The sequence below is a fragment of the Lacerta agilis genome, chromosome 2, assembly GCF_009819535.1.
Source record: "Lacerta agilis isolate rLacAgi1 chromosome 2, rLacAgi1.pri, whole genome shotgun sequence".
In the NCBI taxonomy this organism is placed as follows: domain Eukaryota; kingdom Metazoa; phylum Chordata; class Lepidosauria; order Squamata; family Lacertidae; genus Lacerta; species Lacerta agilis.
In genome coordinates, this window is record NC_046313.1 from 93,375,600 (window position 1) to 93,663,957 (window position 288,358).

Genomic DNA, 288,358 nt, shown 5'->3' on the forward strand with positions numbered 1-288,358 from the left:
GCACTGTTTGGGAACAAAATGTGTATGGATTAAGTATAATGAGTGCTTTCTAATTGGGAGCTAGAGACAGTGTAATCACTGAAGATATGTATAAAGAAGGAGTCTAAAATGTGCTGTTCAGTTCTTTTCTAACAAAATATTGTTTTAATCAGAAGTGTAATTAAAGCATTCTGAACAGTCCCTAGAAAATAATCTCACTCCCACATCAATATATCATTTGTGCCACAGTTTATACATCTGTATTTCGTCAAAGTTTCTTAAAAAGCCCACTGGGTTTTTAAAAAAAATACAACAGGGTTTTAATTTTTTTTATTAAAGTGTGGAAAAATTACATATTTGCAAGTTTAATAGCTCCTCTAGAAACGGTTAGAGCCTATCAAACAACACACACACACACACACACAGCCCTGCCAATACAGTTAATGAGAATTGTAAAACCACATGGTGCATATATGTAGCCCAAATAATATAGGAATTGTAAAGGATAAATTTGAACTCCTCAGAAACATTTGCAGACAATGGTTGAAAGGATGCACCAGGAGTTTTGATGCAGGAGAGGACATGGCAACCACCAATAAACACACTGGGAAAGCACAGGTAAGTTTCTTTTTCTTTCTTTTTTTTAATACTGTTTTTATTTACTTTCGTAGTACGGAAGATAAATTCTGAGAAAAGAATTGTTACAACAGTAAACAACAAGTAACTTGTCCTGATAAAATTACAGACTTTTATCACGCCATGTGTTAAAGTTTTATTTGATTACTCTAAGAGATCACGCCACATTTTCCCATGAGTGCTGAGTGGATTCCTGCCACAGTCTGAACAATTTGTGTATTCAATAAACATTTGCCATATGTTATAAAAGGAATAGGGATTGTGTTTGCCCTTTGCCGCTCTCACCTGGCATGTTCGTTTCTCAGCCACTGCTATCAACCATACTCTGCTATACCAAGAATCAATGTTCAGCCCATCACTGGTTTTCTAACACCTGACTAGGAAAGTTTCTGAAAGGTAGATTCCCACAACCAGATCCCCATGATTTGCACTCGTTTATTTTGGTAATAAAGACCCTGATGTTGGGAAAGATGGAGGGCACAAGGAGAAGGGGACGACAGAGGATGAGATGGTTGGACAGTGTTCTTGAAGCTACTAACATGAGTTTGGCCAAACTGCGAGAGGCAGTGAAGGATAGGTGTGCCTGGTGTGCTCTGGTCCATGGGGTCACAAAGAGTCGGACACGACTGAACGACTGAACAACAACAACATTTTGGTAAGCCCTTGCTATATCAAGGTGTTAGCATGCATATGCTCCAACTGTCCTGATCTACCAGGAATGCACTCCGTTTCATGATTCCTATTGCTATGAATCATTGTATCTGTTTTTGCTTTTGAGTTGTTAACATGGGTTGCTAGAGTTGCCTTTCTTCATGATTTGCATTTCAGGCCTCTTCCCCTGGGTCTCTAGCAGGCTGACGTCGAGGAGGCAGATAGGATAGCAGGCTGGCGTCGAGGTGGCAAAGGAAGCCAGAGATTTGCCTAGGATTTGCACCCACTGATTTATGACTGTACATGCAAATTCAGACATAATTATTATAATTTAGTTAGAAATATGATACATCTCAACACAGTCTGAAAGGCCTGCTTAGCCTGCTCTTCAGGTTCCAACCTCTGCTCTCTTTCCTTCTTATGGCTCTTTATCTTTGAGCTGGAATTGGTTAGGGCAGCCCTTCAAACAGATGCCGTTGCACTACAATGCCCATCATCCCCAGACAGTTTAGCCAGTGGGCCATGGATGATGGGAGTTGTACTCCAACATCTGGGGAACCAACATTGAGGGACACTGAAACAGAGGGTTCCTTCAAATAGAGGACTAAGGCACATGGCCACTCTAGTTACACCAGTGGGAGGAGGTCCACAGGTTGCACTATGCCTGAGTCCTGGAGCTGGCACTGTTTTGAGCTGTCTGTGATTGCCAGTTACGTGTTGGCATGTTACTATTGCTCAGGAAAGGAACACAGAAGTGAGTACTGTACTTAACTTCACATAGTTCACAGGCAAAGCATCTGTCTCCAGCTTCTTTCAGGCTTCTGCTTGAACCCCTGCCCATCAGAGCCTTACATGGAGTCAGACCATTGTCTCATATAGCTCAGTATTGTCTTCTCTGACTGGCAGTGGCTCTCAGGGTATCAAGCAGAAGCTTTTTGCAGACCTAGCTAGAGACACAATCAGTCATAAGGGAAATGATCTGTGCACTTGATTGGGGTATTATTGCCCATACAGTCCAATGCCTTGACATTGAAACCAATGGCCGAGCCTCAGCCCTGATGTAAAGGGACATGGGTGGTGTTTTGGTCTAAACCATTGAGCCTCTTGGACTTGCCAATCAGAAGGTTGCCGGTTCGAATCCTTGCGACGGGGTGAGCCCCCGTTGCTCTGTCCCAGCTCCTGCCAGCCTAGCATTTTGAAAGCATGCCAGTGCAAGTAGATAAATAGGAACCACTGTGGCAGGAAGGTAAACAGCGTTTCCGTGCTCTCTGGTTTCCATCATGGTGTTCCATTGCGCCAGAAGCAATTTAGTCATGCTGGCCACATGACCCAGAAAGCTGTCTGTGGACAAACGCCAGCTCCCTCGGCCTGAAAGCAAGATGAGTGCCACAACCCCATAGTCGCCTTTGACTGGACTTCACCGTCCAGGGGTCCTTTACCTTTTACTTCTCGCTGAGTTCTTGCTCCCTTCAGGATTCCTCACCACCAGCACCACCCAGTCACTTAAAAGCCTTTTATATGGGATGGGAACAAGAGCTCCAATTGCACAAACTCTTCAAACATCAGGGGTTAACAGCAAGGGCTTCCAAATTGAAGAAGGAAACATATATGTTCGAAGCAGCAAAGGTCCTTCTTGGAAATGGGAATGGGAATATGTGTGTGTGTCCCAAAAGTACCATTACAGGCTGACATTCCTTCGTGATCCAGCTTGAGTGAGAAGAGGTCGTCTGGCCTCATATCTCCATTACTGGGGAAGGACCGAGGTGGAATCATTTTAGATTTTCCCTTCGGATACCAAACAGGCCCTAACGCTGTGTACACCCTGCCAAAGGCCTCCTTCTGCCCATTCCCTTCTCTGCCGCGATCTTAAGGAGGTTAATCTCTTATTCTTACGGAACGAGCTAAAACAAGAGAAGTGGAATTTATCCATATTAAACATTGGCTCGGCCCATTTCCCCTCAGGTTTGCACACACGTATATCCACACCAGATCTCAGTGTGTCTAAAACTGCTGGAAATTGTGCTCGCGTGCCTGCTTAGCACAAGGGATAGTATTCCTGGATCACAGAACATCACCCAGGATGCTGACTGCCACCTAAGGTGTCAGCTTGACACTTGTTATTAAATGTGGCCACTGATGGATGGATGATCTGGGTATGAGGCAAATATCCTCCTTTTCTCTCTCTAAGGCAGGTGTAAGTTCAAATCCCACTTTCATGTCAAGTTTACGGATACAGCTCTTTACATATGCAAGGAGGCTGCTTTCCCCCCTACCCTTAAATCTAATGTTATGCTTCTGAATACAGAATTTACCTAAGTAAATAATTATTTTTAAACCTAAGATTTAGGCAGCATTAGGATTTGATGTTATGCTAATGTTTGACAATTACTAAATGTGGGTATCAGGCAGTATTTTTTTTAAAGTTTAATTTAAAGCAATTTGACATGGAAAGGTTATTACTTTAGTTGCCAATAAAAGCTGTACTTTTAACATAAGTGTACACTAGACCCTAGGGTATGTGACTATTATCTTTTCTGCAATTATGTGGTGTTCTACATAAATGCTAAAAAAAAATTAGAAATATCAAAAGTATGAACTTAGATACAATATAAAAAAAAAGTTGAATAGATAAAACCAGAAAGCAAGTTGACACGAACATAGACAGGTTGAGGTTTCCCCCTAGAGGTAATATTTGGAAAATCCTATAGCATTTCGGTTAATACATGAATTCAGATTTTAAAATTGGCAAAAACGTAAACTCTGGTCAGAGTATTGCTTTGTCTTGTAAATTCCTAAAAACAAACAAACCGTGAAATACAGATGAATCTGTCATGTAGGCATCCTGATAATCTGTAATCAAGTCATCTTCTTTCAGCAACCCAGAGTAAGGCAATATTTTACATTTTACCACACCCCCTCTCAGTTTTACTGGACAACCAACTTGGCAAAGAGCTCTAATGAACTCAAAAACTTGCTCACTTTTTGGGGGCGCCTTTGTGGCCGTAGATTGATACTTCTTGTATCAATGCGATGCAATGAAAATTTTGCTTGCATCCCACAAAAGCAGGGCTTTTTTTCCAGCTGGAACTCAGTTCTGGCACCTCTCTGGTGGGCACCATTGCCATTATAAGAGAACAAGGGTTCATGGTGAGTTCCAGTACCATCCAGCCTTAGGTGAGATGGGTGGTGACTGAGACAGAAACTTCTTGGTTGTGACACCCAGCTTCTGGAATTCCTTCTGGGACAGCTCACCTTACACCTATATAGATGTTGTTTCAGTGCCAGGCAAAGGGCTCTTTATTTTCCATGACACCTTTAACATTGAATTGGACTAAACCAGGGGTCCCCAAACTAAGGCCCGGGGAGCCAGATGCAGCCCAATCGCCTTCTAAATGCGGCCCACGGGCGGTCTGGGAATCAGCGTGTTTTTACATGAGTAGAATGTGTGCTTTTATTTAAAATGCATCTCTGGGTTATTTGTGGGGCGTGCCTGGTGTTTTTACATGCGTAGAATGTGTGCTTTTATTTAAAATGCATCTCTGGGTTATTTGTGGGGCATAGGAATTCGTTCATATTTTTTTTCAAAATATAGTCCGCCCCGCCCCCCCACAAGGTCTGAGGGACAGTGGACCGGCCCCCTGTTGAAAAATTTTGCTGGCCCCTGGGCTAAACAAAATAAAATAAAAATTCCTTCCAGTAGTGTCTTAGAGACCAACTAAGTTTGTTATTGGTATGAGCTCTCGTGTGCATGCACACTTATTCAGGTAGGTATATTCGACTATGGCAGACCAACATGGCTACCTATCTGTAAACTGAATTGGACTGTTTTATTTCTGTTGTTTTGCCTGCTGCTATTGAGTGTTGTAATATTTTAGCTTGCTCTGGGGACTAGGAAAGGAAAAGGTGGTTCTGGAAGAGGAGGCAGGCCACATTCAGTTGAACAAGAGTGCTCACTTTTGCAAGTGAATTCGTGTGACATCCCTAAAACACTGATCTAAAACAACTTGGACAGGGGTTGGGGAAAACTTACATCAGATATCTGTGGAGTAAGTGGACAAATCCTGTAAAGGACTGGTAGCTGGTTAAAGAACAGTAAGCAGAGAGTAGAACTAAATAGTGAGGTGCTGGCTCAACCCTTGGTGCTAGATGGCAGCATTTACTGTGAAGGGACAAAGGGAAATTTCCCCTGCCAAAGCAACACCCCTTTAGCCTTCTTAAAGAAGCAGTTGGGGTTGTGGTGGGTAGCTCAATGCACATCAACACATATGTGAAGGAAGGAATTCTACGCCCTCCCCAATGTGTATCGCTTCTTGCTTGATTACACTGAACCACTTTTAACGTTTTAATGCCTAGTTTGGAGATTTTTTTTGGGGGGGGGGGAACAACTTGGTGTAACACCAGTCCTAAAGGAACCAATCCCAGTGCATAGCTTTGGAGAACCCTGCTTCGTACGTCCCTCAATTATGAGAACTGATTATTTTCCAGGCTACTTTGACATATTGGTGAGGGTATGCCCCTCTCCTATACCCATGAGGTTGATCCTTTACACCTAGGTTTATGATCTATAAGCCATGATTTAGGGATTTGGAAGCCCATTGTAGACCACTGTACGATCATTTCTACTTGGTTCAGAAAATGCTGCGGCGTTACAGACCTGTTGGCATATTTATAGCTCAAGGAGCTAGTCCAAAAGATTACTAACCTATACCACTTTACCCGCCATTACTATGCAGAAGCATGCTCAAACAATATTGTCGGTGGAGGAAGGGAGAAGCACCATTGATTTGGCCAGAAGGACTAAATTATATGGTCTTATGACTACAATGTGATTCATATCATAATTTTGCCCCAGATGTTTCCAGTTTGAAAGTTGGAGAAGTCATTATTGGACATAAAAGGTTGGTTCACAGTCTGCTTACTCCATGGTCTTTCCACTAGGTCTGGGGGGGAAAATAAGGCTTTTTCTTTCTTTCTTATTATTATGCCAATTGCAAATGGTGGCTTATGTTTCAAATTAGCTGAAGTCTGTTATTTTTCCCCTCTTAGGTAGGGTCTAAAACAAGCTGTTCACAAGAGGTCCAGCCACAGTATACAAGTCCCCCTAGAATTAGTTGGAAGAACTCCTGATGAGTTCACTCCTGTTTGTATATTAACCTTGGGATGAAAGGCCAGCCACAGTCATGTGAGAATCAAACCAAGTTTTCCAAAGCATGACACAATTTGATGGAAGTGTATGGGGCTCGCAGAAAAATGTTTCATGAGCCCAGAAAAACAATGAAAAGCTTTAAGTTTTTTATGGTTCCACTTGAAGAATTACGAAGAGGTTGTTGACTCCAGAGGCCACACTGTAATGTTTGGATGAAGAAACGGGTCAGGGAAGGAAGAACAGCAAACTCAGCTTGTGATGGGCAGTAGAAAGTCATGTAGGTGGTTGGAAAATTACGCTAAGAATACAGCTCATCTGCCCCCCTCCATATCAGCATTTGCTGAGAGCATAAATTAGTATCCCAGATGAATGTAGGTGTTTGCATAGTACTGCATCCATAGATTTGTCAAATATACAACACTTTATGCTGAGAAAATATAAACTCCTCATTTACAGCAGTAAAGAGCAATGTGTCCTGCAGATGGACAGCTTTTCCCACCATTTCTAGAGCTATTGCCAGCCTGCAGGTGCATCACAAGTAAGGATGCTTGAGGAATTTGACCTTGTAATGCAGCGGATCTCATCCTCACTTCCTAGACTGAAATCCAGCCTTCCTAAATGTTTTGCTGCAGTTCTCAGCACACCTGCAAAAATTAGAGCTACACTTTAAAATGTGTGTTTTGAGAGATACTATGTTTAAAAATGTGTATTTAAAATGCAAATTTTGTGCAGCTTTTTAAAAAAATGGGATGCAGGTCAATGGGCAAGAAGACTATGGCACACAGTTCTTCCACTGCCTATCTCTGCATTATGGTGCAAGGGAAAGTGTGCCACTGCTTACAAAATGTGGTCTGAGCATGAAGCACCACCAGAGCAAATAACAAAGGACAATATCAAAAATGAATTAGATAAAATGATTTTAATTTTGCAATGCAACACCTTTTAGAGCAATTGCTGGAATCATTTCCATTTAAAGCTGGGGGTGGGGAGGGCTACAACACAAACCGACTAACACTGACTGTCAATCCTCAGTTTACTTTCTCAAGAAAAAAATCCTGCAGCAAGAATAACTTAGCATTTCAAGCATTTCTCTCCCCCCCCCGTGCAATCCCCCCCCATATTTGACATTACAGCTGCAGTAGAAGTATCAACAAATTTTCTTGATTAATTGAAGCAGTAATTTAGCAAAGATTCAAACACCAATTCAAGCTGGCAACAGGATGTCGGCTAAAATATAGGATCCTACGTTATTTTTGGCTAAAATATAGGATCCTACATTATTTTATTTATTTTTTAAGTACAAAATTATTTGCATAGTGGCAATCTGTTTACTCCACTGAACTGAATGTGTTGATAGAGGGGAAATCAGTGTGTGTGTGTGTGTGTGTGTGCACTAGTACTGCATTCTGTCTGGGGCAGATTTTTTAAAAGAAGCAAACCTCCACATGCTGACTTTTGTTAAGACAAGTGCGGCTGTAGATTGGGTCTAAAATAGCAGTTTGGAAATTAAAAGCTGTATTTTTGGGAGGAAGGAATTAATCGTCAATGTGGAGAGAGAAAATGAACACTCGTAACTCGTGCAGAACTGCAATGTGATCAGGGGAGTCTTTCCTGTGTGCCTGTCATTCCACCGCATGCATTGAAAGAGCGTTTCCATTCCTTTTCTACCATAAGCTTTGCCCTCCTTCAATGACTAAGTTGTGGCCAGTCATATAATCTGAAGCTTCAGATGCCAAGTATACTACGGCAGCTTGCAAGTCTGTCACTCGAGCCAGCCTTCCGGCTGGGATGTCCGTGAGCCAGCACTGCACAAGAGGTTTCAGCTCCTCAGAACGGATGAGCTGTGTTTCGACAATCCCCCTGTATAAACATATAAGACACAAACCGGCTTGTTATGGCTTCTTTCTTTCTCTTTCTTTCTTTCGCAGCACAAAATTGCAACAATACAAAAATAGCCCTGGAGGTACTTTTCAAACGAAGGATGCGAAAGATTCCAAACCTCCCTGGCTAAAAGCCACCAGAAACTTCAAACACGATTCCCGTTAAATGTCTTTCTAATATGGTTTTTATGCATCATCATTGTGTCCTTCATTTATTTCCACATTAGCGAGACATTATTTAGCATAACGTCCCAATTGAAAGATTTGCCTCACAAACAATCACATCATCTAAATTGAAAGTGACTTGCGAGCGTTTACCTACAAATAGATTTTTGGAACTGGACATAGCAATTATTCTGTTCATTAGGAGACACTGCGGAAGGGGGTCTACAATATGTTCAGCGAACGCAGGCGGTTCACATGCTAACATTTCAAGAGGAAGGCAGAACCATTATATCTTTCTTTTCTGGTTTTAGAATAAAAGTGCATGTTCACTAGGACTTTTCCCGAGAAGAAATTGTCAGTTAGTAAAAAGCTTGAAGCAACTGGCTCCTAATGTCGTCCAGCTTAGACAATATGACAATATGTTTTCAAAAAGGTGTGTGTGTGTGTGTGTATTCCCCCCCCCAAAAAAAATAATGAATGCGAGCCAAAGAATCCACAGCACTCCATAAACATTTGGTGGGTGTTTAAGGCTTTAACAATAACTGATTTGTCACCCTCCTCCTTAACAACATATTTGTATTTTGAGAAATGTTATAATTCTCTCTCTCCCCCCCCCCCAGTCCCTGTATAAATATATTTACATAACTGGGCCTAACAAGAAATTACATTTAACTTCTCAGAAATGACAATAACTAAAACCTGAGCTGCCAATTCCACTTCATTAGTGTGGTAGAAATGCATTCCAAATGTTAATAAAAATTCCAACATGCTGATAAATTAGTGCTTCTAAGGAACATGTGACACCTTGGTTAACATATTCAACCTCAATTATATTTCTCTTCAGCACCCTGTTATCTGGAACCTTTGCTGGCAATCAGAGGTGCTGTTTTTCAGCGGCCAATTTTCTAGATAATGTAGCTTATCAACACTGTGGGTAAACTTGCCAATGAAATCAGACTGCACTGAACCACACACGCGCTAATTGCATCTCTTTTTTATGCATATTTACAGACTGTCACTTCAAAGAAATCAGTGGCCCATTGAGGCAGCCAGTTAGCTGGAAGAATTGCCTCTTGCAAATGAAAATTAGCAAACAAGCTAGTGATAAATATGAAATGAACAAAGTCTCGAAATGCCGTTTTGTTCTCAAACTTCATCCTCATCCCAATTTATGCTTCCAAAGAAACAGGGTTTAGAAACACTGAATTCTGGGAACAAGAAACCCCCGCCTTGTACTTTTGTTTTAAAAGAAACTCTTACGATATTGTTTAATGGATGTGGTTAAGGCTATGCTCTCTTTCTCATATACATGTTTTAATTTTATTTTTTTATTTTTTGCTTAAACTGGGGCACTCTTCCACAACCCTACTTTCTTTTCAGTCTGAAACTGACAATAAACAGGATAGCTATTCAGAAATAATACCACACAAGGGCAACACGACTGACCTCTGGCACTATCCTGCATTCCAAAGTAATATTATAATCACAATATTATTTTCCCTAAGTAGTTCCCTATCCCAGTCTTCTCAACCCCTTGACTCTAGCACATGTTTTCTACGAAAACAATTTGATTTTTCAGTTGCAAAAGAACATCAACAGGCTTATCATTTACTGTTACTCAACATCATTTTTTTCATATATATTAGACACATGCATGCACACGCACACATGAAATATGAAACAATACTAGGCTTGGGTCACGCTGATAATAATGGCAATAACAACAATAATAATTATCAGAATATGCTAGGTGCTCTAGGGGTAGTGATGGATGATCCAAAGAAGGCCAGCCCTATTATTTTATTTTACTTTTAGTAGACATTTGGAGACTGCAGGAAAACAACAACAACCATCAATCCCATTTTTTTCAAGCATTTCCTGTGAATCTCTGATTACAATTCAGTGCCAGTTTTATTTGCAAATGTTAGCAGGGTGTGGCCTTAGGCTTCATGCCACATCATTTTATTTTCTATTCATTATTTTATTTTCTAGTCTGGCTTTGATCATTTAAACCAGATCCAAGCAGCACCTCTTTCTATACGGAGATATATTCAGTAACCAATTGCGTAACAAATAGATCGCTCAGTTTGTTTACCTTTTCACCAAACAAAAGGTTTTTTTAAAAAAATAATAATAATAATAATGAATGGGCTTATTCAAATGAGGGAAATTCACACAGAGATATTTGGTGGGGTATATATGTGTGCAGTGATGCAGTTTGGTAATTTTAGACTCTGGAATCAAAAGGAAGGGCTCCTATTCATTCTGCTGAGTATGGCCCTGAATGTCTACCTGAAAGTCCAATGGCACCCTTGCTGGGGGGAGAGGCATGGGGGGACACAGTCATCTCTGACAAGCTTGTCTACCCAGCAGTGTGTATAGTGGGGAGAAGGGGAGAGCAAGCTTAGCTTCTCCCCGCAACAAACAATACTGAACGGGAGGTTTCTGCAGTACAATCTTTGCAGCTCTCATCGATTCTCCACTGGGGAACAAAATAGGATGAAGTAGGACTGCTTGAATGAAACTTTCCACCTCTCTCCATTTAAAAGCCTAAAGGATCGTCAAACCTGTCCATTATAGTCCTCTAAATTTCTCCTTTTCCAATCTTAATTTCAGTTCTCCACATTTCCACAAGGTTTCTTAAAAAAAATAAAAATCCTCATGGACGTTCATCAGCGTCCATGTGAATTATTCCCAATAAACACATTTTTTGTATGCAGTTTTGACAAATGTACACATTTTTGCAACGGTTGTTCTTAATATACTGCCTTTTAATAGGTTGTTATCACTGCTATATGCATTTTTAGAATAGAATAGAATAGAATAGAATAGAATAGAATAGAATAGAATAGAATAGAATAATTGTTTGGTTGGAGAGCTGACTCACAAAATTCAGACAAGTGTGAATTTTGAAGGATAGCTGTGTTTGGTTCACACATTGGTTCAAAATACCAGTATGTGAATTAACTAATTTCTCAGTAAAATATGCACAAAATTTAATTTTGTCCTTAATAGCAGGACAACAACCAGCTTTCTGAAAGGAAGGCCTTGGAAACCCTCCTGAGCATATAGAAGTCCTGTGGATAGCGCTGCAGCCAATGCCTCCAGGCAAATAAAAACCAGCAAAACTGAAATTTCTGAAGTTAATTAGGATATTCATAAATTATAGAGCACGGTACCACATAGTAGAACTTAGGCCTTTCGTTTAATTATGCTGGCGGTGGGAGGAAATTGAACGTTTTATTCTAAAGACAGCATAATTTAGGACGGTTCTGGTTTGAAAAATAAGCAAACGAGAAAAATAATAACAACAACATAGTGGCTGTAAGCACGCTTTTGGGTTCTTATACAAATATTAGATATGCCCCAGTATACTGCGCATCTTCTGGGAGAGGCTCGGTGCCAAGATGGGCAATTTAATGCTGGAGATGGAAAAACCCTTTTAGGCAAATGTGCGTTGGCTCTTAACCATTCTGAGCAGTGACAAGTGCCAAGGCGTTAATTCCCTGCCTCATCTGGAATGCAGTGCTGTTGCATAACAATGGCTTATCACACTATCTAGGTTCCCTTCACGGGAGATGCGGAACTGATGGCGGCGTGGGTTGATTTAAGACTCAAGTAGCCCCCAAACGATCCCACACTGTATGCCAGTGGATATGTTGGTCTTTGAGTGCCCTGTTTATCAGCTGCTCCCTTAGAATGGTTGCAAGAGTTCTTCTCCCAAAGTGTGTGAATTGTGTGTTCTAGAGAAAGGGGATTCCATCTGTGTATAAGTTGATTTATTTCAGATGAGTTATTAATTTGAATGATTTAAGCACACTTCAATTACTCAGGAAGTGTTTAATCAGTAAAACCCACTTAATTGGGACATCTCCCAAGAAACTACATATAAGCCCAGAGATATTTAAGAGCAACTGCTGTTGCTTAATGGAGATGGTAATGCTGGTTAATTGGGATGCCTTTAAGTGATAGGGTTGTGCTCGGTTCTTCCCTCTGGTGTCCTTTTATGCCAGTTCCATATACAGTGGAACATTGGTTCCTGAACTTAATCCATTCCGGGAGTCTGTTGGATTCCCGAAAGAGTTCAGGAACCATGGCACGGCTTCCGATTGGCTACAGCAGCTTTTTGCAGCCAATCAGAAGCCACGGAAGCTGTGCGATGCATTTGGTTTCCAAAGAACATTCGAAAACCCGGTTTTCGTTCGTTTGGGAGCCAAGATTCCACTGTACGCATAAAAACTTATTGCCCCCCCCCTCATCAGTGTGAAAATGCCAGTGTGGTGTAGTGGTTAAGAGCGGTAGTCCCATAATCAGGTGAACCGGGTTCGCATCTCCGCTCCTCCACATGCAGCTGCTGGGTGACCTTGGGCTAGTCACACTTCTTTGAAGTCTCTCAGCCTCACTCACCTCACAGAGTGTTTGTTGTGGGGGAGGAAGGGAAAGGAGAATGTTAGCCGCTTTGAGACTCCTTAGGGTAGTGATAAAGCAGGATATCAAATCCAAACTTCTTCTTCTTCTTCTTCTTCTTCTTCTTCTTCTTCTTCTTCTTCTTCTTCTTCTTCCAAACTTCTTCCAAACTTCTTCTTCTTCTTCTTCTTCTTCTTCTTCTTCTTCTTCTTCTTCTTCTTCTTCTTCTTCTTCTTCTTCCCTGAGACCTTTAGCATTCCGGATCTCTTGCAGATTTTGTTGATCCAGATTGGAGAGCAGCGTTTGGATTGCTAGAATATGCAGAGGTGGCAAAACTGATGGCTCTGATAAGAAACACAAATTTAGAATCTTTCAAGGAGGACTAAAAAAAATGTTCTAGTTTGTTTAAAAAATAATTTTCCATATGTGAAGTCCACAGCAGGGTTTGAAGTTTAGGGGGGGGGATAGAATATACTAAGATATATGTTAAAGAGGATGGAACTATATAGGATGGATTTGTAAGATACAATTGTATATAAATCTGATTATAAACACCTTCCCATCCAATGTCAAATTGATCAGCAACTACACAACTGACCATGTGCTTAAGCACTTTCCCAAGACATCTGAAGCAGCCCTGTATCAGGAAGTTTTTAATGTTTTGCTGTGCTTTTCATTATGTTGGAAGCTGCCCAGAGTGGTTGGGGCAACCCAGTCAGATGGGTGGGGTATAAGTAATTAATCCTCCTCATCAGGATCCTGGTCGTTTAGTTTGGGAGGTCCTATTGTTTTCCTCTTTATCAGCCTGTCCAATCTCCCCCCCCCCCATCCCTGCACTATATCTACCACTAATTGTGTGTCGTATATTAGGACATTTCTGTTGTTTTATGCATAACTGGAAAGAAAACATAAATGCACAAGCAGATATGCATTAGTTAAGATATATGCATTAGCACTTTCATACTGCAATAATTCTGGCAATTAGATATTACTAAAGGAAGCCTTAGGCTATAAATATGGATTATAGTTCAGGAATGCATTTCCTTGTGGAGCTGGAGCCTGTATGCTTCTTGCTAAAACCCCGTAGAGCTTTTAAAAAAAGTAACACATAGGGAATAGTGCGTGCAGGGCTCACATATTCACTTAGATAATACAAAACTGTGAAACGTGTCAAAGCTTCTGTCAATAGAGCTAATCACTTCTAAGTGCTTGTAGTTGTTGTTTAGTTGTGTCCGACTCTTCGTGACCCCATGGAACACAGCACGCCAGGCACTGCTGTCTTCCACTGCCTCCCGCAGTTTGGTCAGACTCATGTTGTAGCTTCGAGAACACTGTCCAACCATCTCATCCTCTGTCGTCCCCTTCTCCTTGTGCCCTCATTCTTTCCCAACATCAGGGTCTTTTCTAGGGAGTCTTCTCTTCTCATGAGGTGGCCAAAGTACTGGAGTCTCAACTTCAGGATCTGTCCTTCTAGTGAGCACTCAGGGCTGATTTCTTTGAGAATGGATAGGTTTGATCTTCTTGCAGTCCATGGGACTCTCAAGAGTCTCCTCCAGCACCATAATTCAAAAGCATCAATTCTTCAGCGATCAGCCCTCTTTATGGTCCAGCTCTCACTTCCTTACATCACTACTGGGAAAAACCATAGCTTTTTGTTGGCAAGGTGATGTCTCTGCATTTTAAGATGCTATCTAGCTTTGTCATTGCTTTTCTCCCAAGAAACAGGTGTCTTTTAATTTCGTGACTGCTGTCACCTTCTGCAGTGATCATGGAACCCAAGAAAGCAAAATCTCTCACTGCCTGGTGCTTATTGCCTGGTAAATAATGGAGGCCCATCAACAGGAACACAACAATCTCTAATAAAAAAAAAATACAGGTAGGCATGTTGGCCCATATGTAAAATTCCAAAACTCATCTTAGGGTGAAACCTTTATTAGAACAGATGGCAACAACTGTGCAAGCTTTTGAGTTCGACAAGTCTCTTAATCAGGCTAGATGGCAAACAGAGCACTTGGGGTAGTGATGGTGGGGAAACAGCAGGAGATCACAGACATTCCATGAGGTTCTTTTGGACCTTTGCACTTATCAGGTTACATCTAGGCCCTGCTGGCATAAGGGGTGCACCTGGCGGGACAGAGCTGCAATGCTAGCTTTCCCACAGAGGAGTCACTGTGGCTTACTGGGAGGGAATGGTGGTGCTCGAAGATGGACGGGTGCACTGGTGCGAGTGAAGTTCAGTTCCTCCAGTGTGCCTGCACAGCCCCAGCCTCCATAATGCCTTGCCCCCTCTTCTGATGAGCATCAGAGACTCCACTGATGAGAGATCAGGTACATAGGGGTACCCTTGCTACCTAGATAAGCCTCCATCCTGAGGCAGAACATGCAGGTTCCTTGATAGGTGGAAAACATGACTCAAGAAAAACTGGACGAGGTCTTCATATCATCAAAAGTGGACATTAATTTTAAGTGGTGTGCTAAGCCGAAAAGAAATTGTCAGAAGCCAAAGTGGATGGCTTCACCAAGCCTTTGTAGAGAAGGTTCCCTCAGAAGTCCTATCTGTAGAAGAGTTTGGATTTGATATCCTGCTTTATCACTACCTGAAGGGGTCTCAAAGCAGCTAACGTTCTCCTTGCCCTTCCTTCCCCACAACAAACACTCTGTGAGGTGAGTGAGGCTGAGAGACTTCAAATAAGTGTGACTAGCCCAAGGTCACCCAGCAGGACTTCTGGAGGACCGGAGACGCGAACCCGGTTCACCAGATTATGGGACTACCGCTCTTAACCACTACACCGCACTGGCTCTGTAAAACCCTCCTTCTCTAGTTTAGGATTCTGCTGTTGAACACCTCAATTCAGTTGTTGTTTTTCCCAAGTCATATAAAGGTGGCGATGTTGACCTATAGGAAAATTCCCGAATTTGCAAATGTTCGGTCCTGGTTGATAATCTTTCTGTCTCCTAGTATCCGGATAGTATTAGCACAGAGATGGAAAGAAGACACAGTGCCTACCAGAGAAGAATGGCAGATTAAGCTGATGGGACTATGCAGAAATGGCAAAACTCACCAGAAGAATTAGGAATCAGGAAGACCAGCATTTTAAGAAGGAATGGGGGAAATATATAATTTACCTTTTAAAATCACTGCAAACTATTAAAATTATTAGTAGGATTGGAATGACGCTTGTAGTTAAATGTCAGACTATGGCTGTAATGGAGATTTAATACAATCGGATTAACAGAAAAGATGCAGGAGGAAAAAAAATTAACATAAGAACCCACAAAGGGGAGGAGGGAAGTCTATGGGAATTTATTGGGGGGAATTATTTGTTTGCTTGACGGTTGTTTGTAAATTTGAAAATAAAATATATATATATATTTTAAAATATATTCTTTCTGTCTCATTGCTATATTTTGAGGTTGGGGTTGTTCTGTAGCTCCTTGTGCTATTATTTGTATTCATATTGGCTACATTGTTTGATATTACAGTTTATTATGTTTCTGATACACTGTATTAGATGCTTTGAAGGCCTCTGAGTGGGGAAAGTGGCCCAAAACTATGCAGGCAAATCAATAAAAAATAAACAGGCCTTGTTTTGAAGTATTACCAGGCAGAGGGACTTCTTGGTAGTGGTGCCCGCCCTGTGGAACACCCTCCCATCAGATGTCAAGGAAATAGACAACTATCTGACTTTTAGAAGACATCTGAAGGCAGCCCTGTTTAGGGAAGTTTTTAATGTTTGAAGTTTTATTCTGTTTTTAGTCCTCTGTTGGGAGCTGCCCAGAGTGGCTGGAGAAAGCCAGATGGATTATTATTATTATTATTATTATTATTACTGACACATACTCTGAAAACCCACTGCTCACATTTCACAGCAAAGAGCCCACTTCCCTTTAAAGAGAAGAACATCTTTCCTCACTGAATATTTCACTTTAGGGTATGAAAAGTTTAGGATGAAAAGTTTAGGTTGCATATCTTCATACTGTTGTGTCTGATGGGATTGTGTGTCTGTGGGGTCTAATGGTGCTAGTCTATACATTTGCTCATTCTATTTTTTATTAACATAATTGTAACATAATAATAATAATAATAATAATAATAATAATAATAATGTTTTTTGCCCAAATTCAGTAGCAATGGTTATTATTCATCAGAATCAACTAGCATCTATTTTTACTTCTATATGTTCTAGGTTCAAGGCAATACCAGTGTTGTGTAAGTCTAAGTAGCCATGATTTGTCTAACCATTACTTCAGGGGCAGTGAGGGACTTACAAAATAATACCTCTCAATATCCATGGACAAAGCTTTTTTTCAACTACTGTACTGGGGTCTGAGACAAGCCTTTTGCAATATGTGTGTCTGCATAAGAAAGTAAGATGGTTGGCAATTTGAAGTTGGAGAAGCAAAGAGATGTGTGTGGCCAGGAGCATTACTTGGGTGAAATATCTCTCTTTGGAGCCCAAAGAGTCCATTAGAAAGTTAGTGTGCAGTGTAATTTTCAGTGCCTTGACCTTAGACCAGAAAGACCCAAGTTCAAATCCTCACTCAGCTGCAAAGCTGGCTGGATAACTTTCAGCCAGTCCTGTGGACTCAGCTACATTACTCATGGTACAATGCTATAACTGCATTATAAACATGCAACACCAGATAGCGCTGTAGAGCCCAAAACTTTGCCAATGCCAGGCTTCCTCAACCTCGGCCCTCCAGATGTTTTGAGACTACAGTTCCCATCATCCCTGACCACTGGTCCTGCTAGCTAGGGATCACGGGAGTTGTAGGCCAAAAACATCTGGAGGGCCGAGGTTGAGGAAGCCTGGCCTATGAGATTTTCCATAGAATCCCCCCCCCCCTTTCGTTATAACCAGTGTTTTTTTTCTGGGGGTATGCAGGGGTACACATACCCCTAAACATTTTGTGAATCTTTGTACTTTTGTCCATTTACTGTATCTATATTTTCCCGATTTGAACTATAAAATGGTGGGTTTCTTGAGTCAAAAAGAGAGTATCCCCAAACATGTTTTTTTGGGGGGTAGGGGGGGAGCACTGGTTATCCCCCTGTGAGTAGATTCAGCCATAGTCTCTCAGCCTAATCTAGATGACGGGGACGTTGGAACAATAAAAGGCGGACAGTGGATGCTGCCCTGAGGGGATCAGTCCAAGGCTTTTTTCCTGCCTCAGGCAAAGGAGAAGATGGTGCCCCTCCCACTCCAAAAATATCTAGAAGCCTACCAGAGTCACAGTTGAATTTTACTTTACACTGATGACAAGACAATGTCCTCCAACATACTGGAGGGCTACATCGTGAGCTTACGGGGAGTCCAGGGCACGTAGCGTGGCACACACAGCTCAGGCACCCAGTGTGGAAGAGAAATGGACATGCATGCACACACAGTGTTGTATTTTTCCTTTTCAGAAATTCTCACCTTTAAGCCTTCAAAAAATTAGGTAAAATGCAATTGATAATGAATATATTTCATAAAAAAAACAATTTTACTGAGGTGTCTTGTAATTGCTACCGCTGAATGGAATTTCAATGATAGCGGTATAATGACGTGCCTTTTAAAATGCCTGTATATTTGTCTGAGGTAAAAAGAAGGGTGGGGGGGGGACTGGAAGGGGGGAAAGTATTGTCTGTTAAGTGTCAAACGCCTTTTCTTTCACCACAGATGACTTGGACAGTACCAAGGAAATATTTCACCTGGAAAAGAAATGTTAAAAACCACCCTTCACAAAATTAGAAAACCTGTAATCAAATGGCATAATCTTTTCAAAAATCCCAGAACATATACAGCAATAGAGATGACTTTTTGCTACGCACTTGGCATTTGTGTTATGCTTGAGAGTATTCCCCCCCCCTTATTTAAGGAACTGAAGTTTTGCTAGCTAACACCTTTGGTTTCTTATATTTTCTTAACTTGAGAACTTTACCACATTCATGCTGCCTTATTTCCTCCCCCCAAGAAAACCCCAACCCCCTACATTTTACTTACGGAGAAATGCAGTTCACTCTCACTCCTCTATCAATCCACTCCGTCCCCAACGTCTGAGTTAACTTTACAACCCCGGCTTTCGAAGCATTGTAAGCTAATTGCTTCTGTGGGTGAGGAACTGGGTGGTTGGGAAGGGAGAGACATAGAAATTTAATTATTACTTCCTGACAGAGAAAGAGTAAATAAAAATTGAAACAGTTATCTGTAGAGTTTTGGCAAACAAGCAGGCATACCTTTCCATTGTATTATCCTGACTTTTGGATCAACATAAGGAAAATGGAACAACTGCAAACAGACCCCCGTAAGTATGTACATTTTAGTGTTACATATAGCAAACCTATATGCTATTTAAAAGAAACTGCCACTGAGTTCAGTAAGACTTACTATTCCCATGTAAGTGTGTGTATCGCATGCCAGCCTAAAACATATTACACCTGCAGATGCTTAGTAAAATTAAAACTCAACCTATAAAAAGGCACCTATATAAAATAATCACAAAGTTACAGAACATGGGTAGGCAAACTCAAGCCCGGGGGCCGGATCTGGCCCAATCGCCTTCTAAATCTGGCCCGCAGACGGTCCGGGAGTCAGCGTGTTTTTACATGAGTAGAATGTGTCCTTTTATTTAAAATGCATCTCTGGGTTATTTATGGGGCATAGGAATTCGTTCATTCCCCCCCCCCAAAAAAATATAGTCCTGCCCTCCACAAGGTCTGAGGGACAGTGGACCGGCCTCCTGCTGAAAAGGTTTGCTGACCCCTCTTATAGAAGATCAGACATTTATGCAGATATTGGTACACTTCTGTTCCGGAAATGCCAATCTCTCAAAGCAACTTGACTGGTTGGATGCTGAGGATTGGGGGGGGGGGGGATGCGTGCATGTCACATGTCAGTCAGAAACTAAAATGATCAGCTTTGTTAATTATAGCGTTCACGCTTGCAAGCGACTTTGGTATATTCTCCTCCTCCTTGCCCCCTTCCTTACGAAGATATACCTGCAAAAATACAGCTTATTTTTAGCAACCAAACCATTCTTGTGACATTTTAAAACAGAGTTTAGGCTCCACCAGGCAGCATCTATGAAAAAAAAATTTTTTAAGGAAAAAAAAAACCTGAGAGGGAAATAGAACCATATTATTGGTTAATTTCATAATTAACGCGAATTTGTTGACAAGGATGTATTTTAGACCCTTTTTTTTTTTTTTGCACCTACAGACCTTTTCAAAGTGCAGACCTTCATCCCACCCAGAAATACCCTTTTTAGTAATCTATTCTTCATCTGGGCTATTTTTATTCCCTTCCCCTCAATTTTATTCTAGCGTTCATTCATTTCCTTCAGTATTTCTATGCTGACTTTTAGGGCCAAGCCCTTGCAAGGCAACTTAAATACAACAGTCATAAAAATCATTTAGAACAGTGGCTTAAAACAGCAGTGTTTTGAATAATACACAGGTGAGCAACATATCGTTGCAACTCAGCTAAAACAATTAAATCAGTTTCAAAATGGCGACATATTTTTGTTTAATTGTTATTTCGATAATTATTGGGGAAGGTGCAATTCTGCCACAGACCACAAGTCTGTGGAGTTTAACCATAATCTCCAACAGTGCCCAACTAGATCCCCGCATCACTATATTCCCCAGAAGCTCCATATCAGACCACGAAACACTGCAAATTTTCTTATTTGGTTTTTCTTTATTTTTAATTACAGTAATAATAATATGCTTAAATGGTTGGAAGTGTGGTAAGATTTAGGATTTTTTATTTCTAAAAAAAATAAGAAAAAAAAGCAAAGCAAAAAAAGCCCCACAAATCAACAGTTAAATTATTACTGCATGTCAGAGTGGTTTTCATTTAACTGGGAGCAGTCCTATAACAAAGTCAGGAGAATTTGACCAAATAAACTAACTTAGTAAAACAACATTTTAAAAGGCTGTAGCAGATTTATCCTTCCAATTCATGTATTTTGCTTGCCTGCCTGCTTTCTTGCCGGTTTCTTAAAATCAACACGGTGGAAAAGAACGTTTTTGTTGAATTGTACAAAAGCATGTAAAAACATACCACATCTTGAAATCACTTAAATAGACATAAGACTGTAATCCTAGCCAGCCGTTGCCTCCCTTTTTCCACTGCATAATAAAACTTGATTAATAACATTTTTTTTATTAAAAAAAGAATCCCTTTGCTTTATAACAGAGAAATCATTTTTACAGACCCAACATATTTATTCAATAAGCTTTCATTACAAATATTTTCCCTCTTATTGCTGTTGTTTGGTCTGGCATACCGGCAAGCAGCACTCCATGTGGGCTGGAGAAGAGGAGAGGAATCTAATTTCTTGATTAATTACTCTACTCAAGATCCAAGTTACATACAACTTTGGTAGTTAACCCCATCGCCCTTGCAAAAGTAGCACCTGCTAAAGTTTCCAAATATGCCTGTATATGATAAATTACTGCATGTTTGCTTAAAGGGACCAAACACTTTAGCATCTTTCCCATCTGAGATGCTTTGTTTCCAGAAAACCAGAAACTTATTTATTTACTCAGCCAGTTCCCTGACCTCTAATTCTGAACAGACCTATCAGGTGGCTTCCTGCAGTGCTTATCATACCTTTTATAGGATAAACTTTTGGCCTTCTTTCTACTTCATCCCACCCCTGACAGCATAAAATGTGAACACCAGTTTGTTACAGGGATGGACAAATTTGTCAGTTTCCGTTTCTCCCAGTTTCTCATGTTTTCAGTCTTAAGGTCTGTTCCCTTTTCCACATTTCTGCATCAATTTGTTTATTTATTTAAAAAATCCTCATTCAACAGCATTCTATGAGTATACACATTTCTGTAGGTAATTTTGCCTGAAATTTGTGCAAGCATTTGTACAATCTCCCCATTCTATATGTTATTTTCAGCAACATACACATATTTTGCACACATTACTTGTCTGGAAAACCGCGTCACAAAATTCAGATACAGGTAGGTAGCCATGTTGGTCTGCCATAGTCAAAACAAAACAAAAAAAATCCTTCCAGTAGCACCTTAGAGACCAACTAAGTTTGTTCTTGGTATGAGCTTTCGTGTGCATTCTGAAGAAGTGTGCATGCACACGAAAGCTCATACCAAGAACAAACTTAGTTGGTCTCTAAGGTGCTACTGGAAGGATTTTTTTTATTTTTTATTTTGTTTTGACAAAATTCAGAGACGTTCAAATTTTGAAGGACGGTTTTGTTTCCGTTTGCGTATCGTTTTAGAAATTGTAAATCTGGGAGGTCTGCCCCTACACCGCATCAATTATTATCCATGATACAGTCGGGGGGGGGGAGCTATGAAAGGAAATCTCTCCTTGTTGAGTGAGATTATGTGCATGCTTCAAGCTGTGCAGCTTGCAGAACGAAACTGCAAATTGGGAAGAAGGACCATGCAGAAGGTCCCAAATCCTATCTCCAGTTGAAAGGATCAGATAGCAGGTAAAGCGAAAGAATTCTGCCGGGGGTCCTGGAGAACCACAGCTTGTCAGAGTGGTCAGTACTGCCATAGACAGCCAGCTAATCTGATCCATTCTAAGGCAGCCTACTTTGTGGGAAACAGCCATGCTTAAGTCATTCTCACTATTTCTGATGCTTGTGTCAGGAGTGCCATTGTTTATATAGCCCAAATGGCGTCATGAACATAAAAGAAGGAGGTATGAGCAGACTTGGAATAATCTTGAGGTTTAGAAGGAGGAAAAGTCCTCATGGCTGGAACACCCCCTAAAACATCCAAATGAGGGTTGAATTTAGGGGTGGGAGTTTCCAAAAAATATCAATGTTATGATTGTCTCCATAGATTCTTTTCCTAATTCTCATCTCACTGCTTGATCTCAATTACAAGGGAGTTCTATTCCTCCCTGGGTCCTTTAAAAATACAAACATATTATATGCATTATTATGTGTATCATTATAAATATAATATTACACACATATTTCATACATATACCACCTGGATTTTCCTAAAGTAACCAGCACATAAGTAAATATATACAACAATGCCTATAAAAATACTTAAGGATTAATTCCTTAACGCCGCAGAAATATAATACCACATGTGGTTTGACTATTTCATACTTTTTATACTCTCTGCAGGTACCCGTATTAAACTGTCTTAGATGCCTTCTAGAAAACTTTTTTATTTGAAGAAGCCTACCCAAATGCATAATTTAGACTTGTATTTTAGCATACAGTATGCTGTTTTATCTATGTATTACTGCTAATGGTTTTATGCATTTAGAGGGTTGTTTTTGTTTTAATTAAGCGTCTTACAAATCTTTCCTAATAAACAAATAAATAAGAGGTGTAGTTTGCATATAATTCCCCATATAATGTGCCAGAGTGGCTGGGGCAACCCAATCAGATGGATGGGGTAAAAACAATATAATAATAATAATAATAATAATAATAATAATAATAATAATAATAAGTCAGATTTCAAAAGGAACTAAAGAAACTGACAGTTTGCAGGTGGCTCTGACATAAGCAGGCACACTGTGCAAGAGGCAAAGCTCACCAAATCCTATATGTAAGGGCATAAAGCAAGCCAGTGCAAGTTAAGGCAGGGTAAAGATACACCAGATATACAAAACCCTCTTCAGCAGTGGAGCAGCTGCTGCTCTGCCTAAGCCTGGCAGAGAGAAAACAAGCCTTTAAAGGAGTGTTTGATGCTGGTCATGTGACCAAGGAGAAAATATCCACATGGCCCATGAACAGCCCCCATTAGGACCTCACACCAGCCTCAACTCAACTGAGCACGTGATGCTGTCATATCGTTGTCTGAGCTGGGGTTGGGGACAGTGCCGATTTCAGGTGCGACCTTGACGGTTTGGGGCGAGATCTCTCCCCAAATCACACGAGGCCTCGTGCACTCTGCAAGCTCCCATGCAATGATGACGAGATCTTGCTTGAAATCAGTGCCAATGCCAGTGTCGCTTCTCCACCTCATCCTAAGGCGGTGGGGCAGGCAGGGCCTACCCACAGCGTTGCCTCCTCAAGGGTTTCCGCTGCTTGAGGCATTGGCCTCACTATTCCTAATGGCTTGGTGGGCCGGCCCTGGACTTCAAACTGGCTGAGCCAGGGAACAGAAAACGAAGGGAATGAAAGGGAGAGGATGGAATCCTGACCTCTGCACTCCACACAGCAACACTTGTGGCACACTACATGTACTTCTGAGTAGTATTTTGTTGGGATTGATATCTGAGAACCCACTCTTGCAGAGATATGACATTAAGAACATAAGTATAGCCTTGCTGGATCAGGCCAAAGGCCCATCTAGTTCAGCATCCTGTTCTTTCATTAGCTAGCTAGATCCCTATAGGATGCCCACAAGCAGGACCCAAGGGCTTGAATTTATTGCAAACTTGAATTTTTAAAAGTGCTGTTTGTTTTCCGGCCGAACAGTGAACTCGTTTCCAGTGCTGATCTTTCCAGTGCTGCAAATTTAGGCAGATACGTACTTTTAAATTAAACATTTCAGAGCAGAGTCTAAAAGAGATCAATGAATCACAGTGCTGGAAATGCCCTTCTCGCGCATTTAATATTATTAACAGGATCTCTAATCCAGTCGTATTATGGCAACAATGATATCAGGAAATTGTTTCTGGAAACGATTTTTCAGCAGCAGTGGATTACTCTGAATATGTTGCTTCAGCTCAGAGGAGTGCCGCTTTGCTGTTTTCATGAAAAATAATGGTGTTTGAAAACATCTCTATATTACCCTAATCTGTTTTGCCTTCCCAGAATTCCTGATAGCTGTCTTGAAATAGCTGAAGGGGTGCTAGTATAGAAGATGGAGTACACTTGCTCTCTTTTGCTCCAAAGGACCAATGGGTGGAAGAGGCAGCAATGGCCAGCACTAAAAGAGGATTGGACAAATTCATGAAGGATGAGACTATCAGTGACTATTAACTAGGATGGCAAGGCTCTACTTCCAGAGCTCGAGGCAGCATGCTTCTGAATACCAGTTTCTGGGAACTACAGGAGAGGAGAGTGTTCTTGTTCTTGGGTCCCTGGTTTTGGGTTTCCACAGGCATCTGGGTGGGCACTGGGAGAACAGGATGCTGAATTAGAAGGACCTCTGGCCTTATCCTACAGGCTCTTCCTATGTTCATGGGTTCTCCCAACAGTAGGAGTGGGAACACAGTGCCTTGGGAAATGATGGGCTCTCCTTCACTGGAGGCACTTAAGCAGAAACTGGATGACTGTGATATATCCTGCATTGCTGATCCTGCAGGATGTTGGAACCGATGACAGTACAAGATCCTTTTCAATTCTAAAATCATTACTATTCTTCCCCCCCCCCCAGCTCCAGTTCTTCAGAATTTGGCAGCCTGATGTTCATAGTTGACAGACTTTGCCGCAGGTGGAGGTACTGTTTTGAGCCTCAGTTCTCTTGAGGTCAATGGATCTCGATGCATCATGAAGCGTTTCTAGGCTGCTCTCTTAATAAGAGTGAGAAGCTATTTATGCTGGCCTGACACAGAATGTTTAAACATTATGAATGTCTAAACGTGATTGCTTTTCAGAGAATGGAAACTAAAATGTTTGTGAGGACTTCTACTTTACAGATGCCTTTGACTTGACTAGCAAGTCCTTAGTGAATCTCTCCCTTATGGCCTTGGAAATCCACACCTTTCAACTAGAGAGACTCAGAGATAGAATGCTAAGCCTTTTTAGAAGACTCTGGCTAAAAACTGAAGTATACTGGGTGCCACTGCTTCCTTGAGGAATCTGATGTAGAACCAGTGTTCATACTGCTTGTGTTCAGGAGTCAGTTTGCTTCCAATAGGCTTTGCTTGTATATTTGTAAATAAACATATTACACGGTCTCTCGTGCCTTTGTAATCCAAATGTAATGGTTTTGTAGTCCTGCCACTGAATTTCACACCAGGATATCCTAAAGAATAACACACTTATGCTGCCCATCCATTATGCATTCTTTTCTAGATGCATTGACTTTCCCATCTCTAGCAATTAGCTCCCAAAGACTGTTTCTTTTCCTTCTCTCCCTTTTCCAAAGTACCCATAAGCTATTCGGTAATCTAGTTAGTAGCCAACACAGTGCACTACAGATGACGTTGGGAACTAGAGCTCCCATCAGAGCCTGCCAGCTGAGAATTCTTCCCTGGCTCAGGTTAAAATCTATGCAGGTGAACAATTCAGGGGTCATTATGCTCACCTTATATATCAGGTGAGCACTGGGGGAAGGCAAGTCCAGTGGCATCATTATGTTTGAGACGGATCCAGTGAGTTGCTGCCAATTAGGGAAAGACCGTACTGGTCTACTCAGAATCATTGCTGTGCCCAATTGGACATTCTGCGAACGACATTTAATTAATTAATGGTCCTCTATGAGCAGCCTTTAACATGGGCTAGCCCCAAATCCAAAAGGGCAATCCACATACGGACTCTGTAACCTGAGAAATGAATGAGCCTTTGAGGAGAATGAGGAATATAAACGCTGGAGTAATGCGGTCAGCATCATGATTATGTCTGGCCTCTCTAGTCTAAATCACCAGGCCTACTGTTCTTCAGTCATTTGATAAGGAAAGCTCATCCTCGATTCTTTTCCTCCTTACTTAGGGGACACTTACTTATACCAGTCCAATGGTGTCTAAATCACCAAATGGCCATTTTGTAATCTATATTCACAGTGCATTTTCAGCCATTGGCATAACCTAACTGCAAGCCACATGCATCATGCAGCACAGGCCATTGACCATTGCTGCTGTGCAATCTTCATTCCTGCAGACATTGGTTCAGGGAAGAGACTGTGCTAGACCACCAAGGGGTCATGTTTTATACCCGCCCTGCCCCTACCCTCTTCCTGAGTCGCTTACAAGGAGGAGCTGCTCCCTAAGTATTTACTCCTGCTCTCTCTGACATTTTTGTGGGGACTGTCTTTTGCCAGGACCATGGATTAATTTGGACTTTAGTCTTTTTTTAAGAAAAACAACAACAACCATAAAAAGGTTTATATTTTGTTTTCTTAAACTTTTGAAGATTACATTTTTCCTCCCTGAATTTTATTCTCGTGTGTGAACCTTTGTGAGCTGCCTTGGGAACCTTTTTGGCTGAAAGGTGGCATAGAAACAAGCTCTAACTATCACAATCCCGTTAATTCAAATTGGACTTCTACAAAAGCCATATTCAAATCTGGTGCACTGTAGACCTCAGCCTTCGCTTTCCATCACATGTTCTGAGTCAGGTATTGGAGAGATCACTGTTTATTGTACATTACCACTAAACAATAAACAATACAGGGAATGCATTATTTATTTATTTTTACTTTAATCCCTACAGGACTTGTCTTAAACTGAGGCCAGTATTTTCCTCCCCTTATTTTTTTTTTTTTAAAAAATAACCTTATTTTTTTGTTTGCAAAAATGCCTTCCACTTGGGCAAGAGCGACATCTCTGGTATTAAAAACCGTAAGTGAAACAGCTGGTAAAAGCACTTGAAAAAAAAATTTAACAGCAACATTATAAATGCATTTCCCCCCCTGAAGAAACAGTTAAAGTTACTAAGTAATAAACTGAACAGAATGTCATAGAATGTCAAACTGGGCACAGTAAAAATAAATGTTATTCCCAAGGAAAATAAAAAGACTGCATATTTATGTAACATTCAGCAGATGGACATGATATTAATATCGAGCTTTTCAGTTGCACTTCTATAGCTACTGGATTTCTCTCCCTCTCTTTCTTTTTTTGCCTAACTTGGCAGCCCACAGGCACCATTTGATTTTTGGATTTGGACAATCCTGCAACAGATGTCCAGACCAATAAAACAAATTCCTAAAGGGCTACGCTTAATTTGTGTAATTGATCAATTTTTGTTACATGGGCCTCAGTTCACCAGCATGTAACTGCCTTCCAGATTAGCTCTGCAGTTGGGATTTCGTTCCATATGCTGCAATAGTTTATTGGCTCCTTGACGGCGCGGCTGATACAACAGCGCAAGTGGGGACACCTGTTGGCAAGAGGCATCAAATAGAACAATTGGTATTAGAGCAGAGGCAGGAGAGCCCAGCTGGCACACAAGGGTACACTCTCAGGCATGGGCCCAAGGCTGGGCTCGGAAAGGTCATTGCCAATAACAAACAAAGACCATCTTCCAAGGCCAAATGGGCCTAGATAGACAAGGCAACAGGGCAGAGAGCGGGTACAAACAAGGGTGTGAATCAACAGAGGCAAGCATGGCCCAATTTGGCTATAAGAGCTAAAGCTGAGGTAGCTCTGATGCACAGCCTGCACACGTCACACCTAGAATAAGGCAGGGGACAGTCAGACCACTGGGTCCATCTAGCTCAGTATTGTCCACACTGATTGGCAGAGACTTTCCTGGGTTTCAGGCAGGGGATATTCCCAGCCTTGCCTAGGGATGTCAGGGATCGAACCTGGTACCTACTGAATGCAAAACAAATGTCCTGTCACTGAACCATGGTTCTTCTCCTTCTGGAACCAGGAGCTGGCCTAAGGATATATCAAATTGTCTGAGCAATTCAAAGGACGATGCTGGAGACCAATCAGAGCTCAATTTCCATATACAGGGTGGCTCTCCATATGCAGTATGTCGGGGCTGTTCTCCCCACTATATAGAATGGAGTAGCAGAACTATGGATTCCACCATGTCAGCTTTAAGGTGGGTGTTATTTTATTATTATTATTATTATTATTATTATTATTATTATTATTATTATTACAGTCGTACCTTGGTTGTTGAACACCTTGCTAGTCGAACATTTTGGCTCCCAAATGCCGCAAACCCAGAAGTGAGTGTTCCGGTTTGCGAACATTCTTTGGCACCCAAATGTCCGACGTGGGTTCTGCGTGCCTTGGAAGCCGCGCCTTGGTTTCCGAATGTTTTGGAAGTCGAACGACTTCCAGAATGGATTCCATTCGACTTCCGAGGTGCGACCGTATTATGTATTTAATTTATATACTGCCCTCAAGTTCTTGAGGCGATTCACAAGATAAAAATACAGGATAGAAGCACAAAAGAGGTAGCTGAAACAAAACAAAACAATAACCCCATGCTTGTATGACTTCACCTCCTACACTGCATAAAAAACTCTCCAAGTGCCATGAAAGCAGCACATTAGGCAGAACTCTACACTGTTATGCTCATTCCATACTCTTGCAGGAAGCTTCTCACATGGGAGAACTATTTTTTTTATTAAAAACAACAACTATACCTACCCTACCTGCAGCCTCAAGTGCTACATTTCAGAATCCTACCATTTACCACATCATTCTGCATAATGGGTAGATTGGCTATGAGCTTCCTGCGTGCATCGTGAGGTGGAAACATCCACCAAAAAAGGCAAGGGACTTGAGTTCCAGTCCTGTATATAGCATTCCCTGACACAGCTGCTAAATCCTGTAGGATACCCTATAAATGGTGAAAGGATTAACTTTCACTCTGAGGGTGAATGTAGATTACACCCAACACCTTTCTTACATAATAAAATGTGTCAGCTTCAGAGGGCTTTAACCCCACCTCCTTATAGGAGTAATAAGTGCTCTAAAATGGAGAGGACAGATAAATGTTGAAAAATGATATCAATAAAATTTTTGTAGTACATTTTCCCTAATACAAAATGTCAGTGATTTACTTCTGCGCAATACAGGTTTAATTGATTCAAATAGCATCGGCAGTAATTAAAATATGGATTCTGAAGCACAACTGTTAGCTCTCATCACTCACCTATTAAACTTGCCATAGATGCTGTGTTAATTATCTTCCCATATCCTTGATTCAGCATAATGCGGCCTGCAGCCTGTGATAGAAATTAAAGGAAAGACCAGTGACCCCTTTTGTGATTCCGCTAATAATGACATGATAATAAATTAGTACTCACTTTTCAGAAGAGTTTATGTGCTAACTAATTTTCCCCTTCTCTAAAGTGCTTGATGTAAAAACTTGATATGGGGGAAATGGTTAATGCGGGAAAGTTTACGTAGCCATTTTAGTGCACTCCCAAAGTGCGGCTCCCAAAAGCCGTCAGCAAATTTGGGGTCTCTGCTTTAAGTCCTTAGAGCCGATGCTGAGGGCCTCTTTTAAAGGACTCACCCTGTATTAGCTTGAGTTTTTATATCATTAGTAAATGCAAGATGAATGAAGCACACATCCCGCCCCGCAAAAATATGTATACCCATTGCACTGGCTGCAAGCCCAGTTCAATTTGCTGGTTTTGACTTTAATAACCCTAAATGTTTGTAGGCCACATGATTTGAAGGGCCACCCCATCCTCTTTTCGGGAGGAGGGGACAGATTGTAGAACTCCCTTCTCATTGAGCTGTTGTTGTTTGTTGTTTAGTCGTGTCCGACTCTTCATGACCCCATGAACCAGAGCATGCCAGGCACTCCTGTCTTCCACTGCCTCCCGCAGCTTGGTCATACTCATGTTGGTAGCTTCAAGAACACTGTCCAACCATCTTGTCCTCTGTAATCCCCTTCTCCTTGTGCCCTCCATCTTTCCCAACATCAGGGTCTTTTCCAGGGAGTCTTCTCTTCTCATGAGGTAGCCAAAGTATTGGAGCCTTAGCTTCAGGATCTGTCCTTCCAATGAGCACTCAGGGCTGATTTCTTTAAGGATGGATAAGTTTGATCTTCTTGCAGTCCATGGGACTCTCAAGAGTCTCCTCCAGCACCATGATTCAAAAGCATCAATTCTTCGGCAATCAGCCTTCTTTATAGTCCAGCTCTCACTTCCATACATCACTACTGGTTTAACTATACGGACCTTTGTGCATGGTCTCATTCCCAAGTGTTAAATGGATGTATAAAATACACCTCTTTAAGTCTTCCTTTTATAATTAAAGCCTTTCAAAAGAGCTGGCCCTGAAGGGAGAGTTTTTGAGTTCTGATACTGATGTTTGGCTGTTATTTTAAATTGTGCTAAAATGATTGTCTACATTGTTGCCACTGATGCTTACTTTTATATTTTGCTATACTGAATTTGATATTCTCATGGATTTAGGAAAGACAAATCAAGAAAAGCCATAATTGAATTGAATTGAATTAACGTATTAGAAGTGTTTATCACCCACTCTTCATTGAATATTTTCAATCACTGAATGAGAGTTCCACGGCAATTCCTTACATGTCTAATCCTTGCTTTCTATGTTTGTAGCTTGGACTGTAGATCTTAAAACCTCCAGAAGCTGAGCCATAGCAGTGGGATGTTCTGTTACTAGTTTGTGGTTCTGTACACTTCTGCTCTAGTAGATAGAATATGGTGACGGCTAGGTGACTAGTCTGATCCAATGAGATGATTGTGATATTACTGAATGCTAACAAGAGGTGATTCCAGACGGAAGTTTATTGTGGAATCGGCGCCATTCTTGCATTGTCCACTTGACATCATCATCACAATGCCAGCCTGGTTTTTTTTTATTTGTTTAATATTTAATCTAGAGTTCCTCTTGGAAAAACTGGTAAGTAACAATAGAGCAATTTTTGGGTGGTGACATTTTGGTGAGTGGTCTCTGTAGTCACATCTGTATTTTTGCTTATGCACAGCCAGCTGTTTTGTTTTTAGTGACCCAAATGATGCAAGCATGCCTCCCTCCACCAGTTGCCACATACTGAAGGCGTTTCAGAGTTTCAACCACTCAGGAAGGAAGAGCTATTCTATCAAAATCTCAACACATTGTGAGAGACTACCTTGCATATTGTGGTCAATATCCAGTAATTCTGTCAGCTCATGGATTTCTGGCTGTACAATGGAATCTACTTTCCCTCCCTCTCCCTCAATCATCCTGTAAATCTGTTCTGGGGGTTACTGCAACCCTCCAGAGCAAATCTGGAGAGGATGAAGGCCACACAAGGAGAGCTGTCCCTTATGGAGGTCAAACCTGCAACCTTGGTGTTATCGGCACCATGCTCTAACCAACTAAGCCAGGCATCCCCAACCTGTGGCCCTGCAGATGTTTTGGCCTACAACTCCCATGATCCTTAGGTAACAGGACCAGTGGTCAGGGATGATGGGGATTGTAGTCCAAAACATCTGGAGGGCCGAAGGTTGGGGATGCCTGAACTAAGCTATTCTTGTGTTAATACAAGGTAACAGCCTGTAGTTGCGGTACATACATCAGGACCTTTTAAAAAAATTAAGTCAGAGGTCTTGTGCAAGACCTATTTTATCAGAATTTCAATCCAGCTAAATATCAGACTTGTGCAAGATCTCTCTTTCCTCTTTTCCCTAGCCTTTGACACTTGAGAAGCATATTTTTATGACCTGCCCTATTCTTGTGACTGTAATTTGTTATAAACTGTTTTTAATGTTATTTTAAAAATTGTTTTAAACTACCCTGAGACCTTAGGGCATGTAATAAATCAAATAAATAAATTACTACAAAAAATATGTGTGTGTGTTTTTAAGTAAACCCCTAAAAATAGCACAACCATCCATTGTGCCCATTGAGAAACCTGATAATTAATGGGTGGCAATGCTTCTCTTGGGCTCTTGCACACTTCCTGTGCAGACAGATACAGAGATGCCTGCAAATCAGAAGAACAGAAAAGTATAGTGGAAAGATAAGCAGTGGCTATTGAGGGGAAGTTTCAGAACACAAATCACGGAAACATTCCACCAAGGATCACCCATGGAAACAGCATTATAGCTATGCAAAGCAGACGGCCATGCATGTGTGTGAGAGAGGGCCCTCACATGTCAACTGTGTACAAAGAAAAATTGAGATCCGAGCAACTCATTTGCAAGATATACCGTAACTTCCATCAGGAAACACCTTAATAACTATAGTGTCGGCAAATTATTCTTGCTAGAACCTTGCAAAGTAGCCAGGATCGTGCTAGCAAATCTCTGACAATATTGCTTTGAATGCTTAAAGACGGGGAACATGTTTTTATATAAAGCATTGCAGGGTCCGATACTCACCTGGCAACACAAAAACAAGCCTCGCAAATTCACATTGAAAGTTTTGTCCCATTCTTCCAGGGAGGTAGCTTCACTTGGTGAATTCATGTTGATCCCTGCGTTGTTACATGCAATATAGACTGTGCCCCACTTATCTACGATCGTAGCAAGCATCCTCTGCACATCTCCTGGTCTGCTTATGTCTGCTGCTATAGCAATGCTTTTTATCCCTAAATGAAGAAGCAAAACAAACAGAAAACATCTGACTTGCTTGCGGTTTTGTTGATGTCATCGTTGTCGGTTTGCTCTTTCAACCCTCTTAATTACTGTGTGTCATTGCAATTAATACAGTAGTGGTAATGATTTGCAGATGCATAATTTTCCAAGAAGCAAAACCCATTTTCAACGGTGTATGTGTTTTTTTTTTTTTTTTAAAGTAACATTTCAAAAGGGCTATGCACAATCAACCCCTTGCAAGGCTTTTGGATTTTGGCTGAAGCTTTGAACACCCCGCCATCTACTGGCAAAGGATTTCAACTGCAACTCTTCTTCTGAAACGTTTGAGATGTTGCTGCCGGTTGTTGAAATCTTTATTTGCGTCTCCCTCTCGCCCCTCTTCAATTTTTGAATGCAATTCACTGTATTTGGTGGTGGTGGGGTTGTCTCTTGGCTGCAAATATATCTGAGAATGCCAATACCCACAGCTGCCTCAGGAACCACAGCTATGGACACTGCAATTCCAGAAAGAGACTCGCAGCTTTCAGGTTCTGTGTTCGAGTGAAGAAGTTGGGGGAGTGCCATTCAGACTGTCCATTTGCACTTATTTCTATTTATTAGAAACAGGGTTGGAGCCCTGAACTTCCCTTATGTCTTGAAAACTGCAATGTGGGAGGTGACATTTACTTTTTCTTAAGGTACTTTTGCAACATAGTTGGACGAGGGTTGGATTAATTGGCAATCTAGCAGTCTCACCCTTCAGCCAGGAATTACATTTGGCAGTTGCCGCTCTCTGCTTATGCTGTGCTGCTTTTTGCAGGCTCAGTCTGGACAATGCCTTTCACGTGACTGGGGATGGTGGAAACTGACTATTTCAGCCTCCCTCTATTTCTGCATTGCAAAATTCAGAGAAGTGTGAATGTCAAAGAATGGCTGTGTATCGGTTTGTGCATTTTATAGGTCCATATTTACATGTGAACTGCATCTCCCCTGTCCCTCCCACACCCCTTTTCTGACAGTAATCAAAGAAGACAGCTACATTTCCGAAGGTATTTGCTCTATTTCACTTCCCAACTTCCAGGTACGTGTAAATGCACCTAACCACTATGAATATGGTTGGGTACAGTTGCCGCCAAACAAAGACCCCCACCATGATTTATTGAGGTAATGTTGTATTGGGGCATGAACTGCTTGCTGAAACCACAGCCAAATCCTGGCTGAGCTACTTACTCACCTGTCATTCATGCTCAAACCCTTCTCTTTATCATCTGCAATTGACCCCAGTGAAAAATGGGCCCCACAGGGTAGTTGCAGGAACAAAATTAGGTAAGGATTTTAAAAGTGCATCTCAAAAGTGCCCTATAGTTGATCATAATTTTGCTGGTTGCATATTGTGCCCATTCTAGGGTCAGTCAGCTAAGTCGGGCTCTGAGATCATTAAACTGGCTCATTCTTATCAAATTGTAACAAGCATATAGCTGCTCCAGGATTTTAAAAGAAGAGCTTGGGAATCCCGGGTTTCCTGGTTTCCTGATTGACACAGGCCTGGGCAGCTGATCCAATGGCCAACCACAACACATTTCAACACTGAGCTAGTTAAACTAAAGCAGGGCTTAGAAGGGTGAAATACGTTTTCCTATTATTATTATTATTATTATTATTATTATTATTATTATTATTATTATTATTATTTATTCACATATTCATACATGAAACAAATCTCTACAGAGAGTTAGAAAAAAGGAAAAAGTAGGGACGAATGGGAAAGAGAAAGAGAAAGAAAACACAGGTACAGAGCAATAGTCTTGAAAATGCAACTGATTAAATAAATACAATTTAAACATTATTATAATGGAACAACAACCACACCCTCAAATCTGTCAGTTTTGGTTTACCTTGCTGTTGCCTTGCTTCAACTGAAAGATTTAAGAGAAGCCGAAGAGCCACTGCTAGCAATATATATATATATATATATATATATATATATATATATATATATGTTCAAGTTTTCTCGATTCAGAGAGTTCCCTCATTTTCAGTTGTTCACTTCTATCCACAATGAGATGAGCAAAAAGAGAAGGTATGGACCACACAGGAATGGGAAAACAAGCCTTTTGCCTTGTTATAGGGAAAAATAACTGTTGGGCCAGAAGCGGCTTAGTCATGCTGGCCACATGACCCGGAAAAACTGTCTGTGGACGAACGCCGGCTCCCTCAGCCTGTAAAGCGAGATGATCGCCACAACCCCAGAGTTGTCTGCGACTGGACTTAACTGTCAGGGGTCCTTTACCTTTACCTTTAACCATCTTCTCTATGTCTACTCTGAAGTAAGCCCTGCTGAATTGAATGGGGCTGACTCCCAAGTAAGTCTGCATCAGATTGCTATCCTAAATCCTTATTTACTTGTATTGATTTCATCTGAAGACATTTAAATATTTGAAACCAAACTTAAACCAAGTTCAACTGCTGGTCCATCTGGCTCAATCCTTTTCAACTCCGTTTGGCAGCAACTCTCTAGGTCTTTTGTTGCCTTTGGTGGCTAAGATGACTTAACTGGAGGAGTCAAGGACTAACCCTAGGACAGCTATCAAGCAATGCTCTTTCACTAGCTATGGGAGCAAAGGAGCTCAGGTTCGTCAAGGTCTTCTTGCAGAGTTTTCCTTGCAAAGGAGCTGAAGTCTTGCACAAATGTCTGCCTTCACCCAACCCTGCAGCTTCTCCAGTGCTCATTTTCATGAGCAAGCAAACTATTGGGGAAATGGCTTTAATGACACTGCTTTTAAAGCCTAAATGAATATGGTGTTGACTGGGCTAGGGGTGTGGGGAGAGAGGCAAGGTCGGACTGAATTTCAAAGCCAGAGGCTCTCCCTTACTATCAGGTGTCCTCTCAGTATGAGAGAGTTGGCAGGTCTGGATCCCATGGAAGCAACCTGATTTATTAATGCCCCCCTAGTGGAGCTGAGCCAGCATTTTTGATCCGGCAACCGTTTTAGCATGTGTGATGCGCTGGTAACAATTTGCACATGAAGGTAATAAAGAGCCCTGGACGGCGTTTGATCAGGACTGGCCCTAATTTGTTGTGGCTATGCAGCGGATGTGTTCTCTGGTAGCATAAAGAGCAGGGAGAGCAATAGCTGCTGTTTGGCTCCACTTTGTTAGGGAAAAATCTTAAATGCCACAGCTGACACATGATTTATTGTATGGAACACCTTCTTTTGCTGGCTGATTGATGTGTATTATATAGAACCGGTTAACAAAAGATTGCTCTCCTCTGTTCCCGTCAGTCATGCCTCATTGTATGTTATTTTTCCTTCAAGTACCCCAATGAAGAATTCTATATAGGGTAATTTGCTTTCCTGGTTGAATCATCTCTGCTAGGCAACAAGGATCTGGCTAAGCTAAGTTAGTCCTTGTTTACCAACAAAGAGTTGAGGCAGTAGCTTTAGAGAACTTGCTTTATTGTTCAAAACAACCCTCTTGTACGGAATATCTCTTAAGCTGCAGGTCACACACACACCCGCCCAAATGTACTGATTCACCCCCCACCCCCAGTCTCTCGCCTGCAAGGTGAGTGCCATCATTTTATGTAGCCTTGGAGAAACCTGACGCTTTGTAGCAGTACAGAAAATCTTTGGGATAAAAACCTCTAACTGAGGGCAAGGGAGAGCAAAAAAATAAATAAAAATAGCCCAATGGGGAGGACTGAGCAATCTCAGCGGCCACAATATATTGACTAGCAGTTGGAGAGAGCAGAAGGAAGTTGGGGAAACGGAATGGAGTCAATTGGAGTGGCTGGCACACTGACTGGCAACCCTCTGCACTGCAACATTTTGTTGCAGCGTCCCACTTGTGAACATTCCACCTTTGACCTTTCCATTGCTGTTCTAAGAGGAAACATACGCAGCGTCTTTGTACAAGAGCCATGCTTGGGAACTGAAATATGTAAACTTGCCAAATGACACCGGGAGAGCTCGCAGCGGTAGATGGCAAGAGCAGAATCGTTGCATCCCAGACTAAGGATGTTACTGGCAATTGCTGGTCTGTGCTAACAAGTGTTCTAGCCAAAGACAATGAGGGGTTTGTCAAGACAAGCAATGCCCATACAATTGCATTTACAGGAACCAGTGCTGACAGCAAATATTGAAGTCCAGGTACACACTAAAAAGCCAGAGTTGTGTAAAAGATGCTACGTTGGATTTGGGTTAAGAGACCCAGGTTTACGCTCCTCCTCAGTTGGGAAGTGCACCAAATGACCTTTGGAACTCGCTGTTTCATATGCTATTCCCCTCAAAGGGCTGTTTTGAGGACAAAATAGTGGGGAACAATGTATGCTAGCCAGAGCTCCTTGGAGAAAGAATAGGGTAGAAAAGTAATATATACCTGTAAATAAAGTGCATCATTGTTCTGAATGGTGTCCAAAACATTGGGGGCATAGAAAATTATACTGTCAGAGGAATGGTCTATCTAGCTCAATAAAATTAACACTGGCTGGCAGCAGTTGTCCAGGGCTTCTCTCCCAGCCCTGTCTGGAGATGCCTAGTGTGCAACTGGGTAAATTTAGACCCTGGATTTAATTGTCTTCTGCTCCTGCTCTTTGGGTGGCCCTTCAGTTGCGAAACACAAAGCATTCCCCTTCCCCCTACCATGCTTTACAACTACTTCTAGGTGTCCAGATACATTAGAACAGGGTTTCCCAAACTTGGGTCTCCAGCAACAAAAGCCAAGCCTGTTTGTTTGTTTTTTTTAAAAAAAAGTTACTCTGAACATGTGTTGTTTCACATTTTAAGCTCGCTTCAATCAGAGTTTGTTTCTACTACCCTGGTGCTAAGAACATACTTACTTGGAACAGGCACTATTCCAAGGAAAGGACGATCCATATTTTTGACGGGGAAAAATATATTAAAGTGAGCATATATACCCAATTACATAGCTGGGCCCCTGCTTTTTATTAAATTTGTGCACTGCCCTTCTTCACCCGCAGACTCCAGGAGGGTTTGAAAGACAAAATTACAATATAAACAAACCAATAATTCCCCCTCCCACAACACATTTAAAGGGCCATTAGATGTGAATCAGCCAAAGGCCTGGTTGAAGAGGAACATTTCCACCTGGTGCCTAAAGGTGTATATTGAAGGCGCCAGCCAAACCTCCCTGTTTGCTTCTCCCTTCAGCATCTGCTGTTTCTGGGTGCCATTGTCTAGTGACCATAGGCTAGGGACCTTGCAAGCCCCAGCTGCACCACTGGAGATGCCAAGGATTGAACCTGGAACTTCAGCACGAAAAGCAGATGTTCTCCTATTGCTATCTTTGTTTCATACCTTTGAGCCTCAGCTCACATGCTACTGCCTCCGCTTTGGCAAGCACCAGATCCGCCACAGCTACTTTCGCCCCTGCTTCCCCCAGCGCATGGCAAAAGGCTCGGCCGATCCCCTGGCCTCCTCCGGTGACATAGGCGACTTTGCCGTCCAGCTGCAGGCGGTCAAGGATGCAGCGACCACGGTGGCCCCAAAACACGTCGTCTTTCACAACACCCTTTTGTAAGCAAAACAGAGGAGTTCGCTGAGGCACGAAGGAAGCAAGTGTGACATGTAAAGATGAGCCAAAACACTCTCATTTTAAAGAGCTTGCATTCAGGAAGCTCAGCAAGCCTTTCACTGTTAATGAGTGTATGCATAGTGCCCCCATATGGATAAGACGTGGATTTCTAGCATGGACATTTCTTTCATGCTTAGAAAGAGTTGCATTTGCTGCTGCAAGCTTTTAGGAACGATTCAGCCACTCCAACCCCCAAGAAGTGTAATCAGAATTAGCTCAACAATTGCAATGGATAATCAACATTTAAATGAGGAGCAGGATTGTGCCCTTCTCCGAAACTTTATGCACTCACTCAAGTTTCTTCTCCTTCTTCTTTTTTACTTTACAAAGTTGCTATTGTACTTCACCAGATCTTAACCTATTACAATAATTGCAAGATTGGATTACAAATATCATTGAATTTATCCATGGCAAGTTTGCGTTTAAGTGCAAGTTGTTCATACGTTGCGAATTTGTATATGTCTTCAATCCAATCGTAGAAGGGAGCCACATTTTTACTTTTCCAATTCATCAGTATCAGTCTTTTTGCCATGGTAAGGGCACAGATTCCACTCATATTGTCCTTTTGTAAAGTTCCATGTGCTGGCCATATAATTCAAAAGGATATTTTGCTGTGTAAATGTAAGGTTGCTCTGTACAGTTTTGCTGATAGTTTCCGTCAGTGCTTTTTTTTCCTGGGGGGGACGCATACCCCTAAACATTTTGTGAATTTTTGTACTTTGTCCATTTATTTTTCCCAATTTGAACTATAAAATGGTGATTTTCTTGAGTCAAAATGAGAGTACTCCTAAACATTTTTTTAAAAGAAAAAAGCACTGGAAACCTTCTGCCCAGAATCTTTCAATATATGCACTCACTCAAACTTGTGAATAGAGCACTTGTATGCAACTATAGTAGGGGTTGACAACATTTTTGACGCAGTGGGCACATCTGGAGTTTTGAGAAAGTGCCTTGAGTGCCAGTCCCAGAATCATAGAATTGAAGAGTTGGAAAGGACCTTGAGGGTCATCTAGTTGAACCCCCTGCAATGCAGGAATCTCAACATACGGTTGGTTCCCCCCTCCCCCCATCCAGTTTGAAACCATACAGACCCATCTTGGCTTTGCAAATATGCTAGCAGTTTTCTAAGGAAGCACGGGCAGGAGCTCACTGATGCAACCACACAGGTGTGCCCCCACAGCTGCAACTTCACTACTGCCCTTCCCCTGTCCTATCTAGCTGCAGTGATGCCGCTGTTAGGAGGCAGACTCCTTAGTGCTACCCCATCACATGTATGACTACTTCTGGAGATAATATGGCGCTATCATGATTAGTGGCCACTGGATGCTCAGGACTGTGTGGCTTAGGATTGCTGGTTAGGAAATCTGACTTTATTTCCTTAGGGTTGATCCGTGTTTTGTGTCATTTGTTTATTAAAAAAATATATTTATATGCCACTATATCACAACACTGGGATGCGGTGGCGCTGTGGGTTAAACCACAGAGCCTAGGGCTTGCTGATCAGAAGGTCAGCGGTTCGAACCCCCATGACGGGGTGAGCTTCTGTTGCTTGGTCCCAGCTCCTGCCCACCTAGCAGTTTGAAAGCACGTCAGAGTGCAAGTAGATAAATAGGTACTGCTCCGGCGGGAAGGTAAACGCCATTTCCGTGCGCTGCTCTGGTTCGCCAGAAGCGGCTTTGTCATGCTGGTCACATGACCCGGAAGCTGTACGCTGGCTCCCTTGGCCAATAAAGCGAGATGAGTGCCGCAACCCCAGAGTTGGACACGACTAGACATAATGGTCAGGGGTCCCTTTACCTTATATCACAACACTATCAAAATTGTTTTAGGATTATAGACATATATAATAATAAAAACATATACAAATTAAAAAACAGAGGCCATCAACTGGGGAAGCAAAGTTCTGACTGGGAAGGATGCAAATGTGTGAGGGCAGCCTTACTAGCAAGTCAATGATATGAGGGGAGAAACTGGCAAGATTTTTTTTGTTTCTTTCTTTCAAGTTTGAAATGCATACAAATTCCTTTGAGAGAGGGGCAAATACATACTCCGACATTAGTCTCCTCATCGGCACATATCCGACTCCTTTGGAGAAGAATCAAGCCACCTTCCACAGGGAGGACCACCTTGACAAATGAAAACACACTTCATGAAACGCTTCAGATAAAACCTCATCCGTTCACTTTGAGCCCAGTCATGGCAATGATTGCAGAGTCCACTCCCTCAATTAACGCTTACTTTACAGGTTAACCTTTTTTCCACAGGCACGCAGGCGCTGCTATGCCAAGGCCGCTGTTGAAGAGCCAGAAAGGAATTTCCCCGCATTGGCAGGTTTTGCCTTTCCCGTAGCAATTCGTAACAACTTTGGCGGTTTCAGGCCTTGGGCGGAATACTTTAGTCATCTTCCTAAATGGGGGGCGTGGCGTGGGGCGGTGACTCCGCGCCCCCAGTGTGGCAGCGATAACAGGGTTCCCCGTTAAAGGGGTATTGGGGGGAGGCATTGTCCGTACGCCAAGAGGTTGTCATTGTTCTTCCCCACAAGTGGCGGCAAACAGGGGGCGGGCTATCTGCTTGAACGTATGTTCTCCAGGGCTAGCTCAATCCCCACACATTCTGGATAACCCTGAAGTCTCCCAGATCCCCGGCTGGGGGCTGGGAAGGATAAACGCCCAATGACTGAGCCAAGGTCTCCCTACATCTGAATCTTAATAAAGTTGTGGCCAATTTTAATCCCATAGCACGTTGTCGTGTGTCATTATTCCGCTCGGGGGTCGCCTGGGGGTTGGGGGACTCCGCCTGTCCGCGCAAATGAAAACACACTTCATGAAACGCTTCAGATAAAACCTCATCCATTCACTTTGAACCCAGTCACGGCAACAATCGCAGAGAGGAGTGTCAAAAACATTCACAATGCCCCTTCCTCCCACAGTAACAGGGGTCCTTCCTCCCACCATGGTCTCAGGAAACACTTTATACTTCATCAAACCACCTTTAGATACAGCAACGTCAGTTTTGAAAGGAATCATTGGAAGGTTTTCTTCTATCTTGGTGGCAAAACTAGTGTGTTTGCTGCAGGTCTGAACTGGGTCTATGGTCTTGGAATGCAAGGCTTCACAGTTGCCCGGCTTCTGTCAGCTTGAAGAGGGAACATAGAGGTGACTGGGCGGAAGAAGCCATTGTGGGCCCAGAGACCTAGGAGTAAGCAGGGCTCTCATAAAGCTGTGCATGTTTGAGTTTACCTGAAGTGCCTGGAGTTTAAGGCAGGCAGCCCTGCTGGGCAACAGCACACTTGTGTCTCCTCTTGACTTGAAAGAGAGAGAGAGAGAGAGAGAGAGAGAGAGCACCCTTCCTTCCCTATCTCACACCTGTGAATAGTGTGGAAAGATGCCCAGTGACAGCATGAGGGACATTCCCTCAATGATGAGTGAGGGATTTGCTCGATTTCTTTGCCAGACTTACCCTTTCTCTCAAAATCTTCTTTTGCCCAGAAGCACCAGCATTAGACCCTGTCTGTGTCAGACTCAAGGAAAAACCCTGGGACCCACCAGAAACCCAAAACAATGTCACAGGCCTACCGGTATATCTGATATGTAGGAAAGCCAGATTGACAGCTGTATCTCATTAGTGCCACACTAAGAAACTTACAGTGATAAGCTACGGTGATAACTTTTATCTGATTCCTTCTAGTCTTCCCCTGCCCAATGAGGCAGGCATCTCAGCTATCTTGAAACTTGTGGATCCGGCAGAGAGAGAAAATAAGCAGCTCTTAATGTATTTATTATTTAGTTTTGCAGTGAACCCCACCAGAGGTTTCCTACCACTCTTTTTTTTTACACACACACACACACACACACACACAGAGAGAGAGAGAGAGAGAGAGAGAGAGAGAGAGAGAGTCTTATACAGTGGTACCTCTGGTTACGAACTTAATTCGTTCTGGAGGTCCGTTCTTAACCTGAAACCATTCTTAACCTGAGGTACCACTTTAGCTAATGGGGCCTCCTGCTGCCACTGCGCCACCGGTGCACGATTTCTGTTCTCATCCTGAGGTAAAGTTCTTAACCCGAGGTACTACTTCTGGGTTAGCAGAGTCTGTAACCCAAAGTGTTTGTAACCCGAGGTGTCTGTAACCTGAGATACCACTGTAACAGCAAAAAGAGAGCAGCAGGCATACTTTGAATAAGCACTAAAAATAACAAACATACTTTTAAAACTAGAGCACATATACCAAATCAAAAGGCCCAGGCAAATCGATTTGTTTTTACCTGGCACCAAGGCACCAGGCAGAGCATTTCAGAGTCAGGGGTGGGGGGGGGGGGAGAGACAAACAGAGAAGGCTCAGTCCTCAGTCACCACCCACCTCACCTTAATGTGATTATAATATATTCCTATTAGCGAGGGAAGCTTATATAAAGATAATCAGTATGTTTATGTCAAATGGAAGGGAGCAAGCAGAAGCACCTAAACAAACATAGCGCTTCCACCCCGAAACATGCAAAAAGCTATTATAATATTGATGTCACCCTTAATTGTATCGCACTAACCTGCTCCGTGCGAGGATCTGAATTAATTACTTGATTCAGTTTTTTGACACCTAATACATTTTCATCTGCCGTATTCTCCAGGTAGGCCTCTCCTTTCATGAGGGCGTTCTCTATGCAGAGCGTCCCATCCATCCTCAGCAAATGGTTCTCCATGACAAAGCGATAGTACTCTGCAGGGTTCCTTTGATCGGCATCAATAAAGACTATATCAAAATCTTTCCCCACGGCTGCTAACTCCTGGAATCAAAAATATTATAACCATATCAAAGGAAACATCATAGCTATGTGTTATTTGGCCCCGAGGCCAAAACAAGTCAGGTGTCCTTGCTTTTAAACAAGCAAATGTCTTGCCTGCTTGCTTTAAAAATAAAAATAAATCCAGCTGCCGGATAGTTCTGGTCAGGTCTAGACATGTTCTTACAACTCTCACTTTGTGTATCAACATGACCCGAACCAGCATTTCTAAGCTTCACAAGCTTAATACACAGTGGGCTTCACCCTGCACTGCTGGTTGACAATGGCTGGCAGTGGCTTGTGCAAAGACAAGAACGGCGCTCAAGCTGGTTTTGCAGAGACACCTAAGGAAAAGAGACCTGCCGTGCTTTGAGTATTCAAATTGGAATCTGGACATCGCCCAACAGCCCAATCAGACACTTTCAAACATGGCTCTCTGGTTTCCTTTAAAACAGGCATGTCCAACAGGTAGATCGTGATCTACCAGTAGATCACTGGACGCCTGCGGTAGATCACTGGTAGATCATTGGCTCCCCCCCAAAGAAGCTGAACAACTGTGGCTCCCCTTAAAAAAAGGTCAACATTTTACCTCCTCCCTGAAAAAAAATCATCAACTTTGACCCGAACCCCCCCAAAATGGGCCTTCCTCCTTCCTAAAAAAGCTCAGCTCAACAACTTTGACCTGATCACTGCCAGTTTTTAACTCTGTGAGTAGATCGCAGTCTCTTGGGAGTTGGCCACCCCTGAAGTTTAAAGCAAACAGACAAAGGATGAATTCTAAGGGAAGGCACTTCCAACCCACTGCCACACAATCCAAGTAACTTTTTCGTACTAGCCACTGGCCATGAAAAATCTGAATAAAAAACAAATACATATAAAGGGATGCCGTGCCGCAAATAACAGTCTCTGTTTAGATCTCTGCATCTCCCTTACAGTTCAATAATGCTATATTGTCCAGGGTCTTCTTTCTGATCTTTTTGGCTGCCAGAGGAAAAAAGGGCGACTTTGTGAGTCAATGAAGCGTTTGCATCGCTAAGAAGCCATAGGACCTTCTCTGCTGTGGGGAGAGACATCTTTCCTGTACAGATGGTAGGGTGAGAAATCACCTCCTGGGTCCAACGTATAGTGGGCAGTATAGTAAATAGGGCAAGATGCCCTCCACCTGTGGTTGCCCACATATAGAGAGTCTGTCTTCATACGGCGCTGGTACACCTTGGTGATTTCCAGTGATGCACCTTGTTCTTGGCCTAAATAAGGTTGTAATTCTTCTACACTGTGGAATACATAGGATACAGCGCAGGTAGCCAAGAAAGTGCACTACAGATGCTGTTGAGCTATAGGTCCAAACAGCTATGGCCAATATTCAAGGATGGTGCGAGTTGCACCTCATTGGCTACCCCAGGGGCACCTAATATACCTGGGGGAAAGCACACAACCCTTTTAAAAACACTGTTGGAATATTTTACTGTATGTGGACATCTACTCTTGTTGCTTCTGGATGCTATTCTATTGAGTACAGTTTATATTCACTGGCAAAGCTAAATCTCGGGGGAAGCTAGAGAGGGAATGCAATTTCTAGTAATAACAGCTCACAACAGTGAATACTATCCACTTATCCCCACAATTTCCAGCTATTTTGGACTCCTTTCTGAATTAACCTTTCATATCAAAAGGAGCAATTCTGCACACTAGAGACTCCGACACAATTTCATGCATAATTTATTCACTCAGCTCAACATTAAACGTGGAGTCCTTGACTTTGTCAAGGTGGATTCTGTTGGCAGACTTCACAAGCAGCCAAACAGGGGGAAATGAGATCTGCGCTTCAACCTCTTCACCTAGCCTGTCGAAGAAACGAGAGGAGGGGATGACAAAGGCAGCAAAGTCCCTCGCACACGTCCGCAGCGGCGCTGCAATTACCAGCAGCTTTTGCAAATGCGTCCTTATTACTTCCCGGTATTATCTGGTTAAGGCTTTCAAACGGAGCGATCTGAAACTGCACCTCCATCAAAATAATAATAAGCCTGGAGGGCGTGAGGGAAAAGTTCCAAACCCGCTAGATAAATAAATAACATGCTACAACGGTGCCTTACACGATGGGGACCCTGTAGCATGCCACCAGGACGATAATGTATGGTTTCTGCCATAACAAACACTCGAAATGTTGAATGTTTGTTTGTTGTTGTCGACATGCTTATTATCATTATCCTTTTATTATGAGCCAATTGTCTCCCTTTTATGGGCGAGGAATTAAGACACAAGGCAAAGGAAAGGCAAGACCCCTGTGGCCGCCACAGGATATGAAGATTCTGGCTATATCAGTGGCTGCTTTAACATGGCCTGGGTGTCTTAAAGAGAAAGGAAGGCCACCGCATATGTTCTGCTCGGCATCCAAGCAAGCAGAGAAAGCCTGTGCAGCAGGAGGCTACAGGATAATTTTGCTTGGCAGCTGTTCAGAACAGCATCTGCAAAGGGATTGGGGAATGTGTGAGAGTAGGTCCGCCCTGTGTGCACAACCATCTGCTAATTCCCTGCCTTGTGTACCCAAATCCCTACTGGAGCACCTAGGCAGCCTGTGGGCTGCCCTATCCTTCAGTCTATGATCTGCGGCATGAATTAGAGCTTGCCTCCTTTGACCTTCTGCAAAGCATCCGCACAGGAAATCTTTGGCTTTAGCTTACTGGCGCGTCCATGCGAGACAATGAAAAGCTCCATGTAGCAAAGTCTCGTATAAGCTGGCCCAAAACATTTTGATGCCTAAGGCAGCAAAGGATAAGACAGCGCCCTCTCCTATTCCAGGTACAGAAACCGACCAGACTGGCAGCTGAATCTTGCTTTAGCGTTGGCAATGGGACAGCATCTTCCTAGCTCCCTGGGGGGGATGACACACCTCTTCCTTCTGCACCATGCCATCTTTTATACACAGCCAGTGTTGTGTAGTGGTTAGTGTCTCAGACTAGGACCTAGCAGACTAGGGTTCAAATCCCCACTCAGACTTCAAGCACACTGGGTGTCCGTGGGCCAGTCACTGCCTCTCAACCTAGCCTACCTCCCAGGGTTGTCAACCTTAAGACTGGTGGTTTGAGCCCACACAGCGATGCCTGTGGGCAGGATTCCTACATTGCAGGGGGCTGGACTAGATGTCCCTCGGGGTCCCTTCCAACTCATCAATTCTATGATTCTATGAGAAAAATGTGGGGGTAGAAGTGAAATAAATAAATACTAGTGGCTTTCTTTGTCTATTTGAACATCACTTTCTTATTCCCCATTTACTAAAGCCATCTTGCATAGGGTTACCATGTGTCCTCTTTTTCAGGGGTGAAATTTGAGAAAAAATGCATTTATTTGCTTTGAATGGCCACCATGGCATCCTCTCCTGTTTCTAGAGTCTAGTAACAAATATGGCCTGATCTCAGGCACCATAGCACTGTTTGGGCAGAGGGCAATGTTGAACTCCTAAGAAAAAAGCTGAACTCCATAGTAGGAGAACACCCTTATTAGCCAGCCAACTGTCACAAAAGGGAGAGCAAGAAGTCTTTTGCAGGCTGGGTGTTGAGCAAAGCATGGGGTGGGGGAGGAACTGCCATGAAATCTGTGTTGGAAGACTGGCCAATTTCAGTGAGAGTCTCCCATTAGTATTATACAGGTGGCTACTCCACACTGCAGGGGCCTGATCTGGTCCCCACAAGATCTCACCAATTTTGGCCAAAAACATAGGCCCCAACTCCAAGGGGCTGAGGTCCCTTTCTCCCCCCCCAAAAAAAAAATATTTGAGGGGGGTCCTGCCCCAAGTTGATGGGCATTGCCATTCAAATGGTGTGTGAGGACTACATCTTGTGATCAATTATTCAAGGCAGGGCTTACCTGGGCACCCCCAATATTTTATTCACCCTGGAACAAAAGGGGGAGGGAGTATAATAGACTTAACACTGGGAAGAGTGGAACCCAGAGCCCTGACAGAGATGCAAATGGCTCCCTCCTATCAGATAAATTATTTGATAAGCAGAGATAAGGCAGCAACCCTGATCTGCCCGGATCAGCTGAGGAGGGGGGGGGACTGTGCACCTCTCTCCCTCTCCCCTCCTCCCTCTCCCTCTCCCCAGTTCTTGGCTGCCAAATACTGTGCTTAGTACTGTCCTGACCCATAACTGCAAATGCTACTATTCCCACTTAATAAGCATTGAAAGCATGCCAGGTTATGTACAGTACCATCCTCTTATGCCATGACTTTGTGCTTTCATAGGATCCCTTCCACTTCAACCAAAGCTTTAGCTTGACAATCTGATATCAGGATACACAAGACAGAGAAACCAGTAGGAGAACACTTCAATCTCCCAGGACATTCTATAAAAGATCTCAAAGTAGCTGTCTTAATACAAAGAAATTTCAGAAATAGACTGGAAAGAGAAGTGGCTGAATTGCAACTAATCACCAAACTTAAAACCATGGAGAAACCTGGTCTGAACAAAGACATTGGATTCTTATCTCATTATACATGACAAAGCTATCTTTAGCCATCTCACCCCTTGCCTTCCCTGCAAGACTAATTCCAGCCGTTAAGAGTCGTCAACAGGTTTTCCACACCTATCAGCTGATCACCCATTCCCACCACCCTTCTGAGTAATACCCCTCCCCACTCCCTCACTATATTTAAGGGTTTCGTGACTTCCGTCTCAGTGTATCTGAAGAAGTGTTCATGCACACGAAAGCTGATACCAAGAACAAACTTAGTTGGTCTCTAAGGTGCTACTGGAAATAATTTTTTATTTTATTTTGTTTTGACTATGGCAGACCAACACGGCTACCCACCTGTGCCAAGGTGTTGAGAGCCTTAGCAGAAGTGGTGAGGTCTCCATATCAGTCTATGTGCCCAACACTATATGCTTCTATTTGATCAATTAATACCTTGCCCTTCCTCTTATGAAGCCCAGGGTAGCATAACAAAATAATTATAAACATCTAAAAATAATTCCTTGTATTAACTTAAAAAAAGCTATAAGCACCAAAACAAGCAGACAGCAAGACAACTGTGTGTTAATGATCCTAGAAAGAGATCTTGAACAAGCTGGCCAGAGCCGTCGCCTAAAATGGACAGGCCCATACAAGAGCTTCCAGGTGCTTCTTATTTCTTTGGGCTGAGCAACAGAAGGAGAGAGAAGGCTCCTGCTCTTGGTTCCAGACCTAGTGTGGCCATGTGTCCTACACTATGGCAGGCAGTTCTCTTGAAGGAGTCTTCTATTTAAAGTGTTGCCTAGCCCAAGTCCAGTTTAAAGGTACAGAATTATAAGGGAGGAACTACGGGGCTTTTTGCAGTTGCCCCAAAACAGTTAGCACACGTCAGCAGGCTGAGGAGGCCACCTGCGTCACCTGTTCACAGTCCTTCCTACTATGGCGAGGAAATCACAGGAGCTATTTCTAAATTTGCACATCTATGCAAATAAATTAGCATATACACAAAATTTATGCAAACTGTACCACATTTTTTTGTGATGGGTAAGTGTCCGCCCTATCCGGGGTTGCCTCGGTTTTGCTTTAACGTCCTAGGTTTCATTTGCCTCTGCGTGATGAATTATTTTTCAGTCTTTTGGCTTTGTCATCTTAAACAACCCTCCCTTCCACACACACACACACAAACTGGCAAGGAACAAATCTGGCAAGCAGGCAGAACACATAAGGCACCTCCATATGGCACTTATTTGAGAAGATGGCTCTACACACTCTCTCTCTCTCGCTCTTGCACTCGCTCTCACTCTCTCTATCTTCTCTCTCTGAGATCAACTCCTTCCCTCATTCAGTATTGTAATCTTCTTGGCCCATCTAACCAGAGTGCTTACTGCAGCTCATCTTCAGTCTGAAGAAGCCTTTTTCTCCCTTGAATGGGAGCACCTTCAGGCACCAGGAAGCCTCTCTGCACTAGAGATGATGTGCTTGCTCCAATGCATACAGATTAGTAAACCCTGTGTTTGCGGGAGCTTCAGCGCTTTAATGTTCATGAATGAAAGCTAACCACAGACATGGGATAAACCAGAAAGGGGCAATATTGTCTCTAATGCTACAACAATCCAATCCAATCCAATGCACAACTGCTCACGAGGAGAACCTATGAACATTCTGCTGAATTTCTATATGAAGAGGCTTGCCACCTGAAAGGATGTGGCTGCAGACTCTCCCCGCTGCCCAACCACATGAAAGGTGGTTCAGATCGCAGCAAGGTCCACTACCACAAGACCTTCAAAAGCTCAGATGTAATCTATGTCCAAGGTGGAACCAATCACAACAAGAGCTGAAAAGTAGGCAACAAAATTTTCAGTTGATCAGTGTGTGTGTGTGTGTGTGTGTGTGTGTGAGAGAGAGAGAGAGAGAGAGAGAGAGAGAGAGAGAGAGAGAGAGAGAGAGAGATTCCTGAATGCAATATGTTTGGTGGACAATGACCACCATGGGTAAGACATGTGGTTAAATAGACAATATATGTATTCCTCTTTTGGCATTTCCCAGTCTCTCTCTCTCTCTCTCTCTCTCTCTCTCTCTCTCTCTCTCTCTCTCTCTCTCTCTCTCTCTCTCTCTCTCTCTCTCCTGCCCTCCATCTTTGGGAGCCTCTATTCCCTCATTCTGGATGTTCAGGGCTGAGAGAAAAGCAGCAGTTGCTAAATGTGCTACAAAGAGTTTTGACTCTTTCCAACTTAACCCCACTTTGGAGGTATTGAAAACGTGCTGCCTTCTGGCCGCGTTTGACAATCTAGATCACTTAGCCTTTTGCAAGGGCCGTTTGCAGCACGCCATCGGAAAATCAACCGCAGCGCTCTCCTTTAAATGTCTTCGCTCCCATCCAGGTCCCTTCTTTAATCTTCACACTGCATGTACTCTGTTTGCCTCTAGATATTTTTATTCACAGTCAGTTACACTGAATGAGCACTAGAGAGCAACAGCAATTCAATTAATTTCACACTCTTTGCAGGGAGCCAAAATGATTTTTAAAACCTTGCACCATTGCAGGTGATCTGTAATGTTCTCCCCCCACCCCGCTCAGTGTATCTGCCAAAATCATTGTATTGAGGTGTACATATTTATTTCCTGTCAAGCACACAGTGACAAAATAGTCTGAGAAGCTTGTGACTGTTTAACTGAGAACCAAAGGCAAGACAGAAGAAATAATGCAAAAGAAAGCTGCAGTGAGGAAGAGCAGGAAGAGCATATGAGGAACTCGGTGAACCCTAACTAAAGCCCAGCTGGGTAGTGAGATGTTGGGCCTTTTTCAAGCTGTATCATTGACTGTCTGGGAGGCCTGATCTCTAGCAAGCCCACCAGAGCAACTTTATATCCTCCTCCTGAACATGCTTCCCCAACTCCCATATTTCTATATACAGTATGTAAGGTTCTCGGTTAGTTGCCCATGAGTAAGCAGCCAGGACTCCGTTGTTTCCTTTAAAGATTTTATTGTGCAAACTATGTACAGTGCAGAGCTTAAAAGTTCATGTCTGTATCAAACGGTGTCAGTATCCGGGAATGGCCCTTTCCGGTTCCGACCCCAATAAAAGAGTTTCGGTATACGAAAACCCCGCCTTCCATCCTCTTTTTTCACCCCACGACGTCTTTGGGGCGGCGGAAATTGTGTTTCCCCTGTATCGCCCTCAGGACTGGGGGAGTGTTGGCTCTCTGTTGCATCCCCAGAGCCTCTACTCCCTTTCCCCTGTGAACTCTCCCCCTCCTCGCTGGACGTCTCGCCGCTCCTCTCGCTACCCGAGGAGGTGCTGCTGGCAAGGTGGGACTGGGGCTCTCTGTAGCATCCGCAGAGCCCTTCCGCCACCTTGCGCTGCATCGGGGACAGTTCCCTGACACAGTAGTACTCAAGAGTTCAGATTTAAGGAAGCAGCATGAGGAAATCTGAGGATTGGGGGGGGGGAAGCAAATAGCGCCCTTTTCCTTTTGACTCTCAAACCTCTCTCACTGTGTAGCACAGATAGGCGACCTTTACAACCACAAAATGTGTATCTTTCTGGTCCTAATTCCACTCCAGGTTAGTATGAAGGTCAAGGTCTAGAAGGCTGGTTTCCTCTTTCCTTCCCTGCATTTTATGTAAATCACCTGGAGGCTCATGAGCAAGATGATTAGTACATACATTTTTTCCTCTCCCCAACCCAGATAAGGCCCTCAGTATTTTGCGCAGTGTTCTGCAGCAGGCAACTTGTTAATGCAAAGGTGGGGTAGGCTAATCTTATGAGCCTAGTCTAATTTGTATGACCTTCGCTCATGGAGTCAACCTTAGGTGGGTCTAATGAAGCAGGAAGGAAATTTAGAATACAGGTGTATGTGAAGTTTTGCAATAATTAGCAGTGTTTGTCACTTAGATTCAACAAACAATTCTTAAACCAAAACCATACCTCCAATGAGTCCATTATTGGTCCTATTTGTGCCCTCATTTTGTTGCCATGAGCTGAGAAATCAAAGGCCTCCTGGCTGGATTCTCCAAAATGGGGCTGTGTGGCACATATGGTTATGCTGCTATCTTCTGGCACCAGTTCAGCCATAGCCAAAATGGATGGGGCTTTTAGCCTTCCTATTATCAAAATCGTTTTGGCTCCCGTCATACGCACCAGCATCCTGTGAAGTTGCCCTGGGCAGAAAGGAAAACAGGATGCAAATACATCACATTTCTGCCGTTTTGACTTCACATACACAAGTACCACTGGCAATGTCCAAAGCGTTTTGACTGATTGCCTGAGACTTTTATATTTATACAAACTGACTAGAAGCTGCCTGGGGGGGAGGGGGGAGCTGTGATTCTTAGACTGGCAATTTCCATGAAAACAAAACACTCTCCTAGCCCTTGCGGTGGAGGTCTTGAGGAATATTGTGGGATGTGTGCTTAGTATCTGAAAAGGGCTTAAAAATGGTTCTGGTCTGTAGGGCTTTCACAGATATTGCTTTGCGGTGAGCGACTTGTAACCTGTGTTGTAAGTTTCTAATAGTAGAAACAAATTGATTTGTTACGTTACATTTTGTCGTTGTGCTTCCGTGGCTTATGGAGACCCCACTATAAGTTATAAATTATGGTTCCCATGGAGTTTTTTGTGGGGGAGAAGCCATGTCTGTTAAACACGGCATTCCTGTCGATCTACAGCGCAGTTGGGGCCAGAGTTTCACTCAAGACGTACTCAAATTGCAAGCGAACACACAGAATGATGACAAAAGGACATTTCAGAATTGGGACTACAGTATAACCACAAAGTGACAGCATCAACATGGAGCTTCAGGAAGTAAAAGGCAATCCTTTAAAATGTTAAAAGCCTTTTTGATAAATGCCAGCTAGCATTGTTCTAAACTAAAGCAGGGCCTGAACTGCTGCATATTTGAATATTAGCCCCTGTGAAAAAGGCTTCAAGATGTTTCACATATCATGTTCCTGGGACATGTTAAGTCGGTGGGGGGTTTGAGAATCATGAGATTACCTTGCATTTGCTCTTAAAGTCATTATCCCCAGACAGAAACATCATTTAAGAGATTTATCATCGCTGCTGCCCTTTGAACAATGTGTTCCTGCTATACATTTCCAGGGCACTTTGTTTCGATGATGTATTACTCAAAAGATGGCAACATCTGGGATGCACGAACCTGGCGATTTAGTGTAATAACTTTACAGAAGACGCAAAGGCACCAAGTGTTGAAATAATCTGAAATGGACCAGTATTCATCCCTGACAAATCATCCTCTATAAAACACTCAGATTTTTGCAGGAATAAAAATCTGACTCCTCCTTCATTAATTTAATATCCTTACTGCCAGCAAAATAAGTAAAGATGGCTTGAGGGGGAAAGGCTGTTCACTCATATCAAATGCTTGGATTGTGCATTCTCCAGGAACAGAATAGGTTGCTACTGGTGTGATGGCAACAATGGGTTTGATCCAATGTTAATCCTACTCAGAGTAGACACATTAAAATTAATGGACATGAGTAAATTAGGCCTATTAAAACTTTGTTGTCTACAACCCTATATCTCCACATCTTTATCTCCCATTTGCATGATTTTGAATTCATACAGGGGAGTTTGTTGAAGCTTGTCTTCAGCCTGTGGGTGTGCACACCTATTATGTTTTATCTCTTTGTGGGGTACATAAAAAAAATAGAGTGCCTATGGGCTGTAATAGGATTGCAAGCCTTCCTCTGAAACTGCATACTTATACTTTTCAGAGTGTTGATGCAAAACATGTAAATATCTGTGGGAAAGGACCTCTTTTCTAAAATTGAAGTATGAATGTGACTTAGAATGTGCGACCATTACAGGTAGTAGGATTGCCTCCTTTTGTGGCAAGGATAGGAAGCGGGGAGAAAGAGAGCTGTGGACTCTGTTGTACAAAAACTGTAGATTTTGCTGTGTATGGTCCATACAACTGACCGCCTTCAAAACTGCTGTTAAGATGTTGCCATAAGCAGTACCCAGAACGCTCAGTTGGCAGTAGCCAAGGGTGCTTTTCACCAGCTTAAGTTAGTTCACCATTTTTATCCTTTTTTGGATAGAAACAAGTAAGTCATTATTTGGTAGAATCCACTAGACAATGGTAACACACTTTAGGCAGGGTGTGGCTTTCAATGAATTTTCGGAACTACAACTGTTCCAGAATGCAGCCCCCAGATGGCTAACTGTGCAAACCAAATGTTTCTTTTACATACGCTGGCTTCTAGTTGGTTTCTGGACCCAATTCAAAGTACTTTACCCCAGGATGAGAACAGAAATCGTGTGCCAGTGGCATGCCAGCAGTGGGAGGCCCCATCACTGAAAGCGCGCCTCTGTCTCGCCAGAGTGGTACATGCTCTAGTTATCTCCCGCTTGGACTACTGCAATGCGCTCTATGTGGGGCTACCTTTGAAGGTGACCCGGAAACTGCAATTAATCCAGAATGCGGCAGCTAGACTGGTGACTGGGAGGGGCCGCCGGGACCACATAACACCGGTCCTGAGAGATCTACATTGGCTCCCAGTACGTTTCCGAGCACAATTCAAAGTGTTGGTGCTGACCTTTAAAGCCCTAAACGGCCTCAGTCCTGTAACTTGAAGGAGCGTCTCCAGCCCCATCATTCAGCCCGGACACTGAGATCCAGCGCCGAGGGCCTTCTGTCGGTTCCCTCACTGCGAGAAGCAAAACTACAGGGAGCCAGGCAGAGGGCCTTCTCGGTAGTGGCGCCCGCCCTGTGGAACGCCCTCCCATCAGAAGTCAAGGGAATAAACAACTACCTGACATTCAGAAAATTCCTGAAGGCAGCCCTGTTTAGGGAAGTTTTTAAACTGTGATATTTTAAATGTATTCTAATGTTTGGTGGAAGCCGCCCAGAGTGGCTGGGGAGACCCAGCCAGATGGGCGGGGTACAAATAATAAATTATTATTATTATTATTACTCCAGAATGAATTAAGTTCATAACCCGAGGTACCACTGTACTGGTTTTCACAAAAAGATTCAGACTAAAACTCCCATCACCTCCAGCCAGCATTTGTGGATGGGAATTATAGTCCCAAACATCTGGAGGGCACCAGGTTGGAGAATGGTCTAGGTCTGGGATACACTAAGGACCATTTTCTTCCATGTGGACCTTCCCACACATTGAGATCTTCCTTAAATTCCCTGCTCCATTTATCCCATTTTTTATGAAGAGGATAGGGCTTTTTCTATTATGCTTTATTGATTCTGTTGTGTGTGCTTGATGTTGGTGCTGTGTTTATTTGTTTTAGTTTTTATTGTGTATTATAATGCGAAATGTCCCCCCCCAATATTAGCCAGCTAACTTATAGATCCATAAAACAGAAAGGCAAGCTTTCAGTATTTTAACAAATGAATGGATGAATCAGGCAGGCAGGCAGTCAACAACATTCACAACATTCACTAGATGTCTGCAACATTCCATAAGAAATAGTTGTTGCAGCCTATACACTACATGATATTGTAATAAATATAAACTACACTGGCATAAAGCTAGTCTACTCTTGGGTATAAATAAATAGTGGAAAATTATAAAACATGTGATCACATCTCTATGCTTGCAGGTATGCATCTCATGGTTCCTTGGTTCTATCCAGAATTTGGAACTCCAAATATGCTTTGTGAATAAACATATAGGATTAGATGAAGCCTTTGTTCCGGTTCGCCAAATTTTATCGACATGCAAAGCCTAAACTCCATTATCAATGTGCAAAACTTAGTTATTTCATAATGCAAAGGACTCACCTTCTGCATAGCTTGAGAGCTGCTCTTCATTAGTCTTGACCTTCATTTCACTGAATTGGACATTCAAAAGGCAATCCTTGGATGACATTGTCCTAATAAATGGAAAAAGAAGAAAAGGACCAACTCATTGGAAACTCCTTTCTAAGGAATCCTTAGGCTATGACCCTAGGCTTAATTTTTTTAAAATTTGCTACTGCAATATGTGTTGATGACCACAAGCTTAGCTTGCTTTAGATAAACTTGTGAAGGACAGATCTCATCATGGATACTTCTGGTTTTCAGGTGCCAGGAGCAACTAATAGAACAGGTGTGTATGCAACAACTGCAGCAAGAATCAGCCCAACGATGGAAGCAACAAGAGATACCAATGAAAGAAGAGTGGCAGATGAAACTAATGGATTATGCCGAGTTGGAGAAACTAACAGGGAAAATTCGGAACCAGCAAGACCAGACTTTCCTGAAAGACTGGAATAAATTTACAGAATACTTGAAAGACAACTGCAAACAACTAACTTCGCTAGTAGGGTTGCAAGAAGTTTTTTAAGGCAGACTTTATCAATTGTTGCAAAGTATAATTTAAGAATTGTTGATTTACGATTAGGATTTAATAGTAATAATTATAATCCCAAAAATGCAGTATTAGATAATAAGTGGGGGAACCATTAGTTAAGGAGGAGGAAAGTCTCAGGCTGTTGTAGCCAAATGCTTTCTATATTATATATAAGTTGAATGTTATGTTTGCAATATTTGCAAAACTAATAAAAATTATTATTTAAAAAACTAATAGAACAGGTGTGGGGAACCTTTGGGTCTCCAGATGTTGCTGAACATCCATCATCCCTGGCCATTGGCTATGCTTTCAAGGGCTGGTGGGAGTTGTAGTTCAGCAATATATGGAGGGCCAAAGACTCCCCACTCCTGTAATAGAAGATGGCCATGATCTTCAAGTCCTACTTATAATATTCTCAGAGCCACCTAGTTTGCTGTTGTTAAGCGATAGGAAACTCTGGCATGATCCAGCAAGGCACTTCTTATATGACTATGGCCACCCATGTACAAGAATAGTCATTGTCCAGGCACGACAGACATCAGAATGATGAACCCCTCAAAGAAAATGTAAGCTCTAGATCAGTGGTTTTGTACATTTCGGTGGGATCACTTTGCTGAAGGAGAGCATTGCGGAACCATCTTGTGTGGTTGGTTGTTTTTGGCCACCTAATTGGCATTGCTTGACAATTTTACATGCCTTTATTCCACACTGAGCTAGTGTGGTGTCATGGGTTAGAGTGCTGGCCTGCATCTCTGACTAACCTACCTCACAGGGTTGTTGTGGGTAATAAATGATGAGGGAAAGAACCATGTACATGGTACACCACATTGAGCTCCTCGGAGAAAAAGGCCGGGCATAAATGCAATCATATCAATCAATGTAGATAATTAGTATCACTGCATGCAGCTGTTTTTTAAGGGGTTCGCAACACCAGCTGCAATGTTTGAATAGCCAAACATTCCTCCTCCTTTCAAAGAAATGAGATATGTCTCAGTGGAAGAAAGCAGAACCCCAGAAGGCTTAGGTATGAATACCTCCAGGCTAGCATTTGAAATAGACATCATCTGTTCCTGCTCTGCTCCCCACACAGTCTTCCATAATATAAGAAAAAATTCATAACCCATAACAGATATGCTCAGCTACTCCAAGACTGGAAGAGTAAGACATTTTGGGTAACCTCTTTGCTGCCCCTCGCCAGTGCTTGAACAACTTTAATAAGATAATGTATAGCTATTATCACCAGCAAGCGTTAGTAAGACAACTACCGACTATTATTTCAGCAACAGAACTAACACTCAGTTTTCCCATAACCTACAGACTGGAACAGTTTACACATTGGTAGCTCCTAAGAAATGAACAAACTTTTTTCTCTTCTCCCCCCCCCACCATAGCAGAATATATGCTGATAAATGGGAACTATTTAGCAACCCAGGTATTATTATTATAGCTGAGAAAGGAATAATGACAGTCCCAGTCAGGCTGCTGAATTAATGATACCTAAAATTAGCTTAATTAATTAGTTTAGTTACTAAAGCAATTTAGTTAGCAGATTAATTAATGCTCGCAGGGTAAGTTATTTGAAGACCCAAGCTCTGGTGCACCTAAAAGCACAATCTTTGAAGTGTCTAAATGTTTAATGGAGTTTTATTCCCAAAATAAGGCTGAAGTCCTAACCCCACATATCTGGGAGTAAACCCGATTCAATAGTATACTTGGTTACGATTGCAACCTGTGTAATATTGTAGCCTAAAATAATTGAACAACTGGAGTGGGCCCACATCTACTTCGTATTTGTTTTACATACGTTTTCACAGACTGAAATAAGAGCCATGCTTCACCCATTAAACTTTCTGATCTCCATATTTTCCTGATCTCCATTGCTTGGCTTGAGAGGCACATGAGTAACAATTTTACTTGCATGTCTCATTATTTGCATCATTATCTGACAGGAGTTTAAGTTTGTCATTGTGAGCTCCCCTAAATAATTTTTGCTTGCGCTGAGGAATATAACTCCCCTCTCAATGCTGCAATTTGGCATGGAAGGAAAGCTGTAATATCCCAAAATTGTTTCTTTTGTTCCTTCACACACAAACAGACATGTACACAAACACACCAGCCTTTTACTAGGGGTAGATCAGAAGTGTCATTCTCACCAAACTCTGGTTCTTCTCTCGTTGCAAAACAATCGCAACAGAGACTATCAAGGAAACATTTTCTAACAATTAGATTCCATGAAGAGAAATCACCTAACCATCATGGGCCATTAATAAATATTAATGGGGTGGTCTTTTTTCCAGATTTCCATCAAAACATTTGTGATAATCCCACTCATGGCAGTAAGAGAGCAAACACATAACAATAGATTAAACTATACATTCACAATGTAGAGAAGGTGGCACAAGATAATTAGACTCTCCTTCTGTCACAGCCAAGTGATAAATGTGTTACCTGTTAGAACTTGCCTCTGTTGTCAGGTAAAGGTCCAGTCCTCCTGCTGCAGCAAGAGCTTTCTGCAAGTAACATCCTAGCTCTTCAGGAATTCCAGGGTGACCATGTGCTATCTCTCTCGCTTTCTTGAGGTTCTCAACTATAGACCCAATGGATAATTCTAAAACAAAAGACCGAAGGCAAGAGGTTTTTAAATGAAAATCTGTGAGACATCTCCATTGCTCAGGCACCTACAGGTGATGGTGATGAAGATGAAAAACTTGGTGTGATTTTTAAAGGAAAAAATAGATTTGTAGAAAGCAGTTGGCAAAATAATATGGGTTTACCCTATTATGGGTTGGCATTTTCTAAGTTTCAATTTAAAAAAGGAAAGAAGAACAGGGGCAAAAGTGCTTACTTTAAAGTCAGTGATTTACATAATTTACCTACAAAAGCACAGCTAATTGCTAACCGTGCCTTGCTGCCCGTGAATTATGACCTTGGCATCTCTAGTTTTATAACCCAACTCCACCCTTATGGATTATAACACCAAATGCAGGTCTCTAACATGGTGTGGGAATGATGACTGCCGAGCATCATGCTTGACTACATAATAAGATCAGAAGTGAACATGGCATTTATATATTCAATATGGCATACATAATGGATATTACACGTGCAGAAGTCAATAGGGCACCACATCCTAACACTAGGCAACAACGATGCATTTCTTTATGCAAGCCCATAAAAATGAGCCACTGAGGCATCCCCAGACAACATGCTCAAATGGGACCTTATCTAGACAAGAATTTATGCAAACATTCGTTAATATATCTACTAACAAGCCCTGAAAGGTACATTATCAGGTGCATTCAGTTGTTTTGAGAGGGGAGATCATGTCTAGCTTGTTTCAGAAGACAGCTCTTTTGCAATAACTAGGAGCATCTTGGAAGTAGGAAGCTATTATTCAAACAAGAGTGACACAATCATGCAATAAATGTTAGCAATTCAGATTTCTGACAGTACATGGAATATAAAGCATGAATGTATAATATTCATACCCCCAGAGCAATGAAGACTAGAGGACATTCTAAGAGAAAACAATGTTTTATTACAAATCTTTTAGGCGGCAATGTTTTATCAGCAATCTTTGTCACAAAGTCATATTTCCCCAACATGAAATATTGGCTCAGTGGTTTAGACCACAGTGCCACCTGCATCCCTACTTTTAGTATTAGGTAAATGCAAATTATAAACACATATTTCCTCTATTTAAAAATCATAATTTGTATTTACTTTTAGTATTAGGTAAATGCAAATTATAATTTTTAAATAGAGGAAATGCGTGTTTTGCAGATAAACTAATATATACCTTTGGATATAATAAATTATAAACCTTTGGTGAAGTTCATCATATTAACTTTTGATTTATTCTTTTTTGTAAGCTGCTCTGAGTACTTACTCCAGAAGAACAGAATATACAAAATAATAACAACCTTGGATACTTTGCAAAGCATGTTCCCTAGGAAGAAGTGGGGCACAGATTGAACTCTCCCCCCCCCGCCTGTTATCTGAGGGTCAGAAAAAGCACTGCACAGAATTTAATCATACAACTTTCCACCATTTTCAAAACATCAAACAGATTGAAGATGGGCTGAATGCTGTCCCCTCCCCATAGGTTTGTGGAACGATCATCTGTCACAAAGATTGAGAGGATGTTTGGTAAGCAAATTTTACAAATTCAGTGAGTGGGGAGTGACCAGGGTAATTTCAGAAATGACACACAGGTGGACTGGTTTCCTTGTCAAAGAGATGAAATTCCTAAGAATAACAGTGACTCCCCTATCAGTAAAGGTAAAGGACCCCTGGACGGTTAAGTCCAGTCAAAGGCGACTATGGGGTTGCGGCGCTCATCTCGCTTTCAGGCTGAGAGAGCCTGTGTTTGTCCACAGACAACTGTCCACAGACAGTTGTGCTGTCCACAGACATCACAAATAAACCGGTTTGGCGCAACGGAACACCGTGATGGAAACCAGAGCGCATGGAAATGCTGTTTACCTTTCCGCCACAGTGGTACCTATTTATCTACTTGCACTGGCAGTGGCGTAAGAAGGTGGGGGCGATGGGGGCGGGGCACCCTAGGTTCCACCCTGGGGGGCAACACTTGGCGCACGCCGCAATGCCCAAGCCGAGCCCCGCCGTCCGGTAAAACCCTGAGCAAGTTGCAGAACGAGGCAGCCTCACCCCGCAGCCCACTCGCAAACCTGCTTGGCGGCCTGTGAGCAAGCCCCGGTGCGAGGCCGCCCCACCCCGCAGCCCGTCCACTGCTGGCGGACACCGCTCTGCAGCGTTGGAGCGCCATGCACCGCCGCCAGGCCCTGAGCAAGCTGCAGAGCGAGGCAACCACGCCCCCTGGCATTGCTGGGTTCACCGCCCTGGGCAGCCAAGCGGCTTCCTCCGCCACTATGAACTGGTATGCTTTCGAACTGCTAGGTTGGCAGGAGCTGAGACAGAACAACGGGAGCTCACTCCATTGTGGGGATCGAACCGCCTTCTGATCAGCAAGCCCAAGAGGCACAGTGGTTTAGACCACAGCGCCACCAGCATCCCTATCAACAAGGTACCAAGGTCCCAAATTGGCAAACCTGGGTCAGGTCGGCCTCCTGCCCCCCCCTTACCGCCCCCTGAAGGTCTCAGTAATACAGACTTGGGCTGCTGCTTCATCCACAATCAAATTGTGGATGACTGAGGCTTTATTATGGGATGACCTAGAGTTCAGGATCAGCACACACATATCCCACATACAATGGTCGATTGGTGTTTGTTTCTAATTTATTTATTTTTTAATTTCCCCTTGCTTTAAACTTTTTATGATTTATTGTCTGGTTTTATGTTTTTATGTAGTTGTAAATTGCTGTGACACTTTTTTTACGATACAGTGGTATATTGATATTTTTACAAGCAATAAATAAATAAAAGACAATTAGGAAGGAGAACTGGCTAATATAAGAGCCTAAATCTTGTTGGGTGGGAGAAGGACCAGAAAAGCTTCCAAATGTCTAAAGTCCCTCTCCTTACATGGGTGGTCTTACCTCCAACATCATACATTCCCTCTAGCAGCCGCAACGAACCAAGAATTACTTTGTCCACTTTTGATGACCCGGGTACTTGTCAGGCCCTGCCCTTACCTAAAACAACCACCAACTACATCAAAGTCTGTGACTGCAAGTAACGGTTACAAGACGGACAAATAACAACAGTTTAAAATCATGGCCAGGCGGGGAAGCACCGTTACGAATACACTCATCTCCTCCCAGTCACCAGCTCCATCCTTTCCCACCACTCCTGGACAGAGAAACAAACCAAACCAAAACAACAAGGCTTCAGATAAAATAAACAGTTCAACCAACTTAACGTCACAACAAAATGTCTTCTCCCGCCCCCTTTCGTGATGCAGACCCAACTTTGAGGTTGAAAGACACCTCTCTCTCTCTCTCTCAAAGAAAAAAAAAAAGTGAAACAAAAGGAAGTTGTTCAGAAGTAATGATGGGAAGGGTTACCTGCAAAGTGTGGCATTGTGGTATCGTTCACCCAGGCTCCTGGAGATGTTGCTGCTGATTGTAGGAGATCAGTTTTGCAGAGCTGGGGAGGGGTGCATATCTTTTTGTCCACGTGACGGGCTGGGCCAATTATGCCAGCACGTTGGAGCCTGTGGGCCCTCTTACAGAACGACTTGGCTGAGGTGCAAGATCAGCAAGACTTTCTGCCGCCCTGGGGCATTTTCAAAATTTGCTCTTTGTCCAAGGAGTATAAGGACTTCTGACAGTATCACACGGCGGCGGCGGCAGCACATGTGCTCGTTTGTTTTATATAAGGTGATATAAGTTGATCTTGGAGAGGGGGCCCCTCATCGAACGAGATGTGTGCCTGGGATCTGAGGAAGGGACCAGCAGGTGCACTGAATACAAAATGAGACCATTATGCTGGCCGTCATGAGGCAGGACACGCAGATTAATTACAGTTGGAATCTGATGGGTCGCTTGTAAGTGTTTCGGGGGCTGCAAGAGACTGGCCAGAGATAGTAGTAATCACAGCAAAGCTTTGATCTGACCTAGCACAATGACAGTGCTTTTGCTTTTGTCTTGATGCATTACCATTATAAAGATGGTAACTGCTCCACATGTGATTTAAAAGGAAACAAAGAAGCATGGGTTTTATAAGGTGTACAGGGCTCACTTGACAAGTTGATGGCTTGTTTTAGGCAGTGCCAAAGGAGCTGGAACATATTGAAAGGGCACTAATTACAGCACCTTCTAGTTTATTTTCATTATTATTAGGATTAGGCTTTCTCACCTACCCTTCAAAATAAGGTCCCAGGAAAGGCTGTTGTTGTTCAGTCGTTCAGTCGTGTCCGACTCTTCGTGAAGGGGCAGGAAAGGCTACTGTGACATAAAAATACAATATTACACCTCTCCTTTTTGGCTTTAAGGTCTTTTATGCAACACTTTCTTTTCAGACCCCATAATGAATGTCCTCATTGGGAGATAATTTCACCAGTTACAGGGTTTTTTAGTATTTAGCTGATTTAAATTCAGTACTGATCCCTGTCATCAAGCCCTTTGGGAGGGCTTCATCCAGGGTCTCTAGATCCCTGCAATGGGCCAGTGTTTTGCCATTGATGCTTCCAATAAAAAATGTGTAAGGGATATGCTTGAGATTACAGTTAAAAGGCTAGCAGCAGCTAGACAGGTGACTGGGAGTGGCCACTGGGACCATATAACACCAGCCCTGAAAGACCTACATTGGTTCCCAGTACGTTTCAGAGCACAATTCAATGTGTTGGTGCTGACTTTTAAATCCCTAAACAGTTTCGGCCCTGTATACCTGAAGGAGCATCTCCAACCCCGTCATTCAGCCTGGACCCTGAGGCCCTCCTCCGAGGGTCGTCTGGCGGTTCCCTTACTGTGAGAAGTGAACTTACAGGGAACCATGCACAGGACCTTCTCTGCAGTGGCACCCCCCCCCCCCCGTGGAACACCCTCCTATCAGATGTCAAGGAAATGAACAACTCTCTGACTTTCAGAAAACATCTGAAGGCAGCCCTGTATCGGCAGGTTTTTAATGTTTGATATTTTACTGTGTTTTTATATAAAGAGCTGCTGGAACTCACCATGAACGCTTCCCTTTTCTGTTACAATGGCAATGACACCCAGCTGCTGGAAGTGAGTTTGTTTTTTGAGATGCTTTGGACTAGAAGACAATGTGGCATCATCAGCTGTGTGACAGTATAACGTAGTGGATAGTGCTGCAATTTGGGCGGGAAGACCTGCCCTCAAGTCACTTCTTAGACATGACCTTGAGGCAATTAGTAATGTTTCAGCCATGTCTATTTCATTGGGCTGTTACACCAATAAAATGAGGTGGGGGGGGCAGAGGTGCATTACTCTGGGCCACACTAAGGGCAAGTGAGCTACAAATGTGACAAGAGATGAGGAGAAAACAGAGATTGAGAATTCTCTTGAAGATGATCTCATGCATTTATTTTCCTGCATTTACAAAGAGCTTAATATTTTTTTTAAAAAAAAAAATCTCTAGGAGTGCTCAATATAAAACAAACGATATGTTTAGAAAACACAACATAAAACCAACAAAACAGGAGCACAGAAGCCCATAAGAACAAATATAAAACACACAATTCAACAGGGCCTAATTATCCAGTTCATAACAATATTATTTGGCTCTATCACAAATACGTTCAAGGCTTACATAAAGTTGTGTTATAATCAAAAGGGTCAGGAAGTTGAGATAAATTCCAGGAATACTCCTTTTTATGGCATAGAAATGATTCAACATTAATCACTGCCGTTTCGTTGCAGGGCCTCCTGTAGGAAGTTAATTTGTGCACTCTAATTGTACTTTTGGAGCATTATAAAACTATTGAGTTATACAACCCTAGGCTCTGCATTTTCACTGTATGTGTGTGTATGCACACGTGAGCACGCAGGTCCGGGTGATGTGACCACCCCTCTTTCATGTGTACAGATTAAGTAATGATAGTTTTGTAATTCCCCCCAGCCCAACCTTTTTCATTCCATCAGGTAAGGAACACCTCCCATTCCAAACTATGGTCCCCGTGGAGCTTTTATAAGCAAACAGCAAGTCCCCCTCTTACCAGACACCTCTTGAACTAGACATTGCAACCATGCCACAGTCCAAAGAGATCTTCTTGGCTGATATGAAATCTGGAACACAGGGTTCCAAGCAAACGGACTTCCAGCTAGTGCGGGTCAGAAATACTTGGTGCCGAATCAAGAAAGATGAAATCATTCATGATGCTGAGAATGAGATCGTGGTCTCCCAGGCTAAAATGTAAGTAGATGAGGTTACTACTAATAATAATTTTTATTATTTACACCCTGCCCATCTGGCTGGGTTTCCCCAGATACTCTGGGCAACTTCCGGCAAAATATAAAAACATAATAAAACGTCAGACATTTTATTTGTACAATACTGACTCTGTGATGTGAAGCAACAGATACACTATTCCTCTTATTTGGGTTAAGTAATCATTCATGGCCTCATTGAGGTATTAGATGTCGATGCCTAGATTATTTGTTCTCATATATTGTCCTGACGAGTGTCACTGCTAAGCTTTCAATTTCAATATCAATATTGACATGCAGCCCAATCCTAGGCATGTTTACTCAGAAGGAAGTCTCCCTGGGTTCAATGGGGCTTATTTCAATGTAAGTATTGTACTGGGTTTTCTTCTTGTTAACGTTTTAATCTTTTTTTCTGTATTTGCAAATTTAACAAGGAAAAGGATAAAAGATAAAATACAATTAAAGAAGAGAGAGAAATGGAAAGAAACAAAATAATAATATATAAACAATGCTGATAATATGGGTAGACCGTCACCAGCTCCCACTGCGGATACATTGGCCTTCAGCACACAAATATTAAAATTAAACATACATTATAAGCCTTCCATATGTCCGAGTAGGTATCCACGCAAGATTAATGCCTATATGTAATATGCTTTAATGTAGCCGGGGTGGTAAGGTCCTCAAACAACTGTGTAATAAGTGGTAGCTATTTATCCCTCAAGGTTTAGAGTACATAGGTCTCTTAGCCATCTGAGCATGGCTGAAGTTGGAGACAACCCTTTGAATTCAACAGGGTGGAAGCAGCCTATGGTCGGATCTGCAGCCTAGTCAGAATAAGAAACAAACCAGTTTCGATTGAGCATAAGTACCAAGGCACAAAAAAAGGAGACTGCAGTGGCATGACTTAATGATGTTGCCTCTCTCATTGTTGTGCTGAAGCTTTCTCTAATGCTTGGAAAGTCTTTTGAGCTAAAATGGAATTTGATTGGGGTTGGAGGAGGGGTTGGGAATTGAACGGAGAAGGGCTTTTCGATGGCAGACATCTCCAAATCCACAGACACGGGTAATGAACTCCAGAGATGGGGGAAAACAAATACAGCGATACTAAAAACCACCAGCTTGATCAAAAAGCATAATGCATTTGTCATAAACTTCCAAGTGAAGTTTGCATCCTGCAGCAACATTAAAGGGGAAAAAATGTCACAGATGGGTGAATGTCTGACAAGTTTCCCCCTAAGGACAAACGTTGCTTTCTGTGCAGGAAAGTCATCTCTCCAGTTAATTAACCTTTGAGTGTAGGACAACCTCCTTCTTCTTGGAATAGAACACATTTGTGACCATTAAATATTAACCATGTATTACTTCACATATTGCAGATTTCCACAATATTTGCAGTTGTGTAAAGATCATAATCATCTTTGTAGAATCAAGATGAATTTCGATGTAGACCATCCACGGTTACAGATTTTTAGGCTGCATTTTACAAAGGTAGAAACACACTTGGGTTCCTGTTCGTTCCGAGCCACTGTGGAGCTGTCAGGTTCTAGCGGTGCAATGACGCTGTTCGTATAACCTTGCCAGCAACAGTGTGAGTGAACTACAGAGATTCTTTGACTGCTACACAGAACTTATGACAGAAATAATGTGTTTGATTCCCCGCTCCCCCGCCAACTTGCAATTTTATGCTTACAACAACCTTGTGAGGTAAGGTAGTCTGAGGTGGTGACTGGCTCACAGCCACTCAGTCAATTTCACTGCTGGGTTCTTAAGCGTGTCTCTCCACTTCCAAGTCTGACACAGTAACCACTACACTGCACCTAATTAGGCCCACCAGGCCTCCCCAGTTGGCCTTGTGACATGGTTAGCCCAAACCAATGCTCACCTGTCCATTACCTGACAACACACAGCATCAGGAGCAAGGCAGAAAAAAACAGAGATGCTAAATTCAAAAGAAAACAAATCATTCCTTTCCAGCTGCTGCTTGACTTCAGCCTTTTTAAAAGTTGGCACCTTCTTTTGTTGCCCTGCATAGCGACAGAAAAAGACATCGAACTGAAGAGTAATATACCGGTATATATAAAAGATCACACTGAGGCCCCATCAGCGGTACCCATTTAAGGCAGACCACTTTAAACGAACATGGCTTCCCCCAAAGAATGCTGGGGAAACTCTTGCTTGCTAAGGGTGCTGAGAATTATTAGGTAGCCCTCATTCCCCTCACAGAGTTACGATTCCCAGAGTTCCCTGGGAAGAGGGATTGATTGTTAAACCGCTCTGAGAATTGTAGCTCTGTGAGGGGAATTGGGGGTGGGGGTCTTCTTACAACTTATGGCTGTGGTAAATCAGGTATTTCTTTTCATGGTAGCGAGAGGTTACCATTTTGTTCTCCACGGTGTACCCCCTGGGAATTATGTTATTTCCTCTGTACGTGATTTTGTAGACCCCACGGAAAGAAAAAGAGAGAACCCAAGGCTTTAGAAAAGCCACAGAAAGAATTAGCAGAGGAGAGAGAAGTGAAATCTAAGAGCGCTTATTGGGGGAAATGGCAACCCCTCATTTGTTCACATTTGTTTCCCCCCCCTAAAAAAGTGCCTCTGTTCTTTAGAAGGACACCACATCTAGATGTTTCATAATGCTAGGTGCATTCCAAGGGAGAGAAAATGGCAGCCAGAGGAGGGGCCTTTCTAGCTCCAAGGTGGCAGTGAGAGGGCAGTGTGAATAGCTTTTCAACAAGATTAAAAGGAAATGATGCTGCTGTCACTGAAGGTAAGTGTGGGTCTGATTTCCAGCAGGGTCTCCATTAAATGGATTCTGCCTTTCACGTGCAAATGTGAGAGTGAAAACTGTGGAGGGCATTTTGGCTCAGCCGTAGACAAAAGTAATGCATATCCCATACTACTCACACACACCCCATCCTCAAAATTCCCTAACAGATCTGAAACTGTCTCAGATGGAGAGATATCCTGGACAGTGGAAGCACCTATCTACCTTTGCTATAAGGTGGTGGAAACACGCGGTCTCCTGGATCCCTCCAACAAGACATTGCTGTACGGGCACATCAGAGATCCAAAGGAACTGGAGAAAGCCCTTCACAACGAAGAGGCCCAGAGGCGTTTCATTGTAATCGATAAGACGGTCGACGACTTGTATGGCACCACAGTCAGAGAATATTTTGAAGCAAACTTGGTTCAGTATAAAATCCTTTCCCTGCCCACCACAGAAGAGACCAAATCCATGGATTTGGTGCTTGATATTTTGCAGGAAGTGCAAATCTTTGGCATCGACAGGCGTGCTGAGCCTATTATAGCAATTGGTGGAGGGGCGTGCCTGGATATTGTGGGGCTGGCAGCATCGCTTTACAGGAGGCGCACCCCTTACATTCGTGTCCCCACCACCCTCCTGTCCTACGTGGATGCCAGCGTTGGAGCAAAGAACGGCGTCAATTTCCTTCAGTGCAAAAACAAGCTCGGGAGCTACGTTCCTCCTGTTGCCACTTTCCTTGACAGAGCCTTCCTCAAAACAGTCCCCCGCCAGCACATCTCCAATGGACTTGGGGAAATTTTAAAGGTATGTTGGTTTTGCTGCAGAGACTCCTTCCTCACTTTCACCAACTGCTTTCAAACACTCTCTGCTCCTTGCAAGCTCATTTCCACGGATGCTCCCTGTTTGTTTGTTTGTTTGTTTGTTTGTTTGTTTGTCTGTCTGTCTGTCTGTCTGTCTGTCTGTCTGTCTGTCTGTCTCACAGTGATTTTTGCTATGTGGCTCTTCAAGAGGAAACTGGAAGGACAGGCCTCTTTCATTTATTGTTTCTTCAACTCTCTGCTACTCCTGAAGTGGCGCTTACAACACCTTTCACCCCTTCCCATGCACATCCCTCTACACATGGAAATATGTAGTCCCGTGAAGCTGCCTTATGCTGATTGGTTGTCTCTTTAGCCCAGGCTTCCTCAAACTCGGCCCTCCAGATGTTTTGAGACTACAGTTCCAATCATCCCTGACCACTGGTCCTGCTAGCTAGGGATCATGGGAGTTGTAGGCCAAAAACATCTGGAGGGCCGAGTTTGAGGAAGCCTGCTTTAGCCCCCAGTGTTTTCTGACTGGTAACAGACCTCCCATCATGCACATTGCTACTGCTTTCCAGGAGGTATACGAGGAAGGGAGAAGCAGCAGTGAGGTTAGTGTGGTGCAAACACACCAGCAGAAACACCAGGTTGGCTCCGCCAGTGCATGTGCATTGCAACAACTTCCCCACTGTCTTTTCGCTCCCCCTCTATCTCCCATTAAGCAGCAGTGATACAGGCGACAGGAGTACAGGTGAGTGTCCCCACCCCCATCAACTACTTGGCAATAGCAATCCAAGACTTCAGGCTTGGGTCTTTCCCAGCCTTCTTACCTTGACTTCTTTGCCAGGGATGCCAGGGATTAAATTTAGAACCTCAAGCATGCCAACTATGCACTGTACCACTTAGCTATGGCACAAGTCTTGTCTGATCTTGTCCTCCCCAATTCTTGCATATCCAGAGTCACTCTCAATGCCGCTACCTTGCTTTTTATATTCTGTTCCCTGTATTGCAAACATCTTCTCCCTTCCTGCATTCACTGCTTATCTTTTACATATTCAGAGTCTCCCCACAAAACCCACTCCATTCATTTCCTTGGATCACTGCATGTCAACTGTTACACAGAGAGCACATCACCCTCCTTCCCTCTATCTGTACCTTTGTTGTTTCTTAATCAGACTCTGCCCAATGTCTTAGCATCTGTCCCATATATTTGGGTGAAATGTCTACAGAACAAAACTGCTGCTTCCATTTCTCCTGTGACTGACTTTCACTCCCAAAATATAAACTTTATGTGCATGCTAAAGCCACTCAAATTGCCTGTGATCATCTCTGAGATCTACTCAGTCTCTGTTTTATGTCTACAGTGTGAGGTCCATGCTTTCAAAGCAAGCTTCTTCCTGGCATTATTCTACTACCCTCATTCAGTCCACTGCAACCCTTCTTTCTTTCTTTTTGTTCAAGATGGCACTAATGAAACACAAGGGTCTGTTTGACTTGCTGAAAAGTCATGGGAAATTCTTACTGGATACCAAGTTCCAGTCGCACAGCGGCTTAGTTGACCATGGTGACGCTGCACTGAAGACAACCCGAATTGCCATAGAAACCATGCTGGAAGAGCTTGCCCCAAATCTGTGGGAAGATGATCTGAACAGGCTGGTTGATTTTGGCCACCTTATAAGCCCAGAACTGGAAATGGTGAGGAGGAGATGGCATATTTATTGTCGAAGAACATTTCTATCCTGTCTTTCCACCCAATGGGCTTACAATAATAATATCTTAATTGCACGCTTTTGCATTTTTCAGCTTGTGACATATCACTACTTGTACCCTGAAGTGTGTGATGCCATTGGGTGGAACTTAGTGTCACAAACTATTATGATTGTTCTGTAAGCGCAAGGATTTCTGCTTGCCAGGTGAAAAGATCCCCCCTTGCCTCCCCGGTGCACTATTTTGGGGGTTCTCCTGAGCCCCCCCCCCCCGGAGCTAGTTGTGGGGGCACAAGGGGAGGGGAGGGGGCAAAGCAGAAGTCCTAGCTCTGGCTCCCGCTAGTGCAACTATTTAACTGAACCCAACCCTTTGCTTTTATATAACCAAAAATATTCAGCAGGAAGCACTCTACACATGACAATCACATGTACAAGTGAAATTATTATTATTATTATTATTATTATTATTATTATTATTATTATTATTATTATTATCTTATACCCCGCCCATCTGACTGGGTTGCCCCAGCCACTTTGGGTGGCTTCCAGCATAATAAAACCACAGCACAACATCAAACATTAAAAACTTCCCAATACAGGGCCTGCCTTCAGGTGACTTCAGTAAGTTGTGTAGTTATCTGTTTGACATCTGATGGGAGCCACAGCCCCATTTCCCCCATACATGCAATTATCATATGAGGTGTTTGACAGGGGGCTGGGTTAGCATTTCCTGCCTTCTCCCTTAATATCACAGACATTGGTTTCCTTTGGAAGGAGGTTTATGGCATTTTGACATGTTTGGGCTTATTTACAAATGTACAGATTGACCATAGGTGTAGACACAGGTTAAACACACCAATGGGCAAGTCCACTGTTCGCACATCAAATCTCCAGAGAGACAACACATAGCCCTCAAACATTGCTAGCTTACAGAGTCCAAACTCAACTCTCTGAGTCACCTTCTCTAGATCACAACTGCATTTTTTTGTTCTGCACTCTCTAGCTTGCCACGTCCCCCTGGCAAGGGGAGGGAATATGGGTGAGTCATATTCTCTGACCATTTCCTCTCCTCTTTGAGACATTACATATCTAGCAATGTTGCCCCTGAGCTATCAAAGAACTATTGCAATCCTTCTGGCCCCATGAAACCTCTCCTGTCTAAATTCCCAATCTCACAACCATATTGATATGCTATATGCTATAATCAATGCTTGTGCGTCCTTCATTTCAGAGAGTTTTACCAACGCTGATGCACGGAGAAGCTGTGAATATTGATATGGCTTTCATGACTTACCTGTCCCATGTGAAGGGATTTTTGAGCGACAGCGAGAAGGCTCAAATCATTCAGTGCATGGTCGCTTTGGAGCTCCCGGTGTGGCACAAGAAATGCACATGGCATCTTATCAAAAAGGCCTTGACGGAAAGATTGAAGCACAGCGCTGGGCACATGAGAATGCCTCTCCCAACTGGACTAGGAACAGCAGGTGAGTCATTGCTGGGGCCATCTGCTTTAAGGGCAAGCTGAGAATGGCATGCTTCTTTCTAAAACACAATATTGTTTGTATTTCGTTCTGAAGTCCAGACCATTCTAAAGGCTCAGGATGTGGAGCAACAGAGTGAAAAGCAATGTGTAAAATAGATAGATTAGATAGATAGATAGATAGATAGATAGATAGATAGATAGATAGATATAGATAGATAGATAGATAGATAGATAGATAGATAGATAGATAGATGATAGAGACAGACAGACAGACAGATGATGATGATGATAGATAGATAGATGATAGAGTAGATGTCTTACTGTTATCTTCCATCAAGGATGTGTCTGGGCCAACGTAGAGAATGTGTGGGCCAAGTACCACCCACACATGCCCAATGAGGGAGGAAAGGGCCCCCCAGGAGAAGCCCTCTCAAACCTGGAGCCAGCTCTGCTCACGAGGAACTTTTCGATGCACTGCATTATGTGTTCATATATTTAGCAAATATATTTAGCAAATATATGAATAGGCTCTTGCCAGACCTTTTCTCCTGGAACTCTGGTTGCAGTCTTGAAACCACTCACTCCAGAGCAGTTCCAACAGAGTTCTAATCTTGGTTCTTTTTTTTTCTTTTTTTACACTGGCAGTGTTTGTGGGAAGAGGGAAATGGTGGGGGTGGGGGTGGGGAGAAACCTCTGCACCTGAAGTCTCAACCATTGCAACCCCACAAAAGGGATGTAGTATAATACATTAGCATGCCCGTCACACAATTTGCAGTTCCATGCTTATAGTTTTAATTGGGTTCCCCTTTTAATTACAACCTTTTAATAAACTATGACAAAGCATTTCCTTCAGATATTATACAACCACCAGAATTATTATACAACCTCCAAGATGTAATTAAACAGGCAACTTCAAGTAATTGCATTAGGGTTGACTAATTCCCTTTGTAAAGCTTAGTGGGTATCAAAAGCATTTAAGCAGCATGTGTAATTCCCATTACAAAACCAGACTTAGGCTCCAACCCTGTGCACACTTACTTGGGATTAAGGTTAGCAAGTCTGGAAAGACAAAATTCTGATAGTGGGCAATCTGAAAGAGCCAGGAAGAACAGCTGACAGAAAATGTTTTCTTCATCTAAGACAGGGGCAGGGATCCTGTGGCTCTCCAGGTCCCAACTCCCATTAGCCTCAGCCAGAATGGCCAATGATCAGGGATGATGGAGTTGTAGACAAGGAGGACCACAGGTTCCCCATGCCTGTTCAAAGATGTACAAGCACTGCAGATAGTTGTGAGTCCCTTGCCATCAAGTGATAGCACCCACCCCTGAAGCCACCTTAGCTCTACCTAACAGAACCATGTCACAAGCACAAAGCAAGAACTAAGAGTGATTACAAAGAAGATGCAAACAGGACAAGTCTATCTGCAAACTGCCCAATAAGTCACATGCATAGCTCTCTGATTTTTTTTTAAAGGAAGTAAGCATTCAGAAGACATTTAACCACAGTGGGCAATACGGAGGAGAGTCCAAGGATCGCCAGTGAATCCATGGACAGAACACAAAATGCACACATAGCCAAGCAGCACTCAAGGAAGTGAACAAACTTAGCTGCAGACCATGGATTAAATAATGATATATATTTTATGGTCAATTAAGCATTCACAAAATGTTTACTCAGGGCAAAAATGCGCACACTCACACTGCAAATACAGAACTTAAACACACACAAAAAACTGCTTAAATTACCAGAAACAAAAAGAAACTAGATAACTGTACAAATCTTAGTTTGGCACTATTTTGGATTACTGATTAGAACTTTTGCTTTCCAGATATATTCAACGACATCAGTGAGGAAACCCTGGAGAGGGCTTACGTTCTCTGGACCAGTGAATGCAAAAACACCTCTGCAGAAGCATGAATATAATGGAAGCAGATGAAAACACCAGTGCAACAGGCAAATTGGGAATTCAGATAAACAGCCAATGGGCACCGTTGAAGGACCAACCATTTGGCAAAATCCCAATACCTGTCTACAAGAAGTATGGCAAACAACATGAATCCAGAATGAAATACCACCAGCTACTCCTTCTTCCTCCTTCTCCAAGCTGGCTCTTGGGAACAGGCATGTCCAACTCCCAAGAGACTGCGATCTACTCCCAGTATAAAAAACTGGCAGTGATCTACCCATTGTCATTGGAGGGAGGAGAAGCGCACGTGGGGTGGGTGGATTGCCCAGAGTTGTTGAGCTTTTTGGGGGGTAGGATTGCCCAGAGTTCTTCAGCTTTTATTTATTAACTTTTGGTAAACTTTGTTTAATCCCACGATCAATAAGGGTCCTCGCCATCTACCAGGGTCAGCTGGGGATCTACCAGTAGATCGCGATCTACTGGTTGGACATGCCTGGACTAATCCTTATAGCATGGTTGGTTGCAGTCCCCATCTGATCAGGTTAAATGGGGAGACTTCCTGAGAGAAGCAATGCCAATACAGTGGTATCTCGGGTTACAAACGCTTCGGGTTACAAACTCCGCTAACCCGGAAGTAGTACCTCGGGTTGAGAAGTTTGCCCCAGGATGAGAACGGAAATCGAGCGCCGGCAGCATGGCAGCAGGAGGAGGCCCCATTAGCGAAAGCGCACCTCAGGTTAAGAACAGTTTTGGGTTAAGAATGGACCTCTGGGACGAATTAAGTTTGTAACCCGAGGTACCACTGTAGCATGGAAAGAACCATGTCATCTACCTGCCTCAGGTAGTCTTCCTGGTTCACATATGACAGAATTGGCAAAAAAAAAAACAACTCTACTCCCTCGATACTGCTTGGGCCACTCCCAAACTTTCGCAACAACCATCAACTGAAGAACTAACTATTGTAGTTAAAGAATGTTTTTAGATTAGCAATGTAGACTCCATCTTTTCTTTTCGTTTATAGTTTCTTTGCTGTCTTTCTTCCAATTTTTGTTCTACACCTCGCAGTCTGTCTCGGAGTTATTATGTGAATTGCTATTCAGTTCAATCCAATTCACCATCCAAGTCTTCACGAGGAAAAGTTTGACATCTAACAGGCGGCTTGTCAATTTGGGGTTCCAGATTTGCACTGAGGAATGCGATTAATCTGATTTTGTAGTAAGGAAGCATTTCCATTTCGAGGCATTTTGTTGTGCTTTCCTGTAACCGGTGATTTGTGTAGAAGATGCGTACAGAGTAGACGCCTCCTGCATTCAGTAGCTTATGCAATTCAAAGTAAAGAGAGCAAGCAGCCTGAGCTATGTTTGTGGCACTTTTTCTGATGAGCTTCTTTTAACATGCTGAGATACAAGAGTCATGTGGCTGATTGTATGCATTTTTTCCTCTCCACAAATGCTGCTTCTTATGTGCATTGTACTGTATTGTATTTTGTAGCTTTCATTAAATCTCCAAAGGTCATCTGAGGTTTAAGGAGTTCATTTGACAAACTCGCCTGAGACTATTAAGGAAGCAGACTATCTTATTAATCCTGTTGGCTTTTCAGCCTGAAATGCTACTGAGATTTGAGGTTCTACCTTTCTCTGGAGGAAAGGAGAGGAGATGGGGAGGTTCAACCAACTCTGCCGTAAGTCTGAAGTAGTTCAGCGGGGTTGGAGGGTGGAGGGGGGCTGCTGCTTTCTTGGCTTGAACCCTAAGCCAGCAGATAGGGGCAGCTTCACGCTTCTCCTGCTAAAATGCTGAAGCGATCCCATGGGGAGAGAGGGGGTGCATGGAGGATGGTGTGAAGTCTTCCCAATAGCACAGAGAGGGGAAACAGAGCCCAGGGACAAGGCAGAGTGGATAATTCATGACTAAGAGATAAGGACTGAGGGGGTGATTGATATAATGAACTGAAGAGCATTTGGCAGGGATGTAGGATACGGTAAAATCAGCAGGAGAGGATAAAATTATTAGGAGTACTTTCAAACAGTTCACAAAATCAGGTATAAATCAGATTACCTTATGGGAGTGCCTCATTCCATATATCCATAGCAGTCAGCTGTGCTCCTCAGACGGTGCACTGCTAGAGTTCCCACATGTACACTTAGTCTAGACTAGAAATTGGGCCTTTAGTGTTGCAGCTCTAGCCTCTCTCACACTGTTCATTCAAGGGGTGGTGGTCCCCACCCCCTAGAGTAGCTTTTTAAGGGAGCTGTCAAGGAGAGGGGGGGATTGTCAACCCCCCCCCACCCTTCTTCCAGCCAGATATAAATCAGGCAGTTTTGTGCTCAGTGTTCAGCCGCTGTCTGTCTTGAGCTGAGGCTGCAAATTACATGATACATCCAGACAAAAGTACTTACAAATTGGAGTATTAAATCACGGTTCGCATTAGAGCAACATGAATTTCATTGGGTCTTCATTGGATTAGAACTGATCATATGGAACTAATCTAATGTGGTGTGTGGATGTCACATTAGTTCTGCATTTGTCAGAGAAATTATGCAAAGCTGCAACGTGCAACAGAAATAACAAACCTGGCATGCTGGGCCAAGCCCGCAAACACAGATCTACCTTCAACTAAAGCCTCAGGCACGTCAGTTACCTGCCACCCACGGTCATTCCTACTCCCCGTCTGACTTCCCTCCAATAAAAGCTTGGCTGTACCTTGAGCTGCGCATATTGTGAAAATTTGCATCCTTTCTCCAAGTAGAGAGCCAGCGTGTGGAATGCTAAACCACAACCTGAGATCCAGGGTTCAGATCCCCACTTGGCCAAGAAGCTTACCTTGGGCTGCTTCTCAGCCTAACCTACCTCACAGGGTTATTATGGGGATTAAATGAGAAGTGGGGAGAACCATGGACCTCACCTCGAACTCCCTGGAGAAAATGTGGGACATGACTGCAACCAAGCAATCAATAAAGACATAAAATAGAAAATTATTTCCAGTAGCACCTTAGAGACCAACTGAGTTTGTTCTTGGTATGAGCTTTCGTGTGCATGCACACTTCTTCAGATACACTGAAACAGAAATTTCTGTGTATCTGAAGAAGTGTTCTGTTTCAGTGTATCTGAAGAAGTGTGCATGCACACGAAAGCTCATACCAAGAACAAACTCAGTTGGTCTCTAAGGTGCTACTGGAAAGAATTTTCTATTTTGTTTCGACTATGGCAGACCAACACGGCTACCCACCTGTAACTGAAATAAAGACATAAGTAGTACAAATTACTGCTCCTTCAGTTCTATTCCCGGCTGTGTCTGTCATTGGCTCTGGCTCCACCCACTATTGGTCTCCCTGCCTTGCTCCCCTACCAGTCCCATGGCTCACTAGCAACCACCCGCCTGAGGAACTAATTCCAGGAATTAAGACCCCCAATTCTGGTTGCCCCAGATTGATATCATTTGTCTGATTGTAGCAGCCGTTTCTCAAGAACCATGGGCAAAGTAGAATTTGCTTTTTACCGGTTTGTGGCTTTGGGAATTCCACTGGGAGCAAAAGGCAGGTAAACGAATTGAGAAACCAGCTGGTTCAACCTGGCCTTCTCTAATACACTCATATATCTCATATATGATGACGCGGAGGGATTTAGCACTCTGAATGAACTCAGTTGTTGGACGCTTTCTATATTGCTCCCCCCACCCCCCCCGGCTGTTACATATGTAGCTGCCATTTAAGTCAGAAGTCACCAACCTACTGCTCATATGTACTCAACACACTGCTGCTCATTGTTCTACTCAAATTACTCATTCAGGCTTGTTTTTAATGTCCTCCAAGCAAGATGGTGGCATTTTTAATTGTGTATTAATTTGAATAGAATTGTATCAGTAGTCAGTGTTAGATTACACAGCCAACACTAGTTTCCACTAGTTGTTTAGTGGAACAAAATCATGAATAATTATAACTACTAATTACAACTTATACGGTGCTCTGGAAGATGGCAGTTGGTTTGTGCCATGGGGCTTTTTCAAACCCATAAAAAATGAGCAGTTTCTGTGCCAAGATTTGGGTCTCCTGGATGTATTTCATACGGTTAAAAAGGTTGTACCCATTTCTCGCTTTGCCCAACATTTTGCACCATGCATCTGTAATACTGGCCTGAGCCCACCAGGTGGCACAAATGAACCTACGTGAAACAAAAAAAAAAAAGTGCATTAGCAGCAAGAAGGCTTTCTTATTTTTAGGCAGACTCGAATTCAGTTTTGGAATCACATCTGTGGAACTGCAATTCCGGTGCATTTCTACAGTGTACACAATTATTTGAGGTAATTCTAGTGCACTCAAGTATTAGAAATTACTTTGGGATCCAAGTGTTGGCATGAAGTTACATGAGGAACCCTCAACGAACTGGGTGACCTGGATCCTTGAATGATTTATTTTTGTTGTTGTTTCTTGAGCATGTCTCTGTGTCTAGGAGTTCTTCACCCCAGGAGATTCGGGGATAGGGTGGCCTGATGCAAAAAGGGGACAAGCTGCACCTGCTGAAACTTGCACCTCTCTTCTACACAACTGTTATAAGAGCAGCAGCCCTGCCCTCTTGCATATGGACATGGTAGACCATGGGTAGTCAAACTAAGGCCCGGGGGCCAGATGCGGCCCAATCGCCTTCTAAATCCGGCCCGCAGACGGTCCAGGAATCAGCGTGTTTTTACATGAGTAGATTGTGTCTTTTTATTTAAAATGCATCACTGGGATATTTGTGGGCCCTGCCTGGTGTTTTTACATGAGTAGAATGTGTGCTTTTATTTAAAACGAATCTCTGGTTTATTTGTGGGGCATAGGAATTCGTTCATTCCCCCCCCCCCCAAATGTCCAATGACAGCCAGGGCCACAAGCAAAAGTTGACGGAGCAATGAGTGCAAATTATTACCTTTTTACAGTAGGCTAATCTACACACACACACACACACAGAGAGAGAGAGAGAGAGAGAGAGAGAGAGAGAGAGAGAGAGAGAGCGCTATCCTCCACCCCCAAAATGCATAAGGTATTACCAGAGTTCAAGGACCCATTCTGGGCAGGCAAAACCATTTGTTGTTGCAAAGCAGAGCCGGTGAGCAGAAGGTGGTCTGGAGAGAGTGGCCTGGTTAGGATTTGGAAGCTGCTAAACACCGAGCAATGAAAAAAACCCTGCAGTTCAAGAGAAGAAAATGTGGAAGGGCCTCGTCTCTATCTAGATGCAAAACACGCAGCACTTCAGGGAAGGGGCGAAGACTACAGAGCTGTTACAATGCAGTGAGGGTTAAACTGGGCATGTTTTAAAAGTCTTGGTGCTTTCTCCACTCTGCACCAAAGCAATCCAGCTTTCTATAACATGCAGTGCAAGGCTTCATTTGTCTACTCAGAAGCAAGCCCCCCCCCCCCCCCGAATTCAGTCTGGGTACTTGAAACAATGGGATAATTCATACTCCCCCTCCCAACATTTTGGGAGGGCAATTTGGGGCAGCCCCCAACCTGCTGACCCTGTCCCTTGTCCCCTACCTGCCACCAACCCCTTCCTCACTCACCCCCTCCCTCCTTTTTCTAGTTGTCCTCCTCCGCAGCACCCAGCCTGTGCCATGTTGGGAGAAGCGGTGCAGGCCAGGGCCTACCTTCTAGCAGGTCATCCGCCTCCTTCTCTTGGTCCTTCGCTCTGGCACGACCAGCACATTCAGGATTGGGAACAGAAGCTGGGGCGGCTTCTGCCAATCCGTGATGTCCCAACTAAATCAGGACACTTAAGGGGTCTGGATAATTTGCGAGTGGGAGGGGTGCAAGCAGCTGCTTAGGCCGAAGGCTAGCACCCTCACACACCACAAACTCAAGTGTGAACTTTAAAAGCATTACCAGCATATACTGCTTTCAAATACTATAAAAAGGATTGCATGAGAAAGGTTCTGTACGGTGTGCTAAGCTGTCAGTTAAATGGATCCAAGGGAAGACAGTGTCAAGAAGTCACAGGAGAGATGATGCGGGAACAAAGCCGGCCCCTTCTTCTTCAGCCCGATGCTTCATTTGTCACACAAACTCACACAAAGCTGGAACACACAGTCCATTGGTTCACATAACGCTAAGTATTTCATTTGCACCGTGCACAAATTATGTAGCCGTTGTGCGAAAAACCAAACACTTTAATCCATCTATTAGGAACAGTTCAAATTATTTAATTGGCTTACATTAATATTGATCCATAATTTACAGTGCGATGGACCATACACAACTTATTGCTGTGGCCGACAGCAGGTGAAAAGATCACTAACAGCATGGTACTAAGCATCCAGAACAAGAGGCAGTCATTTATGTCACTTTTTCAAGATACAGAGGCCTTTGATACCATCAATTTCCATTTTTCACCAGTGCATTTTATGTCCAAAAAAATAAAAATAAAAATGGTAAGTGCATTATTTTGTGCTTTGCTTTGTTTATTTTTCTCCATATATGCTTCCTAAAGGCTTTATAGGCATCAGAGTTAATATTGCTTTATCTATCTATCTATCTATCTATCTATCTATCTAAAAGTAGTAAGGAACATGTTCATGGCACTAATATGTCCTGCACGGTTTTGGCAACAGTTAAAATTGCTTGGTACTCCATGTACCTAGCTAGCCGTGTCATGACTCGCTCCCCGGTTTGGGCATCTGGGCTTGTGTAATCATTGTGGTTTGAAGAAATATAAGAGCAGCCACACACTCCATGATTTCCTACCACTTAGCAAGTGTCTCCAGCATCTCTTCCCCTGTAAAAGCACCACACCTTAAGGCCTGTCAGTTCTGCAGCTCTTGGTTCGAAATAAAACAAATAAAACGGCTTCATTCAAGACTTTAATTCCAAGCTTGCAATTCTGGAAGTCCTACTCACGCCAAGAGATTTCGATGTGGGTGATATGAAAACTACACCTTGAAAACAGAGGTGCTCCAAACATAATTTGAGGAGAGAGAAAAACAATGTAACCAAGGAGAATGTTGATGTGCAATGTTGAGAAAGCCCAAGGGATTTTGGAAATGCATGATCCAGCTGAAAAGAGCCATAAATCTGATTCAAGAGAAACCTATACTAGGAAGTTTGCATTTCCAGATGTGCCATGGCAAAGCACACTTGCAATTCAGTCACAGAGTAGGGTTCAATTTTATCAGGACCCAAGTGGTACACTGAACCTTTATTTTTTTATCCAAAAACACTGCTTAGTTGAACCCTGGAAACAAACCTTTTCTTAACTGAATTGTTATTACTACTATAATCAGGGCTTTGTATTTGCAATCACAGACTATGGCACCTAAACATGATACAAAGCAACCTAAAAAAATCTTAGGCTGCTGTTGTTATCATAGTTAAAAACAAGTTTCTAGTCCTTGCTGTGCAAAGACAGGCTTGACCGTGTGAAAAAATAAATAATGCCTGAAGCCTGGGAAAGGATGTCCAGTGTTCTGAGGAGCAGGGATGTGGGTAGGTCTGAGCTTCAACGTGCCCACTTAAAGTGGACACCTTGTTCCAATGACAAATGAAACATAACAGATTGTGCAAAACAAGCAAATATGTAAGCTTGCCTATTGTGCATATTTTACATGGTTTGCATTGAAGTAAAAAAGAAGAAGCCAAGATATAGAAAAGCTAATATGTACAGGGTACACACAGCTGTAGTTCTCTACTTTTTACTTCTAAAGATACAAGCCACTTGCATTGTTAAGGATCAAGACTTCACTGAAGCAGACTATAGCTGGGATAAAATTTGAACCCAGTTCTCCCATATCGGGGTGGGGGGGTGGGGAAATAAGCTTCCTTTCCACACTGAAATTCTAACTAGCTTCCAGCTGCTAGTATGCCTCAGGGACTGGGGGTCTGCAGTCCTCCAGGTGTTCTTAGATTCCAGCTCCATTAGCATGGCTAGAGGTCTAGTAAGATGGGAGCTGGAACATCTGGAAGACCACAAGTACTCCATTGCTTGTAGATGGCAACAGACCTTTCATGAGCTGTAATTTGCACCACATTGCTAATGATGGGCCAAACACCCACTTGACCAGGTCAAGCTACAGATCGGGATTCTTAACTTGCTGTGAAAGCTAACACTGCAATCCCAATCACGCTTACCTGGGAGTAAGCCCCATTTAGCTGGATTTACTTCCAAGCAGGCATGGTTAGGATTGTGCTGTCAGCACTAAGGCAGTTCAAATTTTGAGTCCTACATTAACAGTCATCTGTGACCATCTGTGATCACTGGCCAGATAATAGCCAAATTGGAGGGGAGACCCCTACCACATGCAATTATTGAGCCGGAATATATTTTGAGGTTAGGAGAAAATGCCTTCCTGTTCCTTCAAACCAGAGTTCCCACCTCTGATTATTTCTCTCTTTTTTGTCTACAATGGCCTTTCCCAACCTGGTGCACCCCAGGTGTTTTAGACTACAACTCCATGCTGGTTGATGCAAGTTGTAGTCCAAAACATCTGGAGGGAGCCAGCTTAGGGAAGACGGGTCTATGTGGATTCTTGGCGTTGCAGAGATGAGGCCCAGGTCTTGCTCCCCCAAGTTAGTGGTGCACTTACAAAGGAGCATGATTTGGCCTTAGTGGTTTCACAGATGTTTAACCAAACTAGACAGCAGCTGTTTGCCTTTGAGACTCGTCTACCATAACATATCCTGATCGTCGCCATGCTTTCACCCTAGCTGCCTACAGCTCGGGTTTCCAAAGCACAGAAACAAAGTTGGAGCAGAAAAGAAGTCCAGGATGTCTGGAAATAGTGTCAGAATTCGCACAGGCTTGGGTGAAGATTTGGGTGCTCTTGCTTCAGGTCACGAGCGCTGTGCCCCACCCATCAGCCACCATCAGTGATCCCCTTCTCCCAAACCGTCTTAGGTCACACACTTCAGTCAGTGCTAGTTCACGGAGACTACGGCTAAATTTAAGGCACTTCACTCTGAATGAGATATGCTTCCCTGCCATTTGCAAGTCAGCTGTGTGGCTGCTAGGGCGGGAAGCCAATCACTTGCTCAACTAGTAAGACCACACAACCACTGTATTTAGGCATGACAATCATACAAGTATCACTACTGTTATTGCATAGGACTACGCTGGAGTAGATAATGCACGGAACATGCTCTCACAACAACACTGTTGCATGGTTAAACTTGACAACGTTGGGATCAAGTAACAGTTAATACCTGCAGATATAGTAAAATCCTCTTTGAACCTGAAAAATCTAACAGCGCACTAAAGGATATAGCAACCGTGTTTCTCAAGCATATTTCTATTTGTCCTGTATCACTAAAAATAAATACGTTAAGTTTGGGGTTGGTTTTTTTTTTTTCCTTTTTCCTTTTTTTTATACAGAGCACCGTCTTGTTAACTAGACCTAAATCTGTACTATGATTTAAAGCTCTGTCGGTGTCAAAACATTTATTCCAAGTGAGACTGTAATATATAAAATAGTCACAAAACCACTCTTGAAAAGACAGGAACCTGCACAAAAGCTTGCTTTGAAGTGTGTACAAAGAATGCAGAACAACCCCCTTTGCAGGGTTTTAAAATGTTAAAAATAAAATCATTGTGATAACTAGAGGCATATTCTTACAAATAAAATACAAATGTACTCAGAATGAAAAAAAAGTGAAAAATTCATGCAAATCAGGTAACTGTACAATGCAATTTTAAAAAATAAACAAAATCCAATTGGTTATATCCAATTGACAGAAGGTACTAAGTTTTTTTTTTTTTGTTAAGAGCTTGAAATATTCACCAGTCTTGCATTGTTAAAACACCAGTATAGATTTCTTGCCATGATTAAAAGTGATTTCTAAAAAAAACAAACCCTGAACCATGATTTTGAAGGTTGTCCACTCACCGGAGACCAGAACAAAAATAATCACATGTCAATGTCATTGAATATCTCTCTGTGTCTCTCCCTCCTTCATTCTAGCTTGTACTTTGTTTGAGATCACCGTGAGTTAGTTTCTGTACAGGTGACCCGCTGACATACATATTATATTTAATGCCTTGGGAAAGATTAAATTGGATTAACAAGTACTGTATCTTTAAAAGGAGGCACTATTAAGTCAACACAAAAAAAAGTTTTACAAAGCTAGTCCTTTTTTTTTTTGGTTTCTTTACATTCTCCTACGTTTCATTTCCACGTCAATGGGTATCATTTACAGTTATACAGGAAGTTTCACCTTTTGTGGATCATGGACTTGGCGATCAGTCTAACTCTATTGCTTTCAAGTAGCATGAGCTCACTTTGGAGCTCTTGGGCGAATCTGGTTCACAGATGCAGTACAATACTTTGGAAGCATTGGTAGTTTTAAAATAAAATATACAAGTCTCTGCAAACATTAAAAAAGTCACATACACTGGGCTATTTGAAGATTTATATTAAAAGATAGTTATTAAGAAAACAGAGCAAATTACTTAATCTACTGATCAAGAAACAAAGAAGTCCGCGAAGAGCCTTTCTACTTTGCATTCACTAGCAAGCGTGATCAGATTCCTCCATGCTCACACTGCTCCTTCGGCTACTTGTTTTCGACGCCCCGGGAGACAATGAAGAAAGGAGCGGGTCGGTCACCCCGACAGGAGAGAGGGTATCGTCCATCAAGATGTCTTCCAGTTTGGAGCCCATTTTCGTAGGGACAGCGTAAGTGCCGGCAGCTGACTCAGTCACATTGGCTAGGCTGTCGTTGAAAGTGATGGTGCCATCGGTAAGGTCAAGAGTGGTTGTGCAAGACAGGTCGGGGTGGCGCTGCAGGACCTCTTGGCTGCAGTTGTCGACGGCGGGCTCCTGCTTGATGAGCCGGTTCACCATCTCGGGCGAGCAAAGGCCCGTGGACGGCACGATAGAGAGTCCGTGTGCTCGAGCCTGCATCTCAAGTTCCTGTTGTAGAGAACCATGAAGAACAATAAACGTGTTTGAAGAATAATTATTAATTAAGAAATGGCAACTCTGGAAATGGACACTTCCCTGCAAAATAGACGTAGGGTGAATGTATATGTTACATTATTAAATCAGGGGTAGGCAACCTAAGGACAAAGGGCCGGATGCGGCCCAATCGCCTTCTCAATCTGGCCCGCGGACGGTCTGGGAATCAGCATGCTTTTACATGAGTAGAATGTATGCTTTTATTTAAAATGCATCTCTGGGTTATTTGTGGGGCATAGGAATTCGTTCCTCCCCCCCCCTTCAAAATATAGTCCAGCCCACCACATGGTCTGAGAGACAGTGGACCGGCTCATGGCTGGAAAAGTTTGCTGACCCCTGCATTAAATCCATGTGTCAGGCTTCAGGGAATCTCTACTATTCTACATCATCCCAGCGCTGGCTTATCTGTGCTTTTTGCCTCTGAGCTTTCTGTTCTACTGCTCTCAAAGCACGCCGGGTCCTGGAATGGGGTGGGGGATCAGGAATGCTTTCTACAATCAGCTGTCTCTCCCCTGGTGCTTCTTCTTCCTGCTGCTCTCCCAATATTTCCCAGGTTCTCCCCTCTGCAGCCTCTGAGCTTTGACCTTCTGCAAACCGCTGTTGTAATTCTATACTGTCCTCCTCTTCTTGGGAAGGTTCAGGAAGAGGGGGGTTCCCATCATTCCTCCTCAGTCCAGTCCCCGACATCACATTATTTTTAATGTATTTGACAATCGGTATGGTTGGCACTCCTGTCTGTTATATGATAAACTAAAGGTACACAGGTTTTTTTTTTGTTTGGTTGGTTTTTTTTGAAGCATCTAGTACGGAAATCATTATATAAGATCTGGTTGAAGTACAGAGGAATATTAGAACCTAAGATACCCCTGTAGACCTCACCAGTAGAGGTAATAACAGTAAAAAAAAAATGAACATGGAGGGAATGTGGGCCACATATCAAATGTTATTAGAAAAAAAAATGAGTGGCATCTGAGAAAATATGAAGAAGTTAAAGAATACTTATTGGACTGGCTTCAATATTTTCAAATTCACCAAAGGTTTACTATGGATAAAAAAATGGGTCTTGCAAAAGAAAATTCAAAATTTGAAGAAGAGCTAATACAGAGTAAAGGGAGGTATATTTCACGTATTTATGATCTTTTATTGGAATGGGAGATTAAGGAAGAACAAGTGAAATCAGTAATGTTGAGATGGGCGCAGGACCTAGGTTATAATATTCTCATGGAACAATGGCAAAAGCTGTGGCAGGTGGATATAAAATTCACTGCTTGTTATAACCTTAGAGAGAATATATTAAAGATGATGTACAGATGGCACCAAATGCCAGAAAAGCTCGCTAAAATGTATAAGAACAGATCGCCCATGGTGGAGATGTGACAGAGAAAATGGGTCCTACATAATATGTGGTGGAACTGTCCAGAAATTTGCATATTCTGGAATATCATATATGAAGAGTTTAAGAAATTACTTAAATGTACATTCAAAATAAGACCAGAAATATTCTTATTAAGCATAGTGCCAGAGGAGATAAGAAATTCATGTATGGGATAACAGCAGCCAGAGTACTGATAGCCAGAAATTGGAAAAATAAAATATTACCTAACATAACAGATTGGCAGACTTTAATGGTGGAATACCTACAACTAGCAGAGAATACCGGAAGGGTAAGAGGACAAACAAAAGAATCAGTCCACAAAGAATGGAGAAGCTTTAAGGACTATTTGATGAACAATGGTGTAAGGGGAATTCTCATAGAAGAGCTAGACTGAACCTGGTACAAAATAAATTTAAAAAACAAAAGAGATAAAAAGAAAATAACTAAGAAATTTATAACTGTGCGATATAATGGGTTTGATGATTAAAATACAGTGAGATTAATTGGAAGTCATTTTTAACATTGTTTGTGTTATAAGTTTCGGAAAAATGGTTTAATATACGTGATTTTTTCTTCTTCCTTTTTCGTTTTTTTCCTTTTCCGTGTTATATTCTTTGTAACTTTTCTTGTGTCGTATTATTTTGTTAACGTGATTAAAATTTTAAAAAAATAATAATGTATCTGCTTCTTTTAAAATACCTGCTCTGTGGTGGGAGAGTGGTGGGAAGGGCAACCAGGCTGGGAACCAGACTACCACACAAACATAAAACTGTCCCTAGAAGCTGATATTTGCACTGGTATTTGCAATTTTCGTTGTGTAAGTTTCACTCTGCTGAAAAAGGAGTAGAAGCTTGGCTTGCCATGTTGCCAGTGGCTATTCGCCACTGTTGCTTACTGCTGCATTTTCTGAGCTCCACCCTACAAAGTCATGGCACAAGTGGAATGACCACACAATGGAACATGCCCTCCTCTTCTCCTCCTGTGTGCCTGCCCCCCAAATCTACACTGGATAAGACCACAACCCTCTAGATGAGAGCTTGGGGTAGGGAGGCTTGGAAGGAAAGGAAGTTGCTTCCACAAAGTCTTGGTTGGATTCAACCTTCTGCGTTACAGTTTGACACGATGGCCTCAAAGTGGAGCCAATTGTTGCTTCCTTTATGTTCCTAACACTGTTGTGATACAAATGGGGGAGAAGTTCTGTTCACTTCACATTTAAAGGCAGATCTACCTAAGTCACACTTTGCAAAATGACGCACAAACCAAAACACAGTCACCCTTCGAAATTTGCCCTTCTCTGAATTTTGCAGTGCCAAGTAATATGTACCAAAAATGCATATACTGTGTGCCTGGATATGCATATATAGTGAAAACAACATACAGACATCCAGTTTATTAGAGAAGCCGTTTTGCCAAAATTTGTATATATTAGGCAGAGCTGTATACAAAAAATGTTGCCTATTAGGAGAAAAGAGGCACAAAAGGCTGATGAATTTTCATGAGGGTGTGTGTGTGTCTGTGTGTGCTTTAAATGACAAACTGATGTGGGGAAAAATGGAGAGAAACCAAAACTGACAGGTCCACACATTCATATCTTACACTCATTATGCTCTCCTGCATTGTAGCCCATTCTGATCTCTAGGTAGAAGAAGGATGAGCCTAAGCATGTTGAATATATAAACAAAATGTAAATAAATAATCCACGACCTCCTTTACCATTCAGGTATAGGGAAGTACACATTGCTTCCCACACTTGCGCTTCTGGGGCACTGCCTGGTGTCGCAGAGAATGAGGCCATGACTTCTATCTCCTTGGTTACAGAACACAGTGCATGGGAGAGGAAGTGGGAATGAGGGAAACGCCCCTTCACTGAAGTTGCTGTCTTCCCCTGAGCCACAGTTCTATCTAAACCCTTTTAGATCTCTTTCTTTTATGAAATCATTCAGCAGAGCAACTTTTTCCTGCAAGGATTCTGCTTTATGTGTTGGTGGTTTATTAAGATGTTCCACATCTGTAATGCAGTGCCCTCCAGATGTTGTTGTACTCCAACCCCCATAGGTGCTGGCTCGCTGGAGCCCTGGGTGCCCAGAGCACCCACAAAATTCCCCATGAAGGTACTGGGCACCCACAAATTTCAGTGTCAGGCCCCAGGCACCTACAGCCAATCCCCATCATTCCTGACCACAGGCCATGCTGGCTGGGGTAACCCAATAAGGCATGAGGAAATTTTAGGGCTGGTCCTGAATACTGTATCCATTTAGAAAGCACATATTCTGCCTTCTGGAAACTATTTCCATGTTGCCTTCCTGACTGCACCTGGATGGTCATATCTTGCCTTGACCATGCAAGATATGCACAAGCCTTCGTGGCTCAACCCCTGGCTTGTTCGGAAAGTGTTGACCATCGTTTCCAGTTTGGATGAAACAGAAAACTATGGTTAATTGAAACGTCTTCATTTCATTCTGTTGTGTCACAATGGGAGAGGAGAAAGAGATGCATGCACCAGCAAAAGGCTCATCATATATTGCCTAGAATATGATCATTTGAATGCAGCTCTTGTGTTCTTATGATTGCTGTTTTGGGGCAGACTAATATTAAGGGGGCAATCTGGAAAACACACACACACCTGAAGCTCCATTATATTTATGCATTAATCAGCAAACCTGTATTCTGAGCAAAAGGTGCCTGTTGGCATGTTCCAGTTTCTTTTGTCTGTTCTCTAGTTCTTTTGTACGTTGCTGTTCTCTTTGCAACTTGCGGATGTAGTCCACAGAGGCCTTTAAAATAGTTCCCTTATTCCAACGCATGTCCCTGCAAGATGGAATGTGAATAATCAAATCTGTAAAGAAGCAGCATTGGGGGATGGGTGGGGGGACGGACATTTGTATTACAGAAAATGCATTTACATTAATATGCTCTATTTTAATCCAGCTTTTTTTAAAGTGAGGATTTAATAGGTTTGCACTCAAACAACATAATACAAAGCATGTTTTTTTGTTTTTGCTGGGAAGGGGGAGCTAATCAATGTTTTCTCATAGGAAAGTCGCCTTCTGTTCTTTTAGGTGGAGCTACATTGCTTTTATGCTTGGTATGTAAAGCAGCAGCAGGCAATGGTATTCAACTAACTCAGAGTAAAGGTAAAAGTAAAGGGACCCCTGACCATTAGGTCGAGTTGTGTCCGATTCTGGGGTTGCAGCGCTCAACTCGCTTTACTGGCCGAGGGAGCCGGCGTACAGCTTCCGGGTCATGTGGCCAGCATGATGAAGCCGCTTCTGGCGAACCAGAGCAGCGCACAGAAATGCCATTTACCTTCCCGCCGGAGCGGTACCTATTTATCTACTTGCACTTTGACGTGCTTTCGAACTGCTAGGTGGGCAGGAGCTGGGACCGTTGTGGGGATTCGAACCGTTGACCTTCTGATCAGCAAGCCCTAGGCTCAGTGGTCTAGACCACAGCGCCACAGAGCAGACTCAGTGAAACTAATGGGCATGGTTTAAGGAGCCATCCTAGGTATAGGAAGCCAGTGTAATTTATGCCAGTTAAAGTTAAGCCAGCAAATCCAAACTCCTTTCAGGAGCAGCGCTGGCAGAAGAAAAGCAAGAATTTAAAACAGAGTTTGACCTTTTTCAAGGGGAGAACTTCTGCCAAGTTAGGATCCAACTTAAGCCCCCCCCCCCGCCCCTGCCCCTCTCCTGCAACGCCCATTTTTCAGGGCTCACGTCAGCATAAAGGCCACTGACCTGGCTCAGCAAGGATGAGCCAAGGTGAGCATAACTTGGCTGCATTGGGAGTTGGTTGTCTGAGCAGGAAATCCACTGCATATTAACTTGCTTATCCTGGTGAATCTCAGCTTTGAACTGCTCCCTAAATTAGGTCCATGAATTTCAATAGCTCTACTCTGAGCAAAACTATCCACTATTTTGTTGGATGCCTGATTTTGCTTTTCCCTGTAGTTTTGAGGAATCCAGGTTATTTTTATCAGTTAAACATGTTCATAGAATATGTATGTGGAACTGGCAGCGCACTTGGATTAAATGCATCCAAGCTGCCCTATGTCACAACAGTATTCCAGAGCTTAATGTGTTCATCTACGTAGGAGGAACACTCACTAATTTCTCAAAAGAATTTCACCCCTCGTATTTGATAACCCGTTCTAGGACATTGACAGTACTTACGGGTCGTTCGACTTGGGTATCAAAGTGCCAAGTTCTTTTATACGATCGTTAATGTTGAATCGCCGTCTTCGTTCAACTTTTAAGGAATCAACACAAATTAGTAATCAATGGCAGTGCAAAAGGTAACATAATCGTCAAAAGTATCTTGCAAAATACAACTGCAGATATAAGAATTTTACATAAGTAGAGATGGGACACATTGGTTAAAGAGCAATAAGAAAGGAAGAAACCTCATTCTGCTCTTTTTTTTAATTGCCACAAAAGTCTGAGGCCACATCTGTTTTCCAAGCACATCATCCAACTCCCCCATTGGAAGTTAGTGGGAAGTTCTGCTGATTAATCTGACCAATTTAGGAAGGATATTGGAGGAAATTTTTTAGAACTTACTAACACATGCTTATTATCCTTTACTGGTTTTTAATCTATGACTAAAGATGAACAAGACCAATCTTGTTTTGCTTTGGCCACGTACCCAATGTTTTCCTAAACCAGAAACCCTCTTTTCTGGTAAGATTACACATCACCAAGAATGGCCTGAATTCAAACTTGGTCCTATGAAATTCTGTTTTCCCAGACAGGAGGTTGGTGTCCATTCCATGAATGGAAGGACTGTTTCCATTCCTAGAAATGACTGAAATCCAGCAGATGCTCCCACATGAGGATGCAGTTCACTGATAATCCCTTCTAATAATATTTATTTATTCATTTATTCCCCACCCATCTGGCTGGGATTCCCCAGCCACTCTGGCCAGCTTCCAACAAAATATTAAAATACAATAGTCTGTTAAAACATTAAAAGATTCCCTAAACATGCCTTCAGATGTCTTCTAAAAGTCTGGTAGTTGTTTTTCTCTTTGACATCTGGTGGGAGGGTGTTCCACAGGGCGGGTGCCACTACCGAAAAGGCCCTCTGCCTGGATCCCTTAACTTGGCTTCTCGCAGTGAGGGAACTGCCAGAAGGCCCTCAGCGCTGGACCTCATGGAACGATGGGGGTGGAGACGCTCCTTCTGGTACCCCATAGCCCCTCCTATACTATTACTGAGAATTCCCAGAGAAGCACAGGATGCTGGGGAGGGAGGGAGGGCAAAAAGCATATCTTATCCCCTCTTCCTGCAGAAGTCTCCTATGAGTGGAAATCGGAGGAATTATTGATGTAAGCCCAGGTCTGTTATGTCGTGTTTCTGCAAGAATCCTTACTTTTAATATGGTTTTTGAGCTGAGAACTGTGTTGGGACTTTTGGGAAGCATGAGCCCCAGTGGTTTGCCAAGGTCTGATGTGCACACTGATCTGTGAGGTCAGTTTGCATCCAAATTGTTCAAGGATCTCTAGGTAGCACCTAAGGCTTCTGTGACTTGCATCTGAAGATCCTTCAGAATCACATCGTCTTTAGCAAGGCACTTTGCTGACCAAAAATTGTGCAAAGTACAAGGCACTGGAATTTCAACTGCACAAGTCCAGCAGAAATGGGTGAGTTTTGCTTCTAGATGGGAGCCTAATCTGCAAAGAGTTTTTTGTTATTTTAAACTTACTCAATTTTCCCTGGAAAGGGCAAATCCAAATTAAAGGGTAGGGGAGAATAGAGGCAGGTATGTCATGTTGCTGAGCACTGTTCTTACAATATACACTCATCTGGAAGTACCCAGGAATTAAGAGGGCAAATTTAACCTCTTTCAATATGGACTGTGTGGTAAAAGTAATTCCAGAAGACTATATGCAAATATTAAATAATCATTTTCATGAATTAAATAATGAGAAACAAGAAACTTACTCAAATTGTGATTGTCTTTCTTTTGTCTCTCTTTGGCCAGCGCTCTCGCCTCTGACTCTGTTGGAAATACACATGCTATGCATGTTAACGAAGTAATTAGAATTAGAGATATGTAAGAAAGGCAGCATTAAAAGCCAAGAAAACATTCACACATTTCACATGCACTTTCTGCATGCAGCATCAGCACAAGACCCTTGCAATGCTTCTTGTTTAATATCACAGCATATTATCACGCAGTACTATTTAGAATGCCCCATCCTAAATATTGGTGCAGGTTGGAAGATTAACAAGTTTGGAACATAAACTTTCAGGGCCAGGCACATGGCTACTAGTCGTTGATGAATAAGTTTTCCAAGCGGGCAAGGTATTAAAGTAACATTTCCCCTTTAGACAGCAGTGAAACCAGGGATATTAAAACTCTTGTCCTTTCCCATGAAAGCTGCAGTGAAATAAAGCCAACATCTCTTGCGCCTAAATATGAAAATCAAACTGGAAAGGGCTACATATGCAGCAGTTAACAAGTTTATGAAGGTCAGGCACACAAAATGTATAGTACATCTTTTGTGTGGGCCACTCTTAGTTTACGTTCCAAGTTAGGGCAATACAGGGCCCTTTATTATAAAAACAAAATAATGAACAAAAGCAGCATCTTCCTCGCTGATGCTGCATACAACACAATGGGGCATTATCTTTGCCTGCTGCGAGTCTTGTTATTTTCCCTTCGTTAAATAAAACAGGCAAATGGTAGACGTTATGGAAGCGCTACTCTGCACTCATGACTTGTCCCATCCATTCATAGATGCAACTGCAACTCGGTACAATGTGACTAGTACAATGAACTTTCTAAGAGAACTTGACATTTCACGTTTCAACACAGGATCATTTATTTTCAGAGTACACTATGTGAACTGCTTCGGGATACGGTCTAACCTTGAGCAACCTTAAAAGATTATTTTAAAAAGGCAAGCGTCTAACCGCCCATTTGCCATGGGTCTGACCAGCACCGTCTTCACAGATTCAATGGTCTACAATCATTGAGTCTTTCCACCACTATGTAGTAGTATGAATGGCAGAAGTATGAACGGCAACCATTAAGGCCAGCAATAGTGAGCCCAACAACAAAATTAACTTTTATTATCAAAGTTTCTCCTTATTCCCTTAATTTCTGCCCCCCAACGTATGCTTGCTCCAAAAGATTAACAAGCAGATTTCCTTCTCCTTGACCATGCTCGCCGCATCTCCACTGCGATTACACTTTTGTGGCAGATTGGTAGATGGCACCCCTGAGTGTCCACTGTCTGTTACACAGCATCCTGTGGCAAGTGATTTGGACTTAAGAGATGCCTGCTGACATGCTTTGAACTTCAATACCCTAAAATAAAACAACTTGTGTGCAATGCTGGTCTTTTTTCCTTTGAAATATACATTAAGCAGCAGCACAATTATTTTCCATCACAACCAATGTTCTTTTCAAAAGCTGGAATCTGCAGCTTATAGACACCTGCATCCTTCATACATTATGGATTTAAAATGTGCCCAATGTGTATACTCAAAGCACCAACTGACTTGAAGCACCTTTAACACCTGGGAAAAGGATGCGAAACTGTCCAGTCCAGCAGGGTTTTGATTTGGAAAGGGCTGTAGCTCAGCGGCGGAGCAATTGCTTTCCGTGCAGGTGGCTCAATACCTGGCATCTCCAGATGAGGCTAGAAAGCCATAGCTGTCAACTTTTCCCTTTTTAAAAGGGAAATTCCCTTATTCCGAATAGGATTCCTCGCCAGAAAAGGGGGAAATTGACAGCTATGAGAAAACACAGAAACTTTGGAGAGCTGCTGCCAGTGAGAGTAGGCCATACTGAGCAAGGTAGACCACTGGGCCTGATTCAGTATAAGGCAGCATCCAATGTTCCTGGTATAAATGTATTACCAGTAATTTATAGGTTCAGCAGAATTCTTAAGTTCCCAGCAGTGTCTTTATCAGAAAATGCACATTTGGAAACATACTGTTCTAAGTTACCTGTGAGTTCCCTTTTTATATTAGGAAGGTTGGCAGGACAAGAGTTGCTGATGTTGAGTCCGGGGGGAGGCATGCCTTGATTGCCATAGAGGTCCACAAGATTGCCGGAGACAGGTAACTGGGGGAGACAACCGAGGGTATGGATTATTTCCCGTGTCCCATACAAGACCCTCGGATGCAGAGAGCTGAAGCAAAATGACGGCTAACACTTTTCGCACTGTTGGCGACTTGCTAATGCAATTCTGCATAGGACACATAACCAGGGCCGGCCCTCCCATGAGGCAAGGCGAGGCAACCGGCTCAGGTGGCAGGGTCCATAGGCGCAGCAGATCCCCATGCAGATCTTCATTCCCCTCCTTGTTTCTGATGTAGAACTTCAATCGCCTCTTCTTCCCTAGCGGGTGCCACTTTATGATTTGCCTCAGGCGACAAAACATTTTGGGCCAGCCCTGATCCATACTATGTATGGATAAGGAGATACTGCATGCCTGCTCAGAAACAGCAGCTGGTCCAGAAACACAGCTTAAGAGTGGGCTGCTCAGAGTGCAAACTTCACTGGCTTCCCTTGGGTTTCTGGGCAAAATTCAATGTGGTGTGTTTATTCTATAAAGGTCTAAAGGTCTAAGTGGCTTGAGGCACAGGGGTCACATTCATGGGGCTTTTTCGGATAAGGAAGAGCAAGGAAAAGAAAAACACCACCTACTGCCACCTCCGAAGAATAAGGGAAGCCCGAGCATGCACCCACCAAAATTAGAAAGGAATTCTAAAGTGCTCAAAGAAAGGCACAGAGACAGGGGGAATAGAAGCAAATTTTGGAGGAGAATAGATTTTCCTGGAAATTGGAAGGCAGATTCCAGCAAACCACTAGTTAAACATATCCAAAGTTTAGGTTTCTGGCATAACACTAAACCATGATTAATCAAAAACCAAAGTGAAAGTTTCCAATCTCCACTCACCCAAGAGTGCCAACTTGAATAAAATATTGGAGGAGACAGGCAAGCCCCACCCTGAATAATTGATCACATGATGTGGTACACGCACACCACTTCAATGGCAATGCCCATCAAATTTGGGGGAGGGGAGGCTCCGTCAAATATTTTATTGGGGGGACAAAGTCCCCTCGGCCCCTAGGAACTGGCTCCTATGCAGCCCCCCCCCCCACATACACACTGTGTCTTGTTCCACTCATGAAAAAACATGATTTATTGTGATGTCTCCGTGCAGCCACTTTTGACCTTAAATGAGATTCATGACAGAGATGAAGGGCCAATGCAGAAGTATATAATGCTCACATTTCATGCTCCTAGTGTAAAATGCACTTTAATGATCTCTGTAGATGCTTGAGTAGCAATTGAGCACAGCTTGCAATGTAACAAACAGGGCCTAAACCTTTGCTGCAAAACAACAGAATCTTTGTTCTCTCTCCGAGTGTAGAACTATTTATAGGCTGCAGGCAAGCTACTTCCTCTGTGGGGATTTTGCATACCTCCTGTTTAGGAGCCCAGACATCTTACCACTGCAAATGTTAAGACTGAGAATGCAAACAACTCTTAGGGAAAGGCACTGCACTTCCAAAGCAAGGTTAACTTATCCTGGATATTACAACTTGTTTCAGGCAAAACTCTGCATGAATTGTGGCTGTGTGTTTCTAGAGGATGAAACTTACTAAGACTTGGCGTTACTCTTGAATCCAGTCCCTTCTACTTATTGCACAAAGGGCCAGTATTCCTAGTCAAGGTCATCCAGGCCTATCCTAGGCATTGCTGTTTCAACTACCATTTTGTGGGTAGGAAAACACAAGGAACACATAAAACTGCTTAACTGCAACTACTTCTCTCATTTGCATGTTGATAGCCGTGAAATGGTTGGGAAATGCCTAATCCAATGCTTTTCTTCACCCAAATCCAGAGACGGTGCCTTGTCAAAATCCTTTCCAAAATAACAATATTTCCAAAATAGCACCTTTCCAAAATAACAGGAAAAGATTTCAAGGATGTGTCTAGAAACTGGTTCTAGACACCGGCCCCATGATCAGAGAGCTACAAGAGAGTCACTAGAATTCTATCAAATAAATAAATATTGTTATGAGACTGGGGAGGAGCAGGCTCGCCACAATCCCTAGGGTCAGTAAAGAGCTGAAATTTGAGCAAACTCATAAATTCATGAAGCAAGCAGAGTCTGGCTAATTAAAACTACGCCAAGTGCTGTTGCATTCCATTTAGGATCAGAAAGCCCAGGCATCTTCACATAGCTAGCCAGGGATAAGCTAATTCATTAACATGACAAAAGGGGTTGGTGGTCTTTTAAGAGAAACTGGTCTGGGCAGACAGAGGTTGCCAAGGTGTTGGGGTTTGAGGTGACAGGAAAAGAGTGTTTTTAGCAAGGTGTGCTGGGAAGAAGGAGTGGGAGGACAAAGAGAGAACCATCTTAGCAGACGGGGTAAAGGGAGGCTGGGGGAGATGCCTTGGGCTACAGTGCTGCACAGCTGTGGGGAACAAGCCCCTCTTGAGATGACCATCCAAACTCTGGTGTACATAAATAAATTCTATTTCTTAAAGGTACAACAGTCTCCAATGTCTTGAGTCTCAAAGAAACAGAGACCCTGGGTCAACGCCTGGAACCCCCTAGAATCTTGCTACCGATCAGCAGAGGGGTAGGGGCTCCCAACTTTTGCAACCATATGGTTGCTTGCAACAAACATGCATTGTTCTTTATTTTACATTAGATTGAATTACTGATTACTATTTCAGCTGCGGAAGGCAGCTAGTTAAAACATGCCGTATTTAAACAAACCAATAAACTCTGCTTTCATCCTCACAGGCACTCTGAAATAGAGGTGCTGAATAATACAACAGCAAAACAAACAAACAAGCAAACACCCCACCGAAACACAGAATATAAATACAGGTACCGTATTTGCTATTTGTAGGGCAGGATCCATTAAACCAAATATTTCTTCATTATAACTTGATTCCAAACTGATAATGTCATCAATGACATCATCCATCTGTAAGGGAAAGGTGAGACACGTAAGAAATTGGAACTATGTTCAGGAGGAGACTTACTGATTTACAAATGTGAAGAGAGAATCACTAAACAGCAAAATGCCCAGACCTTTAGCTACTCCCAATTTAGTGACTGGAGCATTAATTGCATAACTGGTGGCAGTGTAAGGGTGGGTGGGGAGGAAGAGCTACAAGGAAGGGAGAACTGTACCCTTAAGTTCAGAGTCAAAACCACATGCACCATTTTCTCCTTGTCCTTTTAAAAAACAGTAGCAGAAGGAACAAGCCCCTTGTACCGAAAGGTATACAGTGGTACCTCGGGTTGCGTACTCAATTCGTTCCGGGTTGCTGTACATGACCCGAAACGTACGTAACCCAAAAACGTGCTTTGTGCATGCGCAAATCGTGCAGAACGCTTCTGCACATGCGCAGATTGCACGCACAACGGGAAACACTTCTGGGTTACGGGAGTTCATAACCCGAAAAGTACGCAACCCGAAGTGTACGTAACCCGAGGTACGAATTTATTAGTGAAATACTACAGGCATTCCTGGATGTGACACTAAATACTGAAGTCTAAGAGGGATATTTCAGTCATTAACACAGTAACAGCAACAAAACCCAAGAGTGACACTAATGGTGTGTTTGACAGGAAGCCTTACCCAATTTGCAGCCAGTTCTGCGATACATATGGTCCGTGCTTTATGCTTGATTGCAACAGTCACATTTCACACTTTAAGGTGTACATTTAAAAAAGAAAAGTCTGAAATGGACACTGTTATTTCTGACTGTATCTCCCCTTAGCAAAATGGGAATCCCATCCTTTTTCCTGCTCCTTTGTCAACTACTAAAGGTAAAAGACCCCTGGATGGTCCAGTCCAACGAGACTATGGGGTGCGGCACACATCTCACTTCAGGCTGAGGGAGCCGGCGTTTGTCCACAGACAGCTTTCTAGGTCATGCGGCCACCATGATTAAACCACTTCCGGTGCAATGGAACACCATGACGAGTGCCAGAGCACACGGAAACTCTGTTTACCTTCCCGCCACAGCAGTATCTATTTATCTACTTGCACCGGCATGCTTTCGAACTGCTGGTTGGCAGAAGCTGGGACAGAGCAATGGGAGCTCACCACCGCCGAGCAGATTCGAACCGCCGACCTTCTGATCGGCAAGCCCAAGAGGCTCAGTGGTTTAGACCACAGCGCCACCCGCGTCCCTTTGTCAACTAGTACCTGCATGCAAGATGCTCGAGAATGTGTGTTGAGAGTCTGGCATTCATTCTCCACCCGGTTGCTTTGCTCTTCAAATTTATAAAAGCCCTGTAAACATGAAAAATGAGAAATATAAGGAGAAGAGGCTAGACACGTGCAGGGGTTTACAATTAAAGGGGTTGATCTTCCTTAGAATGGCTGGTGTTGTGAACATACTAAATGCCAGAATAGTAACTAGAGAACTTTGAAGCACAGTTTAAAATAACTAGGTAGGTCAGGCCCATCCAGGCTCACCCTGAATGCCAATTCTGCAACTGACTTGACATATAGCAGCTATTCCCATTCTCTGTACCAGTTATGTGCTGAATGCATTACAGCTATGTGGAAATGGACTAATATGCACAGCCCTAAATGTGACATGAAGGCTGGCAACATCAACCCCGCCTTATGGGAATCCCTTGCAGACCACCGTAGTGCCTGCAGACAAACAGCAGTGCCCAGAGGAGGAATGCCCGCTGGGAGGAGTGCAGTGGGAAGAAACTCCATGGTGCATCTGTCGTAGCACAACTGGATGCCTTTATATGTCCCAGCTGCAACAAAACATGTCTCTCTCCTATCAGTCTCTACAGCCACAGCAGGCGCTGTAACCTTCCAACAGTTAAACTTCGCCCACAAAGGTGCACTCCTCCATTGTCTCCAGAGACAGAAGGGTGCCAACATTGTGACCCAATGTAAGTTTTGTCGTTTAAGACCATTCATCTAAATTCCATGCTAGGTGCTCATTTTGACTGCAGCTTCTGCTAAGTTTCTCCTTCATGCACACACCGGTTCCTAAGAGCAAATATCCCACCCCCCAAAAAATGTAATGAAATCCCACAACATCTACCTTTTTATTATTCAGTTCCACAAAATAACTCAGGTATAGGCTAATATGCACAAGTGCAGAGACAGACAATATGAAGTATTTGTTCATGTAGCTTATAGTTAAGCTATGGAGCTTGCTCCAACAGGAGGCAACAACAGCCACCAGCCAAGTTAGTTTTGCAGTGCTGTTCTTGACTTTTCAAGCCTTATTTAGCTTCATACCAACTTATTCAATGGGCTGCCATGGATTGAAGATCAACTAGGGAGACAGAAAGGCTGACAGGCCTGACGAATCTGGCCTTTTCCATGGTGGCCCCACCGTTGTGAAACTCCCTGCCCTAAGAAAGAGGATCGGCCCCTTCCATGCTATCATTTAGGTGGGCTCTAAAAAATTTTTTTGTTCACATAGGGGCTTCTGTTTCGGTGCGGCAGTGGGTGGGTGATGGAACTGGATTATAGAAAGTGAGGTGTGTTTTGCTGCTTCTGTTCTTAATTGTGTGTCATTTGATAGGTTATAGGGTTTTAAAATGTTTTTATATTAAAATATTTGGACCAGTAGCATACAGATCCATTAAATGAAAACGATAATATAGGGAAGCAATGTTAAATAAGCAAGCAGTTGTTAGTACAGAAGGACGGCAACAATAGAGTATTTAAAACAGATTTTAATAGTTAAAACCAACGGGTGTGTAAATAATGGAATGGTTGGACATACCAAGCAGCAAGTTAAGGAATATATGGCAGTCCACATAGAGACTGGAACATTAGTGGGTAATTATCATGAAATTAGAATGCTGGGTCATCTAATGAAACTAACAACCAGACGATTCGGTAAAGACATAAAAGTGTATATCATTTATTTAAAACATTTATATGCTTTTCATGAGGATAGATTCCAGAGTGGTTTGAAAGCATCGAAACTATAATAACCATATGCAAAATACTTTGGCATATCATAATTAACTTACAGAATTTGCCATTATAAGATGCAGAAATTACCAGTGGCTTACAGTCATACCTCGTGTTATGTACGCTGCGGGATGCGCACGTTCGGGTTACACACCGCGGCGACCCGGAAGTAACGGAACGCGTTACTTCCAGGTTTGGCGGTTTGCGCATGCGCAGACGTGTCAAATGACGTCGCGCGCATGAGCAGAAGAACCGAATCGCATCGCACACATGCGCAGGGGCAGCACTTCATGATACGGACGTCATGGGTTACGGACGGGGCTCCGGAATGGATCTCGTTCGTAACCAGAGGTGCCACTGTAGTTTGCTTCAATGGGGGATTAGAAAAATTCAAAGATAGGTTTATTAGAGGGTAGGGATGAATGGATTTGTCAGTTTTAGTTACACTGTTCCTCGCTTTTCCTTAACTTCATTCATCCCATTTCTTCACGTTGGTGTTTTTTTTAAAACAGCCCACCCAAAAACTTGTATGCAAATTCATGTGCACTTCTCTTAATATACACCTTTTTTTAAAAACAACAACACCACATTTATTTATCATATATATATATATAAATAAATATCATTTATTTACCTAATGCTAGTCCTACTCAGAGCAGACCCATTGGAATTTATGAACATGACTAATTTAGCTCCGTATGGTCTACTCTGAGTAAAAATTAGTTATAATATTTATTATTACGAAAGCAGATTCCTTGCATGCTTTGCATTCCTATATCTTGCATTCCAAAAATCACAAACTAAAATAATTTGTACACATTGCGGTATAGATTTTGGCATGTTTGGAAGGAGTTCCCCATGATTTAATTAATTTTGTATGCATTTTTGTGTACCCTTGACCCTAGCATGAGTTTTTGAAAATAATTTTTAAAAACCGAATGTTGTACGGTATTACAGAAGCAAATTTCAAAGGATAGCGATGTTTCAATTTATGTACAGTATTTGTTCGGCAAGTTCGCTTAAAAATGCAAACCAAATTAATTGGTCCCTCCCTCCCTATCAGCAAACAGCTAAATGGAATCTCTGTGTTTGGAGGAAGCATGCCACTGATTGCTAGTTCATGAGATATGAACAACAGAAAATCTGGTTAGTCACTGTATGAAATAGGATGTCATTCTCTACAGACCCACAGTCACACATAAAAAGTCTTTTCTCATGTTCCAAGTATGTGCCCTGGCAGGCAATTCAAAAATGTCACTGTGTGGTGGGAACATGCCATCTGAATCCACCCTGAGTCACAATAACATTTATCCCAGAAAGTTTTGAAAGAAACAAGAAGGACATTGTACGCTAAAAGGTCAATTGCATCCTTCCACACAGTGTATACTAACAGAACACAAAGAAAACCTAAATAATTGCGCTAAGGGTTGGCACAGGTTTTCGAGTTGTTGTTAAGCAATGCATATTTTTAATCCACATTAATACTGTGACTTGTTCTGCCTTCTTAAAAAGCGAGTTGCATAATTAGCTGTTAACAGAGTAAATTAAAAAGTAGCATTCGCGCATCGTGAAGAATACACAGAGGGCTCCTGCTTAACTCCTCCCCCTGCGTGAGCGGGGGCCACAAACAATGATCACTTGCTTAGTGTTTGTTCCAGGTGTACAAACCATGGTTGGTTTGAGTGAAACAAGCCGTGGTTCCTGGTTTCAATGTAACGCTAAGCGGAAGGAGCGAAGTGGGAGCATTTGTAATAAATCAGGATGCATTTGTGTGTGAACCACTGCTATAAAAATAAATACCTGCATATTTAGATGGAGGAGGGATGATAACACAAATAGAAAATGTAAGGTCTTCCTTACCTCCTTTTCACAGTTGGAGTTGAGCGTAAGCATGGCCATTGGGCTGTTTGGTGCACTGCTTCCAGTGCCAGGTGGTATAATATGATCCCCTGGCTGATTTGGGCACGGTAAGCTTAGCGCCTGGTTGGTGTGCTTGTTTCCTAATGTAGTAGAGAGGTACTGCTTGACTTGCTGCCGTTGAGCTTGTTGGATGTGGTACTTGGTAGGGTTTTCCAGGTGAGTCTGCACCTGCAAACGCATAATAAAAATGTAGCGGCACCTAGTTAGTGTTCATCATTTCAACATCAGCTTCTGTACATTCATCTGGCACGGGTTTATCTAGCGCTGAAAATTCAAAGATTGTGCCTGGAAATACAGCTCATTGGCAAGTTCGGATGTTAAAAAGAAATGCGCGTAAACGAAGGCAAACACATCACTTGCAATACAAATTAAAGGCGGGTTTTGCAAAAGATGACAGACAGAATCCTACGAAGTAAGAATTTCAGAATGTCAGCAACGTATTGAACTTAGGTAACAGGAAAATAAAGATGAATTAAGTCAACTAGAAAGTACAACTTTCCTTCCTCAAATTGCTGGAAAGTAGACAAAATTTGTATGAAGCAGCAACACACTTAAGACATTAACAGAAAATCATGTTGACAAAGAATACAAGAAATATTCGACTTATCCACAATTATTTATGTTGGTCCTTATAGCAGAAAAATGAACTTAACAAACATTAAAGCTCATATAGTAACCGCACCATGTATATGCAGAGACTTATGCTCAATCACTTTAAAATGGGCTTTATTTGATTCAACTGTTTAAGTTGGCATTCAGCTGAATAATGAAGCAAAACACGAAGAAAATGCTCATTCCATTAAATAAGCCATATAGGCACAAATATGAAAAAGCCTATTATGTCTCCCTTACTATTCTACTGTACTGTAAAGGTTGTATCGAATGAAGTCACACTCCGAGTAGACACAATGAAATCATCAAACCTACGTGAGTCGTGCCCATTAATTTCAAGAGGTCTGAATCTTATTCTGTTGGCTATAACTCTAAGATTACAAACATTATAATGCAAGAGAGTATGCATGTACCCATAGCCCCAAGGAAGTAACTGGGTTTAGGTATATGCAACTGTGCAGAGATTTATAATAATAATAATAATAATAATAATAATAATAATAATAATAATAATAATAATAATAATGTAACTCACCTGGTAATGATTATACTCAAGCATTTCCAGCATGACATTTATATACTCCTAGAAAACTAGACAACCAGATTGGTGGCAGCTTTCCTTTTATTTTCTCCTACTCTATTTCAAAGGCTCATCCACGGACGCACTGTAAACAAGTTATCCCCAAAATGGCACAAGCAACTAGGGTATAACAGCTCAGGCTTATAATAACCTAAACTAATTAGTTATGCATGTAGAGAAACTGTTCATGCAGGGGGCTTTTTTGGAGGCTGTGCAAGTTTAGCCTGACATTTTTGGGATTCATGATTTTTTTCCATGGCTTTTGACGTCATGCTTTTTCATAAACATGAAAGGGCCTTTTAAAGTGATGGGTTATCAAAGTCAGATTGATAGTTTGCTTAAGGCCAATTTGCCATTCAGCTTTCGTTCCAGTCATACTAGCAGACAATGGGATTTTTCTTTGGCAGTACCATTACTTGTTGTGTGTCTGCTGCTAAAGACGACACTGCAGGAAAACCACTAGGCGAGTTTGCCCACTATGCACGCTACGGCTAGGGAACACCGCAACCTCCTGTCGGACAGCGCTAGCCGTCTCCGGGTTTCCACAATGGTTTGTTGGGCCCAGTGCATTCTTACTCTGTACAGAATGCGGCTACGTTAGGATCGCGATTTGCACACATTTAACTTGTGTGATCCGTTCAGGACACCACTGGAAACCGTGGAGAGCTGGGACAAAGCCCATATTATTATTATTATTATTATTATTATTATTATTATTATTATTATTATTATTATTTTATTTGTACCCCACCCATCTGGCTAGGTCCCCCAAGCCACTCTGGGCAGCTTCCAACAAATATTAAAATACATTAAAATGTCACAGATTGAAAACTTCCTTAAACAGAATTGTTAGCAGAATTCCACTCTTTAAAAAGATAATTGTCATACATGGTAGCATACCCAAAAGGTGCTGATAGTACTCTACTAAAATTGTGGTTTGCCTTTGTTTGCATTATTTCTCCATTCTTTTTACATGAGTACTTAATTCAATAGGAGTCAAATTATATGGAAAATCAAAGATCATGAGAACATTTTGAACTGTAGCTTTTTAACATTTTCTTCTGAGAGGGAAACATTTAAAGCATTTTCTTTAGCATGCGTTGAGCACTTCAGCCACAGAAGAGAATCTAACTCCCTGTGCATACAGAGATCTTCAGGGTGCAACGTAAGCCAGCCTCATTCAGTTGTAAATGTGAAAATTCACAAAAACCAGCTCAACGTGTATTAAAAAAGTGTGTCATACTGCAAGCATGGAGTATAGCACTATTTAGAATTAACCCTATATTTTTGAATCAGCAAGTGATGTCCTGCCTCTACTTTCTATAAGGGAATGGATGACACACACCCCCAGTTCTAAAAAATCAATACAATTATTTAGATAGACTATAAACCAAAGTGAGGAAAAACCTCATTAAAGCCCAACCAAGTCTCTTTCTTCATATGCAATTTAGCTAATAGTGGCAAACATGGTCAGAAAAACGTACCAGATTTCAAGTAAGACAAGTATTCAAAGGGAGGATGTTTATAATAATGACCTTTTGTTCCTATTAATATTGCCCTAGGAATTGGGATTTGCGATTATTTTTTTAAAAAATATCAAATACTTTTTTAGCCTTTGCTCTCATTTCAATGGAACTTTTGTTTCAAAATGTCATGGGATATAAAAGAAAAGGTTAAAAATTTAGGTTTCTAACAATTAATGATGCCAAAACACAAGCCCCACCAACCCACATCAACTAAAAACATTTCATGAACTATGCGGTGCCTTTAGGGTTAGGCCAATTTCACTGGAAAACCAGTCGTCAGTGAGACGGAACTCAGACCGGAAACAGGACTGCGAAACAAGGTTTTAACCCACATTAAAGTGGCTTTCAGTTTCCAGAAATGCAGAAAGGAAGCCTCTAAATGGTCTTGTAGTTTTGACCCCATGCTTGGTGACCAGTTTAACAATTCATGGTCCTGGCCAGTTTGCATTTCTTAGTACAGAAAGTATTGATCTGATGTGTAGAGATCTTTGCTATTCTAATTAATTCAAGAGGGTCCTGGAAGCTTCTCTGTGTGAAAGAAGCAAGCACAAGGTTCATGATGTTTGGACAAAAAAAAAAAATCCTTCCAGTAGCACCTTAGAGACCAACTAAGTTTGTTCTTGGTATGAGCTTTCGGGTTCTTGGTATGAGCTTTTCGTGATGTTTGGGTCATCCCTTCAGAGAAGCTGAGTACAGCTGGCCTAAACTGGTACAGTCATCTCCTCTGTCAAAGTCATGCTGACTATAAAAGTAAGGCCAGAAGGAGCCTGGGTTTCACTTTCTTTTTCTCTTTCTCTTCCTTCTAGTGTGGTGTTCTGTACATAGTATACTTAGTGTTAAGGTTTAGTCTTATTACAAGTTATTGTAAATTTAAGTCGGCTGCAAATGGATTTCTTATGGACAGTTCCAATCCTGAATGTATTGGATTTGTGACCATTATGCTCATTTGCCTTCAGTAGCAGTAAAGCTCTACTGGATGAAATACAATTACCTCTGGTCTATTTTGGGGGGAATCCTGCAGCATGTTTAAGTTTTTACTCTGCTAACTATATGTTGAAATCTGCTCTGGATCAATATTGAGTAGAATTTCATGACAATAGGTAGGCCGTATCCAATGCTGCTGTTTTGCTAGAGCAGCAGACTTTGGCCTGAGCAAAGGAACTTTCCCATTCTCTCCCCTGCAACCCTGCCACACACCCGTAAAATCACTTCCAGAGGGTTGACAGACCCTCCAGAGCAGATTTTGAGGGTGCAGATGGAGAGAGGAGAGGAAAGGCATGTCCCGTTGCATAAGTAGACATGTGCAGCACTGGATACAATTCAGAGTCTCCAAATTTGAAGGGCATCTGGCTTTAACTTTAAAAGCGCAATCTAAGGTCTTCTAATAAAGGCTCAGAAAAAGAACTCCGGGGGTTCGTAGAAGTTCACTTCAAAGGAAAAAGCTTTCGGGGGGGGGAATCTTCTCTGGCTCAGATAAAAAATCTGATGGCGAGGTGGAGAAAGGGATGTCAGGTTCCTTGGATGGGAAATGCTTTAGACAGACTCTCTCAGCCTGGATCATGGGGACATGGCAGCTCTTCTCCCAGGCGATTTCCTGGTTTGGCCTGTATTTTGACACTGTTAAATTCAGTGTCTGGCAGCCCATCTTAACACTCCAAGCATTGATTAAACGCCAACACACACTAGACCCAGGAATGTAGGGGAGTCAAGGCACAAACTCATAACTATAACAATACCCCACAACAAACTCATTACTACAACAATACCCTAAACCAGGGGTCTGCAACCTTTAAGACCAAAAGAGCCACTTGGACCCGTTTCCGAACGGGGGGAAAAAAAACTGGGAGCCGCAAAACCAATGCAACATTTAAAACAAATATAACACTGCATTTTATTTTTAAAAATCCAATTTAAATTTAAAAAAATCATTCATTTTTATCCACCCTGGGAACCACTACCAGGTCACAGCCTGATCCAAGGTGGGTTGCAACAGCATACAAATATTTGATTTGTTGTTGTTGTTTTTAAAAAATGAGTCCTCAACTGCACACTTGTGTTAAATGTTTGTCCCATGTCTTATTGAAGACTGCTGGCTTTTACAATAATCTTAGTGTCTTTTACCCTTAATATTCCAGACCAGAGGCTATGTTCACCTCTTCCAACCTCCTCTCTTGCTAAATAAAGCACAGAATTGCACCAGAGAAGCCTGTGATGTTTGTGCTGACTTGCAGTCGCTTCTTCAGTCCCGTGCCGGAGCTTCGCTCGCCTGATTTTCCCCCTTACGAGGGTCAATCAGGAGCGGAGACGGCACGTCTGGGACCCACGAAGCAGTCGGTCCACGGGACGCTCTTCCCGTGGCTTTAAGGGACCCGTGGCGCAGGCACGGAAATCCCTAGAGCCTAACGGAGGACGGAGCCGTCGGACTCCCGCCCGCCATTGACCGGCACCAAACCGGAAGTCCAGGACTCCTCTCTTCCATGCCAACAGGTGCTTTGTCAAGGCTCCCCTAACACACACTCAGGACAGAGGAAAAACTGCAAAACGTCCCGGCCTTGCTCTGGGGCGGAGAGAGACGCGTGCCCGCCAGAGCGCGGTCTGAGGCTGCGAGCAGAACCAGGAGCGAAGGAGGCAGCGGCAGGGAAACAGGCGCCGCTTCCTCGACCATTTTTTAAAAGAGGGCTTCCCCCCTGGCCCGCCACCCGCCGCCCCTGGCCCAGCCCGCAGCTGCCTACCTCGTCGTCGCCTCGACGCAGCAGCCAGCAGCCTTCCGAGAGGAACCGCGGCCAGCCCTCCCCCGCGGTCCCACGACCCAGCCGAGGAGTCCTGGCCTCCAGTGCCCGTGCAGGGACGCGTCTGAAGGCCCCCTTCCTGCCCCCATCCCGTCCCGCCTCCCAGCTGCCTCTGGATGCCGCGGGGTCCCACATACCCGCCAACCCCGGAGCTCCCCTGTCCGCCCCAAGGCTGCCTCCCACACTAGGAAGACTCCCGGAGCTGGGCAGGATTGGTCCCGCCAGGCAGGCTCGGGGGGCGGCCTCTCCCATGGGCGCCTGCTTCGGAGGCAGAGGCGGGGTCTTCAAAGTTCCCCCTCCCGCTCGCCCAGCTCCATCTCTTCCCGAAGGAGCGTGCGCGCCTCAGGGGCGCTCCCCGCCAGAGCCCTCAGCTGAGCTGCGCCACCTCTACTGCATCCCCACCGCCTCCGAGCCCCGCTGCCCCACTGTTCAAGGCCAGGTGATCCTGGGTACGCCCCTGAGCAGCGCCCTCAGCCTCCGGAGGGCGGGCCGCCGGCCAGCTGGAGGGCGGTCGCTGCCAGCTGGAGAAGTGGGCGGGCGTATCCGCCCCGGAGCCGCGGCAGCCGTGTAAAAGAGCCGCATGCGGCTCCGGAGCCGCAGGTTGCTGACCCCCGCCCTAAACCAATCGGCTACTCTCCATGTTTTATGATAGGATCTGGAAGATGCAACAACAACAAATGACAACAGTCATCACATGTTGCAGCATCACACAGTAAGAAAGAACTAATGCTGCTTTGAGATGCTGTTTAGGATCAGGTAGCCATCCACAGACAAAATAATCCATGGGCATTTGAATAATAAAAGCCACCACTATAGTTCTTAATACAGCATTTTTTATTTTTTTTATTTTTCCAGTACTGTCCACAGCACAAAAGAGCACTTGTTTTATCAGTATGACCATGTTTTCACGCTACATGCTTTTGCAGTGAATATTAAGTGCCACGGGAACAATTTGGCAAAGAATGGGAGATTTTGTTAATTCAAAACAGTTTTGTGCCACTTAAATGACTTTAGCTATTAGACATCATAGTTAATAATAAAAATAAAGCAAGCCAGAATCTACCCTTCGTTGCCTGCAGCCTGTAATAGCTTTTATGCCAGCATCAATACCGAGAAGGTTGGATAAGCAGTAGCACAAAAAACAATTTAAAGGCTTTCATTTTATCACACGATTAACATAATCATTAAGAGATTACCTTTTTTATTTTATTTTTTAAAATGCTACCGGTATTTTACAGCGAACATGTGCAATGGTTTCCTACTGAATTGCTTGGTTTTATTTCTCTGCTTAAATGAGCTGTGATGTTATTTATGTGCATACTGAACCCACTGAATTATAATAAAATACTTTTGGATACATCGCTGAACTTGATGATCAAGCACTAAGTGCAGGATTATCGCAGTCACCTTCATGGAAACTCAGCCGATCTGTTTCATCTGCTGAATGAAATAACAGCCTCAGAAGAACTTGCATCATGGAAATATAGTAAATAAACAGGAAAACACATTGTAAAGGGGTTAAAGGGAGTGAAGAAGCACTCAACTTCACTGGCTTGATTCTATCAGTTGACCCATATTGTTATCTAAAGAAATTACTGGCTGTACACAGTTACAGATCAGTTTTTGAATTATCTATGTTTGTGGCAGCTAGCATAATGTGTGCTATGTTCTGGAATCTCCCAAATTCCATCAAGCAAGCAATGGCCGATTCCTTTTTTTGGCCCAAGCGGAGACTAAAAAAGTCAAGTTAATAGCAATAGTTCAACTGAGGGTCAGGCAAAGCAGTACTGAGCCGCTTAAAATATTCTCTTCTCTTTACTAGATACTGGAGTAAATGTTTTTGAATAATGATTGAGCAGAATCTATTTTCAAATGTAAAGTCTTGTTTTGTACATTGCATAGTTGCTTAATAAAGCGAAGAAATGTGACGAGTAGGTTGCTTTATTTTCAACAGCAGCAAATCTTATGAGATAATGGCTTGAATTCATGAATGAGCAGCTACAAAACAGAGGTTTCCACGTAGATGGAAGCAGAGATCAATTATTAAGTCTCCATTTTGAATTTTACATTGTCCCATCTATGATATATGAGCAACACCTTGATGTCTACGAAGGGGCTACAGGGCAGGTATTTCACAATTCACCTTGCTTACTTCTTGTTCCTGCCTCATTTTCTGCCCTATGGGTCCAGAGTTATTATTTTTAGAAAACAACAGCCAGGTCATCTTCATAAAATGAACCCAGCCAATGAGTGATAATACAAGCTGTGGGACAACACCATGATCTTACCTAGCTGGAATTGATGGTGTGACAGCATCATGAAGCCAAATCAAATTGAGGGCAATATTTCCTGTACTTACTCTGAATAGGCAACAATTTTGCCCCATTTTACTGCCAAAACAATTGCCAACATGGGGAGGGGTGTGATTCATGGAGGTGAAGAAATATGTTCCCTTTAGGTTTCACCTCAGTCCTACAAACAAAAACCCTCCAAACCTACTCAGCACGGTAAACGGCATGTATTGCTGACATACTATGAAAAAAGTTCCCTTAATAGCTATTCAAATTCCCATACGAGGCCTGAGGGATTTGTGTACCATGACAATTAAAACAACAGTAAAATGACCTACTGTACACCAGGAAATAAAGCTGGTCCATAATTTCAGAGTAGAATAATAGAATCTTAAGAGTTAGAAGGGAGCCCAAGAGTCATCTAGTCCAACCCCATGCAAAGCAGGAATCTCAGCTAAAGCATCCATGACAGATGACCATCCAACCTCTGCTGAAAAACCTCCAAGGAAGAAGAGTCCACCACCTCTTGTGGGAGCCTGTTCCACTGCCGAACAGCTCTTACCGTCAGAAAGTTTTTCCGAATGTTTAGTCAAAATCTCCTTGAAACTTGAAGCCATTGCCTCAAGTCCTATCCTCAAGAGCAGGAGAAAACAAGCATGCCCCCCTCCATGTGACAGCCCTTAAGATATCTGAAGATGGCTATCATATCTCCTTTCAGTCTCTTTTTTTTCCAGGCTAAACATACCCAGCTCCTTCAAACGTTCCTCGTAAGACCCCTAGATTCATTTCACATGTACTGGTAGTAAGTCAGGTGTCCCCCATCCTATATTTGTACATCTGGTTCTTCCTGCCTAAGTGCAGAACCTTACATTTATCCCTATTGAATTTCATTTTGTTAGCTTGCGCCCAGTTCTCCAATCTGTTAAGGTCATTTTGAATTCTGATTCTGTCTTCTACGGCATTAGCTACCCCTCCCAGTTCGGTGTCCTCTGCTAGTTTGATGAGCATCCCCTCAATTCCTTCATCCAAGTCATCTATAAAGATGTTGAACAACAAAGGGCCCAAGAAATAACCCTGCGGCACCCTACTTGTCATTTTTTCCAGGATGATGAGGAGCCATTTATGGTTACTCTTTGGGTTCGGTCAGTCAACCAGCTACAAATCCACCTAACAGTTACCTTGTTCAGCCCACACTTTGCCAGCTTCCTTGCGAGAATATCATGGGGGACTTTCTCAAAAGCCTTACTGAAATCAAGATGCACTATGTCCAAAGCATTTCCCTGATCTACCAAGTTTGCAATTCCATCCAAAAAGACAGCAAGTCACTAAAATAAAGTCATTTTTCCTTGTTGTGTGAATGTTTCCTATGTACAGTATGCTCTGACAATGCAGCCCACAAGTCATATCTGAGAACAAAATATGTCGGAGTGATGTTCTAAACCATTACAGTGGTACCTCGCAAGACGAATGCCTTGCACAACGAAAAACTCGCTAGACGAAAGGCATTCGCTAACGAAAGGGTGACTCGCAAGACGAATTTTTCTATGGTCGTGCTTCGCAAGACGAAAATTTCAATGCATTCCTATGGGAATTAAATTCCTGTGCATTCCTATGGTCGTGCTTCACAAGACGAATTTTTCGCAATACGAAACGACTCACGGAACGAATTAATTTCGTCTTGCGAGGCACCACTGTACTAAAAGAAAGGTTTAGTAAAGTGAACTGAGAAATTACTGGAGGCAGTTTTGCAAAAGGTGTTATGTGAGAAGATCATATTATGTAGAATATGTTTTGATATTAATTCAGTAGGAAGAAAACCAGAGCTTGTTTTTCAAAGGATGGCTGATGAATTATTAGGCTTCAACTAGATTTCTCTCTGTGTGTGTTTGACTTTCTAGCACAGGGAAACAAAACAGCGACTTCTCACTTTGCTGTTAACAGCCAGGAACCTCTTAAGTAGGAGGAAATCCTCATTACACGCTTGCTTGTGTGATTCTGAATATAAAGCAACTTGGATGCCTTGCTGACATTAAACCCCTAAGTAAGACATTTGGTTACATTTCTGAGGGTGAGAGCAAAGAGGTTTCCATTGGTTTCAGTTTTAAGCCAAGCATATCATACTGACACAAGAGAATTTCAAAGATGGGGAATTACTGGCGCAGGCTTAAATGAGCAGCATCTCATTTAAAATAGCTTCTAGTTTCAATCAGGAATAATTAATTCTAATTGGAACAAATACAACAAAAGAAACTAGAATAATTACAGGGATTGTTTAGTCAGGAGAGGAATAAAAGGAGCCCAAGAGGGAATCAAGTAAGGTAAAAAGGTAAAGGACCCCTGGACGGTTAAGTCCTGTCAAAGGCGACTGGGGTTGCGGCGCTCATCTTGCTTCAGGCGGAGGGAGGCGGCGTTTGTCCACAGACAGCTTTCCAGGTCATGTGGCCAGCATGACTAAACCACTTTTGGTGCAATGGAACACTATGACGGAAACCGGAACGCACGGAAACGCCGTTTACCTTCCCACCGCAGTGATAGATGAAGTAAAATGCTGCAGCCAAAGAGAATTCATTCCCAGGCATTAGTCTCTTACAGGAAAGACATGGAGACATGTAGCCCCTTATTACGCACAAACTTTTAAGGACCACAGTCCACTTCATCAGATGCATGAGCTGTTATCCTGAATGAGATGGCACTTCAAGATAAATCAAGGATACTAAATACTTCATGTGTCAGATGAAGTGGGCTGCAGTCCACAAACACTTATGCCATAATAAATGTTTAGTCTTTAAGACTCTTGGTTGTTTCAGGGAAATTAGTTAAGTTCTAGCTGATATGAAATCCAGTTTATTAACTTCTGCTGCCAAATACATCAATTTTATTGAAGTGGGAAGTGAGGGGCAGATGGGGCTCTTCAACCTGAAAAGGCAGCCCATCTAGGAGAAGGAAAACTCTGATCCTAAACTTTCAGTGCCTTGCATGACATCTTTGGGAGAAGAAAAGACTAAGGAGTAAACCCTACATAAATCCAGAGTGGAGTCCCAAAGAGAGTGGAGATTGGATGACATCTTGTATGCAACACCTGCAGTCGAGCTGCTGCAAAACCTATTGCTCTGATTTCCTTTGGACCACATCAGCAAGGCCAAGAGGGAGGTCTTGTCTTCTGGGTAGCCCAGGACCTCCATACACACTGCCAAGGCTTGTGCCCCAGAGAGGTCACTTGGGTGCTGCTAACACAGCAAAAACAACGTAGGAGGCAGCTGTGTTTCTGCAGCCACAGCAGGCGCTGTGATTCTCTAGCGGTTTGACTTCACCACCAGAGACCCACTCCACTGTTTCCCAAGACACACAGATGCCAACAACAACAGCCATTTCAGAAAGTCAAAAACAACAAAATAGAAAACTCATCCCTCTTCTAAAAAGCTGATATGCAAACCCATCCTTCCCATTAAATCTTCATCACCCCATTTGAAACACTCCACAATTACTAAAAAAAGGCGGGGGGAAGAGTAAGGGCACAGCATTCTAAATGAAGCTTCTCTACAGGTGAAACTCAAAATATTAGAATATCGTGGAAAGGTTCATTTCTTTCAGTAATTCAAATTGAAATGTGAAACTAATATATGAGATAGACTCATGACATGCAAAGCGAGATATGTCAAGCCTTTATTTGTTTTAATTGTGATGGTTATGCCGTACAGCTGATGAGAACCCCAAATTAACAATTTCAACTTTGGGGTTTTCATCAGCTGTACGGCATAATCATCACAATTATAACAAATAAAGGCTTGACATACCTCGCTTTGCATGTCACAAGTCTATCTCATATATTAAATACCTCGCTTTGCATGTCACGAGTCTATCTCATATATTAAACTCCAGTACCTAATGAAAAAAATTGCTTACATAAATGGACTTTTCCACAATGTTCTAATTTTTCGAGTTTCACCTGTATTCATAGTACAAAGTTCTGAATTTATATATGTTTTAGGATACCTGGATTTTAGCAAAAATGGGATTGGTTTCAAAGATGTCAAAGGATCACAGTCTTTAGGGCTGTGGAATCCTGAGAACAGCTAGAAAACAGCAGCAGCAGCTGAACTAGAGAAGCTTACAAATGCAAAGTACATTGCCCCACGGCAGTCGGGGGGAGGGACCTCCATCGCTTTCATATCTCGGTTTGTTTAAAAAACACAGAAGATGCCTTCAATATGCTCCTTTTCAAGACACGACACAGATTCCGAAGAAGTCAATAACAAAAAATTTACCGTCAGAAGCTATTTCTTCCCCACAGCTAATGGCAGCTTTAGGGTCTTCCAAGGTCTTCTAGCCTAAGTGAACTTTTTTTTAATAGTACAAAGGATCGGTCTTCAGCTTTACATCATTGAGCAGCCACGTGCTTCCCCCCCCCCCGCCCTCAATGACAAGTTTTTCATATATTACTTACTGGACACAACACTTTCTAGACTCACTATGACAATTCATCAAAGAAACATTGGATGTTTTAAACTAGGGATGGGGGGAAACAAACACAGAGAAAAATCTGTCAAGGGCTACATTACATTTGATAGCTTGAACAAGGACAATACAGCACCTCTTGTTGTATTGCCGAGGTTGTGAAAACAGAAAACCCAGAAGTGTTTCACCACACACGCATGCGCAGAAGCAGTCTAACACCGCATGCACAGAAGTGGTCTAACACTACATGCGCAGAAGCGGTCTATCGCTTCTCCTTGGGTTGCGAAAACCTCGGGATCTGGCCGGGCATCCGGAATGGATCCCGTTCACAACTGGATGTACCACTGTAGTTTTTCTATCAGGGTTAGCAGTCCCTCAGGGATGTTCTGTCAGAAGCTTCATGCCAATGGTGGGTAGAGCCAGAACCAATGTAGAGCTGCAGAGTTATCCAGAATAAAGGCTCCCACTCTGGAGGGTGGCAGCACAAGAACGGGCCTTTTCTGCAGTGGGTCCCCAGTTGTGGAATGCTCTCCCCAGGGAGGTTCTGCTGGCATCTTCATTATACACTTTTAGGCACCAGGCAACAACTCCTCTTTAGCCAGGCCTTTGGCTGACTGACATCCAATGAATGCCTTTTTAAATGTGTATGTAGAAGCACGGAGGGGGGTATTGTTTGTTTGTTTGTTGTTGTTGTTCCTATTATGTATATTCATTTAGTGTTTTTATCTTGTATTTTTATGTTGTGAACCTCCCCGAGATCTATGGATGAAGAGCGGTATACAAATTTAAATAATAACAACAATAAATAATTTTATTATTGGTATCCCGCCCATCTGACTGGGTTGCCCCAGCCACTCTGGGCTGTTTCCAGCATATACGAAAACATAATATAACATTAAACTTTTAAAACTTCCCTATACAGGGCTGCCTTCAGGTGTCTTCTAAAGGTTGCATAGTTAATTATGGTTACTTATAGTTATACTTATAATTACTTAATAATAATTTTCACCATGGCTTCCTCAAGTTAAAATTCTCAATCCTGTGCAGGTTACTCAAATAGTAAGCCCCACTCGGCTTGAGGTGCTTTATTTTTCCATGGGAAAAACCCACAACCACCTGCATTTCATAATAATGTATGGACGGCAAGTGCTAATATTGTAGCCAGCTTGGCGGCTTCAAAACTTTTAGTTTTGTTTACTAAATACATGTAGAATAAACATGCTAAATTAAAATCCCTCTCCAGGGCATCGGAACAACTTCCATCTCAACTTGAATATTTTCATACACGAAATTCCCCTCATTTGCGAATTTCATTTGCGAATTTTCCGAAAACCCCACATCACTAGCCATGTAACAAATTGTTTGCTACATATAGCGCATCAGGGCTGCATACTTGCTTTGAAACTTGTATTTTTTATACACACAAAAAAACCTCAGTGGTGTACAAAAACTGTTAAAGCCTGTGAACAAAAAAACAACAACTCCAAAACTTTAAAATCCTCGGCTGTATTACAGAGCAACAAAAGCATCAATGGCTGTCTGTCACTTTCATTTCATGTTTTAGGCATGCAGTTTGCTTTTTGTCCTATCGTAACAGATATCAAAATGCAGAACCAAAACAGTAAAAAAAAAAAAAAAGTGTAAAAGCGCTTTCTAAAATGCTTTTATGTATTTTATTGACAGTGAGTGGGAAATGCTACGTTTCAAGACAATAAATCAAATTAACAGTGTTAAGAAACAGCATCTCTTGGAGGCGCTATCGCCATCTGCCGACTACTTCAGGAAATGCTATTGTCTGGTACTCAAGAGAGGCTTTGCATGACCTAACAAGTGCTAGACTGACTACAGATCAAGAGTTAATGTTTAGTAGCCTTTGAGAGCAAAGGTGCCTACATAACAGGGTTTCACAACTCAAATTGCTGTGATGCACACTTTTCAGTGTTTTGTTTTGTTTATTTTAAGGTCATCTAGAGACAAGGGCAAGGACGCGGGTAGCGCTGTGGTCTAAACCACAGAGCCTAGGGCTTGCCGATCAGAACGTCGGCAGTTCGAATCGCCATGACGGGGTGAGCTCCTGTTGTTTGGTCCCAGCTCCTGCCTACCTAGCAGTTCAAAAGCACTTCAAAGTGCAAGTAGATAAATAGGTGCTGTTCCGGCGGGAAGGTAAACGGCATTTCCGTGCACTGCGCTGGTTCGCCAGAAGTGACTTAGTCATGCTGGCCACATGACCCGGAAGCTGTCTGCGGAAAAACGCCAGCTCCCTCGGCCTATAGAGCGAGATGAGTGCCACAACCCCAGAGTCATCCATGACTGGGCCTAACGGTCAGGTGTACCTTTACCTTTAGGGAGAGAGCAGGGGAGCAATTCAGTTCAGTTGACATTTTAATGTGAGCCTACCTAATTTGAACTTCCCAAAACAGTATTTGAAACCAAAACACAGCTATCCTTTTGAGATTTGTACTTTTCCAAATTTTGCAATGAAGTTTGCAATAAATAAATAAATAAATTTTATTATTTGTACCCCGCCCATCTGGCTGGATTTCCTCAGCCACTCTGGGCTTCCAACAAAGATTAAAAATACATTAAAATTTCACATATTAAAAACTTCCCTAAACAGGGCTGCCTTCAGATGTCTTCTAAATGCCAAAAAGGGCACATATTATGCCCTAATACATGCATGTTTTGGTACCTCTTTTGTTGTTGTTAGGGAACTAATGATTACTCTATATAAAAATGCATATATTATCAAAAATAGCATACAAAAATGTATTACATAAGGAGAAACTGGTTGCAAAAATGATATAGAAAAATGTCTATACTGTATTTGGAGAAGTTCGCACCAAAATGGTGACAATTTTTCATGAGGACTTTTTTTTTTTTAAATGCAAACTGATGCAGAGACTTGGTGAACTGACCTTAAAAGACTGGAACAAATGAGAAACTTATAGAAACTCAAATGAGAAGACTTGTCAATTGCTGTCAATTGGATGCCAAGAGAAGTAGAATCAGAGTCAAGGGACAAAGCCATGAGGCAGAACCAAAGAGCAAGTCAGCCCTGGAGGAAAAACTAGAATGCAGGATAAAGGAACAAACCAGAATGCCAGGACTGGAAAGGGATAGAGAAAGGCACCACAACACAGGAAGAAGAAGAAGAAGAAGAAGAAGAAGAAGAAGAAGAAGAAGAAGAAGAAGAAGAAGAAGAAGAAGAGGAGGAGGAGGAGGAGGAGTTTGGATTTGATATCCCGCTACCCGAAGGAGTCTCAAAGTGGCTAACATTCTCCTTTCCCTTCCTCCCCCACAACAAACACTCTGTGAGGTGAGTGGGGCTGAGAGACTTCAAAGAAGTGTGACTAGCCCAAGGTCACCCAGCAGCTGCATGTGGAGGAGCAGAGACGCAAACCCAGTTCCCCAGATTACAAGTCTACCGCTCTTAACCACTACGCCACACTGGCTCTTGAAGAGAGTGCTGCTTGGGCAAAAGGCTCGAGTGAGACAAGAAGCCGTTTTATATACTTTCCTGGTCAAGGGGATTCAGTGTCCAGCATGGGCGGGAAAAGTACTTCATCGCCTAGGTAGACGCTGCAAACGTCTTGTTTTAATGAGCCTGAACAACCTGGTATTGTCAGCAAACTTAGCCACCTCACTGCTCATCCACAATTCTAGATTATTTAAGAGCAGGTTTTTATTTATTTATTTATTTAATTTCTGTCCCCAAGGAGGCCAGGACAGCAAACTACAATTAAAAACTACAGGTCCCAATACCGATTAAGTGAGGACTCCACTTTCTATGTCTCTCCAACTGGAGAATTGTCCATTTCCCTTCAGCCATACCACACATGGTCAGAAATCTGGGATGATGAGAGTTGCATCCCAGGAAGGCCAAAGGCTTCCCATTTCTGGTGTAGAACAAGAGATGAGAAATAAACACCACAAACACAGAGAGGGGGTAATTATCCAAAAGAAGCCCCCTCTTATAGGGAGAATATTGCAGTACTAAAGTCTGGTTTACAGGTGAAACTCGAAAAATTTGAATATCGTGGAAAGGTTCATTTCTTTCAGTAATTCAACTTAAAAGGTGAAACTAATATGTGAGATAGACTCATGATATGCAAAGCGAGATATGTCAAGCCTTTATTTGTTTTAATTGTGATGATTATGGTGTACAGCTGATGAGAACCCCAAATCAACAATTTCAACTTTGGGGTTTTCATCAGCTGTACGCCATAATCATCACAATTATAACAAACAAAGGCTTGACATATCTCGCTTTGCATGTCATGAGTCTATCTCATATATTAAACTCCAGTAGCTAATGAAAACAATTGCTTACATAAATGGACTTTTCCACGATGTTCTAATTTTTCGAGTTTCACCTGTATAAATGCACTGTAATATTGTTTTCGTTTAAGAGCTCAGCTATGCCTATGAAACACCTCAATCACGGTCGAGCAGTCATTATTTTAAAGCAGCCAATTTTTATGAAATGAGGCTGAAATGGGAGAGGTTGGGCTAATTGCAAACATTCCTTGGTGTATTATCTAGTGGTGTGTGGTAAAATCAATGTGTGTCTTGATCCCTCTCCCTCTCCCGCCCCCCACCCCACCCAGATCTAACCCCTTATTTATTTCTCAGGAGGTTAAAGGACAAGGGGGCTAATTAAGGCACCAAATGAATGAAAGAGAGAATCATTCAAGGTAAAGACCTGGGTTTTACACACTTTCTGCATCTCTGCCTGGTACAATTTAATCTTTTCTTTTCTTTATTTTTTTACACAACCATTACGAAGGGGTTGGGGGTAGAGAGCGAGAACGCTAATCTTGTCACGGTCAAGCAGGCTGAAATCACCATGTAGTACTGGGCAAAATGCTACATATTTGTAATTTAGCCAATAAGAAATTCCTTAAGCCTCTCCTGAATGGCAGGAATGTCTCTGGCTTGTCACTTTCAATCCAGTCATTCTACAGGTTAAGCTCCGAAGAAAATAATGCTCCCCAAACTGGCTATCTGAAAAATAATAATAATAATAATTAAAAAGGAGGTGTAGCGGCAGAGGATATCTGAGCTGCATTTAGTTTTAAGAGGCAGTGTGGGTAGTGGTTAGAGGGCTGGACTGGAGCTGAGGGAAATCCAGAATGAATCCCTACTCAGCCACAAAACACAGTGGGTGATATTTGGCCTGTCACTCTAGTCTACCTCACAGGGCTGTTGTGAGGATAAAAGGGAGATGACCATGTATACCATAATCTGAGCAACTTGCGGGACAAGTGAAATATGGGGGGGGGGAATAGATTTAAAAGATCCTGAACTATACCGGCTTTGTAGAATATGGACTCACAATTACAGTATTGAGATACATGATACGTGAGCAATTTCAGATCCTGTTCCAAACACAGCAGTGTTTCCAGAGCATTCTAGTAGCTTCTAACATCAATTTCACTGCAGAGCGTTTCAAATGCTATTTGTCGATGACACATTGTCACCAGCCTTCTGCCTGCCAGTTGGGCCCCACATGAGTTGTCTATGTTTTCGTCACGGCAACAGACCCACCCATTTTTGCTTCACCCCTGGCTGTTCCTGTCACATGGCGCTCCTTGCACAATCGCCCAGTTCTGCTTTTGTTATTATTAAGAGGAGAAGCATGCAGGCCTCCTCCGAAATAAATAACTCCCCCAGATTTTGTTAACAACCTGCTTCAGTGTTATTTCAGCACAGCAACAAGCTGTTCTCATTTTTATCTGTAAACCGCCTTGGTTCCCTGTAAGGGGAAAAGGTGGGGTATAAATATCATCATCATCATCATCATCATATCTTAGATATGCCTGGCTCTGTATTGCTCTCTAGCTGCTCCCACAGAGAAATGTCAACGCAAATTCCCACTGATTGTGCCTCCAATTCAGTACAGTGGCACCTTGGTACTCGAACAGCTTGCCTCCCAAACAAATCTGCTCCCAAACGCCGCAAACCCGGAAATGAGTGTTCCAGTTTGCAAACTTTTTCAGAAGCCGGACATCCGGCGCAGCTTCCTTGGTTTCCGATTGAGTGCAGGAAGCTCCTGCAGCCAATCGGAAGATGTGCCTTGGTTTTCAAACCGTGTCGGGAGTCGAACGGACTCCCGGAATGGATTAAGTTTGAGAGCCAAGGTTCCACTGTACTCTACAGTCGTATTGAGGCTGCTTAAGGATCTGACACAGATGATTACTGGTGTCTTTCTCAAGAACCTGGCAATTCTTTTTGGACCTCCCCATAAGAAGGAGTGGTGCCTCAAGGGAAGCATTCTACATATTTCTAAACTAAGTACTGGACATCTCTCAACTAGGACTCATTTTAACGTACTGACCCTATTTGAAATGATCACAGTTGGAAACATTGACACTGGAACTGAATAATTTAACCATGTGCACAATGTGTACAGTGGGTGTTGATTAGCAAACCATTCTCAGCACAGAGCTTGGCATAGGACACGGGCTTGTACTTCACCGTGTTATAAAGTACGTTAAGAGCAGTATCAGGTAAACGATAAGCCTGTAGACCAGGCATGGCCAAACTTTGCCCCCCAGCTGTTTTTGCACTACAACTCCCATCATCCCTAGCTAACAGGACCAGTGGTCAGAGATGGTGGGAATTGTAGTCCCAAAACAACTGGAGGGCAAAGTTTGGCCATGCCTGCTGTAGACAGTAGGCAACCATCAGGGCATGGATGAATGGGGCCGACTGAGCTAGGGTATCCATCACATAACCTCTTGCACTGCACTGATCTGAGAGCTGGGAACAGGGTTTGAAACTCCTGACTTCTGACCCAACGGAAATAGTCCCTGGGAAAGGTAAGAAATTTGCACCTTCTTCGTATCATGTCTGGCCATACTGGGGGTTTCCAACAGGAATGAGAAGTCAGTGGAAAATCAAATGTGTACAGTATGTGTGTGCACCTTGTTCTTGGCATAGTGTTGCTAGTTGTACAACAGCGTTCTCTATAAATACTCTAGCTGGCATAGCATAGCCTCATTAACATACCTTTCCATAATCCCTGTATATCTTTTTTTTAGGGGGGGGGGGCAAACACTACGTTCCACATGCTTGCATTCTTGGCGTGATGTAACCACTTCTGTAACTGGGATAAAGTCAGGTTTTCCTACCAAACAGTCCCAAAGTTGATAGAGACATTAATTTGCTTCCTGATGAGATTTAAGGCAGCTCACAAATCTCTTTGCTAATCTTCTGTCTTTCAAAACAGAACAGTGCTTTTTTATTTTTATTTTTATTTTAAAAAAACACACCACCAGGAATCACAATTGAAGACATTCTGGCACACGAACTACAGCCTGGGGCCTGAAGGGGAGAAAGCATGCCTCCTTACGCACATTTTTGAAAATGTTCTCAGTTAAAAAAGAGAGAGAGAGAGAGAGCTTTCAACTTCGTCAAAATCCAAGCCCAAGTTCAGCTATAGCTGTAAGCCAAGGGTGTGCTCATTCAACATCTACATTTCATTATCCATAATTATTTGTTTTAATTATCCAGGTGTTTGTTTTTTTAATTTACAAAGCAAGAGCACATGTGTGTGCGCGTACACACACACACACACACACACACACAATCTCTTACCAGTGAAGATATAGCTAATCTGTGCTCAGTCATTCTGCCTGGTATCAAATCAGGCCATTGTCCCATCTAGCTTGGTATTTGACTACACTGACTGGCAGAAGCTTGCCAGGGTTTCAGACAGGGGACATCCGAAGCCCTACTTGAAGATGCTGGGAACTGAAGCTGGGAACTTCTGCTTGCAGAGCATGTCTTCCAGGATAAGACCATGGTAAACCTAGTCCGGCATTAATTGTATGAATCTCAGAGACAGGAAAGCTAGGTTGTACACACTCTACATTGGCAGCATGGTGACAAACAAACCAAAACCTCCACCCAAAACCACACCAATATAGGAACATAGGAAGCTGTCTTATACTGAGTCAGACAGTAACGAGTCCATCTAGTTCATGACTATCTACACCACTGATGGCCAAACTTGGCCCTCCAGCTGTTTTGGGACTACAACTCCCACCATCCCTAGCTAACAGGACCAGTGGTCAGGGGTGATGGGAATTGTAGTCCCAAAGCAGCTGGAGGGCCAGGTTTGGCCATCACTATTCTACACTGACCAGCAATGGCTTCTCCAGGGTTTCCTATAGGGGCCTCTCTCAGTCCTACCTGGAGATGCTGGGGATTGAACCTGGGACCTCCGGTTGAAAAGCAGGTGCTCTGCTACAAACCACCATACAATACTCCCACCCACTAACCAGAAAATAAAAATACAAACTCAGATACCAGAAGCCCCCTTTCCCTAGCCCAAACGTCCCTGATTCAGAATTCAGCCACGACAACACAGCGTTAGTTTGTTTGTTTTTCATCTCCCCACCTCCATCCATGTTAGTGGATACCTCTGCTGGATCAAGTTGTTCCAAACACTGGATTTCACCCATAGTGAAGGGGTACACAGAACAGATAGTTCCAGATGATGCAAGCAATTTGTGGCCCTAAGAATCTTCAGCCGCACGATCCGTAAGACCTTCTTGACATTTTCAGAAGTTCTCCAGTTTCAAAAGTGAAGTTTCTAGTGTTTATGGCAACAAAACTATTTGACATGTGATAAGGAGACTACTGGGTGGGAATACACTGTAACTGGAAAGGGTTTTCCATGTTTTCTAACTTCCTCCACCGATAACAATTTTAGTTTAGCACAGGAAATTTAGTTTCCTAAATGAATTTGGGAAATTCATTTTGAAAACTGCATGCAGCACTAACTTAATATATTAAGATTACAAACACACAGACAAGATATGCAGCTTAGCTTCAGCAATCTAACTCATTATGTTATTCTTGGACCCACACAAACTGTTCACCCTTTCGAGTTTCAAAACCAGATTCCTATCGCACTGTTGGAACGCATACTTTTTGTTGGAGGAACTAGGCATTAACATTTGATCTCACTTGACTTTCAGACATAAAACAGAGTATGTTAATTAATTCAGCTATATAGTGGCTAAGGTTATGATCCAGGAACAGGGCTGGCCCACCCATGAGACAAGATGAGGCAAGTGCCTCGGGCGGCAGGATCCACCAGGGCAGCAGATCCTGATATCCATCTTTCTTTCCTCCCTTGTTGCTGATGTAGATCTTCCCTCATCCTTTCTTTCCTGGTGAGGAGGAGGGTATCATTTTGGGGTCCACCTCAGGTGCCAAAATGTCATGGCTAGGAAGTCCCCAGTTCAAATGATGAATCCCCCACCCTCTTAGACTCAGCTCCCACCTTGCAACAAACCTGCCTCTTGCGAAGATTTTCATTGTAATTATTAGAATTAGAGCCAATATGAAATTCTATTAAAATAATTATTAAGTTCAAACTACAGTGGACCTAGGAGAGTGAAATATGACCCCCCCAAACCCCATATTATCTTGTCTATTGCAGCCACCATCTGTTTCAAGATTTGGGAGCTACAATTGTGCTCCCCAACATCTTAGTGACTGGAGGTTACCAGGTTTCTGTTCTCAGGATTCCCAGAGTGAGAGCAGGAATAATTGTCCTCAGGAATGCTCACGCCAGTAATCCATGGAAAGAAAACATGGTGGCCAACAGCCACATATAGCAATGTTGTGGTGCACCATTGCTACTAATAAGTTCACTGCAAAATTTCACCACCTTTTGTATCCTTCCCAAATAGCCGAAAGAGCCCTAAGTTCTGAAACCTGTAAACTAGGGAGATAAAATTAGGAAAACATTTTGGCTCAGATCTAATTCTGAATGGCACGTGTCCATAAATTAGCACTGCTTTCTAGTTGCATAGGATACAACCCAACACACAGGATTACCTGGAAGCAAGTTCTATTGAATTCAATAGGACTTATTTCTTGGTAGACATGCATAGGACCTCCCTGTAGTATTTCAATATTAAATTCATGCTGGGTGGACATATTGCTTATTGGATAGACAAATCACTTGGTGGTCTCGTCAGTTACAATTTGCTCTTACTCAGCAAGAATTTACAACATTTCTTTCAGTCCCTACTTTGGCATAAGATCTGTCATAGTCAAGATCAGACTGATGGAGAAAGAGATGACAAACCATTTCAGATCAGAACTGACAGCCAGGCCCCTGCTGAATTCAAAAGAGTTCAAGGATTAACCGCAGGATTTTACGGTATAGAATTAAAACCTACATTAATCTAAAGCGTCTAATTATAGCTTCTGCTCAAAGACTTTATGGTAGCTATTTTCCAACTCTAAAGAAATGAACTGCAAAGCTTTAAATTTCATGCACTGAGATTGTTCACTTATGCACAAAAAAAAATCACACCCTCCACACGTTTTAATTTCAGACTCATCCTGTATTTTACTCTGTTGAGCCGCACAGAGATCTTTTGATGAAGGGTGGCATATAAATTTCATAAATAAATAAATAAATCATTAGTTGCCGTCACTTCACTACAAGAAACGGACGCAGCCCATTCAGACTGGAATGGAAATCAATGGTCAAGCTCATACCCTACATGCAACAAGTCCCCAATCCAATATCTGGCCTCTCCAGTTAAAAGGATTTTGGATAGCAAGAATTGATTTTTATTTTATTTTTTTGTCTCTGGAGACCCTGTGGAGTGCAACACTGACCTAAGTAGACCTATGGTTTGATACGGTATAAAACAGCTTCATTTCTTATGTTAATTTATTAGGGAGGTAGCCATTTTGTGAATGGACACCGTCTAGGGCAGCATTTTTTTCAGAGCAGTCGCAACACTCCCTCAAAATTCCAAGTTTGCCTGTTGGTGATCCCTGGTTTACAAAAAAGGGACACATTTTGCAGATCCCCTATCAGTGAGAATACTGGGCAGAATCGGCAAAGGTCTGCCTCAGAATGAGGCCACTTCATATATCCGCATGCCCATTTATTTTCATCTGAGTCATTTACTTTCATTCGAGTTCACAAAAGATGACCAAACCCTCCCAGAGGGCTTTACCCAACAAGGTACAAGACAAAAGATCAGGTTGTGTATTGGATGCAGTACATGTGTTTTATGGGGTTTCTAGACCATGAACTTGCCTTGCATTCCATCTAAATCTCATCCCACACATCTCACGTTCCAAGGATATGATCCTGTGCAGCCACCTTCTCAGACCTAATTCCACAAAGACATGTAGGGTCGACTCCTGCAAATTCACCCGTGACCTTGCTTAGCCACCTAACATAACCACTGCCACCACAACAGCCATTGCTAATATTTGTTAACATGCTTTAAGCTGGGGGTGGAGAACATGTGCTGCACTACAACTCCCATCATGCCTGCCCACTAATGATACTTACTGGGGCTGATGGGAGTTGTATTTCAGTAACAACTGGAGAGCCGCAGGTTCCCCCACTCCTGCTTTAACTGAAGTAGTCTCTCTGCATTTGCAAACTACGCTTTACTTTTAAAGTGCCCAATTAACCACATTGTTGGAGAGCCATAGGCACTGCTATATTGCAGCACACATGTGGACATAGAGCAGTGAAAATTACCCAGCAACCAATTTAAGTGGGGGAAATACGATTTATATATGTCACAGGTGCAAAAGCAGGGGGATAAAGCTGACATCCAATTGCAGCATCTCTTCTGAATTTTGGAGTTACATAAATTATTTTCAAATTCTGAGTGTCGCTTAAAAGTAATTGCGCTACTCTGCGGTAGCTGGTCTAACCCAACTCCGGTGAAGTGAAGAAGTCTGCATTTCTGTCTCTTACAGATACAGATTCTCCCCAGTAATTAGGACACTGGACAAGGAAGGAGCACAAAAGCTACAAAAAGAAATGAAGTCATTTGAGCAAAAAAGGATTACTAGTGGCAAACAGCAAAAGACCGTATTCCAGATTAAGGCTTTCTGAAACAATCCTTTGTGCGGGATCTTTCCTGAAGTTTCTGAACAAAACTATTTGCTGGTATTTTTTCTTAACACTTATTCCACAGAAACCAGGAAATCCGAAAATGCAAGAATTTGGGTAAGTCCTTCTTTTTTAAATGTCTGAAATTTGTGTTTTTAGAACCATGTGTTTCACATCCATTTTTTTCAACTGAAGAAAAAACTCACCCTTTGTTCTTAAACACTTTTCTTTTTCTAAAACGTAGCTTTCATTTCCCGGCCCAGGTTAGACTTACCTGGGGAAAAAAGCACAGCAGCTGCAAAAAGGGGATGGGCGATGAAATTGATCGCACTGTTACAGGTGAAACACTTTTAGAAACGCTCGTGCTAATTGTATAGAGAGAGAGACAACCTTCTTAATGGAGCTCCAGAGCCCCACAAACTTCACATACCTTGAGGACTTCCATTGGCACTTGAGTAGCAGGAGGGAGACTGGCTGGGAGGCTGACGTTGATGGCTGGTGTCTGACTCAGCGCCACTCTCTGCTGCATGAACTGGGCTGCTTGCTGTTTCTGTTGCTGCTCTCGGCGCTCCTGCTCCTGCATCTGCTCACGCATGAGCTGCTGTCGTAGCAAAATCCGTGATGTCATACTGGAGGAGCTTAGCGGGGGCTTCGAAGCTCCAGGGTGCTCAGAGCTGCTGGGGGGAAAACACCAGAAGACACAGATAGCTCCATTACTCATCAATTGCATTGGCTGGACTCGGTAGACCTTCACTGGGGGTGGGGGAGAGCACATGCGCCAGGGGAAGGGAATCTTTTTCAAAGCATATACATAGCACGGGCTGAGATTTTTAACTAGTTGCTCTGTCAGTGGATCTTAGCAGCCTGGTTATATAAAATTCATACCTTTCCCTTTCAAGTGCAACTCTGAACGCATCGTTCAAAACTTAACGCACAGCTCTGATATGCATGGTTAAATACTGCTGCGTGATAAGGATTCAAATGATTTTATAACCACTGTAGTTTAGGTGCATTTATCATAGAATCATTAGAATTGTAGAGTTGGAAGGGACCCTGAGAGCCATCCAGTCCAGTCCTCTGTGATGCAGGAATCTCAGCTAAAGCATCCATGACATATATATATATATAAATAAATTTTATTTATCTCTCATTTTGAAAAAGATTCCTTTTTGTCAAAAAGTCTGGTGGTGGAGCCAACCGTTTCCAGACAATCAAATCAACTGTGCAATCCTATACATGTCTGCTCAAAAAAAGAAAAAAAAAGATTTGATTTCAAAGGAAATTGGGTATAGGACTACACCCTAAATTACCATTCTGGGTCCCTTGTTTTGATTGATTTCACATAGTAAGGCAGAAATGCACCCTCACAGCCAATAAAATGACAAACATGGAAATTGCTTTATTTATTTATTTATTTATTTATTTATTTATTTATTTATTTATTTTTATTATTATTCTGCAAGGGAGTTATTGCCTGAGAAAGCCATAGTGCACATGGACTCTGCATGTATTTCTGGGTCATGGCCAATCTCCATGAGCATATTTTTGACCTTCAGATACTTCTTAAACCAGTGTTTTTCAACCTTTTTTGGGCAAAGGCACACTTGTTTCATGAAAAAAATCACGAGGCACACCACCATTAGAAAATGTTAAAAAAATTAACTCTGTGCCTATATTGACTATATATAAAGTAATTATCTTGAATTTTTCAATTTTTCCCACGGCACACCAGGCAACATCTCGCGGCACACTAGTGTGCCGCGGAACAGTGGTTGAAAAACACTGTCTTAAACAACACAATCCTAGGACCAAACAATCCCAATATTGTCAAGATAGTAAATATTTCACCCTAAATCTCTGAAAAGACCTCCAGGAAACAAGCACACAAGTGCATATTGCATCAAAGCATATAAAAATGGAAGTAACCCAGTACCACACATTGATTCCACAGCATGTAATCCAAGAATCTGATTACCACTTATGTGAAGGGGAGAAGTTGTGGGGTGACTTTTCGCTCACTGAACTTGAAAGTGAGTTTAAGTCTACAGTCAAACCTTGGTTCCCAAATGCCTCCATTTTGGAACGTTTCGGCTCCTGAACGCCGCAAACTGGAAGTAAGTGTTATGGTTTCCAAACGTTTTTCAGAAGCCAAACATCTGACACAGCTTCCACTTGAGTGCAGGAAGCTCCTGTAGCCAATCAGAAGCCATGCCTCGGGTGTCGAACATTTTGGAAGCTGAATGGGCTTCCGGAACAGATTACGTTCAACAACCAAGGTTTGACTCCCTCTCTCTCTCTCCCTCTCTCCCTCTCTCTCTCTCTCTGTGTGTGTATGAGAAACCTTTATTGCGGTCTGGAGTTCATACCAATAAGAGACAAAATATTGATACACTGCCCACTATATATATATATATATATATATATATATATATATATATGCAATTAAAATAGAAATGTAATAAGCGAGTTTTCAGAAGTGAACATTAGGTGAGAATTCCCACCTCCGCAAAAAAATGAAGTTCAGCCTGTGGTTCCCTTTTAATCAGTAATCACTTCCAGAGAACCATACAAATTTATCAGCAAAGGTAGGTAATATTAAGGACCTTCATGGATTCTATCCCTATAGATTTTGCTATTGAAAACAAATTAGGATTCATTTCTAGGAGGGAAAAGTTGTGTGTGTTTTGAGAAAACCCCAAAATAGGGACAGAAATTGTTAAGAGTGCCCCACTAAGCATAAAAGATGGACAAACAAAGCAAAGTCTCGTCCTCCCCAATTAACATCCAGAGCTGTACATTACCAATCTCTAAATAAGCGTATTTTCATTCTTCACGTCAGTAATCTGTAGTTTGAAATGTGAGTATTTTAAGAAGAAGAAAAGGTTTAAACCCACATTTCAGACCAAACTATTTTTTTCTCTCCAACATCCCGCTGCCCAAAAGGATGGGGGTAGGGGTGGAGAATGATGACCATCTTGCTGTTTCAGGCCTGTCAGGTTGAAACATTCCCAGGGAGACTGATCCTTTTGATAAAACAAGAGAAAAAACCTTTGCGGTGAAACTAATGCAGCTGCAGAATAATCGCACTAATTAGCTGCTCAAGAGAAGTCACTGACTGTGATACTCACAGAGAAAAGGGAATACTTTCAATTAAGGGGCGAAGTGTTCTCATATCCTACAATGCATCACAGGGAATCCCTAACTTTTTAGTGGGAAAGTTCATACCTTAGGTAAACAGCTACTGATTTTTTCATCAAAAGGAAAGAATTGGAACAGAGAATGCTATACAAATCCTTCAACAAGTACCATCTTCTTGTATCCAGCCCAGGGTGGGGTGGGGAGAGAAATGTGTTGCTTAATTTTATGTTAGTGTTTACAGAGTGGCAGATCTAGCACCATCACCTAGCTCAGCCTTTCCCAACCTTGGTTGTTGGACTACAACTCCCATCACCCCTGCCCACTGGTCCTGCTAGCTAGGGAAGATGGGAGTTGTAGTACAACAACAGCTGCATGCCCAAGGTTAAGAAAGGCTGGCCTAGCTGTTCACCATTACTTCAAACTGTTCAAGTTCAGCAATATAATGCAATTGCAGATCTCCCTCAAGCAATTTTTAACATTTTGACTGTTGCACCTTGAAAGATTCATAAACTGATCTCTTGTCCAAGGACAACCTCCAAAACATTTAAACATAGAATATGAAAGTAAAATTCAAGATTCTAGGCAGCAAAACTCCCAAACCTGTAACATCAGAATCAGTTCCATATTTAGGGAATGCTCCAGAGCAAATTTAGAGAGGGGAGAAGGGGGCTGCAATGGTAAAAATTGGCCCTGCTCCCCATTCTGCTGTCAGGTTACTTCCATTAGTGGGCAAACAGCATATCACCTTATGAAAGCTAAATGCATTTAGCTTTCATAAGGTAAATATATAATATATAAGGTAAATATAATAATATGGAAACTAGCTTCAACTCTTCCCAAACTTATGACAGATGTTTAGGTGATTGGGGCCAACTGAAGACCCAAGAAAAATAAATTGCCCTTCCATAAATTGCAGGTAAATACTACCAGATTTCACATTCTACTGTCAGTGGAATAGACTCCCTCGGAAGTTGGTAGCCTCTCCTTCATTGGAGAGGTTCTTAAGCAGAGGTTGGATGGCCACCTGTCATGGATGCTTTAGTTGAGATTCCGATATTGCAGGAAGTTGGACTAGGTGACTCTCAGCGCCCTTTCATAGAATCACATCACATCCCCTGAAATGCAGGAATCTTTTGCCCAACGTGCTGCTCAAACCCACGACCCTGAGATTCAGAGTCTCATGCTTTATTGACTGTGGTAAACTTGTCCAAAAACTGAACCTTGCTTATGTCTCCTCTTTTCCTACATGATCCCTAAAGCAGGTTTACACAGAAGTCAGTCACAACAAGTTCAATGGGGCGGCGATCCTTAGCAAAGGGTTATCAGCTCCAAATGCAATTCTATTATTCTATTATTTGTCAGGCGTAAATAGTACCACCATTGCTCCAAGTTAAAGCATTGTGCCCATATAGATCCATTGTTGGTGGTTGCTATACTAGGTGCTGCTAACCTTTGGTGACTCAAAGTCCAAGAACTGAGAAAGAATGGGCACCAGGATTCCATTTGGATCCAGATTTGGCACTTCAAAAAAACAACAACAGTATGCTGCAGTCCAAATTATTTTTAGAACCTGTCCAATTTGGATCAGGTTCTGTGTCTGAATCCGCTTTGTAAAAAATGAACCTTTCTACTGACCCCATTAACTAGTATTATGGGGAAATAAAAAAACAGCTGCAACTTCCTGTCTCCCCCCCACCCCCTTTTCACAGAACTGGATGGAATTTACAGGCATAATAGCCCTGACAGCCTGCCAAATTACACATAAATAAGCCCAAAATTATTTTGCTAGACATATTTTAATGAATAAATACATAAAAGAACCAATTGCAGTCATCAACAGGTTTACCACACCTATCAGCCAATCACCCATTCCCACCACCCTTCTGAGTAATACCCCTCCCCACCCTCTCACTATATATAGTGGTGCCTCGGGTTACAAACTCTGCTAACCTGGAAGTCGTACTTTGGGTTACGAACTTTGCCCCAGGATGAGAACGGAAATCGCACACCGGTGGCATGCCGGCAGTGGGAGGCCCCAATACTGAAAGTGCGCCTCAGGTTAATAACGGTTTCGGGTTAAGAACGGACCTCTGGAACAAATTAAGTTCGTAACCCAAGGTAACACTGTATAAGGGTCTGGTGACTTCTGTTTCAGTGTGTCTGAAGAAGTGTGCATGCACACGAAAGCTCATACCAAGAACAAACTTAGTTGGTCTCTAAGGTGCTACTGGGAGGAATTTTTTTAATTTTGTTTCGATAAAAGAACCATCTATAACTTCGGCAGAATGGAGAAGATGGATCCTGACAAACTTCAGAACTGGGGATCCTTGAAGCAACCCTGCTTCACCTTGAACAAGCGCAGAATCCACCTAAGGTGCCCCATTTCAGTTCAGGATTTGGGATTTGTCCGAATACTCTGCACATGCTGAGTTATGCGCTGTAGTTATTGAGGCTGGTGATTAGCGGCAAGCATCAATGTGCAAGAGGCCTCAGGTTTTTAACTCTACACATAAGATTTTATGATTGTTAATCTCCCTGTTAAGTGTGTGTTTTGTAATATAGTGGGCCCACAACTTACGCTCACTTTACATACATGACCACAACCTTAATGTGTGGGGTGTGTGTGTGTGTGGGGGGGAATAAATAAATGGGGAATGGGGAAAACCCACCATTGCCCACTCTCCAATTATTTATTTTCCTCACATCACTCAGTTGGTTAAGAGTGTGGTGCTGATAATGCCAAAGTCATGGCACCCTCCCTGTGGAACACCCTCCCTTCAGATGCCAAGGAGATAAAGAACCACACAACTTTTAGGAATGATGGGGAATGAAATACAGGCTAAAGATAGACACCTATTGCTATATGCCACGGTCTCGGCGAGATTGCTGGTAGCGCAAAATTGGAAGACTCAAAGAGTACCGGAAAAAGAGGAATGGCAATTAAAATTATTGACTTACTATAACTGGGCAGTAAAATATGAAGAATTACAAGGGAAAGGTAAATTGGAGACAGAAAAGAATTGGGAAATGCTTAAAAATTATTTTAAATTATATGTGAAGAGAGCCCACCTCTTGGCAGAATGGTAAAGATCCAAATGAATAAGATATAAGAGAAAATTGGATAGACATAAAGACGTGCGAACAGACTAATGGACATTAAGGACAACATGTAAGGTAAACTGTGAAGCAAAGGGGAGGGGAGGGGGGGAATGAATGGAGGGAGGGGGGAGGGAGGGAATTTAGAATAAGTTGTAATAAGTTGTAATGATTTGGCAAATTTTTGTGATGCATATTTTTGCTATGATTAATCTTTGTTTGATGGTGGTTTGTGTAAAATTTGAAAGAAATAAAGATTATTTAAATATTAAAAAAAAAAAGAACCACACAACTTTTAGAAGACATCTGAAGGCAGCCCTGTACCGGGAAGTTTTTAATGCTTGATATTTTACTATGTTTTAATATATGCTGTAAGCCGCCCAGAGTGGCTGGGGAAACCCAATCAGGTGGGTGGGGTATAAATAATAAAATTATTATTAATAAGGTTGCAGGTTCAATCTCCATATGGGACAGCTGCATATTCCTTCACTGCAGAGGGCTGGACTAGATCCCTCCCAACTCTACAATTTTAGGATTCTACCTGCACACCCATTGGGTTTTCCTTGCTTATAGGGCTCTGGGAAGGAGGTGCAAGGGGTGTGTTCCACAACCTTTCCAGAGCCCAATACACAGCCCTTCACCTTGTGGGGTGGGGTCCCACTATTTTGCTTTTGTGCACAGAGCCCCAGAACCAAACCCTTGCATAAGTGGCGGGCCAACTGTACTTCAACTCGAACTCCAGGACTAAAAAAATAATAAAAAGATCTAGATAGTCAGACAGACATAAGCTAAACCAGGGGCATCCGGTTGCAACACATTCTTAGGACCTTGTATTTTGACTGGAGGTTGCACTTATCTCAAGATCTTCCGTGCATGCAAAAGGCTTTATTATGCAACTGTTTTAACACACATAAGTGCATGAGCCTGAGCACACATGCCTCTCATCATCAAAATCACAGACCTGGAGAGTAAACTGGCAACGGGGGAGAGACTAAGTTGATTATAAAATGTTCTGCTCATCTTTGGTAGTAAGGAAAGAGCCAGAAACAGATTTAGCACAGACAGAATTTGAGATAAGCATAATGTTGCTTTTTATTCATGCACATAATGTGGAGTATTCCGTTACCATGCGGGCATAAAAAGCATTCATTAGGTGTGAAACTCCAAAGTGGAGAGACATTCCGTTCCCATTCCATTTTCCAGCTACTGCCAACAGTCCCTCCGGCACTGCTCCACCCACCTCGAAAATTAATTTTGGGCTAAAACATTCACGGTTCAAGCCAGGCCACCTTTGGCAAGCGAAACAGATTCGCATAAACCGGGACAGTATTCATATGTTCTAATAAAAGCCGCACACTCGCATTGTATAATCTCCTGGCCAGGAAAAAAAATTAGAGCCTTTAAGTTTGAAATTAATAGATCAATTATTAAAAAATGCCATCTGCATTACGCATCGAACCTTTTGCCAATATTTGGATAAAGAAAGCCATAGCAGTAACATGTTTGCTAGGGAACTGTCAGAGCTTGGCCTTTGCTTAGGACTCCCATGTCAATCAAACCCTCTGACATTAAGCATTATAGCAACACCACAGCATTATACTGACCTATAGCACCTGCTACTGGCTAAACTGGGGGGGGGGGGGCAAAAGACGACAAGAAGCAATGATGAAACTCAGGAAATACTGCATTGCACCATTAAAAGATCTGTCCGCTTCTTTTAAAAGTATAATAAATAATAAACAATAATTATTGGGGTGGCAGGTTGTTCTAAAAGTATCTACTCTGCAATTACATATTCCACTCACTTTTCCTTCCATCTGGGGGTTATACTGCGGCCTTCAAGTTAGTCAAAAAGAAAGAAAGAGGAAAAAGTCTCAGTAAATTAAAAAGCATAGAGTTGTGAAGTTCTTAAACTTTACAAGAAAGCAAGTCTGTCATAGTTAGGATGCATTAATGTAAACATCCTGCTCCCCAAAAAGGTGTTTGAAAATTAACACACAAAACCAATCAAGTACAGGTCTGAATTGCATTCCTAGCTCTGATCAAAAGCTGAAAGCTGTCACTAAGGAAGATTTATCTCTGTGTTGCTTGCAGAGGGTGTGTGTGTGTGTGTGTTTTAACCTATTTAGCTTGATGCACTATAGAGATGTCTATTGTTACATCTAGTGTACGAAAGAACTAGATTAGTTTGGAATGTGAAGGGATGAAAGGATTAAAATGTGCCCTTCTGTTCCTCGCTACCCCAACCCCCCCCCCAACCCCAAATATCCAGCCAATCTAAAGCTAATCTTCAGGCTACTGCTTCGAGTTCCCAAAGCTTTTGCCATTTATGCTTCAAACAAGCAACAGGAAAATATGAACCACTGATTCGTAGTGAAACAAGTGGCATTGGGGGAGAGTTCTGTTCTGAAAACATGGTGCACCAGCACAGCTGCATCCTGGAAGCCCTGTTCATCTCCACGTGTAAAAGATCAAGAACAAAGCCTTGAATGGGACAAATAAAGCTATGGTTCTCCTGCTGTACCCAAAATTGAAAGAACATATCTCAGCTACCTAGTAGACATCAATGTGGTGCCTTCAACTGAACTCTGTTGGGGGTTTCTTCAGGTAAGCAACTTAACAAACACTGCTTAAGATAAATTCCGCCTGAGTGTTTAGTCACTGCTGTTTTACTAAAGGTAGGAGGAGGACAAAATTGTGAACTGGTGGTGAAGGGCAAGTTGAAATAGCAATATTTCAGCTTTCAAGAGCTGAGCAATGTACCCCTCTCGCTAAAATTAATGAAGCAGCATTATTCAGCCAAGATGAGACACCAGTCAAATGTTTTAAGTGTCTGGGAACAGCATAACACAGCCTAAATAATCTTCTGATTAAAGGCAGCTGTCTAAGAAGTCTAGTGGTAAGTGAAGTAAGAAAAAACTTTCAATGTATCTGCTAATTGATTCATATTTGTTGGGATGGAAAGGGGCTGAGGTTACATACAGCCCACACACAGAGAGAGGGTGCAATCCAGGTAAAATTAAGAGTTCATGCTATGTCCCAATGAAAAACTATGGCATAGTTGAATGCAGTTAAATCCAACCAATTTGAATTTGTTTAGGGTTGATTAAACCTTCTGCATCATATAAACAATCTATTTTGTTTAGTGGAGGAATCCATATGAAGACACAGGGATCAAACTACCCAATGATAAGATGGGAGCTCTATAATTCTTTTCTCCACTTTCCTTCTTAAGCAAGAGCAGCTTGAGCATTCTGCAAGCCTGAGCAGAGGAAGGTAGATTTGGGAAGGACTGCTTAAATCTCCCCTCCCTGAATGTGTTCAGAATTGCTCTTTCCAAACTGTGTTTTTCTACTGAGTAATTTGGAAGAAGAAGAAGAGGAGGAGGAGGAAGAAGAAGAAGAGGAGTTTGGATTGGATATCCCGCTTTATCACTACCCAAGGGAGTCTCAAAGTGGCTAACATTCTCCTTTCCCTTCTTCCCCCACAACAAACACTCTGTGAGGTGAGTGGGGCTGAGAGACTTCAAAGAAGTGTGACTAGCCCAAGGTCACCCAGCTGCTGCATGTGGAGGAGCGGAGACACAAACCCAGTTCCCCAGATTACGAGTCTACCGCTCTTAACCACTACACCACACTGGCTCTCAGTGTGGAAGGAAGGAAGGAAGGAAGGAAGGAAGGAAGGAAGGAAGGAAGGAAGGAAGGAAGGAAGGAAGGATGGATCTAGGGCAAATTTCCACTGATGTTGCTTTCCAAAAACATTATCAGATGCCCACCTCCATGGATACGTCTCTCAGTGGGTGACCCATGTTGCACAGTTCACAACTTTGTCATTTCCCAATAACTGCACTGAGGTTAGAAGGGCCACCACTCAGGGATAGACCATATGCTTTGAATGCAGAACGCCCTTGACACAACCCCTGGTGACTTCACAGGGCCATGGGGCGGGCAGGGGCAAGAGAAGGTCCCAGATCTAATCACACTGTGTAGAATTTGGTTGCCTTCAACTCTGCCACCCCTCTTCTTCTTCATGATGGTTGCAGCAGCGTCTGCTCCTTTCCCCGTTTGGTTTGCTTCTCTCTCTCTTTGCTACGCTTTTAGCTACAGCTGCGGCCTCCTCAGTCTGTCTGCTCCGCCCTCCCATCCCACTTTTTGGCAGTAACAGAAGCTGTGGCAGTGTGGTGCTGTGCCTCAACCTCCCTGCTTCTTGGCTCACTCTAGAAAGGGAGGTGTTGGAGAGCATCTCTGGGAGGCAGCTGGTTTGGCCAGGCAGTGGGCTGTTGACTGCTGCTGCTAGTGCTAGGCACAGCCCCACCCCCACCCCCACCCCGCATCAATCCTACTTCCCATGCAAGGGACAGTCCTGTTTGTCTAAGGGATATCAGAGAGTATCACCTGTCAGAAATCCCAGTTAGTGCCACTATTAGGGTTGCCATGTGCTATTGGGAACTGCATCTGAGAAGGAACCGCTTTAATGTCAGGAAAATTTGTCTGTGGAGATTTTTGTGATTTCGGGGGGGGGGCGCTCTAAAACTCATTTTTTGCATTTTTGGGGGAGGGCACTTTACTTAAAAAAGCTCAACGACTTTTCTGTCCGTATTTTCACTTTCTGAAATATGGCGACCTTAATCACTATAGGCAATACAGCACCGAGATATATGGCCCAATGGTCTGACTCTGTATAAAGTTGCTTCCCATATGTTCAGCCTGGAATCCTTCTTAATAAATGGATCGCTAGCTTGTTTCTACATGAAATCATAACCCTTTAATAGTGTTTCATTGTTGCATTGTTTGTAGAGGCAGAGATGAACTTTTAAACGGTTGTAAGGAGCAAGTCCTCCCACTGGTAAGTAGATACTTAAGAATCATTATCTACTATTCATTTCTGCCCCTTTTAACCAGAGATGTAACAAAGCCTGATTTGTAAATTGTGCACTAACTGTAAATGTTATTACTAGTGCCTACCCATGGAATACCCTGTAAAACATAGTAATGGAAGGAGTTTAGAAGAGTCAATACATTTGTAGTCGACAATACAAAACAACACAGTGTTTTTCTTCTTATATCTATTGTAACATTTTGTGCTTCATTCCTAAACTTAACAATGGATTGCAGGCTGAACTGAAACTGGATTCAACTGTCCTGTTAGCTGGCGTGATCTAAACTAGAGCCATGTAGAAAGCAACAACTTTGCATTCAACTTTGTCCTTTCCTGCCAAGGACAGAACAATAAACCTGGCAAAAATTGTTTTTATACACGGATTGATTGATAAAGCGTGTTCTCCCATTGAAGAGAGCACGGGTTGCAGAAGGGTTAAAGGAGCAGCTCCAAGTTGATGGGAGGGGGTTTTGTGCTGGCCACAGCTAGGATTGGTTAAGGCAAGTTGCTGGGGAGTTTAGCATGTTGCTAGTTGTTTGATTGACAGTTCTTGCCTTTATAACCTAAGTTTGTGAAACTTGGTTTCACTTTTGCGGTGTGCAACGGATCTGGTGTCTGTCGCTGAGCGCTGCAGAAGGAGCATTTCAATACGGTTGTATTGCTTCCCTGTTTTCCCCTGAGTTCATCCGAACTCATCCCTGCCTAACTAGTTTACCGTTACCCCTTAAAAAAAAAAAAAAAAAAAACTTTCCTCCCTCAATCCCTTATTCCCCCCCTTTCCCTACCCCCCCCGCCCCCCCCCCCCGCACACCGTATCGGATCGCTCCCGGCCGTACGGTGGTGAGTCCTTACCTTTCCACCAGCTTCGGGTGGGGGTTGGCGATTCTCGCAGGCTGCCCGACCTTTCCCTGGCTCCAGCGGCGGCGCTGGGGGCCGGCCCTTAGGTTCGGCTTGAGCCCCGCGAGGCCTCGCGGCTGTGGGGCCCGCGCTTCGGGAGAAACGCTTCAGCGTTCCCCCCCCCCGCGCTCCTTGCCAGATCGCGGCCCGCTTGCTTTCGCCCCGTCGGGCGTTGCCTTGGCCCCGGCGCTCCGCGGTGCGCGCTGCGGCGGCGGCAGCGGGCTTCGGGGCTTGCCTTTCGGCCGCCCGCCGCTGCGCGTGGGCGAGGAGGGAGGCATCTTGCCGGCCTCTGTCCCGGCGCTGCGGGCCTCCTGGGCTTCTCCCGCCCTCGTGCTTGCACCCGTGCCGGCGCGTCGCTGCTCCGCCACTCTCTCCGGTGTGAGAGGCGCGCAGCAGCGGCAGCGGCTGAGCGCGGGGCGTCTTCCGGGCCGCCCCGGCCGTGCGCGGGTGCCGCATCGCCGGCCCCGCCGCCGGGTTTCGGGCCTCCCTCGGCTTTCCCCCGGCGCGCTTGCCCGGAGGCTAATCGCCGGCCCGCGTTGCGTCGCGGCGACGCCGGGGCCGGACGGGCTGCTAGCGGCCGGTGCAGGCCGTTTCCCAAAGCCTCCCTCGCGCCCCACGGCCATCCTCGGCGGGAGCCGCCCAGGCGGAAGGGGGCACAGTCGTTGCTGGCGAGCACAGGACTCCCCGCTAGCGGCCGTTCGTGGCGTGGGGGAGCGCCGACTAGGCCGCTGACTTACAGGCGCGCTCTCCTCGCGCTTCACCGCCCCCCCCCCCCGCAGGGAGGCCTCCAGGCCGTCGATCGGCTCATCCTCAACCCGCTCGCTGGCTGGAATTGGCTGCAGCCCCTGAGGACTCGGGCCTAGTAGGCCCAACTTGTCGGGGCCTAGCAGCCTCCAGCCCAGGGCCTAGCGGGCTTAAACCCCTGGGGTCAGTAGGGGTTTCCCTAACGCTAGGTGCTTCCTCACCGGCGGGCCCAAGGGCTGCGGCCTTGGCAACCCGGCCCCCTCACCCAGCCGGGGCCTGAGGCCTAGGGTCCGGTGGAAGTAGAATAAGGAAGCCCGACTCTTCGGGTGGCCATTTTGTGCCGGCGGCCATTTTAGAGGGCTGGTTCTGGCCCCCCCCAACTGATTGTTAATATCCAGCGCCTTTGGCGGGCAGGAGTGAGGCCCGGAATTGGGTGCCTGTTTCTTTTACGTGTGATTTCTCTGTTTACGGCAGGGATGGCTCCAAAGAAGAAGTCGGCTCGCCCGGCAACCTCTACTCCGTCGAAGAGGGTGATCAGGGGTCCATCCCAATCGCTGCGTTCCCAGGCCCCCGCCAGGACGACGGGAAGGGTCGAGTCCTTCGTCGCTAGCCTGGCGGGCGACCCTGAAGCTCTGGCCCGCCTGGCGTCCGGCCTTGATGGCCTGCTGCAGCGCCCGGCCCCTCGCGGACGGGGCAGGGCGACACCTTCGCGGCGGGCGGCGGTCTCCCCCCCCCCGCTTCGACAGGGTCCAGCGAAGAGGGCGAGGGCACCTCGTCGCAACAGGCGCCGGTCACACCTCGCCCGGCGACCCGCGCGGCGGCACGCGCATCATCATCGCCGGCCGCCAAAAAAGGGAGGGGGAAGCGGGGGAGGTCCACCACACCGCGGGTAGGCCGGGCGGCGGAGGCCGTCCTGGCGCCTGCTTCCAGTGTGGCAATTTCACCCGTTGTTTCTTCTCAGTCTATCGCAGATGCATTGGTGCAGGACCCGTCGTCCGACTCCTCGGCTGAGGACAGTCTGCCGGTCCCCACAAAAGTTTCCTCGGGAGGCAAGCGTCGACGCGGGCGGCGTGCTGGCAAGCGGGCCAAGCGGCGTAAAGGGGACACCTCGTCGTCTTCATCAGGTACGTCATCAGATACCTCGGATGACGAATCCGACTCCCACCTGAGCCTCTATTGGGGCTTTGGGGAATCGGTGCCGGGTTTGCCCAAATGGGCGTGGCAGCGCAGGGCCAATTCGCATCGCGCCAGATACGGCGCCACTCAGGATTGCCTTAATGGGAGGTTGCTGCCTGATGTGACGGTGTCCACAAAGAAGGCCAGGGATATTGTTCCGGGATGCCACCTTTCCACAAAAATGCGGGCTAGGATTTTGGACGGCCGTTACGTTGATATTTTCAGATTGGCCCCACCGGCCGATGAGTCACATGGTCCGGCTAGGGCAGATTCCACGTCCAGAAAGCGCTCAGGAACGGCCAAGGTCGAGAGGACCTTCGAGCGCTGGCTGGACTGTTTTCAGGAATTTGCGGGTGTAGTGGCAGCTGCTTATCCCCGGAGGGCTTTGCACTTGATAGTTTATCAGTCCATAGTCCGCTCGGCCTTTTCCATGGCGGGCGAGGCTGCGGCGATAACGTATGATGAGAAATTTAGGCGCAGGGCCAACAGGATCCACACGGCACGATGGGACCGTAGGGATCTGGACCTCTGGACCACCCACGTAGCCCCGTCCATTGAAAAGTCTCCGGCGGAGCAACCAAAGCAGAAGGCGGGGGCGCCAAGAGCGTCCCGCCGGCCATCGTGCTGGGACTTTAACAAGGGGTCATGTCAACGCCAGACATGCAAATTCTGGCATGGGTGCTCCAAGTGCGGTGGGAATCACCCCGCATCCAACTGCTTTGGTGGAAAACGGCCCTTTCGGGGCGGGAGAGGGGGGGCCTCCCAGGCTGCCAAGCCCGCCCCCGCTCCCGCTGTTGCCGGGGGCAGCAAGTAGCGTTCTTTCTGATCTGGCCTTCTCCCCAATTAAGGTCCAGGCGCTCCTGCGTTGGTTGAATCTTTACCCCAACACGGATGCAGCTGCCTACCTGCGGGAGGGCTTTCTCCATGGTTTTAGGGTTCCGGTTGCTGCGTTGCCCGTGGCTCGGAACCCCCCCAACCAAAAGTCGGTGCGCGAAATGCATGAGGTGGCCAAAAGAAAGATTGAAAAGGAATTGGCGCTGCATCGTATGGGTGGCCCCTTTGAGGCCCCCCCCTTTCATAACTTGCACCTTTCCCCGCTGGGGATCGTGCCCAAGAAGGCTCCGGGGGAGTTTCGCCTCATACATAATCTATCCCATCCCAGAGGCACGTCAGTAAATGACGTAATTCCCCAGGAGCTGTGCTCAGTGAAGTATGCTTCACTGGACTTTGCCATAAAGCTGATCAGGAAATTTGGCCCCGGGGCCTTGTTGGCCAAATGCGACATTGAGTCTGCGTTTCGGCTGTTGCCCATTCACCCGCAGGACTTCTGGCTCCTGGGGTTTCGTTTTGATGGGGCTTATTACTTCGACAAGGCTATGCCGATGGGATGTTCAGTCGCTTGCGCGGCCTTTGAGTGCTTTAGCACTTTTCTGGACTGGGCCCTCCGCTTCAAAACAGGGTTGTCAGGGGTCACTCATTATCTCGATGACTTTTTGCTGGTGTCATCGGGAGAGTCAGGAGACTGTTTAACGCTCATGGGGGCCTTTCAGGCGCTGACGGAGGAACTGGGTGTTCCTCTTGCTGCAGGCAAAACAGAGGGCCCCTCGACTCACCTTACCTATTTGGGTATCCAATTGGATACAGTGTCTCAAACGTCTCGCTTACCGGAAGAAAAGTTGGCCGCGTTGCGGGGGGTCATCCATGACCTCCTTCCTCTGAAGAAGGTGACTCTTCGGCAGCTGCAGTCATTGCTGGGGCACCTTAATTTCGCATGCAGGGTGGTGGCTCCGGGCCGACCGTTCTGCTCACGCTTGTATAGGCTGACGGCAGGAATGCGCAGCCCGCACCATAGGCGCAGGCTGCCGAAGGAGGAGAAAGAGGACTTGAAGGTGTGGTTGCAATTCCTGGAGGAATTCAATGGGGTGTCCCTATGGCAGGACGTGCGGAATCTCCACTCTGACTTTCAGGTGCATTCGGATGCAGCAGGGTCCCTGGGCTTCGGCCTTTATTGGAATGGGCGCTGGTGCGCGCAGCCTTGGCCTACAGCCTGGCAGGGGGAGGCAGTCACGCGTGACCTAACCTTTTTGGAGTTTTTCCCCATAGCGGTCGCTGTGCATATTTGGGTCGAGGACTTCAGGGACCGGCGCGTGTGCTTCTGGTCCGACAACCAGGCGGTTGTGACCATTCTGGCTAAGCAGTCCTCGCGCTCGCCCAGGGTATCGGCCCTCCTCAGGGCTTTCGTGCTCCACTGTCTCAGGTTCAATATCGTATTTTCGGCACGGTTTGTGCCAGGGGTAACTAACGAGATAGCTGACGCCCTGTCCCGTTTCCAGATGGAACGCTTCAGGTCGCTTGCCCCGGACGCGCAGCTTCTCCCGGAACCCTTCCCGGCATACCTGTGGACCATTGGCAGCACATAGTTTGGCAGGGAGTAGCGGCATCTGTTTCCCCTTCCACCCTTCGGTCGTATGACAGAGCCTGGAGGGACTTCCTGGCTTTTCACCAGGAGTCGGTGGCTGTGGGGGTGGAGCTGCGCCCATCGTCTGACCAGGTGCTACAGTACCTGGCGCACCTTTTCCAACAGGGGAGAGCGGCTAGGACTATTAAATTGCAGGCCGCCGCCATCTCCTTCTTCTCTAAGGCCATTTTTGATTCGGACCCTTGCGCCAAATTTGTGGTTCGCAGAGCGTTAGAAGGCTGGGGTAGGCTACGTGCCCCACAGGTGGCCGCCAGGCGGCCTATCACTCTTGAGCTGCTTACCAGCATGCGCACTAGATTGCGTTCTATTTGCTGGTCTAAGTATGAGGCCCGGCTCTTCGCTGCGGCCTTCTCCTTGACCTTTTTCGGTGCGCTGCGAATTGGAGAAGTGCTTTTGGAAACATCCGCGCCCGGGCTTACCAGGGGCTTGCTCTATCAGGACGCCAGCCTATCTGCCTCGGAGGTGACCTTGACGATTCGCAGCTCGAAAACTGACCAGCTGGGGAGGGGCACGGTCATGGCTTTGCCGGCCACGGGGCAGGGAGGGCCTTGTCCGGTGAAGGACTTGGCCAGGTTTCTGGCCGTCAGGCCTTCGGGTGATGGTCCCTTGCTGATTCATGCTGACGGCCAGCCATTGACGCGCCAGCAGTTTTCTAGGGTAATGCGCAAGGCAATCTTTGCCTGCGGCATTTCGGCAACAGGATTTGCCCCCCATTCCTTCCGCATCGGGGCCGCGACCACCGCCGCACATTGGGGTTTGTCTGTAGAGCGCATTAAGAATTTGGGGCGCTGGAAGTCGGATGCCTACAGGGGCTACGTGAGGCGGCGGCGTTAATTCTGGGACTTACATTTTTCTGTTTGACCCCCTAGGTGTGCCAGTTACCCGAATTTGGATTGTGGGACACAGCATTGTCCATTGGGCCGGAGTTCGCGCAGAGGAATCTGGCTTCGGAGCTGGGCTTGGCTTCCCTCCACATGTGCAGGTTTCCTGGATGGCTAGGCGGGGGATGCGCTGGTGTGAACTGTTACCTTTAATCCAGCACCGCCTGAAGGGGGAGGCCCGCCCTGACGCCATTGTGGTGCACTTGGGGGAGAACGATTTGCCAGTTTTGGACTGCCTTACTCTTCGCTCAACAATCCATAGGGATCTGGGGGTTCTGAGGTCGCTGGTGCCTGATGGTAAGCTGTTTTGGTCCCAGTGGCTCCAGAGGCGCGAATGGCGGGGCAGCTTCCGCCCGCTGGGTACTGAGAAGGCCAGGAAGCGCGTCAATGCGGTGGCGTCAGCTAGGATCCTGGAATTGGGTGGGGTGCCTATCAGGCACCCGAGGATTTATGCACGGGCAGATTTGCTCTACCGGACTGATGGAGTCCACCTTTCTTCCCGCGGGAGTGATATCTGGCTGGAGGATATTGCGGAGGGATTAAAGGTCGGATTGGGGCTGTGAGCGGTTGGCGGCGAGCTTGGGGTAGCTCGTGTGGCGGTTAGGCATTGGTTATAAATTTGCTTGCACTAGGGGCCAGGATAGGCTGTGCCTGCCCCTAGTATCGCTTCAGAGGTATGGTTAGGCTGTGCCTGCCTCTGAATGCGTGGGGCAGGGGTAGGAAATTGGATGGGCCTACCCCTGCAAATAAGGGTATTCTGTTAAAAGAATCCAGGGACTCTTTCTGCTTTTTGTCCATACCCACCTCAAGTGGTGGGAGGCTTGGGCCAAGCGGAGTCCTAGGGAGCATTTGGGGGAGAGGCCTGGGTCGTTGCCCGACTCCGCTTCTTCCTTAGGTGTTTACCCTTTTCTGACTTCGCCCTCAAAAGCGAATGTCAGCTGTCCCATGGCTGGGGGGACAGTAGTCGCATTCCAATGCCTAAGCAACCACTCACATTGGCTGTATTTAAATAAAGTTGTGGCCAAAATTATGCCAAAAACCCAAACCAAAAATAACGTGTCCTGACTGAATTACTGGGGGGAGCTGGGACGGTAGCCTCGACATGCAAATACATGCACTATTGATAATAGCTGCAGTGCTGCAAGTGTCCCACAGAATATAGGACCAAAACACCTGATAGAATAACCCAGATGCTCTGGAAAGCCTCAACAGTTAGGATAAAAAATCACAAGCCTCAGCCTTCGTGCAGGGATAAAGTTTTCGCAGAATTGCAATAGGTGCCGCAGAATGAGACAGCAACAAGGAAATTCAGCTGTTATTTCCACTCAGCTAGACTTTAAGGCAAAAATGACCCAGACCTGAGTATATAGCATGCAGGACTGGCATGCATAACAAGACTTTCATTTTAGAGATTAAGGGCCAGGAATCCAGATGTTTTGCGGCTTCTCTTAGTTTAAAAATTTTTGATGTGCAAGAGATGGACAGGGTGTTTCTTTTGAAAAGGATAGAGCAAAACGATGTGCCCTGCATGTACAGGTCTGCATCCTTCATCATCTCATTTGAGTGGTTGGTACTAGGGGTGAAGGAGGACTTTGTTTTGTTTAGGATTTAAATGCAAACCTCACCTACCCAAACACTATGTGAAATGAAACACAGCTATCCCTTCTGTATTCACGGTCTTCCAGCTTGTGTTGCGCAACTCTCCAAGTAGAAAATGCGTACAAAGATATGTACCCATATGTGAGAACTCTGCATAAAAATGCACGTAACAGTGAAAATGGCACAAATGTTCGAGGATATTGCTTGCAAAAAATGTGCACATCAAGAAAAGTTATATGCAAAAATGTGTGTGTGTGTTCAGAGAAATCTGTACTAAACTGCTGATGAATTTTCAATTTTTAAAAAGAAATAAATCACAAACTGATACAGAAATTAATAAATCACAAACTGATACAGAAAGAGATGAACTTAAGACTGATCCACCCCTCGTTAGTAGTGATACTTTTTATTATGATTATAATTTTTAGCATGTTACAAACCATATGTTTCCCCAAAACATGAAAATGAGCTCATGTGTAAATAGTCACTTGCTAGGCTGCTTATGACAAAGAAGAGGTCATCTCCAGCAGGAAATTTTTGCTGAATTTTGTTTCATGTCATGAAGTGTGATATAAGAAGAGCATTCACGTGGACTTGTACATTTCATATGCTAGTTTTAACAGATGCCAATTGGAGAGAATAGTTTCACACTGAAAGAACTTTGAACAGAATTCAACAAGCTTAGTATGAATCAACAGTGTGATGCCGCAGCAAAAATTAAAAACTAAAAACCAATGTTATTCTAGGCTTATTTCACTGTCTTTTGTCTTGGTCAGATCACACCTGGACTACTGTGTTCAGTTCTGGGCACCACAGTTTAAGGAGGATATTGAAAAGCGAGAACGTGTACAGAGGAGGGCAACCAAGATGATCAAGGGTCTAGAAACCAACCAAGCCTTATGAAGAACGGTTGAGGGAGTTGGGTATGATTAGCATGGAGAAGAGCAGACTGAAGTGATATGTTAGCCATCTTCAAATATCTAAAGGGTTGTCACATGGAAGACAGTGCTCTCCTCCTGCACCAGAGGGTAGGACCCAAGCCAATGGATTCAAATTACATGAAAGGAGACTCCAACTAAACATTAGGAAGAACTTTCTGACAGTAAGAGCTGTTCAACAGTGGAATAGAATACCTCAGAAGGTGGCAAACTCTCCTTCACTAGAGAGTTGAATGGTCACCTCCCATTTGGCTGTGATCTTGCTTTGCAGGGGTTGGACTAGTTGACCATTTCAATTCTACAATTCTATGATTCTAAGTTGTTGCATGCACAGAATGAGATCTGCTTGTGCAACAGTGCTCTTTTCTTTTCCTCACCTCTCCACCCCCTAAATCTGCTCTGGAGGGTTCTGCTCTGACACATCATCTTGGTGTGTCATCCAATCCTAGAATATTGACCTGAGACAAACTCTACCAAGTTTTAAGACAAGCCAACTTTGAACCATTGATCAGAATCAGAAGAATCTTTATTTGCATCCACTAGCAATAAAATAAAAATGTACTGAAGATAGAGGTAAAAACTTAACTATACAAAATACATTCCAGAGGTTTACATTAAAAAATCAAATAATAAAACTTATTCTAACCCCCCCCCCTTTGCAGTTTTTGCTGTCACATGATTATCTCGATCTGCTAGAATCAAGGACACAGGAGCAACGGTTGAGCGACCTGTGACTCAGCTATACAGCTGCAAATAAAACGTTTTAAATGTGCTGTAATGTGCAGTTATACAAATGTGACACTAGATGGCGATAGTGCGCTATGCCAAATTCAATGTATTTTTTCAAAACATTTTATAAAAAAGCATTTTCACAGCTTTATTTATATGTGTGTAGAGTGGTAATAACCTCACTCCTCGAATATTTATAAGGAGCACAAGCTAGAACCAGACGAGCTACTGATTCAATTCTGCCATCTACACATGGCACAAATGTATGTTTCCAGCAGAATTTTTTGAAACTGACCCTCAAGTACAGCTGAAGGCAGCACATTTAATCTTGCATAAGTGAAAGTGCACCTGTACTTTGGAACTGTTAAATTTTGCAAACAGGGTGCCAATGTATCAGTTGAACCATTGGTGACGAATCCAGTTTGCGTAACCAACCAGTGTGTTTATGTGTGCATGCACAGTCACACACTCACAACACCCTGCGAATGCTCCCATGGTGATCAAGTTTAAAGCTATTTTTTTATTTTAAAAAAATATCTACCATCTGCTAAACAATTGCAAGCATTTAGTATTTTTCCATTTCCCCTCCTTCCTGCCTTTAAAACACACCTCCACAAGCTGCTAAGCAATAAAGCTTTTGCTACTCTAATGAGAGCCTTCCTCATGACCCAAGAATGCTCACTAAATAATTATTAAACTCTGGAGGTGTGGGTTTGGTTTGTTTTTTGCCCGAGTCGCAATTCAATAAAATGCTGCAGGCTGATTTGCTTGAATGCTTCATTCTCTTTTCGGGATTGGTGGCATATGTTTCACCAAGAGGTGCACAACAAGCAACCGCTGAAAAATTCCTACTAGCCAGACCTGTAGGAGATTACTTTCCTACTGACTAGTAAGCAATCCACCAACAACTTTGCTGTTTCCCCCACTGTTTTTACAGCCCCATACCCATACATTGAGCTACCATGCAGAAGTTTATTTCTTGAACTACAGAAGGTGGTTCAAGAACAGCACTGGATAGAGAGCCCCAAAGATCAGACCCTAAGAGTCTGGGACTCCTCTGCTTCCAAACCTCATAATGAAATGTGCCACTGCTTTACTTTTTGTCTGTTACACCAGTGATGATAGATATGTTAACTGCAACAAAGCAATGCCAACTGCAATTGTGTTTTTAAGAAAAAAAGATTTAACAGCTAAAAATATTTCAAATAAAAAAATTAAACTCTATTATTCTGCAGTCTTCCTCATCCAGAAAATATATATTCACACAACTCCTAAAGGAGATGCATTTGACATCAGAAAGTCCACAATGTGTTTCAAATTCAGTGTTTTGTCTGGGCTGTAAATTCGTATTACTTTAACAACAAGAAAGCCACGAAAAAAAGATATATCACTTATCTGTGCTCCACATTTTAAGTTATTATCATTATCTTGCTCAGGCAGACACTGCTGCTGTGCCTTTTAGATAGCAAGAAGCTGAAGCAGCACAGTAGGTTTAATCTCTCATCATGGTCTTTTTTATGTGTATGTTCATATATATATATATATATAACTTATCACCATGTTAAAACAGAGAGCTCTTTGCCCCCCTCAAATGAAGTGTCACTTACAGATAGCGGCTTTGAAAGGAGCAAGGAATGAACATCGGGATTCTAAGAGCTTCCATCTTCCCCCCCTTCCTGTTTAAGGTGCTCTGCAAAGCCCTTGGAGAAGAGTCAAAGTCAAACCAAGTCCTGGCACTGATGTGTCACTAGGGGTGGCTCTTGATATAAGCCTTGGCAACTCCAATCCAAACAGAGCTCAGTGCTGAAATTGTGCCCTGGTGTCTCTGCATTAGCAGACCTGTTTAATCCAGCACCTACCTGAATAATATGAGAGAGAGAGAGAGAGAGAGAGAGAGAGAGAGAGAGAGAGAGCACTTTATTATACCAGTGGAGGGAGATGTTGGCTTGGGGAGAGAAAGCAAAGGAACTTGTAGAAGCGAGAAGGCACCTGGCTAAATACAGGACACTATTTCAGCTGTTTGTTTTGTTCTCCTGAGCTACTGCACAATATATAGCACCATATGATCTGGATGACTGATATCTTTGGGTCTCTTTATGGTGATATATTAGGGACACGGGTGGCGCTGTGGGTTAAACCACTGAGCCTAGGGCTTGCCGATCAGAAGGTCGGCGGTTCGAATCCCCGCGATAGGATGAGCTCCCGTTGCTCGGTCCCTGCTCCTGCCAACCTAGCAGTTCGAAAGCACGTCAAAGTGTAAGTAGATAAATAGGTACCGCTCCGGCGGGAAGGTAAACGGTGTTTCCGTGCGCTGCTCTGGTTTCCCAGAAGCAGCTTTATCATGCTGGCCACATGACCCGGAAGCTGTACGCTAGCTCCCTCGGCCAATAAAGCGAGATGAGCACCACAACCCGAGAGCCGTCCGCAACTGGACCTAACGGTCAGGGGTCCCTTTACCTTTCTGTGGTGTGTGTGTGTGTGTGTGTGTGTGTATCTCACCATATTCTTTATGGTGTGTGTGAGAGAGAGATCTATCTATCTATCTATCTATCTATCATCTCACCATAAAGAAAGAGACCCAAAGATGTCAGTCTCCAGACCATACAGTGACACACCAGGTGTGAAGCACCTAGGCATTCACTACTCAGGACTTCTTAAAAATCTTTAGCAATATGGGTGAAAGAGAGATAGCGTCTGAAAAACACATGTCAGCATTTTACTGCATTCACCTGTGCTTCAGTGTAGCAAGACCAAATAGATACTGGCACAATTTTCACACAAGACACTGGGGTTTTGCTCTCACAGTTCCTGCCAGCAGTGCTTTAAGAACCCAGTTTAATTTATGGTAACCCAATTATTGCGACATGGATGCAGATCTCACTGCATTTTGTGGAAATGCTATATTAAGCTATAGCCTACCCTTGATTGTTGGTTAATGAATCTTGAGTGTTCTTGCAAACATTAATAATTATTTGTATCCCCAGTCCATACTCTGGAGGGTTTTGGCAAAGTGGGAGAAGTCTATTCTTTGACTTCTCTAGGCCAAGGAAGTAGCCAACCTTCCTCAGTAGGTGGGGCTGCCGAATTTCAAAGAACTGTATATAAAATAAATGACTTCCTTATAATCAAACAGAATTCTGTACAATATAATCCTGTTGCCAAGCCCAAATTATCTTTGTGTATTTTAGTGTCTGTGACACTAAATTTGCTGGTGTGGGGGAGAAGTGTTGTCATGGCTGGAGGAAGACGGAGAAGAATCTGGTTGTAAAACAGCCTTATTACAAGGGACTTGACTAACAGGATGAAAGTAACACAGGGTAGCATCAACAGAAGTTAACTCAGACCCACATAAACTACAACATAAAGTAAGCTTAAAATGCAGTATTTCCCTGGCAGATCACAGCCTGCCACTTTTTAAAAGGAAAGAGTGTTCGTCTTTTAACAAATATTAAAATGCAATGTTAAAATAAAATGGGAAGAAGCTGAATGAATGTATGCAAACCTGAATAAAGCCTGAGTGAATAAAACAAACTTCTGAATCTGCCTGGCCAGGCAGCATCCTCTCAAGTACTATCTCTTTTAATCGGTTATTGCAAATAGAAAATTCACCCAGTACAAACAGTACAAACCCAGTATTGCTCTCTCGATGACTTATTGTAAATATTATAGTATCGTATTCTTTATATATCTCGGTTTAAACCACAAGGACAGGTACATTCAAAGTATAGCATACTCTTGAACATCCCTTGCTAAAACAACTGAATGCATCAGAATTAAATGAGCTTTAGTAAGGGCCACCCTGTCTTTTAATTTATGCAAGTCTTTAAAATAACACGGTTATCTTTTTTTTTTTAATGCAAAGGAAATTCTCAAACAATGGTGCTGTTTCATAAACCGATGTGGTCGCTCATTCCATCTGAAGGGATACATCATACAATCTCTGCTTCAAATGCCTTTTTTAAAGCAAGCTTCCTCCCCATAGTTTTTACGCACCATTCAGAAAAGCCTAATGTCACTGCTAGGGAGGGAGGAAGTCCTTTTCCAAGAGTGATTGTCCATTTCTTCAAAGGCTACCTGAACAGAACAGCAAGATGCACTAAAAAAAGCTTTTTTTAGCCAGAAGTTTAACACCATTTTATATGTCACTGTTTATATTCTATATTGCCAATTTAGGCAATTTAGAGGAGTGTTCTCGAAGCGACTGGCATGAGTTTGGCCAAACTGCCAAATAGGATAGGGGTGCCTGGCGTGCTCTGGTCCATGGGGTCACGAAGAGTCGGACACGACTGAACGACTGAACAACAACAACAAAAAGGGACCCCTGACCATTAGGTCCAGTCATGTCCGACTCTGGGGTTGCGGCGCTCATCTTGCTTTACTAACCAAGGGAGCCAGTGTACCAATACTGGAAAGAGCACCAGGAAAGAATGTATAGATTTGTCTTGGAGTACCTTCAAGGGCCTTAAAGCCTCAGAGGCCCACCCAAAATTAGAACTTTTCACATTCTGTTGCAGAGATTATATTGACTCATTGAGAGTGGTACTGTTCTCTTCAAAGCAATTAGCATCCATTGGTTTTTTTTTACAGCCATTCTCTTTCATTCCTACTTTGATGTTTTCAGCAAACGGTTACATCATGCATTTATTACTATTACTGTTAGAATACATTTTTGGATTGCTGTTATCTTTAGCTTTTTTAAGAAATGTGTCGTTTGTTTTATCTTCCACTGCATTTCCAACCAAGTATCTATAGAGTATATCTGTATCAATACACGCACACACAAACCCATCCTCAGCACGATGCGCACAGCCGACAAAAACATGAAAGTCCACACCACACTAAATCAGTTACAGAGAGCCTGTACTGTGTGGGGAGTATGCCCAACTGTGTAAGGACACTGCAAACAGGGAAGTGGGTACAAATGGAAACTGCTTCTCTGAAACTGTGGCAAGTCGCAGTTAGGCAAAACAAGTCAGGTACTGGCATCATGATCCTCATTTACCCCCTGACAGCTTTCCCAGAAGGCAATTTCATTCAGGAAAGGGTTAGAAAATGCCTTTCTCCCCAGTGCCACAGATTTGGTCCAGAATCAAAGTTCCCTGCAGCTTTAAGTTAAAACAAGGTTGAAAAGTCTGATCCTGGGTGCACTTAATGCTTTTTCTCCTGGAGGTACGCAGGGGTACGCATACCCCTAAACATTTTGTGAATCTAAGTTTGGCCTCATCGAGGGGCAATATTTCAATATGAGTAGGAAAATGAGAGTACCCCTAAACATTATTATTATTACAGTCATACCTCGGGTTACGGCCACTTCAGGTTGCGCAATTTCGGGTTGCGCACCACGCCGAACCTGGAAGTAACGGAACGGGTTACTTCTGGGTTTCTGTGCATGTGCAGAACCACTAAATCGCACTTTGCGCATGCGCAGAAGTGCCGAATTGCATCTCGCGTGTGTGCAGACACAGTGGCGCAGGTTGCGAATGCGCCTCCCGCACAGATCACGTTCACAACCCGAGCGTCCACTGTATTATTATTTAAAGCACTGGGTGTTTGCCCTGTTATCTGAAACACAACGGGCCATTTTCATTGGGCATACATAGCAAAGGCTACTGAAATTTCCACTGAAATGAACTGGGCATTTCCACTGAAATGAACTGGTTTGTATACCCTACCGTTTCTTTCTGTTTATTTTCAAGAAGGGTCTGTTCCTTGCTATTTTGGTAGAGGGCCATAAGAAGCACTGCACAGGGCTATCAGATACTTTTGCTCTGCATGCACCAAAAATTATTTTACACGAAAATAAGGGCTCTTGGTTCATATGAAATCAGCGGATATCTAATCAGACTGGATCATTGAACAGCATCAACTGGCAGTCCAGTGCCTGGCCAGTTTTTGTTTTTGTTTTAAAGGAATTATGGTATTGCCTCCTTCATTACTGTAAATGAACGGAGAGGGCTGTAACAAAACACTTTGATAGTTGGAAATCTCTTTCTAGCCTCAAAGTGCAGTTTGGGGACACCCTTCAGAGCTGGGGGTGGAGGAAAGGGGCTACTGTGGCAATCTAATCTTTAAAGCAGTGGTGAGGAAATTGTGCTCCCTCCACAGACATTATTGGACTCCTAACTCCCATCCAGAGCCGTCTTTCCCATTGGGTTTAGTGGTTTGTTGAGCCAGGGCGCCGGCCTCTCAGGGGCGCCCCAGCGAGTGGGGGAGCTGCGCGGCTTTGCCGGTGGCCTCCCCTTTCCCTGCATGCCCGCCAGCTGCGCCCCGCCAACCATATGGCTGGCGGGCGTGCAGCTTGCCTCCCAAATCTCCACTGGAGCAGAGCGATCCCTGCAGAGGCTTAGGATGGAAGCTGCGCCCCACCAACTATATGGCTGGCAGGCGTGCAAGCCTCCGCGGGAGGAGAGCGATCCCTGCAGAAGCTTGGGAAAAGGTTGACAACTCTGGGAAATGGGGGGGGTGGAGCGCCAGAGAGATCTTTGCACCACAGCACCGGATATGCTTAAAACGGCCCTGCTCCCATCATCCCCAGCACAGTGATGAGGAATGATGGGAGTTGTGATTCCGCAGCTTCTGGAGGGCTACAGATTCCCTTACAAGTGGGAGCCTCATAGCTTACCTAACTCGGAGCGCTTACGACACATCATTTGGATATTTGCAACAACATTAGACGGAAGTCTGAAAGCAGCATCCGCATAAGCACAAATGATGCCCTCTAGGCTTCCCACCACCTCCCCTTTTCCCACGACGAAGGAACCAGCACAGCCTTTCAGCCAACGCTATCCACAATAGTGCTAGTTCAACCGGTTTAGTTAAGTTGCAAAACCTGCGTTACTACTGCAGCCACATGATGGATCAGCTCTAAATATGCTTTTTATCACTTGGTTTCCAAAGGGGTGTGTGTGTGTGTGAAAATGATGGATTTCAATGAGCCTTCTCCTGCTTCCCTCCGGGGAGGAGTGTAACAGTCTACACTGAATTGTTTTTACTTCTTTAGCTGTTTTTAAAAAGAGAGGCATAGTTGGAACAATTCACATATGGCAATGATGAAAAGCCTTTTTGTGCCCTAAACACTGGAGAAATTGTTCCCCCTTATATAGCATTGCCAGAGCCGTGGCGAATTTGCGTTAGCTGCTACGTAAATCGCCAAAAGGGCAGCTGTGACTTGCGAACCTGACCTTAGGAGGAGGAGGAGGAGGAGGAGGAGAAAGGAAAAGCTTCTTTGCATCTTGCTAGCGGCTGTTCTGTCCCGCTAGCATATCATGTACCTAGTTTGAATTATACAAGAATGATAATAAGAGTATTTTTAGCAGGCAATAAAATCTTGAAAAACAAAAGTCGGACGAAGGAAGAGGAAATATACCGTACACTTGATTTATACTGCAACTAAAGAATTTGCTCTAAAACAAAACAAAAAAAATCATCTTAATATGTGAAGGCTAGGGTTCCCCCCCCAATTGCTTGCATCTCAGCCAGGGCCAGATTAAGGTTTAATGAGGCCCTAAACCAGTGTTTTTCAACCACTGTTCCGTGGCACACTAGTGTGCCACGAGATGTTGCCTGGTGTGCCGTGGGAAAAATTGAAAAATTCAAGTTAATTACTTTATATATAGTCAATATAGGCACAGAGTTAATTTTTTTAACATTTTCTAATGGTGGTGTGCCTCGTGATTTTTTTCATGAAACAAGTGTGCCTTTGCCCAAAAAAGGTTGAAAAACACTGCCCTAAACTACTGAAGGTAATGGGGCCCTTTATATGTCCAGCTGTCCTTTGTCAACAACAAATTGTCGCTGTTTTTTGTGTTGAATATATGCTACATGGTAATTTATGGACCTAATAGGTATCTAAAGCCATTTACATGTAACAAAATATGTATTTTATCAAAGTAATTTTTGAACTGAAATACAATTAATAGTGAAATACAATTAAGAAGAAGTATATTAATAGTGAAATATTTATTAAGCTCTAACTTAAAATGATTGGGGGCCCGTTACTTACATCGTAAGAGCATACACAACACAAAAAACTGTTGCCATATGTAGGGGGAGGTTATTTTTTTATTCTATACAGTGGTGCCCCGCTAGACGAATGCCTCGCTAGACGAAAAACTCGCTAGACAAAGGCATTCATCTAGCGGAAGGCTGCCCTGCAAGATGAAAAAGTCTATGGGGCTGCCTCGCAAGACGATTTTTTTTTTTTTTTGGCGCGAAAACCTCCGCGCTCCATTGCCGCTTCGCTAGACGAAAAATTCGCTCTACGAAGACACTCGTAGAACGAATTATTTTCGTCTAGCGGGGCACCACTGTATTTTAGAAATGTACATCCAGTTTTTTTGCCCTTTAAACATTTTTGGGGGCCCCCACGAGACTGGGGCCCTAAGCTATAGCTTGTTTAGCTTATACGTAAATCCGGCACTGATCCCAGCCTGTGGAAGGGAATTCGATGTACAGTGCTGCTTTTCATGTAGAAGCTCCTGATGACTTGAGAGTTTCCATGCATGCCAAGAAATGGAAGCCTCCAGGAACGCCCAACCCTGGTGAGATATTTATGCCTGCGTCAGATATTCCTAGGGGCATCTTCTGGTGGTGGTGTGATAAAGAGTATTATGCATTACACTGAAATACAAAAAAAGGAGGAGGGGGTAGCATCAAAATAAGCCAAAAGAGTGGCTTTCCAAAAAAAATGTTAAGAAAAAGCTTGAGGTCCTAATGCATTTTGATAAAAATTATCCTGACAAAAGATTTTTAACTTCTACAATGGGTGCTACTGAATTATTTGAGTCAGGCTTCCTCAAACTCAGCCCTCCAGATGTTTTTGGCCTACAACTCCCATGATCCCTAGCTAGCAGGACCAGTGGTCAGGGATGATGAGAATTGTAGTCTCAAAACATCTGGAGGGCTGAGTTTGAGGAAACCTGATTTAAGTGCATGTGACACTTTACTTCCCCTCTACAGAAAAGTCACTGGGCAAAAGTCTTTGTAAGATCATGGGCAAGGCACAGGTAAGTCCTTGTCAATTTACGTATATACAAGGTGGGGAAATCCCCCAAAGTCAAGTTTTGATAGGCCAGTCAATGAACATTCTGTTAGCTCTCACTGGTGCATAAATATAGGCCAATGGGCCGGCAGATACAGTCGTACCTTGGAAGTTGAACGGAATCCTTTCTGTTCGACTTCCAAAACGTTCAGAAACCAAAGCGCGGCTTCCGATTGGCTGCAGGAAACTCCTGCAGCCAATCGGAAGCCCCGTCAGACGTTTGGGTGCCAAATAACGTTTACGAACCAGAACAATCACTTCCGGGTTTGTGGTGTTCAGGAGCCAAAACGTCTGAGTACTAAGGCGTTCATGATCCAAGGTACGACTGAATAGAGGAGGTAGAAGGCCTTTGGTTAGGGTCCTCTGACTCATTCCTCCCATGACTCATTCCTTGTTGTAGACGGGCTATATAGACTCATTTTATAATCTTGGCTACATGTAACTGCATCACTGTTATTAATTTTGCTTTTTAACACTGGATATGCTTCTGGTATAGTTCTGTTATTGTTTGTATGGTTATGTGGTTAGTTTGTGTACATATGTTCATGATAAATTGCTATGAAATTATAAATAAATAAATTGACACTCCCAACTGCCACGGAATAACAAAAACAGCCATAAGGTAAATCAATTTGTTGGACATCTGCTTTATTAATGCACACATACTAACACCCATCATTTTTTAGTTATGACATTTAGCAGTAACTAAAGTTCTCTGGGCAATGTGTGAAAAGGGTCTAGGGATCTTAGTAGACCAGTGTGATGCAGCAGCAGCAACAACAACAACAAAAAGCTAATGCTATTCTAGGTTGCATCAACAGAAATATAGCATCCAGATCACACCGCTCTATTCTACTTTTTGAGTACTGTGTCCAGTTCTGGGCGCCACAATTTAAGGATATCAACAAGCTGGAATGTGTACAGAGGAGGGCGACCAAGATGATAAAAGATCTGGAAACCAAGCCTTATGAGGAACAATTGAGGGAACTGGGTATGTTTAGCCTGGAAAAGAGGAGACTGAGAGGAGATAATTATAGCCATCTTCAAGTATGTCAAGGGATGCCACATGGAAGATGGACTCAAACCAATGGATACAAGCAGTGCGTTTTTCTTGGGGGACGCAGGGGTACGCATACCCCTAAACATTGTGTGAATCTAAGTTTGGCTTCATTGAGGGGCAGTATTTCAATATGAGTAGGAAAATGAGAGTACCGCGCAAAAAAAAAATTTTAGGAAGAAAAAAAGCACTGGATACAAGTTACAGTACAAGAAAGGAGATTCTGACTAAACACCAGGAAGAACTGTTGGATGGTAAGAGCTTTCTGACAGTGAAATAGACTCCCTCAGAAGGTGGCAGAGTCTCCTTTCATGGAGGTTTTTAAGCAGGCCATCTGTACTGGATGCTTAGTTGAGATTCCTGCATTGCAGGGGGTTGGACTAGATGACCCTCAGGATCCCTTCCAACTCTACAATTCTATGATTCTATGAATCAATTAAAAACACATTCAAAACCACAATTCCCAAAAATCATACATCAACAGCAGCAGAATAATCCTATAAAACAATAAACCGTATCAAAACAGAGATTAACACACAAAGTCAGCAACAATTGTATAATAAGCCACACATTTTAAAACATAACCTAACATCCCGTATTGATTCAGTATTTGATGAGTGTTTGGGTGGTTCTGTTAGTCTTCAGGGTGTCATGCTTGGACAAGTATTAACTGAAACTCAAACATCTGGAAGCATTAGATGTTACACCACTTGCAAAATAAATAGTTATTAATTTCTATTTAAATCAAGCTTGCTGAAGTTTAAGATTTCCTTGGAAGATAGCTTGTGCCAAAAGAAGTTGATAGGGAGTACAAACTCATAATCTTATGGAACAAGTGATGCAAACTTGCAATTGTTTTTATTCATTACTTTACACTACCCATGCAATTTGTAACTCCCTTAGGGCAAGTAACATTCCACTTTCTCTGCTAGCTCTCTGTTCCTTTACCGCAAGTTACCTGCAGCAGACTCTCCCCTGTTAGTTCAGTCACTGCAGTTTCTCATTTACTGATCCTTTAAAGAACTGATGTGATTTAAAAGGAGATGCGCAGTTGTTAAAGGGCTATCCACACTATTTTTACTAATTGTTTTATCTACCAATCTTTCGGGGAGCAAGAATTGGGAATACAACAGAGGGGTTTGGCAGGGGGAGGGAGAATCCCATGGTTCTGCATTGCAATTTATGAAACATAGCATCTATGGCAGGGGCACCATCTCACCATCAGGATTGTGGGTGCCCGCCACTGCAACACGGACGTGTGATGTCACACACTATGTACAGGCATGTGCACACGACGTCACACATCCACGTTGCGGCGGCAGTGACTCCTCTTCCTCCTATCCACAGCCAGTGAGGCCCCCTTTTTCGTGGGGAGGAGCCACACCCCACAGAAAGTGGCTGAACTGCTTCTCTCTCAGATGCAGCTCCGCTGTCATCTTCTGGCTTTTTTCATTGACTTTGTGGATGCCTGCCCCCACAATTACATTATTGTGGGTGCCCAAGCACCCACAGCCCCCTGGAGTTGGCTCCTATGATCTACGGTCAGGGCTGGCGCATCCATTACGGTGAACTAGGCAATTGCCTAGGGCGCCAAAATGGAGGGGGCGCTGGCCAGGCTTTGGCGGGGGTGGGGGGGCGAGCAGCAGCTTCTCCGCTACAGCGGAGAAACTGCTGCTTGCCTCTCCACCACCCCCACCTCCCGCTAAAGCAGGCTTTGGCGGGGGCGGGGGGCGCCAGGAGGTGGTCTGCCTAGGGCACAAGAAACCCTAGCACCAGTCCTGTCTACAGTAACAGATACGGTGAAGGGAGCCCAATGGAAGCTGGGAAGGAAAGATGAGACAACAAAAGAGATTGGCAGAGGACAAGGGGCCAATATCCCTCACATACGAGTTCCAGGCATCAGCGCTGATTTAAAGGAACAGTTATACCACAGTGCTGTGAAGCAATTGCTATTAGTGCCACAGGTACTGTATCACAAGTGCAAATTTTATGGGTTTGTTTTTATGCTCCATAATACAGTGCTTCTTGCAGCGCAACACAGGGCTTAATACCACACTGTGTTTCATAAATGGTTTAGAGTTAGAGGTGAGCAGTGAGGTAGATGAGATAAACAAGTTGGCCGATGGCACCAAATTGTGGTTAAAACAAAATGGATTGTGAGGTGCTAGAAGCAAGTGTAAACTAATGCACTTTGGGGCAAAAAAGAAAAAAAACCCAACCCACCCTAATTTCAAAGATACCACTAATGGGTTCCCAACTGACGGTGTCTGGGATTATAGTGGATAAGTCAATGAAGATGCATGTCAGCTGTGAAGAAGGCTAATCCCATCTTAAGACTCATTAGGAATGCGGTAAAAATTAAAACTGCCAATATCATAATGCCATTACACAAATCTGTGGTGCAAAGCATTGTTAGAGGCAGTAAGACTCTGAATACAATTTGCTGCAAACTGCCCGGACTATCCCATAGTGGTTTAACAATCAATACTTCTTCCCAGGGAACTGTGGAAATTGTGGCTGTGTAAGGGGAACAAGGGATGCGAGTGGCGCTATGGTCTAAACCACAGAGTCTAGGGCTTGCCAATCAGGTCAGCAGTTTGAATCCCCACGACAAGGTGAGCTCCCGTTGCTCGGTCCCTGCTCCTACCCACCTAGCAGTTCAAAAGCACGTCAAAGTGCAAGTAGATAAATAGGTACCGCTCCAGCGGGAAGGTAAACGGTGTTTCTGTGCGCTGCTCTGGTTTGCCAGAAGCGGCTTAGTCATGCTGGCCACATGACCCAGAAGCTGCACGCCGGCTCCCTCGGCCAATAAAACGAGATGAGCGGCACAACCCCAGAGTCGTCTGCGACTGGACCTAACGGTCAGGGGTCCCTTTACCCTTTAAAGGGGAACAAGCATTTCCTAACTCCTCTTAGCACACTTAACAGACTATAGCAGGCTTCCATGACCTCGACCCTCCAGATGTCTTGAGACTACAATTCCCATCATCCCTGACCACTGGTCCTGCTAGCTAGGGATCATGGGAGTTGTAGGCCAAAAACATCTGGAGGGCCGAGGTTGAGGAAGCCTGGACTATAGCTTCCAGAAATGTTCAGGAGAAGCCAACTCTTAAAGTGGTATCATGGTGCTTTAAATGTATAGTGTGAATGTGGCCACAGCATCAGCTGGTACAAAAAAGAAAGAAACAAAATAAAACCCTGAATACACACATGATATTTAGCGAGTGGATTAACATGTCATTAGCACATCCCATAGCTGTGAATTAACATTCAGATGTTTAGGAATCTTTCTTTGAGATTCCTCAGTCCCTGTTCCACATCCTGTTCAAACACGTACTGTTGCCAAAGTTAACTTTGACCGAGTCAGCTTTATGAAAATTAAAACATGTTCCTTAGAGGAAAACAAGCAAATTAAAAAATTCTACAGCACAGACTCCTGTTTCTAGAAAGGGTGGAGGTTAGTTTGTTCAGCCTGTGCCATGCCTGCCTGTGCACTTTAAGCTGTTTCGCAGAAATATGGGGGAAATGAAAACATTTCTGCTACTATGCCACCAAAATCTACCTTTCTGTGATTTAAGTCCCTTAGATGTAGTCCTGTCCTTTGGCGCAACAGAGATTTTATTTTTGCTCCCTTATATGTAGCAGACCTCCCTTATATGATGTAGCAGACCTCCTCTTACTATTTTCCATTCTGCAAGTGAAACATAGCCAGTTATATCATTCTATTTACTTATGTTATAATGTTTCTTTGCCTCTTGCATTAGAAAAAATCTCAAAGTAATCCACATGGGACGTTGCCAGTGCAACTGTGGACAAACTCTCCCTACCCAGGAAGGGCGTGGTTTGTGCACCAGCCACAGGTGGCGACTGGCATTCTTGCAACCAAGGCCATTTATGCCTCAGGTGGCATCTTATTTATCCCTTCAGTTTGGCTTGATCCTAATGGCAAGATATTCTTTTTAACTACTAAAGGGAATAAACCAAACCCACACATGAGTATTTTTTCATACATTACAAGGGGAAATGCATACATACAAACTTTTGTTTCTAAACAGCATGTTTCATATGTTTGCAGAAATACTTTTTTCCTATGTGGTGGTGAAACTTTCTACCAGTGTCTTCAATAAAGCACAAACTACCTATTTGTCAGGGATGAGAATTATTATTATTTTCTTACAAAGCACTGTGGGCCGTGTGCTAACATTTCAGGGTAAGGGCAATGCAAAATACAGGTGGTGCCACATTCTCTCTCTCTCTCTCTCTCTCTCTCTCTCTCTCTCACACACACACACACACACACACACCCCATTCATACAAAAACACAACCATTCATTCATTCTCTGTCTCTTTCTTTCTCTCTCTCCCTCTCTCTCTCTCTTTCTCTCTCTCTCTCACATACACAGAGGCACAGACATCCAAGATCTATACCTAATTTCCAAAGGAAGATGATCTCAGACAATGGAAATCTCAGCATATGGGGAGAGATGGATGAATCCTTCCCCATTCAGCTGCATCTCCACAAAGACTGCCTCCCCAACAGGTGATTTTTGGAAGGAAGTTGCAGTATATGAGGTGGGAAGAGTTAACTCTCCACCCCCTCATGTGTTGTGATCCCCACCCCAACCCCAAGTTCTCCCTTCTCTAGCAATTAGGCTTGAAAAAAGGTCCACCATCGAGAGTCTTCCGGATGATAGCTTCATAGAATCTGGTGGATATTACTTATTTCAGAGACCAGTAAGTAGCACAGATTTGCCATTACAAACATTGCCATTAACCAGCTGCCAGATCTTTTTTTTTTAAATATAAAAAATAGTCCTCCTGTGCACAGGAAAGCACAAACACAAAATACAGCATGCTGGGATATAAAGGAAAGACCTGCTTTAAGGATTGCTGCAATAATTTCAAACTCTGTATACAACTCTTTCCTAACTTACCCTGAGAAGCCATTCTTTGGATGCAGCAAGCAAGGCTTCACTCTGACCCTGTGGTTCTGTTTCCAATGGCCCAATTCCAGCATCTGCACTGTAAAGTCTCACTAAGCACTAGCTTCCACTCACTGTCTGCTCTCTCTCCTACTGCCCACCCCTTAACCTCTGCTACTATAAGAGAGAACTTCTGCAAAACGAAAATAGATGACTAATACATGCTGCTTTACAACAACAACAATAAAAACTCAGAAAACTCAGTGCTAGTACCGGTAATTGTCCTTCATTCTTACAATTAGCGGACCCTCCAAGTGTCCCTATTTTCCAGGGACATCCCTAATTTAAAGAAGCTGTCCCGGTTTCTGATTTGATCCCAGAATGTCCCACTTTCCCTTAAGATGTCCCTATTTTCGTTGGAGAAATGCTGGAGGGTATGGAGTTAATTCAACCCCTGAGCCATCTGAAGGCAATCCTGTATAGAGAAGGGTTTTTATGTTTAATGTTTTATTATGTTTTTATATATGTTGGAAACTGTCCAGAGTGGCTGGGGCAACCCAGTAAGATGTGTGGGGTATAAATAGTAAAATTATCATTATGGAATGGGACGTCCCTATTTTCGTGGGAGAAATGTTGGAGGGTATGCATTAGACCTCAAAATATTCTTTTCAAAAGCACAAAGCGTTATCTATTTGATCCTTGGACAAAGAAAGACTCGGAAACCCATATTAAGAAAATAGTAAACCACATCATATTCTTTTAAAATGCAATTTCACCTTTGGTGCATCTTTCTGTAATGCAAAATATCAGGTGTGCAAGTATGATTTTTTTAAAAAAAAAAACTAATTCAATATACCTTTTTACCATTTAAAAGCAAAGGTAATGCAGTGCAAGTGTCTTCCTGTAAAAGGGCCTAACTACTTTCCTCCAATCTTACTTAATACAATTTCCCTCCCCACCCACCCCACACCCCAAAAAATTAAGCCCTCTATAAGACAGCAGTGCTTGCATATACCATACTGCTTGGCTTGCATCCTGGAAGTGTTGGAAATTAAGCAGCTCATCACTGGACATTTATCTGCTCCAGCTGCAACATAACATGTCTCTCCCATATAGTCACAGCAGGTGCTGCAACCTTCCAACAGTTTGACTTCACCCCCAATGGCACATTCCTCCACTGTCTCCCGAGTCAGATGGATGCCAACACATCTAACCAAACATAACTCATGAAAGTATCACTAATATCTATACAGAAACACAGGCTTAATATTTCCTGTTTGATTCACAGCTTTAACTTTTGTGGATTGATTTTTTTTGTGCTTGTTTCAGGTGGCAAACGCACCCACGTTTTTAGCAGAATTTTGAAATATGCTGCTTGCCATGCATCTACACTCAGTGACCACAAATTGCTCTTTAAAGTCCCCCAATGCTGGAAAAGCAAAAATAAATCAGAGTTTTGGGGATTTGTCACAATAATGTTTTAAAGGAAACATGCCACCTGTATGCACAAGCCTGGTTTTGACCACAACCTAATTGAAGAAGAGGGATGTGCTTTTAACAAAAGTGGCTCTGCTTCCTGATCTGTTATAGGAAGAATGGAGGGGGAAATGCAGAAAAAAGGAACGGTTCTCTAAACGTTATAGCATTGTGTGTGTTCAAAGTGATGGATGAAATGAGAATGTAAGGATGAGAGACACTGGAAAACCATGAGCAAAGCTCTCTTCACACAAAAGCAGAGTGTGATTCATGCACCATGACAGACTTTTCAGTAAATGCGCTCTGATTGTCCGGTTACGATAATTTGCTGCAATATGGCTTATAAGTCTAAAGTTTAAATGCTTGCCCAGGATGCTATCTCAGCTCTGTTCTGGAGAGCTCGCCTCTTTGAGAGGAAACCTGTAATGAGGCCATACTGAAGCCCTGGTTTGCCATACCAAAAAGCAAAAGCAAAACAGGCATGGCTGCTTCAAATGAAGAAGCAGAATGGGTTTTTAAAAGATGAACATTTCCAATTTAAAAAAGATGTATTTACATATAACATGTAGCACAATCCAATCCAGTAAAAACCTGCCCTTTTTGCATACAGCATTTAATTATAAAAGGGAAAGCATTCATTGTAACAAGGTAATAGCTTCTAAAGTAGGCATGGTTGAACCAGCCTGTCTCCAATGTATGTATCACTTTCACATGTCTTCACCGTTAAGTCCATCCCAACCCTTTTTCTACGTGTATGTGTGTGTGTATTCAATCTGCACAAATATATCATTATTAATTTAAAGATGCATGTCAAATCTCAACACACGCGTTTCTAAATGCACTTTGAGCCATGTCAGAGCATTCGCGTCACAAAGTTCTGGTCTTCATTAGTCTGGAAGATGCAGATCGGTTTATATCAGGATTGACATTCTTCATGCATATTCTAAGCTTATGCAGAAATGAATGTTCTACCATATATATATATATATATATATATATATATATATATATATATATATATATATATATATATATATATATGAATCTAGGCTCAAACCGGGGCTTAAATGTGTGCCAAAGTTTATTTGATGATCAGATCTTGAGTTTATTTTGAGAAACTGGTAATACTGAGAGATCCTCTGACCAAATGCATTGTGCACACCCAACGCCTACATTAAGATTAAGGTCCAAGGCTTCCAGAATATTACTCCAATAAATGCTACTACCATGTTTTATTTTTTAAAATAATTTTTAGGGAAAGAAAAAAGAAAAGGAAAACTCTGAGCATGGCTCAAGTATACCATTCATATGGGTTTCATACTTCCAAGTCAGGAAGAGAACTTACTAGCCTCCAATACAGGTAAAGGGTAAAGGGACCCCTGACCATTAGGTCCAGTCGCGGATGACTTTGGGGTTGCGGCGCTCATCTCGCTTTATTGGCCAAGGGAGCCGGCATACAGCTTCCGGGTCATGTGGCCAGCATGAATAAGCCGCTTCTGGCGAACCAAAGCAGCGCACGGAAACGCTGTTTACCTTCCCGCTGGAGCGGTACCTATTTATCTACTTGCACTTTGACGTGCTTTTGAACTGCTAGGTTGGCAGGAGCAGGGACCGAGCGACAGGAGCTCATCCTGTCACGGGGATTCGAACCGCCGATCTTCTGATCGGCAAGCCCTAGGCTCTGTGGTTTAGACCACAGCGCCACCCACGTCCCCATAAAGGTAAACATCCCCAAATGCCAGAAACATCACCACACAACTGAACTGCCTCAGTCCTTAAAAGTGGCAAAGCTGACTTTTTAACCAAAGCATTCTTTAAATAAAACATTTTTAAAAAAATAGGAAAAGCTAATTGGAAAGTGCTGTATTATTGTGTGAACAGGTTTAGAACCCTGTCCTAAAACAGACATTTTTGCACCTTCCACATAAATAGGAAACACTAGAAGGGTATGGTGCTTTCAGACTTAAAACAACAATCCAACACCAGGGATGGTGACATGATTTAAATAGGTTAACATGGCAGCCTATCCTGTGCTATGAAGGGTAGGGCAAACGGCAGCTTTAAGTTACAGCACTTTAAGTGAAAATTCAAAACTACAGTATAGCGTTTTGTTCTAAATATGGCAATGAGAAGCGGGGCTTCCTCCAAATCAGACCTTTTACACCCTACCTTGATGAGGATGCTCCAGCTTTCATTAGCAATCTTTTGCCTCATTTATAGTTTCCAGGGTGTCTCTCCCCACACCCCACCAAAAACAGGGAATGACCATTAAATCTATTTAGGTCCCCGTAGCACAGCTTTAAGATTCCTATGAAGGTTACACAGACCTAATATGAAACATCAGTGGCCATGATCACAAAACTGATTCTGCGGTCTCAGCCCACATAAGACAGGTTTATGGTGCACAAAAATTAAGTTTCCAGCTGCAATAGCAAGAGCTAGAAAGATAAGATGCAGCAGTATACTGAGTCAAACCATTGATCTATCTAGCTCAGTGCTGTCTACACTGGCTGGCAGGAGCTCTTCAAGGTTTCAGTATCATTTTTCTAGCTCTCCCTGGGGGTGCCAGGAATTGAAACTGGGGGTGCTTCTACATGCCTAGCATGTGCTCTACCTCCGAACTGTTGCCTTTCGCATACATTTTCTCAAAAGACTCCATGCATCAGGGTGCCATCTTCTTTCCAGTCAGAAGCAATTATTCCATTTCAATTAGCCTTGCTGCCAAGTAAGTGGGTGTAATACTGCAGCTTCAGAAACCCAAATTCTGTGAATTCACCGTGACCCAAACGCATTAAGTTCCGAAAATATCTTATCAGACTCGTTTTATATTCATTTAAAAAAAAAAGAACACGACTGAGTCCAATAATCTGTCAAACGGTCACTTGGATCAATTGCAATTATTGTAATTGAAGCAAATACATAATAATTAAAATCAATTCTTTTTTTTATTTATTTAATTAACTTTATTACGTAAATTCAGAAAAAACAATCAATAAAATATGCATTCGATAGAAATACACATCCTTTCAACCTAAAAAAACAAAAAAAAGGAAAATAAAAGTTTACAAAGCAAGTTTGGTTATGTCTTACAAAAAAAAACCTTCACAAAACATCTGTATATAACAAACAAATATAGTAATACATTCCAACTTCGAAAAAAAACATATCCATTTACATTATTTTCTATTACCTTTTAGCAGTACATATCCTTATCATATTTCTTCAATCTATTTTAATCTCTTCTTATTTGCTACCTCTTTCTTCAAGGCTTCCACTTGTCCTGATCCTGGTACTTATTCCACCACTCCTTTTACCACTCTGAAATCTTATACTCCTAATTCTATTTCTTTCTTCTATCCTTTCTTTCTTCTATTATTTCTTTGTTCAAAATACAGAATACCTAGAAATGGAGCCAACATTTCACCGTGGGGCATTGCTTTTTAAGATAATCTCCAAACTTTCCCCAGTCTTTTTGGAAATTTTGATCACTGCATCCTCTAATTTTATCCGTTAGTTTGGCCAGATCAATATAGTTAAATAATTTTTCTTGCCATTCTTTGATTTCTGGTATTTCCTCCTTTTTCCAATATTGGGCTATTAAGGTTCTGGCCGCAGCAGTAGCGTAGTGAAATAATTTTTCATCTTGTTTTTTTATTTCTCCGTCTACAATTCCCAACAAAAGCAATTCCGGGTTCTTTTTTATATTATATTTCACCATTTTCTTAATTTCTTCTAGTACCTGGGTCCAGAATTTTTGAATCCTCTCGCAATGCCACCACATGTGTGAAAAGGTCCCCTCTTCCTTGTGACATCTCCAACAAGAGTTGCTCTTAGCTTTATACATTCTATGTATTTTACTTGGTGTCATATACCACCTGTAGAACATCTTGATCATATTTTCCCTGATCCCCTCTGCCGCCGTAAATTTCCATACCTTTTCCCACAATCTCTCCCATTTTTCGAATTCTATTGTTTTCCCCAAGTCCTTCGCCCATTTGATCATAGTTTCTTTGACCATCTCGTCTTTTACCTCCCACTCCAATAAGATGTTATACATGCTAGATATTACTTTGGTTCTATTATGTAAGAGATGCTTTTCTAGTAGAGAAGATTCATTCAGAAACCCTTTTTGTATCCTATCTTGGTTGAATTTACTGTTTATTTGATGATATTGAATCCACCCTGTTAAAAAATGTTTGATATCGTTATAATCTTTTAGTTTTAATTTGCCATCTTTTTCTTCTATCAAATCTTTGTATTTACCCCAATTTCCGTTTGAATTTCTTTTTTTGACTGTAATTATTTCAATCGGGGAGACCCATTTAGGTGTCTTAGGTTCCAATAATCTCTTGTGTTTTTCCCAAATTTTTAATAAAGATTTTTTAATAATGTGATTATTAAACCCCTTGTGTGCTTTAATTTTGTCCTCTACCAGATATGCATGCCAGGCAAATCTATTTTCAAATCCCTCTAGATCAAGCAGCTCGTGATTTTCTAATACAATCCATTCCTTTAACCACATAAAACCTGCCGCTTCATGATAAAGTTCTAGGTCCGGCAAAGCCAAGCCACCTCTACTTTTAATGTCAATCAAAAGTTTATATTTGATTCTTGGGGGTTTGTGGTTCCAAATAAATCTTGTCAGGTCCTTCTTCCATTGCTTAAAAATGTTAGTACATGTTCCTAGAATTGGAATCATTTGGAACAGGAATAACATTTTGGGGAGGATGTTCATTTTGATGGCTGCGATTTTACCAAGAAGGGATAAATTTAGTCTATTCCAAACTTCAAGATCTTTCTTAATGTCCTTCCATACTCTAACGTAATTGTCCTTAAATAGGTTATTGGTGTTATTTGTAATCCATATTCCCAGATACTTAGTTTTGTCTACCACTCTTAATCCTACCTCGTTTTGCAATCTCCGCACTTCTTCTTTGGACATATTCTTGGTCATGATGTTAGTTTTGCTCATATTTAGACTAAGTCCTGCTAATTTACCATATTCCTCCACTTTTGCTATACTTTGCTTAATACTCTCCACTGGGTCCTCTACCATGATAATAACATCATCCGCAAATGCTTTGATTTTATGGACGTCTCTTCCGTTTTTAATACCTTTAATTCCTTCATCATTCCGTATATTTTCCAGCAAGAACTCCAGACACAGTATGAAGAGTAAGGGAGATAGGGGACAACCCTGCCTGGTGCCTCTTTGTATCTTTATTTCTCCTGTTATTGCATTGTTTATTATAAGTTTGGCTCTTTGGGTTTTGTATATTGCCTCGACTGCATTTAAGATTTTTTGGCCAAATCCTAATAAGCCTACTGCCCCTTTGAGGAATGGCCATGATACTCTGTCAAATGCTTTCTCAGCATCTAGTAATAGAAATGCAGCCTTTTTCTCTTTCCTAACACTCAGGAATTCCAAAACACCAATTACATTCCTCACATTACTGTGCATTTGTCTATTTGGCAAGAAGCCCGTCTGATCTTTATTCATCTTACCCCCCAATATTTTCTTTAGCCGGTTTGCCATGATTCCAGTGAACAATTTATAATCGTTGTTTAAAAGAGAAATTGGTCTAAAATTTTTAACCTGTTTATTATCTGCTCCTGGTTTAGGGATCACTGAGATAAGTGCTTCTTCCCATGATTTAGGGATCACCCCTTTATCACAAATTCCGTTCATGACCATCCTCAAAGGCTCATTCAAAAATTTTTCAAACTTTTTGTAGAATAAGGCTGGTAGTCCATCCACACCTGGGGATTTACCTATCTTGGATTTTTTTATTGCTTCTTTTAATTCTAATGATGTGATTGGTTCATTTATGTTCTGTCTCTCCTTTTCATCAATTCCCCATAAATTTGTCTTCTTTATATACTTCTCTATCTCTGCCTGGTCAGATTTCTCTTCTTTGTATAAATCTGTGTAAAACTCTGCAAATAGATTTGTTATTTTTTTCGGATCTGTAATCGATTCTCCTTGGTCAATTATTTCCTCTATTAATCTTTCTTTTTCTTTTTTCTTTAGTTGCCATGCCAGGTATTTGCCAGTTTTGTTTGAAAATTCAAAACTCCTTTGTTTAAGGTATCTTATTTTATTTTCTATCTCCTTGTCTAATATAGTAGCGACCTGAGTCTGCAATAATTTAATATTCCTTTCTATCTCCTCTTTATTCCCCTTCCTGGCTTTCATTAATTCTAATTCATTCTGTCTTATTTCCTTTAGTAACTCATCCAGTTTTTTATTTTTTTGTCTTCTTTTCCAGACGCTTTGACTTATAAAGAAGCCCCTGATTACCGATTTCCCCGCGTCCCAGACCATATTTATATCAACTCCTTTATTGTAATTCATTTCAAAGTAGTCCGCTAAGACCTTTTCAGCCTTTCTGATTATAGTCTCATCATTCAACAGAAGCTCATCTAATCTCCATCTCCTTACTCCTTCTGCTCTTCCTGATAGCTCCATGTATACTGGATTATGGTCGGAGAGGGTTCTGGGTAATATCTCTACCTTTTCACATCTCATTAATAGGTCTTTAGAGACCCAGATTGCGTCAATTCTACTTTCTGAATCATTTGGGTGGGAGAGGTAGGTAAATTGTCTTTGTGTGGGATGTCTACATCTCCACGCATCTTGTAGATCCAAGTTATCTATCATTCCGAAAAAAGTCTTCGGTAGTTTCCCTTGTTTTAAACATTTATCTTCTTTCCGTTTATCTATTTGTGGTGATACAACCCCATTCAAATCTCCCAATAATATAATCTTTTGATCCATGTAATCCAATAATATATTTTCGACCTTTTTATAAAATTCTGCTCTATTTTCATTGGGGGCATAGATTCCTATTACTATGACTTTTTCCTGCTTCTCTTGAAGTTTAACCACCATGATCCTACCTTCATTATCTTTAGTTATTTGTTCTGGCCTTAACCTTGGGTTAATATATATCACTACTCCTCTCTTTTTTTGTGTGTCAGATGAAATAAATTCCTCCCCTAATTTCCTATTTACTAGTAACTGGCGGTGGGCTTTTTTGATATGAGTTTCTTGTAAACAAATTACATCTAACTTTTTCTTCTTTAACAGATGTTCTACCCAGTTTCTTTTTACCTTGTTGTTTAACCCATTTACATTCCAAGTAATCACTTTTATGTTCATGTCTATTAATCAAAAGTTTATTGAAGTATAAATTCTAAATCAACTCCTTGGAGTTCTAGATGTGTTGCTAAGGGTTATCCAATTTAGAGGGGGGAAAAACCAACAAAAAGAAACAAAGAGAAAAAGAACAAAAAACAAAAGAAAAGAACAAAAACAGATTTATCACATATATATCTCTTGCATATGGTTTGAGTAACACACAAATTAAAATTTAGCAGGTTAAAATTCCTATCTCTCTGCGGTACTAGTACTCTGTCTATTTATTATGACAGCAGCTTATTTATTCTAGCTGGTCCTCTTCCCCCTCTAGCTCTTCTTCGTCTTCGTTATCTCCTTCCCGCCTTTTATTCCCTTCTATTTTCCCCTCTCCCATTGATTTTTCAAGTTTCCTCCAAAACCTTTCTGCTTCCAGTTCCGTGGTTACTTTCACCCTTATCTGATTATACATAAATGACAACCCTTCCGGGAACTCCCATTTAAAGTAAATATTATTCCTCATCAGCACATCAGTCAGAGCTTTATATTTCGATCTCTTCTTCAGCAATCTTGGAGGGACCTCTCGTTTGATGACAATCTCTTTACCTTCGATCTTGAATTTTTGAAATTTTTTCTTTTGCATTATCTTATCCCTCAGGATCCTCGAGTTCAGAAAAAGTAGACAGTCCCCGGGCCATCTGCTAGCTCGCGTATATCTTGGTTTCAATCTGAAGGCCCTGTCAACACATATAGACACATCTTCCTCTTTCAACTGCATCCATTCTGCTAGTCCTTTAATAAGAATGTCTTCCACATTTTCATCCTGGGTTTCTTTAAGTCCTCTCATTCTCAAGATCAATTCATTTTGCCTGAGTTCCTGCATCGCCATCGCATCCCAAGTCGATTCCTGTATGTCCTTTAATCTTTGTAATTCTTCCAGTACTTTTTCTTGGCTCCTCCTGTTTTCTTTACAATCGTCCGAAATTGTCTTCATCTTTTCTTCCTGTTTGTTTACTTTAATTGTTAGGCTTTGGGTTTTCTTCTCCATCTCTTGATCTTTCTTTTGTAATTCTTCATATTGTTTATTTAAGTCCACTATTGCTTGGGAATTTTGTTCAATCTTTTTCAAATTTTGTTCAATTTTGTTTTCCATTTTGTCCAACTTTACATTTATGGAGTCCATTTTTTCCCCTAATTCTGCTCTCAATCCTAAAATCAACTCCTTAATCTCACCATTATCTACCTCCATATTTGACGGACGTCTTTGAGTGGTTGCAGGGGTGCTGGCATTATAATTTTTTGATTTTTTACTATCCTTTTCCATTTTCCTTCTTTCCTTATTTGTTCTTATTTCTTAGTTCTTCTCTTAGGATATTTGTTTGTTCTTCTCCTGGGACCTCTGTATTTATTTATATGTTTCTATTTATATCTTTACAGTCCTTTTATAGTCCCTCAATAAGCTATTTTGTAATCTTTTGTAGTCCTGTATTAATCTTTGTGATCTTGTTTTCCCCTTTTAAGTTTGATTATTTATTATTTATTCCTTTAGTGAATTTTTTGTTTTGTCCCAGTTTATTTAGTTATTTTATTTAATTTATTTCCTCTTGTAGAGATGGCTCAAGATTATTCAATGGGAGAGGTTTTAGGTGTGTACTTAAAATCTCATCCTCCCTTTAGTATCCCGTCTTTCAATTTGTGTATATTCAAGGCTGGTTATCCGCTATTCACTAGAGGTGTCAGTAACCGATCCCAACCACTAGATGTCCTCAGTGCGCTCTGTCTGTCTCTTCAGATCGTTCTTCCTGCCTCCGCTTGAGCTGAGTTCTTTGTCTTCTTTTCCTGTATCTCTTCCTGTATCTTTTTCACCACTTCCGGGAGGGATTGAGTCAGCGTTTCTCTATCAGCGTTTCCCCCCCTCCGCCATATTTCGACCTTCCCCTTTTTTCTCTTTGTCCTTTCGCTCGCTGTAATTGCTTTATTCACTCCCAACCCAGTTTCTTCCGCTCCGTCAGGGACCTCCACAACCGCGTTGCCCCCTCCGCAAGGCACCCCGCACAGCTATTTCTCGCCTCGTCCTTTCCCCGTCTTTACAGGTACGTCCAGACTCGGCTTGACTACGGGGTGGGTGGAGGGCTCTCGGTTCAAGGTCTCCCGCGCTAGTTCTCTCCTCGGTTTTTTCCTGTATCGATCTTATATACAGTGGTAAAAAACGCTCCAGGAGTCCGACAAGTCTCTTTAAAAGTAAAATAAAAGTTCCGATTACCCTTGTCTTATCCCAGGTTGAGTTCGGAGCTACAAGGGTTCGCTGTGGTTTAGACTGTTAAACCCACAGGACTTAGTTGTTATTATCGGAACGTACTTGTTATTAAAACGATATCGACGTTAAGTACAATTTTTTGCTCCGCTCCGGGTTCCCTTCTTGCCTCTTGAAAACCCAGCCGCTACACTGCGCCTTTGTCTCAAGGCTTCCTCACAGAGGTCGGGATACGTGAATTGCACCGGGGTTCCCCAAACGATTTTAATAAAGGGACTAATATTCTTCTTACCCCTCTTCACGGTGCTGCTCACTGCCCCTTGAGCTTCGGAATTTTCCTCCGCTAGCTTGTATACGATGCCTTGGAGTTTCTTTCCTCTGTGGGATAGGCTGCCTGAGTTACGACCCCGGCAAAACCTAGACCTGGCTGCAGCAGCGACCAAACCGGAAGCCCCAATAATTAAAATCAATTCACAAGCAGTCCGCACAGCGGGGCAAGGGGATGACACACAAAAAACAAATGGGAACATCAGAACCAAAATAAAAATACAGTGCAACTGCTTGGAGCTGAGAGCAGGAGGTCTTGAAACAGTGGCCATTGTAGACCTGAGTAACAATTCATGTAACAGCTGGTAGTGTTAAAGGGGCAGAAGATTTTTTAGGAAGGAAGGAAGGAGGCATAAAATGATATTGGGGAAATATGAAATGTATTTAATAAGAAAATAATTGGGCATTGCTATTTTATTTTATTTTATTGTATTGTATTTTAAGTACCATTTTAAAGGCTCTTTTTGTATTTTGTTTGCTAGAGGAGAATTCATATCAGATCAAATTGTCTGGTGCAAACTCTTTTGGGAGGTGGGCGCTCTTTTCAATGAATATGTCGTCCGTCCGTCCGTCCGTCCGTCCGTCCCCATATCTGCTGTGCCACAGACAGCAGCTTCCTCATGCCCATTTCCATAGGTGCCAACTCCCTGGGGCCCTGGGTGCCCAAGCACCCACAAAATTCCCCATGAAGGGGCTGGGCGCCCACAAATTTCAGGGCCAGGGCCAAGTTGGCACTCCTGCCCATCTCCCTTTCCATAGCAGAGCAAGAATACATTGTAGATGGGGACTTGCATTCCTCTATTCACCTCCCAGCTAGGAGAACCTATTGGAAAAGGAGTACCGGTATTACTAGGAGCAAAAAGTCCCTTTTCTTTCGTAATTCCTGAGGTGGTGGTAGTAGGAAATCACTCTTACTGTATATTATCTCTTAAGCAACTCGGCTGCTTCAGACCAACAGAGTTTTCAGGCCTTTAAAAATCCCCTTCGCCTCCTTTAGCATGACTGACCATGAAGAATCTCAGCTCTCCGCTTAAAACCAAGAGCTAGCTTCTCAAAATTAATTGCCATGGTCGCTCCATTTGAAGCATGTGGGAATTTCCTCAACCCAGAAATAGCTGCAGGCTCCCCAATATACACCTAGTGCTTCTCCACCCACTCTCACCTCTACATAAGTAGTGCAGTCAACAATACTGAAATTAATTGCAGCTTTGGTGCTGCAAGAAAAAAAAATGATTATTAAATGAACGCGACAACCTGCATGCACAGAAGCTCCACATTTTGAGGCTGCAGTGTCTAGATCTGGCATAGGCAAACTCGGCCCTCCAGATGTTTTGGGACTACAACTCCCATCATCCCCTAGCTAACAGGGATGATGGGAGTTGTAGTCCCAAAACATCTGGAGGGCCGAGTTTGCCTATGCTTGGTCTAGATCAGCCTGTTTCAGAACTTCTGTGCTCCGTAGGACTAGCTGATCCACTTCCAAACCCCTGGTGTTCTTCTATCCATCGATTTCACAGAACTGCCTCTTCCCGCCAACACATGCCTTCCAAATTATGAGAATCCATAAATTCTACATACTTCACAAAGCATGCAAAAGCAAATAAGTTATGCTACATGAGCAAAAGCACACAAAATGTCCCAAACAGTTACCATTTTGTTTTGTGCATGGCATGTTTGGTTCACAGGATTTTGGATTTTTATTTTTTTATTTTTTTATTTTTTTAAACAGACTTGGCTGTTCCAACACAGAACATGATATTTTGAATCAACTGTTGATGCTAGCCAAAGGAAGCATCAGCTAGCTAAGAATGAATAAAATAGTATTGTATGTGGAAAATGACCAGAACACAAGCAATTTTATCGGCTCAAAGGAAAAAAACCAAACCCTGATGTGCTCAACATTCTTAAGCGCACGCATTTCCAGCGAAATATAAATGTTTGATGTTGTGTCATTTTAAAAGGAGAGTTTAAAAGCAACTGCACTATAAGTACTCCTAACACTGATTCATTATCTGCCCATTTTGTTACTCATACTATCAGTACAGGACCACTGTGGAAAGCGTTTGCTTCTAAAAACAGAACAAGTCAACAGCAAGGATGCGGTCAGATTACATGCAACTCAAAATAAAGGGAGGAATAGGAATATTTTGCTCATGGCTCACATCAGAAATCTGTCATGGGCTGGAGAGACAATATGTACGAACTTGCATTTTTGGTGTAGTTTACCATTTTATTTTATTTTTGGTAACCCAAACTTAAGGTTTAGTTTATAAATATTTTCCCCCATAAATACAGTACAGCAAATATCTGACAATAATTGGTGAACATGCTGCCATCATATGTGGTGGCCTATGGAGGCACACTCGATTCTCTTGAGACAGATTGATGCCAACAACTAGCTAGACTGGTGACTGGGAGCGGCCACCAAGACCATATAACACCGGTCCTGAAAGACCTACATTCGCTCCCAGTACGTTTCCGACCACAATTCAAATTGTTGGTGCTGACCTTTAAAGCCGTAAATGGCCTCGTTCCAGTATACCTGAAGGAACGTCTCCACCCCCCATTGTTCTGCCTGGACACTGAGGTCCAGCGCCGAGGGCCTTCTGGCAGTTCCCTCACTGTGAGAAGCAAAGCTACAGGGAACCAGGCAGAGGGCCTTCTCGGTAGTGGCGCCCGCCCTGTGGAACACCCTCCCATTAGATGTCAAAGAGATAAACAACTACCTGGCATTTAGAAAACATCTGAAGGCAGCCCTGTTTAGGGAAGTTTTTAATGTGTGACATTTTAATATATTTTAATCTTTGTTGGAAGCCACTCAGAGTGGCTGGGGAAACACAGCCGGATGGGCGGAGTACAAATAATAAATTACTGTTGTTATTGTTGTTATTATTATTATTATATAACCACTAGGTGATAGAAAGAAGAAAGCTCCCATTTTTGGAGTCCTCGTCAGGCATCAAAAACAGGAGGCTTACTAAGCCCCTCACAAACTGCAGTATCACATATAAATATGTGTATACTAGGAGCAATTGACACTAAAATGCTGAAGAATTTTTATGGGGACTTTTTTTAAGGTACACTGATATAGAAATGTGGAGAACTGAATTTAAGACTGGAAAAATGAGAGATTGAGAAAAGCTGAAATGGACAGATTTGGCCATCTCTGTGCACAGATGAAAGAAGGCATGGGGATGTAAAAGGCAGAAGTGATTCAGCAATAAAGTGGGGGAACTCCATTCATGAGAAACAATGAAATAGAAGAGAAAGCCAATACAAAGAAGTGGACTTGAAAGGGCAATAACAGTGCAATGCGGCTGGCCATGAAGGTCATGAAGTTCAAAACATAAATGTGTTTCAAATTAGGTGAACAATACTTGAGTCTACAGGCTTTAAATGGTCATTCACTTTCTCAACTCCTTCCTACAACAGAGAGTTATTCACTAAAATTATAAGGCCTACAGAACATTTCCACCACATTACCACTGTTTGTACCAAGACATATTTAAAGGTAAAGGTACCCCTGACTGTTAGTTTCAGTCATGGATGACTCTGGGGTTGTGGTGCCCATCTCACTGTATAGGCCGAGGGAGCCGGCGTTTGTCCACAGACAGTCATGTGGCCACCATGACTAAGCCGCTTCTGGCGAACCAGAGCAGCGCACGGAAATGCCGTTTACCTTCCCGCCGGAGCGGTACCTATTTATCTACTTGCACTTTGACGTGCTTTCGAACTGCTAGGTTGGCAGGAGCAGGGACCAAGCAACGGGAGCTCACCTCGTTGCGGGGATTTGAACCACTGACCTTCTGATTGGCAAGCCCTAGGCTCTGTGGTTTACACCACAGCGCCACCACGTCCCAAGACATATTTAGGCAACCACTTAAGGAAAGAGAGACAGAGAACTGGAAAACGCATTACAGTGGTACCTTGGTTCTCAAACTTAATCTGTTCCGGAAGTCCGTTCCAAAACCAAAGTGCGCTTTCCCACAGAAAGTAATGCAAAATGGATTAATCCGTTCCAGACTTTTAAAAACAACCCCTAAAACAGCAATTTAACATGAATTTTACTATCTAATGAGACCATTGATCCATAAAATGAAAGCAATAAACAATGTACTGCAATCACACAATCAATCAATCAGTAGCTGAACTGGGTTCCCCACTGTCACAAAAACAAAACAAGAAAGCCGCAAAAACAAAACCACAAAATAAATAGCAAAAACAGGCAGACCTCAGCATAACACTCAAACGGAAGTGTGGCACTCAAAATGGAGCATGTTCGGCTTCCGAGAAAAGTTCGCAAACCGGAACACTTACTTCCGGGTTTTTCCAGTTTTTGGGTTCCAAGTTGTTTGAGTACCAAGGCGTTTGAGAACCAAGGTACCACTGTACGAGTTACTCAGCATAGCACAAAGCTTGCACCCAATCAGATGACATCCAAAGGAATTGCGCAACAGGAACCAAGCTCAAAATCTGTTTTTCCAGATTATTTGCCAGCATGATAAAGGTACAGTTCAACCCACAAACTTTGCTGCTACATACTATGCAAGCATTTGAGGATGCATTTGTTGGCATGTGGCCACCAATGGACCCCTTTCTGGAGCCAACCTAGCCTCCTACTGAATGCTAGCGCTGTTCCCTCATTACTCCCAGCAATGGCCCCTTCAGGCAACAGCACCACATGGCACAGTTGTTTGCTTCTGTCACCACTCACTCAACCCAGCCCCCTCCTCCCCACAGACATGTTTACCCGGCTATAAGAACATAAAAGCAACACACGAGCATGCTGGATCAAGGTTGGTGGCCCATCGAGTCCAGCATTCTTGTTCTTACAGTGGCCGAACAGGTGGCTATAGCAAGGATGCAACAGCACTCTGCCCTTCCCAGCAACTGGCATTCAGAACCGCAAAGGAGGTAGAATGTAGCCACCGGGTTTAGAAGCCACAGAATCCCTGCCTGAATTTGCCTATTCCTCTCTGAAAGCCATCCAGTTTGGTGGCCATTGTTGTCTCTCGTGGGAACATGCACTGTGTGAATAAGTACTTTTCTTCCGCCTGTCCTGAATCTCCCAACATCCCAGCTTCATTGAATGTCCCCAAGTTCTAATGTTATGAGACGGGGGACAGGGGGGACTTTTTCCTATTCACACCATGCATAATATTATATATATGAATGCATTGGAGGACAGGGCAGGTGAACAAATTGGATTTCTTATGCGGCGGCAGCTCATGCTGATGATTCATTTCATATTTCTATTTAATTTACTTTATCACAATTCATTTTGACGTGATTTTATTATTTTTTTCATTTGCTCTTTGTTTTTAAAACTTCTGTGGGAGTCCTTTTGCGGAATGAAGAGTGAGGCACCCCATAAACATGAACTATAAAGGAAGAAAGGAAGTCTCGGGTCAGTAGCTTCCACGATAATCTCACTGTTGAGAAATTCCTTCTAGCGACAGACCTCCTTGTCAGCGGGGGTGGGGGGTGGGGTTTGAACGCACCAAGGTGGAATGGTGGAAGGTACATAACCCACTTCAGTTTCTCTATCACAATGAAGCATGAGCTTGCACATCGACGTATTTGCAAAACTAGTGGAAATACCCCCACTTCCCCTGTGGAGCACAAACTGTTTCTTCATCTGACCCAGACTTTAAATAACATCTGTGTGAAGCTCAACAACTGTGGTGGTTTTCTAAGCTCAACATCTGAAACAAGAAGGGAATAAAAATCTACATTGGGATCTGCTGCCCCTGTGGATCTTGCCCCTGTGGTTGCCTCTCCTTGCCTCATGGGTGGGACAGTCCTGCCTAGAGTTCAAAAGATACCTGGAACATCTTCAAGGCAGACATACATACAAAAATCAGGTAGAGGCTTTAAAAATACATATAGGGCACTTTGATGTAGGGATCGGCGGTTTCAGAAAACGCAATTTCTGAAGAGTTCCATGAAAAATCTAGCACACAAGTGCAATTCATAACAGCACACAAGTCTCTGCTCGCTTGGTTCCATGGTCTTTTCCATTCACAAAGAGGCACCACAGTTTTTTTATTGAAGCGCAAATAATCAAATTCTGATTCGACATTTGAAAACATTAAGAAAACAGGCCTAGCAAATGGTTTAGGAAACTGCCTCCCAAAATTAGTTTCACCCTTTTTGGAAGGGATGGGGAAATGAAAGGGAGGGCCAGCCCTGCAGTCACAAGAAAATAAAGAGTTCCATTCATGCTACGAACCACATAAAACCGACAGCACTTGTTATCAAAGACGCCAGAATTTCAAAGCCAGATAGCAAGCATTTGTTTATTATTTAGGAGGCTGCAACTTATAGGTGCTTTAAGGTCTGCACTCCCTATTGCGTGGACAGGCGGAGTCCCCCAAACCCCCAGGCGACCCCCGAGCGGAATAATGACTCAAGACACGTGCTATGGGATTAAAACTGGCCACAACTTTATTAAGATTCAGATGTAGGGAGACCTTGGCTCAGTCATTGGGCGTTTATCCATCCCAGCCCCCAGCCGGGGACCTGGGAGACTTCAGGGTTATCCAGAATGTGGGGGGATTAGGCTGGCTCTGGAGAACATATATATATATATATATATATATATATATATATATATATATATATATATATATATATATATATATATGTTCAAGCAGATAGCCCACCCCCCATTTGCCGCCGCTGGTGGGGGAGAGCATTGACAACCACTTGGCGTATGGCCAATGCCTCCCCCCAAGACCCCTTTAACGGGGAACCCTGGTATCGCCACCGCAAAGGGGTGTGTGGGTTACCGCCTCACCCCCCCCCCATTTAGGAAGATGGCTAAAGGATTCTGCCCAAGGCCAGAAACTGCCAAAGTTGTGACGTATTGCTACAGGAAAGGCAAAACCTGTCAATGCAGGGAAATTCCTTTCCAGCCCTTCAACAGCGGCCTTGACATAGCAGCGCCTGTGTACCTGTGGAGAAGAGGTTAACCTGCAAAATAAGAGTTAATTGAGGGAGTGGAGGGTGGGAGAAGCTCTGGAGCTCAGCTGCCGCTTACAGGTAAGCTACAACTTCTGTTGTGTGGGCAAGGCGGTCCCTCCCCTTACCTGGCCAATCCCCCTGGCAACGCCCTCCCCAGGTGAGACTGACCTCAGGTATCCAGCCTGGGGAGGATGAGGCCAGTCCTAACTACCAGGAGCCGCCATAGGGTCCAGGGGGCTGCGCGCAAGCACGCAAAAGGCGCCCCCCCAATGGATGTGGGGAGCGGTCATTGGGGTTTTGTTTTGTTTTTTGTTTTGTTTTTACACAAATCAAGCCGCCATATAAACTTCTTAGACTCTGCATACCCAAGCCTTTCTCATATAAATTACATGAGCCACTTAGGTGGATTTTCAATTATTGAGTTTGATTCAGGGTAGTGTGAGAAAAGTTCCACTCATGCAATGGGGCTTTTCTAACACCCTGTGTTGTAACCACTTGCATCTCCTGAAAATCTGCCCTTGACGGGTAGAGGGACCCTCCAGAGCACTATGGAATTAACTAATTACATTTATATACCATCTTTATCTTCCAAGGAGCTCAGGGTGGTGTACATGGTTCTCTCCCCCCATTTTATCCTCACAACAGCCCTGTGAGGTAGGTTAGGCTAACAGATGGTGGGTGGCCCAAGGTCACCCAGGGAGCTTCATGACTAAGTAAGGGGGTTCGAACCCTGGTCTTCCAGGTCATAGTCCAACACTCTAACCATTATGCCACGCTGCTAGGGGATGCAGCACAAAAGTTGAATTTTCAGAATTTTCACACAAGGCACTTCTGGCTTATTATTCATTTGCTTATTAAGTTTCTATACTACCCTTTACCTGAGGATCATACTGAGTGGTTTACAATATAAAAACACAAAAATACATAAAATAGCTGCAAACAGAAGCAATGGCCCACCCCTGCCACACACGCACAGTTTAAAAGGCCATAGATTTATTTTGTTGTTCAGTCGTTCAGTCGTGTCCGACTCTTCGTGACCCCATGGACCAGAGCACGCCAGGCACCCCTATCCTCCACTGCCTCCCGCAGTTTGGCCAAACTCATGCCAGTCGCTTCGAGAACTTTATTAAATCTCAGACCCTTAACATTTAATATGTATTTTACAAGATATTTTTATGTACATGTTGAATGCTGTAATCCGTTAAAATTGGGGGGAATGCGTACATCCAACAATGGACCCGCAGTTTCAGTTAAGCAATAGACTTTCCCTTCCTCTTCCCTCTCCCTGTATCCCCCCCTCCCCCGCAACTCCCAGAAGCATATTTTGAGGTTGCACAGGGAGCTACAGGGGAAAGGAAAGGAGGGGGAAGTTCTGTTGCACAAGCCAAAGTATGTTGCACAAGCAAAACGGCAGCATTAGGCGCAATTCATAGACACAAACGTCCAAAATATGTACACAAGCAATCTCAGCTTCACAATCAGACATTCACATACAGTAAATGAATCCCCAAGATTCAGGAAATCTGTGTAATACTGAATAATGTGATAGGGGAGACGGAAATCATCGAAAAGCTACCATATCCCGCTTGTCCAGGTTCCAAGCATCACACGCTCCGTTGAAATGTAGGGAGGCTTTCACAAAACATCCAGCATCATCTTAAATATTAGGAGAAGGAAACCAGAACCCCATTCCCAATTATATGTCAGCTGCTGGGCATCATGAGCTGAGAGAGAGTGCTCTCGCACTCAGGCCCTGCTTATGGGCTTCCCACAGGCAAGCAGTTTTCCAACAAGAGATCAGGACACTGGACTAGAGGGGCCTTTGCTCTGATCTAGCAGGGCTCTTTGTATGTCCTCACAGAGGAAATCAAAGCATAGACATACCAGGAACAAAAACTCCAACCAGACCTCAGGCAGGTTCTTCCTCCCCTTCATCAATACCTTGTTCATAGCAAATATGTCTTCTTCCTGGGCTCTCCCTTGTCCCTTTTCTTTCAAGCTGTGACTCTTGGCTCTTGAACCTCAGCTGCTGAAGTTCCCTGCCACCCTCTTCTTAATTATCTCTCATCTCGTTTGAGTCTCCCAAAAGACAAGTGGCAGAGTATAAAAACAGACATAAGACGCACAACAAGCAGCTTTAAAACAACTTTTAAGAAACAGATAAGAAATTGCCTTATCGCACGACATGATGGCTCCATACATCATCTTTTTTCCCCTCTCTTTTCTTCCTGAGGAGGACGAATCACACAAGTTGAGACATCCCACTTACAAGCATCTGTAAATGGTAGTAATGGAGAGGTACATAACTGGGCAAGCATTTGAACCAGTCGCAAGCTAGCAGTCGGCAACTATATGTGCTGACAGTTCCAACTGCCTTTTCTGAGAAGCCACTGGCTGTTTTGTCACTTGTTAAGGCTAGACTGATAGCCCTCTCCCAGCTTCAAAATACCACCAGACCTTTGGTTAGGTGCACAGTCTGTGCCAGAGGCAAGCAGTGTTGGGTCAACTGCTGGGAGTTATAATGTGGCTTTAATTGCTTAAAATGGCTCAGGGATCCACAGCACTTTGTCAAAGACATATTTGGTAGCATGGCTCCTTACCTCCGTTTTGCTGTACAGCATGGGTGGGGAACCTCTTTGATTTAGATAGCCAGCTCCTTAACAGTCCCCGCCCCTGTGGGTACCCTTTGACAGGTGGGTGGGACAGCCCACCTATCAATCACTTGACATCTACAGGAAGGCAACCAACATATCAAAGTCGCTTGCTCAGCACTTCCCAAAGGTGTCACAGCCAACTGGTTATGGCTGCTTAGAAAAAGTGCCCAGCATGGGGCTGGCAAAGCTGCTTTCTTCAAGAATTGGCTAGAACATCTGCCACACAGCAAATCCAGCAAGCTTGAATTCACCACCCACCAGCTGATGGGTGCTGACTTCAACTCTGCTTTTCTGCAGGGATTGCTTTGTGATAAGAGTTTCCCTGCCTTTCAGTGTCCCCCCCCTTTTTTTAGAGTAGCATCCAGCCACATTTTTGTCACCCTGTATGCAATCGATCTGGCATGGAAGCCTGCTTATAACAAGCAGACACCAGTACAATTAAAACATGACTCTGCAGCTGGCCTACAATTATCGTGTGTGGCTGCCTCCTATTTATTGTCTCAATTTGTAAATATCTATCCAATTTGGACATTCCACACTTGAAGTTATAGGAAATGAGTACGCCAACAAATATGTAATAGGCTTGAAATAGCTGTGTGGCATGGTTTAAATGCCACATCATTCTGAAGCCATGTTTGGAGCATAGTTTCTGCCATTTTTCTCACTCAAACCATCACTGGGTTTTCATATATATATATATAATGCAGTATATGTTTTGTAGCAAAGCCCCTTAATATTGCTGTGTAGGTCAACATTAGTTTATTACTTTCTGAACTGCAACAGCTTTCCTGAAAGTAGCCTTAGCCATGCTGTTCAGTGATATGTGCATAGTGAGGAGTGAAAAAAAAATTCAACATTGTTTTTAGGATGGCATCCACCTACAACTTTGTCACCTTATGTAGCATTTTTCTTATATAATACTTTTTATTAATTTTCAATTACAATCCAATAATAGCCTCATTATAACAATACCAAATTATAATACAATTACCAATACCAATCATTCAAATACCAAATTATATAATTTAGGTGGCCCCCACATGCTAGATTTGATGGTTTTCTTTATTTCTGCATTCCAAAATCTAATTAATTTCAATTATATTCCAGTCAAAATAATAATCCCTTATACAACAATTGCTATATTAATAACTTCCATTTGTGTTGACACATTAAATGATTTATAGAACTGCAAGTGAGGCACTCAAACTATATCCTCCTTCTTCTTGTGTGTGGCAATTATTTTGTCCGTGGGGTTTCTTCCTGTCCTTGTAAAATGTTATGTCTGTCTTTTCCCAGTTGTTGTTGTTCTCCATCATGCCTTGGGCGGAGACCTTATGTAGAATTGATCCCACATGGCTGCCTCGTTGTAACTCATGGACTCACTCATTTTCTAAAGCATGTTCTGGATGTTCCCCAGTCTGCTACAAGAGCGAGGGAACAGGGGCGGCATCCATCACATGCCTTGCACTCTAGGCAGTTGTGTGGCTTGGGCCCAGAGGGAGACCCCCAAAAAAAACTGGAGCCAGAATTAGGGGGTGGATTTGTCTCAGACTCGTGGCCTGCCCCACAGCAGCTAGATCTGGAAACCTGCCCAGCAGTGGCTCATGAGAAATGAAAAGAGAGCCAACAGTAGCATCCTGCCAGAAGTGGCACTGCACTCATCAAGACAATGATGGGACGAGAAGAGCTCTCAGCAGTGTGCATGAATCTATGGGGCTCTCCCAACCTTGCCACCACCTTCCTCTACTCCATCCCAATAAGCAACAGCATTGCCACCAGAAAAGGTACCCCTGCCCTATGAGGCAGTGCTGGATTCCAATTTAATTGTATCACCCTAATTTGGGCAGAGAAGAGGTACATGTGATCTTCCAACCAAATTCCAGATGAAGCAACTTAAGAAGAATTGATGCTTTTGAATTATGGTGCTGGAGGAGACTCTTGAGAGTCCCATGGACTGCAAGAAGATCAAACCTATCCATTCTCAAAGAAATCAGCCCTGAGTGCTCACTAGAAGGACAGATCCTGAAGTTGAGGCTCCAGTACTTTGGCCACCTCATGAAAAGAGAAGACTCCCTAGAAAACACCCTGATGTTGGGAAAGATGGAGGGCACAAGGAGAAGGGGACGACAGAGGATGAGATGGTTGGACAGTGTTCTTGAAGCTACTAACATGAGTTTGGCCAAACTACGAGAGGCAGTGAAAGATAGGCGTGCCTGGCGTGCTCTGGTCCATGGGGTCACAAAGAGTCGGACACGACTGAACGACTGAACAACAACTCTTATATAGTTTCATTTCCAATGGGGGTGGGGGGATAAGCCCACATTTATCTTTGTGGAAGGGAAGGGAATCCCCCTCTCCAATGAAAGATCTCACAGTTCTGGGTAGTCTGAAAAGTCGGCATAATTCCATACAGTTTTGTAGCACCCAGCAAATCCATGCAGCCACACTCTTCAGCTACACTAGTCAATAATAAATCATTGATTCATGTTTTCCATGTGCTGTGGTCTTTATTAGGTAGCATTTCCATTACTGTCTCTTCAAAGGTCTGTCTGGGAGCCTGACACACATTTCCCCTTAATTATACATGCAAGCTATATTTGTCTCTACAGCCCAGATACAGACTCTTAATTGAGTAAGAGTATAGAGCACCCTTGATGATGCAGAGTTTCTAACAAGGGGACTTCCCAATACATAGGCCCATCCTCCACTGAGAAACAAAATTATCCACCCATTTTTAAAAGAGAAACAAGGTTCCATGGTGTCTCCTTGAGTTCTTAAATAGTGCAATTATTAACGGAAACCTTTGCTAAAGGAAATTATATGTCCTGGCACGGCACTTTTGCATGTAAAAGATAAAATTTAAGTAGTACAACATGTCCAAGGAACATGTGCTCCTAAACTGTATAATTTTGGTACCGTGGCTATTGCAACTCTATTTCTTCAAAACTTTATTAAGCAACACTACCATGGAACTGCTAGCTGTAGGCTACATATGGATAGGAGCAACAACAACTAAAACAAACCAAATGTGTCATTTTATAGAATCCTGTGATCAACCACCAGCTGATCACTAAGTCCTTACTTACTTCATTACTCCTCCTCACAGCAATCCTAGGAGGTAGGTCACGTCCTCGTTTTTTTTCATAAACGGAACAGAGGCACAAACCAAACGCGTTCTCCACTGCACCTGAGGGCAGTGGTTTTCAACCAGTGTGTCGTGGCACCCTGGGGTGCCTTGAATGATTGTCGGGGTGCTGCGGGCAACACTGGCCTCTGTCCCTTTTTCTTTCCCTCCCTCCTCTGATGCCCTCTCGAGTCTCTGCCTCCCAAAGGCTTGCACGGCTGTTTGTTGCAACAGCCCTGGCTACAAGCTCCCCAGGCGAATGGTGCCTCTGGGGCTGGCCAGTGGGTGCTGGTTGCCAGGAGTTGAGGTGGTATCAGAGTAAGCAAGCAAGTGGGCGAGGGAGCCCAGCTAGCCAATCCGCCAGCCCTTGCTGTTGGGAATGGATGGACAAGTCCCAGGCCCCTGTGGTGCCCCACAGGGTGTGAGGAGGCACCTCTCGGGGGGGAGGGGAGCTCAGAGACCGGAGTGGCAGCAGCGGCTGCCCAGAGGACTCCCAAGGAGAGGGGAGAGCAGAGGAGGCTGACAGAACACTCCACAAGGGAGGGTGTTTGAAAAAGGGTGAGAGGCTGCCAACGCCGCAGGCAAGGGGTGACATGACTAGGCTCCTGAGACCCACAGGGCTGCTGCAGAAAGAATGTAGTCAGTCAAGGGCAGGGGTCCCCAAACTAAGGCCCGGGGGCAGGATGCGGCCCAATCGCCTTCTAAATGTGGCCCGCGGACGGTCCAGGAATCAGCATATTTTTACATGAGTAGAATGCGTGCTTTTATTTAAAATGCATCTCTGGGTTATTTGTGGGGCACAGGAATTCGTTCATATTTTTTCCCAAAATATAGTCCGGCCCCCCACAAGGTCTGAGGGACAGTGGACCGGCCCCCTGCTGAAAAAGTTTGCTGACCCCTGGTCTAGGGAGCTGTGGACTCAACAAGGTTGAAAACCTCTGGCTTAAGGGCTCGTGGCAAGGTCCTTTTCAATATCCTTTTTGAGGTAAGGCAACCAGAACGGTACACAGTACTCCAGGCATAGGCAAACTCAAGCCCTCCAGATGTTTGGGGACTACAATTCCCATCACCCCTGACCACTGGTCCTGTTAGCTAGGGATCATGGGAGTTGTAGTCCCAAAACAACTGGAGGGCCGAGTTTGCCTATGCCTGCCATACTCCAAGTGTGATCACACCATAGTTTTGTATAACGGGACTATGGAAAATGGGTGGTTTTATTTTCAATCCCCTTTCCCAATGAACTCCAGTATCAACTTTGCCTTTTCAGCAAGGGTTTAAAATTACCAATTGTTCAGCAACAGCAAATACGTTTTTGTGTCCCGTCCCGTCCCCCCATGCTATTAAAAATGCTGGTTGACTGTGGCAGAATGAACGGCTCCACACCTTGGCTTGCATGATGAATTTGCTTCCCGCCCCCTTCATAATTTGAATTCTTCCATACCAGATCCATGAAATCAAAATTTAAAGTCAAAGCTCTAAATGTTTCTGGCATGCTAAAAGAAACGGGGGTTGGAATGGGGAAGGTGCCTTCAAGAGGAATGCATGACTCACACCAAGCAAACTACTCCAAAGGGCTGATGTTCTCGAATTGAGAAATTTGTACCCGGTTTCTAATGCAATACTCACATCTGAAATCATTATCTTGGGCCTGCAGCACGTAAACAAGACTATCATCGGAATGCCTACTTATTACTGATATTCCATCTCAGAGAGGAATCGATCTGGGTGGTCCATTGGTTCCCTTGTTGTGCAAAAGTCCTTTGTACAAATCCTATTCCATCCAGATTATGGGACAATTACCGGTAAGTCTGAGCCTCTGGAGGCTGAAAACAATTTTTAAAAACTATTAATATGAATGTTTGCCAATGATGCACTCTACGTTGTTGTTGTTTTTCCTGTCACGTGGAAAAAGCAACCAGAAACAGGCAAGACCAAATTAGATTCAAGTCCTCAAATTTGGGAAACACATTTCAGGTACATGGAATAAGTCAGCCAACCTAAGCCATGTTAGGGGGAAATGCTATTTCAGTACCTAGCAACTTCTTTAAAAAGTAAACCAAGTATAATAATAATAATAATAATAATAATAATAATAATAATAATAATAATAATAATAATAATAATAATAATTTATTTGTACCCTGCCCATCTGGCTGGGTTTCCCCAGCCACTCTGTGCGGCTTCCAACAAAGATTAAAAATACATTAAAATGTCACACATTAAAAAGGCTGCCTTCAGATGTCTTCTAAATGTCAGGAAGTTGTTTATCTCTTTGACATCTGTCTCTAAGGAGTGTATGAGAACCTCCATACAATGAAAATAAAAACCTGTCCAAATTATAAAATCAGGTTTTCAGTTAAAATGTATGCCATAATAGTAAGAATATTAAAATATTCCATAGGCACCAGAAGTTCGACAGGGAGCAGCAAACTCCACCCCAGAAAGGCAAAACAAAATACACAAACTCGGAATCATCAGAGCACTCCCCATAAAGGCACGGAACGTTAGGCAAAGAGACTCCCAGACATGCATACAGTGTAGACGTAATAAGGAACAAGATGGATACAACCATACATAAAAGCACAGGCCCACAAATAGCTGTGTTAGCTTGTGGTGTTGGGAGATTTAGAAGAATGAGAACTCAGGCTCTGAAAACTTATTTTTTAAAAAATAACTAGTAATTCGGAGTGTGGAGTTCACAAGTTATGGCATGAGACTTGAGAGGGCCTTGGAACCCTTTTGAAGAAGCGCCCACAGTTGAAGAATGTGCAGGTTACAGTATTATAAAATGAGCTTTCATTTGCCATTCATCTTATCAAACCGCTACCAAAAACAGACTGATTTAAAATTGGCCATAAGCACATCAATGCTTAAAATAAATGTGCAATACATGGGTTGCCCATGTGGCAGAACATGTGCCATGAAGGACTTCTTCCCAGGTGCCCATGGCATCCTCCCATCTCTCTGCAAAAATATATTTGGCTTGCAATAATAATAATAATAATAATAATAATAATAATAATAATAATAACAACAATAAAAAATTTTTATTTATACCCCGCCCTTCCCCACCAAACCGGGCTCAGGGCGGCTAACACCAATAAAATCACAACAAAAACATAAAACAATTCATTAAAATACAGATTAAAATACAATTTAAAATTAAATCTAAACTGCAGCCTCATTTTTAAGTAGCCCACCAATCACACCAAAAGAACAAAACATCAGGGTTAAACTGAAACCAACCCAAAGGCTAGGTGGAACAGCTCCGTCTTGCAGGCCCTGCGGAAAGATGCCAAATCCCGCAGGGCCCTGGTCTCTTGTGCCAGACTGTTCCACCAAGTTGGGGCCAGTACTGAGAAGGCCCTGGCCCTAGTTGAAGCCAACCTAGCATCCTTGTGGCTCGGGACCTCCAACAAATTATTATTTGAGGACCTTAAGGTCCTACCCGGGACATACCAGGAGAGGCGGTCCCTTAGGTATATGGCAACCAACTACTGTGGCAACCAACTACTGGTGAGCTGTAGCAAATTACTAGTGAAGTACAGTGTGTGTGTGTGTGTGTGCGCGCGCGCATCTGTGTTTATATGGTGCGCACGACAGCTTCCTCAGTTTGCAAATGTACCCACAGGCCCAAAAATTTGGCATCCCCAATTAGAGATTTAATTTGATCCTATGCAGAGATAGCATTCTTCTATCAATGGGCTCAGGGACGCGGGTGGCACTGTGGTTTAAACCACTGAGCCTAGGGTTTACCGATCAGAAGGTCGGCAGTTTGAATCCCTGCGACGGGGTGAGCACCCGTTGTTCGGTCCCAGCTCCTGCCCACCTAGCAGTTCAAAAGCACATCAAGTGCAAGTAGATAAATAGGTACTGCTCCGGCGGGAAGGTAAATGCCGTTTCCGTGTGCTGCTCTGGTTCTCCAGAAGTGGCTTATTCATGCTGGCCACATGACCCGGAAGCTGTCTGGGGACAAACACCGGTTCCCTCAGCCTATAGAGTGAGATGAGTGCCACAACCCCAGAGTCGTCCGCGACTGGACCTACCGGCCAAGGGTACCTTTACCTTTATTATCAATGAGCTCACCAAGTTCTATAGCGAAGAGTTTCCATAGGATATTGCATTGTGCCAGAAGAGTTGGGAGGGAGGAGCAATGCCAGTTAACATGGGTTTTTAGCAAGAAGTACAAGAACAGGAACAAATTTATCATTTCAAAGAACTGCAACAACTCGAATTCCAGATGGGCAGCCTTTTTAGTCGGCTGTAATGAATGCAACAAAGAGCCTGAGATTAAGACTGAGCTATCCAACCTTAAAGACTAGTTTGGATAGCTCAGTCTTAATCTCGGGGTCAAGGCTTCAAGCCCCACACTGCATTGCAGGGTTTGGACCAAATCACCCTTCCAACTCTATGATCCTATAACCTAAGCCTTAGTAGACCAGAGGAAATTTGCCATCTAACGAAGTAGCCTTAAAGACACGAGGTTGCCGCCAGGTACTGTAAACCATATTTAGAGTAGACCCACTGAAATGAATGAAATCAAGCCCACTGGTTTCAACAGATCTGCTCCAAGTATTATTTAGCTGGAGGTCACCCCTTGTCTTTACGCTGTCATAAGACACTGCTGCTTTTGCTGCAACAACTACAGTAAGGCAGTGAACTGGAAGAAAAGACTGCTGTTCCTAATCTTGCCAGTATGTGTAGCTGTTTGACAGGGGAGAAGATACAAATGAAAGAAGTTCTTTAAAAAAAAAAAGTTTTAAAAGAAACAGAGTAAGTTTCAGAGTTCTCTGTTGTACCAGCCACCATGCACACAGGGCAAGTTATTTGTCTGCTCATATTTACTGCAGATTCAACAGAACATACGTAAGAGAAACTGTGTGGCAAAGCAGAAAGGGCAATATTACTAAGGGCACAGCAGCTACACATAAATATTATAAATAATAATAATAACAAATTTTATTGTTTATACCCTGTCCATCTAGCTGGGTTTCCCCAGCCACTCTGGGCGACTTCCAGCAAAATATACAAAATAATAAAATGACAGACATTAAAAACTTCCCTAAACAAGGCTTCCACAAGTCAGATAGTTGATTATTTCCTTGACATCTGATGGGAGGGCATTCCATAGGGCGGGCGTCACTACTGAGAAGGCCCTCTGCCTGGTTCCCTGTAACTTCACTTCTCACAGTGAGGGAGCTGCCAGAAGACCCTCGGAAGTGGACCTCAGTGTCTGAGCTGAATGATGGAGGTGGAGACGCTCCTTCAGGGAGCGTCTTAATGGTCCCTGCTGTGAAAACACCGTGCAGAAAAATACACATTTTGCGCACACACACACTTCTCTACCAGTTGGGTGAGATGAAATCCACAACATCAGTAAGCAAATCAGACAGTGAAAACTTATCGTGCAAAAATGTGTGGTTTTTCCATCTTCTGAATGTTCAATGCCGTGATGCTCCTCAAAGGACCAATGCAACAAAAATGCACTTCCAATCTGAATCCGAATTTAGTGTAAGCATTGTGGGATTGGGGCTTCCTTTCTGTCGCCCCAAAAGTGCAGATAGTCTCACATCCACCATAAAGATCGATATTTTTTACAGCAATATATATTTTACAAAAGGCCACACCTGTATATCTATCATGGAGATGAGCAAGGCACCCTTAACTTCATGACTTAGTCATGCAGCTCTAGACAGGGCTGGCACAGGTCGTTCGGAGGGCTTTGCGGAGAGTATGTAAAAAGGAATTCAGCCTCAGCTGTATCAAAGTCAGGAATTTCACTGCCGCCTTTCTCTCAAAGCTTGGGAAATTGTGGACGAAGGTTCGTTCAGAGACTGCACAGTTCCTTGAAGTAATATAATAATAATAATAAAAAGAATCACTCTTTGCAGGCTTTTGCATAGCCCCGTCCAAGCTGTCGTGTTTAGTGGCCTGGGTGAGAAGTTTAACAAAAGATTCAACCTTAGTGTGTGCTATGTTTTGGCACGGAAATTGAAACTCTGCCCCAATAAATACTAGGGGGTTAGCATTCTGGTCAAAGGAGCAGTGCATTTTGGTCACTGTAGAAAATCTTCCAGCCAAAGCAACCAACCCGAGAGACATTAGATTGGGTATTTGGATATGGCTTCCCACTATCCCAGCATAGGTACAATACCAATAATCCTCTGCACTTAAGCAAATACCCATCATCACTTAAAGGAAGAAATCTGAATGGATTGTCCCTCCCCCCCCCCCAGGGGGAGGACTGTCTTCCTTGGCACCAAGCACTTTGCTGGAAGTTTCACACGGACAATTGAATATTCGGGGGGGGGGGGGTTGTGTGTATGTGCCTCAGCCACGAGGGGGGAGAAAACCTGGGTCTCTGGGATACTGATCCTAACACAACAGGCAGCTGTGGGGCAGAGAGAAGATCAGATTTCCAGAATCGGCCTATATGACCCACCTTTAGCAAACAGTGAGTCACTCATAAATACTGCAAGCCCTATCCTTAAAAAATTGTTATTTTTTAAAGCTTCGGCTCTGAAAGCAAAGATGAAAAATAAGGACAGGGAATGGAGAATGGGGTGCGGGGTGGGGAGAACCTGGAAGAACAAAAGAATCGCTATTTGCCAGCACTGTTGCCATTACAGTGATACCTCTAGTTACGAATTTGTTCCGGAGGTCCGTTCTTAACCATGAAACTGTTCTTAACCAGAGGCGTGCTTTCACTAATGGGGCCTCTTGCTGCCACTGCGCCACCAGCACACAATTTCCATTCTCAACCTGGAGCAAAGTTCTCAACTCGAGGTAACTCTTCCAAGTTAGTGGAGTTTGTAACCTGAGGCGTTTGTAACTCAAGGTACCACTGTATCAGAGATTCTTAAGCACAGCTCCACCAACCCTGGTGCAAAGGCATACCTAAAATCTAAGTCGTATATTTTCACAAAATGGTGCATACATTGCATGGCTGTGTTCAGTAAGAGGTACAACTTAAGTTTCCAGAAGTTTTACAAACTAACTATTAAAAACAGGGTATAGTATAGGGCCATGACAGGAATCGCTAGTACTAGGACCTAGGAAATGGCAAAAGTAGGATTAGACAATGCATATTATTAATTAATTAATTGATATACTACTTATATAACAAAATGGCAGTTCACAACTCTAAAAACCAATACATAATGAAAATATACAATAACAAATCCATCGGGACATTAAAACATACCTAATTAAAATCTATAATAAAGATCAAACTCTAACACACATGGCACAACAACAAAACCACAAGTTCCACTCAGGACGACACTTGCTTAAACAGGCATGTCTTTGGGACCCAGTGAAATGCCAGCGCTGATGAAGCCTCTCATATTTTAGCAGAGTGGAAATTCCACAACACAGGTGCCACCAGTAGAAAAGCCCACCTCCGTGTCAGTACAAACTGGTAATCATTAGGCTGTGGCAAAACTAACCAGCTGCAGCAAAGGAGAGGAGAGAAACGGACCGCTCCACCCAGCTCTGCCAAGAAGCCAGCTCCGGCAGGATTTTCGTCTCCCTCAGTTGTCATCCAGCAGCAGTAGCTGCCACTCCATCCTCATTCAGCAGATGAAGAGGAAAGGTAGTGTGGTGTGGTGGTTAAGACTGTGTGAGCCCAGGGTTCAAATCCCCACTGGGTGACTTTTGGCCAGTCGCTGCCTCTCAGTCTAACCTACCATACAGGGTTGTTTGTGGGACTATAAATGAGGAAGGGAGAGAACCATGTAAAAAGGGAAGGTAAAGGACCCCTGGGCGGTTAAGTCCAGTCAAAGGTGACTATGGGGTTGCGGCGCTCATCTCGCTTTCAGGCCGGGGGAGATAGTGTTTGTCCGCAGACAGCTTTCCGGGTCATGTGGCCAGCATGACTAAACCACTTGTGGCGCAACGGAAAACCGGGACAGAAACCAGAGAGCACGGAAATGCCGTTTACCTTCCCGCTGCAGCGGTACCTATTTATCTACTTGCGCTGGCATGATTTCAAACTGCTAGGTAGGCAGGAGCTGGGACAGAGCAACGGGAGCTCACCCCGTTGTGAGGATTTGAACTTCCAACCTTCTGATCAGCAAGCCCAAGAGGCACAGTGGTTTAGACCATAGCGCCACCAGCATCCCTAGAGAACCATGGATGCCACCTTGAGCTGGAAAGAGGGGCTATAAATCCAGCAAATAAATGAATAAGTGAAACAGGTCCGCTCAGCTGAAAGATGGGCAACTTTGGACTCCTCCCTTCAAGTTCTTTCTGCTCCAGCTGGTGATTGTAAGAACTTTGTAACTAAGAATTAGTGCCTGAGCTTGTTCCCCCTCCCAATCCTCCTTCCCAATCCCTTTTCCTTTTGTGTCATATCTTTTAGATTACAAAACTGAGGCCAGGGATTGTCTTGTTACCTATCTTTGTAAGCTGCTCTGAGCGCCTGAGGATAGAAAAAATAAAGGCTTTATATAAATCCAAGTTAAGAAGGGAATGCAGTCAGGACGATACTGTTGAACATAGGTGCCCCCCCACTGCCTTATTATCACATCTTAATAATTAACTTTTCTGCATGGCTGATGTGTTCCAGTAGCATAGCCCGATCTAGAAAAATGAACAGCACAACACAGCACAACAACCCACCAGCTTTACAGCAGGCACAAATCTTGCAACGTGCATGAATTTGTGGCTGCACACCGTTGACAGAGAGGCTGGGCATCTCTTCCGCCAGCAAAACAGATGCTGGCGAAATATTGGTTTCTATTGCTCGCAACCGAAGAGATTTATATCGTCTGACATTCAGAGACCACTGTGGAAACCGTTGCAACCACAGCATTTACTGCCGTCCTTCCAGAGTTCTGCCAGAAAGATAGCAGCGCAAGACTACCCTTTATTTGCAAAAAAGAAAAAGAAAAAGAGAAAAAGGCGACAATATTTTTGTTCCCTGCTTTGTCAGTCCTCATGGCAACAGTCAGAAATACCCTTCAGTAACCCAGGCGCATGTCAACAGCTTTGTTACATCCCCAGATTGAAATGTTTGGCATAACTGTGTTTCACAAGCCTCCAGGATGACTGCAGAATCTGGCAACGTCGAGTATATTTCCCTCGATTTCAAAACCAGCTTTGGAGGCACTGAAGATATTTTCCCCTCTGAAACTTTTAAGGATGTCTAAATTTAGAGAGGGACTTGGACCGCAGCTTTAATTCTCTCATTTTCTGACATTGCAGCACATGGAAATGAAGGCAGCAGAGCTATCATGACATAGCAAACCTGCCAAAAAAAAAAAAAAACCTCCAGAATTGTGAAAAAGGTTCATGGGTGGATTATCAGAGGGTGGCAAGTTTTGTTATTGTTTATTCCTAAGAGATCCCTTTGAGACTCTGGCTTTATCCCAATCCTAAGGTTTCACTTGCTGCAGTGGAGTCTGACGAAGCATATTGGCAAAGACCAGAAGGAGCTCAAATTGAAAAACAAAATGTGATGTCCAAATTGGCCCCCGGTATAAGGCAACTTTCACCAACCTGGTGGCCTCCAGATGTTTTTAACTGCAACTCCCATCAGCCCCCATCCACCATGGCCAATGGCCAGGGGTGATGGAATTTGTAGTACAACATTTGGAGGGCAACATGTTGTGATACTCTGGCATAAAAAAATACTATTTGACAAGTCATTCGTTGTACCAGAGCACATCTTTGTTCTTTTGTCACAGTACAACTACACTTAGCATACACATGTTTCAAGCACTGTGGGTGCAAATGAAATGTACACTTGTGGCTACAGGACCTCCCTAACTCTAAACTGCATTTGTTCTCAAAAGCTTATTCAAATCTACACAACTCAGATTCTGATTCCCCTTTGATTTCGTTCTATCTGTGGCAGCAGGCAAGTGAGAGATCTAAATCTGGTAGGCACTCGATTTAAAAAGCATCTGTCCTTGCAGTTGCTAGTAAATGATGGAAGGTGTGGGAAGGAGCAAGGCTGGGCAAGATTTGCAGAACTCAGAAGTGAGGCATTAATACACTCTATTCTTTCTGGCATGGATATGCCTAGTGGTTCCTTTGCCACAGCCTTCTTTCTTTCCATGCTTTCTCTGCCATTCCAATTCTCAGTGGAATTTTTTTGATTATTCTGAATCACAGATGCAGATGTGTTAAAAGATTTGCCCGCAAACAACTCCAACAGCAGTATTCTACTTCCTTTGGTTCCAAACTTCTGCTTTTGTTGGCGCAGGAACACCCACAACCCAATTTTATTTTTATTTTTTTAAGGTCACTATTACAGATTATAAAACAAGGTGTGGTTGCGAAACATGCTTGGATGACCATTCAGTTCAACGGTATAATTGGGGAAGGACACATCTGGTTGAGAAAGCCATCGCATAGCAAAATGCAAGGGGGGGGAGAGAGAGAACTGAGCAAGGAACACCATTTTCAAAGGATAAAGCAGAAGACAGAAAAGGAATACATCTGGTAAGTGGATCCCTGATGGCTCAAACACAGTACTATAAAAAGCAGCAGCATGCCCGGAGACCAGCTCTGTGCAGACTGGGCTCAACACAATATTTCAAATTCATACAAGCCAGGAGGCACCGATCCTCTATGAGACAGATGCACATAAAATCAAATATTAGCATTTCCCCTAAGCGAGCAGTCTGATCCCGGAAAAATCAGGGCAAGAAAAGGAAGAGAAGAATTGCAGCAGCAAGCAAAACAACTCCAACAATTCAGTGACCTGACGCAGAAGGTGAAGGCAGGTCATGTACTGCTGTACAGTATTTGGCATCCTAACAGCACCATGAATGAAGCAGACAGACGTGGCACAGGGATGAAAGGTTCATGCATTATCAAGTGTCTGCTACCGAAGCACTGAGCTTCTGCTTCCAGTGTGGCATAGTGATTTAGACTGGATAGAGATGGGGTCAAATTCTCACGCAACCATGACGTTCCATGGGATGACCTTGAGAAAGGCATTTTGTCTCTATCACCCTGACATGGTTATGGTTATAGAGATGGGGTCATAATTTAGTAGGGGAGCACACAATTTATTTGCACAAGCTCTCCGATTCAGTCACCGGCATCCCCAGGATAAAAGGATTAAGTAGCAGTTGATTTGGGAGACCCTCTGCCCAAGACCCTGGACAGCCATGGTCATTCTAAGGAGACACTAATGGGCTAGATGGACAAATAATCATATCTGGTACAAGGCAGTTTCCTATACCCTTTCTCCATTGTCTACTACACCATGCATATAATTCAAGTCTTTGAATTATAAAAGGGAACTGGCCAGCTGCAGACCCCTTTTCAGACTGATAATTATATATAAACAAATAAGACAAAGTACCAGATCAAATGTAGCTTCCCACTTTGTGCCCTGACTGTCATGAACCTCAGGCACATGTTCTTCCCCTTCCTCTCATTCATATACCAGGAGGGGATTGGGAGCATCCACTCCTGTTTTAAACTAACCACAGTTCCCTGGGATATATTGAAATTCTGCAAATTGTTGTTTATTTAAGCTATAGTGCTAGAACGAGCCAGGAGCAAATCATAGTTTTAGATTATGGGTTGTCCTAAACTCACAGTTTAATCAAAGATGAACTGTTTAAGCTGCAGTTCCCCTGTTCCATCCAAAAATGGGAAACTGTGGTTTAAACACATCAGGGTCGATGAAGCAAAGTGTGCTGTAGGGTGTAGGTCAAGGAAGTGCCAAGGCAGAGGTTAGCAAACTCAATGCTTGCAGCCAAATTAATAAACTATTAAGCCAGGGACATTACGCCTGAACTGGAATATTAGAACCTCTCCACTGAAATAGCCTTTCTTAGCCAAAGAAAATGCAAGATAGCATCACGGGCAGTAGCTAAAAATACTACTTGGACAAGTAGTAATAATTCTCGTCTTGCATGTAAAAGACCATATTAAGTGACAATGTTGGCAAGAACTACCTAGACAAGTGCCAAATTGAAACAAATAGTCATAACAACTGTGAATGTAATGACTAATGCCAGTCCCAAAGGAGACAGTGTGCACATCTTTTCCCCCAAAACAAGATTCTGTTTGCTCATTTACCAAGAATTCACCCAAAAGCATGTATTGAGTTCCCATCACCTGAAGTGAGACATTCTGAGTTGCAATGTAGTTCATGATGGAACTGCCCAACAGCAAAACCCACCAAGATTGGATTGCAGGAAGGTGGTATATCAGTTTTCATACCCATGGACAGACCTTTGCAAGTGCTGTTTCCATCGTTTCTTTAATTCATGGCGGGAGAACACAATGTGAAACAGGTTGGCAAGGACCTGCCAACACATTAGAGTTATTTGAATGATTCATTAGCCTAGCTCTGAGGCGTTCCCTGTTCAAGGTCTAAATAAAAAAGCTATTTAAGAGCCAATTGAGAAAGAACTGGGGAGAACGGGTCAAAATTTGTGTAGCATCTTCCATTAGACCTGGAGCACATGTCAATTCAGTTCCCACAACGGCAGAGAAAACTGCCCTCTCCTGCAGCACTGCTTCCGGTGCACAGAAGAAAGACCACAAGACTCACGTTAGCATGTACAGCTGTGCTTTAGTGCTATTTAGGTAAAGGTAAAGGTACCCCAGACCGTTGGGTCCAGTACCGGACACCTCTGGGGTTGTGGTGCTCATCTCTCTCTATAGGCCAAGGCAGCTGGCGCAGACAGCTTCCGGGTCATGTGGCCAGCATGACTAAGCTGCTTCTGGCGAACCAGAACAGCTCACAGAAACGCCGTTTACCTTCCCGTCGGAGCAGTACCTATTTATCTACTTGCACTTTGACATGCTTTAGAACTGCTAGGTGGGCATGAGCTAGGACCGAGCAACAGGAGCTTACCCCGTCGTGGGGATTCGAACCGCCGACCTTCTGATCGGCAAGCCCTAGGCTCAGTGGTTTAGACCACAGCGCCACCCTTCTCATTAATTACTTCTCATTAATTTGAGTTGTTTTTCTGGGCAGCTGGAAAGGAGGCGAGGAAAGACATCAGATATCCAACAGAGGTTAGGATACGAAGTAGATCCTGGAAGCCTGAAGGCTGCACAATCCTGATACACATAGGTGAATGCTACCTTCTCCTTTCCTGTATACGTACATCCAATGATAAGCCAATCAAACTGCCTCAGAGACTTTATAATTTTGATATACTATTAATAATAATAATAATAATAATAATAATAATAATAATAATAAATTATTTATACTCCGCCCATCTGGCTGGGTTTCCCTCAGCTTACCCATTTTCTTTAGTTGTTGATTTGCACCAAGCCTACACTAAATGCTGGCAATGTGAATCAAGTACCATCACAGGAAGTGTACATCATCCAAGTTAGTGTGGTTTTAAAAAGAAAAAAGGATGCAAGCATTCTTGCTTTGATGTAAGTTCTAATGGCTCTGCCAATGCAGTTTTGAAATATATCAAAGCTAGATCTGTACAACATACTAAAGCACAGGTAGCCTCCAGTTGCAGGGACCTTCAGATGTTGTTGGACTCCAACTTACATCAGCACCAGCCAATGGTTTGGAATGATGGGAGTTGTAGGCCACTATTCACAACATGCATTTACAGCACTGTGATGCTACTTCAAGCAGCCATTGCTTACCCCAAATAAACCTGGGGGCTGTAGTGTGTTAAGGGTTCCAACAGTTGTTAGGATACCTCTAATCCCCTCCTAGAGCCAAAACGGTATATAGGAAACAGAGATGACCATTAAACATGTGTGTACAAACAACATTAAAGAATAAAAATAGAACATTAAGGTGCAAGATGGCATCCTGCCAACTGTGGTATAGTCACCAAGGCCTTACTGGGAGACCTGAGAGATCAACCAGAGACGGAATGGGGGAAAGCTAGTCCCAAGTTGTTTAGGGCTTTATTATATGCCAGCGATAAACTCTTGAGCCACAAACTATTTTCAACCAACACAATTCTGGAGTGTGCAACATCATGATCTCTGTCCCACTGTGTTGAAACAATTTTTAGATTCAGATTTAATTGTTCTGGAGGAAAATGCAGACAGTGACATAACATGCTAAGTATTTTGGCACCTCCTGCTGAGAAGCATGAATAAGCAGACCTAAGCGCCCCTAGTGGGCAGAACAAAATACTGGAATCAAGTTGACGTACATTTTGAGGGAGGGCTTTCGGCATGGGTGTAGCCAGGAATTTCGTTAGGGGAGCAGGACTTTTATTAGGGGGACAGAACTGATGTGAGTGGTCAGTTAGTTAAGTATTTCTATTGTTTTAATGGATCTGGGGGCAGCTGCCTCGCCTGTCACCCCCCTGGCAAAACCCATGGGCTTTCTATAGTTGAAGATCCACAGCTGAAAAAAGTCCTCTTCCCTTGACATCACCCTCCAAGCCTCCCTCAGAGGTGGGACTTGGAGAAGGGCATAAGAAGAAGAAGGGTAGGTTTGCCTTGGGAGGGGCATTCCAGAAGATAACGGGGACCTGAGCCACAAAGAATTTTGGTGGTTATTATTATTATTATTATTATTATTAACTAAGTTTGTTCTTGGTATGAGCTTTCGTGTGCATGCACACTTCTGCCATTCATTCCAGAGATCTCAGAGAGGTCCACAGGATAAAAATACAGGGTAAAAGCACAAAATAAATAGCTAAAAAAAAAAAAACGCTCCCCCAAACACCACAAAGTATTAATCAGCCAAAGGTCTGGTTGAAGAGGAACATTTTTGCCTGGTGCCTAAAGATATATAATGGAGGTGCCAATTGAAACTCCCTGGGGAGAACATTCCACAAAATGGGGAGCCACTGTGGAACAGGCCAGTTCTCGTGTTGCCACCCTCCGGACCTCTTGTAGAGGAGTCGCACTCTTGTTTAATCATAGGCAGATAGATCTAGACTCAAGTCAATTAATCGATATACAGCATCTTGAATTAGGTCACAGCCTTAAATTGATGCAAGCAATGTGAGTCAGTAACAACAACGAAAAAAGATTAGGAACCCTTATCCATGCAATAAATTAAGACTCACGTAACTCATTGTGTCTACTCAGAAATAAAATAGAAAATTCTTTTCAGTAGCACCTTAGAGACCAACTGTGTTTGTTCTTGGTATGAGCTTTCATGTGCATGCACACTTCTTCAGATACACTGAAACAGAAGTCACCAGATCCTTAAATATAGTGAGGGAGTGGGGAGGGGTATTACTCAGAAGGGTGGTGGGAATGGTATAAGATTGCTTCCTTGGCGATGTTTTCCTGGTTACATCACAGTGCCTTTGACCCAGGGCTGTAGCAGTAGCTTGTGAGCAAAATCTACTGACTCTTAACTAGAGTGGACACTGCAACATTTCCTATATCCCAGGCAATAAGATCAAGCTTCAGTGCAGCACCTCTGCCTTCCCTCCTCACCAGAAAAGTGTGGCTCAATCTACATGCGGCTGCTTAATTTAATCCCCTCCGCAGGGTGTTGTGCCATCTTGTAGAGAAGGTTTTCCCCTCTCCCTCCTTCCACGCTAAACAGCAATCTAGGCTAGCAGTCTGAATATTATATCCATATATCTGGTACTAAACTGAACAGACAATTAATCTGAATACGTTTAGTCAATATTTCATTTGTCTTCTTTCACATCATTGTAATAATTTTATGGGTATCTTGTATTATCAATAAATATATATTAATATTTCCAATGTGACACAAGTAAAAATAAAAGTAGTAAATAATAAAATTAATAATAATAATAATAATAATAATAATAATAATAATAATAATAACGGGCTATGAAGTAACTATGTGTTATGTATTGAAGTTCTCACCCTAGGCCACTAGGAGTGTTGTGTATATAGTTTCACTCTGCCTACCATGGCTGCAGTTCTCACTCAGGTCCGCACATGCAAATGAATGATTGAGAGTGCAGCTCATGGATTGGGTAGCTAGCGAGAGAGTCGTTACTGTTGCATGTTACTGAGTACTATATAAGCAGGCTGGCTCAGCCCTTTTGTTCAGTTCTGTTTCAGCCTGAGAATAAAAAGAGCTGCTTGGAGAATCACTGTGTCGTCTGCTATGTCCACCCACTATTTAATACTATGGCTGAAAAATTATGACTGCCCAAAGTAACCCAGTGAGTTTCACATATACTGGTGTCATCAAAAATTTTGGGCCCAGGGGCACATTTGCAAACTGGATAGTTGTCATGGGCACCAAACACATATTGCAACAAAGGGCACATCACATTTTCTACTGGTTACAATCAAAAACTTCTTTTAAGCCCAATTTCAGTGGGGGGGGGGGCAGGAGGCACCTGGAAAGACCTCTATGGGTGCAAGAGCCATACAGATGCCGTCCCAACAACCCCCAGGCGAGTCCAACCTTATTTACTAATAATATGATTCTGGATGTCGAAGTCTGAAGATGGTAAGTACCTCTTCAGTATCCATCTCCTTTATTTAGCTTGCTTCCAAATACCATGAAATGGTGCAAAAATGAGATACGAGTCCATGTTATCAAATGAAAGTCTGTTCCAGCTGTCATTAATAGTAACTTGGGGAGGGGGGAACCTATTCATTTCTGACCACTCTGCACCACAGGCCAATTGTCAGGCATATCCTCTCTGTGACTCTGTCTCATCTCCAAAAGCTTTCGTGTTTTAATTCTCACAATATTAGATTTGACACACCAATCTGGTACCTAATATAAAAAGGCAGGCTAATTACTACAGCAGGTTTATAAAAGTGAGAGCAAAACTCTTAATTTAAAAAGCCTAAAGCAGTGCAAAGGTTGAGAACCTAATTGCATGAAGTCAAGTGCTGCAGAGAGTTAGCATTCCTTCAGTGATGTGGTCCTGCCTGAAGGTGAAGCTTCCATTGTGTGGCCTACCTTGAAGGGGGGAAGGGGGGAAGGATTCCCCCCCCCTCAGACTGTCAAAAAACCCAGAAGACTTAATGATCAAAATGGAAGATTAGGGCTAATGACACAGCTTTTTCTAATAGATCATTGTTGAAAATATTTCTTAACATGCACAAGATATACATTAAAACCACCACTACCACCCCAATATCAGATACTATTAACAGGAAAAAAGCAAAATCTGGAAGCCTCAAAAACTTCAGAAAAAGTGGCCTGTAAAAAAAGACAATGCAGTCACACTTTGAGGAATAAGTCATTGTTCAGTGCTTTGCATGCAACCCAACCAGATAGGATGGGTATAAATATTATTATAATTATTAAGCTGGCAGTCTATCTGGATGTGGCCATATCTCTTAGACCTTCTATGATTGTTAGCTCTTAGCTTGTTACCTATGTTCTGTATGCAGCAAATCAAATATTTATCACAGCCAACCAACCAGTACAAACTGTAAAAATGCATAGTCACAACTTCAGATGAACAGAAGTGGAGAGGCCAGGGATTGAATTCAGGATTGAATAGGACCAATTGAGAATTGAACCAGAGAGACCCGGTGCATGTACAGAATATGCACTACCACTGAGCTACAGCCAGTGTTAAAAACTGAGATACGAAAGCTAGGAGCTAAATGGCACCTTAAACCTAGGTTATGGGTGCAACAATGCAATGTCTAGGCGCTTTCTAATAAGAAGAATACAAAGCTGAAAATGAATGAACTGTAGCTAAAATATTATGTTCCTTTTTCACATGGTCTAGTCCTTCCCCTGCCCACCCCCCAAATATTCTTCAGAAGGTCTCTTCTCCAGTCTTCAGAGAGTAGCTGGATGTGGGGAGGCAGAAAAAGGTCCTCCTTTCCTTCCACTCTGCAGTTTTGATCTGAAATCTTGGGTGCAGCACTGCGCCCAGAGCTCAGAAACATCCTGCACTAATGAAATTCCCTGTCGCAAAATGCGCCTGGAACAATGGGAGTTTTGAACACTGGCCACAGTGTTAACCCATGACTAATGCATTGATATGAAGGGCTGGGTCAAGAGAAGACATATAACCTTGGGGGCAGCAATAGGTCAATGGCCACTGCATGATCACGCCTTGAAGGGCATTTTCATTTATTTTTATTATTTCCATGCTGCCTAAAACTGAAAAATAATTGCAAAACAAACCATCAGGGTCCTTATAGTGAGAGGATATGGAGTTTAAGAGCTGGCACACAAACTTGCCTAAAGCCTTATGAGCTCCTCCCTTGCTTGGATTTATAGCATGAGATGGAAGTATGAAAACATTCTTTATGAAAACTTGGCTCCCCATTTACAAAAGGAATCTTCAGTGTACTGTACCTCTAATAAGGAAAAAAAGACTTAATATGCAATACAAAAAGCCAAAGGCTACACTTACGTTATTGTCAAGTCATTTCAGCCATGCTACAGAAATGCTGCTGTGGCTTATGCGCTATCTATCTATCTATATATATATATATACACACACAAACACTTGCTATTGAGAACCATTAACACAGACAAGTTAGTGCTCACTCAAAGAGCTCAAGTACTTTCATTAACACCTCTGCATTATGATGCACACTAGAAAGCTAATGTAATGAATAATAATAATTGTAAAAGCACTGGAGCAGCGATCGCAGAAGCATGTATTTGTTCTTCTGAGCATACCCTGCTAACACTGAGAGCCTGTCATCAAGATGCACCTGCTGGGCAGGGAATAGAATTCCAAAAGCATTCCATTGCACTGGCTGAACATAATGTTATCCTGGTGTTGGGTACCGTTGATGGAACAGTAACACAATACAGTGAGAGATTTCACTTTCTTGGGTTCCATGATCACTGCAGATGGTGACAGCAGTCACGAAATTAGAAGACGCCTGCTTCTTGGGAGAAAAGCAATGACAAACCTAGACAGCATCTTAAAAAGCAAAGACATCACCTTGCCGACAAAGGTCCGTATAGTTAAAGCTATGGTTTTCCCAGTAGTAATGTATGGAAGTGAGAGCTGGACCATCAAGAAGGCTGATCGCCGAAGAATTGATGCTTTTGAATTATGGTGCTGGAGGAGACTCTTGAGAGTCCCATGGACTGCAAGAAGATCAAACCTATCCATTCTCAAAGAAATCAGCCCTGAGTGCTCACTAGAAGGACAGATCCTGAAGTTGAGGCTCCAGTACTTTGGCCACCTCATGAGAAGAGAAGACTCCCTAGAAAAGACCCTGATGTTGGGAAAGATGGAGGGCACAAGGAGAAGGGGGTGACAGAGGATGAGATGGTTGGACAGTGTTCTTGAAGCTACTAACATGAGTTTGGCCAAACTACGAGAGGCAGTGAAGGATAGGCGTGCCTGGCGTGCTCTGGTCCATGGGGTCACGAAGAGTAGGACACGACTGAACGACTGAACAACAACAACACAATACCAATAGTGCACAGAAAGGAGCAAAAATAAGGAGAGTTGACGATGTGCCAGGAAGAACAGCGACACTTAGGTTTGGGCTCAGAAGTCAGTTCCACTACATACAACGCGGTAACGCCATGCTTAAGTAAAAACACTGCCATTTTTATTCCATCAGTGGAGACACCTACAGACGACTTCTCCCTTCCCAATGAACATCAGGACATGCACCTCCAGTCCAGGAGCCAACTGCAGCACCACTAGCATATGAACCCCAAGAAGGGAGCACAGTTTACTTGATAAGGTGTGCAACATGGGACCACATCACTTTTACCTCGTGTCTACGGAAACATGGGCATCACTTTGCCCTCGTGTCTACAGAATAGATAGGGGCTGGTGATTGGGTATTTCAAGAAAGGGAGTATGTTGCACAGGCAAGAAAAGAAGGACAACACTTACCTTCCTCCAGAACTGCCAACGGAGGTCCTGCTTGCAGCCTTTCCACAAGCATCTGGTTGGCTGCGGTGGGAACATGAAGCTGAACTAGATCAGTCTTTGGCTCTTCTTTATATGGTTATATTCTCATACAGCTATTTTGCCTTTGGGCTCCAGACATTAACACCTAGCAGGAGCCTCAGCTCCACTGTTGCAACCACAAGGAGGCCACAAAGGTTGAACATCTTGCTGATGCAGGAAATATGCAGCCCTGATCAATGTCCATCCAGCCTCTGCTCAAAAAACATATTTTGAAAGTGTCCATCACCTTTCAAGGCTGCCTGTTCCCTTGTCATTGTTGTTGTTGTTCAGTCATTCAGTCGTGTCCGACTCTTCATGACCCCATGGACCAGAGCACGCCAGGCACCCCTATCCTCCACTGCCTCCCGCAGTTTGGCCAAACTCATGCCAGTCGCTTCAAGAACACTGTCCAACCATCTCATCCTCTGTTGTCCCCTTCTCCTTGTGCCCTCCATCTTTCCCAACATCAGGGTCTTTTCCAGGGAGTCTTCTCTTCTCATGAGGTGGCCAAAGTATTGGAGCCTCAACTATTGGAGCCTTGTCATTAGCTCTTCCTAATGTTTAACTACAGCGTTCCATCTTGAAATTTGAACCCCTTGGTCCAGGTCCTAGTCCTTGAAATATTAGAAGATGGTGTCTTAAACTTCTCTTCTCCAAGCAAAATATATTGATATCCTTAAAAGTATTCTTAATGATGACTTGGTAGCATGGTCTCCCACACAAGGGGCACAGGGTTTACATATACACTGTACAGAAGACAAGGTCCTCAACCTAACCATCACAGTAAGATTCCATCACTCTCTGGTGAAAGCTATGGGAACACAGCCACAGTTGTGGCAAGTATTGTCTTAATGACTGCATTATCTTCCCTGTATTTCATATACTGTGCCAAAGAAGCAAGCTAAGTGATATGCTTGCAGAGAAAGGAAACACACTGCCGCTCCTAACCGGACCTGAGATAAACTTCCTTGCCCATTTTACAAATACTGTAGTGGGCACCAGACACTGAATATGAATTAAGAACTCTTTAGGTTTTCCCAACACCACATGAAATCAGGAGAACAGACACCTTGAGTTAAACCAGGTGATTCAATGACAATCTGCCTCCTACCTTCTATTGCCAAAGAAACAAACCCAGTCACACCAAGTTTCAAAACCGAAAAAGGTTTGATTCTCAAAAGTTACTCACAGAATTCCAATGAAGCCTTATTTCCTCTGGTCCAGGGGTGTGGAACTACATTTCTAAGGAGTGTATACAGATACCTAGGCCACGGTTATCTCCTCAAGATCCAGTTCCCTGAGCTAGGTCATGGCAGGTGCAGGCTACAACCTGCTTTGCTTGCATAAAAAGGAGCCATCCCTGGCATCTCCACTTAAGCAGGATCTCAGGTTTCAACCCCTGCCCTGCAACTTGGTCAGCATCTACCAGTGTGGGCTAAAAGGACCATTGATCTGACAGTAGAAAAAAACCAATCATATAGGAAGCCAAGTTCTCTACAATTTTTGGATGTGTATATCATTTTTTAAAAAGGAAATAGTGCAAGTCTAATTTGGAAATCAAAGTTTAAGAATGAGTAGCAAGGCTATCCAATATAACACCTGGAGGAGTAGGTATGGGTGCTCTGTCACAATATATCAGCATCACACAACAGATAGACCTGTTCAGGTCTCCTTGATCTTCAGTTTCTCCACTGTCACCCTAGCCTAGACAATCTGTTTTGGTTTAGCAACTCCTGAGTTAAAAACTTGCCCCCAATTTCACAGTAGCCTAAAGGCTCCCCATTCCTCTTCTACAGCCAGATTATTATTTTCTGCCCCCACCTCAAACTACCAGTAAATACATTTCTGTATTTAATTTCTGTATGCGAAAAGCAAGGGTTATTATTCTTCCCCAAATTTAGAGCCTGTAAAGCCTGCAAGTTGCTTCTACTGCTCCAGAAAACAGACCAACCTTTGGGTTTATACTCCTTTTCACAGATTTGGAAATTACATATGATGACAGAACAAAACATGGCCTGTTAGCCAAAAAGCAGGGCGGGGTGAGACAGGAAATGTCCAAATGGTTCCTCTCATTCCACAGAAAACAGTAAGCGAACATGTTGCAGAGGATTGATTTTTTTAAAAAGAAAAATCAAAGTGCAAGTGCTGAGCCCACCATATTTTTGTTCTCACAGGGACAGCCAAAAAAAAAAAAAGCCATTTGGCAATAGCCTTCAGAATGCCACACCAGGTGCTGAACCACTCAAAGCAGACACCAAACAAAAGTTGCCTACAGCAACTGTGATACCCAAACACATTTTAAGACCAAAATAAAATTTAAAAAAGTTCCTTCCAGTAGCACCTTAGAGACCAACTAAGTTTGTTCTTGGTATGAGCTTTCGTGTGCATTCACACTTCTTCAGATACCAAGGCACACGAAAGCTCATACCAAGAACAAACTTAGTTGGTCTCTAAGGTGCTACTGGAAGGAATTTTTTATTTTATTTTGTTTTGACTATGGCAGACCAACACGGCTAACTACCTGTAACGTTTTAAGACCATTAGATATTGCATTATTCAGATCGGTTTGCAGCTGCTGGCATATCATAGAATCACAGAATTGTAGAGTTGGAAGGAACCGTTAGGGTCATCTAGTCCAACCCCCTGCAATACAGGAATCTTTTGCCCAGAGCCATGACCCTGAGATTAAGAGTCTCATGCTCTACCGACTAAGCTAACTCAGCTTTCCCTTTCCCTATCGATTAAGCTCAGGGGTAGATTTTACAACCATCCACCAACACAATAATCCTACCTCACAGAAGGAGTCCACTGATGGGGAGGGGGGAACCAAAACAGTTTTCCTTTCTGCAGTCTAGCTTACATTTATTGTAAAGGGACACCATTGTGATTGGTTCTGAACTGGATTTAAAGTGATTGACCCAAATCTATCTTCAGCAGGCTTCCACAGAACCATACCAAATAACCATATACACCACTTAGAGCTTTTTTTACATATTGTACAGTTTATAAATGCATTTAAATATTTTAATAAATCAAAATTTAATGGCTCTATGAGACACAGTACATTCACACATCTCTTAATAGTGCTACACTTAAGATATGCCCCAAATAGTGTGAGATTTTATTTTGTCTGAAGCCAGAAGTTGTGCTGAAAACCTTTCATTAACTTTCCTCCTTTGTGTTTTCTCTACTAGGAAACCTTTGCCCCTCCAGATGTTACTGGACTACAACTCCCATAATTCCTAGCCACTGCTCATGCCAGCTAACGCTGATGAGAGTGGGAGTCCAGCAACATTACTATTATTATTACTATTACTATTAATTAAATTGTTATGCTGCTCTTCATCCAAAGATCACAGGGCAATTCACTACATAAAAATACTGTACATAATAAAACAAAAACAAATAATCCCCTTCCCACAAACACATTTAAAAGGCCATGGAACACGCCAAAGGTCTGGTTAAAGAGAAACATTTTTGCCTGGTACCTAAAGATAAGACAAGCTGCCTTCAGAAGAGCATTCCACAAACAGGGGGCCACTGCAGAAAAGGCCCTTTCTCATGTTGCCATCCTCTGGACCTCTTGTAGAGGAGGCACAAGAAGAAGGGCCTCAAGTGATGATCTCAGGGGCCAGGTAGGTCCATATGAGGAGAGGTCTGAGGGTCACAGGGTCTCCATCCATGCTAAGTTTACACCATATTAAAGTCAGCAGGCATTATACATATTTGATATAAACATAACCCACTGCAATATACCACCATAAGAAAATGCAGGTTCTGTTAAGAGACAAAAGGCATATATTTCTACCCAGACTGGCTATAATAAGTGGCATAGACTAGTACAGCAAAGCTCACTAGCATTATAATACCCTGGAAACAATTAGGGACACCTCAGGCCTTCCCCCTTTTTTCTCTCCGTTGACATTCATGTTGAACAAAGCATACATCCTGTAATCGGATGAAAGCATCTTGGTTCGCAGGTAACATATGGAGAAGGAGGGTTTATATAAATCAGATTTCAGTTTGATGCCAAGACAATTCAAGAGACTCTTTCCATTTAAATGCGTCCGGACAGGACTACAATAAATACAGCGACAAGCTGAGAGGTTACATACCTTCAAAACAACGAAGACAGCTATAAAACAGAAAGCCCGTGCGATACATTCACAGAAACCGGAGCTCACCTTCACAACTGAATTGACTGGTGGAACACTTCAAGTTGTCAGTCTTGCCTTCCCTGCCCAATCCTTCCATGCTTTCCTGATCTACCTTACTAAAAGGTGCCTGAGATGGGAGCTTCCCTTCCCAGGCTCTGGGCTGCAGGGCATGTTACTAATTCTCCCCAATCAGAGCAGGAAGAGGATGAGGTGTCAGCAAGTGATGAGGCAATGTTCTGCTAGCATTTGATTCACTGCTACAATCATTAGAGACAGAAAAATTCAAGGAAGATAAAACTAAGTTCTATTTATCTTCTTTGAATTTTTCTAAGCTCATTTTAAAGCAATCAGTGGATACAAGTCATGACAGCTTCTGTCTCTCTCTCTCTCTCTCTCTCTCTCTCTCGGTTCAAGGGACAATTTCTCTCTGAATACAAGATGCTGAGAAACATGAAAGGGCCATTGCCACTGTGCTCAGGTCTAGCTGGTGGGCTTCTCAGAAGCATCTGGTTCACCACCGTGGAGCAAACACCCACATTAAAACAGCAGAACATCAGCAACTGAACAAGTTACAAAAGTAAGTGATGCCTGCAGGAAGACCACAAGGTCTCCCTGCTGCTGATCCCCAGCAACTGGCTTTCAGAGGTAAACTGTGGCATTTTTCATGCTATGGGAAACCATGATAAGGTGAACCATTTGAAGCTCTGTCCATCATGCAGCCATTAAAGGCACAGGGCTTCTGCCACAAAGAGGAAATTTTGAACCCAACTGCAAACTCAGTAGTCTGCTATCTCGGGTACATGCAGGATCCTAGCAAGTTATTTGGCACCTCCACATTTTCTTCTTGAACAAGTGTGGCTGGGAGAAACAGAAACCTCTTACCAGCACTCTGTATGGAGAGCGAGGTCCTAGCTACAAGAGCAATGAAACTTTTGATATTGACTCCGATCCAGAAATTCATTAGACTATAGAGCAGACTCACAAGCATAATGTTAACTCCACTATTACAGCAACAGGTGAAGCAACTCAAGCAACAGATTATGAAGTTTACATTTCAGAGGTTATCATAACTTCCACAACAACCAAGGAAGCCAAGGGGAAGTCATTACCAAGTTTAAATGCAATCCTACAAGGTGACTCATGCTTGTCAAAGCCATGTGCTCACAATGACACCTCACACATTAATTACACAGCTATTTTTAACCTCCCAAACTATGTGGGCCCCATAGCATCCTCCCTACATCCCCTTTCCACCAGTTTTGGGAGGCCCGTGGAAACAACCTAACTCTGTCTGTAGGAGTGTTCTTGCTATTGAAGGGAATCAAGTCATTTCTCGTTTGATTATTTACTCACCAAAGGCAGAGACACGCTTTTCACCAGCTATGCTTTCTGGCTTGCTCCACAAGGAGAGATGAGTCAGTCTACTAGAGGGACTTTTTTATATACACAGGACGAGTGTCTTATCCACACCCATTATCAGGCAATTTACATTTGTATTTTTAGCTTTTGGACCTAATCTTGCTTGTACTTTAGCCCATTTAGAGATGAATGAACTTACAATGTGGATCAGCTCTGTGCAGCAAGATCTTAAGTTTCTTAGCGTTTATAGATATTATTTATTTATTTATTCATTCATTCATTCATTTCATTTCATTTCAATGCCACTTTATATTGTAAATAAAAACTCTCAGTTTACAACACATCAAAACATTGAATAAAACCATCCAGAATAAAACAGCACTGAAGCAAGTCAAAGATAAAGTATGCAATCAAAGCAACATAGCTAACAAGAAACTAATATTATCTTAAAGATTTCAAAATAAAGCATTACAAAGGTCTAATAATAAGAGAGATGGTCTAATAATAAAAATAAAGCATTACAAAGGTCTAATAATATTCAGACCTTGCACCCCATTTCCAGGAGTCTACCCATCACTCGTTCATTTTCAGCACCAGGCAGAGACTTTTTAAAGTGATACCCGAAATGTGGTCTTACTGCATAGTGGAAGTTATTCTGCTTTATACATAATTTAATCTTTCTATTCTGCTGCTTAACAGTTTGGGCTTTATTGTGCTAATTGTTAGTATTAATTGAACGTATTGTTAACAAAGCTGAAGCTAGGCCGATTGGGCGGCATATACATTTTTTGAGCAATAAATAAACTAAAAGAGTAAGAGAAATCAAAAATGCATTTGCTAGTTTCAATAGTTATTAACAACAGGCAATGACCCTGGAGCTCTGTGTTCCAGGCACAGCTGGACGATCCGATTCAGACACACACACACACGAACAATATAATCACTTCCCCATACAAGTTGAAAAGACCTCACTGAATATAGCTTTAAAACAAAATGTTAATTTACACAGGGGCAAAGCAATCAACGATGCGCTTAAACTGGAGAACAGTGGGGGAAAATACACAGGGGATCCATGTTTAGATCAGAGAAATTAAATCTCCCCCTTTTGGCTGAAAGTTGCAGTTTCTTGTGGGGTGGGAGGGTTGAGGGGAGAGGTGCTTTATATTTATCCAAACCTTAAACGACTGTTGGTGTCAACTATGGTTTCCTGAGACATCCCTAGCCCTCTTCGGGGATTTAACATAGACATGTGAAGACTGAAGAATCATAGAATTGCTGTAAAGGGGATATGGATGTGTGCTCCACCTGCGATGTATCTAAGCAGGTTTACCTGCTGCACTCCCAACCTTTTGCAAACTTAGTACGAAAGCCTGAAGAGGGTTTGATAACACCACTGCCTGAATGTGCTCACAAGCCTCCTCCTAACCCTAACGAACCTCACAGGGTTGTCATGGAGATTACATGAGGAGGGGCGGAAACCATGTATGCCAACCTTGAGCTCCTTGGAGGAAAAGGCAGAATAGAAATGCAATTAACAAAATAAACCATATAGAACAGGCTTCCTGAACCTCGGCCCTCCAGATGTTTTGAGACTACAGTTCCCATCATCCCTGACCACTGGGTCCTGCTAGCTAGGGATCATGGGAGTTCTAGGCCAAAAACATCTGGAGGGCTGAGGTTGACAAACCCTGGTGTAGAAGTATAGCTCCCAATGAAGAGTCAAATGCACAACTGGGTGGACAAATGTACTTAAAGGCTGCCTTCAGCCCTCTGCGCCAAATATACAAAGGTGGGGTACAGGATAAAGTAAGCATGCATGGGAATATTGGGGGTGGAACCGACATACATGCCCCCAACCCTCTGTATGCTTTTGCCCAAGCATAGGCAAACTCGGCCCTCCAGATATTTTTGAGACTACAATTCCCATCATCCCTGACCACTGGTCCTGTTAGCTAGGGATGATGGGAGTTGTAGTCCCAAACCATCTGGAGGGCAGAGTTTGCCTATGCCTGCTTTTGCCCTTACAGTTCCATGCCAAATGCCTGAGAAGCTAAGGTAGCCTCAACAAACCATCGTTTGTTGGCATGTCTCTGTCCCTCTTCACACTTTCACCTTCATATGTCCATGTCCATATGTCCTTTATAAAACTATGGCTTCTTTTTCATCTTATTTTTTTTATTTAGCAGATTAAATTGTCAAAACCTCTTTGAAGTTGGCTTCTCGTAACAAACCAAAGCTACGATTAAGCAGAGTTTACCCACCCGTGTTTGGTCATCGAGACCAACTGCACCTAATCAAAGATGGAAGGGGAAAGCTGCTAAACTCCTCCTTGCGGTCGCACAGGAGGAAGGGAGGGAGATACAGCACCAGGCTCATTCTTGTAACACTGAGGAATGTTCAGCATTGAATCTGAGCAAGCCACGGTATATCTAGCAACCCAACCCACTCTGTACAGAGCTCCCCTTCTAAGTGACATGACCTATCCTCTCAATCCAGCTCTTTTTCTGAGAAGCCCTTTGGGTTTTGAAATCTGGATATGCTTACATCTGCCTTTTGTTCAGCTGCTTTATGCTCTACGCTCTATATTTATCGTCTGAGGTTTCTTTATCTAGTTCTTATGATGATTCAGTGTGGCCGTAAACAAAGCCTAATAGCCTGAGGAAGCCAGATTTATAGCTGTCTTGCCTCACTGAGGTGGCAGAAAAGAGCTGTGAACCAGTGAATCAGGGTTTTCTCGAGTCTCATTAAAGCTTCTTATAAGTTTCATGCGCCAGCATCAAACTTGCCCAAAGAGCCCCCCCCCCTGTATAATCCACTTCCAGTTTCAATCACTGTTAAGAGTAAGGCAGCAACAATCGGAAAACTTGACAAGATTTGAAGACCTTCTGTCTGTACAGTGTACCATGTCTTGAACCAACCAGGTATTCTGTTTTCCCTCCCGCCTCCCTCCCCCTCACACACTCTGAACAGGGTTTTATTTTAATTGTCTTTTTTCTGTTTATTACAGAACAACTTTTAGTTATTTAAGCACACTCCCCATTTCCATAACCGTCTTTCTATCGCATTCCCAGGTCGCTTTACCAAAAGGACAGAGCAAACAAAATATTCACATTTATTATTGTTATTGCTATTAGATTTATACCCCAGCCACTCTGGGTGGCTTCCAGAACATATAAAAGCATAATGAAACGTCAGACATAAAAAACTTCCCAATAAAAGAAAAGAAGAGGTGCTCCTGCAGGCATCATCTTATCAAGAGTTCCCTTCTATGCGATGGGGGAATTGGACCTTCATTGTGGCAGCACTGAACCTTGGAACTCCTGTCCCATTACGTATCAGAAAGGTGCTGCCTCTGTGGTCCTTTTTGGTAATTATTATTAAAGACCGTCCTCTTTCAACAAGCATTTCAGGTACTTGTTCAGTTTAAAAAAAAAAAAAAAATTATCCCAGCCTATTCCTGTTTTAAACTTGCCATTGTTTTGCATGTGTTTTCGCTGGCTATTGGTTTTGTTTTTGTTTTTTGGTTATATATCGCTTCAGGAAGTCTCATGGGAAGCAATTCACCGTCAGAAACAAATAATGAGCTAAAAGCCACAAAGCCCTGTACCCAACAAAGTTGTCCTGTTAGCATAAGAATTTACCCATCCCCCCCCCACACACACACACCATAGCTGTCAACTTTTCCCTTTTCTTGTGAGGAATCCTATTCGGAATAAGGGAATTTCCCTTTTAAAAAGGGAAAAGTTGACAGCTATGCCCCACACCTCTCTGTGCCTTCCCCCATCTGTTCTGGGGATTCCCCTAAAATTCTGGAGAAGGTTTTGGGAGAGGAAGTCCTGTTGTGCAGACAGACGTGCTGGCATGAACAGGACAACTTCATTGGATATAGCCCAGACACACAAAAGTGGGGTGTGGGGTTAACATTCTTGATATATATATATATATATATATATATATATATATATATATATATATCGTTCCAGAGGTCCGTTCTTAACCTGAAACCGTTCTTAAGCTGAGGTACCACTTTAGCTAATGGGACCTCCCGCTGCCGCCGCACCACCGCCACACGATTTCTGTTCTCATCCTGAGGTAAATTTCTTAACCTGAGGTACCTGAAGTGTTTGTAACACGAGGTATCTGTAACCCAAGGTACTACTGGATATGTGTGTGTGTGCATAAACCATCACAAGGCTGTACCCAAAGAGAGCATGTGCACTGAATGCAATTCCCTTATGATCAACATTTAAATGAAGCAATCACCACAACAAGCACTTATGTTGACTCATGCCGGAAGTGGTAATTGACATGTGGAATTAGTGAAGCTCTCCATGCTTGATGGGCAGGTTGAAAGAGAGAGAAGAGCAACTGGAAATGCAGGGAGATGTGAAGAAAACCTAGCAAAGTTTCTGGGTTAAAAATAACCACCACAACAATAAGCTACGCCAGAGGCCCAAAGGAAAGAAATGGTTTTTAAGTGAGTGGATGCTTAAGAAACTGAAAAGGGGATATTAGACAGAAGCAGACACTCTTAAAGGAAGCAGACACTGTTATGAAGCAATAACTGAACTATGCTGATTAGGGACAATTGAACATTAAAACAGTTGCGCTCCTTGGGGCACTCAGCAACATGAATGAAACTATTACTAACTCCCACACCTTTTTCCCTAACAAGAATCTGCTGCCCAGACTAAAGAGGTAGGTGGCACTGGTACAGGGCCATCCCTTTGAATCAATACTGGTAGAAAACCACTACTGCTTTCTGCACACTGTAATTCATCTACACAATATTTAGAATAATATAGAGAAGGAAGCCACACTTGGGATATGTGCTAGTTCCCCCCCCCCTTGTGCAGATATCCCAAATGTGGCTCTGCTCTGTTTAGGAGGATGTCACCATTGTATCCTCCTAACGGATGATTTTGCAAATGATATTTCCCCTCAAATCTTCCCTGCTGGCTCCTGAACATTTCCTGCCGTCGCTACTGGATTCTGCAGCACTACTGCATTAGGCAGAATGGAGCATGGCCCTCGCCCAGGCGCCACCCGCCCTGTCGCAACTATCCTCACTCAGCCCACGAACCCACCGCGTGGCAGGCTACGATGGGCAGGATGGCGCATGGGTGTGTGGCTGCTAATCCTCTCCTCCCCAAATGCATTCTCCTCATGAGTAGGCGAATGGCTCCACCCACTGCTGGCTCCAACCTTTCCCACTGCCATGCAACCTAAATCGCCACATGGCTCTTGGGCTTAAGAAGGACGCCCACCCCCCTTCCTGCAATATACACATCCACAAACAAAAGCCATGATTCTGTAACAGCCCCTGGAGAGAGGCACACACGAAATACTCTTAGAGCTGGGAGACACAGTACTGTAGCCAGCTCACAGGCACATGAGTGATCTACTCTCTAACATCTGGGGGGAGGGAGGGCTATCAAGAAAGACACAATATTTCTAATCACCGATCTTGTGATTCTTCAAGCCATGGAGGAGGAAGCTTCTTGTGAGTTCCCCCTCCTTCAGTGCACGGGCTAGCTGGTTGCAGCAACTTCTGCCTCAGTTGTTTGGATCACGTCATCTTGTCCTGCAGCTCTCGCTCTGAGCAACAAGAAGCTCCAGGGACAGAGCTTCCTTTGGAAAGAGAGGGTGCTGGAACCCAGTCACCCTGCCTGCTGCTAAAAGTGTGTAAAAGAATGTGAAGCTACTGCGACAGAAATCTGGATCCCCCCCCCAACCGTGGGCCTCTCCATACATGCTTTTTTCACTGTGCACTCATGATTATTTGGGCAATATTGCTTATGCCTGCAAAAGGTTTGAGGGCAGGCACGCTGCTTCATTTCCAATCGGTGCACGTCCTTCCTGCTGAAATCCTGTAACCTTTTATACCACTCATGTTCTTGTTTACAACTCTTGTTGTACTATAGTGCAAGAGTGGCTCCTCCAGACATCAATAATGTAGTAACATCGGCAAAGCATTACAGAACCACTGTTGTCCAGCAGGGGGAAGATCTTCTCGTTCCAACAGGTTTTGGGGAAAACTGACTGCTTCTAATGAAAGGACTGTGATGCTTTTATTGTAATCATTGGTATGTTTTTAATAGATATTTTATATTTATATGGTAGTTTTATTTCTATTAACATTTAATTGTTGTTTGGTGGTTGTAGGGAGGTTTTTTCCTATTAATATTTTTATCTGCAGGCTGCCTTGAGTCCCTGTCAGGGTAAAAGGTGGGAAATAATAATAATAATAATAATAATAGAATGTGTGGACTGTCCATTATAAATGTACAGTACTACTAATGCACTATTACTGTGTCAATAAACATGCTGCAGAATGTATCTGCCAAAAAAAAACAACCCCAGACTAGACAGGCCCTGTGGTATGATGCCTCCTGCCTTAGCATTTCTGCATTCTAGTCTCACCACCCAACATTACTTGCTACTCATTCATCAGGGTATATTTGAGAAGCCATGTATCCCAGTTTCCCACTTGCAGAGCATTAAAAGTTCTCAGGAGAAGGACATTTTCAATCCCTGAATTCAGAATGAAAGCAGCAGCAGAGGAAATGTGATGGCAAACCATTATTCTTTGTAACCGCAGCATGTATCTAGAGAAATTCGTTTTCCTGGACACCATGAAGCTCTGGAGTGCATCATTTTATTGCCACTGAAGATATAGGCCACTACTTCTGTTTAATGTGACTAATGCAGAAAGTTTCTCATTAATTGCCCCTCTGCCCAACCACTGCATTCATAAAGAGTTCATTGTAACAATGTTAAATGTTAACAAGGGATTTTTTGGGGGGGGCGGGGCTCAGCTTTTGCTTCTGTTCCTTTACGAAGACACATTTTGTTACACTGTAGCTCTGTTCCTCAATATAAAGCACATGTGACCTGTTCTAAATAAAGGATATTTTCCACTTCTTGCACAACTGGAACAGATATAAACAGTAGCCTGGACAAACTGCAGTGCAAAACTACTCAAGAGGAAGAGACTCCAGCAAGGCCACTTTAAAAAATAATAATCATAGTGTGTGTGTAAGTATATGTATATGTATATGTATATGTATGGGTATAGGTATAGGTATAGGTATGGTGGCGGGAGAGAAATCACATTAGATCAAATTATTGATTATACTAATGTAATTTAACAAATGCAATTCTATGAAATCTAATCACTAGCATAGTAAAGCAATTTAGAATAGCCTGGTTAAGTTTCAGAACCCATAATTGTTGAAAGATTGCACTTTGACATCTTCAGGACTTTTCTATTGCTAATTTTAATCAGAACTTCACAGAACAACTTCTACTTCTGTTGTTACTTTTTAAGGACAGAACTTTTCATTAGTGGTCTTAAACTATTATTGCATACCACCCCAATCTCCACAGCAGTGTGGGATTGCAGGGACTTCCAGGGGCATCTACCCAGGGTCCTTGTTTCCTTTTGGAAAAGAGGTACAGCAGTGGTGTCTTTATGATATATGACTTATTTACACATATATACAACCTGCGCCTACAACAAAGGGGTTCCCAGCATTACACTCCAAGAGTGTCTTGCCTCCTCCCTAGGCACAGTTTTGGATCCAAACAGACATCAACCATCATGCCCTGCCAGCTGCTTGGTGTCTCTGTCACATCACACCTTCTCCATTTCTCTAACCTTTAGCTTTATCTGTAGAGTGAAGGGGCCTCACCCCTTTGATGCTTTGTGTTCTTCTTAATGCCGCATTCCCAGGTTTTCACTTCACATGGGAAGCCAGCCTGGCTTAACACATGCTGATTCCAGAGGGTCACCATTGTCTAGCACACAGCTTAATATTCACTGGTCTGGCCTAATACACATGAGTCTAATAATACACACGAGTTTTGCTATTTCCCAGTTTAAACATTCAAAGTATCAATTAAATTCTGGCATTTGTTTGATCCGGTGATCACAGTGGTCTATAACCCACGAATTCCTATCACTATGAATATTAGATTTTGCAGAAGATAATGAATGAAGAAGTAGACTCCAGAATGGATAGAAAAGGACACTTTATCAAGGTCTTTCTGGAAGGGGTAGACCTACTTTATATTAAAGATACTTTAAGACTCAAACATCCAAATATGAAAGATAGTACTTCACCTTCTCACAAATCATATTCTCAAACAGATTGTTTTTAATTTCTGAAAAACTGATAGGCAATGTGTTAGAATTCAATACTGAACCAATTGTATGTGCTGACTGGAGGTTCATATCAGAGTTACATGAATCTGCTTCTGGGCACACAAAAACATAGTCACAATGGAAATAAGAATTATATTGCACTACAAGACTTACATTTTACAAAGGACTGAAGAAAAATAAAAACATTTAGTTAGAAAGAATAAAAATGGTAGGTGCTCAACAATAGTTTTCTGGAACTCTGGTGAAGCCCTTGCAATTTGTGTCAAAGAGAGGGAGGGAGGGAGAGTTTAGTATTGATAAATGAGTTAAATATATTAAAATGTAATCCTCTTCTGTGTTACACTGGCTGAGGGACTTTAGATTTTTGCAGAAGCCCTGCAACACTTTGCATTATCAATATATGAGTATGCCCATGCTGAAGACAGCAATAATGTATCATGCTGAAAGCAGTAGAAAGCTGTAATTCTGGCTGCTGGGGAACAGGGGAGTAAAAGAGTACGACAAAAATCAACTAATTAAATTGACCTATAAAGCCTTATATAGCTCAGGACCAGCATGGTCGTTGCTTTTCATCCTCTGAGGCCCTGGTCTTTCTTCTTGTGGCTTCACCAAGGGAGATGCAGATGCTGTGCAGACACAAGAATGGTCCTTTCCAAGGGTGGCTTCCTGTTTCTTGAACGCTTTCCCCATGGAAGCATGCCTGGCTAAAATGGCCCACCACTAAGCCCCTTTAGCCATTGGCTACGCTTCAGTTTATGTCATGGAGTGTTTACAAGCACTCCATCCCCCAGAATAAAGCCATCAATAAACAATAGTTCATAGATTAACAGCGAAGCTTCTGAGAGGCAAAAGGAAAGATAGGTTTTGATGGCAGGCGTGCATCATAGGCAAAACTCTAGCATGAAAAAACCTTGAACAACAACAACAAAAATCCTCATTGTTAAAGGTTACTGACACTGAATATGCAGGTTTCAACCCCTGAACATGGCTGTATGAGTGGGCAGTTGAAAATCAACAGATGCTCTCATACTCAAACAAAGCACAAGTGCCATTGGCCACATCCCTGAAACTATTAGCTATTTGATTCTGCCGACCTGCGCAAGGGCAGAACCCCTGACCATTGGCCATGTTGTCTGGGGCTGATGTGAGTTGGAGACCAGCAAGCTCTAGATGGCTGCAGGTTCTCAATTCCTGTTCTACAGTGAGAATAGCTCGGTTAAAGAGTGACCCACCCTTAGTTCTGAAAACAGGGGACTTTAAAGTCTCCTGCAATGCATTACTAGAATCCTAAGAAGATTAAGAGAAGACCAGAGTTTCATCGAGCCCAGGTCCCTGTCTCCCGCAGTGGCAAACCAGATTCTTATGGGAAGCAACAACGTGCTGTATTGATGTTGTTTGCAGCACTGATTTTGTCCTGATGTGTTTTATTATTTTGAAGTAAACTGCTTTGAACACCAAGAAAAGCTTTGTAGAAATTTGTTGATTGATAAAATGAACACATCAAGTGTTTTCATAATAATTTCCAATGCAGTTGAGATTTTGGGGCTAGGGGTGGGTGAAAAGTACAGCTCTGATGAGTTGTTCCTTTCCCACAGTGAGCCTACTTAACAACTGCCAAATTAAGTCAGTCAGCATTTATATTGATTCAAGTCTGCAATATTTTCCATTTATACAGCATCATCAGTGTGTGTGTGTGTGTGTGTGTGGCTCTTTTCAGAATGTTAAGAAAGCAGATTGCTGTCTCAAAGAGTTTCGTGTAACCCAGGTACCCAATTTTTAATTGAAAATGTACTCCCAGAAACAGCAATACTTCAAAAGAGTTAGTAATTACAAAAACAACATAGTGACTTGGCTTGCTTTCAGATCAGATTTAGAGACTGCTGACAACAAAACAAGTTCCATATTTATCATTATTATTAATTTCTACAGCACTTCTTTAAATAAACAAAGTGCTTTGCTGTTCTCATCTTATTCATTACTTGGATATATCATACTGAGATCACATTTCTCTTGTTGGCTTTTGGGCAGTGATAAGCACCTCCAGATGATGAACTGTGTCTCTCTAAAACTCCCATCATCCCTGACCAATGGCCATGCTGGCTGGTGGTGATGGGCAGTACAGTCCCAAGGATATCCGCATGGCCACAGATTCCCTATCTCTGCTTTAGGAAGTTACAGGCTTTAGATGGAAGTTTCACAGACTAACAAGCTTAAATTCTTATCACAGTTCCCCAACATTAGCATGCAGTTGTAAGCCCCCAGTCAATGGCCTAGATGAAATTCACCATCAGCCCTCCTTTCCTAATTGTCCCCCCCCACACACACACACACCTCAACCCCCAGACCACACAGTCAAAGAAAAAACTTCCAGCATGAGAATCGCTCTCCTTCAGAAAAGAAAAAAAAAGACCAGGGATACTGCAGGAGTATTACAAAGTATTTTAGTTTTTCTTTGTGTTTGAAGAAAAAGAATTCCCAATCTTCTTTTTTGCACAGTGTGTAACACTATAGCGCACCTTGGTTACAAAGGACCTAATATTTGGCACATAGTTTAGTGATATGTGGGGAATTATCCAAGATAATCCAACAGAAAGCCATGGAAAACAGGCGCAGCACGAACACGACAGATCTATCTACAGCTTTTAATTCAGGAAGCAATTGAAAGTGGCATGCTTGTGAAGAAGAAAATGCTGCAAAGTAGAGTCTTGAAACATCCAACAGCCCTCCTTTCATAGCGCTCTTAGAACATGAAGCACATGCATGTTTGTAGAGAAGGTAGTAAATTTCATTTATTTCAATGCTTTGTTATAATAATGTATTTAAGGGGGCGATGTAGTTTTGAAAATGATTTTACAAGAAACCAGGTAAGGGGAGGAGGGAAGTCAAAAGCAGTATGTATGTATGTGTTGTGTTATGTAGAATTATTGTTGTTAAATCGAAAAATAAAATTTATATTTATTTATTTATTTAGGTTCCACCTTTCTTCACGGAATTTTGCTCGGCAGTAGACCACATTCTGTGTACACACACAAAAAGTCTTAAATTCAAATCCATAGCATCTCCAGGTAAGGCTGGAATATATTCTTGTCTAGAACCACAAAGAGCTGTGTGCCAGTCAGGGTAGGCCAGGGATAGCCACCAAGAGGGCATTCATGTGTTGACTCACATCACCATAGGCGCTGCACATGCTGGGGTTGCTGGGAGTTTGTAGTCCATGCCTGGCTTAGTGCCATGGAGTACCTGACAGTGCTGCTCCTGGCTCCTCCTGGTCTGCATATTCACATAGCTGTCAACCCTCCCTGCTGATTCCCAATGCTATAATAAGGGAATTTCCCGCAAAAAAGGGGGGAAAGGTTGACAGCTATGATATTCAAGATCTGCACAGAAAGCCTATCCAAGTTAACCCCAAGGTGGTTAGGCTGCAAGTCCACAAAAGAGTTCCTGTCCCAGATCCCTCTAGGCGCAATAGCTACAGGAGACTGGTCTGGAGGAAACTGCTTTCACTCTCCAAGTAATGCCCCGGGCTTAACGCTACCCTTGGAACCCACACTGACATTGCCAGGTATAAAACGCACAGGGAGAGATCACAAAACAGCCAAACTCGAAAGCCATAGATAGGCCTGATCCGTGCACCAAACAGATTTAAAATCCCCAATGCAAATTGGGATCAAAAGGGTGGGGAAAGCCCACCCACCCAGTGGGGGAAGGGAGAGGTGGTGACACATCGGAAAGAGAGGTTGCATAGAATTATAGAGTTGGAAGGGACCACAAGGGTCATCTAGTCCAACCCCCTGCAATGCAGGAATATTTTGCCCAACATGAGGCTCAAACTACCAACTGGGCATGCCTTCATTGAATGCTTTGCCTGGCTAGAATGTGCCTTGTAAGTACGATAATACGTCTTGCTTGCCTGGATAGAACGTGTGTGTGTAGAAATCTGTGGCTTTTGTGTAACAGTGCAGAGATAGAAGTCACACCACCTGCCACTGGGATGTACCCCGTACCCATGATTGCACAGGAGGGAATGCAGCCCTTGAGCTGGAAAAAGGTTGCCCCCTCCTCAGTAAAATAGCTTGCTTGGCCTGACCACACAATGTTGCTCCTCTCCATCATGCCACACAAAACAGTTCCACAAACATCCCTCCATCCACATCAGAGTAACAGGAAAAGGAGCAGTAACTGCAGAAAATCTAAATGTGCACTGGATGTAAGGTCTTTTATATTTATTGTGGACCTGCACAAAAAGAGAAGCTGACCAACCAGACCCTTTTTATTTCCGCTTTGCAGCAATTCTTAAGTGAGTTTTAAAACTCTTGATTTACTTGTACCTGAATCTACCTATAATGCAAGTGCATGCGCTTCTAGTTTTCAAATGTTAGCAACATTTACACGGAGCACAAATGTAATAGTCGGTGTAATGCATACTTTGGAAGAAAGTAAAGAGCACAATTTAGGCTCATTATCCTCATACAATACAATCTGGCCCATCCATCTGAAACATTCCAGAACCTTGCCTTACCCCCCCCCCCAAAAAAAAACCACTGTGTTTATTTACATGGCCACTCCTGGATGGAAAGCTCACAATTCAACAATACAGAAAATCATTCCAATTCAAAAATCTGCCCGAATCAGCCAGTCCGGGACATTCACTACAAAGAAAAAGGATTGGGGGGGGGTGAGGAAAGATGAGCCGTTCCTTCTCCGCTCTGCTTTGCTTCATACCCATTTAACTATTAGTGGGAGCCTGTAACTCCTAGTCAAGGCCAGATAATGCCTCTGGTGAGAATTTCTAACAATACCCTTTACATAATACCAGCCACAGGGCTTGGCCCCTCCTCCCTCGCCCAAACAGTAACACACACTAAACAAAACTGCTATTATGGCAGGAACCACTCGCTAAATGGCTGCCTTTATATAGCTTCAATCTGTAAAAAGATGTTTCATTTCAATGTATTTAGCAACAAAAAGAGAGAGAGAGAGAAACTTTTACAAACAGCCTGATTCAGCAGCACAGAAGTAAACAGCAGGCACATAGTTGCTGGGTATATATTTCTTCTGTAACATTCCCCTTTTTCTCCTCCTCCTCTTCTCTCCCCCCCCCCCACCTCCACTCTCCAAAAGAGACACCAGCAAATAGCCCCAACGCGGGGGGCGGGGGGGAGCAGGCGGGCTCACGAGCTGCTGACACCCACGGTCTGTTTTGCCACGCACGCTTCTCGCACCTAAGTGAAATGTGCACCGACGCTGCCTCCTCCGCCTTGGCACCCTGCAGAGCCGTGCCAACCCACACACATTACTTACACACACACACACCCCTTTGCAAAGAAAATAAAACCCAAAGGGGAGGTGGGGGAGCCAATGCAAGCTGGTCTGAGGTGTCGGAGCAAAAGAAGTGGAGCCAGAGAGGCAGAGAGGGATACACAAGCGCTGCCAGGGAAGGGGGCGGAGGGCAAACGACGACCTGTCATTTCCCCCACCCGCCAAATGAGCGAAGCATGCGTGTGAGTTGTTGTTGTTGTCGTCCTGCGGTAAAGTTTCTCCTTCTTTCTGCCCGGAGGCAGAAGAGGAGAAGGGGGTCGTAGGGAGGGGGACTCCCTGACACCGGGCAACGGCTCGGGTTTGCAAACAACAACAACAACACACCCCGACTTCGGTCAAGGGGCTTGAATGACAGCTGGGACAGGAGGTCGAAGGCGAGGCGCCTCGACCGCGAGAAGCGAAAGCAGATTATTTGACGGGGTGGGGAGAGTGGCATGGGGAGACACGGCGTTGCAAGGGAAGGAGGGGCGTAGGAAAGATGGGGAAAAGGCAGAGAGGGGGTGCAAGAGAGAGGAAAGTTGGAAGGAAGGGGGAATTTGCAGAGAGAAAGAGAAAGGAGGGGCTTAGGGCGGTAAAAAGAAAAGGCGCCCGGTTGCTGTAGCACTCTCCCACCCGCAATTCCTTCAGAAAGGTTGGAGATGGGCTGCGCATCTGCACCCGCGTCCTCGAGTTCACACAAGCAGGGCCAGGTCGCCCTTCCAGATTTAGTCCAGAGTGGCGCAGGGAGGGGGTGGGGAGAAGAGGCTGGAAGGTCCTGCTCTGGGAAGAAGGGCAGCAGAGGAAGATAACTATATACTGTATACGGTTGGAGGGAAAGGGTGGGAGTGGCGACCGACGGAGGATCGCGCCCCGGATCGCAGCCCCCCCCCCCCGCTCACCTGTTCTTCAGCGGCTGGCTCTTCAGCTCATAGTACGTCTTGGGCTCCTCGTGGAACTCCTCGCCGACCTCGAAGTCCGGCACGATCCCCGACTCCGCCTGCATGTCTCCGGCAAGGCGAGGGAGCGAGGGAGGCACGGAGAGGCGAGGGAGGCGAGCCGCGCCCGCCCCAAGCAGCGCAGCCTGCGCCCTGCCTGCGCTCTGTCTGTGCGCCCCGCGGCTCGCAGAGGCGGCAGCAGCTCTCCAGCCCCGACACTCCCGGCTTGGATGGACTCGGCTGGGCTCTGCTCTGCTCTGCCTACAGCACAGCTCCGCGCACACCTTCCTCCCGGCGCCGCCTGGGATTTGTAGTTCTTCGCGGGGGCGCTGCCTACCAAGCCCGATCGTCCGCCGCACTACGACTCCCATAAGGCCGAGCGGCCGTGACGCAAAGCCCGGGAGGGCGGGGCACGGAGAGGCACCGGCGCGCGCCCTGTCAATGTCAGCAGAAAGCCGCTCGCCAAGGGTACGGCGGCGGCGGCGGCAGCGCCCCGCTTCGGACGCGGGAGGCGCCGGGGCTCAGGCCCGCCGGGGAATCGGTCCTTGTTCCCACGAACAAGGATGGCGGCGGCGGACGTCGTTCGCAGGGCCCGAGGTGCTTGCACTCTGCACGTGCTCAGACGTGCCCTTGCCTTCGCCACATACTACGGGCTGCTGGTCCATGTTCACACACCGGCAAGGCCAAGGCGCTCTGAACATGCCCTGCGACCTCCGGGTATACGGCGGTATATAAACTCAGTAAATGATGATGATGATGATGCTCGGAGGCACCTTCGCTTTCGTGAGGTGTGCCAGCAGGCAGGAGTCATGCTCAAAAAGGAGTCATGCTCAAAAAAAAGCCTGTCTGGAGTGGAAACACTTCTGGTTGCCTGGCAGCATTCCCGCATGGCGATGTGAACACTTGCTCTGCGCTTTGATCGCCACTTTCTGCCGCGTAGTCCGCACTGAAAGTTGGTTGCTCAGCAAAGGGCGCGTGGTAAAGCCCTGGTTCGTTCGCATTTAGACCTGCCGTACTAGGGGTGGGTGGTGGGGGTGGGAAAGCTCACCATCCTGAAACATTTTGGGGATTATTTTCTCTCAAGTGCATCCATGAACACACTGAATAATGGTGCTTCATGAGCTCAACGGGGCTTCTGTCCTCTGGCCAGATGCATTTCCCAGCAAGTTGGCCAGCCTAGGAATAGAAAGGCTATTCAGTGCCCAAGCACGGAGTCCAATGCAAACTTGTAACCACCTCCTCAACCATGCTACAAAATGGCCTGTTTTGAAATACTGGAGGATTGATTGCTGTCATTTAGTTCCATGTCTAGCATGTTAGCCTGAATTTTTCAACCTCATGGTAAAGGGGGGTTGCAATCCAGGCCAAGCCTGCCTGTAAATTCTAGTCCTGTAAAGTGTCCTCTTCCCCCTCTGCCCCATCTTTTGGGACTACCTAGTTCCAGCAGTGTGAACTCAGGCTAAAGGCTGCAGGTGATTTTTTTCCTGAAAAGATTTGGCATAGCTTGAAGCTTAAATCCTGCTTGCTGAAAATAGATCAGTGTGTCGAAATATTTAAAAGATCACAAGCTCACTCCTTCTTTTTACTTTGGGTTAATCCAGAATAATCATCACGAACTATTTAACAATCAAACAAGGATCAGAATGCTCCTATTCGGGCATAAACAAAACCACCCTTTTAATCCTTCTTTGGGTAAATACGAATTTACCACATATCACAGTAACTTACTACAATTTGCACTTCACCTCTTGCTCAACAAACCACTTGTTCAGATCCTCCTGGCAAGGGGAAATTTAGCACGCTTCCACTTCTACAGATTTCTGACCATGTGTGGAAATAGGGTGAAATTATCAGTATCACTACACTGTGTTAAAGTAGATTTTACACATCATCTCTATGATAAGTTTTCTCTCAATAAGTAGGATTCTATATTGATCCTTCTAAGCACCCTGGAATGTGATCCAAAAAAAATGCACCTGCTCTGACTGTTAAGCGATCCGTAGTGCATGTTCTAGAAACTGGCAGTTACTCCCTCTAATTTCTGATACCCAGAGGTGATTGCCTTTGCTTATGCAGCCAAAATGGCACCATCCACCCTAAGCCTCAAGGTTTGCAGAAGTAGGCTGCAACAGAACATTGGGGGGGGGGAGCCCTGAGAGAGAAAACCATTCAGTCAAATATTGATTCCTCTTCCAAATCCTTGCTCCCAAAACAGCTTTTTAAAACCCTTTTCCATCTCATACAAGCAGTCCCAACTACCCAGCCCAGTGTACATGTGTCCTTGCAGGGACAAAGGTTCCAGTTTAACATATTTTAAACCTCCAAAACATTGGAGGTTTGGAGGCAGAGGTTGGTCATGGGTGCTTTAGTTGAGATTCCTGCAATTGCAGGGGGTTGAACTGGATGACCTTCAGGGTCCCTTCCAACTCTACAATTCTATTATTCCATAGTGTGCGTGTCCAGTTACAAAAGGATCCCAGGTATCAGGGCTGGGGAGGACATCTGCCAAGGACCCTGGAGAGCTGCTGCCAGTCAGAACAGATGATACTGAACAAGCTGATCCTACAGAGAGACAGCACAGAGTAGCTAAATGGGGTCACAGGCATCCAACACACATATGAAATGAGTAAGGGGGACAGAATAAGTAGATGACAGGAAGTGATTTCCATGTGCTCTTGAGACTTGAAACCTCTCCTTTATGAAGCAGACGCCTGGAGAGGTGTGTGTGTTACAGAGCCAGGCAGGTCATGATTCAATGGGGAACAACTTCTTTTTAATTCTCAATTAAATATTTTTTTTCAAATTCATACATTAAAATTACACCCATACATTAACTTCCCTTCCCCCTTTCATGGTTCATTTTAATTATCTATTGCTACTGCAAATTCTGATTTATTTATTTTTAATTTCACTTTCTCATCGTATCTCTGGTTAATTTATACTGATGACTTTACTCTAACCCTGCTAAAGTTTTTGACCTGTTTACAATGATGCTTCAGATATTCTACAAACATTTTCAATGAACAGCTTATTTTGGGAAGAGTTAGTGTCCATCCCTCCCTTTCTTTTAATGCCCCTGGTTTTCGTCAAGGGGCAACTTCTTTAGTGATGTGGCCGTGTCTCTCCGAAGTGACTAATCTTATTTTGAATACAAAGTAGATGATGTAATATATCCTGCACTGGGATAACTTATATTTGGATATGACATGTGCAAATGTTTGATTTTACACAGAGTTTCCTTATTGGGCAAGTGTGGTCTGGTGAGCAGGGAGGGAGCAGTGTACTGGCTCTAAAAATGCTGCACGGTTTGGAGCCAATCACATCAGTGCTGCCTCAATTCCTCCTTGCCCCTCCCTGCCCACTGCAAAATGGGAAAAACTAACAACTTGCTCTGCACCACTGTTGTGTTATTCAATATAATAAAGAGTGTAATAGGCATATAAAAGCCAGATGCCAGTATTCCTACTCACTTCTTGTGGGAATATGTTTTACAGGTGCAACTTCTATTGTGCCCAGAATCAAAATCTGGGGTGCAACTATGCATGCAGATAGCAGCATACTTTTCATTGCAATGGCTGGGGATGCAGGAAATCTCATAGGAAATACAGAACTAACATAACAGGTTAAACCATGTTCATGGTGGTGTCCCCAACTATTTACATCTATGTAAATAGTTGCCTTCTTAAAGAAATGGGAGTGCCTGATCACCTCATCCGTCTCCTGATAAATCTCTATGTGGGACAAGAAGCTACAGTTAGAACTGGATATGGAATAACTGATTGGTTCAAAATTGAGAAAGGAGTACGACAAGGCTGTATATTGTCTCCCTGCTTATTTAACTTATATGCAGAATTCATCATGCGAAAGGCTGGGCTGGATGACTCCCAAACCAGAATTAAGATCGCCGGAAAAAATATCAACAACCTCAGATATGCTGATGATACAACCTTGATGGCAGAAAGTGAGGAGGAATTGAAGAACCTTTTAATGAGGGTGAAAGAGGAGAGTGCAAAATATGGTCTGAAGCTCAACATCAAAAAAACTAAGATCATGGCCACTGGTCCCATCACCTCCTGGCAAATAGAAGGGGAAGAAATGGAGGCAGTGAGAGATTTCACTTTCTTGGGTTCCATGATCACTGCAGATGGTGACAGCAGACACGAAATTAGAAGACGCCTGCTTCTTGGGAGAAAAGCAATGACAAACCTAGACAGCATCTTAAAAAGCAGAGACATCACCTTGCCGACAAAGGTCCGTATAGTTAAAGCTATGGTTTTCCCAGTAGTAATGTATGGAAGTGAGAGCTGGACCATCAAGAAGGCTGATCGCTGAAGAATTGATGCTTTTGAATTATGGTGCTGGAGGAGACTCTTGAGAGTCCCATGGACTGCACTAAGATCAAACCTATCCATTCTCAAGGAAATCGGCCCTGAGTGCTCAGTGGAAGGACAGATCCTGAAGTTGAGGCTCCAGTACTTTGGCCACCTCATGAGAAGAGAAGACTCCCTGGAAAAGACCCTGATGTTGGGAAAGATGGAGGAGGGCACAAGGAGAAGGGGACGACAGAGGATGAAATGGTTGGACAGTGTTCTCGAAGCTACTAACATGAGTTTGGCCAAACTGCGAGAGGCAGTGAAGGAGAGGCGTGCCTGGCGTGCTGTGGTCCATGGGGTCACGAAGAGTCGGACACAACTGAACGACTGAACAACAACAACAAATAGTTGCCTTCGAAAGATAAAGAGCATATTTGATGATATTGCTGCAAAACCTAGGGTGTTAGGGTAGGGGTAGTACCTTTGTTGGGGGGACACACATCGTGCTCCTTCTGGGGTAGCTTGTCCACATTTGCTACCCCCCTTGCATTCAGCTCTCACCTGTGCCTCAGAGAAGCTATCAGCATGCAACAGCAGCCCTACCCCAGGAAGCCGCTTTGACTGACTGGTAGCCAGGGGGACTCAAATGCTTGGTGAGTTGGGGCTTTCCCCAGCATGTAGATGAGACTAATAGTGGGTCCAATGGTCAAGTAAGTGGTTTCTGCACTTGCTCTAGAAGGAAGTGAGGCGCAGATGGGGCTCGTCAACCTGGGAAGGTAGCCCATCTAGGAGAAGGAAAACTCTGATCCTCAGTCTCCGCTGCCTTCCAGGATATCTTTGGGAGAAGAAAGGGCTAAGGAGTAAACCCTACAAAAATCTGGAGTGGAGTCCCTGAAACGGTTGGATGGTGTCTTGTACACCTCTTTCTGGCAACTCCTGGCAACATTCCAAATCTCCAGTTCCAGGGCAAGAAGTCCCATTGTCCTGTTAACGATCCACAATGGCTCTCTTAGCAGTCCTAGTTTGACCAGGCTACCCAGGAATTCCTTTGCAGCTTATATTCTCCCTTCATATCACAAATAACCTAAAATCCTAGCATTTATTAATTTTAGTGTTTAGGGGGACATTCTGCCCCCCCTCCAGTTCTGTAACACCATGTTACTCCATAAAGTGTCAAAATAAATAATAACCGCCACCCTTGAGGATTACTGGATTGTGGCAGCTCTGTATAGCTGAGAAACCAATAGTTATAAGATTGGGGGTTTGGATAATGTCTTTGGGTCCCAATCAAGCCTGTGATCTGTATCAGTAAGTTTGTAGTTGGAGACTATTGAAATAGGCAAATAAGTCTCTTTGCTAATGGGTCTGTTAGGCATCCATTTACATGGCTAAAGACTTGGTCAAGTACAGATGTGTTGCCATAGGAACAACTGCCTAGTGATGCACTTTCACAAGCACTCATCTGGCTGGAAGACCACCTCATCTTGTAGGCCAGGAGCTAGCCTTTGTCTAGCTCTGGAGGTGAGAAGACACAGAGGCTTGACTTGTTCATTGTGCTGAATCCAAAGCTTTGGATTTGGGGATCCCCCCCCCCAGAAACCTAATGAGGAAGCAAGGTCTGTTGGGGTGTGAGTGCCGTGAGTCCTTCCATCTTATGCTTGGGTTGCATACATGTGTAAATAAATAAAACCATATGTTCTAAAGCAGAGGTCTCCAAACGAAGGCCCGCAGGCCAGATAAGGCTAAGGGACTCATTTATCCGGCCCGCAGCAACCCCCTCCACCCGCTGCCGCCACCTGCTCTTACTGATGTGGCGTGGCGCCATTGCCCACTTCTGGGTCGGAGGAGCACTGGAAATAGCTTGTGTGCATGTGCAAGCTTTATTTCCGGTGCACATCCGGGTCTGAGGAGGCCCGTGCACATGCACACAAGCTATTTCCGTTGCTCCTCCGACCCGGAAGTGCGCCGGAAATAGCGTGTGCGCATGCATATCCCCTGCCTTCCGGCCTGCCACACAATCGGCACTGGAGACACTGGCCCAAGGCGTGGCAAGTTTGCTGACCCCTGTTCTAAAGATACCACAGTCTCTAGTGACTTTCATCCCAACGAAATCAAACCCTCAGAAATTGGAGTGTGTGCAGCAATACATTTTGAATAACTTGAATATATATGCACTCAATTGTCCACGAATGTTGGCTCAGTAAACCATATCACTTTACTGTTTTGTATAGGGGGGAAAGGATATGTCTACCATATTTTAGGTATGCTTTGTGACATCTGCTGCAATGTTATGATGCAATGGCACAACCATGCTGCGCTCTCCATTCTATGTAACAGCATTGTGATGATGGCGATGATTTAATAGTTAACAGCTTGTAGTCCAAAGTGCTAACAGGCACATAATGAGCTGATGGTGACATAGCATTTCGATGAGTTTGAAGGCAAGTACTGCTTCCAGGGCTTCGCCTTCGACAATGTGTTTTGTACAACTTGGTAATGAAATTATGACTCCTCCAAGAGGGAACAGCAGCCACCTACTAAGTTTGGCTGTGCAAGATGTTAAGGAGTTCCCCCAAACAAATGAGCCACAACACAGGTGAAACAGATTGCATAACATCAACGAAAAGGGCCGTCATCTTTGATGATATAACACGAGTGTTCTCTTTCCAGTTTTAAAATTTGCTATCGTTCATTAGTTAACATTTGGCATGGAGGGGGTGGGGAGAGAGAGAGAATAATTCAGATGCAATACTCTACAGCCAAGAAGAAAGAAAGAAGGAAGGAAGGAAATATAAGAAACTGAGGGTGGGAAATATGGAGGAACACATTTGATTTGGTCTTGGATGAGATAGCCAACATTTTTATCAGGGGGGAGTGTCCCCCATGTACCTCCCACATCCTCATATGTTCACGCAGAAGAGGAGAATACAAAAAGAACAGGGAGAGTGACTCAGCACTTCTTCTCTCCCTGCTTCTGCGCTTAAACGTGGGAAGTGGGGACGGGTTATTTACATGTAAAAAAAGCCCCACTTCCCACGTGATAAGCCGAGGTGGGAGAAGAAGAAGCACGAGGCAGTCATGCTGCCCTTGGCTTCCCATTTCTGTGTTGCAGACAAACTGTCTGTCGCTTAGGAACGTGTCACATGGGATGGGGTCAAATGGTGGGGAACCCTCATGAAATCTTAATAGTGTTATGAGTTTTGGGGTGGGTAGAAGTTGAGCCCCTTCTAACCCCTAGACCCAGCAAGTGTTGAAATATAAGCCAGGCTATCTTCCTGTGTTGAGGTGATTGCCTGGGTGATGGTCCATTAAGAGAACAAATGATTAAGGGGTTCAATGCGAAATGGCAAAGGGGGGCCCCTCCCTCAACAGACAAAGCCAGAGTTTGAAGTAGAATTTGGGGGCTTTGAAGCAAAGCAGCAAGGGGAGAGAGAGAGAGAGAGAGAGAGAGAGAGAGAGAGAGAGAGAGAGAGAGATGCTGGATCTCTGCTGGAATCCAAAACTGTGACTATGGGAGAAACAAGGTGCTTTGGGGGGTCTCAGGTTGTATAAATGTGTAAATAAAACCATATATCCTAAAGACAGCGCAGTCTCCGCTGTGCCTCATTCCAAAAGGAAACATGAACCCTTGGTAAGCATCTGGAACCCCTGGAATCTTGCACTGCTCGGAGATTGGGGTGGCATTCAACTATATATATTAAAATCCATATGTATTCAACTGCAAGGAGAAGCCTTTTGCTCTGGTGAATGATCATCAGAGCTCAGCAGTAAGAAAAGTTTGCACTGTGGAGTATTCGTGGTCCATGTTCCAGCCAGCCGCAAAACTCCATTCCACTCCCTTTTGGTCAACATTCCATGCCTACTGATCATGCTTAATCTTTATTGAGCTACTTTGGAGTCATCCCTCCCCATCCCACACTTAAGTTCTCCACCTTCCCACAACTGTTGTACTTCTGCAAACCTTTGGGGTTTCCCCAGGCTTGCTGATACCTTCCTCTTGTGTGTGGGTGGCACTATTTTGGTTGCATAAGGATCTACACGTGGAGAATGAGTTCACTATTAGTAGCTAGGATGCTCTCTGCGGTGTGCAGGAGATTCCAGCTTCAGTTCATGACCACATGGATCCAAAATGTCTCAGGGGAGGCAACAAGTCAGGGAAGTGCCAGTTGGTCCAATGGTATGACTCGGTGTTTAAAAATATTCAATATGCATTAGAGGTGTGCAGCAACCACAACAATTCACCTTGTATCTGTAAGCAGATCTGTAGCCATATCTGTATTTGGAAGCAGCCTGATATGTTTCAGGACCACTCCGTGTCATCTGTGCTCTCACAGCCAAAGTTCTGAGGAGAACGGCCACCCAAATGTTAACAACAACAACAAGAATTCATTATTTATACCCTGCCCGTCTGGCTGGATTTCCCCAGCCATTCTGGGCAGCTCCCAACAGAATATTAAACAGAATAAAACATCAAACATTAAAAACTTCCCTAAACAGGGCTGCCTTCAGGTGTCTTCTAAAAGTCAAATAGCTGTTTATTTCATTGACATCTGGTGGGAGGACGTTCCACAGAGAAGGCCCTCTGCCTGGTTCCCTGTAACCTCACTTCTCGCAGGGAGGGAAACGCCAGAAGACCCTCGGCACTGGACCTCAGTGTCCAGACTGAACAATGGGGGTGGAGACGCTCTTTCAGGTATACTGGGCCAAGACCGCTTAGGACTTTAAAGGTCAGTGGCAACACTTTGAATTGTGCTCGGAAACGTACTGGGAGCCAACGTAGATCTTTCAGGACCAGTGTTATGTGGTCTTGGCAGCCACTCCCAGTCCCCAGTCTAGCTGCTGCCTTCTGGATTAGTTGTAGTTTCCCAGTCACCTTCAAAGGTAGCCCCATGAAGAGCACATTGCTGCAGTCCAAGTTCCTTTCCCCCAAACCACTGTGACTGGGGTGCGCTGGGGAAATAGTTTGCTGTGATTAAAGGCTAGACTTGCCTGTGAAAATTAAATATCTCAGCCTCTCCACCTTCTCCCTTCTTTCTACACCCTGTCCCATCTGAGGCTTTGAGCATTTCTCATTCAGTTTGGGTTTTACTTGTATTTCTCAGGGAGGATGGGGGCATGGGGGTGGGGAGGAAGAATAGCCCTATGTGTTTAACTTTATGGAAAAACCTGATCTATCCTCCCTCCCTCCCTCCCTCCCTCCCTTCCTTCCATATTCCACCTTCTCCCTTGCCCCACGTAGGTGCTCAAGGTGGCACAGATAGTTCTCCCCCTCCTAATTTAATCCCCACAACAACCCTGTGAGGTAGGTTAGGCCAAGAGGCAGTGACTGGCCCAAGGTCACCTCATGGCTGAGTGGCGATTCGAACCCTGGTCTCCAAAGTCCTGGTTCGACAATCCTAACTGGCTCTCCTTGTTCATAGTGCAATCGGTAATGTGAAGACTATCCTGAATCATCCCATTCACCTCATTATTCAGGGTACACACAAAGCTGATGCATTCCTCTAATAGTGATTTTGCGCACGTACGTATGTATGCATGCACACACACACACACAACGCACAAGCACACACTTAATTGGTAATTCTATCCAATAAGGAAATTAAAAATGCAGCTTGTTCTTAATGCTGACCACCCCCTAACCACTTGGTACACTCTGATTCTCTGCATACTGAATTGCTCGTAACTTTTGGAAGTATAGAAATCAAATCAATTCGTCTTTCCTTTATTAAGGTAAGAAGTTATAGATGTTTTCCTCCACAGGAGCATATATTTCTTGCTGGGTTAGATCAAAGGTACATCTAATCTAGCATCTCGTTTTCACACAGAGACTAACCAGAAGTTTCTGGGAACGTTGAAAGCAGAACGTCCGGTCAATAGCACCCACTGTTGCACCTTTCCTCATCTGTGACATAATCATTTATTTCAGTCTTTAAAAACTTCCAAACGACATTTACTTCTCTTGACTATTTCCATTTTAATTAATTCCCTTATTTCTGAGAAGTTTCCTTTTTTTGCAATCAGTTGTGACGGGGTTTGGACTTCTGTGCAACTTTCCACTTACACCAATGGAAAGTGGATCTTAAATTATGAGACCGTTCCATTCTTTGCGAGTTTACATATACAGTAGCTAATGATTCTGAGATTCGCCTGAGTAAATATTTCAGTGTTCGTGGCTTCATTCCTTTATCTCCCACTTCTCTGAATGTATTCCTATTGTCACATATTGACTGCTGCCTGTCAGATACCTTCTGCAACTGCCAGGTACTGTTAATGTCGACAACTTCTGCATGTCATCTGTTGAAAAACTACCGCAAGGATAACTTGTACATGTCAGTCAAATACCAAGTGCTACGGCAAGCCTGCTGTTAGAAACCGTCAAGCCTTGATTGCCACATGTCGGCTGTCATCAAACATTGAGTGATACGTGTCAGACATTGAAAAACTGGCTGTGACAGCATGCTAGCATTCAGATACTGTCAAATATCGACTGCTGCTGCATAATCTCTGGATGTCAAAAACCATTGCTGAGTAGAAAGCAGATGGCTGATATGGGAGAATCTCAAAACATTTTGCCATGAATATAAAGTTCTGATTAATTCCCAACCTCCCCCCTCCCACCCACCAAAAAAAACCAAACCTCAGTAATGTGAATTTCAGCACCATATAATGTTCCATAGGAATGCAACTCCTTTGTAAAGATTGGAACAAAGTAGCTATTAGCTCCTACTCCTTTCCCATGAGATTTATTAGAATAGTCATACAGGCATACTTTGTGTAGGTTAACGATTTTGTGCCAGAAATAGGTTCGGTGCATAAATAGGAACCTATTGTTAAAATGTGCGCGGCGATACATTTTTGCTTTTCAGGGCAAACTGGAGGCAATTTCTTTCCAGCAAAGGCCTAATCTCCACAGAGATGATAAACCTGTGCCTAGGCTGTACCACTTCAGAGTACAGGTGACTAGTCACGTGACTGAACGCTCCTCTATATGCAAGCACAGTTCACCACCTCAGAGAGAACTATGGTCGCTTCCAGGCTGTCCGTATTTTGTGGGAGGGATTCAACTGCATACCAGAAATTTAGGTTTGTGAAATTAACTGGATTAACCGCCTTTACTGGTTATGGAAGTAACAGGGAAATACACTAAATAAGCTATGGATTTATGGGAAGACATACGACTCCTGCGCAAGCAAATCAGGATGAATGCTCAGTGTCCTATAACTTCCCTGCAAACAAATCCGTACGGATGCTCAGTAATGGCTGGGCATCGTACAAGTCCTGCATAGGCTTTGTGGGCAAGCAAATCAAGATAGACGCTCAATAAACAGGTCGATCTGGTGAAGGACCAAACTAAACTACCGAGTCACCACGGAAGACTTAAGAGCAAACCTCACACAGGTAACAAATTCTCCACTAAGCCATATCACACTGTTAATGTCTCAGGCAGATTGCTTTGTTTTTCACTGTTTTCTAAGCAGCCTATTAAAGTGATTTCAACATTTCCGTGCCAGAGGCAAATGGTGCGTGGGGGGTGTTTTGCAGTAGCCTTGTGTATGGTAAATGCATTTACAGAGGCACTGTCATACTTCTGATGTCTTCCAGATTTAGGGTTTCTTGTAGCCACCAGCCATCAAATGTTGCATAATAGGACATTCAGGGCAAAGGAAGCTTTGGAAACCACACCCACAGCGTATGTTTAAATCATACCTATCCCACTTTAACAGTCAGGGCTTCCTCTCCAAAGGAACCTGGGAACTGTAGCTTATTAAGTGTGCCTGCCCCTGAATAGACCTGCTAGATCTTTTAGACCACCTGACCGGGGGGGGGGGGGAGAGTTACTCACACTATTGCACCCTATAGGTATCGCAAAGGGGTGGTGTTCAAGTAAGCATTACTGCAATGCATTATACGTTGGGCTGCCTCTGAAGACAGTCCAGAAATTTCAGCTGGTGCAGAATTCGGCAGCCAAGCTGCTCACTGGATCAAGACAGATTGAGCATATAACAGCAATCCTGGCCCAATTTCACTGACTGCCAACTAGCGTCCAGGCCCAATTCAAAGGGTATTGTTTTTGTTTGTTGTGTTTTTATGTGTTTGTAATTGGCCTTAACTGAGATTTAGGAGAGAGGTATAACATTGGCAGGAAGTGGTTCTCATATTGTGGGCAATTATTATGGTCCAGGCTCCCAGGACCATCTTTAGCAGGAAATTATTTTATTCTACCCCTTAACCATATTTACTTCCAAGCACTCCTACTGTCTGCCAACATGATTTTGCATCTCCTGGTAAGGTGAAAATATATGTGGGTCACACAGAACTTTGCCAGTCAAGCATTCACAAGAACAAACGTAGGGTGACCAGATGCAAAGGAGGCAAGAGGACTGTTGTTGTTGTTTTAACTACCGGTAAGCCGCACCTTTTTTGTTGAAACAACCCATGGGAGTGTATTTATATCTCAGCTGTCACAATAGGACAGCTAACAACAAATTGTAAAACAGAACTAGAGGTCCAGATCACCTGTATGGCACATATCAGCTCCCCAGCATCTCCCTTCTGGTAGAACAAATACTTACACTCTTTTATTTAAAGATAGATGTATTGCAAAGCTCTCTATGCTGTGAAAGCATAATGCATATAGCCACTTCACAGCAATTTCCCTTTGCCTTTTTCTATCAGCAAACCGTTACTCCTTTATGCTGTCTCCTTCTTTGTCCTGGGGGAACGGGATCTTGTTCTGAACCTCGCACAGTCAAATAGGCAACCTCACGCCAGCCTTCTGCCAATATAGTGTGAGCCACCCAGTGCTATTCTCAGAGCTGTACTGATTCTTGCTGACGTGATTGCTGATAGCTCACAGATACCTCACGGTGGAAAGCGGAAGGATGCCGGCTCCCAAATGAATAGGAAACAGCCTAGTACAAACTTCCCCAAGCACAATCAAAAGGAAAACGAGCGCACTCCTGCTGAGACCCACTCCTACGTAATTCTGCAAACACTTTTATTATACTAATCCAAAAGCAGTAAATAGGCAGTGATCTCTCACAAAGAGGGGGGGGGACACAACCATAAATGCCCCACTCCTCCACTTATATACCAGTCTTTACTTTAAATGTCTTCTGTTTCAGTATATCTGAAGAAGTGTGCATGCACACGAAAGCTCATACCAAGAACAAACTTACTTGGTCTCTAAGGTGCTACTGCAATGAATTTTTTATTTTGTTTTAAATATCTAGATATTGTTTGTTTGAAGCATGTTTATTTATGTCTCCGGACAAGAAAAGCTCCTAATACAGTAAACCTCAGTGATGCTACAGGTCCTGGTGCTTGCAACCGAAAACACCAGTGAAGAACCTTCAACCTGTAACCCTAATTATACCCTCAAGTCTTCCCAATTTGTACCAGGGGGCTCTTTTCCCAAAGCCGCAAGCACCTGCCCCCCCCCACATGTCATAATCTTCTTCTTCATTAATGATCACTCGTAGCCTAGTAAGATTGTCTTCCATAAACACGGTTTTAACAATGAATCCATAAGTGGCTGTGGAGGCCAATTATGGATCCACATGTCCTTCCACAGTGGGGACATTGGTTTCCAGGCAGGAGTTGACCACGGTGTGGATTTGCCAAGCATGCCTTCCTCCTAGCACATTTCTTCCTTGCATCCTGAGTTTGAGTGTCTTCAAGGTCCATGACACCTTTGGTAAAGGCTGTTCTCCAACTGGAGCACTCGCAGGCCAGTGTTTCCCAATTGTTGGTGTTTACACTACATTTTTTAATTTTTTCCTTGAGACAGTCTTTAAACCTCTTTTGTTGACCACCAGCATTATGCTTTCCATTTTTAAGTTCAGAATAAAGTAGTTGTTTTGGAAGACAATAATCAGGCATCCACACAACATGACCAGTCCAACGAAGTTGATGTTGAAGAATCATTGCTTCAACACAGGTGATCTTTGCTTCTTCCAGTACACTGGTATTAGTTCGCCTGTCTTCCCAAGTGATGTGTACAATTTTTCGGAGACACCACTGATGGAATCTTTCAAGGAGTTGGAGATGGCGTTTATAAGTGGTCCATGTCTCACAAGCGCACAGCAAGGTTGGTGTTCAAAGCTGAAATCGAGGTTCAACTACATGCCATGTCAAATCTTCTATCTCTGAGGGAGTCAAAACTGAAAAGTTTTCTGCTTGGGTGGGTGACACAGCTCTCAGTGATGGTACATGTGCTCTGCATGTGCAGAATCCCACACCCTTGGCTTCCCCAGCTACAGGCCCTGCCCAAAGCAGAGAGATCCTACCAGTAAAACAGAAAATACTGGGTCAGATAGACCAATGGTCTGACTCGGCAGAAGGCAGTTTTATCAAAATTTGGATTGCCACGTTCAGTAAGTCCAAGCACCGTCACCTGAAATATCCCATATGAATGCACCAGCCGCAGCAAAGGCGAAAGTATCTTCACGATTGCATTCAAATGCATTATAGAAATTGCTTGCGTTGTTGCCATAATGTCACACAGTGCAGCTGGCGCAAAAGCAAGATGCTTGCTGGTTCTCTCTTTCTATCCTCATTAGCTAGGACCTGAAATGTTCGTTTCATTCCTCATTTCCACAGCAGCACAAGGTGTGCATTACACCTTCGTACTGGCAACAGCTTTTCATTGCCTGCCTGGAAGGGACACACCTGGCTAATCAGGATTTTTTTTTTAACTAAAAATGCTGCTATTGCTGAGTCACTTGAAATACTTCATTTCCTACAGCAGGTGCTGGTTGCTTTATACTTTTTCTTTTTTAATTAGGTAGCTTTCCAGTCGGTAAGCAAAATGCAATAACAACTGAATCCGAGTGGGTACAGTATTTAAACAAAAAACAAAAACTACCAAAAGCAGCCCCAATTGCCATGGAAAGCAAGTATTGTAGATTGGCTCCTTCTCCGCATATACTGAATGTGGGGTAAGGTAGAGGGGGGAGGCCGGATTGAGGTGGTTGCAGGGGGTCCTGCTGCAGTTCTCAAAATAGGATCTGCCTTTCCCCCAAAGGAATGTAGGAAATAAGGTACCACAAAAGTTTATTCAACATTAACACATTTCTAATGTCACAACCTTTCATCGTCTACTATTAAAAAAAAAAAAAGCACACACCTCTGAACAGTTTCACAAGTCTCAGCAAACAATTTTGTTTTATTTTATTGCCAACCTTCATAAATGAAAATACTCTGTGCACTTTAACTCATAACTGTTTGGGCTCGCTTCCAGCTCAGAATTAAATCCTGCTTTCAGTGTCATAGCGAAGTCCTGGAAATACTATACAATAGTGTCTGCACATTTTTCCAGATTTAGATTTTCCAGATTTAGATTTTCCAGATTTAGATTTGCCTGTGAATCCCCGTTGCTAGGAATTGCAGGTGGGCGTTTGGTTGGCTACCGTGAGAACAGAGTGCTGGACTAAATGGGCCTTTGGCCTGATCCAGCAATTCTTCTTAAGTTCTTCAAAATTGTAATAACCTGGCTTCCTATAGCCCTTACCTGTGGAAATGTTCAGGGCAGCTAACAGACCTATGCCGGGGTGAGAATTGCCAGTCTTGGGAGCTGGTCCCCCATACAGGGGCTGTTGATTCTGTTTCTTTATTTGTGTGGTTGCAGTTGGTCAGTTAAAGACTAGGAGGCTCTACTTCATACAACTGGCTCCTCCATGCAATTTACTCCAAGCTACAAGCCTGCTAGCTGTACACATTTCTGCAAATGGACTTTTAAAGGGGTGGACCAGGGCATAGAATTGCATGCATGAATCATTGTCAGTCACTTGCAGATCTTTAAGCTCTAAAACAGGAATAAAAATCCTCCCCTTTTTTTACTGTGAAATGCTATGGGCAATCTTCATCTGTTTTGCTTGCCAAAGGTTCCGGGTTCAATCCCCGGCATCTCCAGGAATGTTCCCTATCTGAAACCCACTACAGTCCAAAACATTAGGAAACCAAGGCGCGGCTTCTGATTGGCTGCAGGAAGCTCCTGCAGCCAATAGGAAGCCATGGAGGCCACGTCGGACGTTCAGGTTCCAAAGAACATTCGCAAACCAGAACACTCACTTCTGGGTTTGTGGCATTCAGGAGCCAAAACATTCGACTCACAAGGTGTTCGGGATCCAAGGTACGACTGTATATGGACCGATGAGCTGACTCAGTTAGAAACTGCTTGCAAAAATTATATTTATTTGAGTATGGCTAGCATTATTTGTCACAAATGATCTTTTTACTATAACTTTTTAAATCCCACAAGGTTACGTGAAGATTTGCTAATAATCCTCTGGCAAATCAGATTTTTTTTGCCAAGCAGAGAAACATTATTCCCATGGGATTTTATAGGAAGAATGAAATGAAGCAAAATGAATCGCCAAGAACCATAAAAACAATCGGTATCAGAGGTGGGATGAAACTCTAGGTAATCTGGCTCCTAGGTAATTTATTAAAAGAAACCTGAACAATGCTTCTTTTCATCTACCAAACAGAAGATTGTTCCTTTGATGCCATTGCAGAAGAAATCGCTGCATTCTATTGCCAGGGACTCCACATGTACAAATTGTTTGTTACTGCTGATTTAGCTACTGCGTCATGCTGGTCGCAGAAGACACTGATTGGTTGAGATCAAGACAAATATTCTGTTGGTTTACATATTTTCATGAGCATGTTTTTCCAAGGAAGGTGCGTCTGGCTTGCATTCTAGCTAAGCCTAAGTAACTGTCAATCACAGATTCACCATTCATCACCAGGGACAACTTCTGCTACTGTGAATGGGCAGTTGGGTACAACTATTTATCTCAAAGGAGGTTCTGCAGCATTTCTTGGCAGATCTGCACACAATGATCTGGAACAAATGACACTTTGGCTGTTCCATAATGAATGTAGTCAGGGGGAATACACACACACACACACACACACACACACACACACATTTCCCTTCCAGACCCTCCTGCCAAATCATTTCCCCTTCCAACAATTAATTTCCCTCAAAAATCATTCCTCACCTCATTTCCTCTCTTCTCAAAATCCTTTTTTGCTCACATTCCTTTCCCTGAGAGATTTCCTCCAAAAGTCATTTCTCTCCAAAACATTAATTCTCTCCCCCCCCCCCGCCCACTTCTCCCCTAAACAGACTTCGCTTCCATTAATATACCCAATATTTATTTGTTGAAAAGGTAAGTTTGCATCCAGGGCACTTTACAAAAAGTGGGGGGGGGGAGACAGAAATGTTGTTTTAATGTGTTAAAAAGAAGCATACATTCACAGTGCAATCCTATATTGGTAGCAAACCCTTTAACTTCAGTGGGTCTTACTCCCAGGTAAGTTTGTGTAGGAGTGCAGGGTTCAATATACTTAAAAAGCCTTCAGATTAATGTTTCCAGGTATTTATTCTCCCTTGTGAATTAAAAAAAAAGTTGAGCTGGGACTCTAAATATTATGTATTGAAGTTCTCACTCTGGTCACCAGGGGTGTTGTGTATGTGGTTTTCACTCAGGTCCACGTCAGTTAATTTAGGCGGGAAACCTAAATTATAAAAGCAGGCCGGCTGAGCTGTTTGAGTTCAGTTCAGTTCCAGCTTACTATAAAGAAGGTCTTGGAGAAATATCTGTGTCGTCTGTTTGTCCACCCACTACTTAATACTAAAGAAGATCCTTTGCACCATCCTCTACTTGAATTCAAGGCGAGGATGCAAAGGAAGCTTCGGGACCAGAAAGAGTGTTCCTGTACTTTTAAGGTTTGTCTCCTTTTTCTGTTGCAAAGGAAGAGCCAGCCACCACTTAAATTCAATCTGCAAGTGCAAAGAAATAGTTTTCCTTGAAGTTGCCTGCAGCTGACATCATATGGCACCAGGCCTGAGAAAAATGAGTGTGGAAAGCCCTGAACAGCCTGGCAGGCCAACCCCTCAAACCTGGTTGACCTACTTAGGCCTTTGGGCCAGAGGTTCGCTGCCAATGGGCCCAGGGGTCAGCAAACTTTTTCAGCAGGGGGCCAGTCCACTGTCCCTCAGACCTTGTGGGGGGGCCAGACTATATTTTGAAAAAGAAAGAAAGAATTCCTATGCCCCACAAATAACCCAGAGATGCATTTTAAATAAAAGGACACATTCTACTCATGTAAAAACACGCTGATTCCTGGACCGTCCGCGGGCTGGATTTAGAAGGCGATTGGGCCGGATCCGGCCCCGGGCCTTAGTTTGCCTACCCATGGGCTATATTATAAAGATGAGAAGAAAGAGGAGAAGACGGTGATCTGGAAGGAGTAGTGGCAAGAGATTAGGGCCAGAGCTAAGTTGGGAAGAGATCTTTAAAATCAGCAACCACCAGTTCAGAGCAGTAGAACTGGCTACCAGAAGGCATGTTGCAATGGTTAGGCCAGGCCTGGGCAACCTATGGCTCTCCAGATTGGACTCCAGCTCCCACCAGTCCCAGCCAGCATGGTCAAAAATCAGGGATAATGGGAGTTATAGTCCAGCAATATCTCAGGGACTACAGGTTTCCCACACCTGGTTTAGTCCCTCAGAGACACATCCCACTGGTGGGGACTTGGACCAATGCAGAATCCCTCAAATCAGAAATAAGAAACCTCCCCCTATAGGCAGTTGGAGAAACTGCCTTTTTGTCTTCAGTACAGCAGTATGCGGGTGGTGCTGTGCAGGGCCGGCGCATCCATTAAGGCGAACTAGGCAATTGCCTAGGGCGCCAAAATGGAGGGGGCGCTGGCCAGGCTTGGGCGGGGGGCGGGACAGGCTAGCAGCAGCTTCTCCGCTACAGCGAAGAAACTGCTGCTTGCCTCTCCACCCCCCCAACTCCCGCTAAAGCTGGCTTTGGCGGGGGGGCACGGGTGCCAGAAGGTGGTCTCGCCTAGGGCGCAAGAAGCCCTAGCACCGGTCCTGGTGCTGTGGGTTAAACCACAGAGCCTAGGGCTTGTCGATCAGAAGGTTGGCGGTTCAAATCCCTGCAACGGGGTGAGCGCCCATTGTTCAGTTCCAGCTCCTGCCAACCTAGCAGTTCGAAAGCATGTCAAAATGCAAGTAGATAAATAGGTACCGCTCCGGCGGTAAGGTAAACACCGTTTCCCTGCGCTGCTCTGGTTCGCCAGAAGCAGCTTAGTCATGCTGGCCACATGACCTGGAAACTGTACGCTGGCTCCCTCGGCCAATAAAGCGAGATGAGCGCCGCAACTCCAGAGTCGTCCGCGACTGGACCTAATGGTCAGGGGTCCCTTTACCTTTACAGCAGTACCTTGGAAGTCGAACGGAATCTGGAAACCAAGGCACAGCTTCTGATTGGCTGCAGGAAGCTCCTGGAGCCAATCAGAAGCCACGGAAGTCGCGTCAGATCTTCGGATTCCAAAGAATGTTCAAAAACTGGAACAATCACTTCCAGTTTTCAATCATTTGGGAGCCAAAATGTTCAAGTTTAAAGGCGTACGGCTTCTGGTGTATTTCCTAGCTCGGTAAATGCATCAGTGCAGGTGCAAAATGAGGAATTCGTTTTGCATTCTCAACAGTAAAGCTAATTGCCGAATGCAACACAGCAGCACCAAGTCGCCAGCAGCCATTTGAATGAGATGTATTCCTATCACCCTCTAGAGTTCTATTTTCAAACAGTCTATTCATAGCTTTCATTTTTTTAAAAAAGGAAAAAAGCACACCCCTGTGTCATTCTAACATCAACAACACTTGGATCTAAATTAGTACCTGAAAATTCCATTGCATAGATGAGGTGGAAATCTTCCCAAAACGCACTCTTCATTTGGCTTGGGTGTGAAGTAAATAAAACAAATGGGTTTTTATTTGTCCTCTTACAACTATTTATATACAGTACAATTCCTTGCACTTCCACAACAACACAGCAAAGAAGGGCAATGCGTTTAGTTTAACTTGAGGAGAACGCCACATGCACAAGAAAGAAATTATTGCAAACCAGCCATTAACAAATCTGACCGTGCTCCAGAATATTAATAATAATAATAATAATAATAATAAGAGTAAGACCTAGTGGGATTCATGTCTGATTGGGGATAATAAGAATTATTATTATTACCATCCCAAGCACATGGTGGTATCAAAGGGAAAAGAAAATAATCCTGACCTTTAAAATTCCAATAATGCACACACATACACACACACACACACTATAGATGCAACAGATTACCTTTCATCAAGTGGTTAAAAAAATATTTTTTGAATTATTTTGAACTTAGTTTTATATGAAATATTATTTGGGTATTTGTATGAGGAGGGGGAATGTTGATTGTGTTTGCTGTGGTTCAATGTGTTTTTTTTAATATTTTAATGAGAATGAAGGAAAATACTTTTTTTTAAAAAAGGCACCATATAGGTTTCACGCCTCCCCATTTTATCCTCACAAGAATACTGTGAGGTAAATTAGGCTGAGAGACAGGGACAGGCCTCCTGAGCTTCATGGGTGAGTGGGAATTTAAAACCTGGGATACATTCCAGTTACTACACCACCCTGACTCTCTAGGTGTTGTTTCCCTGGAAGAATATATGTTTTTGAATATTATTTTTCATCTTCTATTCAAGTGCTTTGGTTGTGGCACACTTAGACCATCTCCCTCACACATACAGTCTTGAGTTTGTTTTCTTTCCGCAAGATGAGGCAGGATGCTGAGGTCCCCAGTGCTCCCTCGGAAAGACTGAGAATTGGATATAACATGTGAATACTCCTAGCATGAACTCTAATATGGCACGTACATTGAATCCATATACACATGGGTGTATTTTTATTTTGACCCCTTTATTGAGGATATGTAGTGTTTTCTTACAAGATTACCAAAGCATTAAGTGTGTGTGTGTGTGTGTGTGTGTGTGTGAGAGAGAGAGAGAGAGAGAGAGAGAGAGAGAGAGAGAGAGAGAGATTCTATATAACCTGTAACTGAGAAGCAGGAAAATAACCCCAAATGTAGGAAGATTAGCACTATTGCAATGAGATTTCGCCTCTGTACTGCCCCCATATGTGTCCCAAACCACCCCCAGAACATATTTAGGCGGCACAGGGGGAGGAAGGGGAGAAACATTTCATCACACAGGAGAAATCCTTGCTCTGACAGAACATTCTCTCTAGTGTTACTTTGAACCCACCCATTAAGTTTCATTTTTATTGTCCAGTGCATCATGCTGTCTCACAGGTATATAAATATGGGGGTTATTTTAATTGCTTCTTTTATTTTAAAAAATGTGTGTATTTTTGACACAATTTGGCCATCTTCTGAAACATTTTTGAGCGTTGACAATGAACGCTAATCCCCAGGGACATGACATGAGCAAAATGTGTCTTGTGTGAAGAAACAAACAAACTCTGCAAATAAGTGAAATGTCAGCTTCCCCTTTTGCTGGCTTCTGATTTCCCCATATCCCTGTGTAAGTTGATTCACAGAGATTCATAGACACCCAAAAAGCAATGCAAAACTGCAGAGCATATGGCATGTTTTAATCACATGCTGTTTAGAAACACCCCCGGGCAAAATAGCAAAAACTGAGGTGTGCTTGTTTGTTATACTAAATCTGCAGTTTCTCATTCGTGTTGTATTTTAGAACCCCGTGAGGAGTCTTAATGCATCTCTGTGCTCCCTCTTCCTCTCTTCAGACTTTTCAAATTTTATTTAGCATTCTCTAGCAGAGTTGTTGACGTCAGTATCAGCAAGGATGCTAGACCCGATCTTGATTATCTTTCTGACAAGTACAGAATGGACAGGAGACTCCAGACCCCACCCAACTACAATTAAAGCCAGTGCCACCTAGTGACGAAACTATATAATGGCACTATCCACATACCTTTAAGGTTGCCATGCAGCATGGCATGCAAAAAGTTAGCCAGGAAAGATTTCCCTTTCATACAGAGTGATGGTAAACAGTTTTCCTGCACTTGCTAGGCAGAGCCAGTAGAAAATTGGGCAATATGGCACAGCAGGAAAGGTAAATTTAAGCAGATGAATATTTCCCCCCCACCCATATGTGTGAATTTTGCTTAGGGTGCTGCATCCCAAAAATGGAGGGGGGGACACATTGGCAACACATTTCTCCCTGCCAAAGGAAGCCCAAATTGAACGGCAATGTAACCCCTTCGTGGTTTAAATCACATGAGGATGTTAGGCTCCCTTGGGAGATGGCAAGCTCTTATTCAGGGGCTAGACCACTCATCTTTCAAGGGTGCTGTAGTTCCATCCTGCATTCAGCCAGGGTTTGGCTAAATGTCCTCCAAGGTCCCTTCCAGCTCTTAAAAGTTATGCTTTTATGCATAGTTTGTGTTGGACTCCATCACCACCAGGTTCAGTGGTGGTCCCTAACAAAGATGGCCTTAGGGAAGATTGATCTACTGTTCCCACTTAGACACGACAGGCAAATAGAAACTCCATGTTCAAAGGCAATATACGCTGAGTATCAGATGCTCGGTACAAAGGTGAGATATTAGGATTAGGATTATTTATTAAATTTCTCTACTAATTTTCATCTGAAGATCTCAAGAGCGGTTCGCGGCATAAAAACGCAAGATAAAAACACAAAATGAAATAGGAACACAGTGAAAACAAGAATAACATAATGAACTTAACGTAATGAGGACAAGAACAAACCAAACCAATAACACCCAACCCCCATCCCCACTATAATGTCCACTCATGCTCTTCATTGTGAGCTTCTCAGAGACATCTCTCTCTCATTGCTGTTGGAGACAGAATGGAAGAGTGTTGGTCTAAACCAGAAAGGAAAGCCAGTTCATGCATTCTTTGGGGTCTGTGTCATCAGGGCAGGGCTTGGGGGCAGAAATCCAGAGCCCCATTGGAACAGGGGGGCCCTCAGATGCAGCAGGGCTGAGGGCCACATTCCGAAGTAAGTGAAGTCGTACACCTTATCATCTAAAGAGGAGGCCCTAGACCCTGGGCTAGAGAACCCTCCTGATGTTGTTGGATTCCAGCTCCCATCAAACTCAGGTGGACTGGGATAGTGCGAGTTCTAGTCCAGCAACATCTGGAGGGCCACAGAGTACCCCAAGTCCGGGCCCAAATTACCTGTGTGCTGTGTAGAGAATTGGGGCAGATTGTTTGCAGCAGGAAAGATCGGAGCACATGCCGAAGTCTTCTTCTGAAATCCATGAAGCTTGCAGCACCATCTTATGCACAGGAGTACATCCCATTGTGTGCAGTGGGATGTGGGAATCTCTCACACGAAAGTGTGCATAAGAGATTGCAGCCTCAAACTCGCTTAGCGTCGCTTGACATTCAGCAAACTGAAAGTTGCTATTTGTCAATTCTATCAGCAGGTGGCAGTGCAGGTCTAGGATTGACTCTTAAGGTTCTTAAGAGCAGAAACTTTAAAGAAAAAGAAATGGTTGCGTTTCAGGACCATTTCATTTATATCAATTGTTTTGAGAGGAAGTAGAATTATCTTTAGCAGTGTTGGGTTTTGCGTCAAAACATCAGTTGTTTTCCAGCAGCCTGTTTTCTACACTCCAGTTTACAATTCAAGCTCTGTTTAAGGACAGTTTTGCCCACCTTGCTCCACACTGACCAAGAGAAATCCCGAGGGCTGCACTTCTATCTACTTACAGCTGCTCAAGCTCTGCCCATGAGTTTAGACACTGTTTCCTACCAGGTGGGACAGCTCACATTTTCCATGCTCATTGTCAGTGCCGGATTTATGTATAAGCTAAACAAGCTACATAGCTTAAGGCCCCACTCTCTTGGGGGCCCAAAAAAATTTTAAAGGAAAAAAAAACTGGATGTACATTTCCAAAATATAAGATAAAAAAACAAATGAAATAAAACCTACATACAGCAACAGTGTTTTGTGTTGTGTAGGCTCCTATGATGTAAGTAATGGGCCCCGCCTGCTAGCCTGCTGTAATGAATCAGATCTAAGTTAAGGGATGTTCAGAAACCCACGGTGTTTTAGGAGTTAATGGGCACCCCAGTTTGAGTGGCAGATACCCCTTGGGAGGCGGGACCTTCCGCTCTTTAAAAGGAGGGAGCAGCCATTAGTGTGAGAGTGGTGACTGGAAGAAGGAGGGCGTGGGGCCAGGATAGGTTTGGGTAGGTTAGGTTAGGTTAGGTTATGATCGTTGAAGATGTGTATATGTTGCTGAAAGAAAGAGTTTAACACTGTTATGCAACTAAGCTCATGAACCATTACTGAAACCGTTATGTTCTGTAAGAAATAAAGACCTCTTATTGTTGAGCTAAGAAAATATTGTCGTTCATTTGGTCCAGTGAGTTATATAGGCTCTTGAGGAGGTGAACTCAGGGAAAGGACAAAACTAACCTGAAGGGTGATAGTTTGTGTCTTGAAGTTCCCTCAGGAGGGGCTAGCGGGCGGAAACCCTGGTATTGCCACAGAGTTGCTAAGACGGCTTAGCTAACTGGTATAGTGAGGGGATCTAATAAGGAGAGACCCCGAACTGTAGGCAAAGGAGAGGTTAATCCCTGAAGCCCTGAGCAGAGGATATAACCAGCCACAGTCGCTGGACAGGAAAACTCCTGTTACTAAGGGATCCCCAGATTATAGATAAAAGGGGATTGAAATAACAGACAGACCTCAGAGGGACAGGTGGGGTGCATTGTAATTTGACCCAGAACACCTGATTAAAAATTCACTTAGTAACGAGGGGAGAGTCTGAAGTGGAGGTTCGTCACACCTGCTCCCTAAAATATCACTGGTTTGCTCATTTCTACATATAGAAATTCTGGGGCATTGCTGGGAATACATCTAATTATTATTATTATTATTATTATTATTATTATTATTATTATTGCTAGTGTGAACACTGTGGAGAAAGTAGATAGAGAAAAGTCGTCGTCCCCCCCGTAACACTAGAATTCTTGGGACATCCAATGAGGCTGACAAATAAAAAGAAGGACTTCTTCATGCACAGCGCATACTTAAACTATGGAACTCACTGCCACAGGAGGCAGTGGTGGCCACCAACTTGGTTGGCTTTAAAAGAAGCTTAGGCAACTTGTGCAAATGGCTTTAGATACCTATTAGGTCCATAAATCACCATATAGCATATATTCAACACAAAAAACAGCAACAATTTGTTGTTGACAAAAGACAGCTGGACATATAAAGGGCCCCATTACCTCTTCACTAGCTTCGGGCCTCGTCAAACCTATAACCGGCCCTGCTCATTGTCCACAATGGAAATGCCAAGCCGATGTGGTAGACAGAGCACGTGTTTTCTCAGGTTCAATCCCAGGCATCTCCAGGAAGGGGCTCCTGCTGAGGCCCCAGACAGCTGCTGCCAATCAGTGTAGACCATATTGAGCTAGGTGGACTAGTGGTCTGATTTATTATAATAGCCAGCTTCCTATATATTCACCAGTATGCCCAGTAAACATCTACATGTTTCTTTTTTCTTTTTTAATTGTTAAAGGTATTCTTGGTTTAAACATCCATGTGTTTAAGCAACAGTTGATATTTTACTCAGTGTTCCTTGTAACAGACTCTGAGTACCAGCTAAATCCTTCAGAAGGAGGAAATTTCAATGTGGTTGATGATTTATATATTTTTCTTTTTTTAAAAAAAATTGTATTGAATTTTCAACAAGAATAACAAAAAAGAAATAAAAAATAAACAACAACAGACACAGAAAAGTATACACAAAAGCAGTATCAAATCCATAAGATGGGATTCTCTGAATCCTGTGACTCCCCCCCCCCCAGTTCCTTAAAGTTTCTTAAATATTTCTACTCCAAAATATTTTTAACCTCAGATTTCCTGTACTATCTCTTAAAATTACAAGTGTTCTTAAAATCCTGCCAATGTATTAACGTGTTTACAATACTTTTGTAAATACATAATAAACATTTCCCATTCTTTTTTAAATTTCTTGCTATCTTGATTTCTGAGCTTTCCAGTTACCGGTAATTTCGCCATTTCACCATAGTTTTTGGTTTGCTATTCTCCTTTGGTCGGCACTGCTTCCTCTTTCCATCTTTGGGCTAACAGTGTCTGGGCGGCCGTCATAGCATACATAAACAATTTCTTGTGGTCTTTTGAAATCTCCAGTCCTACAATACCTAATAAAATGCTTCTGGTTTTTTTTTTTTAACAAACTCTAAACATTTTCTTCATTTCATTATAAATCATTTTCCTTTAAAAAAGAAACCCATCTTACATTTCCACCACATATGATAAAAGGTACCCTCTGTTTCTTTACATTTCCAACACTTATTAAATCTTGTTCTATAAATTTTGCTAAATTAACCGGGGTTAGATATCACCGATACATCATTTTCATATAATTCTCTTTCAGTAAATGATGATTTATATATTTTCCCAAAGAACCAGCATTTTCAAAAATATATAAACAATCATGGATACTTACCATGCTTTTGACCAACACGACAGTCTGCCTCTCTGATATGTAATTTGTTGTGGGGGTGGGAGACTCGGGCATCATGCAGCCCTAAATTAGGCAATTTCAAACGCTGAGGTTTAAATTCAATGGGAGCATTAAGCAGGGGTGGTGCGGCCCATTTCGCCACCTGAGACAAAGCAGGAATGTGCCTCCTTGTGTGCTCCCCAAGATCTCGTGAGATTTTGGCAAGATCTCCCTTGAAACCAGCACTGCAGCCATTGCCACTCCTCTGCCATTCTGTCTCATGCAGTTAAGCATGTGCACCAAACTTCTCCTCTAATCAGTGAACCTTAAAGGTTGTTATTTTGGGATAGATCATACCCATTCTTTGTTTATCAGGGGGATGGTAGTCATTCAGCCAAATCATATTTCATCCCATTACAGTGGTACCGTGGGTTGTTTAGGGAGGTTTTTAATCTGTGATATTTTAAATGTATTTTAATATTTGATGGAAGCCACCCAGAGTGGCTGGGGAGACCCAGCCAGATGGGTGGGATACAAATAAATTATTATTATTATTATTATTATTATTATTATTATTATTATTATTATTACAAACGCTTCAGGTTACAAATGCTTTGGGTTACAAACGCTTCAGGGTACAAACTCCGCTAACCCGGAAGTAGTACCTCGGGTTGTGAACTTTGCCCCAGGATGAGAACAGAAATCATGCGCTGGTGGCGTGGCGGCAGCGGGAGGCCCCATTAGTTAAAGTGGTACCTCAGGTTAAGAACAGACCTCTGGAACGAATTAAGTTCGTAACTAGAGGTACCACTGTACTAACATTCGCTGGCTACTCTGTGAGATTAACAGAAAGCTACTTGGATTTATTTTATTGGTAGCATCAGTGTTTGTTTGTTTTTAAAGGGGGGCACTCAAGGGTACGCAGTACCGGCACCTCTATTTGTTGTTGTTAAAAAGCGTGGCACTTACTTTAACAACTTCATGGTGAGTACCTATTTTTCCTAGAAAAAAAGCGCTGGCTAGCATAATTTTGACAGAGGATAGTACACAGAGGAGCCACAGGGGAGGAAAGGAATAAATAAATATCAGCCTGGTGGCATTATTTGAAAATGGAGTTGCTAGTATCTCTATTCCTGGAGATGCCATGCACTGAAACAACCATCATTTTATACAGAGTACTTGCTAAGCCAATGTTGACCTGCAGCTTAATTTAGCAACAAGACTATTCAAGGAGAAATAATGCACTAAGATTTTTTTTAAAAAAATCCACCTTTGTATAACAAAGAATCCCTGCCAATAATAAACTTGGCCAAGGAGCATGAAAAGCCAAATGGCCACATGGAAACTTAATTGAATTTCCCACAAAATGCACTGGTAACAGATGTGAACATAACCATATAAGGAAATATTCAGGAAGTTGCTAACGAGTCACCCTAATATCCCGCCTCAATCCCAAATAAATAATCAAAGGGGCACTAAAATATTATCTATACTAGGATGGAGCATGGGAGTTTCCAAATTATGCAGAAGTCTTTCTCAGGCTGGATACTTAAAAGACGAAATAAGTGTAAGGAGATATTTCAGGGAGAGGTCAGGACAATCCCCACCTGCAGCTTGTTTTGGTAATGACATACACACACACACACACACACACGGTGCCTGCTTCTAAGTACAGGAGAATCAGGTCTTCATTGAAGTTTATGGTGGGTGGATATTCTTTCCTCTGGGGCAGCTAACTCCAGTGAGTACAACAAAATAGTGATTGGCAATTTGGTGTTTGACCCAACCACAGTTTAGTGTGGGCCCCTTAAGGAAACTCTAGGCATAGAGACCTTAGCCTAAGTTGCTGACTCTGACAACTACACATGTGCACAACACCATTAAAGTTTCTTCAGGCACAGGATGTGCAGTCTTTATTTTCTAGGAGTGTTTTAACTCCCCTGCTTTATTTTCCTCTTTTAGATTAGGGCACCTTATTTTTACAGAATTGGGAGTGTTGAATGCATTAGTCATAAGTGCTGACCCACATATCTCTTATATGGTTAACTTGCATCTATGAATGTGCATCTAGCTCTCTGTGCTCCTTTCCTTGTAATAAACTGATTTTTCATGGAGATCTGTGTGAGATAGATCCTTGGGTAAAAAGGTATTATTCGGCACACATTCGTGTAGCTGTTTCTCCACACGACAGGACTCGCCTCTCTAGGAAGCATGTTTCGAGGGACTCGTGTACATGTGTGCCCACACATGTTCTGTGGCACGTGTGTAACAATATATATCTGGAAACATGCATCAAATGCACACTTTGGACAAATTTATGGAGGATAAGGCTTTCAATGTTTACTAGCCATGATGGGTGCAGTTAACTGCAGCTTTTTGGCATAGGTTTTCAGAAGGCATCTTCCTCCTAGACTTCCTGACTGCTACAGAACTTTTAGACTTCATGTGAAACATAAATAATATTATAGTATTTATTCTGAACTCCTTTAAGATCCTTTGATGGGCTGAGGCAATGGTATAACATGTCTGTCTGTGATGTGTTTAGTTTTAAAGAAACTGTGCAAAACACAGAGCCTCAGTTAGGACAGCCCATGAGATGAAAACAGATACAGTATATGAAAAGTAAAGACTTACCTACAGCCAGAAAATAGAACTGTGCTGCTGTGGGACCCTGAAATGCCATGATATCAGGACCATGTTAAAGCTACAGATCTATGGTGATAGCCAACTAAGCCATACTTAGTAGACCCATTGATTTCAGTAGATTTGCTCTATGACTAACACCCATGGATATCACCCGTCATGCAAACAATGAAGAGCCTTGCAGCAATTTAAAGGCTATCTACCGTATTGGCCTGAATATAAGCCTCACTTTTTCCCCAAATTACGACCATGAAAAGTTAAAATGCGGCTTATATTTGCGACCTTATGGTATGCAGCCAGGAGCATGGCAAAGCGGAGCCTGCCCCGTGCGTAGTCCCTCGTCCTCTCCCCCAAGGCCGAGAAGGGAGAGAGCAAGGAGGGGGAAAGGCCGCCAGCGACACAGCGCAGCTCCCCCCCCCCCAGTATGCAGCCAGGAGAAGCAAGAAATAGAGTGGCTTATATTCGGGTATTTTTTCTTTTTTCTCCCCCCCCCCTCCAATTTTAAAGGTACGGTTTATATTCGGGTGCAGCTTATATTTGGGCCAATACGGTAATTTATAATGGGCTAAGCTATCGTGAACCAGAGTCTGCTGCATTCAATTCCTGAGGTGCTACCCTAAGTTTTCTCCATTCCTACGTGACTTTGATAACAATCCACGTTGCTGAGATGAAAACACTCATAGAACTTATTTTATGTACCAGAGATACTTTTTATTGGATATGCTCTGTTGCGCCGCATTTTAATGGCACTTATCCTCGACTGCTTCAGAATACTAATGATATTTCATACGATCCGAGGAGGGAAGGAACAGAGTCACATTAGTCCTCTGGAATAAAGCTCCTCTCACGGAGAGCAGGTGATAATCTCATTGGTTTGCAAATGCAACGAGTGAATAGTTAGTTAGACCACTCAAAGATTGCGGCATATTTTTTATTTTATGGTAGTGTCACTAGATATACCGGGTATATACGATTTTGTTTCTAAGTCAACTTTTAACCAGTTTTTACATGAAGGATGAGGATAAATCAATAGTTATTTCATTCTAACTCTAGGCCTGTAGGACATATTGCTATTTTAATATGCCATTTTACACTGTACTCCAAAGGTATGTCTGTGCACGACAGACCCAGAAACACCTTTCAACTAGCTGGGGTGGGTGGAACTGAGCGTTGGATATTTCATACTCTCCAAGTGTCCCTGTTTTCCAGGGACAATCCTAGAATTACAAATGCCGTCTGGGTTTCTGATTTGATCCCGAAATGCCCCTATTTTCCCCATTAGTGCCGCCACTGAGCTGAGGGAGGAGGATGAGCCGGCACTTGTCAGCTGCTGTGGCAGCGGTGGCTGCAAGTAAGCATTCTGTTGCCTGTCCACGGCCTCTCCATGGCTGCCACCGCCACCAGCAAAGCCAGCAGCTTGGGTGCGCCCTGCAGCCAGAGGTGGAGCGAGCCACCCATGTGGGCGGGGCAAGCTGCCCTTGGTAGCGGGGCGAGCCAAGGCAGGGCGCGCTGCGTGGAGCCTCTCCGCAGCCTCCTCCTCAGCTGTAGGGCGGCTGAGGCAGTGGGCAGGCGTAAGCCCTGTGCAGCTCAAAAAAGCAGCACGGTGCTTGCAGGCAGTCTGCCTGCCGCCTCCCCCTCAGGACAGACACACTGCAGGCCCCGCGGTGTGACGCCCAGTGCCCCCCGCCTCTAGATTAGGCAGATTCATGGAGGAGAGGGCTTTCGAAGGCTACTAGCCATAAAAGCTGTGTTCTGCCTGCAAATTTGGAGGCAGCAATGCTTCTGATTTCTGGAAATCACCCGAGGGGAGAGTGCTCCTGCAGTGGCGTAGGAAGGGGCAGGAGTTATTTTTTCAAAAACACATATTTTTGCCATTTTGTCACCCCCGCCTCAGTGATGACACCCGGGGCAGCCCACACCCACCGCACACCCCCTTCCTACGCCACTGGCTGCCGCTGGTCTCCTTTCTTGAGCTGGAGAGCAGGTGAGGAAGAGGAGAGGCTGCGTCACTGAGGCCCTGAGGTGCAGGCAGAGGGCAGGGCTGCCCTGGGTGGGAGAAAAGGGGGAGCAGAGCAGAACGCAAGGAGTCTTGATTTTTTTAAAAAATACTTTGTGTGTTTACCCCTTTCTAAAAAAATTATTATTGGTGTGTCAGTTTCTTTTTTGCAAATCTGCCAGAGAATAAAATAAAATTGGGATTAAGGGCTTTTCTCAGGACAGTGGAGGGAGTGTTGGCTGTGTCCCATTGGTGTATTGGTAGTTGAAATTCTCTGCAGGAGGCAAAAGGAGGGTCATTTGGAAGTGGGTGAGAAATGTCCCTATTTTCATCTGAAGAATGTTGGAGGATATGGTGTTTGTCTCTTTAGTCCTCAAGGCAAGGCACCTGTAGGCAGTGGAGCATTAGCAAACTGCTCAAGTTCCCATGTGAGTTGTAGTACCAGGCTCTTTGGGGCAAAGTGCTCTCTTTGTGCTCAAAGTGTCTTTCCCCCAATAGTTTCCAGTCACCAGAGAGTCTCCCTGTGAGTGTGACCTGAGGCCAGAGAGATATTGCCTCTTGCCACAAGGGGTGGGGAAATTTTTGATTCAGTACACATTTAAAGGCAAGCCAATGGAATTTCCACTTTACAAAACAATATAAGAACTGAAATACAGGCATCCTTCAAAATATGTACTTCTACAAATTTCCTAGTGCAGTTCTCCAGCCGAGTAATTGTTGGTCTTTGTTTTGTGTTTTGGTTAAGTGCTAGGTATAATAATAAAAGGAGAATTCCCTGGATGCAAATACTCTTCTGGGGCAAGTACTCTTTGGTGAGAGAGCCACAGCAGAGATTTAAAATCACAAAATATGCAGCAAAGTTAAGTATGGAAATAAGTTAGACCTTTGAAATATCCCCTTCTAAGTTAATTCCACTTCCCTTAGCATAGAAAGAGACCACATGTTTGGCAAGTTAAAAATGGTTTACTTACAAACTCTTCAAATGTCAAATTCATGTGCTTTCCCATACAGCAGTAAGAAAACACAGGCAGTGAGACTGAGGTTCCAAAGTGGTGAGAATTTCTGAATTATCCACATAGAAACACAAAGATGGTTTGGTTAAGCTACGTGGTCTAAGCTTAGAGCATCCAACTTACACCTCCTTGCGAGTAGATTTCACATGATGGAATGGGAAGAACAAAGGCTTGACAACCCTCCCCCCGAAGGTGAAGGGAAGAGAGTAGTGGCACATCTTGTATTCTATCAACACAGTGGTGCTTTGTCGGGGTTTGGGTGCTGGAACTCCTCGTGCACGGCCTTGGATTGGTTATGCACGAGGTACCAGTTGCGGGGAAAGTGGCCAGCGTTCCGCGTGCTTTTGAGCACGGTCGCCGGCCAAGCCTCACAGTCTGAAGGATGATGAGTAAGCCAATTGACGACTCCGATGAAGTGTGAGTTCCTAATTGCCTTCTTTAATGAACAGTTGCCTCGTGAAATAAAATATATACCCTGACTCTGAATAGACGGACCAGTTTAAAGAAATAAAAATTTTACTTTACTCCCCCCTTTAACCCCAAAGGAAGACAGACACCGGTTGTATCTTTAGTGGCTTCGGCAGAACCCGCGTAGGCTCGTCCCCTAAGCTAAGTTCTCCTAAGCTTAAAGACCCTGCGCGCCCAATCTTCCGCGAGGCTAACTAAATAAACTAAAACCGAAATATCTTCCGCAATTCTAGCCCTAGGCTAAACCTAAAGAAAACCTAACTAAGGCTAAACCGAATGATCTTCCGCGATCTAACTCTAACTAAAGAAAAACCCATCCAACCCGTCCAGCCCGCTCCTAGCCCCTTAAACTAAACTTGACTTCAACTAAAACCCAACTAAAAGAACATAAGAAGAACGTGCGGTCTCGTGCTACTCCTCCTGCCTAAGCGGGGTGCCTCTGCCTTTTATTAGGGAACAAACGTGACATCATCAATAGTACTTTAACCAATAAAATCACTGTTGCTGCCCTCCAAAAGGGCGGGAAGCAAGTTTAACGCTCATTAACAACTTTGAACATGACCGGATCTACAAAATAAAGGCGGATTAATCTTGTAAGTGAATCACACTATTCATTCATGCTTTCACTTTCACTTTTGCGCGCAATTATACCAAAAGTAAACCTTGAAAAACCCATAAAATAACCAATTAATTATGAATCCATGGCGGATCCGTGAAACGTATTCCGACATATCATCTTTCTTTTTTTGTTTTAAATTAAATTAATTTTGATTTAGTTATATAAAAAAAAAAAAATAGAGATATCATAAGCATTTATCTGACATAAACATTACCATTTGTTTTGATATAGAACTCGACATGAAAGGGCAAAGCGTCAACAGTGCTGACAGTGTCCACATCAAGACTGTGATATAAACACCAGCAAAACCATCAACATCCACCCCTTTCATAGGAGGAAATACTTGTACAATAATGTAGCAATAAAGTCATGAAAATAACAAACCAGTAGCCGAACATAAAAAATGATCGATCCGATACACTATAAACCTTCTAGGCATATATAAATACTTCAATATGTAGTGTAACACAACAAATCACCTCATAAGCATGTATACTTTCGCGTGCAGCGTAAAACAACAAATTACTCCCCAAACACAAGAGAGGACCTGATACAGGTCCAAAATTAAGAATAACGGATAACGACTGCCCAAACATAAGAGAGGTCCCGATCCGGGACCCAAAATTAAAGTATAACTAGAGCTGGGGCTACATGGCCTACCCAGACCCCTCCCCCATTTTTTTTTAAATTTTTTATTTGGAAACTAAGGAAAATGGATAAGGAAACATAAAAGGGTTGTGGCTCTGAGGCTACAGAATCGAGGGAACTTTAGATTCTGGACTTACCACAGCGACCACAGGTAACGGGGAACTAGGGTCCGATTCCAGAGAGGGGATTTAAGCCACCTATGTACAAGTGGTTTTCGCCACAAGAGGGGATTTAAGCTACCTACATAAAGGTGTCCCAGCCAGGATGAGGATTTAAACCATCTACGCAAGGGTTTCCAGCGAAACGAGATGGGAATTAAACCAACTACATAAAGGTCTCCCATCAACAGCAGGAAACGGAGTGAAGGGAAAAGCTGGGAACCTGGTTTACTGCCAAAGGTAGCATATAGAGGGGGAATCTTTAAAGTAAATAGGGGTACCAAAAGGGTAGGACGCCACCAGACTTGACATATATACTTTGAACAAATCCGAGAATGACCAATTCTTTGACCAAAGGAAATATTTCAAATAAGGCATATAAGTGTTACCACATTTTGAACTACAACTTTTGCAAGCACAACGTGGAGATTTAGGATTATTGAAATAAAACATATATGTATAAATATGTCTATGACTAGAACTGCACAAAGATGATGTTTTTAACCTTACATAAACATTTCCATATCATCAAAGTTGTGATGCTCTAAATGGAAACCATTTCAGAAAAATTATCATATATATAAACACCCATATCATTAATTACCAAGCTATATGGAAAACACATGTAATATGCGAGGCGGATATTTCAAGAAGCATACAAAGGCAAATATGCAATTTTTACAAGTACAATATAAAGTACAAGACAGGTTTAGAACTGCAAAATGGTGTTGGAGAGGAGGATGAAGACGATGAATGAGTTGCCGGTCGTCTTCTTCTCCGACTACACATGACCATGTAGAAGAAATAGTCCTGGAACTCAGGAAAAGTTCATGGAGCTCAGGAAAGTACTGAAACATCGAGTTCTGAAGAAACAACGATACCTGTAGAAGAAAGGAGGTTAAGCAAGCAAATCAAGGTGATCTGCTAGTGAATGCAGGTATGAGAGTAACTGGAACAAATCCAGGCAGCCAGGAACCAGAGGCCGCCCAGAGGCAAACAAAAAGCATAGGTTAAGGATAGTTGAAGAGTTGCTGCATTTGACACTGGAAACTAGTGCAGCCAAACAACGAGGTGGATATTCTCAACTTGGTTCCTTAGCTCTCCAAGGGCGCACACATCTGGCAGGCACCCAAACAGCCTTTTCTTCAAGGGCAACGGCAGCATACCCACGACCCCAAGTGATGAGTGGAACTGGTCCTCGCCATTCAATGTCAGGCAAGAGGCGATAAGAGACCAAAGGTCGAGGAAGCTGTTCTTCTTTCTTGAAGTGGAGATCCACTGGGGAATGAGGCTTGTTATGTGGAAAGAGAAGAAAATTTAAGGTGAACAGCACCTTTGCAACTGCCAAAGGGATCTCCGAGGCTGGAAGGTGACGTCCTGCGGTCTGTTTGTGGAGCAGAGTTTTGAAAGTGAGGTGTGTCCTTTCAATGAGAGCTTGGCCTGTCGAATTAAACGGAATCCCGTGGGATAGGGAAATATTCCATTGCACACAAAAGTCATTAAAGGCCTGAGAAGCATAGGCCGGGCCATTATCTATTTTAATGGCTTGAGGTTTTCCCATAACTGAAAAGGTTCTCATGCAGTGCTGTATGACGTGCCTCGTAGTTTCTCCCTTCAGTGCTGTAGCCCAAATGAAACCTGAAAAGGTGTCCACTGTGACATGCAACTTAGACATTGGAGCAAGGGCTGGGACATGTGTCACATCCATCTGCCACAGCTGATTCGCCTCCGTGCCTCGAGGATTTACAGCGTCAAATGGCAAGCAGATAGGAGACTTGGAGCACGAAGGGCAGCATGAAATAATGTCCCTTGCTTGTGACATTGGAATGTTGAAGGTCTTGTGTAGAACCTTTGCTGATTGGTGGAAAGTTTCATGGCTTGTCACAGGATTGTCGAACAAGGAGAAAGCTAGAGTCCTGAGGGCAGCGTCTGCTACTGCATTTCCTTCCACCAGGAATCCTGGAAGGTTAGAATGAGAGCGCAAGTGTGCAGCAAAAAAGGGAAATGAACGTCTCTGTAGTAGTTCTTGAAGCTGTGCGAACAGATTAAAGAGATTTTCGTCCATGGACGGAGACAGATAAGCAACTGGAAGCGATGATAACAGTCTATATACATACTGAGAATCTACAACGAGGTTGAATGCTTCTGTAGTGAAAGTTTTAAAAGCGAGAATCACTGCTGCCAGTTCCGATCTTTGTGCTGAAAGTTGTTTCTCTGTAAACACAGTTTTCCATTGTCCATCCTCCTTCCATGCAAGGACACCATAGGAAGAGGAGCCATCTGTGAACAGAGTTTTTGCAGTGGGAATAGGCTGAAGCACCAACATGGATGAAAGGTGATAGTTTACTTGTTGCAACAAAGTGAATCTTTTGTCCTTAGGAGGATTATACAAGAATGAACCGACAAAATCTGCAATAGCAATTTGGAAACTATCTGAAAACTGAATCAAAGTTAGTACTTGTTCTTGAGAGAAAGGAAGGTAGATGGAAAGCAGATCATTTCCACTCAGGCGAATTGCACGGCCTCTGCACTTAACAAGGAGATCAGCAACAGCGTCCATACTGGGGTACACATTCCTTTGAGGCGTGTGTGAAAGATGAATCCACTCCACGATCGCCACCTTTGAGGAAGTATCCGGAACGTATAAGGCTGCTGTCGGCAATCTTGGTGTAGTGAAGATAGCACATGAAAGAGCGCAGTTGGCTGTTGGCACACGATCTACAGCTATTTGGTGCAGTTTTGTGTTTACCCCTTGTAAAGCAAGACGCATCTCAGAAGTGCATGGAATAACATCTGAAGGAGATGTATGTCCCTTAAGAGCAGAAAACAATGGCGAGAGTTCAGATGTTGGAACTGCTAGAGACTTTCGAGCCCAGTTTATCTGTCCCAAGAGATGCTGCAATTGTGTTAAAGTAAAGGATTCTGGAATGACTATGCTCGGCATCTCCGGCAGGGCTGTATCTTGAAGCAGTCTGTGACCCAAGTAATGAAATGGAGCAGTGCGCTGTACCTTTTCTGGGGCAATACAAAGCCCAAAAGAGTTCAGGATGCGCGTAAGATGCTCAATATGATGCTCTGAGACCTTTTCTCCATGGATCAAGATGTCATCCATGTAATGACAAACTTCTAAGGCTGGATATTGTGCTCTGAAAGGCTGTAATGCTTTATCTACAAAGTTCTGGCAGAGAGTCGGCGAATTCACCATTCCTTGAGGGAGTACCTTCCAAGAGTATCTGGAAGCTGGTCTGGTGTTATTGAACACAGGTAGAGTGAAAGCGAACTTTTCTTGATCTGCAGGTGCCAGTGGAATGGTAAAGAAACAATCTTTAAGATCGATGATTGCAAGCTGATGGTTTCTAGGAATGAGGTTAGGGTTAGGAAGTCCACATTGAAGGGGACCCATTGGAACAATTCTTTCGTTGATTTTTCTCAGGTCTTGAAGCAAACGCCATTTTCCACTTTTCTTCTTGATGACGAAAATTGGAGTGTTCCAAGGGCTATTAGAGGGTTGCACACGATCCTGGTGTAGCAGCTCTTTGATTAGGGCCTCTGCTGCAGCGAGCTTTTCTGACGTCAGCGCCCATTGGTCGACCCATACAGGGGGTCCTTCCTTCCATGTGAGTGGAAGAGCATGTACTGGCGCTGATGCAAAGGCCCACATCAAAAATGCGTATGGACAACAGTTCTTGCTTTAGACAATAAGTCTCTACCCCAAAGGGTGATAGGCACATCCATAACAAGTGGACGGAGCTGCACCATGGAGCCTGAGTCTGACTGGAAGGTAATCGGATGCACGCTCTGGTGGGCGGGTTCGAAACCTCCGACTCCGAAGACTTCCTGGGTGACAGTCGTTGCCCACTGGTCAGGCCAATCTTTTCTGGCGATCACTGTAACATCTGCGCCTGTATCAAGAAGACCCTTGATCTTTCGTCCACCCATTTCTAAGACGAGATGAGGGCGTTCTTCTGTAATCTTGATTAGCGCCATTGCTGTCTGAGGAGGCAAAGAGTCTACAGGAGCTGTAGGCGTAGAAGTAAGCAAATAGAGTCTGGCAATTTCCAAACCTTTTGTTAGGACACAAGGAACAGTTGAAAATCCTGGAATCAGCAACTGCGATGAATCTGTGATTCGAACTAGGCCTGCAGTCAGTGTGACTGTGGCAGGGAGGCGATCCATCCTAGGCAGGATAAGGCAAATTGAGGTGTCTGGGAATGGACCACGAATGGATGTTGGCAATTGCTGAGCAAACCATGGATTTGAAAAGTAACAGTCCTCTGTTAAGAAGAGTGGTATACCTGGGACAGAAGATTCTTCTTGTTCTTCGTTGGCAGTGTTTGAAGATATCTTTTTGGCTTCGGGTTTTTTGCACTGCTGAAGTTGGCAACTCTGAAGCTGCTTGGCGTTGAGTTGGCAAACTTGAGGTTCCTCTGTTGGTAAAAGTTGCTGATGCTGTTGAACCTGTTGGCATTCAGTCAGTTGTGCATCAAACTGGCAGGATGGAACTTCTTCTTTGACACGAGGCAGTAGAAGTTGTTGTTCCTGATAGTTGTTTGGTTGTGGCGGGCTGAGCTTAAAAGCTGGAGGTGACACAAAGGTGTGGACATTGTTAACTGGAGTGATGTTTAAGCTTCCACAAGAGGGAGCTGGCTCACTCACTTGCATTCTTTGGCCACATGGAAAGTGATCATCAGCTGGGTTGCTACTTGGATATTGCTGTTTCATCAAGGGCAAATGTCCTTCAATGACAGATTGACCTTGACTCAAAGGTGAGTAAAGCTCAGGTGCTGCGAGGTTGACCTCAGTAGGATGTTTTCTCAACGTTGAAGGCAATTCTGCGATCAGAGACTTGACTGTGATTGCTTGCTGTGAAGCAGGATCAACATCAGCAGGAACTGAAGGGCGGTCAGCAGAAGGTGAACTGAATGCTGTGTTCTCTACTGGAACCCTTTGAATAGATAAGGCAGATGATGAAACCTCTGGAACCTGAATGCTTGATGAGGTCACATCTTTTCTCTGGACATCTGGAGAGTAGATATCTCTCTGGATCACTCTTTTTTCCTGATGACCTGGATAAGGAGTAGCGTTGTTCACCTTTCTGGGATGGTTGACCTTCATGATGTTCTTGAATTTGCACCCTATTGTTTTACCGGGGCCGGGGCGCGGCCCGCAGAACCGTTTCCCTGAACTGGAGATGAGGTAGGTGATGTGTTTTGTGGATTCAAGCGACAATCATTCGCCCAATGAAATCCTTTCTGACAGATGGGACATCTCTCTGGCGGCTTGGCAGAAGGCCTTGGCGTTGTTGTGCACTGCGACCGGAAATGCCCATCGCCTCCACACCCATAGCACTTCTTGACTGGCGTAGAGCTGTCTTGACGTGGCATCTGTACCGCAGCTGCCAAGAGCTGTGCTTTGTAGGAGTGGGTACCGACATTCTGGCAGACGCGTAGCATCTCAGTCAATGTGGCATCTGGACGAGCTGCAACTGCTGTTAGGGCATTCTTGCAGTCATCATTGGCATTTTCAAAGGCAAGTTGTTTTGTCAGCATGTTTCTGGCATGACGATCTTCTATCTGGCGTTCCACTGCAACAATCAGGCGATCCACGAAGTCCCCATAAGGTTCTTTTGGACCTTGCCTAACTGCAGCGAATCCTGATACTGAGCTAGCATCTGTGCGATTGGGTAGTCTGCGCCAAGCTTTGACTACAATGTCTGCTATGGTGACAAGTGCAGCATCAGGTATGGCTAGCTGTTGATTGAGATTGGAGTAATGTCCTGATCCTGTGAGCATATCTTCTGTGGCAAGTGGCGTTGCACGTCTGGCTGCTACTTCTTTCCACTCTTGCAGGCACAGAAGAGCATCTGTAGGCGACAGGAAGGTGCGAAGAATCAACTTCCAATCAGATGGCAGAAGTCTACTAGTGGACAGTCCTTCAAGTAAACTTCTAGTATAAGGAGCTTGAAGTCCATTTTCGCGTATGGCTTTTCGCAGTTCACGTAGTGTTTCAAAAGGAATGGCTTGATATCTTGCAGGTTGTCCTCCATTAGCACGAATCACTGGAAAGATGTGCATTGGATCAGCACTAAAGTCTATTTGTCCCAAAGCTGCTTCCAAAGCTTGGGTTCTGCAGATGGGCTGCATTGCTGTTGGATCTGTAGGTGGCATCAGTGAGTTTAAATCTTCTTGATGCTTTCCAAATGATGAGCCACTAGATGGTGCTAAAGAGTCTTTGACATCTGGATGCCTTGAAGATGGCTGACTATGAAGACAAGATGGCTGACTTGAAGTTGGATGAAGACAAGATGGCTGACTTGAAGTTGGATGAAGACAAGATGGCTGACTTGAAGTTGGAGCATAAGGTTGTTGGCTCTGTACTGCAAGTCCTGGCATCTGGATCATCATTGTTTGGCTTTGCTCTTGTCTTGGAATCTGCATTGGCATTGGAGGTGCTGAAGGGTTGGTAAATTGCTGTTGTGCTGCTTGCATTGAAGCTTGGATTGCTGTTGATTGGAAATCAGCTTGCTGCAAAACTGGAGCTGCTGGCTTGAGCGCGGCCTGCAGGGCAGCAGGGTTTGCTGGCAAAAAGGCTGCTTGCTGCTGCTGCTGCTGGATCGCTGGCAAAAGCGCGGCTTGCGATGAAGGAAGCGGGACCGTTGCTTGGAGCGAGGTCCGCGGCTGCTGCTGACTTGAAATCGCTGGCTGGTAAAAGGCCTGCGATGACTGCTGAGCGACTGGCGGTGGGGCAGTCCGCGGCGGGGCTTGAAAGGCCGACGGCGTCTGCTGCACCGGCACAGGCGGCAATGAATCTGGCAATGACAAATTGGACAAGGGCGAGTGCGTGTACGACAACGGGGCCTGAACTGGCTGCTGCGAGGGGGCCGAAAATGGCACAACCGCAAGCGGCAGCACAGGGGCACTATTAAAAGCAGTATTTCCTAAATTCACTGTTCCATTAAGCAAAACATTTCTTGGAGCGATTTGTTGAAAGCAGTTTCTTACTTTGCTCCATACTAATTGTACAGGAATTCCGATTTTCGGGTTGGCCATAAATTCTAACCCGATCCTTTCCCATGAGGCTAAATCTTTCGTTCCCTCCTTAGGGACCCAGGGACAAATTTCCCCAATGGTTTTAACTAAAAGCTCTACTTCTGATTCAGAGACAGGGTGACCATTTCTTTTCAAAAGGTACAATAAATCTTCACAAAATTTTACTTGAGCAGTTGAGAGTGAGGAGCCCATTTTTTAAACACTTTTCCAAAACTTTTCCTCCCCCACCCGTAGGCTTCTACTAGGGGACACCGGTTCTACCCGTAGGCTTTAACCGAAAAACCTGGCACCCGTAGGCTTTAGCCAGAAAACCTCCGCCCCCACCCGTGGGCTTCTACTAGGGGCTACCGGCCCTACCCGTAGGCTTTGACCGAAAAACCTGGCACCCGTAGGCTTTAGCCAGAAAACCTTTCCCTCCCACCCGTAGGCTTTTTCGGGAGACCTTACTCTGCCCGTAGGCTTACACTAAACTCCTTGCCGCTCTACCCGGGGACCCCTTGGGGCAAAATATACGCGCGCGACTTCTATTTACACTACTTTGGGTAAGCGGTGGATTCGCGCTACTGCAGCGAAATCCTGGATAAACCGGGCCGTTATACCTCACCTCTCAATGTCTGTTTCCGAGCCACTTCCGATATGTTGCCTTTAACCGGAGTCTTCGTGGAAGCGATTTTTGACTACGCTTTGCCTCAGAGAGGGCACCACTTGTCGGGGTTTGGGTGCTGGAGCTCCTCGTGCACGGCCTTGGATTGGTTATGCACGAGGTACCAGTTGCGGGGAAAGTGGCCAGCGTTCCGCGTGCTTTTGAGCACGGTCGCCGGCCAAGCCTCACAGTCTGAAGGATGATGAGTAAGCCAATTGACGACTCCGATGAAGTGTGAGTTCCTAATTGCCTTCTTTAATGAACAGTTGCCTCGTGAAATAAAATATATACCCTGACTCTGAATAGACGGACCAGTTTAAAGAAATAAAAATTTTACTTTACTCCCCCCTTTAACCCCAAAGGAAGACAGACACCGGTTGTATCTTTAGTGGCTTCGGCAGAACCCGCGTAGGCTCGTCCCCTAAGCTAAGTTCTCCTAAGCTTAAAGACCCTGCGCGCCCAATCTTCCGCGAGGCTAACTAAATAAACTAAAACCGAAATATCTTCCGCAATTCTAGCCCTAGGCTAAACCTAAAGAAAACCTAACTAAGGCTAAACCGAATGATCTTCCGCGATCTAACTCTAACTAAAGAAAAACCCATCCAACCCGTCCAGCCCGCTCCTAGCCCCTTAAACTAAACTTGACTTCAACTAAAACCCAACTAAAAGAACATAAGAAGAACGTGCGGTCTCGTGCTACTCCTCCTGCCTAAGCGGGGTGCCTCTGCCTTTTATTAGGGAACAAACGTGACATCATCAATAGTACTTTAACCAATAAAATCACTGTTGCTGCCCTCCAAAAGGGCGGGAAGCAAGTTTAACGCTCATTAACAACTTTGAACATGACCGGATCTACAAAATAAAGGCGGATTAATCTTGTAAGTGAATCACACTATTCATTCATGCTTTCACTTTCACTTTTGCGCGCAATTATACCAAAAGTAAACCTTGAAAAACCCATAAAATAACCAATTAATTATGAATCCATGGCGGATCCGTGAAACGTATTCCGACAGTGCTTCTGCAGCCTTTCTCAACCTTGGGTCCCAAGATGTTTGTTGGACTACAACTCCCATCATTCCTGGCCTGCATGACCAGTAGTATGCGATGATGGGAGTTGTAGTTCAAAAACATCTGCAGATCCACAACTGAGAAAGGCTGTTCTAGAGTGTCCCTCAGTTAGCAGATCCCTCTGTCAAGCTGTCACATATACAGTAAGCAGAAATTGGCAATTGATAGAATCTGACCCAAAGTTGGGGTCCATAACTCAAATCAGATGTACGTGGCCAAGGTGGCACAAAGATAATCTGTTCTATTCAGAGTAAAGGTAAAGGGACCCCTGACCATTAGGTCCAGTCGTGAACGACTCTGGGGTTGCGGCACTCATCTTGCTTTACTGGCCGAGGGACCTGGCGTACAGCTTCCAGGTCATGTAGCCAACACGGAAACACCATTTACCTTCCCACCGCAGCGGTACCTATTTATCTACTTACACTTTGATATGTTTTCGAACTGCTAGGTGGGCAGGAGCTGGGACCAAGCAATGGGAGCCCACCCCGTCGCGGGGATTCGAACCACCGACCTTCTGATCGGCAAGCCCTAGGCTCTGTGGTTTAACCCACAGTGCCACCCGCGTCCACATCTATTCAGAGTCGAGCCATTTTAAAAAATGGACCCAAGTTACCATGGGCCTACTCTTTGTGGGACTAGCATTGGATACAACCCTCTCCCCTTAAAATAAAAGTCCCGAACACTTTCCTACATCAGTACTATTGTCCTCTTCCAGGAGTTTCCAACGGCAGTGGCCGAAATAGAGAAATAATTTCTCTGGAAATAATTCAAATGGTTGACATGAGTAAGAGGTACAAAGGCCTTCCATGAACATCTCTTCAACGTAGAAAAGTGTTTCTAAATTAATACTTAAATGTAAAACACTCAACACTGCCATAAATTTAATATCCACAAAGTGTTGGCTGAACGCTATGAACGAAACCAGGGCAGAATGTTTAATGGAGTGCTTGCTAGTCTACTATGCATTATTTAAAGTTTAATTTGCTACTGCTGGTACCTTTCACACTGATGGTGTCCATAGCGGTTTTTCAGAGCAGGTTCTCTCAAGGAACCATTTGACCATTCTGGGCCTCAAGCTACAGTAGTCATTTAAAGATCACCTATTTTTTATTGACTCATAATTCTATTTATTTAATTTATGCTTATTTCATATTCCTATATAAAATTCAAATGTAGCGATTTTTTTCTCTGAGGCAGAGAAGTGTGAGATGAGGAGCAACGCCAAATTCTCGACTAGGGATTCAGCTTTACATCTGCAAATCAAACGTTTTAAGTGTGTTTTAAGTGACACTCTATGGCGATGCTTTATGGAAAAATTCAATGTAATTTTTTTAAAGCATTTTCAGAGCGGTTTTTATATGTGACCCTTATGGGACGCGGGTGGCACTGTGGGTTAAACCACAGAGCCTAGGGCTTGCTCATCAGAAGGTCGGCAGTTTGAATCCCCGCGACGGGGTGAGCTCCTGTTGCTTGGTCCCTGCTCCTGCCAACCTAGCAGTTCGAAAGCACATCAAAGTGCAAGTAGATAAATAGGTACCGCTCCGTCGGGAAGGTAAACGGTGTTTCCGTGCTCTGCTCTGGTTCGCCAGAAGCAGCTTAGTCATGCTGGCCACATAACCCGGAAGCTGTACGCCCGGCTCCCTTGGCCAGTAAAGTGAGATGAGCGCCGCAACCCCAGAGTCATCCGCGACTGGACCTAATGGTCAGGGGTCCCTTTACCTTTATCTTTAGATTGCACCTAGGAGAAGCATGAAGTGGACAAAAAGGAACGGAGAGGTGGAAGCTGGCTTGGGCAACTGGCCAAAAACAAGCAGGACCACCACATCTTTTCTTCGGTGCAGCAGCTGCCAAAGAGGGACAGGAGTGCCATTGAAATTCTCCCCCATGTTCTCAAGAAACTTCTTTAGTGAATACAAGGCATAAAGACTGCTTCCCTGGTACACCGTTGCTGCTGCTGGCTGCTGCGTTGTTAATAATAATACAGTCGTCGTGTTAATCAACAGGATGGCACCTCTGTGGAGGCAGACTTACCACCATTGCCCTCCCAGGTGCTTCCCTTTCGTTGCCACCAGAGACAAAGGGAGTTTGCTGTGGACCATCTCACCTGGTGATGAGACCCCACCCGCCCTGAACGATATCTATGCCAGGAATGCTGCGGTCCCTCAGAGTGCAGCACGACTCACACTTGCAGTATGAGCTGGCTTTATTCTTCTGTGCTTTGTTTTTGGTTGTAGCCCCCTGTATCTTTGTAGTCATTTTTTTCATTGGCTTGGAGCCTACCTGGAACAAAACAGAAGGGCTCCTGAGCAGGGCCGTCTTTACCCAGGGGCGCAAGGGGTGCGGGGCCCCCGGGCTCCGAATTTTGGGGGCTGCCAGGTGCCTGCTGCTGAAGCTGCCCAAGCTCCTAACTATCTACCTGTTTTGAAATAATAAATAATTTTGATCAAGCTAGAAAAACAAAACACATATATACCTAGGTATTGCTGAAATGTATACCTACCGTTTCACTAAAGGACTTTCGACTTTGTGAACTCATTTACCAAAGACGTAAATATTTACCAGCGGCGGCGCTTGTCATTCTCAACGGTGCCATGCACGCAAAATTAACTCTTACATCAAACTATAATGTTATGCATTGTATTGAGCTGCTATGCGGCAGCGGGGTCAGCGGCACCTTTGGCACAACTGATGTTTCTCCTACGTAGGTGCCTAAACAATACTTACAAGTTTAAGTGTGGTGGTGTTGTATACTTAAGTATAAGTGTATTGTAAATAAATGAGCAAATAAAAAGGTTTGTTTCTTTTTCTTCCCTTCTTTCTTAAACAAGAGATAAGGCGTAAGCGTGGTCTTTGACATAAGCATAAAAAAGGTAAAGGTAAAGGGGCCCCTGACCATCAGGTCCAGTCGTGTCCGACTCTGGGGTTGCGACGCTCATCTCGCTCTATAGGCTGAGGGAGCCAGCGTTTGTCCGCAGACAGCTTCCGGGTCATGTGGCCAGCATGACAAAGCCGCTTCTGGCGAACCAGAGCAGCACACGGAAACGCCGTTTACCTTCCCGCTGGAGCGGTCCCTATTTATCTACTTGCACTTGGTGGCGTTGGGCGGATCTTTGTACCCTGGCAGTGCATATGCTAAAGACTGGGAACCAGAGGAGGTGGCACTCCTCGGAAGAGGAAGAGTCAGATGGAGAGGGGGAAAGACCAGAACAGGAGGAGGAAGAAGTGGAGACAGAATCAGGCCCTTGTGAGGAGAGAAACAGGCAGGGCCCCTCCCATCCTCCCTTCTGTTCTGGTCTTTCCCCCTCTCCATCTGACTCTTCCTCTTCCCAGGAGTGCCGCCACCAGTCTTCTCCAGGTACGAACTCCTCCATTTCCCCAGGTTCTTCCGTGGGTGCAGCCTCGCCGGGGGGGGGGGGGCTTGCCACCACTCCTCCTCATCTGGCTCAACCCTGACACCAACTACTCCTCTGTTGATGCGAGAGCCCCATTAGCAGAACTCCATTTACAGGACGTGTCTGTCAGCAAACCCTTGGTTTCAAGGCATAAGCTACTATAATACTGGATTTATCCTCCCAAATTCTCGAATTGTTGGTTGTATCTTATTTGAATTTATGTTTTATCACATCTCCACCTCGCCCACTCCACCCCCCCCAAAAAAAAACATGTTATGTATTTTGAGAATAAGTTAATGTTTATTGTATGGTGCTTTGGGAAGTGTTTAGTGTGGAAAAGCAACATATAAATAAACTCAGCTCAGCATTGTATATCGTAATTCTTATTGGTGTGGTTTTTAATATGGATTTTATTCGTACCTTAGGCTCAATGGCCAAGGGAACTCAAATAATTACCGTACACCAGTCAACCCTGCTAGTAAAATACCACTGACAATTTGTCTTAATAGCACAGTGCATGTCTCAAACTGGTAGCTGTTGGTATACATGTCAAAAGCCTCATCGTGGAAAGCGGGGACATTTATTTTAAAATTAGCCTCGGAGATGCTTTTCATATTGCATTTTTAAAAAGCAGCAGCAATGGGCCAACGCTGTGACAAGCTGGCTCATTTTTTATTTCTGCCACCCCATTACTCATCTATAGTGCTCCCTTTGTACGTCAAACGTGAATATAAAATATACCCGCATGTATGAAAAATGTAATTTAAATATAAAATTTGCCCTAAAGTTAGCAGGCTAGAATAAATTAGAACAGTTGAATGATCTGTCATTGACACGGGCAAGTTATGCATAGACTTGGTGGGTTGCAAATCGTGCGTCCCTGGCTTTCTCTTTTATAATTTTTTGACATTTGATTTGACAAGGCAGGGAAGTGTAAAAATGATGTTGTAAGCCAAAACTGCCTTTCACTAGTCTATCAACTACAACACTGATTGCAGGCTATCGTGTTGTGAGCAACAGACAAATTACCATGGCAGACCTTTCTGATTAACATGTTTGGGCTCCTCGCTGTTCCTGGGATATGTGAGCTGACAACTTCAATTCAATTAAAAGCATCGCAGAATGGACCGATTTCATTAAGTGGCACAGAACAGCCACCATATCCCATTCCCCATGAGACATTTTGATGGGATCACTTCTGTAACAAGTAGGAGTCACGCATCAAATTCTGGCCTTTGCTTTATAAATGCATAATGCACCACACCAGGGACGAAAATAATGATCTCTGGAGTCAAAGGTAGAAACCTTTGCAGCCTGAAATATAAAGGCATCGCACAGAGATCTGTGCTGCTGGAACATAATCCCTTATACTTTAACATTCAGGCAGATTAAAAAGATTCATAGCCTGTGTATTCCTTAAATAAAGTATTAATCCTAATATCAGATCTGGCTAATCTTTTTAAAAAATAAAGTTTCTAGTCTTCATTATTGCAGGTGACATTTGAAAATAGCGGAGGCTATGAAACCGCACCTATCTACACTGTAAGCTGAATTGTCATATATGTGGGAGGAGATCAAAGAGTTCTGCACCTGCTCAAACAGGACTTAATTTATGCATCTGATTAATTAGATTCTAGTACAGGCATAGCCAACACAGATCCCTCTCTGCCCCAGATGCTGTTGGTCTCCAACTCCAATTAGCCTTGTCCTACATGGTCAATAGCCAGGGATGTGTCCCCCCCACAAAATGGAAATAATTGTAACATTTGGTTGTAAAACTGGTGTGAAAATTGGAGGAGGGTATGTATTGGTGATGTTACAAACGCTGGCCAATCATCCACAGCTGGCTTTTGTTTCTAACATACAGAACCAACTACCCTTCCCATAACTTTGCCCCAGGGAGAAAGATCCATTTGTAATAACTACTGTGAAAGTGTTCCCAAAACTGGTTGAACTCCAACATTATGTTTTTCCATGATCAATGTGTGTTGCTTTATGAGGTTTTCAGCACAATCCTACGCACCTCTTCTTAGAAATCAATCCTATTAAGTTTGATGGGTGTCAATATATATGACAACAGCCTTCACATTACCTTGTGAATGATAGCCACACAATCCCAATCTTATCAATGGATTGGAAAAAATGGTTATTCTTATATCTTAGATAATGCTCAATATTCCATATGGCTGGTATGGTCTCATGGCTATCTCTGACTCCCTAAAAATAAAGTGTGTGTGTGTTGTGGGGTTTTTAAACCAGGAAAATCTTCTCAAAAGTCGGGGGTCGTCTTATATGCTGGGTGGAGAATCTGCGGTCAAGTATATCTCAAACTCTATATTTTAACTGGAAAAGTTGGAGGTTGCCTTATACGCCCAGTCGTCTTATACGCCGGAAAATACAGTAATAGGAGTATCAAATATTCCCACCGCTAGTTTTTAAAACAAAGAAAGAAGCTGTCTTGACACAGATCTCTTGAGGCTGTGATTTTTACAGGTGCTGAATGCTTCTATGCCATCAACATCAATTGGCAATGACACGAATTAAATCATATCTGAACATATAATTGTGTAGCGCTAAATATGAGATTGTCCACAATGTCAGGTTCAATCATTCAAAGGCACCTTTCATGTAGTTAGCCATGGGGTGGGGTGGGGGGAAGCATGGGTAAGAAGCTTAGCAGGGAACCACACCTAATAAAGTACGGCTTTTACGAGGAATTAGCACCCGGAAAATGCCAACAATTGAAATAATCCAATTTTGAAATAGCGCCCCCCCCCCATTTAAAAAAGAACGGCTTTACAGTGAAATGATAGAACTTGCTGCTTTTCTAACTCAATGGCTTGTGACAGAGCTTTAAATAAAACCTCAGCCGCAAATGACGGAGCTTAATCATTCCAGTGAACATGGGGAAAATCTACTTTTCTTATTGGTCCTCGTTACAAGGAATGCCTAGCCGTAGCAATTTCAGCACTCCTCCAAGACTTGCCTACTAAATCTTTCAGATTAGCAACGGCCCCGTCCACTGAAAAGCCAAATGCCGAGGTTTTACAGATCTTCCCTTGAAAGCCAATTTCGGGCTTTTTAACCTTTGCCAAACACCACCTCAGCTTTTTTTTTTTTTTTACAGTCCTGTTTTCATGCCAATAAACGGACACCATGGTTTGCTCATAGAAATGGTAAATGCATCACTTTGTCAGATGGCATGCTCAATGCACATATCTTTAACCAAAGTTATCTCCTGACTTATTGTTTGAGGGGGCTAGTTGCACCCATCACATCCGTGAGCAGAAGGGCAAAACAGGCAATTTTCAAAAGATCCCATTTTCTACTTCAGCTTCTTGCCCTACCTCCCATGCTGTTCTGGAGGATACCCAAACTGTTCAGGGCTGAGCTGTTGGCAACTCAGTTGGGAAAGAGGTGTTGGATTTCACCAGCTTCAGCTTGAAAGTGTGCCAGAAGTGGCCAAAGCGTTTTGATCAGACCCAACAGCAAGACATGACAGAGGCGTATAAGGTTTTGCATGGTGTGGAGAAATAAGATAGGGAGGAAAGTGTTCCTTTTTCCTAGATTGCGCTTAACGGCATCTCGTAACAATGTTGGGAGTAAAACAACAATGCTTGCAATAAGCTACCTGAACTGATGTGGGGTGACAGAGAGAAAGTCAACCTTTTCCTCCTCACAGATTGCTTCTCTTTTAAGTAACTAGGTAAAGGGACCCCTGACCATTAGGTCTAGTCATGTCCGACTCTGGGGTTGCAGCGCTCATCTCGCGTTACTGGCCGAGGGAGCCGGCGTACAGCTTCCGGGTCATGTGGCCAGCATGACAAGCTGCTTCTGGCGAACCAGAGCAGCGCACAGAAATGCCGTTTACCTTCCCACCGGAGTGGTACCTATTTATCTACTTACACTTTGACGTGCTTTCGAACTGCTAGGTTGGCAGGAGCAGGGACCGAGCAACGGGAGCTCACCCCATCGCAGGGATTCGAACCGCCGACCTTCCGATCAGCAAGCCCTAGGCTCTGTGGTTTAACCCACAGCGCCACCTGTAACTACTTGCTAGTAAAGTAGAACATTTCCTTTCAGGATTTACTTCCTTCCTGCCTCTTCTCAAAGTTCAGTGTGCGTATGAGTCAGCATGTACAGTGGTGCCTCGCAAGACAAAATTAAAAAGTCTTGCGGAAATTTCGTCTTGCGAGGCACCGTTTCCCATAAGAACGCATTAAAATTTAATTAATGCGTTCCTATGGGGGGAAAGTCGCTCGCTGCAGCCTTAAAACGCGGTGCCGCGCGGCTCCGGTGCCAGTGCCGGTTGGAAGGGGCGCCGCCCGATCGCGCCTGCCATCTTGGGTGGGCGGGCGCGATCGGCCAGCGCCCCTTCCGACCGGCACCAGAGCCACGCGGTGCCGCATTTTAAGGCTGCAGCGAGCGAACAGCAGCGCTGCTGTTCGCCCGCTGCACCTTTAAAACGCGGCGCCACACCATAACTGTAAAGTCTTACCTTTTGGCTCCGGTCGGAAGGGGTGCCGTCTGATCGCGTCCGCCATCTTGGTTCAACTGCGCGTGTCTGGACGTGCGCAGACATGCGCAGTTGACCCAAGATGGCGGGTGCGATCGGGCGGTGCCCCTTCCGACCAGCACCGGAGCCACGAGGTGCCGCGTTTTAAGGCTGCAGCGAGCAAACAGCAGCGCTGCTGTTCACTCGCTGCAGCTTTAAAATGTGGCGTGGCGCGGTCCGGTGTAGGCTTACAGTGGTACCTCGCCAGACGAATTCGTCTTGCGAAAAACAGCCATAGACGAATTCGTCTCGCGAGTCAACTAAAAACTTGCAAAATCCTTTTGTTTTGCGAGTTTTTCGTTGTGCGAGGCATTCGTCTTGCGGGGTACCACTGTACTAACGTTAACTTCTTGACTCCATCCTGGATGCGTTCAAAGCCTGTGCTTAGAATGGACTTGTTTGCCTTCAGAAACAAACTTTTCCTTATCCTTGCAACCTGCAGTCTTAACCAGATTACACTGGTACCTTGAGTTACATCCGCTTCAGGTTACAGACGCTTCAGGTTACAGACTCTGCTAACCCAGAAATAGTACCTCAGGTTAAGAACTTGCTTCAGGATGAGAACAGAAATTGTGTGGCGGCAGCGGGAGGCCCCATTAGCTAAAGTGGTACCTCAGGTTAAGAACAGTTTCAGGTTAAGAACGGACCTCCAGAACGAATTAAGTTCTTAACCCGAGGTACCACTGTATTTCTTTCTGAACACTGCCGCAACATATTTAACAAGCTCCAACAAATGCTAGATCTCTGGGCCATCCAATCTTCATGGGATGCTGGAAGATTCAGAACAGAAAGAAGTACTATGATGTAGAGCACACAGAATTTAGGCTGTTTGCACACTCCTGTTAACTCTGCGTCAAGGAGCTGCTATGGCTGTTTGGGGAAGGCATGCGCACATGACATTAGCCACTATCTATATTTATTCTGTAATTTATTATAAAATACAGTTTTTTGATGCATTTCCTCCTAAGCAGCCTTCAAACCAAACAGGAAAAACCTAGCTGCATTTTAAACCAGTATATGTGTACACAGGTGGCGCTGTAGTCTAAACCACTGAGCCTCTTGGGCTTCCCGATGAGAAGGCCAGCAGTTCGAATCCCCACGACGGGGTGAGCTCCCGTTGCTCTGTCCCAGCTCCTGCCAACCTCGTAGTTCGAAAGCACACCAGTGCAAGTAGATAAATAGGTACTGCTGCGGTGGGAAGGTAACAGTGTTTCTGTGCGCTCTGGTTTCCGTCACGGTGTCCCATTGCGCAAGAAGTGGTTTAGTCATGCTGGCCTCATGACCTGGAAAGCTGTCTGTGGATGAACGCTGGTTCCCTCAGCCTGAAATAAGATGAGCACCACACCACATCCCATAGACACCTTTGACTGGATTTAACCTTCCAGGGGTCCTTTACCTTTACCACACAACCTCCCTCTCACAAGATGGCCATCAACTGGATGGTTTTAAAAGAAGATGAGACAAGTTCACAGAGGTTGAGACTATCAGTGGCTACTAGCCATGATGGCTGTGTTCCTCCCTCCAGTGTCAGAGACAGTTTTCCTCTAAATGCCAGTTGCTGGGGGGTCACAAGTGGGGAGAATGCTGTTCCACTCAGTTCCTGCTCGTGGGTTTCCCACAGGCACCTGTTTCATCACTCTGACTTGGGTCTTTGGCTTGATCCAGCACGTCCTTAAGACAGGGGAAAAAAGCTATGCATTTAACTACAAGCCATAAAGGTATAATAACAAACAGTGTAAGAAAAGTCCTTCCGGATGAGGCTGAAAGCCCATCTAGTCCAGCATCCAGTTTCCTATAGTTGCCAACTATAGGAAGCAGAACATATAGGCAAAATCCATCTCCCACTGTTGTTCTCCAGCAACAGGTGTTGCGAGACATGTTTCTATGACCCTTGGGCAGCAATGAGCCAGCAGCACTATCATAAATCTGGGTAGTGTTCAACTAAGCTGCTTCACTCATTGAAATTAATGAACCTAGCTTAGTCATGTTCATTCATTTCAAACGGTCTACTCTCATTTAAAAAACAAAAAACAAAACTTGCCACTCATTCTTTGCAGAATGTATCGCTTCCTCCAAGTAAGAAAGACGACACACCAATGAAATGCTCCGAAGTTTGTGTTAATTTCAAAATTTTCCATAAGGAACAGATAGCTGGATATGTTTTATGGGTTGTGGGGTTGCGTCAAATTAATTTATACTCAGGGCAGACCCGCTGAAATTCATAACCTTAAGTTAGTCGTGCCGATTAATTTCAATGGGTCTACTCTGAGTATGACTAATGCCGGCAACAACCAGATAGAAAGATAGATCAACATTTGATGCTAATATCCGTTAGCTTTGCAGTCGCTTCTGGAATGAAGAGTATTTTCTTCGGTTCAGCGCACAGCTATCACGAAGCACCAGTGTAGGAATAAATTATTATTTATGCAGGAAGGCAACATAAAATATCTTTCCTTCACAAACAATGGCCATAAATAAAATAAAATAAAATAAAATAAAATAAATAGAAACCACACTTTTAATCCCAATATATATTTCAGGGTACTACACATAAGAATTGGAAAATTACAATAAAATACTAAAATATTAAATATTAAACCACAATACAATAAAATTTAGAGGAATAAAACTATTCAACCAGCTGAAAATGCATTATATTAAAAATGACAGGGCAGATAAAGAAGTTTTAACCCAGTGTCAATGGTCACTAGGGGAGCCTTGTTGCAGAGGGTGTTCCATAGTTGTGGGATAACCATAGAAAAGTCTCTCTTGTTTATTTGTACACATGTAATATATGTCTTCTGTACATGGAGCATGGAGAAGGATTTACCATGTTGGTGTGAGAGGAGGACCTCCTTTAAACATTTGGGCCTCAATCTCTTAGGGTTTTAAAGGAAAGAACCAACACCTTGAATTAGGCTCAGCACCGCACTCTAACCAGCTGAGCTATCCAGACCCCGCAAAATGTGAAAACTTTGTAAAGAGGCATTAAGGATTCACTGCATATTTAACTTACATGTATGCAAGTCTGCTCAGAAGTAAACGTTCAATAGGGCCCACTCCTAGGTAAGCAGGTGCAAAATTTCTGACAGAGTCCAACAGGTTTAGCCAGGGCTGGCTCAATACATTTTGCTGCCTGAGGCAAAGGGCAAGATGGCATCCTTAACCAAGGCACATATAGAAGCCAATTGGACTAGCAGTTGAATCTTACTCCAATCCTGGCGAATGGATAGTGTCTTCCACTGCACTTGAGGGGAGCAGGCTAGCATAGGAGATACTGTAAAGGGCAGGCCACATGTCACACACATGTCACTCACTGCCTCATCATAGCACCATCCCCATGATCCACTTCAGCTGCAAAAAAGGACAGAAATGTGCACATGACACAAAGTGTATACAAATTTTATGCAAACCTGTTTGAGGCTGGAGACCATGACATTCACACACACATACAAACACAGAGTGACAATGTAATATGGCAAACTGTGTAGGTGCAATACAGTAACTGCAGTTTCACTGAATTGTGCCCAGTACAAGCATTCTTCCATCATAACCATGGCCAGAGCAAATAGAGGATAACAGATTGACAATTGGGGGGGGGGGGAGTAGTAAATGAGCAAACTGGTGTGCAGAAATAGGAAGCTCAAGGGCATTCACTGATTAAAAAGGCACCGTTTATGTCCTTGATGGATGATTCAGTGCCCTGCACAGGCATAACACCAAGTGATATGGAAAAGGCCAGGCTGTTGAAAACTCATCTCTAAACATCTGAAACATGTGGAATTTAGCTTCAGATTATTGTCCTCTTCTAAAACGCTCAAAATAGGTTAATAAGACCCAGTCTTAGAATCATAGAATCATAGAATTGAAAGAGACCACAAGGGCCATCCAGTCCAACCCCCTGCCAAGCAGGAAACACCATCCAAGCATTCCTGACAGAGGGCTGTCAAGCCTCTGCTTAAAGACCTCCAAAGAAGGAGACTCTGCCACACTCCTTGGTAGCAAATTCCACTGCCGAACAGCTCTCACTGTCAGGAAGTTCTTCCTAATGTTTAGGTGGAATCTTCTTTCTTGTAGTTTGAATCCATTGCTCCGTGTCCGCTTCTCTGGAGCAGCAGAAAACAACCTTTCACCCTCCTCTATATGACATCCTTTAGCTATACTGCTAAGAATTGTCAAGCCTAGTAGCAAAATACTTCTTTATAAGCAATGGGGATGGGGAATGTGCGACCCTCCAGATGTTGTTATACTACAAATCCCATCATCCTTGACCAAGGGCCATGCTGGTTCCAGGTGTCCAAGAAGAAGAGTTTGGATTTGATATCCCGCTTTATCACTACCTGAAGGAGTCTCAAAGCGGCTAACATTCTCCTTTCCCTTCCTCCCCCACAACAAACACTCTGTGAGGTGAGTGGGGCTGAGAGACTTCAGAGAAGTGTGACTAGCCCAAGGTCACCCAGCAGCTGCATGTGGAGGAGCGGGGACGCGAACCTGGTTCCCCAGATTACGAGTCTACCGCTCTTAACCACTATACCATATGAAGAGCCACCGGGTCCTTCTTCACTGATTTAAAGCTATCCGGGGGCCCTCCAAAGCCTGGAATTTGGCTTTCTCATATTTCATAGAATTTGACTTCCTCATATTTCAATATAGGTTAAGTTTATGGATCAATTTTAGGACAGTTTTGAATTCAGTTATGAATTTTGAGAAATGGGGAGGGGAGTGATGGAGTTATTAATGAACCCCCTTTCCAATCCATCTACTTTTCTCAATGGGAGAGCCCCGCAAGCTTTATTGTTAATTATTTGTGCCATGTGATTGAAGCACCTGACCAAAGAGGTCACCTGAGCATTGTGACTCTGAAATGAAAAAAGATGTGTGGGCAGGATTGTTTAAACTAATTAATTTGCAAATGAATGTGAATGAGGCTGGGAAATGAGGCATGTTGGGGGAAGCGATTAGGGAAAGGGGGGGGGGAGAGAATGACTTGCCACGCAATATGTATTTACAACAGCAGACAAACTCACAGAGAAAGAAAAATATTGCTTTTGCCAAAATGTGCAAACATACTAAATATTCAAGAGGCTAAAGCAAAGGTTTCTCTGTTTGCCTAATCTCATTAGCTATTTGCCAATGAAAGAAAATAAACTTTTTTTCTCTACTGCATGATCGCAAGACGTGTAAAAGAGCCATTTGCCTTGTTTCTCACCAAGAACCAACAAACAAGGCAACACGAGACCCAGAGCGAAAGCAACGTATCAGTTCTAGAAAAACTCTATTATGCCAATGATATGCAATAGCAACAAATACAATCAAGCAGAATTGCAAAATATGAAACAATCTCTGTAGCATCAAATACAATCAAGCAGAATAGCAAAGTTGGAAAAAAAAGTCTCTGTAGCATGGATGGAACAGTAGGTCATGTAATGTTCCAACGAGGCTGAAGTGGACGGAGACTGGACAGTGATTCCGGATAAGGTGCACTGTTTCAATGTTACTTCTTCAGCAAAGTCATAGGTAACTGAAATTTTGGACCCTTCTCATATGGTGGAAGATATTTCGAGGAACAGTGCTCATACATATATGTAAACACTCGCGAGAGAACCTGCACACACTTCTTTCTCAAGCACCTTAACATCCCTGTTACAAAAGACACATTCCTACAAATTGAGCAAGGATTTATTTCATAAATATTTCACAAATAAATACAGTCTTTTTACGGTGGGCATCACCAATGAAAGAAAACACCAATTTGCATTGGAATTTGCCTATGTTGGTGTATGTTTAGAGATAAGGACTATAATTGAAGTAGAAAGACAGTACATCTCATCATACTGGAGAAGAGGGTGACCAGGTCCCCTGGGTGTGCCTCCTCAGGCTGATGTCCAAGTACTAATGTTTATGGGTGACTTCAAGGCCCCTGTCCATCCCACTTTTGGCTTTTCAAATTAGACTGGGACCAGACATCCCCAGCTAACTGAGCCCATGGTCACAGATTATGGGAGTTGTAGTCCAACAACATCCAGCAGCATCTGGTGACCCAAGGTTGAAGAAGGCTTAAATAAAGGATGCCTTCAAAAAGAGGCCTGTGCTCTGTAAAAGAGGACACATAGCCACCCTAAATCCCATACAGATGTTCTCTTTTTGTGCATCAAAATTGTGAAGATTTTCAGCTGTGATCCATGCCTTCCTACGATAATACCATCTGATCCATCTGATTTCATTAGTGTTGGGTTAGTGTTTTTGAAGGGCCACAGAATATAAATCAAGGCCTTTGAACCTCACTTGCTGTGGTCCTTCTATAAGCCTAGAAAGCCAAAGTCTCTCCAGGTTGGAACCTCAGAAAGCCAGAGTCTCTTCAAAAATAACTGCAACTGATAAACATTTTAATAAAAAAATGAAGCTAGATCAGCAGAGGGCATTTTGTGTGGCTGGCACAGGCTCACTAGTGTTTCTGGTGGACTGTGGAGATCTCTATATACATTTGTCATTGGGAAGTGCCAATTATTTCGGTGGGTTTTTGTTTGGACTTGGATTGGGAAGAGCTGGGAAGGTGACTGGAAAACTGGATAGTTACTGCTAGATTCCTAAGTACAAAACACTGGTGACAAAATCAGTATCGGTATTCAAAATCAGGGGAGCAGATTGCAAGCCTGGCATACTATGGATTTGAATAAGTTGACTGTTATGTATTGAAGTTCTCACCCTAGGCCACTAGGGGTGTGTGTATATAGTTCATTCTGCTGCTGTTTTCACTCAGGTCTGCACATGCAAATGAAGGATTGAAAAGTGATGTTCAGGGATTGGGTAACTACAGAAAGTTGTTACTGTTGCTTGTAGCTGAGTTCTATATAAGCAGGCTGCTGAGCTCTTCAACTCACTTCCGTTCCAGCCTGAGAATAAACAAGAGCTGCTTGGGAATCACTGTGTCGTCTACTGTGTCCACCCACAACTTAACATTGACGACCCATTGGAATTCATGGAAACTATGTTTCTTTATTTGAGACAATTCTACACTGCTTAATTATTTGCAGCTCTAAGCGGTGTACATAAAAAAACAGTCCACTGAAAATGGAACAATAAAACAATTAACAATCACCATAAAACCGAAGCTGACTCTGGCTATCTGTCTGTCTCCCAATTTCAAGAGCCTGCTCATTTTTATTTAAAACAGGAGAAAAAATCCTGAACAAAAATACAAAGTAAAGGCAGTTTATGACGGTGACCTGTATTTTAGTTTGGGTTGTGTGTATATACAATGAAGGCTGCCGAATGACATTGCACCAGACACACTACCTCACAGCATTGTTGTGAGTATAAAAGAGTACCTTATGAGTTCTCTGGAGGAAGGATGGGATGCAAATGTGTTAACTAACCATGTTAGGGTTGGGGCTGTTTCCTGTAAGAAACCCTGAAGAACAGCTGCAAGTCAGTGCAGACAATGCTGAGCTAGATGGAATCAATGGCCAGACTCTTCTGTACCTATAATCCAATTTTAATCAGCCCATGATAAATTGTCTTACTGCTGCATATCCAGCTGAAGTCAAGGAATGATCGTTTTGAGTTTATAAAGACCTGCTCAGTTGATCAGGTTTTGTATTCAACACCAGGCACCTCTGTGTAGGATAGGGCTGGATCCACATCTCTGACCTTTCCTGTCTGGAACAACATAAAAGGCTGTATATTTGCTTTGATTAATAAAGGCTTGAGGGTATAATTCCACACTATCTGACATCAACTCTAAACACTCTTTTTTACGGGGATATAATTTATGAAAGTTTGTCTACCAAACACTAAACCACAACAGCCTTAAACAGCACTTAAAAACCTAGCTGCCAAACCTCTCAAGTGCATTAAAGGGAGAGGTCAACAGTGTGTATGAGAATGCCTTTCTTGACTTTGCATTTTCCTTTGAAATCAAGTTCAAATGCACATGGTTATTATTCATACCAAGAGCAAAAATGACTGGGCAATCTGCAGAGAGAGACTGATACCGTTCACTTTACCTAGAAGCACTTAACCAGGGCTAAGCCCTCAACCACCCAGATTTATGCGAGACATCCTGGAATTACAGAAGCCATCCTGGCTTCTGATTGGATCCTGAAATGTCCCCCTTTTTTGGTGTGGCGCTCTGGTGCAAGTCAGCTGGCTCCTGCGAGAGCTCAGTACCAAAAAAAACCTCAAGTGTCCTGATTTTGATCAGTGGGGTGTTGGAGAATCTGCCCTCAAGCCTGCCAAGTGGGGAAAGGAATGATGCCAAACTAGCCAACAAGAACACTTTAACTCTATGCAGCATTTATTTCTCTTATCAGAATAGATCCTCTACATCTCTACAGCAGTCCCGAAATTATAAGACACCTGCTTCTTGGGAGGAAAGCAATGACAAACCTAGACAGCATCTTAAAAAGCAGAGACATCACCTTACCGACAAAGGTCCATATAGTTAAAGCTATGGTTTTCCCAGTAGTGATGTATGGAAGTGAGAGCTGAACCATAAAGAAGACTGATCACCGAAGAATTGATGCTTTTGAATTATGGTGCTGGAGGAGACTCTTGAGAGTCCCATGGACTGCAAAAAGACCAAACTTATCCATCCTTAAAGAAATCAGCCCTGAGTGCTCACTGGAAGGACAGATCCTGAAGTTGAGGCTCCAGTACTTTGGCCACCTCATGAGAAGAGAAGACTTCCTAGAAAAGACCCTGATGTTGGGAAAGATGGAGGGCACAAGGAGAAGGGGACGACAGAGGATGAGATGGTTGGACAGTGTTCTTGAAGCGACTGGCATGAGTTTGGCCAAACTGCGGGAGGCAGTGAAAGATAGGCGTGCCTGGTGTGCTCTGGTCCATGGGGTCACGAAGAGTCGGACGCGACTGAACGACTGAACAACAACAACAACATCTCTGTTAAATGAGATGAATTGCTTTGGGGAATCCATATCAGAAATAAGATTGAGGCAGTTCTAGTACTAACCTAAGAATGTTTATTTATTTTATTACATTTGTGTCCCCCACATCCCTCCAAGTCATTCAAGGTGACATAAATGGTGTAATGTGGTGTAGTGGTTAGGAGTGGTAGACTCGTAATCTGGTGAACTGGGTTCGCGTCTCCGCTCCTCCACATGCAGCTGCTGGGTGACCTTGGGCTAGTCACACTTCTCTGAAGTCTCTCAGCCCCACTCACCTCACAGAGTGTTTGTTGTGGGGGAGGAAGGGAAAGGAGATTGTGAGCCGCTTTGGGACTCCTTCGGGTAGTGATAAAGCAGAATATCAAACCCAAACTTTTCTTCTTCTCTTCCTCCCCATATTACCCTCATGACAACCCTGTGAGGCGACTTAGGCTGAGAGGCAGTGTCTGGACCAAGATCTCCCAGTGAGTGTTACTCTAATGGACCAATTTTCATTGCACAAATACTGAAATGCAAAGTATTGTGCATGCAAAAGCGTGCTCCCTTGGAACTTTTCTGCAGTGATGTTGCTGATGTTTTTAAAAATTGCTACACGCTCAATGAGTTTCAGTGTGCTCCGAGTCCTCTTGTTCTCTGGGTTTTTCACCATTTCCCTTCCCCACAAACGTCCTCCCAAAGAGCTGTATGATGTTTCTGTGTAATGAATTATTGACCTAGAGCACAGTTTTGTTTCTTCTTGTACAGCCTTTTGGGTTTGATATGCGGGAGATGTGATAACAAAATTAGAACGACATCGGTCTCTCCAAAAGTGCACTTAATTGTCAATCCAGAGCTCGGCTTAATCGTTTGAAAAAAGAACATTTGTCAAACACCACCAGAGTTTACCCCTCAGCTTTGGAGTCCTCTCTCACCGTCTTCCTGGGGCAAAGCTGTCTGGCTTCACAGATGTTCATTATTTGCATCCACTGTTAATTAGTTTTCTAGTTATTCATGCTAGAATGGTGACAGAGACAGGCTGGGGTTATCTCCCCAGAGGCATAACCAAGGGGCTTCCAAGATGCTTTGTTCTTTACCATTCCTCCATCTGCAATGCCCCGTTCTCAACCAGAACATCCATTTTAGTCATGCTGCCAGAGGCCAGCTCCCTTGGGGGACTTCTAAAATTATGAACACATGAGTTTTATTTCTCTCCCCCTGCCACCCCCCAAGCTCCCTAAAGACACGGGCAAAATATTTTCAAGAGAAGCACCATGTCATGAAAGTATTTGACAAAACATGTACCTGCACAATCCATTTCTCTGTTGTGCAAAGCCCATCTTCCTTGGGGAGGGGCAATAGACAGTTCTTCCACTCGTGACTGCTCTTTCTTCATCTTCCTGTAGGACAACTCTTGGAGACACTTGCAAGACAAGTTGTCTGGGCAGGAAGGAGTGAATTGTAGGGTAACAATGAATCTTTTCACTCTCTAGGGCAGAGACGAGGAACTTGTGACCTTCCAGATACTGTTGGACTACAACTCCTATCTTCCCTGCCATGCTGGCTGGGAGCTGAAGTTGAAAACATCTGGAGGACTACTGGCTTCCCTATCCCTCTTGTAAAAGCACAAGCAGAGCTCCCTGCTCATTGCTCTAGGACTGGAGCACCAACAGGTTCTGGTGTATGCAAAGTGTGTGGGGTCCACATGAGAACTGGAGTTACCACCATGACAAAACAGCAATGGTGGGCCCCGTCTCCACTCTACATTAGAGCGGTATCATACCACTTCAAATGGTCATGGATTCCCTCAAAGAATCCTGAGAACTATACTGTACAGAGAATGGTTAGGAGATCCCAGATCCTCTCACAGGGCTACAATTCCCAGACTGGTTTAACAAACAACTCCTCTTCCCAGGGAACTCTAAAAACCGTAGTTCCACTAGGGAATGGGTGTCTGCTGCTAACAACTCTCAGCATCCTACAGTTTCCAGGATTCTTGGTGGAAGAGAGCCATGGCTGTTTAAAGTGGTGTGAGGATACTTTAAATTTGTGTTTGTTTGTTTACATTTATACCCCGCCTTTTCCCCCAAGGAGCTCAAGGTGGCATGCTCTCCTAATTTAATTCCCTTTCATAATTTAATCTCCCCCTCCTAATTTAATTCCCACAATATTGTGAGGTCTGTTTGAGAGACAGTGATTGGCCCAAGGTCACCCAGTGAGCTTCATGGTTGAATGAGGATGTGAACCAAAGTCTCCCAGGTTGTAGTCTGACACTCAAATGGCTGCACCACACTGGCTCACAATAGCGTGGAGAGAGAGGGGGGCAGATGAGGGTGATATATCCTAAAGTCTGCAAGAAAAAGCTTCTGTACTGTACGTCTGCACCACCAGTACTCTGAAAGATATGTGAAATGGGCCTATCAACACTTGACCGTCTTTCTACCGCCCACCCCCCCCCCTAATTTGGCTACCTCTCTATACAAGTTTATTAAATTCATGTGGAGCTTGAAAGCTTGCATGTCTTTTAAGTCCTTAGCACTTGGTTCCATATCTGCTCAATATCCTCTTCAAGTGGAGGCATTTCAATGGCAGAATCCCACTTTTACACAAGAACATACCACAAGGCAGCTTCCTCTAGTCTCCCCTTATTGTTATGGAACATTTAACTAATGCAATCGAAGGAAATTCATTTCACACGTTGCATCAGGCTTTCCATGAGTATGGTACCATGTGCAAGAGCAAAATACTCAGCATGCTTTGGGCCATGAAAGCATTCGTCCCCTCACTGCCTCCAGATGTTTGCCGGTTCATAACTCACAAACTGGTTCAGCATTACCATTAGTGTGGTGCTGGAGCGGAAAGAAGCATGAAGCTGAACAGAGAGGCATTACTACCACCACAGATTAGAAGGCAAGGCACAATGGGTCTCTTCCAGTGTGATATAGGAATCAGAGATAAGTCTCAAGATTGACTTTCTTAAATCCATTCAGAAATTATGGAGGACCGTGCATGAGCTGTTTTGCCCATGGCTCCCTGACTGTGGAGTTCCCTCTCAGTCAGTGGTGGCTGGTGTTCATTAGGGCTCGTAGGGGTAAGGCAGGAGGCCAACAGGAGCCACTGATATGTGGAGCCAACTGCGGTTCTACTTTTGTCCCCATCTTCTTCCCTGCAGAGTTCTCTAAGGGAACAATGAGATAAGGAGGAGGAAGCTGACAACCAGTGCATCCATGTGGACTGGTGGACAGGTAGGGACTGAGCTAATGGGGCAACACACCATTAGTGTCTCCCATTGGAGATAAACTCTTCCCCCTTGTTGATATCCTTTCATCTCCTGCTGAAAGCACATCCATTCTTTTCAACATACGATGGTGAACAAGACCACTGCACTGTTGTTTTGTGACGGCATTCTTGTGCTATTGTGGTCTTATTGCTGGTGTTTCATTTTTGCATTTTGCTATCAAGTTTTTACCACCCTGA

At 43.5% G+C, this 288,358-nt stretch overlaps 3 protein-coding genes across 9 annotated transcripts; 1 reads left to right on the forward strand and 2 right to left on the reverse strand.

Moving 5' to 3' along the window:
• Window positions 1–7,802: 7,802 nt before the first annotated feature.
• LOC117041912 lies at window positions 7,803–62,159 on the reverse strand. Its single transcript, XM_033141234.1, has 11 exons — window positions 62,101–62,159; window positions 58,562–58,721; window positions 55,564–55,655; window positions 51,729–51,961; window positions 43,117–43,353; window positions 40,621–40,698; window positions 38,296–38,509; window positions 32,783–32,991; window positions 29,587–29,659; window positions 18,852–18,969; window positions 7,803–8,272 (listed from the first exon to the last, which is right to left on the reverse strand). The coding sequence occupies exons 1-11, from the start codon at window positions 62,114–62,116 to the stop codon at window positions 8,077–8,079; spliced, it is 1,626 nt and encodes a 541-aa protein (XP_032997125.1). The 5' UTR covers window positions 62,117–62,159; the 3' UTR covers window positions 7,803–8,076.
• Window positions 62,160–64,673: 2,514 nt separating this feature from the next.
• On the forward strand, window positions 64,674–73,619 carry LOC117042947 (2-epi-5-epi-valiolone synthase-like). Its single transcript, XM_033142572.1, has 5 exons — window positions 64,674–64,909; window positions 67,860–68,493; window positions 69,951–70,184; window positions 71,427–71,679; window positions 73,507–73,619. Exons 1-5 carry the CDS (start codon window positions 64,743–64,745, stop codon window positions 73,593–73,595), a joined length of 1,377 nt encoding a protein of 458 aa, XP_032998463.1. The 5' UTR covers window positions 64,674–64,742; the 3' UTR covers window positions 73,596–73,619.
• A 6,086-nt stretch (window positions 73,620–79,705) lies between these two features.
• Window positions 79,706–225,360, reverse strand: MITF (melanocyte inducing transcription factor). 7 transcript variants are annotated; one of them, XM_033141237.1, is made up of 10 exons: window positions 225,050–225,360; window positions 126,324–126,570; window positions 101,685–101,912; window positions 98,073–98,159; window positions 96,744–96,839; window positions 93,833–93,950; window positions 91,817–91,873; window positions 90,047–90,122; window positions 88,535–88,682; window positions 79,706–84,454 (listed from the first exon to the last, which is right to left on the reverse strand). In XM_033141237.1, exons 1-10 carry the CDS (start codon window positions 225,151–225,153, stop codon window positions 84,050–84,052), a joined length of 1,566 nt encoding a protein of 521 aa, XP_032997128.1. In that variant the 5' UTR covers window positions 225,154–225,360; the 3' UTR covers window positions 79,706–84,049. The 7 variants fall into 7 exon arrangements, with proteins under 7 accessions (XP_032997128.1, XP_032997127.1, XP_032997126.1 ...); XM_033141236.1 differs by having other exon boundaries at window positions 91,817–91,891; window positions 126,324–126,567; window positions 225,050–225,358; XM_033141235.1 differs by having other exon boundaries at window positions 91,817–91,891; window positions 225,050–225,358.
• Between the last annotated feature and the right edge of the window lie 62,998 nt (window positions 225,361–288,358).

Coding starts and splice junctions, on each gene's coding strand:
- LOC117042947 (XM_033142572.1), top strand. CDS start 64,743: ATGCCACAGTCCAAAGAGATCTTCTTGGCTGATATGAAATCTGGAACA. Junction 64,910..67,859: donor GTGGTCTCCCAGGCTAAAAT/GTAAGTAGATGA, acceptor ATTCCCTAACAG/ATCTGAAACTGTCTCAGATG. Junction 70,185..71,426: donor TAAGCCCAGAACTGGAAATG/GTGAGGAGGAGA, acceptor CCTTCATTTCAG/AGAGTTTTACCAACGCTGAT.
- LOC117041912 (XM_033141234.1), bottom strand. Junction 40,699..43,116: donor CAGATCCTCGCACGGAGCAG/GTTAGTGCGATA, acceptor TCATTTGTCAAG/GTGGTCCTCCCTGTGGAAGG. Junction 18,970..29,586: donor ATCTATGGCAAGTTTAATAG/GTGAGTGATGAG, acceptor CCAACCACCCAG/TTCCTCACCCACAGAAGCAA.
- MITF (XM_033141235.1), bottom strand. CDS start 225,153: ATGCAGGCGGAGTCGGGGATCGTGCCGGACTTCGAGGTCGGCGAGGAG. Junction 101,913..126,323: donor TGCCAATGGAAGTCCTCAAG/GTATGTGAAGTT, acceptor ATGCGTTTGCAG/GTGCAGACTCACCTGGAAAA. Junction 84,455..88,534: donor ACCTTTTGCTCAGAATACAG/GTTTGCTGATTA, acceptor TCTCTACAACAG/GAACTTGAGATGCAGGCTCG.